Source organism: Poecile atricapillus, chromosome 1 (genome assembly GCF_030490865.1).
Source record: "Poecile atricapillus isolate bPoeAtr1 chromosome 1, bPoeAtr1.hap1, whole genome shotgun sequence".
NCBI lineage: Eukaryota > Metazoa > Chordata > Aves > Passeriformes > Paridae > Poecile > Poecile atricapillus.
This window is the reverse complement of record NC_081249.1, coordinates 154487683-154751963: the sequence shown is the minus strand read 5'-3', so window position 1 is coordinate 154751963 and position 264281 is coordinate 154487683. Positions and strand designations below refer to the sequence as shown.

The 264281-nt window shown below is 37.7% G+C and overlaps 3 protein-coding genes and 1 long non-coding RNA gene across 12 annotated transcripts; 2 read left to right on the top strand and 2 right to left on the bottom strand.

Annotated features, from left to right (window-relative positions):
* Positions 1–86440: 86440 nt before the first annotated feature.
* On the bottom strand, positions 86441–167515 carry NUBPL (NUBP iron-sulfur cluster assembly factor, mitochondrial). 5 transcript variants are annotated; one of them, XM_058862575.1, is made up of 12 exons: positions 167383–167514; positions 167311–167331; positions 166297–166444; positions 160748–160782; positions 150185–150275; positions 138709–138748; positions 138525–138615; positions 115971–116064; positions 105324–105409; positions 98536–98656; positions 94529–94611; positions 86441–87380 (listed from the first exon to the last, which is right to left on the bottom strand). In XM_058862575.1, exons 1-12 carry the CDS (start codon positions 167449–167451, stop codon positions 87318–87320), a joined length of 942 nt encoding a protein of 313 aa, XP_058718558.1. In that variant the 5' UTR covers positions 167452–167514; the 3' UTR covers positions 86441–87317. The 5 variants fall into 5 exon arrangements, with proteins under 5 accessions (XP_058718558.1, XP_058718551.1, XP_058718572.1 ...); XM_058862568.1 differs by having other exon boundaries at positions 167311–167515; XM_058862589.1 differs by lacking the exons at positions 138709–138748; positions 166297–166444; positions 167311–167331; positions 167383–167514 and having other exon boundaries at positions 160748–160785.
* A 1849-nt stretch (positions 167516–169364) lies between these two features.
* On the bottom strand, positions 169365–177831 carry LOC131578727 (uncharacterized). The gene is made up of 5 exons (XR_009277554.1): positions 177696–177831; positions 176128–176223; positions 173381–173471; positions 171154–171215; positions 169365–169759 (listed from the first exon to the last, which is right to left on the bottom strand). It is a non-coding gene; the product is annotated as an uncharacterized LOC131578727 (long non-coding RNA).
* Positions 177809–185790, top strand: DTD2 (D-aminoacyl-tRNA deacylase 2). Its single transcript, XM_058837750.1, has 3 exons — positions 177809–178044; positions 183406–183475; positions 185445–185790. Exons 1-3 carry the CDS (start codon positions 177937–177939, stop codon positions 185768–185770), a joined length of 504 nt encoding a protein of 167 aa, XP_058693733.1. The 5' UTR covers positions 177809–177936; the 3' UTR covers positions 185771–185790.
* Positions 185791–194670: 8880 nt separating this feature from the next.
* On the top strand, positions 194671–259436 carry HEATR5A (HEAT repeat containing 5A). Of its 5 annotated transcripts, none has more exons than XM_058837694.1 (38): positions 194671–194791; positions 203819–203902; positions 205273–205537; positions 206535–206746; positions 209526–209634; positions 210154–210303; positions 210567–210738; positions 212740–212900; positions 215367–215622; positions 216734–216889; positions 217590–217840; positions 220213–220324; positions 221186–221338; positions 222641–222740; positions 223405–223514; positions 227685–227848; positions 227967–228142; positions 228755–228860; positions 231109–231299; positions 231743–231902; positions 233042–233231; positions 233808–233962; positions 237122–237148; positions 238986–239124; positions 239960–240139; positions 240959–241198; positions 241910–242091; positions 243770–243838; positions 244265–244444; positions 247167–247401; positions 247789–248037; positions 249622–249749; positions 250666–250813; positions 251476–251748; positions 254057–254281; positions 255737–255891; positions 257283–257496; positions 257774–259436. In XM_058837694.1, the coding sequence occupies exons 3-38, from the start codon at positions 205412–205414 to the stop codon at positions 258073–258075; spliced, it is 6156 nt and encodes a 2051-aa protein (XP_058693677.1). In that variant the 5' UTR covers positions 194671–194791; positions 203819–203902; positions 205273–205411; the 3' UTR covers positions 258076–259436. The 5 variants fall into 5 exon arrangements, with proteins under 5 accessions (XP_058693677.1, XP_058693666.1, XP_058693659.1 ...); XM_058837683.1 differs by having other exon boundaries at positions 233808–233977; positions 255740–255891; XM_058837676.1 differs by having other exon boundaries at positions 233808–233977.
* Positions 259437–264281: the final 4845 nt, after the last annotated feature.

Here is a 264281-nt window from a genome sequence, read left to right as displayed (position 1 = left end):
CGGGGAGCCGGGAGTCTTGGGGATGCGGGTTCGAGTCCCGCCTCGGGCAGCGGCGCAGGCCGGGGCGCCGTGGTGTCCCGACATGAGAGCGGCTCCGAGGTGTGGAGGTGGCCACGGGCTTGATCCCGGGCCACCGGCTCTGTCCGGTGTGGGCCAGCCTAGGCTGGGGCCTACCCTAAGCGTACATCCAGCAGCGATGATTCCAAGGGAGGAAATTGGCGCTTGACTGGGTTAAAATTAGAAACTAAAAATTAAAAAAATTAAAAATTAAAATACGCCAAAATGCTGCTTTGGCCAGCCGTGTGCACCCAGCTCCTCTCCTGCTCGGCTGCCTATAACTTCTCACAACATTTCCCAGGTTTGGCCGGTGTAACACAGCACTTATTTCGATTGTTAATCATTAAAAAGAGAAAAAGCCCTGCAGCGGGGCTGCTTGGAGCCACCAGGTGGGACACCCACCATTATGGGACAATGCATAGGACACGTCCACAGGGCACACCAGGCTCTGCACGGCTTGGGAACCACTGTAGGACATCCCTTCACCGGGCACACCAGGCTCTGTACAGCTTGGGAACCACTGTAGGACATCCCTTCACCGGGCACACCGGGCTCTGCACAGCTTGGGAACCACTGTAGGACATCCCTTCACCGGGCACACCAGGCTCTGTAAAGCTTGGGAACCACTGTAGGACATCCCTTCACCGGGCACACCAGGCTCTGCACGGCTTGGGAACCACTGTAGGACATCCCTTCACAGGGCACACTGGGCTCTGCACAGCTTGCAGTTATGTTAAGCAACCCAAGGCAGCACAGGCGCTCGAAGGGTCCCCACATGGCTTGCAGGAAGTGAAATCCCACTCTCAGAGCCCTCCAGGGTTGTACGTAAACCCCAACCCCACAGGGATGGGGCTGACGAGCTTGGTGCTCCTGCCTCTGGAGCTGGGTCTCCTCAGACAGTGGCAGCCGAGGCATGGCACGTCTATAAAAGAGCTGGTAAGCAGGTGCTAATCTATTCTATCCACCACAGGCCACGGGACATCTGTGGTCATCATGCACATACACCTAATTTCTGTGCACGCAGAAATGCATATTCTGTGCATCATTTATTACTAAAGATCGTTTATATGTATGCATACAAAGGAACAAATTAATATTTTACTAGCAACCTCATTCTTGGCACAGTCCAAGTTTTGAATGTTATATTTGTAATCATAATATTTAATAACAATATGGTTCATTCTGTGCAATTTTACATACTGTATGCACATCTTAAAGTTTTACTTCTGAAAATTAGGAAATTAAAATATTTACAACACCAGATCATTCCTAAAGACACATTGCCTGTAAACTTGAATTTTTGAGGAAACTCTGAATTGCTAAACCTTTTTGTGTTAAATTTGACTGAACAGCCTAGCGTGGACACTGCCTTACACAAGAATATTTGTAGAAATACTAATCTTAGGTAGATCCACATTAAAAAATGTTTAATTATTTGACATTGTAACTGCAGCATTTACTCAAGAGTTTTTGCAATCCCATCCTAGTTTAAAAAAAATAAGAAAGGACAAAAAAGCAAGCAAAACAAGCATAAAACCAGAACTTAATTTTGAATTACCTGATTTTGAGGTTTGGTTGTTTGGTTGTTTTTTTTTTGGGGGGGGGGGGGGTTGAAAATAGACGCTTTGGACTATTAAAGTCCCATTTCATACTACCAGAATCAAAAGCTTATATTCATACGATAAAAAAAAACTTTTGAGATTTCTTAGCTTAACACAAATTTAAAGGAACTCTTTATCCTTCTGAAACTCTGCTTAGGTACTAATTACCATAAAAGTTAATATTAGAGTATTTTGGTAAAGCTCCATGAGATCTCTCATGTAGGAATTGATTGTAGAAATTAGTTTGATCCTGATTTTAATTTAAACAAAAAGCTCAGTAAGGTGAATAGGCTTGGGAATAGCGGGAAGTTTTTCTCAGTAACCTCAACCCTGAAGCATCCAAGGCCAGCGAGGAGTGCCTCAGCTGGAAACAGCTGGCAGGATCATTGGCTGCATGGGGTGTGGAGGGACCCTCTTCACAAGGATAAGGAGCAGCCAGATTAAAGGCAACAGGTACCAGTGGTTTCCTGTGATGTTGCCCTGGTAAGATACACCCCCAGCTCCAAAAGCACTCCTTGCTGAAAGAAAACAACAGGCTTTCAGGCAGAATTAAATTGGCTGATTCTTCTTCCTCTGATCCTAAATAGTCCTCCAAAAATTAATATAACACAGGAAGACTGTAAAGCCAGAAATTGATTTTCATGTAGATTTCCTCAAATCAGATCACCATAATCAGAGGACATCTGCTGTGCAGAAGCTCACTTTCCTTACGGCCTTCCAGGAAGCATGCAAAAGTTCTGCCAGGCTGCAGCAGGCATCTTGCTATGGTATTGCAGAGCTTATTAAACCCCTTGATTTTGCATAAAGCTACAAAAAGTCAATAATTACATCAAATGAACCAACAAGCAGGGTTCTAAGCAGATTCATGACACAGTGGTTTTCCTAGACTCTATTAAAATTTATAAATCTGCAGTTTAATGTTAACTATTGGGTAGAGATACACCCATAGGTCATTTCAGATGCATATTAAAAAGACATGCAAGGTTTGTTAAGTTTCAAAGGGAAAGTGGTGAGAAAATTACAAATCCATGAGAAAACAGATAGTTTTATGCCTTTATGAGGGCATAATATTTAGATTTCTAGGGCTACTTAAAGATTTTATGTCACTAATGAAGTAGTAAGATGAAAACAAATCCATCCAGGTATTTTAATATAAAATTTTATTAAAATTGTTCAGAAACATTTCTGAATATTTTTCAAAAGAAATATTTTTAAAAGTCCTTTCAATGACTGAGTAGAATACAGGGAGTACAGTAACTCAGAGAAGGCATAAAAATAAACTATAATAATGAAAAACGATTAATAATTTAGGTAGGTTAGTGTTTTGTAAATTATACAGAAAGGCAGTTCAAAGAAATGTTTTAGTGAACCTTCAGAAACTCAGAAGAAAGTCATAAATGATTTGCAACATTTGTTATTTATAATGACTATTGTTAATTGAGCCTTTCCCTGTAGCAGATTTCCCCATAGAAATATCCTCATAATTTAAGGGCTGATTATAAACACAAATAAAGTAAGCACTTGGTATATCTCTAGTAGCCTTGCACATCAATTTCCTCTGATTCTGGTGATCTGAAGACAGATGGGAAGCAAGTGCACATCTCCTCCTGCTTCTGGAATTGGTGGATTTTAAACCACAGATGAGCAGTGCACATACTTCTCATGGGTACAGCATTTTCCTAATTGCCCTCACTCCCACATCACTGCTTTCATTGCAGCATTTGGAAGTGCAAAACAAGCAATCTTACCAGTGTACTGAACCAAAAATCAATGTGCTGTTGGTGGCTGCAGAACATGAAATCTGCACATATTATTTTACTACAAGCTGCTTTTCAGACCTCTTCCCCAACATCCCTCATTAAACAGGAGAACTGCCAGGTCTGTCTCACTTCAAGGGAAAAGGACTGTTTTGCATAAAGTTTAAGAATCAGTGTTACAGCACCTTCTTTGTGAGAAGATCTTCACACACTTTGAAATTGTTCTACTATCTATGCTCATGTTAATTCATTGTGCTCCATGTAAAAACACTTGTATACAGGACGAGAGGGAAAAATAGAAGCATAAATACTCACACCATCATATCATATTGTTAAAGAGAGCCTGTTTGGTTTCTAATAGGAATCATTTAGATAAATGCATTTACTTACTAAGAGACCCACATCACTGCATAATTCCATGGCATTGAGGGGAAAGCTCACCAGCATTATTGTTTTCTGATCATCAGAACACTGACAACACAAGGAGCAGGTAGAAAACTTAACTTTCTTTACCTTTCTCCTACTCCACCCTTGTTTTAATTTGAGGGTTCAGGTTTTGGGGTTGTGGTTTTTTAAACAAATATTTCATTCATTTTTTAAATTAAATACTACATTGATCACCATTTTTGATTAATTTGGATCATCTACCATTTCAAAAGAAACATCAAGAGCTTGATTAGTGATTGCAATAAACCTGGCTTATGCAAAATCAAGCATTCACATAATTCACACATTCAGTATTTTGTGCTATGAAGTCCTGTTCTTTTCTAAGCCTTGCTGTTTTCCACTCTGCTGGTATGAACCCCATGACTTGCAGGGTCTGGAAAATCCCAAATGAGTGCAGAAAGATCTAACAGAGCATGAGAGGGAGACTGAGAAAAAATACAGAATCCATAATTCTTCTTTAAAAAATTAACTGGAAAAGAAAATTAGCCAGATACCTTACATGTATTCATTAGTTCAGGAGAAGAAAGAAAAAAAAAAAAAAAAAACCCACAAAACTTCCAGAGTAGGTTTAGCACTTACATATATATATATATACATATATATATGTATATATATGTATATATACACTAATGAAACCTGAACATTGAGGAGTGATTACCTGGCTCAGAGAACATAGAGGAGGAAACAGAGGATTGTTTCAGTTTATTTCACTTATAATGAGGCACTCTTAATTCCTGTCCCAAGCCCCTGACTGTTCTCGCCCAGCCTTACAGAAGCCTTGGCCACAGCAGAGCACCAAGGCACCTGCAGCACCCTGCAGCCTTTGCTGGAGCCTCCCAGCACCTGCCCAGCATCCTGCCCAGCTCACAGAGGGCCCTGCTGCCAGGCTGGGTGCCAGTTCCTACAGACTTATGGATGATACCTCATTTCAGTACAGGCATCAGTCTGATGAAGGGAGAGGATAGATTTGTATGAACAACACCTCTTCTGTTGCTTGCTCGCTCGTTGAAATCAGTGAGTTGAAGCACTGGGAGCTGCTGAGAAGAGATTACACTTATCACAGGTGAACCAGGAGAGGGCTGTGAGAAGAAGATACCAGAAAATACTCATGGGGTCAAGGTCATAGGAAGGCTTGCTTCTGCTATCACCATGTCTCCCTGTGAGTTTTCAGACAGCTCAGGCTTTTCTGTTTAGAGGCACATTGGCTATAGGAGTACAGGGAGAAGAGAGATTTGAGAGTGAGAAGGTTTTCTTGATTGCTTTCTGCTAAGTAATTAGTATTGATATGTTTTTGTTTCAGATGCCTCAGGGATAATAGAGCTTTAGGAAATGGGTGGATTTCAGTTGCCTGTTTGCTTTACAGCTATAACTGAGAATTTCTTTTTCTAAAAAGCGGGGGGAAAAGGTGCTAAATGTGCCTCAGGAGAGGTGATGGAAAATATTATGACACTAGTCAAGATGATTGCAAACACGGTGAGGCTGAAATGTGTTCAGCTGACCTAAGCATGAATAATACATTGCTTCATTTGACTACAATATTTCTGGTCAAATTCTGAACATAACAAGGTGATTTCAATAACCAACTTATTGTACTATCAGATAGTAACAGTTTAGATGTTACGAGAAAAAGATGCTAAATACTACGTTTCTAAAGAAACTCTACTAAGCATTGTGTTTTAAAGCAGTCTTTCTTAGAGGGCAAGCACTTTTCCTTCTCTAATGAAATGTTGTCAGAGACTAGTTTTTTTAGTATCAAAAGAAGAGAAGATTCCTCCAAATTGCAATCATCAGAGGAGATTTAAAGGTAACAAATGCCGAGGAAAGGAGTAGGGAGTATGCTCATTTTAGCAACAGAATACAATTACAAAGTGATTACACTATTGATCATTGATTTCTACTATTGCAACTATCCCTGTAAAGGTATTTTACTTATGTAGAAATTATCTTAAATAGCTAATCTAACACATAGAAAGAATATTCACCAACTACCAAGCTGCAATAGTTCCAAGACAAATTACAATTATAGGACTGTATGTGCTTGTGTCTTCCCTCCCCACATGTAAAGGTAGAGATAGGAAAGAGATATGTGGAAGGAGCAGCTGAATCTTGCCTTAAAGGCTGGAGAGACAGAATAGGCTTTTCTTTTGTATATGCATCTGGATCCTGGGCAAAGGCAAACAAATATCTCTTCTAGAAATCTGGGTTTTTTCACCAAAATAGTATGTGGCTCTTCTATTTTTATTTTTTTTTCAGTGTGAAGAACACAGAACAGCCATTATTTTCCTAATAGGGGCTAATTGCCTTCAATAAATACAGATCTATATTCTTTTGCCCAGTGTTATGAATCCAGTATTCAGTCAGGTGCAACTATTAGGAGAGTTCAGACTGAACACATAGTAAGTTAATAAAACAGTAGACATTTACTTCTAAAACTTGGATTCTAAGCTATGACTGAAATGGGTTCTATATGCCTATGACAAATACTTTACATGCTACATTAAAACACATATGCATGAAAATAGTCAGTTGAGCAAACATGTCTTAAACATGTCTTAAAAGGTGTTGCCAAATAAAAGCCCAAGTTATTATCCACCTACAATAAACAGGAAAAAGATCTTTTGTTGTCATTGTAAGATGAGTTAATGGATTCATGTGAACACATTTAAATGCAAATCAAAATTTATTCATGTAATAGAATTTTTGACATTATGGTGTACTCATCTCTTTTTTTTTCAAGGTAATTTCTGCCCAAATTTTGAAGAAAAAATTGCAAAACCTTTGGATTTAAATCCTTGATGTGAAGAATGTGCTTTGGAGCTGGATAACACTGAAGAAATACAACTATGGATATACTCTGGAAACCTATTGTTCTTGCACATGAGTTCTATTTTTTGACCAAAAATGTATGTGGCTCTTTAGCCTGCATGAAGAATGCAGAACAGCCATGTCTTCCTAATACATGGTAATTGCCTTGAACAGATACTCAGTTCTCTCCTTTTGCACTTTTTTGGTATGACTTCAGGATAACAGGCCTGTTCTACCCATCTACTGTTCAACTCCATCTGCAGATTTTACACACTGCAGTCAAGACAACTAATCCAGGGAGTAGAAATAACTTAAGCACATATACATTTATGGGAGCTATCCAAATAAACAACAGCATAGACATTTTTCTCATTTGATATCTGAAAAGCATGAAAGTGGTCCTTTCATATGTAAAATCTTAAAATACCTATCACTTATAAAAGTTACATATTTACCTAGCTAACATGACATCAGTGCTTCCACTGCAAGCTTTTTTCCCTGCTTCCCTGCCTTTCCAGTTACATACGCATGCGCACACTCACACAAGCACCACATCAAATGGTCCAACAACTGGCTGAAAGGCTCTGCTAGCAAGGTTTTGTTGCTGAACAGCTGCTCTCTTCCTTTAGTGTATTCATGAGCCTGCCAACTTCTTCCTTGTCTGACAGTGAATCTGTTGTGCACATGAAAGAGGTGTGGCACTCCTCTCTGTCTCTGAACACGTGAATAAGAGAAAATACGGTGTTTGCTAAACACTAGGTATCATTATTGCCATTTTGTTTTCTTATAATCTAATCCTTCTTTACCAAGTTTCGTCTTTATAAGACTGAAAGGAAAACAATCGTGTCAAGTGATAGATGTATTTTTGTATTAGACACCTTATTACATCAAACAACTAATATGGCACAACATTATTTTTGCAATTTGGGGAATTTTTCTTTTTAGTAAAACAGAAAATTCAACACATTTCAATAATTCTGGGTGCTATGAGATATATCAAGCATTTAAACTGTATTCATAACTTTAATACAGGCTTTCCTCTGTAAATCATTTTAATTAGAGAAGCTACGATGATTATATCCTGTTAAAAAAGCAATATGTTTTTTAAAAATCAGTCACTCTTCAACAATCACATGTCTGAAGTTTTGTGCACTATAGCTATAAGGAAAAGTAAATACATTCCTTGAATTTCTGCTCACAAAAGTCATCTCTTCTCCTAGGATGCTCCTTTAAACTTCTATTTTGCCTGGCAAACAAATCAGATTTTTCAACAAAAAGAGTAAAATTATGCAGGAAGTGGTTTACAGAATGAAAAATTTTAATAAATATTATTTGCTCATAAAATATATGGAAGGAGTATCAGAATTGCTAAATGTAATTTAATACAGTCCAGAAGTGAAGTGATTAATATTTTATAGAAATGTCTGTATTTCGAGACACATTAATCACACAGATTGCATTCAGGAAACTGACTGGTTGGTTTTGCTCTTTGCTTTAAAAAAGAACATTTATTCTCACTTTTCTAGTAGTATCATTTTAGCTTTGTCTGAAAAATAAAAATAAGGGTTCATTTCTATTTCAAGTTAAATGCATTACTTGAAGGACTTAAGGAGTTGATGGGACAGTTAATGGTTGCCTTGTTTCAGAAGCTTGCCAGCAGCAGGGCAGGCCATTTTTGCTGAGAAATACCCTACAGGAATCCATTAGTGCCCTTAGTCTCAACTGGGTTCAACTAAGTCTGCTGTTTAGTAAGTGGGATGTTTGCCAATATCTCCACAAGGATCCAAATTTCTCCCGTGATGCACATATATGATTCATTAATATAATAAGATGCAGGCAGTGTGTGGCAAATAAGATGCTTAGCAGAGCTGAGCCAAACCTACATCTAGGATACAGATAGAAGAAGAGCTCTTTCCCAGGTACTTACAAGGTTTCCCCATCTTACATTGGGGTGTGCAACCCATTGTGGCCAACAATGGAATAAAACAAATCTTTTTCCACTGTCAAAAACTCTTTCTCCACTAGGAGAGGTAACTAGATTCTCTGGCATTTGTGCCTTTGTACATCACACAAATTGTTGAATCTGCCTCAGGCTGTTAAAATTCCTTCCAAGAGTGCTCTGCAGAAGTTACTGTTTCTGGTCATGGAATGGAAGCATGTATTAGTTTTGCTGTTAAATTGCTTTGTGGAATCAACTAATTGCTATGGGCCAGATTCAAAAAATATGAGTACATATACGAAACAGAACACAAACACATGCAGAAAACACCTTCCAACCCACTGTTGTCAGATCACTCTGTGTGGTATTGGACAGAGAATTTCCCCAGGAGTAATGAATTCTGGCCCTCTGTTCCAGTGCTGTAAACTATTTCAGTCCTTTTACTTTCCTCTAGCAATTGTCTATCATGGGGTGGATAGGAAGACCAGTGTTTCAGCATCCTCCAGTCCAGCTAGTGCTCCAAATACAGTGCCAAGCTCTTAGGAATCACATGAATCTTTCCTTCCATTCTGCCCAGTGGCACAGCTTCATCAGAAACATTTTCCTCCTTTCAATGGTTTGTTCTTTCTAAAAATAAGAAGTTTGAATAAAAGAAGTTTGAATTTTCACCACCTGAAGAGAAAAGGGGAAGACACATTGACCATACCTGCTTCTCTGTTCTCCTAGATGACTTTCCACAGCACTAAGCTCTGTGAACTAAGAGGCGCAGCCACCTCCAAGGTGGCTTCCAAACTTCCTTTGGGCATCTTTACATCAGTTTCCATTCACCAGATGGTGCTCTGAATAGCAAAGCTCCCTGAATTGCTAAAGGGAACCTGAGCATCTAGCCTGGTTTTGAATCACATTCTTAGCACCAGGTGCCTTAAACTTACAAGCTGTACACCTAATTTATAGGTACTTCTGCCTTTTACTATGAATACTTCTTCATTTTTAAAGCTTAGATTTTCAGCTCAGATCCACAAACAAATTGTAATGCAATCTCTCAGGTTATTGTTAGGCTTCATAGTTCCAGATCTGTAAAAGGCTTAGAAACCATCAAAAAAATTCACAGTACTCTTGCTATCATTATTTTTCTTTAAGATAATGCGTCTGAACATTCCTAAGTGTTATCTTTCTACATATTGGTTAGTCTTTTGAGCCAAGTTCAACATGTAAAGTTTGAATATGTAGAGCATATATTTCAGTGAATACAGGGCTACAGCTTCTCCCCATGTGATGGGTAAAAGAAAATGACTTTAAAAGAAGTAACATCTTTTCTGAGCTTTTCTTTTTCTGACATGCTCTTCAATTCCAGGTAGACACTTAATGATTTTGTAGGTAGATTAAGTGATTTTATTAGGATCTGCCATATGTAAAAAATGTTTTAAGTTTATATTTGTACAAGAAGTCTGCAGTAAATAATACATAGAGACCCCTAAAATACAAAAAGTTGTAACATTGTAAATTATTCAGAGATAAGACAAAGCATTAATTTATAAAAATATTTCCTATTTCTGGGATTTTAAAGTGAGGTAGTTCAGCTGTTCAAAATCTCTTACTTCTCCCCTCAATTAAGATTTTTAAGTGAGTTGATGTCACTTTTTATATACCTTGAAAATATTAAGGGTTTTTTTTATATGGTGCATTTTGGAAATAAATTAATGGAAAGGTAACAGAAATACAATTGTGAAGAACTGCTTGACTGTGAAGGTTTCCTCAGTTCATCCCCATATACTGAGGGTCCTCTGACTGCTTGCTGCTCTTGCACTTTAATATGTTGGCAGAGTCAGCAGAAATTGCAGAAGTGGTACAAGGGAAAGCCAGCACAAAGTAATGTAAAGAAACCTGCTTTTGCTGTAAATTAAACTTCCATTTTCATGAAAATAGAAACAGTAGTTGCACTGATCACAACATACACAAAAGCCCTCTGATTGTCAAATCCAGGTCTTAGGAGCAGAACTATTAAATTCATGGATCAATCCATATTTTACAAAGGAGCAATGACTTCAAGCTACATGTGAAGTATTTTAACAGTACCATCAGACATCAGCTTGCAAATGGCCACGAGACCATCCCTGTCATAACATTTAGTATTATCATTTAATTTTAAAAGATCAGATGTTACTGGGGACAAGTAAAGTAAAGCTAGGTTCCAAAGTTCTCCAAACAAATTTTAAAGATTTTTCAACAAGTATTTCTCCTAAGATGCTATTAAAAATCAGATTTCTAGTGGGATTGCTGATGTCCTTCAAGGATCTATGCTGAACAAAGAAAACTTACCTTTATAAAGAATAAACATATCACAAATTGAATTTTTATTCTTGTTTTTTATCACCTCCAAAAATTATACAAGCCTGTAAAACCACATTCTGATACTGTCACTTCTAGCAAGTTTTACCCAGTATTTGACATTGACATAGTTTTCACAACTTTATTTTCAAAAATAGAAATAGTGAATGTCTCAAAAAAGGAAAAAAAAACTGGCTCAAGCATAGCCTGCCAAAGACAGCAGCACAGAAATACACAGAAAAGAGCAAAACACTTAACTGAAACTTTCTTTGAAGTCTAAGTAGGACAATGTCCTTTTATTTGTCAAAAAAGTGGTTAGCACAGGAACTTACTATCTCCTCATAATCTGCCAGGTAAATAGTAAGAAACGTTTTCTACTGTCTCCAGATTCCTAGAAGAATGTGCATATTCCTTTCATATGAGGACTTTTCAGCCATGATGTAGAAATGTGACCTTTTTTGCTACTATTTATGGTTTTTATCCAAGAATTGTTAAAGCCTCCTGTGAGTACAAAATGCTCAGTTGCTGCTTCAGAGAGCATTTCACCTGGGATTCAGGCAACTGGGTATTTTTAAGTTCAAAGAATTTGTTCATGCAGCCCCATGGCCTGGCAGCAGGGCTCTGTCCATGACCTACTGTCACAGCAACATTTGTCATGTTGAATTCTTCAGTCTGCTAAGCCTGGATTGAAGGGGATCTCAAGGTGCACAATTGACGAGGCTGAGACTTTCTGGCCTTGCTCCAAGCACTCCCTGGAAGGCAGCAACCAATGGCTTCCTCTTCTTCCAGAAGCTACCTGAGATCAAGCTCCTGCACAAGCTAGAACTCTTCCACAAAAGCAGAAAAACTACAGATCTTGCAACCTATCATGGAGTGAATGACACTCCTGGTTTACTCTTCCATCCCCAAAGCAATCTTGACAAGTCCCCGTGGCGGGGATAGCAAAGAGAGGTACAAAGGTGCCCTTGGGGCGCTTCAGGATTCCTTCCTGCCAAAGGTACCCTTAATAGCACATTTAGAAATGCATTGGAAATACTATATGTCATTTTAACATGCACTGGGGATCTGTCAGGAAGATGTGGAGATTGCACCTGAAAGGTCAAAAGACCTAAACCATCCTTTTTTAATCAGGACTTCCTTACCTGGCAAGAGGTGACTTAGAAAAAGGATCAAGGTTCATGGCAAATAACATCTGAGCACAGGTTCAGTGCACTGGTCTAAGGTAATCTTTGTACAGGCAGGGGACTACCCTCAATTATCCACTCTATCTGACCCTGCTTTAAGCAGGACATTGCTCCAGACAAGGTCTAGACATCCCTTCCAAACAGTATGACTCTCCAATTTTACAAATACACATCAGTATAATAACACTGCTAGCTCATCTGGACTCATGTTTGTAATGAAAGTACTAAAAAATCCATATGCCTGTTCAGAATTTGCATTCTAAATCAGAAAGGCTTTGGAAATGCATTTCAAGCTTGGACAAAAGTTTGAAAAGCCTGTCTTGCCCTGTATGCTTTACTTCTCCATCAGAATAAGAGCTGTCTTGTTTATGCTCTCTATTTGTTTGCACTGGAGAAGACTTGTATAGTAAGGGACCCCTTAGTCTAGCAATTAAGAGAATTCTCAAGTAATCAAGAGAATAGTGATTACAGGTTGATGATGTTTTTATTTTAGTAATCAATTCATTTGATGTGATGTCTGTGCTGTGAAAGGAGCCAAAACCAGATAATACTGTTCTCTGGTCTTAAAAAAGTCGATGAATCTGGCCAATACAATTTAACATCAGAAGATTCTCAGCAATCAGCCACAAGTGCTGAATCAGTTGCTGCAGGAGACTAGAGCAAGTGTTTCTCTGTTGTTGTTTTTACATCCGAAGTTCACCCTGTCAGAATCATATCTCAAAGTTTCATTTCCAGAAAAGAATGAAAATGGAACACAGTGCAGATAGGAAATCACCCAGAAGAATAACAGGTTCATTTTGTGACTAAGCATTAAAACAGTGGCAATAAGTATTTACAAGAGACTAGTCCTGCAAAGACTTGACAGGCCATGCCAGCTGGAGACTTTGCTTCACAGCAGAGTTATGGAATTTCACACTCTACTTCAATTTATTCATGCAAAAATGACTACCATTACCATTTCACCACAGGACTTCATTGTATTTTACAGCAGATATTTATATTCATTTAGCTTTGTTCATTATTGTGACAGTGTAATGTATACTTTTGAATATATTAATCACAGCTGTAATGGGACATAAAGGAAAGAGAATATGTTCCTGTAATAATGTATTGGAAGTTTAATTTCAATTTAATATACTCTAAAATCAGACGAATTATAGATACAAAGCATTTAATTAAACTGATTACTCTGGCTATACCCATTCCATCTCTTTTAACAGCTCACAGATGCACATATCATTTGCCAGACTCAGTCCAGTGCCCTGGCCTTGGCAAAGCCCATAATGATGTCCATCTCATGCTTTGGAAGGAGCACCATGACCTATCCCACAGGTCCCTGCAATCTACAAACACAAGCTTTTATGCTACACAAGGTTCAGTAAACTGCTGCCACAGACATTGTTGTGTTATGAGTAAGGATGACTTTTCTTTTGTGTTAAGAGGAAGAAAATTTGACAGAAAATAAACCCCCATGCATTCCAGCTGGTCTGTAGATGTCAGAGTGGCTGGGCATCACTGAGCTTATGTTCTGTTCTTGTATTCAATTCAACACTAAGCAACAGAAGTGGAGAGCCAGTGTGGCAATGTAAGTCTGGTCATGTTCAATAAGAACTACCCTGATTATGGATGCACAAATAATGTGATGTGCTCCAAGCCTGGTTGTGCCCAAAGGACCCTCACAGCCGGACTAAAAGTCCAGTCACATTCATATCTCTCATGTTCAGGTGCAAAATAGTGTACTTTACTGAGCAACAGAAATGCAGGTTCTTACTGTATTCCTGGTCATATAATCTCTGCAGGAGCTCACATGAATACATGAAATATAAAGAGCAGAGCCAGTGACAAATACATTGAATTGCAAGATGACTATATAGTACTGCAAGTTTGACCACAAGCACAAGTTTGCCTTTTGAATTTCCTGAAGAAGCACTCAGTATAATCAAGTGTTCAGGTCCCAGCCAATGAGCATAGGCATTCCTATGGGAAAGGCGATAGGTACAGCCTTTCAACTGTCCCAGGACACAAAAGTGGAGCCCCCTGTTCCCCCTCCCCACTGAAGCTATATTTATATTGTTTTCTTTGAGGGACAAGAAAATGTAAAAAATTTAAAATTGATGTGATTTCATGTTTAGGCGGAATTTTAGTGACTTCAGTCACGTATAAAAAGAATGTACATGTTTCTACATTACATGTACATGTACATGTAATGTACATGTACATATTAGCATATGCAGGGCATGGAAAGTAACATATATTTTTGAGTTATTGAAGCAAAATTCAGCACTTGGTCATTCCTCTGATCCTACATTGTTTTAAACAGAACAGGTAAACTGCAACACCTCCATGCTGATCCACCCTTTATTTCATGCCTCTTTCAGAGTGGTACACCAGGCTCCTTCAGTGCTTCTGCCCCTTAAGTGTCCAGACACTTTTTCCCTGGCAAACTATAGCCAACAAATGCGCTACTTCTCGCCAAACTTTGTTATTTTGTATTTTCCCAACAGACAACTCTTGTGATCACCCAATTGTGCTTTATATAATCTAGATCTCCTTTTTTGCTGTCCTTCAGGCTCCACCCTAAAACTGAGGGGCACCTAACCCGCATTAGGGCCATCCTCCATCTCCATCAGATGTCTAGGCAAAGGGGAGGCATTCAGCATGCCCTACTGATCCATACCTTCTCACAGAGGAAGAGCAGACCTGCATCTCTCTGTGTACCAGGCTTTAGGTATAGCCCAAAGTAGTCCCACCTTTGCAGAGGGCCAGGCATGAGAAAAAAAGGTAGCATGAACCATACAGCACTCCAGCCTTGCCACGGCCAGAAGTCTTTGTTAGCTAGTGCTGAGCCTGGACAAGGGTTAAACTTCCTCTCTATGGAAAAACTGAGGAACACACTTTCACATTTCACCACTTCAAAAGGTACACCTACAGCCAAGTTAGCAACCCAGTATAGGAAGTCTGCACAGGGTGCTTCAGTATTTTCTCACTTTCAAGTGGCTCAAGTGCCATGAGCAGCTATACTAATCAAGTTCACCTTCTCCTGTCCAGGTATTCTGCTTGTTTTTACTGCACAAAGGTGACGCTCCGTTCATGACGGCAGAGAGACATTCCTGATTTCGAGTTACCTGCCTGCCCTGCAGATAGTACAACTCTTGAACTATGGATCATGTGACCCTAACTAGTCAGTCAGGGTCCACACACCAAGTTACCAGCAACACTGCCTTCCCAAACTTTCTTATTCTCAGAGGATACACATTTGTGTGCTAATGGAGTGCTTTACCAAGGACCTGACAGCATGAGGAGCTAGGAGACAAGTGGGGGGACATGGCCCTTATCTAAGCCCTGCTATTGTCCCTTTGCCTGAGATCCCTTCCACAGAAAAGGGTGCAGAAGTTGACAATTTGTCCTGCCATCCCAATAAGTGTCAGGAAAACCCTTTTTCCTTCCTAGAGTTATTAGATATTGTGCAGAGCCATACCTTGTTTAACTATAAATCTGTCAGTGCAGAGGAGAAGTGACCAGAATGTGACAAAAATCATGAGTAGATAATCCTCAGGGGGAGTGATACTGACTTGTGCCTCAACAAGTCCATGAGTCGAGCCAAAGCCAGAAGGGGGAGGTGCCTGGGACATTGTCTGCTTAGGGTGGGGAGGGCCTGATCAGAACCAGATCACGCCATGTAATCATAACAGAGTTCTGCCAGGTAATTGTTTACCAATCTGAATGGTGTGTTTGCTTTCAGCAGTTATGTAGAACAACTTGAACATGCTGCCATGGCAGCTAATCCAGGCTGGTATAGGAAGGGGAAGGAAGGCTGCGTGTACAAGTCACTTGCAGATGCCTGGGAAGGTCTATGTCCCTTGAGAAAGAAATGCTTTCCAACAGTGTATTCATAAACTAGCTGGACACAGGACTCAGAGGTATGCTAAGTTTGCTGATGAAAAAAAGTTAGGAGGAGCTGCTGACTCCCTCAAAGGCAGGGGGTCTCTGCAGTGAGATCCAAACAAATCAGAGGGCTGGGCAATCACCAACCATATGAAAATCAACAAGGGCAAGTGCTGGATTCTGCACCTGGGATGGGGCAATTCTGGCAGTACAAACAAACTGGGAAATGACATGCTGGAGAGCAGCTCTGCAGAAAGGAATCTGGAGGGTCCTGGTCAATGGCAAGTTCAATCTGAGCCAGCAGTGCCCCGGCAGCCAGGAGGACCAACCCTGTCCTGGGGAGCATCAGGCACAGCATGGCCAGCCAGGCAACGGAGGGGATTGTCCTGCTCTGCTCTGAGCTGGGGCAGCCTTACCTTGAATACTGAGTGCACTTTTGGGTGCCACAGTATAAGAAGGACATTAGATAGGATAGGAGAAAAAGGATATTAGAGAGCATCTAAATGAGGCCTACAAAAATGGTGAAGTCTAGAGAGGAAGTATGCAATGAGCATTGTGGAGGTTATTTGGAAAAATGTAAAATCAATGATGCTAAAAATGTAGCATGGTTTTTGCATAATTGCAAAAAAAAGTCTGACCACAAACTTCAGGTCAGATTTGTCTATCTCTTGCCATGTGCCTGCTGATACCTGTTCAAACTGGGCTTTAGGTTATGGATGTCAGCTGGACAGTAGAAAGAGAGCATATCTGATGCTGAGAAAGGACAGCTTATTTTGCTTTTCTGCTCTAGTTCCTCATCATGGGAATGATTTGTGTTTACCAGAAGGAACTGGCAAAGGTAACGAAATGTTAGCTTGAAGTGAAATAACACAGGAACCTATAGAAGAATGCTGCTCAAACACAATTGGAACCATAAGGACCTTCAGAATAACAGTATTTTTTTGAAGAAAGCCATGTTAATTTCTTGTCTACATGATAGGCAGAGCTGCAGCAGAGCTCCAGGTAACAAATTGCTAGTCTCTGTTGATGTTATATACTCCAGGTATCAAAAACAACACCAAGAAAATCATGGTATTATGTGAAACCAATCCATATAAATCTTTTATATTGTCTATATCCTCCCTGGGATGAGTAAAAACCATATGTGGTATGTCTAATGTATTGCTGAATTGAATATTCTTTTATATTTATTCACTAGCAGACAGGTAGCGCATACTGAATTTATAAACTGAATTTTGCTTTTCAGACTTGTGAGCTCATAATATGTGTGTAAGATATGTCAGTGTAAAGATACTGGGGAAAAAATTGTAATGTCTTAAAATGACTTTGAAGTGAAGAAAAGCATGGAATACCTTTTCCAAGTTCATCACTATTAATTTTCACCAAAGTTTTTTTTAAAAAGGATATGAATAATTTTCTGGACATTCAAAAAACAGATATGGCTCAGCTGTACAACATTCCAGTTAGTAAGGGCTGTGGCTGAGGGGTGGGGGAGCTGGCTCTTCAGACACTGTTATAATCAGGTAACATATTTATAACAGTATAAGTAGCACTTTTTGTAGGCTAGCTCTAAATAGCTGGCAATTGACACAGTAAACTCTTGAAGATGATCTTGAAATTTCCTTGAAGTTTTTCTCTCTATCAGAGAGAAAAAAATTTCACAGAAAGATAAGGTTCAGAGAGGGGCTAAAGATCAGAAACTGAATGAAAGATGAGCAATGATTGGTGCAGGAATCCTCCAGAAAAGTTAAATGCTGCATTCACTGACCTGTTCCTCTGCTTGATTCTTACCTTTTCCCTGAACTGCCCCTGAGTCTTCCCATGTTTTCTATTGCAAAGACAGAAACCCCCTTAGCTTCTGCTTGCAGACTCTTCCTTAGTAACATTGTACTGCATTCGCAGTACTTTTGTTGTGATGGAAGGCAGCATGAAAATTAAATGCAGAAGAGAGACCAACCTTTTGGACAGGGCATTGTAGATTCAGGACATTAATTTTATTTTTTCTAAGGAAAGCATTTTGTTTTTCAGATGCAGCATTTAATTCCTTTCTACTGAAATAAGCTCTCACAAATTTATGTATTAAAGTAATGTTGAACTTAGAGACACACTATCTGTACAGGATAGTTTTTCTCTACCACATGCTTAATTTTATCATTATGTTCAACTGTTACCGGTTGAGTTTTAATCTTGGGTCAAATTAGAAAGTTTGATACTAAGTATTTTTTATTTAAATGGATTTGTATGACATTATAAAAATTTTTGCTCTAAGTGTTGATTGTGAAAGTCATAGCTATTTCCCTTGGGAAATTTTTAGTACCCTTCCAAATAATCTGTCAATAGGATGTTCTTAATAAACACAATAATTTATTCTCTTCTAGGGATTTCTTTCTAAGCTCTTCATTCAAGATGTTTCCAGAAGAGGAAGAAAGCTTTTAAAGTGTCTACTCCCCCAGCACAACATTTATTATGACTAATATGCATCTCATGCTCTGAATGATAAAGAGCACAGTGATTTGTTCTTTTCTTCTAAAAATATTTGCCATATTTTATTTCTAGTCACCTATCTCTTTTGGCAATACTCAAACTAGTAACAGTGGTAACCAACTAACCCCACTCCACCAGATATTTTTCTAGTGACAATAAAAATTATGCAGATTTCTAATTTAATATACATTTTTTCTCTCTTTACTGCGTAACCACAACACTTCTTTTATTCACATGAACACTTTTTTTATTGTAGTTTTTATTAGATTCTGATGCCCCCCTCCCCCATAAAGTAGAGTGCCACTGTATTTAGATTCCAAAATGTATGTAAATTTACATGCAGAAGATAAATAGAATACATATCCCAGGGACTTCAGAAGATTGTATTCAAATAAACTTTTCTTCATTCCAGGAGAAAAAAACCTATAATAATAAAATCATTAGAAGTTCCTTCAGGCAGAAGTGTCTTCTAATTCCATTAATATATATATATTTGCATTATTTTACTCAAATGCAATCTATTTACATGGGATTAAGTTCCTTAGTTAATAAAGGGTCTGTGAAAGATTGCATGTATCTCTTCAGTCCTATTTTACACATTTTCCTTCACAGAAAGAAAATACGAACTAGTACAGTTTGTTTCTGTCCACACTGTAGACAGGAGAGGTACCCAGAGCTTGGATCTCCAGTGGGAGGGACATTCCCCTCCTTGCTGCCAAGGGTGGCCCACCACAGGCTGCGTGACAGCTCTGCCACCTGTGCTTGCCAGCCCCTGGTAGTGTGGGGCTACAGCTGGGTGGCCTGGCCTCACAGAAACAGCTGGAGATTCTGAATTCTGACCGTGACAATAGTGTCACAGGCTGAAGCCAAGGCTCTCTTACTGCTCCCACCCTGGCTTGCCAAGAGGGACAACTCTTGGGTTGTCCCAACACGGTGGGGAAGATTCCGAGCTCAAAACCAGTGCACCACACACCTGCTGCTACAGTCACAAGCACCAAGGAGCAATGCACTTTGGCTCAGACACTGCTAATATCAAAAGTGAAGAACAGTGACTGAGACTGCTGTCACACTTTATCTGCATTGTGTAATGTCATTACTTACATCCAGCCTACTAGCTCAGTGGCTGTGGGGTGAGTATGGCTGACTTACTGCTATAGCAGATGTCTACCTCAACTAAAGCAAAACCTAAGCACAAAACAACTAAAATACTGGCAAACCAGTGAATTGTACTAAGTCACTTTTCAGCCTAGATTTCACATGAAGGATGGATTGGAAACATATGGGGCAGGGAGACAAAACAGCACTGTTGTTTCTAGCATGGGATTGTGAGGAGCCGCCAGGTGTGTAGCAGGCAGCAGCGCTGCCCACTGAAGGGGCCGTGAGCCAACTGCACACAGCAGGTTTCCAAAGCACAGCTCTACAAAACCTCACCCCCCACCCAAAATGAAATCCTCTGAGTTCAACATGACCAGAAGTGAAATAGCAGAAATTTAGAAAAGCTATTAGGTTGAAAAATAACAGTATTTATATGGCAACAAAAACAGAATCAGAAAAATTCAACAGAGGCTCTTATTAAATAAATAAAATATATTTAAAGCCAAATACTCACCCTTGGACAAAGCTGAAGTAGGCCTAGTAAATAATCTGGTAATAGCATCTTCCATCTATGCTGAAATTTTCACAATCTGTTGCAACCTAGAGAGTGAACTAGTGAATTTGTATAGTGGCATATACTTATTTACACAAACCACATTTTTGCCTCATTCTAATGTCTGTGAATCAATTTTAAAAAGAATGACCAAGAATAGCAATAAATGTTAAGTATGAGTAGACCTTCTTTCAACATGGCATCACTTACACATGGCACTTACAGTGCAAGGTGCTCCTCTCTCAGTGTCCTTGATTACATAGGTAAGCTTTCAATCCCGAGTACACACTTTTGGGTCACATGTGTCCCATCATATTACTCAGAATTTTGATTAAACACCTCAGTTTAGCAATAAAATCTGGTCACAGTCCTGGAGATGAAAGCAAAGGTCAGTTTTAAAAACAGACCTAGTAGAATGTTGTTGTCTAGCTACCTTTTTTTCCTACTTTTTGATTCTTCAGAGTATTTCTTGTAGAAGCGTAGAGTTGTTACAGAAAGGAGCTCATAATAATTCAGAAGCTTTCAAAAAAGGAGGAAGTGCCTTTCTTCTAAAACTGACAAATTTGGATCATGCAACCTTTTAGCATTTGATATTATCCTTCAGAGCAGTCTTTGTTCTGGAGAAAATATTCCATGAACACTGAATATTTTAAGATACTTCTAAAACAAAATAAAAATAAGTAACTGTAGAAATTTGATACAAGCTCCAGAGCCACAGAAAAACAAACAAAAACATTACTTCAATTCATGTTTACATCCTTTCAGTTGCAGGATAAAGAAACTCTCTTAAACATGTATGGTTTGCCTTTTATTTCTAAACAAAGAAATCTTTAGATCCCAAAAATTACACACCTTTAAAGATGTCCTTGTAATTTTTCACCACAGTGGCTGCCCCCTATGATTGCCAACAACATCAGACCCAGGAAAGCACCCCTGGCAGAAGGTCCTTGACTCACGTCCCACAGAAAGTCAGAGGTGACCTTCACCCATGAGTTCCCCTGTAGATGACTGTTCTTTGGGACCATTCCATCATCTTTTACCTGGGCCATTCTCCCACAGCTTTCCAGCGGACTCTGTTTTATCTGCATAAGCACTTCAGGCCCAGGATCTGGATACCAATATAATGCTTCACAGTGGACAGTGACCAGTCATCCGTTCACGAGTTCCCAGTGTGTCTTTCATTATGATGTCTAGTCAGCAAGTCCAAGATCAATAAAGGGGTTTGCATGCCATTCAGTTTTACTACTATCGTCCTATGAAATATTTACTCTAGTTCCACTAACCAAACACATCTTGAAGAAAAACTGTGTATAGTAAAAACTTTGCTGACATAAAGGATCAATTTATAGGTGTAGATAAAGTTTCAGTGAGTCACCAGAGCATGCAGCAAGGGTTTATGACTGAGGAAGATCTGACCTCAGGAGAAGGGCGTGAATGAATTAGTGTGCTTTTGGGAATTACAATCCCAAACTCTTCAGGTTTATTCTGCGAGGCCAGGTGACGTGAGTGGAAATGATCCTGTGATTCAGAACTGCATAAGGAGACTTGGGGTCTGTTAGAAAGCATTGCAGACTCTTTCTAGGACAGCCTTGTGTTGTCCTGGCTTGGGGTTAGGCTGCCAAAGAGTCTGCTGCAGTTGTCCGTACAGCCATGTGCCACCATTGATACAGTGATGAATTTCAGTTCTTTGGTATTTCCAGCCCTCATCTTACTGCCTCACTTTTGTCCCCTACTCTGTCTGAGCCATGAGCTTTGCATTTTTGTCTTCATGAATACACTAAACATATAAAAAATTGCAAATATATAAACATATAAAAGATTGCAAATATAGTCTGATAGCTTTTTAAGGCTCAAATATAATTAAGATTGGGGTAAGGAATACCCAGTTTATTGGTGCAGACTATATTGTTAAATTAGCTCCATTTCAAAAAAGAGTGACTATGCATGTTCCTATTTCCTATATGTATCATAATTTAAAAATCTGTAATATTTGTGAGCAATTCCTTGATGATTAGAACCATTGAAAAACAGGTTGGGGGTGGGGGACTATCATAAGCCCAGATGGAACTTCCCTTGTGACTGCGAGTATAGGCTCTAAGGACAGATTTTGGAGCCTCCTGAGAGGTGTGGCACCTCCTGTCCTGTGAAACCCCCACCACTGTAAAATTGCATACATTTTGTAGTGTTAGGTGTGCAGTAGCACAGGAAACAAAAATCACTATGATTTTACAAAATGCCTGTATGCCTGCTTCCCCATAAAATAACAGTACCAGACATGCAAATGCTTTAAAAACTGTAATAGTACACTCCACAGTAAACTATTTAAGGCTTAAGTACCTGTAAAATCTGTCCCTTCCTGCCCAATAATTTTTAGAAAACCTTTTAGCTACAGAGATGGATTTGACTCGATGTTGTAGCTGTCAGACCAGAGCCCATATTCCAGCCATATTCAGTAAATTTTCCTTAGTGTTAGTCTTCATACTGACACTTTGATAAACTAGAACTCCAGCTCTGATGAGAAGTAGTGTGATAGTAATCTCTGGCAAACATTCACAAATGAAAAAGAGAAGTAGGAGCACTGGTGTGCTGTATTGCTTCCCAGCATTAGACAGAGCTCCTGCTAGAGACAGCTGGGCAGTTCATCATACTTTTCTCTCTTTTGCACTCTCTCTCTCCCCTACTCTGCTTCTCAAACACACTTTTAATTTTGGGAATCAGAAAGGTAATGAGATGCAACCCGTAATTTAGCATAACATTAAAACAGGAAGTCTGAAATCAATGGTATACCTCATTCTTTGGCATAAATCAAGAGTATAAAGATGGGAAATCAGACCCTATAATCACAATGAACCAGAAACACTGAGCATGATTAAATCAAACCATATATGTTCAAATTAATCTTATCAGTGATTCACTTGATTTATTTTATTTTATTTTATTTATCTCTTATAATGCCTCTTCTTGTCAAGTCACCTTCACTAATTATGTAGGATTTTTATTGAACCTATTGAACTGAGGACCGGATCTGAAGTTATTTCTTTGGTTGACCACTGGTAATATGTTTTATTAAAAAAATCTTTAGCTGTCCTTTCCTCAGTGTGTGATGCAATCAAGCTTCTCAGGTTGCTTGTAGCTCCGAGCATGCTGTTAATTATGGCATGTCACAGTGGTGACAGACACACTCCCAAGCATCTTCCCATCTTCCTCTCTAGTGATGCACACAGTTGAGGTACTGTGTCACTGACTGCTTCAAACACCAAAAAGAAAAAGAGAAGAAAATAAGAAAAGAAAAAAGAAAAAAAAGGGGGGGAAAGCGCAAAGGATTGTCTGCAAAACTGTCTGTATAACTGTACGTTTTGTGTGCTTGTTCCTTCTACTGCACCTGGTAAAAGATGAGAATAAAACCCATGTACAGATGATATAAGAATCAGTGTTTGTGGGACATAAGACTTATATTCTGAGTTTAGACTAATTTGTGTATTTATGTGTTCATTAAATCAATTTCTAACTGATAGAAGCAACACATCAAAACCGTTAAAAATGGCTGCAGAGTAAAACTTTATGAAGACATCTGTAAATTGACTCAGAGCTGAATTTCCAGCTCTCCAATGTTTAAAAAATGTTTAAACGTAACGGAAGATGTGTGAAGGCACCTATTATTGAGTTTTTGACTATCTGCATCTGTTGCGTGTTTTTAAGTATCCCACTAGGGTCCAGATTTCCAAAAGGACCACAACTGTACCATTTCTAACAGAGGAAAAGCCCTACAAAGAAGATATGTTAGTCTGTACATGTGTGCATTCTTAGATGAAGGAATTCTGGAACTGATGTAAGTCTTTTAGAGTGTGAAAGAAAACGCAGGCTAGTTACACAGATCTTTATCTACAACTGAAAGATTCACCATAGTTAACTCCACTTAGCCTGGTACTTGATCTAAGTAACTTAACCATTCATCACTAGAACAATAAATGACATGAAAAAATACTTAAAAACTAAGAAACATTTCATACTTACCTCCAGTAAAAAAAAAAAAAAACACATTAAAATAACTCAAATCTCCTCTATAATTCTTATGTAATCTTGCTCCATATCTTCCTTGATAGGAAGAAATAGGGGCCTTTATTAATACAACTCAGAAGAAACAAGACATCAAGATCTAAGATGCATGTCTCTCAATTTTGTTTCAAAAGAGTTACTTTCCCCTGTCGACTCTCCAGGGTATAAAAGCAGGATTTTTAGACACCTACTGTGTGTCCAGGTTTCAGAAGGAATTGTGAGGATGCCAATGGGGGATAATAGGAAGAAAAGGAGCATCTTTGCCCCATGTCTACTCTTGTTGCCCTATTCCATCTCTTGTCAGAGATGTAGAGCTGGATTCTGATTTTAGCGACAATTCAATCAGGTCACGGTAAGTTCACAATAACTTGTGAAGGGCATGGAGAGTTCCTCTGGATCGAGAATCAGACACACAGTGTGGCTCCTTGCTGGCTGGAGAGAAGGGAAGCAAATGTTTGCTTGGCACTAAGAGAAATGGGAATGCACCTGTGGAAGTGTCTTTTTGTTAGTGCAGCGACTCGACTTTCTGCTTCCCTCTGAAACTGAGACAGAGAGACACAAGATAGAAAACAGAATAGAAAGGAAAACCATGAAAGTGTCCCCTGTTTTATCTTTAATTGACTAGTGAAGCCCATTTTCTAATTTTCATTATCTATGTATTTCACTAATACAGGCTAGTGAAGAATTTGAAGAGTAAATGTACAAAATCAGTAAATTTAATTACTCACCAGCTTTCATTTACATTTTAAATGCATAATTTTTATTATTTCTGAATAAATGCAGACAGGACTACATTATTTTCTTATTTTAATGTTCTGTTTTAAAAGCCAACAGGAATGCTTTTATTATTTAAAAAAAAATGTTACTATGTAAAAAGTACCAAAAGTTATGCCTGTATCTGTGCTACGAAAGCATCTTTAATTCTTAAAGTAGAAACAGAATCTTCCCTGCCTCATTCAGAAGCCCAAGGGTTTCTAGCACTTACATTTCTAGCACTAAGATATAAGTTATTAAAAATTATCAACTTACAAGAATAAAGTGTAACAAAAGTATTTATATTCTTTTTATGGTTGGCAAAGTCCTCTTAGCAGTCTACCCATTTCCATAAGTTGAATAACTTCCAATTTAAACTCAAACTACTTCTTCATTTGTCTTTACATTCCAATAGGTAGATCTGAGCACAGTGAAATAAATTTTTCATATTCTGAGCCTGCTACAAGGAAGAACTCCACCTCACACTGCACCAGCTCCACAAAGGCTGCATGCTTGAGCAGCATCTTGCTGCAGTGCATTGCAGCTCATCAGAAGTCCCCATCTCCCAGTCCTGCTAATGTGTTAGCCTGGGAGAGACTGAAAATATTGTGAGAAGTACAGCAACTTTTCAGTTGTGTGTATCCCAAGCCTTCTCTGAGTAATCTACCACCTCTGAGAAGACCATGCTCTTAACCTGCTGAGCTAACATGCAAAGAGCGCTCCTGTGTTGTTCAAAGGCTGTCAGATGTCCAGCCCTCAGTGACCTTCAGGAGGGTCATTCCTCGACACAAAACCTACTAAGTGCACCTGCTGCAAGAACGGTGTCAGTGTCTTGCCCCAGGAAGGGGCACCTTCCTGCATGGGCATCAGCAAGAGGTCACCCAGAGCTGGAGCCTGACCAGGGTGTAGGACACGGGCTCCAACAAGAACAATCAGGTGAAGAGGTGGACATGCATTTGCATGTCTTTGATCACTGTGCCCTCTTCCAAAATGTCCATCCACTACATGACTTTTCTTTAGAGTTTAGAGAGGCCCAGATTCAGAGATGCTTTTTATTTCCAAGCTCTTCCTTGACCTGTAGACTTTCGGCAGTGTTTTAAATGCAGAAGTGTGGGAGTAGGGAATGATTGGGATTTTCCCTTCCTAAATACCCAGGATCCATCAAAAGGCCTTGCTGCACCAGTCAAATTAAATAGGTATGCAGTTCTCACTAATATCTTATTAACAGCCATTGTATTTTTGAAACGTGAAAGAATCAGACTAGTGAAACATACTTTCTATCCCTTTTGAAATTTTACTTAATCCTGCTTAAATTAAATTAATCTTGTTTAAATGCTGAGGTAAAGAGCACAAAAGGAGCACCCAAATGCATTTTTATATCATAGCAATTATTTGGAGCAAAATTATAATAATCCTTATTCCTTTTATCATCATGCTAGCAATTCATTATTGCTTGGCTCAAAAGGATTTTAATATAACATGTCGAAAGGGCCCTTCACTTCTACTAAAATCATATTTACTAAATCCACCAGTTACTTTCTCAATTTTATTTAATAGGTTGCATTTTTTTCTCCTAGTTTCAGAGTCCTATTTGCACATGTACTGTACATTGACATAAAACAGGAAAATAACAACTGACAGGCACTCTAGGACTGCAGTAATTATTTTAAAATAAGGCTGATTTGTTCTACTGCTTTTTTCCCTGAGGCAAATAACTAGAGGCTAGCTATACTGAAATTTAACAAGCCAAAGGAAAAACACCTGTTTTATATGATTATTCTCTATTAAGATACAATGAATAATTCAACATGGATATTTTAAAAATTAGCATCCTTATCATCCTTCTCTTTTTTTAACAAAGTGTCTGTAGAGGAAGAGAGAGGGGTCAGCCCAAAATGTTTGCTTTGTCCTACCAGGAATATTAGTCCACCCACTTTCTTATGCTTACCAAACACACAATTGGGTTTTTCCTGATCATTGACATAGCAATGACACAGCTTCATTAGAACCATAGACTGGTTTGAGTTGGAAGAGACCTTTAAAGATCATCAAGTCCCACCCCTCTGTAACGAGCAGACAGATTTCCAGCTAGGTTAGGTTGCTCAGAACCCCATCCAAGCTGACCTTGAATGCTCCCCAGGATAGCATTCTGCTGATTTTCTGCATTGCATTATTATACAGAGATGTAAGTGAGCTGAAAATAACCAACAGAGCATGGTGATGGATTTGTGCAGCAGTCATTCCAAATCAGCAATTCCAAAGCTAAGGCAGAGTGATTAAGGTGAATTTTATAAGGATATGATTAGAGTTTCATCTGAAATAATTTCCCATTTTACTAATGTCAACAGGTGGGTTCCTGTTGGGTGCAGTGGAACCTGAAGAGATATTATTTAGCAGGTCAGTGATTCAGCATGTCTTCTGATAATTCCTGTATTGCTAAAATTTCATGAAAGGTAAGGTAGATCTTGTGCATCAGCACCCCTTTGGGATTACCAAAGCTCAAAAGATTTTAAAGAACTCAAATATGACAATTGACTGATAAAAAATTACAAGCATACACCTTAAACATATATCAATACTGCTTAGTAGGTTACAGCACTGGGCTTGCATGAAATAAAATTTCTTACAGTACATATATACATTTCTTAGCAGTAAATATGCATATTTAATTCTTCTCAAACAGCATGTGAGGCAAGTTGCATGTTTTCAGCCTCAAGGATCTACAGAAAGAGATAAAGAGAAGCTCTATTCATTATTAGCAGCAACCATAACAGTAATTGTTTTACATCCTGTGACTCCTTGGGCATAAGTTAAGCCATCCAGACTCCGTCCTCATTCAATTTTACCAAGCATCCTCCTGAAATTCAAACTCGGCTGCCGTAAATATAAATTGCCAGAACTTCCATTTCTAAAAGTTCATTCACTCAGAATATGACTTACAGGGACAAGTTATAATATTCTTTCTATAGCTCAACACATTTACTGGAAAGACAATCAATAGTACTCATGATTCACAAGGGGAAATAACGCTTTTGTTCAGATCCTGCCTACTGGCAGATCAGGCAATGAACTCAGTAATATTTTCAATGATTTTTAATATCCTTTCACAAACCAATCATTAAAGTCATAGCCCCAGAGGACGGTCTAATCCTGATTAGACCTGTACAAAAAGCTTGCATTTAGGGGAAACAGACACATTATAGCACTGGGAGTGGTATTTCCAATGGTTTCTATGTTTTGCAGTACTTACAAAAAAATACTGCAAGGATCTAATTTATTTCTGCAAATCAAAATTTCTTTTCAATACTGTACACAAAACTTTCTGCCTTTACAGTTAGGTAGAAAAGATGTTATCAAAATTCTCACTGTGGATCAGCAAGGAAGCTCCTCTCCCCACACCTTCTTTACTCTTTTTCTACAAAACGCTCACAACTACTTAGTTTGCAGGCTGTGTCACAGCACTCCTAAAGTATTGTAGCAGGCTTTGCAATCATAAGTAACTTTAAACCAGCTACAGATAGCATCTCTGGAAATGGAGAGTTCTGGGTTTTTTTAGATTTAGGACTTTAAAAGTTTTCACACATTTCAGTTGGGCTGGTGAGAAAGTTTGTAGATGGTCTCTATTTTAATTTTCACAGTTTTCTCTAAGACATTTCGAGTAATATTTTATGTTCATAAACATTGTTAGCACGGTTCTTCCAGCAACTACAGTTTTCATGTTATCAGCCTTCTCTCCACCTGAGAAATCCATATGAGGTCAAAGTCAAGCTGAATGAACTCTACCTAGGTCAGGAGTAAAAGGAGTTCTAACAATAGATGTTGGATTTACATAATCATGTTAAGAAGATTCCTTATTTTTCATAGATTATTCCAATCTTTTTCTGGATTAGACACCACCTTCAGTTCTACTGCTGAACTTGCACAGTTGCACAAATTCCTCTGCTTTGTTTTAAAACCTTATTTCATCAGGATCCCCTTTATAATAACTTCATACTAACTGCTTATTTATTCACTAAGTGTTTCCCATTTTCTTTTCCCATATCATTTATGAAACTGTGGGCATCTCTCATCTCCTTAAAGTTGTCCTACTCTAGCCTCACTCAGAAGGTATGAAAAATATATGGTTTTATAGTCCTGTTCAGTTCTTCTTTTCTAATTCTTCTGCATTCATTTAGAGATGAAATAATCAAAGCAATAATCAAGATGTGGGAATATTTCATGTCCACAAAGTGTTATAATAATGGGTGTTTTTTTGCTCTCAACCCCTTTCCTAAATTTAATTGAATTCTCTTTGCACTGTTGTGTTGTTTTCACAGAGAACCTAAGAAATATTTCAAGGTATTCTCTTGTGGCACTGCCATTCTGTCCCTTGGATGTCTTTTAGCATCCATGCTTTGGCATCCAGCGTCCAAGTCCTCACCATCACCACAGCATCTGCACTTCTGGTGAAAAAAGCCACATAAAATAATCTTACTTCCCAGTTGTAATGTCCTCCTCTGTAGTGACCTCCTCCACATCTCATGAGTTGGTTTCACTGTATGAGTTGATAGGAATATTGCCATAATTACGTATGGAACTGTTACCAACCCATCTTTTTCCATAATGCCATGTGATGGCTGTCTCTGAGTGCCCACCCAGAGCTTCTAATGATACACACACAGACAGGTTTATTCCTCAGGATAATTCTTCTTACATACAGGAAATGATGTAATTTATAATTATTTAATTCACCAAGAATCTTAAATTTTGATATTTTAAACAATAAGAAATCCCACTCTAAGTTTATACCTAAAAAAATGGTATCCCTAAAAGTTCAATATGTTTGAACAGCTTTTTCATAGTGAGTTTCAGCTATCACCTGAATCACAAATTACTTCCATGGCATACAGAAGAAATAATCTTATTTCTAGTACTATTACTTTTCCTAAAGAGTTTGACTGGCAAAATACTGCTGCAAGCTGCAAGCTGCAAACATGTGAGAAATAAAAAATACACCACATCATTCTGTACTCATTTTACCCTTCCTTTATTAGTTTGTATTTTTATTGCGCACTTTGTCATTAAATTATTTTTAAAATAAACAAACAAAATAATAACAGTCTACCAGAAGACAGCATTATTATACAATAATACCAATTTTAAAATCATTTTGCCTTAAATCAGTTTATTTGGAAAAAAATACTGGATAATATAAAATAGTGCTTTATGTTGAACATTGAAAAATATATGTGGAAGCAGAATTTATCTCCCTAGCATCTGTGAGGTTTACCTTAACTTCCTAGCCACAAAATTCTACCACTTTCAGTGTTCTTCTTCCTTAGCTTAATGAAATACTTTCTCTCTTTTCTGCTCCTCTTTGGTTCTCCCCATTCAGAATATGGCACGCATTGAGAACACCATCTGATTTCCTCACACGGTCCAAAGGAAGGGACCAATCCAGCTTCTCTTAGGGCACCTCAGTGCCCCAGGCCAGAAGAAATGTCATGTGCTTCTCCTTATGCCTTTACAAGAAGACAGTGGCTACATCAAATTTATTTTGAGAGGGGTCAGTAGTAGTAAATGCATTCCAGAAATACCTACAGCATCAAGTCCTTGAGAAGGAAAGTGTCTGCTCTCCAGTTTGTGATTTTGATTACGTCTGATCACAAAACTGAGACAGTTTGGAGCTTGTTAAAAAAAAAAAAAAAAAAAAAAACCAACCAAAAAAAAGCTGGAAAGCTATAAATCAAAAGACAAGGATTCTGGTATCTTCAAGATCAGCTGAAAAACTAAGAAGAGATTTTAAGCACTAAAATGTTGGATATAGGCCTCTAAAATCCACCTAAACTGTCCAGAAGTCCTTTCTTGGATCTGGATACAAACTTCTTTGATTATATGAACAGGAAGGAAGAAAATCAAAATTTCAGGTGCAAATGTATCTGGAAATAGAGTTAATTCATCAGATGTACATTATGTCATACTGAAACAATATAAGAAGCCTTCTCTTTGAAGAAGAGAAGCTTCAATATTCAATTCAATATTCAATATTCAATATTCAATTCCCAGCTGCAATATTTTAGCTCTACTTTGCAGGCTTTTATCACAGTTTTAATGAAGTATAGCTGGTTTTGAAGCAAAAGTCTGTAACTTTTTATTAAAATAATTAGATTATTTTCTTGCACCACCTGATCAGCTTTAAAATAGGACTTAGTTCTCATTATCCTCTGAACAATATATTTTACAGAAATTAATTGTAGTGATACATTTTAACCTGATGTCACGACAGGCTCATTATCAAGAGTACTATGCTAGCAGGCAAAGATGGATTACCTAAAAAATAGGCTCATGGGAAAGAAGTTTAAAAGATTAGGCTGTCTCCTGGGTAAAGGGTATTTTCACCAAAGTCAAGAGCATTTGGAAATGCTCTTCAGTTGCTTTTTAATAGAAAAGATACCTTATGGTTCTACAGAAATACCACAAGTGCAAATTCTTAGGCCATTATTTATTGGTAGGAGGTAAGCAAACATTGAAATAGAAGGCAGTCCAGGAGGAAACTGCCTTGCCTTCTGTGGCCCCAGCACTCCAGCAAGCGCCATGCCCTCAGAGTGGGAAGAGGTCAATATTTCCCTTGAAAATTTCACATTTTGATGAGATACATGAAACACATTAGGAGAAGATAAAGAGAAAATAATTAGGGTTTGCTGCCCCTAGTTAGAGCTCTACCACCTCCAGATGTCAGCCTACTGAATTCCTAACCATTCAATTTGCATCGAATCCCACCCTGCTACATTTGGCAATTTGGCTATGCATCCTATTCCCTGCCTTTGGCACTTTGTGGCAGAGCTCTTTCCAGGGTCTTCTCCTGCAATGGAGATGATTCCCCAGGGATTCTGGTCCCATCCCTCGAGCAGCAGAATGCCTGCCCACCCTGTGCCCATCTGCCAAAGCAGCAGAGAGCACCAACTTGACAAAGTTGGAACCTGAAAAGGTCGTTCCTTAGAGAGAAAGACTACAGTGCCCGCTGCCATCGGTGTCTGTGCACTGACACCCCTGTTTTGTACAGTTCCACCACCCTCTGCCAACCTTCATCTGAAAACTCAGAACCAGATTGAAGGCTGTGAATGAGGTTATTCTCAGCTGGTGAGGGAAAATTGATACCTCACAATACTGTGCAGCCAGCCCTGCAGTCTCTAGTAGCAGTGCTTCTCTAGAGGGAAATAGGGAGATACTTTAATGGCAAAATATAGTATTTGCTTTAAACAATCTTAACTGAGGAAGAATTACTGATGCAGTCTAGTGGCTTGACTAAATTGGAAATAGAACAGGCTTGAGAAAAATCTGTCTCAGACAGTTTTTCAGAGAGAGAAAGGAGCATGTTGATATTTTTGCAATCTTTCAAGTGCTGTGAGCCACTAGGATCCAGAAGACTGTTCTCATGAAGATGCAATTGCAGGGAAATCTAAAATCTAAACCTTAATAACACAAAGATTGTTAAATTCAAAAAAAATTAAAGCCCTGAAGGAGACAAAAGAAATAAGAGAGAATATTTAAAACGTTCTAAAGTATTGTTGAATATATATAGTTTCCATAGGAAAAGAAAAAAAAAAAAGCAAATTTAAAAAGCAGGCCACAGAAGAAGAAAGAAGAAGAAAGAGACTTTTCAGGAAGAATCTGGAGAATCCAAAACGTCTTATGAGAGAAAGACATGAAATGTCTTCTCTAGAGAAGATTTATATAACAGGGGAAACTCCCAGCAGGAGACCACCTCTATGATTAAAACCAGAAAAAAAACAGTATCAACAAATTCCACTAGTTGCCAAATGTTTTCCATTACTTCCGCAGTGGAGGCTTCTGCCTTGAACTACAAAAAAATGCTTTGACAAATAGCTTCCAAAAACTCAGCTTGAGGAAGCTACAAAGTTGTTTCATTTATAAGCAGAGACTACAAATTACAGGCAAAAAATGTGGCTTCCCAGCTGCAAGACAAAACACCCCAAAATAGCGCACTCAATTAGGTGGGATTTTTGAAGGAGTGGTTGCTGCCTAGCAAAAATAAGGGAGCTGATTAACATAATATATCAGGCAAAGCACACTGAAGAGCCAGCTGCAGATTTTGTAACAGAAAGAGGCAACAAATTTGAAAGGATGTCACTCTTTGGGATTATAAACCATTGAAATATTTTATTGATGGTGGTGGTTAAACCTCTCTACAAGCTCAATGAACACTAGTGGCTTCTGTAGAAAATATTTTATCAGCAATTAAAGCAGAGATTTCTCAACTTTCTGTCTCCCATTTCTCTTTCTCTTTTATTTTGCCTTTCCCTGTATACACATGAAGTGGAAAGAGGAATAAAAAATCTGGATATGTAGGTAAATGCCCAAGCATGCATGTAAATAGCTTGTATTAACTTTGAAGAACACTGCTCAAAAATAAACAATTTTATGGATATTTAGATTTTCTGAATGGATATTTTTCCATTGAAAATTTGTAATCAAACCTCGATTTAAAATGAAAATGCATTAGGGTGAATCTTGAACTGTAATTTTTAGCTTCTTTCAGAAAGAGTGATAAAAAGAACTAAAATTTTCACAGACATTGAAATAAAACTAATATGAACATAAATCCTTGTGTTGTACGGTTAATATACTCAGTTACTTTTTAATATTATGGAGTTCATTTAAACAGTGACTGAAGATCCACTATCTTTTCTAAAACTTAACCACAAACTGTCTGAGAATTTAGGCAAAAAATATCCCAAATAGAGTGACAAAATGTGGAATATTTATGCTATATGAATATGCAAGGAGAATTTCTATCTTCTTGCTTTGGATTTTCTCCAGTTTTGCCCCCAGGCACCAATTTTGCACCCTTTCAGCAGAAATTTTGAGAACACTAAATAAATAAGTAAATAGCAAACCAAATTCCATAAATAAAGCATGGCATGTTCAGTATAGTAATTTTTTAATCAGATTTTCATTGAAGGGATGTCAGTGGAGAAACAGTGCACAGGAACAAGAATGTGGTTTATTCTGTGACCATGAGAGAATTCTCCCCAACTTTCTTTGTTACACTTCAACTCAGCAGTACTTCAGAGCACATCCCTGAAATGCCTCTCTACTACAACTCAGTAAAAATTACTCCTCACTTGCCTGCAGATGCTGCTACAGCCAGTATCTTTGCCAGATGCACAGAGAAGTGTTGCAAAGACTTGTTGCCTGTTAGGAGTGCACAAAAGGAAATTTGCTCATTAGGGTCAGGGTTGATGCTACACAAAGATAATGGTAGGATACCAACCTGCAGCAGAAAGTCCAACCAAAAATTGCCATCTATTGTTTCCTTTTGGATCTGGAGCAAGTGATATAAATTTCACCACAGGAGAAATTAAGATATTTAAGAGCAAACATATCCAACTATTCAGATGGTAGAAAAAACAGTGGCCAAAACAGAGACTACTGCTAAGGAACAAGTGACAGAATGAGATCTAGTCAAAACCACTTTTCATCTGACCAAGAATTATTTAGAGGAAATTCTGTGTACGTAAAGAGAAATTTGTGGCTTTGGAAGGAGACAAATTGTAAGTGACATTAGCTTTCCAAGCAAAAAGATTGAGAGAAATGCCACTAATAATTCAGAGGCCTACTATTCCCCAGTACAATAACCAATTGATATTTTTACCAAATAACTCTTAAAACAGCTGGACAGAATTCTATTTTAAGCTTGGTTTTGTTATTAGTGAAGACATTCAGGAACGAATTTGGTCACAGGAACCAGTGAATTGAATGGTCTGAAGTAAATGCCATTTAAATGGAATGCAACAACAAACAAGAAGCATAACTCAGTAAACTGTAATAAACTGGGGCATTAGCAGAGGTTAAAATAAAGCACCCTGGAGCTCAGGGCAGACTGCAAAACCTACCTAAGAAATTGAGTAAGTTAGTCTAAGCAAAACTAACTGCTGCAGTTAGTGCAGTGCAAGAGTAACCTAAATCAAAGCTGCCACGGATGTTTACACTGCACCATTATTACTGCAAGAGTCGCAGTACTCATAATAGTGAAAGCTCCAGGCTTAGAAGAACAAACTTTAAGGAAGTGAGGTGACTGGTGAAGTCAGCCAGGCAAAACAGTTCACCTCTGTCTTCAGGAAGGCGGGAGTGTCATTAAGTCAAAGGTGCCAATCTTATCTGGAATTTATACACTAAGGCAGAGGTTTGTAGGAAAAGTCTCAGAAACATTACTGAAGATAAGGAAATGACAAAAAAAAACCAAAACAACAAATCCCAACAGTTAGGCAAGAAGCAAATATTTTGCTGGTAAGGAGGTGTAAGAATAAAGTCAATATATTCAATATTCAAAGGAAATTAAAACAATGCCCTTTAGTCATAAAACTGGAAAGCAGGGAAAGACAAAATTAAGCTGATTATACATGAAGGGAGAGTTATTAAAGGACACATAGGTACATTCCTAAAATTAAGCAAGGACAGGTCAGAAAAAGGGTATGAAACTTGTCTTTGAAGTCAATGTCCACATCTGATGGCTCAGTCATCTCTTTAACTGAATTTCAAAAGAGGGACACAGAAAAATTTGGATTGAATACCAAATATTAGGAATAAATTTATTCAATTGAATGCTACTAATTAACCAAAAAATCATGTATATGATAGGTGTATGTGAAGTAGCAAGGAAGGAGAAAAGGGAGTGGCTGGGACTATGACAGGCCCATTGGACTGATCCAAAAATAATTAAAGCTGTAGAAAGAGTTTCAAAGGGGAAAACAATAAGGCCTGAAGGTGCAATGATAACAGAATGGAATATAACATGAGTTTACTCAATAGTTAAATACTACCAAAATCGTACCTTCCTTTCCCAAGACAGCCAGCTCTAGCCTAAGGTAATGCAGTACACCTATGCTGATTAGAAGTCAGTAAAGCACTTGATTCAAAAAATCAAATGAGAAATGGCTAGTGGTACTAGAGAAAATGTTTATTTCAACAAAACTAGTACTGTTGATAATGATGTGTAGCAATGTCATGTATGCCATAGTTATCATTCTGGCAAGAGCTAAGGAAAGACTGAGAATTTATTTTCTCTGCCCAATAGTAATAAGAATTTCATTTATATTGTTTAATATTTTCGATATGCTTACCAATCCTGGAGCAATGTTTTGACCATTAGATGAGAAAGACACTGAGAAAATGGAAGATCAGCTCGTAATTCATGGCAAAGTAGAAAATTATTTTGAAAGCAATGCTCTGAATTTTCACCATCTTGCTACCTGAATTCCCAGACAGAGAGCAGTTGTCTTTAGCAAAGGCAGTATTTGTTGCTGTTTGCATACTTGTATATGACCACATAAGACACAAGAAGTGAAATCAGACTATTGTGCCAATTATAACAGAGGTACTGTTTATTTGGCTTCTCCTTCCTCTTCCCATTGTTACCAGTATGCTGTTGAGGAAACTAGAATTTATTGCCAGTTGCTCCAGCTGTTTATTTTCTGTCAAACACTTCAGGGGAAATACTTACCCTTTATTAACACACTTGTTTGGTGCTCTACCCAGATGTACATGATGGCACAGCCTGGCAAAAAGTGGTTACCACTGCCCAGGGTTTCTCCAGCTGAGGGAGCTGGCTCTTTGCCACACCCTTTAGCCCACCTGGGGCTATGAGAGGAGTAAAGGGTGACTCGAGCTGTCATCCATACTTAGCAGAACACACACCTGTCTCTCACTGAGCTCCCTTTCTAAATGTCATTTATTTACCATTCTGGAGGAGTAATGGAGTGAACTGTGTGAAAACCCTTCTAGAGACTGGTAAAATGTCTCTCTCACCCTTGTATATGTCTCTGTTTGACTTAACTTCTGTGTGAGAGCCACAAATAATGATCAGTCCACCAGTGTCGGCACCTGAATAGATTACCAGGCAGGGGAATTGATGTTCAACCATCTACCATGGAGCAGCATATCCCTTTCACAGAGCTTTATGACATCACATGACTCACTGGATTTTTTAATACGGAAAATGAGCTGGACTTCTTTTCTTAAGAGAGAAGAAAATAGCTATTCTGAAAAGACAATAATGTATAAATGCTTTGCTAGGTTTTACAGAGTTTAGGTTTTGTTGTGCTATGAGTCTTACCAAGTACATACTTTTACAGTTACACACAAGTTACAATAGCATTCACAAGGGGGCCATGCATACTGACATTGAGGTAATGCAGCCATTGCTGGCATGAATAAACCAAGTAAGTAAAAGAAACTGCAGATACTAACAAAAATGTCATTTTTTCCCCCCAAAGAAAATGAGAACATAAAATAATACTGGGAAAACCTGGAAGCAGAACATCTCTAAGATAGGAAATCCTCCTGAAAGCTAGCTTCCCATGTGAGCTAACCCTAAATTCAGAAATAACCCCCCAAAAGCAGGGGAATTTAAATTAAAACCAGTGTAAGATAGAAAGCCTCTGGGATATATTGTCAAAGTGACTCATGAGGTTTAAAGTCAATAGAAGTTGACGAGTGAGACCGAAATTCTGTGTAGTACTTTAAAAATATACCCTAAGGTACTAAGCAAAGAAATCAGGAGCTAATCCTGCATACAAATACCATGCTGCAAACATTACTTCTGCTTTTTTTTAAGAAAAGGTCACAAGGATTAGATTTTTCTGCCTGTCCTGGAGGCCAGAAAATATTTGGAAAGAAGCCTGCCCTGCAGAGAGAGGCAGCCCAAATGTGATGGTTTAAGTGAAGTTTTGTTGGTGTCATTTATTCCTCTCCAATTCAGATTATGACAGCCATTACCACAATATGGTTATCTGTGAAGCACGTGCACACCTGCTGTGTAGGAACTTTCAACCTTCAGTCCCCGTACAAATCTAAGATGGCTTTTCTTCTCACTTCTCTCTTCCCTATTTGTCTTAAAGCAGGGACATGTAATAAAATGATCTGTGGCTGAAATCATTCTGAAATCAGGACATTTGATTGTTAAACATATGCAAAAAATTTGACTTACAACTGATTTTTTAAAGTATTTATTTTTTGGATTGTGGTACAATCAGGGAACCAAATGAAATTTCAAGTAATAAAAACCCCAGAATGCATGCAAGCATCTAACAAAACCTACTCAATTGTTTGTTCTTCTGAGTCATGCTGCAGTCGGGAATGAGGCAGAGAGAGAAAGATGACCTTTTTATTTACTGAACTCAGTGCTGCTGGTGCTTACTGGAATTTGTATCCTTTTAGTAACCATTTTACTTTAGTATCATTTCCTATGCTTAATTTCTCATACTTTTTATTTAACATGGACGGCAGTATGAAAATGTGACACTTCCCTGTGGACAACTTCACCTGCCTCAGTTCAAGTTTCTCATCTGGACTCGGAGGACGCTGACTTTTGGCACGGGAATGGCTTTCTGGGCTGTGTTTGGAGATCCCCCGTGCGATAACTGAGCACAGCCACGAACAATGGCTGGCTGCCTCTGCTGGGTGGGACACACAAGTGGGTTCCCTCTTCCCTGCTGAGAGATCCTGACTTGTTTCTCTCCAAGAATGTACTGTGTGTTTAGAGAGCAATTGTTGCAGTGGATAAATAAATAACCACATGCTGTAGACTTTTGGGCAGCAACAGCATAAATGGTCACTTCCTCAGTTACTTCCTATAAGCATGGCCATGTTATCCTCATCATAAGGACTACAGACAGTAATAAACTATACTGCCCTTCCAAAAAGCAGGAAAACTTTATTCATCTTCCTAAAATTCATGTCTTTAAACTTTGCCTGGTTATTTTAGCTGCAAACTATTGCTTAAAAGATTGTTCCAGCATGAGGAATCTCTCTGGTTTTGAAAAGCAACATTTGAAGGACAAAGCCAAGCAAATTACTGCAGGACAGCACTCTTCTAATGGCAACATTTCCATATCTCTAGCTGCAAAGGCACTTCACGAACTGGACAGGTACTGAGAGATTTTCCAAAGGAATATTTCTAGACAATATTTCTAGCAATGCTTTAGGATAATGTTTTCTCATAAAGGAAAAGCTTTGGTTACTGTCTTTGTCCAAATTCCACTCAGCTGAGCAGCAGATGAAGCTATTAAGAAAATGTCCTTGATTTAAGCTTATAAGACTGCGGCATTAAAGTCACAAAGGAGCTTCTCTGATATATAACACTCACATAAAAGCCATTAGGAGTGGCAAATTAGTGAAGAGTAACAGAATATGCAGTTCTGCCCCAGCTCCTGTTGGACATAGCAGCGCATGGACACCCAGCCTCTCTGCTCTATCATACCCCAGGGGTCCCTGGCACAGGTGCTGCCTCCACTGAGGCAAGGGCTCCTGCCTAACACTTTGAACACAGTCCATCCACCTGGTCCCTCTGGAGGGCCACTTAGAGCAGGAGTGGGCAGCTCGTGCAGCATCGAGCACTTTGATGGGAGCTGTGAGGAGCAGCCGTGGGAATAAGCAGGTGCCAGCCGGGGCAGAGCCGTGCAGCTCAGCTCCCAGGGGATGGGCTAATTGAGGACTAGCAGGTGGCAAGCGACACAAAGCAGGAGTGGCCACAGTTAATGGAGTCCAAGCAGGCTCTAACAAATAAGTACTCTTAAGACCATTTTTATGCATGGCTCTCTTTCGGGCATGAGTTTGTTTTGCCCATGAGAAATGCTAAGTGTTGCACAGGAAATTCTACATAATGTCCCCAAAAATCTATTAGGCAAGTTAAAACATTTTTCTACTACTAATCCAATTCACAAAATAGCATTCCTCCCAGAAAAAAAAGGTGTCTGTAAATTGATTTCACCATATACATTGCTCCTACTTCAACCTTGGTAAAGCTAATCTGCTCTCCCTGACAAGTCCTGTGTCTAGTCTGACTGGAACATGTGTAGCAAGGGGAATCAGAGGTTGTTATTTGGACAGTAAAAGCTCTGCCCAGGCTGACGGACCAATGCCATGGAGTTCAGGCCTGGATGTGAACTCTGCAAGGCTCTGGGGCAGCAGGTTCACAGAGCCAGGAGCCCAGACTCACTGTTAAACTGGAGTGCAGAGGCTGTTCCCTGTGCAAAGCAAAGCCCAGCCTTTAACAGCTAGAAAGTCTTTTTGTTGCGTCACTGATTAAATGGTAATTGCTGCAGACATGAACTTACAGGAAACCTGGAACTAACACAGTGAATATTGTTGCCTGGAATTAATGGTGAGATTCCTGATAGAAAGAAAAAAAAAATCTATTTTTATCCATATTCTAATCCATTATTTCATTTTGAGCACTTTATCTTTCTACTTCATTGCCTATTATTAGTGACCCTTTTTCTTTCTGCTCCATTCAAAATGGAAAAATGTTTACACTGATTAAATTCTGCCAGCAAAAAGTTTGCATACAGGGAGTACTTGAGGCCAGCTTTCTCTTATCACTTCAGCAGAGCTGTTTCTCCTATATTCAGGCAGAGATTCAGCCTTTCCATACTGTAATCATATATATATATATGTCTACATGCACATATATAACTTTTGTTTTACATGTAAAATGACTGCATAGAATTTTACTTTTAAACAACAACATTAGCTTTCATTTGCAGTGAGGCCTTCTACCACGCCTGGTACATAGGAAAAGGAAAGAAAAGGAGACTTATAGAACAATCTGCAATATCTGCAAAGCTACAATAGATTACTCCATGCAAATGGACGTGCTGTGTGTATAGAGCTATATATATTTATATGCTCAGATAATGTATATGTATTAGAATATATAAATATATTAGAATAAATAAGTTTATGAATGCTAAATAGCCACCAAGTTTTTACTTAGATATTCATGATTATGATGAGAATCTTTAAATAACATTTATAACAATTAACTGCCTAATTATACAAATTAATGTCTCTTTTTTCTCATCTCTAAGTGAATAGCAGCTTTGTTTTCAGCTGTCTTAGAGATAAATTACACATTTCAAAAGTAGCTTTGTACACTTTTGTATTTATTTACTTAATGCATTTAAGAGCAGACTACAGTTCTTCCCCTGCATTTGAAATGCAAACACTTTAGTGGCAGCCACATATTATTGTGACTTTGTGATTAAAAATTGACATTAGTTTCCCCACAGACCGTTCACCTCTAGGAAAAAAGTTCACACAGTCGGTTTTTTCTTCCCTGCACAGTGATGCTCTTATTTTATCTGACATTCGCTAAAAATAAATGCGTGTGAATGAAGGATTTAGGTCACCTAGTGACATTACCGGTGCTAGAAGAATATTCAAGGAAAAAAAGTTTATGCTGGTGCACCCCGAGCAGTGTCGTTTTGTGCCGTACAAGGGCAGGATGGGCACGGTGCTTGGCTCAGTGCTGGAGCACAGGGAGGGATGCGTGGTCACCGGGGCCCGTCCGTGCAGCTGGGCCTTGCTGCCGCGGCCTGCGGCACCCACCGAGGGCTCTTCACTCCCAGCAGCTTTCTGCCACCAGCTTCCATGTCACCCTGAGAATCAGGCCTTTAGATATTGTTTTCATAATTTCTAGCTACTTTCCCAGGAAAGTAACTATAAACATAGGTGTTTATACATTCCATTAAAGATATGCCTTTTGATGGACATCTCTCACGGCCAGTGTGGTTGGGAAGGTGGCACCCTGACTATCCAATCCCTGGTCGTTATCGAAAACCTACAAATACTGAAAGAACAAATAAACTTCTCCTTTCACCACACTTCGAGCTGCATCTGTGTGAATCATTTCGTGTCTGACAGTGACACTGCCCAGCTCCCTGATGGATCTGCAGCTCCCTGCCGACAGCTTTGGGCCCTGTCAGAGCTCAGAAACCCCTTTGTACTGCCCCAGGTGCTTTACCTGGGGAGAGGAATGAGCCGAACCGTGAGCAGACATTGAGACAGCAGTAGCAGTGCACCTGCTTCTGTCACATCACTTCACTCCCCAGGTTTTCAGCCAGCTCCATTCTCAGTTTTAGAGCTTCCTGTGGAGTCGGGAGCTGTGCAAACCTGAACATCTTTTTATCAATAGACAAACCTGATATGGGCATTTTACCTATTTGGGGAAGCAAAGACTTCATCATAAAAAATAGCAAACTGTTAGCTATGACACTGAGCCCAGATGGGGGAATACTGATGAGCCTTGACCTTCGTATCTATGATGACTGAGCAGTGTGTGAAGACGAGCCTGTTCCCTGAGTGCAATGTATTCTTTTTAATAATCCTTGCCTCCTTACTCAACTGGTCTTTTATCATGACAACATTCCCTGTGTTTGAGAAGAATCGTTATGTTTGGTGTTCCTTGTCTTGCACCTCTGACTCCAAAAGCGCAGTGTTCTTGCTAAAAGACCAGTATGTTCTCTGTGTAAAACTCACACGAGCTCTTCTGAGTTAGGGAACAAGTTCAGGATCCAAATCTAGTTTCCTGTACATACACTCCTGCCAGTGCTTTGAGGAAAACCCTTCCCAATTGTAATGCTTGCAATGCTTTCACAGACATCTCAGGATTTATACCATCACATTCATCAAAGCTGCTGCACACTCAGTTTGTAGGTGTGGTGGTAAAACAGCACACACTAATATCTCACATTGCTAGAGCTGTCACGCCAGCCACAATCAGCCCAGCTCATATGAAGCATTATACTGCCACAAAACAATCAGAGTGACCCAGAAAAACTGCATGTACAGTAATCTTTATATAGCCATTACACCGGATCTGAATTCAGCCTGTTTGATAAATGAGGAGCTTTATATTACAGTGTTTGATTCACTGGGATGAGAGTCATGCGCTGAAAAACTCTGTGAGTCAAGAATCTTTCAGTGCAGTGAGGAAATGCATCAATAATGAGAGAGCAAGGACAGGTCACTTGTAACAGCAGTGTGGGACTTCACAAACTGCAGCCAGGATGCAGAGCTTTTGCCATGGTAAAGAAGGGGCAGGGATCCTCTGCGTGCTGTTTTGTACTGGTCCAGCAGTGTGAGAGACCACATTTTCTTTAGATATGGAACTAAAATGACTCGTGAAAAACTGGGAAAGGCAGGCATTCAGCAAGGAGTTTTCTCTCCTTCTACCTTTCACACTATGGAAATCCAAGAAGGAATTAAATCCACTCACCATGGGAATCGTTTGTAGCTCTATGCCAGCCAAATTACTGTGAGCAAGACAAGTGAAAGCTACACATGCAGATCTGCTTACCTTGATCTGCTTAGTGGGCAAAGGTGAAGAACCCTCCTCACATCAGGGCTTTCCAGGACCCTTCCTCTTGAAAGCAACAAATTTCACTGAATATACACCAACAGGTTTGGTCTTCCAACACCCTTCTCAGGAATTTTACCAATGAAATGCAAAAGCAACCCCAGAGAGAGCCTCAAGGACAAGTTGAATTCACTGAAGTCTTTCCCTCTTTTTCCTGTTTGTGTGTTCCTAGCCTTGATCAGCTTGACCAGAAAGCAGATCTAACCATGAACTAATGACTTTTCGTGTAGGATGAGTTTTCATCATTTCTCTTGAACAATTTGTTCTGCAACCACATGAGCACCAGGGCAAACACAGGACTGGAAGTGAGTACAGGGACTCAGCAAGCTCAGTTTATCACCTGAGATGTTCTGGATGGGCTTATTCAGCATCTTCTGTTTCCTAACACTGTGTAAGGCAAAGTTATAACCCATCTCAAAGAAATTCTTCTCAGTTGCTGCAGTTGATCAGTGCTCATACACATGAATTATTCTGAGAGTGTTCTCAAAAAGTGAGTATATTTATGAGCTGGTTGTCTAATGAAGCTCACATGAAATTCCTAAAAACACAAAACATATACTCATCACAAAGTTGACTTACTTTTGCAGAAGAATCTAATTTCTTTGGCCATAGCAAACTTTGTGTGCTTCCTGGCCAGCTTTATTTGTGTCTCAGCTCTATGCACAGTGATCTTTTCATAGCACAGCAGCTGCCATGCTGACACGTGCAATACCCTGGCCACCAAAATGACTGTCTGTCCTACTAAAGCGCTCTCACTGCCCGTGAACGGTTCATTGAATTTTGATGACACAAGATTTTATTGTGATCCTGGTGGACTGTGTTGATTGTTTTGTTTTTCACAGAGGTGGAATCTAAAACAGAAATTCTGTTCTGGACCTCAGATAGATAATAGCAAAAGATCTGTAGTAAGATGTTATATTTCACAGAACTGAAGGCTGTAAAAACGAATCTTTAGAATCCTTCTCTTAGGCATATAAATCCCTGCCTGCAGTTTTGTTTTCATTTTAGTGATCCAAACAAGGATCCTTATCCAAAATAAGGAAAAAGCTGAAAACAGAGTGCTTCTGTTTCATACTGTAGGCACCTGCTAAAACAATGGCAAATATCATTCCTGCACATGAAGATCAAGTTTCTGGACCTAACACTGCTTTAACTATCAATACTTTAACCATGAAAGTATTTGGTATGCGAAGAGAAAATAAGAGAGACAGAGGGCATGAGGCCTTTCAGAGAAGAGGCATTATACATGTTAATGTAACCTGTCTAAGGACATGGAAAGCTTCCCTGAGTGGCAAAAATTTTTACAAAGTTCAACCTTTTGGAAATAAATTACTAATGGGCTTCTCTTTAAATGATTGTATAAAGTTTACAGGGATGTTTTAAAGTACCTTGTTCTTTTTTCCTGTGGCTGTAAATGCCACTTCAAGAACCAGAAAGTAAAGAAAGAATCTTGGTAATTTTGCCTAAAGAAACACTGGTTTTTATCCAGCACACTTCTAGAGATGAGTGTAGTCTTTTCTACTCTATTTTAATTGTGCTCATGCAGGAGTGCATCTATGAGGGCTTTTTAAACCAGTTTATACATTTAGAACTAGATGTGCTAAAAGTCTTCAAATGCAGGTATGTAAATGAAAATACCCAATGTCACATGGACATGAAGATCTTTGACAGGTCCAGCTAAAATGACATAGCCTTCTCACTGTTCAGCAGTGCTCTGCAAAACAAACCTAAACCCCAGGCCCTAACAAAGCATCTACCTTGTGGCTAAGAAACCACAGCACCCCGTCCCACAGCCCCTCAGTGTGTTGGTGTTGAGCACAAGCTGCTTCTCACTTCCACATTCAGGGCATTTCTGAAACTCCCCTGCTAAAATAGCACCCATTTCTCTGTCCAGGGTAACAATTTGTGTTGTGTGTAACCCATTTTACTCTCTTCTTCTGTGTATGTGTCTGAAGCAAGGCCAGGCAAGTGGAAAGAAAATGTATCTTTCTCCTTACTGAATCCATTTACAGCACTGGAGAAAGCAGAAGGTAGTTTAGCATCTCAGCTATTTTCCAAACCCTGAAGAAGAATTTCTGTGTTGGAAGCCCTGTTTGCTTTCTTTCTGTTCTTAGGCTGCCATAGCTGCAGCAGCAGCATTACTACAGCAGGGCAGACGTATCATGTACAACATAAGCATAGCACACACAGAACAACTAACTGCACTGAAAGGAGGCAGTCTGAGAGGCATCCATTAGGTCCAGATACCTCCCAATAATATTAATTATATTCAATAACAATATTCATACAGTTCTTCAGGGCCTGCGTGTGAGAAAGCATTTATAGAAACTCAGAAACCTGAATGTCTAAAATCAGGTATGTGTGGTAATATTCATTTGCAGGTTTGTTAGATTTCTTGCAAGTTTGGAGGGCCTGAAAGGACAAAGCTGCAGCCTTGCACAAGTGTCTAAGCAGCCTGCAGAGCAGAGGAGGAAGAGGCCCTCCCATGCAGACCACAAAGCCACAAGACAGCTCCTACACCCTGCCCTGACCTGCCTTTCCTCCCTCTTCAGCAGGGAAGGAGCTCTGCCCAGTGCACAGGGAAGGAGCTGCTTCCCAGAAGCAGAGGGTCTTGGCAGCATGGCCAACCCCTGCCTTGAGGGACCAGAGGGCACAAGGGCAGTTTGTGTCACCGCTCAGGTGCAGAGTGTTGTGTCTGAGTTGCTGCCTACAGTTCTCAGATACACATGCATGGCTTCCACATCTTTCGTCTGATTTGTCTTTTATGAGATGGGCTGAAAATAGCTGAAAAATGTGTGGTTTGGGGTTTGCATTGAGGCTAATACAGATTTCAGCTTCTGAGAAGTTGAGGAGAGAGATTTAATCTGTACCCACACAATTCATGCACGAGCACATACAGATACGATACAGCATGCTGACACCAAATGTCAACATTTAGCTATTCCACTCATAAAGGAAAGTATCAAGCACACAAAAGACATTCTTTATAAGATTTTTTTTCTTTTTTATGAGTCAGTTAAAGATGTGATCAAATATATTTTCTTTCCTTACTCTCTTCCTTCTCAAGTACTGTTCTTATTACCAGTGTTTCTCATTATCAGAGCAGATATGAAGGAAGCCCTGTGAATAAACAGAAGGGAATTTGGACTTCAGGACACACTTTACTGCAGGCTTTTATCATCCAATATAGTTTGCTAGAAGGCATCTTTTATGCCACTATTCTTTCCCCAAAGACATTCCTCATTACTGAATGCTACATGTTGCCCTGTTGGTCTGGAAGAAACATTTCATTAGCTACAATATCACTATAGATTGCATCTAGTTGCCATAGAAACTTTAGAGAAGAAGCTTGAGTTTAACCCTTGGAATAGACTGGATTTTTCATTCTTATAGCATTATAACTTAAAAAGATACCATGTCTTTTATTGACCTATATTTTTCAGTTTAAAAGCTGACAGCTGCTGATAATTCATATAGGGTTGATGACTGTGAAATATTTTTATTGCAATATCTACTACTTAACTGGGACAATGCATTGAGGGACAAAATTGCTGTTGACTTCTCTGCAACTGAGATTTCAAGCTCAACCAGTCAAGGTCGAAGGCAGCTGCAAAAGTGACATAGAAAACTCCTTTTACTGGTGTGTATTGGGGTCAGAGAGAGAGAGACAGCATATGCGGGTGCTAGGCATGGCTTTGCCACAATTTCTGTTGGTCACTGCCTATTTCTGAGGTGCTTAGAGATCCTCAGGTAGAGGCTTATGCACATTAGTTCATTTTCTTCACATAATAGAGGACGCTTAAAGAGATTTTTTTCTTCTGCAAGTAAAACCAGTCCTTCAGCCCAAAACTACAGATTAATCCATACATCAGGCTTTTGCAGCTCCCTAAGCAGCAGCACTGCTACTAAAATGGTGCTTTTTTTAACCAAGACTCTTTCCCAGTGTACATAGAGACACTAAACCTCATAGTATTTTCACACTGGAGCAATGCACTGCCGTGCTCCAGATCACACCACTTGATCTGATAGCTAAATAGCTTGCTCAGTGGAGAAACATCAGCTCTCTCTGAAACTGGAGCCACAATCCCGTATCTGTCTGTATTTCAGACCTGAGCAACAAAGCATTTTTTCTTTACTGGTTTCACTCCTGTAAATGAAAAGCCTGAAGATTATGGCACACATACTCACATAAGTGTATGGGTAAATTGTGCAGTGGATGCTATTATCACTCAATAAAGAGTTCCTTCTGCCTTACCAGACTACATAAAAATGTGAAAAGCCTAGTCTCCAAAAGGTCTCAAGTTCTCCATCTCCCTTTTTCTTGTGTTCTCGTTTCCTCTCTCATTAGAAATACACCAACATCAACAAATGATAGTTTAAGGTTACAGCAGTGGAAGGGCCTGGCTTCCTCTCCTGCCAACATTCTTTGCAGGGTGGCTTCTGCACACTAGCACTTTTGTTCTTTTTGCTACAAGCTCCTTTCAATTTGTAAAACTCAGACTCTAGTTACAGCTGGTTTTGTTCCGAAAGAAAAACTGGAGGGGGATGTGTGTGTATGTGTGGGGATGGGGGAGCTTGTGCCCAGGCAGTTTGGTGACTATTCTATGGCAGGGTTATGGTGGGGGTTATATTTAGCTTGATAACAGAGGTTTTGTTATTAAGATCCTTTTAACTACATTTCACATCCCTTACTCATGTTGGTGGACCAAGTAGTATCACTGAAGTCAATGGGCCTGTGGTGCTTTATTATTTCAAATCACATAAAGATCACTGAAATAGGAATGATCATAATGAAACACTTTCATCGTGAAGTCAATGGGTCTATTTGTACAAATGTTCACAAGCGTGAATGAGAATTGCACAATTTAGGCCAACACATACTATTTTCTGACAAATTCAGTATCTTTTCTTGATAAAAACTCCATGAATAGCACTGTCTCACATGTGCAAACTACACAATGAACCTGGTTCTGCTTGGAATATCTAATTTGTCTCAGTGGCATTGCTCCAGAGGAATGTATTTAACTCTTTGGAGACACTATTGGATTAGGACAAATCTGATGCTTTTAGCTGATTCACTAGGGATGATTCAAAATAAAGGATTTTCTGTCCTTGAGAAACACTGGCTTTAAATAGCACTTTGTCATTTGCAATGTCTCGCAGCTGAAGCAGTGCCTTAAAATGGCGCACCTATGGAAAGTCACATGAAGGAAACAAGATCCAGAATGAGAATTCCTATTAGAGGACAATTAAATAGCTTGAAATAATGAGGTATCACAGTGAAAACTGGCCAATGAATAGAGAACCCATTTGCTAATAGCTTCATATTTAATCAGCATTCCATGTTTTGAGGAAGGGAGTTTCCTACCCAGCTGTACATTCAAATTTAGAATTATAAACACCAGTAAACCTACTAAGTGCAGGAGTTCTGTAGGGAGCTATCCCATTGAAGGTAGTCCCAGCATCATGAATAGGTAATTTGGCTGTGACAGCAAAACTGTAAACAGAGAGCTGCTTATTAAACATCCTACTGTGGATGAGGCAGATTCTTACGTTGTGACAGATATGCACCTTATTTTTCCAACAGCACTTCCCGTTACACATTAGATAATTCAATGTATTTCCTTTCTCCTTTTCTACTGGCAGATAGATTTCTTCCATCTTTTTCACTTTTTCCTAAAATGACACAACTTGAACAGAAACTCGTAGTTGCAAAAGAGAAGGACAAATGATGGCAACGGGCTTCATGTTTTGAGCAAATAACCATCTGAAAGGGACTGAGGCAGCTTCACACCCAGCCTGGCTGCAATGGGAGTGCATGACCCAAAAGACTGAGATTACAGAGGAGCAAGCCCTTCCACACTAGTTAAAGAGATTCCTTCTTTTGCTGGAATGTGGCATATAGTGGCCTTGTTTGCTTTGGAAGGGTAGCAGCATCAGTCCATGCAGAAAAACATGGCATTATTTCTCACCTCTGACTGCAGGAAGTCCATCCAAAGAGGTTCAAAAAGCATGAGAAAATCACATGGTTTCTTTCACAAGTGAGCCACAGTCTCACTCTTTGTCTGGCTGCAGCATGTCTGAGTTACTCTGGACATGTTTGGATGTAAAAGGAGGACTTAGGCTACTTTTCTGGATATCTGGTATCCTGGTTGGAGCAGATAAGAACTAAACATGACCAGGTTGACTCTAAATTACTCTAATGTCTAAATGTATGCACAGTAAATCTGACATATCCAGAAGCTGGATTTATGGCACATGAATGACATAGTGGACACACACAAATGTATCCCTTGTTGAAATCCTGGACAGAAATATGAAAGCCTCACATTTTGGGAAGAGGCATATTCTGTCAGGTGAAACTTGTAATATCTGGAAAAGTGAAAATACTCCAGTGGTCTGCAGATACCAAAGATAACCAGATCAGTATTTGTGATACTCTGATTCAAACACAAAAGCATTCTCTGAACCAATGGAAGTTCATCCCATTATCTCACTGTCATCCTAGTGGGACAGAGCAGTGAGCATAAGCACTGATGTGATCTTTCTCATGCTCATCCATCCCTACAAAATCACCAACAGCCCTGGAGTGAGTAGTCTCATAGCCAGGCAACTGTAAGTACTTCTAATACTGCTCCCTCTGGCTCAGGAGTTCTCCATTTTGACTTGAGTCTCCTAAACTCCTCAACACAGATTCTCAAGAACTAAATGTCATACAAATTATAAGATTAATCTGTCCTTGTACTTTCAAGATGCAGCAGAAACATCTAAGAGAAAAATCTGACCTGAAAAGTTCCTAAATTCTCACACTCAGTAGGATGTACATTTAATACCAGTCAGGATTTGTGAGCTGATAAATCTGTTGACTGCCACAACTCTAAAATTTAGTGTACCTAAATTATCTAACAGATGCATTTCTACAGCAATTCTACCTGCAGACATCCTTCCACAGAGAGGCCAGATGTCAGTTCAACATCAGAAGGAACATCTCTGAGCCCCAGAAGTGCAAATAGCTCTTATATAGAAAAAGGAAGAACATCTGTCTAAACAATCTTATAAAAACACTAGAGCATTCTAGGAAAAATAGCCCAAAAGCATGTAGCAATTACAGAATTCTACTACAGAATATTGTAGGCTATTATTTTCAAGTTACTACTATTTGTGTTTTCTAAAACCTGCACCTTTTGAAATATACTGAAGCATCTTTTCACAGAGTCCATGCTCATATCCATTAAAGCCTGGTACCCCAAACTGGTATCAACCAAAATCAAGCCATTTGTGAAAATCAATTGCTTCTAGTATTTCTTTTTCTTCAGGATAAAATTCTTTTTATGTACATGTGTATTTAAACTAATTTTAATGAAAAATTGGTAGTTCCCTCTAAGATATGGCAGAAGAGCTTGTGATGATGTTTGAACTGAATTTCATTTAAGAACAATACACACAGACCAGTAACACTGAACAGTGTAGGCCAATATCTATTGAATGGTGGGGGTCCTGACTTTGTATAGGCTTGCAGGTGTGCCTGGGGTACAGCAGAAGGCACCCAGATCTGTGCTCCCATTTCCCATGGAAATAGAGTGAGGTTTAATTAGGCATGCTCACTAAGGTGCACGAATGAGAGTGTACAGATGAACACCTTCCATAGAAATGAAGTACATTAGAACTAGAATTGTATTAATGCTGCTAAAATGAATTAATGAAATTTTTTCACTCAAGATATCCCCAAGTATGGAACAGGTCTCACCCCAACTTTAGACTTGGACTCTGACAGCTACACAGAGCAAGTATCTCAAAAAGGGAAATTAAGAACGTGTTAATAAATTCTAAGAGATGTAAATGCCACAAAAATGGGTATCTATGCGTATTTTCTTAGAAACTGAAAAACAAGTAGTTAAAATTGAATCCTCTTTCCTTTGTCTTTTGTTAAATTCTCCTTTAATTGACTAATTTGCACAGCATAGACACCCAACTGTTGTTTGTAAATAAATGGTTAAGGGACTAGAAACATACAGCAGTCACCCTGCCAGATTTATTGATGAGTCCTCAAACACACAAGCCCTTGTAGAAGGATTTAAGTAAACAAAAAGCATTATGTATCTATAGAGACTGAGACAAGAGCTAATTGCACTTGCCAGATTGCAAACAGTACTGTACAGAGGAAATAAATACGTGTTTAATTTCTAAAGGTGACTTGGGTTCAACATCTTAACCATCCTGCTGCCTAGTGACTCCTAAGCTCACTGCTTCATGTTTCATAGAGAGAAGGAGGTGCTAAAGAATAGGGTTCACAGACATCAGCTGACAGTGCAAGCAACAGCCTCAGCTTTCCAGCAAGGAACACTGCAAAGGCTGGGGCTTGAGAGCTTGAGCACTCGCGAGCTTTCTAAGCTGCCATAAAGACTCACATTTAGATCCCCTTCTAGACATCAACATCCATGTCACATCACTCTGTCTTGCAAAACAAATCATAAAACTGCTCAGGCCTTCTGATATTTCACAGTGGGGTTGAGCTCAGGTGAGCAGTCAGCAATCCAGAAGGAGCAACCAGGGCAAGGGCAAAGGCCCTTGCTTTTCCCTCTGCCCTCCACCACACACTCTTCATATCAAGCTCTGCCCAAACAGTAGATTGAGAAGGGAACAAAGAGCAGATGGGAAAAAAATGGAAAGCAAGAGTAGCTTCCACCTACTTTTTGCTACTACCTACACTAACTACCTCCTTCCTTCTCAAAGCCTTCCCTGGCTGTTTAACAAAACTGCTTCCTGCTGCTAGAGGAGACTGAATGAAATAGTCTGAATAAAGCACTTAAATGTTCAGTGAGACAAAGAGCTTAAAAAACCAGTCTAATAGCCTTAGTCAAGACACATCCTGGGAAAAAATACGCTTCAGTTTCTCTTCCACTAGGGATATTTATATGTAGAAAAGCAATGTTCAAAGGAAAGTTCAACAGGTCTGTCTTGGACTACAGATGTACAGACAAATGACATTCACTCCATGCCTCTTCACAAGCCAAAAGAAACCACAAAAATTAATGAACAGATTAAGCAACATCCTCAAGTTTTCCACATGGTGAAAGATTGCACTGAAATCCTGTCAGAGATGTAAAATATCCATTAGCAATTCCTTTGGAGCTTTTCCCTGCCGTGAGAACAGCTCATCCCGACTGCACTCGCAGGCTGTCATGTCGTGACAGAGGTTGTTTTCCAAGGACATCCTTGCTCTGGCACAGTCCTTGCTCCAACAGCTAGCAGAGGACTGTCATACCCTGAGTGCTGGCAAGCAGCATCCTGCAGGAGAGCTCAGTGAGAGCCCACAGTGCCCATCAGATGAGCAGCCACTTCTTTGGGGGGCACAAAAAAGGCTTCTCTATTCCTCTTTCTTTATGACTGGGTTGAAATTATCCAGTAAAATACCTACAAATCTTGAATCTTGATTCACCAGAGGAGCAAAGATTTATTCACAGTGTTAGATTTTGTTCCATGCTTCTCCCTTCGTTGCAGGGCAAAGAACCATTACCACTCTTGCTAAATGATGGAATTTCCTGTTCTGGTTAGAACTACAGTTAAGGCTTTAAATTAACCCTCAACTGAATGTTTTCCTGGTTTAATTGCCAGGCTTTGGAAAGAGGCCTAGCACCCAGGCCCTGACAGGAGCACAGCTATGCAATATGCATCTGGCTGCAGTCCCAAAGCAGTTAGAGCAGCCTCTGAGGAGAGATATTTACACCCCTGTGGGATGAAATACTTGTAACTTCTCTTGCAGAGCTCTACCATCCCCTGCTACTGTAACCCACACTTTCCAAGCGACTGGGGTTTTTTTTAAGTCTTGCCAAGCCTTGGGAGAGCTGGACGGGCTGCTGCGTCAGTCTGCAAATGCTGCTAGAGGGCTGCATAATGCTGGGATCTGCCCTACATGCAGCCTTGCCTCATGCTGGCTGAAAAATCTTTGCAGCTGAGTTTCTTCATGAGGAAGGGTGCTGGAGAACAACAGTTTCTGGTTTTCTTTGGCTTAGACAAAGTATTTCCACTACTACTAATGCATAAGGTTCACTTGTTAATCTACATCCAGAAAAAAAGAATTCACTTCTTATTAATGTCAACGTGATGGCTAATGTGCATTCATTCAACTTGATTATGATGATAGTATAAAGCCCCTGTTACTCTTTTCAGACTGTTGCTTTTTAGGCACAGCACTTAATTCTGTCCCCAGATCATTTGATTACTGTTATTTTACTCCTATGCTGAGACTGAAGTAATTATTAGTGCCCATCTTTTATTTTTGAAAAATGCACAGTAATATTAGTCTCCTCCAGCTTTTTTTGCTTCTCCTGGGTTAGAAGGGGTGAGAGAGAGAACAAATTATTCACATGAAAAGGCTGTAGCAGACTCAGATGTTCCTCTGTAGTGCATCCAGGGCTGCTGTGCCAACATTACCATGTCCTCCTGGCCATCATTGCACTGCCCCATTTCCTGAGTACTTTCCTGGGGAGTTTTCAGGGAGATACTGGCAAAAAATCTTCAGTGCAAACTGTGCTGAGTACAGACCCCACGTACAAAAATCAGTTCCTAGTGATGTACACCCACTGCCAACCACCCCACTGGTTCATGAGCAGACCCCTATAGGGTTAGGGCAGCAATCCATCAGGTACAGCGATGGTCACAGCTCTTCTGGGGGCCAGTCCCATCATTTTCCTGGTGCTCACACAGACTGTGACTATTTCCCAGAGCTTTACCAAAGAAGCTGCTTGAATTTTGTCATATTGACAGGGCAAGAAGAGTTGATGTCAAGTGACTTAAGCCAGAAGCATCTCTGGTCTGCACATCAGTATTTAGGACCTGGGATTGAGACCAGATCCTCAAAACACTACACCTGCAGCCATGCAGCTAAGCCAGGATGCCTTTTCTGCAATAGGCAAGGAAGTCTCTCAGCCCTCAGAGGGCTAGAGGCCCTTATTAAGAGAATCTGACCTTCTCTTCAAAGGCAGTATGAATGGAAAAGTACAGGGGTGTCAGTGCCAAGCTCCTCAGTTTGCTTGGGAAACAGCTGTAGCAATTCAAGAAGAAAATATGTCACGGCTGCTCCAGACAGTAAATTCCTAGTGTTTCAAAGTGATGAGAAGCAGAAGATGAATGCAGAAAAACATTTTAATATATTTCACTACAAAGTTTAACCAAAATGACTTAACCTAATCTGTCTGATTTGGCATTGGAGGAGGCTAGGAGGACTAATCCGGTCAACCTGAAATGTTCCTCAGCTGATGGCCAGGAACCAGTAGCTGAGAGTTCAAGGACACAGCTACGAGGTAACTGCAGTCCACACAATATGCCCTGAAGATTTTAAAATAAAAGTATTGCCCTGACTTGGATTGTTCTTTTAACCATATGTTGCTCAGTGTTTTTCAAAGGATGATGGAAAATGCATGCAGGGCATTAAAATGATCACTGTGTCACAGCCCTAATCCCAGACCTATGGACATAATAATGTCTTTAGGTGTTCCAGATTTATGTCTTTTAAAGGCTCTTATCCAGGTGATTAATTAGCCTACAAGGTTCAAATATATTACAACTGAAGGTTAGGCCCTTAAAAGAAATATTTTGGGTTAAGGCATTTAAATTGTATTGAAGTTAACATCTTGGGCTTTATTAAACTGATTATCTGACATCCAGGCAAAATGTGGACATGACTGAAATGGGCTTATGGCTATCTGCTGTTTGCTGCATATGCCTTTTTTTATGAAAAGAGACAACCAGAGATTTCTTCAAAGAACATGGAGTGTGAATAAAATAGAGGAGATCTTGCTCACCTCAAGTTGCCTTAATTGCTGAAGACACTTCTGGTGAATGTTGTCAAAGAAAATGGCACAGAAGATTACATTGAGACACAAGATGTCCCAGAGAAAATACTGACAGATGGGAACTTAAAGTTTTAGAGACGGAGCAGAAGCAAGCAGCGTGACTTTCTATTTGTGCATTACTGATTTTGAAAAGCAACTTATTGACATTTTTTTTGCAGGCCACATTGTTGCAGGCTGTTACCCTGACCCTTGGAAAGCCGGGTAACTCAATGAAATGCCACTGCAAATTATATTTTTGTCAGCTCTCAAGAACATTGCATTCTTAAAACAGGAACTGGCAGAGTTCAACATGCAGTTAGTGTGGGGGAGGGCAGAAGCAGTGTCCAGAAGGGAAGTGTCTTGAGGCACTGTTTCCAGGGAAGAGCCTGATAGAGCATAAGAATAGAAAGCAAAACAAAGTGCACCAGAAGAATAAAGCTCTAGGCAGTGCCTGCCAGGAGACAGATCTCTATTGCTGAAATACAGGCTTTTTGCACCACTGAAGGAAGATGTTCTTCATTTTACCCCCTGGCTGCTCTCTCAGAGAAACAGCAATAGATAAAATAACATACATGCATAGGAAGGAAAAACTTGGATTCCACCTTGGAATATTTCTCTTTCAGCTTTGATGCAAAGTCTTATATTTGGCAGCAACATAAATGTGGTTGAGTATTTAAATCCATTGAGAAAAAGAAAACCTCTGGACAAAGTAAAAATTTCAGAGAAATTCTACCCCAGTTGGCTGAGTTTACTGTTCCTCATCAACATATTAGAGGAACAAACAGTGTTCTACATTTTGCTTAGGTGGATTTTAGATGTGCATAGAGCGAATATGTTCATTCCTACTTCAGTATTACCACAGCCCGCTGTCAGCTGGGTCAAATAACTATTACTGAATTACTTAGGCTGCATCAGGAAAACAAGGGAAGGAGAGAAGGTGAAGCTTAGACAGGTCTCTGCCTGATGAAGCAGTGACCAAAACCCAACTGCATACAGAAAGCACACTGAGGAAAATTTAAAGATTTATAGCTTTGGGAAAGGATGGGATGGGAGAAATGGGATAGTGTCACTGAAGAAAGGGAGTAGGAATCCTTTTCTGATAGTGTTTGGCTTTCATGGGGAACAGTGATCAACAATGTATGGTCAGGGAATCCTGTATTTCTCCCAGCTAAACAAGGTGATCAAGTGTAATTAATACACCCATTAAGAACAAATACAGCTGACTATACTGAGAAGTTATGAAAAGTAGGAGTGAATCAGGCAGCAACCAGAAGGCCGTTAATCTCATCCTTGCACAAGCCAAAATGCATGATAAATGAGCCTCCATGAAAGGGAAGCAGCTGAGCAATATGTAGTGCAATATAGACTAATGTTCAGTGATAAGAAAGCACAAGCATGCAGGATATACACAACTCGTGGGGAATGTCTGTGATATGATAATAACTTTGGCAGCTCTGCACATCACTGAAAAAAGAAGTTTCTCTTGTTTCTCTTACAGCTTGTGCAGTTAACACATTCCAGGACTGATAGTGGGCAATTCATTAGGGAAATGGATATTTTCTGCACGCAGCCTTTGTGCCTCATCGCTTATGCATTTAACTATGATCACTTCTGGAGTATATGGCCAAAATTCCCCAGGAAGGCAGTTCCCAGTGACCCTACTGATTTGTGTGCTCACATACTCCTTCCCTTTTAGTGAAAAATGTTTCTTACTGTGACTTTTTGCTCTCCCTGTTCTATCTAATGCAAATGAGGTCCAGAAGCCTGTGCTATTAATGCAGCTCATCAAATCAGATCAATCAAGCTAACATAACCTTGCTGTGATGTGTAGACTCAATGCTTTGGCACCAAGACTGTTGCATCCCTCTTATAACTGAAATATGACCGGACACAGACCATGTGCACACATTTACCAGTCACAGGCTGTAATATTTCACATTGTTCTTTCCCTTGCCTGCTATAAGCAGTACAAGAATGCAAAAAGAAAAAGGGACACGTAAAGCATTGTTCCAGAGGCAAGTTTGGTTTTAACTTCCTTATCTTTGTCCTTAACTTAAAGAAAAGATTTCATGTAGGAGACAGTTCTGAAGATTAAGGAAAGTATCTGTTAGTCTCTGTGACTACTTCATTATTTTATACCATTTCATATTATTATAAAACATAAACTTTAAACCAGAATGTAAGTATTTGTATAAACAGAATGATATCTACAAAGAAAAATCATTTGTGTCTTTTCTATTCAGTGGCATCTACAATCATTGTCTGTAGGAAAACAGCCTGTGTTTATTTCACAAATCATTTCACATTTATTGTGAAGTTACACCTGCTTCAAGTTAGAAAAACAATTATGAGAATATACATTGGGCAAATGTACTGACCTTTAAAAAAGTATTTATATTATGTATTTCTAATCTTTAGTTAAAGTACATCTGTGTGAGTTTCTCCTGAATTAAAAGGTTTTAATACTTTTTTTATTCAAAGTCCATGAAAAAATAATTTTTGTTTAATACTTTTTATTATGTGTAACAATGGAGAACATTCTCTGCTCAGCTTTCTCAGATATCAAATGGTTGACAATTATGTTCTTGCAATGAACATAAAGTCTGCCAGTTTTGATGCTGCCGTCACTGTGGGCAGGATAACATGTTTGAGCCTGTTTCCATGAGAGACAGTAGAGAAAACTTCCCTGAATTTTCATGGCACAGAATGAAGATTTTTGAGGATGATCCACATTGCGTGGGTGTTAGATCTTTATTCAGAAGTCTCTGAGAGTTTGAAACGGACTGATTTGGTTCAATTGATTTGAATCAATTCATTAGCATGTTTTCCAGTCAGAAGTACATACCCATAGGGTTTTTTTAGGAGAGGATATCCACTAGGATAATGTGACATCTTGAAGGATGCCACCTTTTCCCAGTGACCAACTAATGGTTAGGACTGCAAATATAATGCTCTAAGAAACACATGATGCAAACATCTCATTAAGAACACAGTGTCTGCAGCAGCTTTCTCATTTAGATCTTCTAATGGCAGCACATTATGGGGTTGTTTCCTTTAGGTTTTGTGCTTGTTTTCTAATTGCTGATGCAGGCACTGCTGTTGGGCCAGTGTTTGAAGAATTGGTATGTCCAAGGGGAGAGAAATTGCAGATGAGAGAATAATAGATGAAAGGCACTTGGATTCGTGCTGTATTATTTTAGTGAATTCCAGTCTTACAACACAGGTGACATTGCCTAATGATTGTAGGTGGGGAAAAAAAGGGAGTTTAAGTGCAATTGCTACAGGAATCATTTGTAAAAGTACAAACATTAACATCACTTGTGGAATTTAACCCATGCTCTGTTTATCTGTTATCAGCACTTATTCCTGTTGATAGAAGAAAGGAAAACATCTTATTAAAATAATGAAAGCAAAAGTGGAAGCTTGGCATTTCCCATACCCTGTAATATCATCTGTGGCTCAGAAGGGGACTTTTCTGCTTATCTGGCAAAGAAATAATCAAAAGTATTTTTGATGGTAGTAAAGTGGAAGTAGTGCAACTGCACCAGAGAAACAACCCCTGTGACATACTAGCTTCTGCATTGTGCAAAAATCAAGAATAAGTGAAATCTGCTTATAGGCACCTTAAAACATCTGCTCATAGACAGCTAATTAAAAGCAGACGGTTTAAGTAATCACAGCAACCAACCTAAATAAAAGGAAGCTGTAATTACAATAGCTGTGAGCCTTGGCAAACTTGGTAAAATCATCTATTGATAGGAATTCATAGTAAGGTAAAGAAAGCATCGATTCCGATGAGGAAGAAAATCTCTGTATTCCCTACTGGCTCTCAGTTTGCTGGCTTGTGGGTTGGCAGATCCTTACAGACAGGCCAGAAATACAGATGGCAGCTTTGAAGTGGAATAGTTGTTAAGGTTATTGTATGTCTCTCTAAATGCAATCCAGTGGGTTTTTTCATCAAGTGAGCTTCTCATTGTCATCTCTATGAGTTTGTAACTTGCCTAGTATATAAAAAGTGGTGCCATAAATAATCACAGAAAAGCAATTGTAATCCATATTCTTATTCATTCCTAAAATCTCAGCTTATGCAAATTTCTACTAAATTTAATAGAACTTTCCCTTGGGTAAAGGTAAAGGCACAAAGAGATCATATATCTGCTTAACACCAAGCCGTTTTTCTTCTGGCTTTAATTGAATGCCCATACACCTGCAGGAGCTGGATAAAGAAATATGCTTGACACACCACAGACACAAAAGTCCTGAACTTTTCTTTGGGGTTCAGGTGTCTGCAGCTGAAAGCCTGCCAACACACACCTCACAACACCTCAGGACACAGATGGGCCCGGGGGCAGAAGCTGCAGGACTGCTGTGAAACTGGGCAATCATCTTCTGCTGTATTTTGGTACCTTTTGAGGTGCTCTGGCTGCAGCTGCACAAACAGATCCCCAGCAGAGACCTGAAGGACCATGCCCTGACCCCAGTGAAAAACCTTCCTCTCTTTGCAACCATTTTTGTCTGCCCTCTCCACAGAGGGGAAACCAAGGAGACTTCCTGCACAGAAGCACAATCTTCAGGTGAATAGACTTTGAGTGGGAACATGGTATTTCAATGGAACTGCTAGACAGGGTGGCAGCAGTCCTATTCTATCAGGAGGAAAAAAGAGGAAAGCTTTTTTCTGGCTCTCACCAGAAGACATGTTTGAAATAGTAATTATATCAGCATTGTACTTTTCTGTATTGCTCCGCACTGACTTCCAAGGTGGTCCTTTTTACCCCCCATTTCCTGACATAACTGAAATTTTGTAGTATTCAAATAGGGTTCGCAGAGCGGGATTTTTCCCTCTGTGCACTCAATAATTTTCTGTTTGGGAACCTTGCTTGCCTTTTCAGAAGTGCTAGAGGTTCTCCTGAGTTTCCAGATCTCTGATGTTCACCCTCAGGTCTGTGTCCCAGCCTCTTCTGGCAGAACAAAAATGTTGATGGTTCCTTAGGGGCTCAGAAATGAGCATCAGCCACTGAGAACAGCCATTCCTGAGCACAGAAGGGCTCCACAGAAGGGCAACACAGAGCTTCAAGGTTGTTGCAAACCTCCCAGGCTGGTGATACTGCATAACATCATGCACTGCTTTTCCTTTACTGATGGCCAGGTGCAGGTTTGGGTGAACCGAGGGGAGTTGCACCATTCCTCCTGCCCTGGGAATGGCTGGAAATAGTCTCTTGCTCTCATCTTGGATCCTTTATGTTTTCATCTTATAAGAACATGAGAATGAAGTCTCCAGACATGACAGTGGAATCAGAAACTGGGAAAAACAATAGTAGTGAAGAGAAACCTATCCAAATGGGGGGTTTGCACATATTAGCTTTAATGCAGAAGCCTAGAGCCATGAGGACACATTGCATTGCCTCCTTCCTTTCTCAGTCTGTTCTTGGTTTGTTATTTTTCCTGACTGTTGATGCATCAAAGCACTCACAGTGAAAAGGGCCTGGCATGACATGTCAGGAACAAGATTGTGCTCAGGCATGAGGCTTTGATCTTGGAGATTCTTCAGCTGTGTACAGTGCACAAAGGTGCAGCCTTGGTACAGACTAGCAGAGGGAAGAAATTCCAGTGGGGAGATTGTCTGGTGAGTGAAGAGTTAGTGCAGGTCAGTAGTAGAGGTTGTGCATGCAGTTTTTTGTTGTTGATGCAGTTTTAAAACACTGAGCATATGCAGAGGAAGTCCTCACATGGTGGTAAGTTGCTGCATGCAAACTTTTTTTCTTATCTTTCTATGTATTTTTAGATATGTACAAGAAATTAAATCTTCAACCAGTAGGATGTGTGAAAAGAACTTTCATTGCAAGATGTGTTTGTAAACCAAATATGTAGAGAAAAATAAATAGATAAGAGGTAAAGAAAAATGTTCATATTTTTTCCAGACTCCTCCACATGTATTAATATCCAACTCACACTGAGGAAATTTTCTCTACTCACTGTTTCAGTATGCTGCGCTTTCAATACTTCTTTGATCTCTTGATTTACAGCCACGGGGATGAAAACCAAACAAATACTTTTCCTTTGTTTTCTAGAACTCCTTGTTTTGTTCCATTATAAAAACTAACCTGACAGACTTTTATATCACAGAGATAAAAACGGAGATACAGAATGTACTGTGTGAACTGTGAACTTCTCTAAGGATAGCTGATACCTTTGTGAAGTAAACAAGCACACATCCCCCAGGGAGGTGCGGTATACTTAGGAAAGGCTGGAACCTCACAGAGAATTTTTCAGTAGCATGAGCCTGATGCTATTCGTGAGTGAAATCTGGCGTATATAATCCTTTTTTCTTCTGCTTTTTATCTTGTGGTCAAGGATGGACAGAACCTCAACAAGTGTTTTTAGACCATCATCAAGAAACCAAACTAAAATAGCTACAAATGTCACTGTGCACATCACATCGGTGTTTTTGTCAAAGGCAGATGCATACAGAGAACAACACAAGTTTACAGCATGAGAAATTGGGTCCTGTACACTTAACTCTGTAAAGGCCACTACATGTGTCTTAAGACTCAGAATAACATTTTAAAAGGTAAGGCATCACTCTACTTTTGCATTGGACAACTTCCACCTTTACAGTTACAGTTATATGGTGACATTTTCTAGATTAGAAAACATTTTACAAGTTTGAAAAAAAGAGAGTATAGCTGCTAGAAGTGACAGTGTGTTAATGTCGACATCTGATGAATACAAAATGCAGGGGGAATAGCTTGTTGCTGAAATACATTAGATCACAGCAGCAGCAAAATGTAGCAGTGAGACGCCACCATCATCATTTCAACATCGTTCGATATAATTGCAGAGTGACTGCGAGCTAGCAGGGAAAGCTATCTGTCTTTGGGAGTCTTGTAAATGACATGCTATTTAAAATAAAACATCAAGACTGTGAAAAAAACATTCAGAGGCTCTTCTACATCTACTGAATTGTGTACAGGCTTTGTGGAACGTCATAAATGCAGTTCTCAGAGGAAGTAAATGGTTGTCTGAAGACACATCACTACCAATGCCATTAACACAACTCATCAGCTAACAAGAGCATACTCATCTGTCTAGACACAGATGATATTAGAAGAGTAATCACTATAGATCATATTCATGTCCCAGTCCTGAAGGAGCTTTGTGTGGTTCATTCTGTCCCTGGCTGGCCCACAGTCTGAAGGCAGCATCCTCGCTCAAAGCCAGTGTCAACTATCCAAGCTCTGCATGAGCAGCAGAGCTCCTGCAGTCCAGACCTGATGAAGTATCTGTCTGGTGCAGATAGAGAGCTCATTGCCAAAACAAAGTTTAAAATGCTAAGGAAATAGCTCCTTGTCTCTCCTTTTCCTGTGACACTACACACAATGTTTAAAAGATTAGCTTAGATTAAACACACAGCTTTTTGAGAGGTAAAGAAGAAGGACATGATTTTCATTCAAGCTGTTTAAACTCTGGTCAAATACAAGGGCACAAATACTTGGTTTTTTACATAATGCTCTGTTGACATAATGCTTTGTCAGTCAACATCATCAAGCAATGTATTCTGCTTGAAATTAATTTATATGTTTAATCCCCTTCTTAAATTTGTTTTTTTGCCTATTTCTGCACTTTTCGTTAGGAGTCCCAAAATCACATGGCACCTTGGTAAAAAAGTATTTGTTTTCATCTGGTTTTTTGCCACTTTTTTTCCATTTTATCTATGCTCTATTGTGAATATGATCTCTATTTAGTGATCATTAATATAATTTTGTCCAGTTTTCTTAATTTTGTTATGCAAGGGATATCATCCATACAGAGCACATTTGTCCTGCCTTACCATATAATGTAGTAGATTCAGAAGTGGAAATAGTCCAAGTCTCCTCTTGAAATTGAATCTCTAGTGTGGGCAGTAGGACACTACCTTTGTTTCTATCAAATGCACATTATAGAAACAGAAGTGATTCAGAAATTAATTCAAATTTATTGAGGACCAGATTCATTGTCACTTTTTTTTTATGACTGTGAGCTTAGCCTAAGGACAGGAGCCTTGGAAGATTTAAAAGCAAAACCCTAGAGATAGAAATTATGTTGCTTAAGCAACTTCATGTAACCAGCAAATTGAATGAAGACTTACATTTCTTTTGCTCAAAAAAGAGAAACAATTGTCTCAGTATCTGAGATACTGTAATGGTTTTGGGATACTCAGTCTGTGAAACGTCTCTGATATGTTCTGGTAAGACAAATGCTCATCCCACAACAGCTTAGAATAATAGATTATATCATGTCTGCAAACCTTCAAATATTGTGCCAAATATGTTAAAATGTAATAGTGGTTCTAGTGATTATTTGTTTGAGTACAGCTTTGTACCATAGCAGACCGAGGTAATGCCATGTGAATATAAAACATAAATCGTGCACAAGCAGTGCCTTTTCCATTGCCAAGTCTTATGCTGTCCATGAATAGCTATGGTCAGAGTACATTTCATAACAGTCTCCTGTCAGTTTTGGTTTGAAAAGCACAAATACCATCTTATATATATGGAATTCATTCAGCCTTTCTTTTTTGTTAGGACTCACCTTTTTTTGGTTTTGGTTCCCCCCCCCCCCCCCCCCCCCGAAGTTATTTCAGTAGTGTTTTGAGAGATAAAATATTTACAGTTGAAAGACTTATTTTCACTTAAATCATGTAGCTTTGTAAATAAGTATGACACGATTTAGTAACATTTCCATAACGGGGCTGGAGCACAAACAGATGATTTTGACACCTAGCTTTTTAACATCTGCAGGGTGAATATTTCAAGTGAGTTACAATAGAGAATGGTAGAGGGTAATAGAAGTTTCTAAACAAATTATGCTTGTTTATTCCAACTGTGGAAAGATAGCCATACAGTTTAAAGACACCACAGTGCTTGGGGTGATTTTGTGTCTACTGAGTCACTGCAACAGAGAAAAAAAAAAAAAAGAAAATGTTTGGAAAAAGAACAGAAAACTTCTTCATGCACAGCTGCTGATGGGTAACTGTATTTTGCTCTCAGCTGAGACTCAGAAGGATGGATGGAAAAACTGTACTCTTAAATCTACATTTTATAAAAAGAGGAGAAAAAGGTTACTATAGGTGACTAAACAAATCCAAATTAAATTAAAACATGTTTAATAACTTTTTCTTTGGGACAATTCAAGAACAGTTTTCCAAACACAGCATTGCTGCATTACCCAGATCACAGCACCCCATTTGGAAGGAGGCAAGCCAAGGTATATCCAGTCCCATATGGAAGTCTGAGATCCAGGAGCAGAACTAATAGAAGCTGGAAGTACAGAGTCTGCCCTCAGTGTGTCTTGCCATCACAGGAACCAGTCTGTGAGTCACACAGCCAAACAACTCTCACTTTAGGTAGGGAAGGAGAACTGAGACTCAGGACAGTCCTTCAGCTCAGCACCAGGGTCAATAGGACAGCTCTAGTTAAGACCTCAGTAAAATACCAGTGCTATGACTCAGTCAGGATGTTCTCTTCAGCTCCATTCAGAAAAGGTAAAAGTAACAGAGCTCTTGTGAGGACAGGAAGTTTAAAGAAATTAAACTTTGAATGCCACTGATACATTTCATATGCTTCTGAAACTCCACCTGCTCTGTCAGCTACTAAACTACTGTCATTTTAGGATATTATTCTTCTAATATCCTTATTACTACCTCAGAAAGAGCCTGCACCTGTTCCCACATCTGAACTTAACATATCCACAGATTTCTCCCTCTCCTGCATTTAAGAGTCCAGACAACTATGTATATACTCACCACCCAGAACAGTATTCTCTTAAATCACTAGGATTTTTCCATAACAGGAGAGAAACTAACAATAAAAAAATAAAAAAGGTTCCAAGCAGCCAGACTTTGAGTACCACAGAAATCTTTTATTGGCAGACAGCACAAAACATCATGCACTAAACTTGAGAGTGAGCACTGAGTCTGCCCCCAATGGCATTGATCTCATTATCAAACACACAAAGCTGCTTCTGGTTCAGAGCCAGCACAAGCTGCACAACATGTTCCCAAAGTTATTTAGTACATCACAGACCAGAGAGCAGACAAAGATGGACAATGCTGTACTCGCCTTCTCATCAAATACCAGATTTCAGGCACACCAGGTGAAAACAGCTTCATTCCAGATCATTTATTTCAAAGTAGCATTAGTATATCCACAGGTAAAGAAACTGATTCCTTTTGCATTGCTGGTAAAGAGCCCAAGGGTTTGTCACCTTAAAAGATTTCAAGTAAACAGAAGCAACTGAGCTGCCAAAGCTCCTCTCCTCATTTGTGTCCCTAAAATTACTAAAATTAGTATAGGCATACAAGATTCTGTTGCTACATGATAGTCCTGCTGTGCTCCTGATATCACACAAAACGCCAAGGAGGACTTCACAGCACACCTCATCACTAGTGCAGCTTCCAGCCCTCTGGTAATAAGAATGCCCAGTTCCACCATCATCTCCAGTGCCATCACAAAAACCTCATAGGCAGTGGCTCACCCTCAGCCTACCAGCAGACACTGCAGCTGAGGGCACCTGCTGACTTCCCAACACTTTCTACCTTTGTCTGGACATGCTGGGCTTTCCCTGCTTCCACATGCATTTTCACAGTTTTCTGACATCTCGATAGACAAGAAAAGTGAAATGTGAGAAGAAGAAGTATGACAGAGAAAAATGAAGATGGTACCAGAATCTGGAAGAAAAAAGATGCCTCCAAGTTTATCCTGCAGCTTTCTTGCACAGCGGGAGAGTCTTCTGTTCCGTAGTGCTGCTGCCTGATCTCAGTTCATAGAAATCTCCCTTGAAATGATAAATCACATCACCAGTCCCAAGTAACAACATGCAGCAAAACCAGACCTTAACCACTGCACAAAAAAGACCACTCCAGTGTAGAGATCACACATAGCTCAGGAAAACTTTCTCTAACTCTGGTTCTGCCAAACCTGTGTCCACTTGTGCATCTGAAGTCCTGTGTAGTCATATATTTACACATCTCACATACATGAGATCTCATGTATCTATTCAGAATACTTAAGTATAAAGTGCTGCTTACCTCCTCGTCTCTCTGTATCATAAACTCTTCACTGTTCTCATGACAAGAAGGAAACATACTCAAAAGTGTAAAGTTAGAGCACAGAAGAATGGTTCTAAAATAAAGGTGGAGCAAAATCAGAAAAGGGCTGGATGAGATGCAATTAGGAAGAAATATCCCAGGCAAGAAGAGTATATTTCTATAAATAGGTTATTAGTAAAAAGAAGACCAAGACAAGAGCTGGTTTGCTGCTCACTGGGGAGAAAGCTGTCAGTAGATATGCAAGGGGCCAAAGTATTGAATTAATGTAATCAGTTTGCTAACATTAGTAGTACCAATAACAGATGGGTTAATACAGCTGCCTAGAAGAGCAAAAAAAGAGCAAAAAGAGAGTAGCTGGACATTTTCAGTTCAGCTGGTAAGGCTAATTTCATCATGGGATACTTGAAGGAGTAGGTGAAACAGTGTCACAAGCATTAGCAGCTCTCTCTCAGAGCTCATGAATATCAAATTATTAGGAAAAGGGAAAAAGACCGATATCATGCTCCTATTTAAAAGAGGTGAATGGAGGAGCTAGGGAGTTTCAGACCAATATGTGTGAATACTGTAGCAGCAGCAGGGTTCTCTATCTTAGACACTGTAAAGATACACACCAGAAAAGGTTGATAGGGAGATGTAATGAATTTTATAAAGATAAATGATGTAATATATAAAAAAATCTCAGAGATGGTTTCAGGAAGAAAACCTTTTTAAAGCAGTCAGGAAAAGCAGCAAATAAACAAACTACTTCAAAGATCTTAGAAGAGGAAAAGGGGGAGAGAGAGGGAGAGAGAGAGAGAGAGAGATGTAAAAGCCAATAATGGATTTGCCAAGAACAAGTCATGTCAAGGTATTGTAATTTCCTTCTTTGTCAAAGAAGCAGACATGGCAATAGAAAAGAATAAGTGCACATCACCTCAACTTATTAAGGCTTTTCACACTGTCTCTCATGATATTCCCTAGAACAAATAGGCTAGGGAAATACAGTCTAGATGAAACCATTGGAAGACGGGTACAGAACTAGTTGTGAAAAAACCTACACATTCAAACCCAGCAGAATGTCACTGTCAGAGTGAAGGACACAAAAACTGGGTAGTGAGATCTGCAACAATCTGGTTACACCTCAGTGTCCTCCTGCTGAGTAATTTTCTGGGCAGCCTGAACATGGGAACGTGAATTTACTGCACCCACAGGTGACAGAACTCCAACAGGGCACAAACGTTTGGGGAACAGAATTAATCAGACCCAGACCACAACCAGCCCACCTTGCTGGTATGTCTTAGCCATCACTTCAAATGCCAGGCTCTTCCAGGTCCTCCTTGAAGGGCTTAGCAAAACCCTCTGAGCAAAAGGTGGGGAGTAATGGGGGGGACAACAGAGTTGATTTATGTGTTTGAAGTTACTCTAGGTTCAATGAAAACTGTAAAACATATGGATTGCATTTCAGAAAGAGGTAGGAAAAGAAAAAGAAAATGGAAAAATCAACCAGACTGTATTTACAGCGGTCATTTTTCCTGTCCTATCCCACCCAAAATGTATGATGGAGCTCTCCATTAGAAACTGAATAGCAAAGAATGGACTGCAGGTAAACACAGTTTATTTGCTCTTATCTATGCAAAATCATAGAGCCATTATTTTAAAAATATTTTTATTTGTCTGGTAAAAGATAAAACCTAGCCTCTGTTTATTAAGCAAGCGAGCTTTGCTCATCAGTAGCTCAGCTGAATTTTAAAAGTGAAACAACACAGAAGGAATTTACTTCCACTTAAACTTGGGCAGGGATGCTTATCTTTAAAGAACACATTATTTTATTATGATTATTGAACTGGTGCTTTGCCTGCAGCATTCACTACCCAGAAGCCACTGCTTGTCACAAAGGAAGAGCAAACACCAGTAACACGGACACGTGCATTTTGCACTGGGTTTGGTGAAGCAAATGAAGGAAGCTAATCAAGTCTCCTGCCTCAAGATTGCTTTTACTGTTCACATCCAGCTGAGTTTACAGCGCAGCAGCAAGCAAAGGGTATAACAAAAGACTTTCACATAGGCAATTTGAAAATGTAATTGGTTGAAGTCATTGTCGGTGCCAACAGGGGCACAAGTTTATGGGACAATTGGTAACAGAACACAAATACTACTTGTGTGAAAACTACTGTGCATTTAACTACATGGAAATTAGCGTGTAGTGGCAGGCTGACAACACAGTGAGCACCATATCATTACAAGATTATAGCCTTCCAAACCACAAGGCAAGAATACAGGTTATATGCTAATTAGTTTTGGATCCTCTAAAGGTAATTACATGGTAATCTCCACATATTTACATGGTGTTTAATAGGAAACCCTATTAACTAATCATATAATTAAAGAGTAATTGCAAGATACTCCTTCCTTGTGACATCCATGGTGGCCAGATAAATTAAAAGTGATAGAACTGCACAGCATAACCTGTTCCTGTTACCAGGCTTCAGGGCAATATCATGCCTCTTGAGACACTGAAGTAGATGGGAAAATGTACCAAAAGTCAGGGTGCTTATCATTCGAAAATAGGACCTCATACCCAGAACCACTGTTTGTTTCCACAAAATTACTAGGAAGGGAACCTCACCATGTTCTTGTTTTTATCCTCACTTGCTTTTCTTATTTCCTTTTTCTCCCCACTTTTGTCTATAATTTCAGTTTCTGTAGCTTCTCAGTCGCAGCCATCCTGTCTTTTCTCTCAGAATGTTTAAGACACATGGAGTCAACTCTTGTTCCATTACCTTCACTTTTTCCCCCGTTTTCTTCCTCTAACAAATTTTCAGTACTTTTGCTACTATTTTTTTAATGTGAAATCTTCAGAAACTTTTTACTTCTTTTTTCTTTCCTGTCTTCTGCTTTCTTGTCCCAAGACTCTCATTGTTTCCTCTCCTCTTTGCAGGGGACACTGTCATGCAAATGACAAAGTTAACAAAACTCTCCCCTCAGACTTTCCAAAGCCAGGACTGCAGCCAGCGAGGCCCCTCCATCTTCGTCTCCCTATCCAGGCATCTTTTCTGCCTGGCTTCAGCAGAAGTTGCTCACTGCTGCCACAGTCTTTTCTCCAGACTGACACTTAGACAACCTTCCTAGCACTTCCTGACAGGTCACACCACTGACCACAGCAAAAGCTGCACAGCACAGCCAGATGGAAAGAGGTGGACAAGCAGTGCAGACCAGTACACAGTGCTGGCCAAATTCAAAATGCCTCTCATGTGAACTACTGAAGTTGCAAAAATGGCTTCATTCCAGTGTGGACTGAGAAATTGGAGTTTCCTGCAAAAGAGCATTAAAAATCCAGTAAATCAAAACATTCACCTTTTTTTTTTTTTAATTCTGCCTTTTATCTTGCACCAACTAAAATTAGAATTGTATAATAGCATAATCAACACCAAAATACAAGTGAAAAAAAAATAAAAATAAAAATCCATGTCTCCAGCACCTTTCAGTTTCAATGAACAAGTACTTTTCCAAAGAAAAACATCTGTCCAGAAGTTTCCAACCATATGCAATATTAAGCCTGTTTCAAAGACTTCCCCAGCCTATTGGGGATGCAGAAATTACCATTCAAAAATGTGAAAGCAAGTGAAACGCTAGACTAATAAACTTCTAAGAGCACTATGTACAATCTTGCATGACTGTGAAAGGACTATGGACTCTGCTTAGTTTTAAAATACCAAGTCCCATTCACTGCTTTAATGAAGCCCAAGCCTCAAAAAGTTGCCAAGCCCCACAGTAAGGAAATAAATGCCCCCACCTTTTTTTTTTTTTTTGGACGGAATTTATTCTGCCTAACCAGAGCACAGCACCAGCAGCGGATGCTGTTCCATCCTCACAGCGGGGAACAAAATAAAGATGGGCATGAATTCCAAAAGGAAGGAAAGCTCCTGCAAGCTTCACATGGTGTAACCCCACACTAAGGTAAGCAAACTATTGGTGAGTACAATGTTACAGGAACACTGAGAGACAGGATTAAAATTCTGTCCACAAGATCAGAGTAGACAAAAGAGAGCAAAAGTGATGATCCAACACAAGTGTGATTCAATACAACAGATGCTCTATTCTCACCTTTCACTTTTTTATGTCATTTGTCCACTGCTTTTTATACAGGTCTAGAGCTGGATTTATGCTAAAATAACCAAGGACCCTGGGGAGTCTGCTGTTATCCTAGAACTGCCTGCTGCAGCCGTAGGAGTGAGCTGTGCAGAGAGGGAAGAGAGACAAGGTAAGTGCGTAGAAAATACAACAATTTGGTCTTTTTACTATGCTGAGATTCTCTGACAGCTTGGTGGGGAGATACATCTGCTTCTGTCCTCCCATTTGAGGGGGTTTGAAGACACATGACACACTATATCAAGTCCATTGTGCCAGTGAACCAGTGATGCTAGGAAGTGCCATTCCTTTCAGTAAACTTGGCCCACAACCCCTAACTATGTAGCTCCTAGCAGGGAAAATGCAATGCCTGAAAAGTCTTGTTAGACCAACTGGTAGAGCTGGAAAGGCTGGACAAGCTTCCATGTTTCTTCAGTTCTACAGCACCATCAGAATGGTGAGTTCATACTTGAGCTTCTGTTTCTTGATCAGTTTTGCACAGCACTCCCAGCTGACACTCTGAGATACCCCCTCCACCTGCAAACTTCACATTGCTTAGATTGCTGGTCTAGCACAACAGCAACAGTCTCAAGCAGAGGCAGCCTCACGTGGCACTGCCATCACCTACAGTCTGAGACAGCTGTATGTGCAGCTTGGTACCCAGTCAGGCCCAGTGAAACCCCTTGGTTACACCCTACTGTGAATTACAGGTCACAGGGCAAGGGGATGGACTTTGTGTGAGGGCATCACACACATGGCATTGCACTTTTAGCATGACAGATTATGCCATCTGACCTAGCTAAAGGATTTGGGGGGGCTTGCATTTCTTTTTCAGCTAAATTTATCTATATTTCAGACCTACATCTCCTGGTATAATCCTTCAAAGTATAGTTCAGAGGGCATTGTAAAGCTAAAGAGAAGAGGAGGAAAGTGGGAAAATAACTGCTTCCATGGCCACTGCTACCTTGGCATGGGAAGGGAAGGGAAGCAATGGGTAAACCATAGAAAGCCCTCCCAAGTTTCACAGCAGGTTTTACTTCCCAATCTCTGAGCACCTCATGATTGTTCAGAAAGAAGAAAACAAAAGCCTGCGTCAGGAGAGTTCCCTGAAAGGGAATGTGACACTGAAAAATTATGTCTGATTGTGAGGCATTTTGGCAGTGAAACAGGTCTGCTGGGCCAGCACATTCACACCACACAGCCGTTCCCACGTGTTCAGCATTACACGGGCAGCTTGCTAACTAAGGGTCCCCTCAGAGCAGGGGAACCTATGAGCACTGGGACTTGGCATCCAGGTTAGTCAGTGCTGACTCAAATGTCTGCACAATTAAGTAAAGCTAAGCAGGAAGCACGAGCAGCTCACTGTATTACTTCAATTTGGAGATAACAAAGACTTATTAATTAAGAACAGCAATTACTAGAGTAAAAGAGGTTATGAACTCCTTTTTTAACTATAGAAGTCTGTATACAAGTCTGCGTGCTGTGCTGACATTGACACTTTTCAGAAAGGCAATTCCATTTTATTAGCATACAGAAATAAGCTTCCAAAGCAGATTGTGGCTTAGTAAAAGACACTGAAGTGCAGAGATTATTCTATCACTGCGTCTTTCCATAAGCATTGGGAGCATTATGAGCCAGCCTCACAACACTCACTTCAGCCCAAAAACTATGACATTGGTGCCTTCTTTCTCCTCACCCCGTGCGGCTGTGGAGCTCTCAGACAGCACCGCAGGCTATTATTCCAGATTCAGCCCAGGAGGGAGCAGAAGAGAGGAGCATCACTGCTCCACACAGGCACAGAGCATGTCATCCCCTGAGCTCCCAAAACAAGTTTTACTCACTGAGCTGATTAATTTCAAATACCCATTATCTCATAATTTATCAAATAGTTACAAAATCTCCAGAAACTCCGGGGATACTGTGACTAAGGAGCAGCCAGCAGCTGGTGAAATAAAACAAGTAAGGTCAGAACCAGGTGCACAAATGTCAAATGGCAACCTGCTGGAGATGTGGAAAAACTGGTGCTTTTCTAGTCTGTGTGAACAGTCAGTCACCCTGGGATCTCAGGCTGGAAGGGACATACATGTGAATAGTACAAGAACCTGACGATGAATTTTAAGAACTGTATTGAATTTAAGATCACTCTGAGTCAGTATCAGCTCTTGATTTTTTGCTTGCACCTTCATTTGCCTAAAGAGGCAGTCACATTAAGAAATATAAAATGTGTTTTAAAATATTCACCTTTTCACACATATCAGCTGCATTTTAGCTACTCTGACCTCTTTTCCCCTCTAGAAATGAATCCAGGAAAGGCCACTGAAGACTGAATTCTCTCTTTATAGCATCAGCTGGTGCCAGCTGAAGTGTGTGAGAGCTGTTTGAAAGGTGTCACAGGAGAGGAACCTTATGGTGTCTGAAGTCATCTGTTTTCAAGCTGTGTAAAAGTGTTTTGCTCTTCACAGTAATTTCTCAATTCTTGCTTAGCTTTAATTATCCCAAATTGTGCAAATACACCAAAAACTCACATGGTCAGTTCCTTTGTCATTCACTCAGATCCCTACTTTGATAATGCTCCCTCTGCAATGCTGTGTAAACCAGCAGGTTAGAAATGAGACTTCAGGATTTAAAACTTTCCATTAATTCACACTGTGCAGAAGACTCAATACTCACAAAATCTCCAAGTGCCCTCACTGGCCATACGTAGACTGTGCCAACTTGGTAATTACCATTTCTTTAGTAGATATGCCATGCATATAAGGAGGTATATCACGCATGAAAGCATATTGGAAACATAGAGGCTGTAACTTCCTCATCAAAGCTCCAAGTCACAAGGAAGTAACCTTGAAACACAAATCCAGGAGGCAAAAATATAAGTGCTGAAAAACCACATCTCAGCATGAAAAAGAAAAAAGTACTGGTAACAGACATCAGAAAAATCTGGTTGCAGGCTAATGCCATCATTCTAATGCAAAATCATAAAGCAAACCTAGGTACTGGTTTTGACTCTTTAAATTATTCACAGTCAATGCTGACCTTCTAAGATTGGGCTCCCTGTTCAGCATTTCACTGTCTCATTGTATTGAAAAGATATTTTCCCTAACCTTTGCAAAGTTTGTCCACTACTTGGTATCTTGACAGAAAATATATCTACAGCAGATACAAAGAAGAAAAAAAATCAAAGGTATTTTCTCACTTCTCTGAAAAGAAAAAAAACGTATCTCAAACATAAATTCTTAATTTTTTTTTTAAATTATGTATTAAACAATAATGTGCTTATTAATAAGTTACAAGGCAAACAGATGTAGAAGTCACTTTCAATGTGCTGTTGAAGGTGTTTATGTCAATGAGACAAGCAGAAGAATTTTTAGATGATTGTTTGCATGAGATAAATACTAAAATAATGGCATACTAAGTAACTTTGAAATAGAAGTGATGGATTGTTCCCTGTTGTTCTGAAAGAACATCTGGCAGTATTTGTTCATACACACTTAAGGTGACCTTTCCTCATTAGAAGTGATTTCCGCTCCCAGCTTCCAAACCCATTGCTTGACAGACCCCTCCTCTATAAAATTACTTGAGCCATACCTAGATAGCTGAACTGATACGACCATGATTTTAATAGGAGTATCCTAATTGTTCTATGAAAACAATATTAAATCACAAACTTATTTCTTTTACTATCTCTCACACATCAGAGAGAGCAACTGAGCATTCAGCGCACAGGGGCTTACTGTCATAATGGTGGTGAGAAGAAAAGAACCCAAAGGAACAGGAAACTAGAACTCTTCAAAAGTGGTGAGTTTTGATTTACTTACTTCATCTGAAGAAGGTATCTCTTCTGGAAGTACATTTTGTTCCCCAAGACAAACCCAGGGCTGCCAGGGGGGAGTGTGAGGGGCACAGAAACCTGCGCCACAAGTGGGGCTGCAGGCAGCGCCACCAGTGATGCCAAGTGCTGGGGCAGTTAGCAGGGATGCACTGTCAAGCCTGTATTTAAAGCAAAGATGACAGCACAGAGGCTTGAGGTGGAGCATTACTAGAAACATACATAAATAAATGTACCAAGTACTGTGTCCTTATACAGAGGTAGCTCCACAAACACCTTACTGCTTTATGTATGCTGGAATTACAGACACAGAGCAATCCGGGCTGAAAAATCTTCCCATTTTGGTAGCATGGTTTGTATTCCTTCTTACAGACAGGTTTACATCTCTTCACAGGCATTCAGTTAGTTCAGACCTGTTCGTTCCCTGGAGCAGAGACTCTTTTGTATGCCAAATTTGAGTGCGTGGGTATTTTCAGTAGAAACATTATACCTTCAAGATATGCAGGCAGCAAGTATTCAGGATGCAAATGAAGATTACATCTTTGTACAAACTGTATTCAAGGCATTCGTACTGGAGACTGAGATAATTCCAACCCTTTTGTGTATTTTTCTTAACATTGTAAAATTGGGCTAAAGCCTAATTGTCCAGCCTCTGAATGACAATTACCTGAGCCAAGCAGTGATCTGTGCCACCCCTCGTATTTCATTTTAGCAACATACCAGAGAGGATCTCTCAGGCAGAAGTTTCCTTGCCTCTGCTGTTAACGCTTGTGACAAACCTATTTGTTCTGTAGATCTCCCTGGGAGGAAGACCCCAGGGCCACCTGATGAAAGCCACCTCCAAACTGGACAGAAAGAACAGAGGTTGCAAGGCAGACCACTTATTCAGTGTCTTACCGAGCCACAGCAGGTGTGCTTTACAAAGGGGGAGAAGGATTACTCTCCTCTCTTTTCCTTTTCGAAATCACACTATTAATATAAGCTGGGTCAAAATAATGTTATACATGTACACTATAGTGTTCCATGATATGCAAATTGAAAGCTTGTAGAAGAACATTATATAAATATAGTCACAATCAATTAGTTGGATTTAGAAGCAACTATATGTGATATATATCCTATTACTATACACTTAGAAAAGTATCTTAGGTAATTGCACATCTATTTATTTTTGTCACAGGATTTTAAAATAGTGCACTGAATTTTAACAATAGCCTGGTATACAATATACGAAATATACCAAGTTTAGAACTAAAACCCTTAAGATATAAGATGCAATTCATTCCCGTTTGAAAACCAAAGCCTTCATATTATCAATTCTGTTTTGAAAATTTAAAGAAAATGTATATATATATATATATATTAAAAGAACACATGAATGTCTTGAAAAAAGCTTATTTTAACATATTGCATGGGTAGGCATATAAATATGAAATTACCAAGGAACATAAGTTTCTTGGCATCTGTCATGCAGATGAGCCAAGAAAAATTACGGTATTTTCTGATAAAGAACTAAATTAATGGAATCTACCTCAAATGACTATACTGCTTGGGTTGGTACATTCTGAAGTCTTCACCCAAATGCTGATGCCAGTTCCAAAGCCTCCTGCTGTTTAGAACTTAAGACCTAGCTCAATGTTCTCTGTTGAGTAATTGAGGCCTTTAAAACAGGAAGAGTAAAAACTGGGGAGGTTTAGCTGTTTGTTTTTGTTTGGGTTTTTTTTTTTTAAATAACGAAAGGCAGAAGAACAGTCAATGAAAATGAAGTCACTGACTTTTCATGGGGAAAATTTTTTATGAACAAAACCATTCATGTCTCATGTATCTGCCTCTCTGTGAATGCAGTTTACGTGTTTTGTCTGGTTACCTACAAAAAAGCACTCCAGCAAATTTCTAAGAAATATAATCAAATTTTTTTTACTCCTATTCCTATCAAAGATAATCAAGAGATAAACTGCTATGTGTTACTTCATTCTGTTACAGCCACTTAAAGAAACAATCTCGTTGATGGACCACAAGAACCAGGCAATGGTAGTCACCCCTCCACAAAAGTGCATGTGCTAAAGAGGTTTTTTGTGACACTGTGACTTTACTCTGATGTTAAAAAGGTGACTCTACATGACACAACAGCTCAACAGCATAACTCTTATTTCTAAGGTGCTTGCAAAGCAGAATGACCCTTACAGGCAAAATCCCTGCCCCAAGTCACTTACTTCTTTTTTATATTAATAAAGGCTGTTATTTCATCCCCTAATGGAGTAGTGAGACTAAAATTATGAAAGGAAACATCTCATTTTGGGAAGTTAGAAGGGTGATTATCACAGTCATTCTGAGAAAAAGAAGTCACATTTCTCTTTGAAAGATAATAACTAGGTCAGATTCCTGACTCAGAATTACTGCATTAGTTACATGCATGAGAGCTTCCCCGTACAACCACAACTTTGCACTTTTGCTCTCCCTCTTCCTTGCCTCCTAATGAAAAACAGGCAGCTACTGGGACATTTTTCTTTAAAAACCCCCTGCAGTTAGTTTGCAAACATACACACAGACTTCTGTGTATCTCTGTATTTCTGCATATTCCTAGTACTCAGCTGTGCATGCAGAACTTCATTCCCTGTTGAAATTGTCCCATGTTGCACTTTGGTGCAGTGTGGCACCCAAACAGACCATACGTCTTGCTCCAGTTGCAAGGAAGGGGCAGGAAATGCTGGGCAGGACACAAATGGGATCTGCAACACCTGGATTCGATTTACAACCTCCAGAGCATTGAAGAGTGAAACCCATATGGAAGCAGCAGGGATGGGCCAGGCCTTCACCAGGGGCTCTGGAAGATGAGCCTTGCTCAGCCTGTCACTGAGCCCCAGTGCTGTGGCCCATTCCCACAATCTAATGTCTCCCAGGGGATCACTGGGTTAGGAAAATGTCTCATACCAAGGAACGCTAGGAAAAGCACCTCCATTTTATAGCTCTTTCCCAGTGAATTAAGGAGGCTGATTTTCCTCTTTCAGGAGGAGGTTTTCTGTTTTGAGCCCCTGTAACACAAGGAAAGGGGTTGGTTGACGTGTATACAACAAACACCAAGAAGCACACAATATCTTGTAGTCTACATGAGTGATCCTTTAGTCGCTGCCCCCAGCTGTGAGGAGCCAGCAGGGCCCACAGCAGAGCAGCACTGCCCACATGTGCTTTGAGTGGAGCTAGAAATACATTTCAGCTGCATCTGACCCCCCCAAAAGCAGTGTGGTCTTCTGCTGTCACATCACTTGACACTGCTTGACAAAACAACAGAAGAAAGCAAAATAATACTGGTAATGAGCAGTTAATACAAGCTCCTGGATGAAGGCTTTGACAGTACTTCTGCTCTTGTGGAACCTCTGCTTCACAAAACTATCTCCCAGTGTAGCTCATTGAAAGAGTGAAATGCTCAAAACTCCCTTCAAGGAAGAAAGGCAGTGCCTAAAGTGAGCCAGCAGAGGTTTCCTGGGTATCGAGATGATGAATCAGTACAACTTCAGCAACGCATGCTTCCCCCATGCACACACAGAGCTGTGCACCTCTGGCTGGAGGTCAGTCAATGAGTTTTGGACCATGTGCCAAAATAAACTCCCAGATGTCTTGTGGGGAAAAATCCCTGGAGGTTAAAATTCAGCAGTTTCAAGGGCTGAATTAAATAGTTTGTGTACAGTCATGACAAAAGATTGATCTTAATCAAAATGAAACAATCCTCTTGAAGAGTTTGGTATTTGTTAGGAAACTTCACTGCTGTTGTCTTGTCAAGTTGTTAACTGGCCCTCTACAGAAAGAGACTGATCCAGTTCTCCCCAGCACATCACAGGAGTGAAATGAATTCTGTTTTACAACTAGGGATTAGTAATCATTGTATTTCTCATTTGCAGAAAGATCATTACTAAGAGCTCGGCTCTGAGATCCAGGCAACTTACCTTCTCTATGCTACTATGCAAACAAAAAATCTACCTCTGCAATTTATTTGATGTCTTCTGCTCCATGGACACCAGGGTCTATTATTTTATACTTTATTGGCACTAAGATGAGCAAAGGTTATAGCAAATATGCATTTCATATGGCCCATCAGAAACTATAAAATTGTATCATAAACAATTTTCTGAGTTTTCTTTTTACAAGTTTTTTTAAAGATTATGAACAGACTTTCAAAATAACTTGAATACCAATAGAAGTGTTAGAAACATCTTCACATTTTGCTCCAAGTCATGCTTGACAAGTGCACATTAGAATAGTTAAGGTTTATTCAAACTTAAGAGACACTTAAACAGAAGCGAATCAAATGTGTACTCCTCTTTTTGCGGTTGAACCCCAGTGGAAATCAATGTTTCCAAGATGAACCTGCTTCTGGCCATTGCCAAGCTGTCAGCAACAGCAGTAGCACCTCTGGGATAATGTATTTAAGAAGGGGAAAAAACAGTTCTTGGGCAGAAGCAAATTGCATCCAGAGAACAGAGGACAGCATGTGAGAAGAACAACTCTGCAGACACCAAGGTCATTGAAGAAGGAAGGGCAGGAGATGCTCCAGGCACCAGCGCAGAGATTCCCCTGCCGCCTGTGAGGAAGACCATGGTGAGGCATCTGTGACCCTGGACATCCAGGGTGGAGCAGAGATCCACCTGCAACCTGTGGAGGTCCCCAAGCAGGAGGAGGTGACCCTGTGGGAAGCCCATGCTGGAGGAGGCTCCTGACAGGACCTGCGGTGCCATGGAGGACCCACACTGGAACAGCCTGTTCCTGATGGACTACACCACATGGAAGGGAGCCCCACTGGAACAGTTCATGAAAAGCTGCAGCCTGTGGCAAGGACTCACTTTGGAGAAGTTTGTGGATGAGCAGATGAAGAATGTGCAGACTCCTCTTCCTTACAAAGAGCAACAGAGAGAGACAGCATGTGATGAACTGACTGGAGCTTCCATTCCCAGTCATCCTGTGTGGCTCCTGGGGAGAAGGTAGAGAATTCAGGAGTGAAGCTGACCCCAGGAAGAAGGGATGGATGAATGAAAAGTGCTTTAAGATTTGGGTGTATTTCTCATCATCTCATGCTGATTTGATTGGTAATAAATTTAACTAATTTTCACAAGTTGAGTCTGTTCTGCCCATGACTGTAGCCATGAGTGATCTCTCCCTTCCTTTTCTTGAGTCACAAGCTTGCCATTATATTTTCGCCCCCATTTCATGTTTGAATATAGCATGGCAGGCTACTTCCTCATACTATTTTTTTGACCCTTAGCTGTCTCAAGCTGTGCCAAGAGGCCCAAATAAGTCCTTAACGAGAGTGGGCAGCTCTGTCAGTCTCCCAGCAACCATGCAGAGTTCTTTTCTAAGTGGTAGAGTCATAAGGGTAAGGTGTCATTTCCAGAGGCCATTCTCAGGGCAGGATTTTATCTTGGGAACGGTAACACTTGAGAATTACAGGGTCGTGCATTGCTTGCAAATAACATAGCATTAATCAAATGCAAAGCAAATCAAAGCAGAGATCAGAGCCTGGAACAACTGCAAGGTCTGCTGCAGGTGCAGAACGTGAACACGGTTCCTGAGTATTACACACAACAACTGTCCTTCTACAAACGGAACAGCAGCAACTTACAAACACTGATCAGCACCAGCCCTGGCAGGTGCATCCTACAGCCTGGTAAGATGCACCAACACACTATGGAGTAAACAGATCCCTGTTTTCCCAGGGAGAGCAGATAACATGAAGAACAAACATTTCAGTGAGTCACTTCCTGTGTGAGCGACATGCAAACTTACGGGTCTAAAGGTTCAATGCTGACACAGTTCAGGGTGTGACTTTTCTCAGCAGCAAATCACAGAATGAGTTTGAGGTCATTATAGAGGCAAAAACTGCTGTCTGAATCCTGCTGGCTCCTCCAGGGTCAGCACAAGAACATGCTGCATCCAGAACCTGGGTTCAGCAGGTGTATTTTCATGATCCTTAACCATTATCATTAACTCATGTGGTTTTCAATTCTAAGGATTGCATTTTATCTGCCACAGTTCTTTATTTTTTCCATGACAATGACAGTAAGGTTAAATAAAGACATTCATATACTCAAAGAGAAAGATCTTTATGTTGCTTGTGGGTTTGTATTCTCAAGGTACGATTAGCAACTGGTTAGAAGAGGTACAATCTGACTATTCAAAATTATGTTTAATTGGTATCCTTCCCCCTGGTGACTGTCATTCTTCAAAACTAAATAAAAAATAAGGAACAACCCTAACACTGACCGTTTTGTTTTAAAGATGATGATATAATCTCATGTCAAAGCATAAAATTCCCTCTAGGAGCCCCTGTACATAAATCTTTTTATCTTTATCAGAGGCATCAACCATAGTGAAGTGCTGGAAATGGAAATGTGAAACCTTTCTTATAGAAAAAAAATATAACTGAATAGAATGAAACTTCATGTTACTGCATATTAAGCTCAGGTACAATAATTCAGCAAGATATTCAAAGTTTTCCTGACACTTGGTATCACCTAAGTGTAAGGCAAAGTGCTTTGCAGAGATTATATATCTTGTTATTGCATTCAGCTTCTGTGGTAAAGACAGCTAAAATGCTACCTTTAATAAATGATTACCCTGGGATGGCACATTATCTGATGTGAAACAGACTGACCAAGAACGGAGACATCCCATTCCTCATGGAACATTCTGTATCAACTTGTTTCAACTATTCACTTGTAAATACATTTTTCAGTTGCTTCCCTAAACTGCAGAAAGTGTTGTAAATGAGAGCTCCTGATGCTCTGCTGAGTCCTGTCACCTCTCTGAAGCACAATAGGAAGGACTAATACAACTCCAGGGTGCCAGGCATCCCAGGTGACATGGCTGTACCTTTTTGGCAGAAGTGGGAAAGATACATTTCCCATTTTATTTCTGACCTTATAATGTTTTATTTCCTTTTATATGCCAGTCACATTTACCAGCTAATAAAACATCCCCTGCTTTGCCCTGACCCACCTGCCTTTCCTAAAAATGCAACCCTACTTTTATTTTTTGCTGCACCAAACCAAATCCTATTGCTTCTCAGCACGAGGTCATTCCAGCAAATACTGGTACGTCATCTCTCTTCCCTGCTGTCACCTGCTATTGCAGATTCATATTTAAGATGATTCTGTAGACAGGCACTGATAGGGAATAATACATAATTTGTCTGAGTCATATTCCTTGTGAAAATGGCAGACCTTTTCAGGCAGTGGAAAGCAATCCATTTTAACAGCAAAGCCCTTGTCCAAACATCTTAAATATTATTACTTTCTTAGAAAAAATATTTTTTAAAAAATCTATAAATGGAAGTATTTTAAATAAATTTCTCTAGAGTGTGGTCTTTTTAATGCTCACGAGCTGCAAGCTCTAAATAATTAACAGGCATTTTATCAGCAGTTTCATTTTGTTTTAATGAAGATGTATATCCCATCAGGGTAACAAAATCAACAATTCAGTGAGACAGTGACTATAATTTCCTATATTAACCCAGCACGGAAGAAGGTATTCAGCATCAAACAGCTCTGTCATTTCTTTCTTTAGAGAAGTAACTTTTTGGATGCATTACCAATAGGCAAGGAAAACTGCTTTTAAAAAAAAGACGTTTGTTTACACTGTCAAGGAATTAAGACAAAAGTGAAGTAGCACTGTCTGTGTTAATAAGAAATGCGTTTCTAAAGAAGTTCTACCAAGCTACAACTCCCTGACTCTCTAAAAGTTTAGGATATTAAGGCATTACAAAACAGATGCCAGTAGTGCTGGCACTCATGAACAAATGTGGGGTTGGTTTCAAAGCCTAGATGCTTACAAGGTGTATTTCCCCCGCCTTTTAACACTTGTTTTAAAAACTAACTCTCCATTGAGTTTAAAAACTCCATTTAAAAACTAACTCTCATGGGGCCATTGGGCCCCATTATCCTGCAGAGGGAAGCACAGAGTGCAAACCCAAATCCTCCTGACTCCCTCTGAAATGTTGATTTATTAGAGACCACAAGGTACCACAGACAAAAGCCTGTTTATATGGAAATTCCTTCTCTAAAAAGAGATATGTAGAAACTTCCAAATTCAGCAAATAAGTCAATGTGGAAACTCATCCTTGCCGGTCTGACCAGCTACAGATTCATCTCTCATCATCCTCAAATGCCTACTGCTGAGCAGGAGAGTGTTTCGGCTCCTGAACTTCACTAAGCACTTTATTTTAATGAGATAAAAAATATTTGCAACATTTACACAGTGGACAAATGTTCCAAAATTACATCTAGCAAATCTGGCTAAATATGACAGTTTCTCACCCTGTTTATTCTTCATAAATATGCAGCAAAACTGGGCTTTAAAAATATATTACAGCATTTTTTCCATAATTATTTGGGGAAAAAAAGTTGTCCCTAAAAGTAAAAAGTACTTATAAGAATCATTAGAAAGTCATAAGCTAACTTTTCAGAAAAAGTAACCAGACATTTGTATTTTTAAAACAGATCTTGTTTAGTAACAGGAAGCATACATGGGGTAGGCAAGTATGGGGAGCCTCCTGCCTTTCTCTCAAAGAAAAGCGAAAACCTCTGGACCACAGGAAATAACACAAATTTTAGAAAATCCCAGTGGTATGAGGGAAAACACTTCAAATAAATCTGTAAGCCCTCTAAACAGTGTTAAAGGACAGCAGATGTTCTTCCCCCCCACTAGCTTGTTTGGAGACTCAGACACTCCCTAGGAGAAGTCCTTTATTTGCATTGATTAAAGTGGGTATTCAGATCCAGACTCATATAAATAGAGAAAGTGAGACAAATAGGTGCATGAGGAAGGACAGGCTGTGCTTTTCGTGCTGAAAAACACCCACCCTCTCTGAATACACAAAGACAATGGAAAAATACAGACCTTTGAATATACTTTTTCTTCAGACTTTATAATGTAAAACAGAGCCTGGGAAAAAAAAAAGCTTAAAAAAAAAAAGCGAATCTTAAATTTAGACTGAAAACTACTATGGGAATTAATTTTTTTTTTTGCTGCTATGTGGTTGACAAACCAGTGCCTTGGCTGAAATGCTGCCAAAATAAAATGTAATCATCATTGTAACTCCTACCATTATAAGTCAATTCTGAAATTAAATCAGCAATTCAGATTCATCTTAGGGTCAACTGCTCTTAAGCAGGAGGCTTTCCCCCAGCCACCTCCACCAGGAAGCATTTCTGTTAAATGAAAATGACAACAATATAGGCCCAGATGCGGCCATGAGAAAGTAAGATGACATGTGGGTATCAAAATCCAAATGCAAAACCCCAGAGCTTTATCTCAAATTTGTAAGCACCTAAAACGCCAGGCATTAACCTAAGAATTCACAATTTTATTCATAACCTCATTAGGTAAAAGCAAACAACAAGGCTGGGAACAAGGATCAAAGAAAGCCCAGCCCAAGCCCTGAAGCCAAAAAAAGCTGTGACTGGAACTATGTTCTTTGCTTAGATATATCTTTATCAGAAGGAGTTATGAATATTCCATGATGGTCCTGAGCAAAGGCTAAGCCAGGTGACTGAAGAACTCTCCGAAGTTTAGGAACTAGGGATCTGAATCCTCTTAACCAAAGCTGAGTGTAGAACAAATTTCTTGTGTCTTGGACAACTACTGCAAACCATGTAGGAAAATAAGCATGGAGATCCTATCCCCACCAGTATCTATCTGGAAAGACAAGCATGGTTCCTGTGACTTGGGTAGCTAGGTACTGAGCTCATGTGTCAATGTCAGGACTGGGAATGCTCTGCAAGAACCTTTGCACATAAGTACCAAAATCCCAAAATGTAGATTCTCACACAGCAGTCGCTCAAAGTGAAACCCACACTTATTATGGGAAAGATGTTAAAAGGGGATTTCACTTACTGAACTGGATCTGAGTCCAACTGTTTGAAATAAGTTCAGAATTACAGGAGGTGTTGAGTTAATACACTGCCACTCCTCCTTTGCATTTATATAAATTCATAACCACGATCACCAATCAAAGCAACTAAAACAGGCTGTACTTTGAACTGTAATTAAATTAGTAAACAAAAACTAACCTGCAAACTACTTTTTCCTCGTAACTTCAAATAACAATTATTTTCGTTGTGAGGATCTAGCACCTAAGTATTGCACAAACCATAGTCTTAAAGGTTGAACAATTCATTAGCTGAACATAGCAGTAAGAATTTTATAGAAAAATACTTCACTGGCACAAACAATTCTATACCTTCTTTCAGTTTCATTTTTACTGAAATCAAAAACTTCTGAAAGCCAAGAAATACACTGTGTTAAGACACAGCCCACAGGCTCCTCACCCAAGAAACTGCAGGAATTATCTGCAAACACAAGATCTGTGGTCAACTATACAAAGGGTCATGTTGTGAACACAAAACTAAGTCCGACAGCAATGCAAAAGGATCTTAGAAGTCTTGGGAATCTTGCTGTTAACCTACACAGGAGGTAAACTGGGACTGACAATTGCCTCTGTTCCCATTCCTGCCTGTTTGTTCCCGTGCCTACCTAGCCTTCCTCTTTCTTCCTCTTTTCTCCTCCAAGGGATTTTCCAGTGTAACTGAACTCACAGTGCTAGACTTAAGTAATTCTGTGCTGGTAACCCATGAGCACAGTAACTCTCCCTTGCTGGTGAGCATACAGCTTGGAAAAGACAGGCCTTCTAGCTAGGATTAGCATTTTTAGAACAAAAACATTGTTATTACACTAGGAAATATCAATTAGAATAAACTGAAATATTGGAGCTGAAAAGAGAAAACAGCACTGTGTGTCAAGTTTATAATTTGTATTTACAGACTACAGTTAAATACCACCTTCTCCTGCTAAATCTCTGACTGATCCAACCAAACCCCCATCCAACAACTTACATCAACGATTCTGTACATACAACTTCAAATGTAGTATGTTAACTGGAATTCCTCACTATGTATTTAACAGTGTACTGTATAATAAAAAAATACGAATATATGTATTAAGAAGCAATAAAACTTTGCCAGTGCCCTTCATTTACTTTGCAGGAGAAGGTCTGGGAAACAGTTTTCCACTCATGAGAACGAGGGAAATAAAGCAAATACGTTCTCAATTTAAATTTGGATTGACTGTTGGTATCCTTAAACACAGAAACGTCCTACCAATTCTGTACAATTATATAAATATATATGTATGTACATATATACATTTAAAACTATTGACGATTTGAAATCAATAAATCAACTACATTGTGTAACCCTTCCACAAAACTGTTAACTAAATGATTTTTTAGACTGGTGTAGAAACTACGCTTAATCATTATAAAATAATTTCTTGATAAAAGCATTCAAAATAATTCTGCAGCTGAAAGATTCGAGAGAGCAAAACCACAGTACTCAATTAAAATAGGGGAAAAAGGTAAAAAGGAGTAAAAATATAGCTTGAAAGCAAATTTCATCCTTCAACTAACCCAAGAAATAATGAGAAGTAAACAAAACGGGAGATGAACAATCACTTATCTGTATACAGATTGTTCAACCAAGCTCAATGTGAACTGGGCGTCAGACATTCAAAAACTTCGAATGAATGAAAATTACAAATACCAGCATCCACATTGTATCACTGTCTTTTGTTAACAACCAGTCATAAATCCCAGTTTTCCCATTGAAATATAAGATTGTATGAGCCAAAACCACTACAGGATACAGACGTGCATATCAACAATTATGTTATGTAAAGCAAAGCTAATAAATATGTAGAGACAAAATTTAATTTTAAAAAAATGCTATCAATAAAGTATGAAAGGGCAGAACATTAAACCAGTTTTAATTTTTGTAAAATATATATCAGACAAACTGATATTTTGTCAATTCTACAGGCCATGATAATACGCTACTGAAAAAGCTGACCACTGATATGAGATTTCTTGGGGGATGCTGCAGAGACGGAGGTTCAGAGACTGACTTGAAGCAAAAAATCAACAGTTTTGGACTGTATGATTTACATATTTAGAAAATCACCTAAGTTTGAAATTTAACTCATCACTTGTGTCTAGACTTTTCATGTAAACTCTGGGTAAGAATATTACATAATGCATAAATGTAAAAATGTAAAATATTCTTAATGTAAATGTATACCAATTTTTTATGTTTTATCATTTCAGTAAGAAAACACTACATCCAAAATTCTGACTTAAGTACTTGGAATACAGGTAAAACCTGGGTCCCACAGAGGTCAATAGCAAAACTCCCTAGAATGGTTAAATTCACTCTATTGGTAGAGTTACAATATATGTTTAAGATACTGATACTTGACTGTGTAGATGGAAAAGTCTAAATGTCAACTCAGAGATCTAATTGTACATGAAAACTCATTCCCTGAAGGCATAATCTTTTAGTTCCACACACCAACACAAAAATAAAGATCACAGGCAATGAAAAAATAAACCAGAAGGCCATGCAGTTTGAAGACCAAATATTTCTTTACTTCAAAAATATATCTTCATATTCAAATTCCAAGTTTCTGCACCACTGTAGTAGGAATATGCAATTATAAATTTAATTTATCTTGATCATTTGCATTCCCTGGCAAACTGAGCTCAGGAAAAACATCCAGTTTTCAGTGAAGACCTCTGTTACCTTGTCTTCTGTCTGGGTTCATTATAATGTAAAACAGTTGAGAATTAAGCCTCAGGGTCACGTAATCCATTCTCCACTAAACTGTGAATTGCCTCACGATCGAACTTTATCCAATAATGAATGAATTTGATCATCATCCATCACAAGAACTCTTCAGAGTATATATGGAATTTTTAATTTTCTTTTAAGACGAACACAAAAGTACAGCAGTTACAGAACTGATTTTGCTTCTTCAAATCCTGCACAACTTAAGGTCAGTTTGACAGCTAACCATGTAAAAAGCTGAACAAAAATGGAAAGAAATAAGAGTATTGAAAATGTAATTTTTTAAGCAGGATCTTGGTATCTTTACATCTTGGTATACCTCTCATCATTCTTGCATGGAGAGGCTGCTTTTCATTCTTGACCTTAAAACAGAGCACAAGTTAAAAAATATACTTCATACCTTCTTGCTTGATGATGTTACAATTCAGCAGTTAAATACTGTCTATCATCATTTGCATACTTGAATCCTTTTGGACATGGCCAAACAATGATGCGGAAAACAGTAATTACCACTATCATAATTTAACCTCTGGTAAATTAATTCCTAGAGAAGTTCTTAGAACTAACATATGGCCTCCATGTAATAAGGTAGCAGGACTCTTCTGCATTGGCTGCATCAAAGATCACTTTTTTGCTAAGTTTCAGTGGAACATGCTTCAAGCAGGAGGTCCTGGTAGTCTTCTTACTATTTCCATAGCTATCTTTAGATAAGCTTTAGCCTGCAAAAACAGAAATGTACATTGAGCATTCAATTTTCTATAAAAAGGAACATTCTCACAACTAATTAGGTATTTGTTCTTTTACACACAAAGCGAAAATCAAAGATGTTTAAATAAATGGGTTAAATTTAGCCTGTGTTCAGGAAAAACAATGCATTAATACACAGAATAAGCACAAGCATTATATAAAAATACTGGTGGGGTAATTTAAATTTAACTGAACAATTTGTCTTTAACAACAAACAGAGTCAATAATCTTCTGGAAGAGAAGTGATGAGGAAGACAGACTCTTTAGTCCCACAGGTACTATTAATTATAAACTTCCCTCATCCTGACAATCAGGATGCACAGGATAGAGAATCAGAGAAATCAGAAAATTGAGGGGAAAAAAAAGCATTAAAAGATTTTTTTTTTTGAGACAATTAATTCATTACAGACTAGACTATCACTATGGAATTTCCTATTCAGACATTTAAAGTATACTAAAAAAGACACCTTTCCAAAAGACTGAAGTAGGTATTGGAAAGAACTAATTCCACAACACTAGAATCCACACAATTGAAGCTCCCTTTCACGCCAATCTGTGGTATCTTGTCAGACACCTGAAGCTGAAATGTACAATGGCACAGAACTGCAGGACTATGGAGAGAAACCCAAGTAAGCATACCTATGTTAACATCTCTAAAAACCATGACACAGCTAGGACCATGATCAGTCCACCATCAGTTATTAACAAATTTAATGTCAAGGGACTTATATAAAAACACTGTATAAAGTCCAACACAAAACAAACCCCAAAATTAAACCAAATTATTCCTGTACCAGGAGCAACAACTTGAAGTCAAAAGAGAACATCTTTTAAAAATCTCAAAAATTGATACAAGAATGTTTAATTAAAGTAGTATTTTTGTGTGTATGTATATATATACTGCACATTGTTCCAGAGGTTGATTACTTCCATTGTTAAAAATGTACACTATCTATAATTTGAATTTGTCATACTTCAGTTTCCAGCTGGTGCATCACATTCTGTGTTTGTCTAGTACACAGCAAAGTCCTTTCCGGGTGGAAAACCAGCAGAGAAAGCGTAAAGGATGAGTTCTTATTCATCACCCATAACCTTTTTCATTTTAACAGGATAAAAGCAAGCTTCTCAGGTCAGTTACTCCCTTAATATTTGAAAGCTCTCAATGAATGGTTTATAGACTTTCTGAAAACCATTTTTTTCGCTGATGGACAACTTTATATTTAACAACAACATACAGGTTATCATTCTTCCCACCTCATGAGGATGAAGAAGTGCACAGAAAGACAGAATGCCCTAAAACCAGACCAGACTTGTTTATTATGAACACTGCATAGATGGGGTCAGAGAGCAGTACCAGAACAGGCAGGGGTAGAGGTGGAAGGTGATGTTCACAGTCAAAAAAAAAGCTGTGAACCAGCCACATGGAGAGGCTGCTCACCTCTCAAACATTGGTACAGTCCCAAAAGGACACAGCTCTTAATACCTCAAGTGCACAGCTGATAATGAAGTGACTGATGACAGCATAGATGGTGAAGTAGGAAACACAGAACCTGTAATGAAGTTCACCAGGAAATGGAGTGAAAAGTCCTACTTAGCCTAAATAATCAGAACATCCTGATTCATCACTCTGTAACAAATCTGTTTTATCATGGGCTAATAGATGTGGGGTAGTTTTAAACTGGAAGACTTTTTACAAGCCCTACAGTAACCCTAGGGAAATATGAGCCTTTCAGTTATGGCATTTCATTCTCCCTAAAAATCTTACCTGTGAGGGAAGTATGCCTCATTGCTAAGATTACTGCAGACTGTACAGGTCATAGCTGACTCTGCCCTGGTATCACGGATTGGATTGGTTTGGCTTGACCTGCTGGTTTGCTTTCCATGGAGAGCAGATCCTAGCCTGCCAGCCGCTCACTACAGCACCTGCCAGTATCTGGTGCAATGGCCACACAAAACTCAACTTACAATCAACAAAGTCAGGGCAGGTAGGAGCTGATATCACATTTCCCTTCACCCAAACCACTGCATACAAACTTCAGACCAGCAACTCAGAAACACACACTGATCCCATGACTCGGCTGTAGGCCTCATACACCATAGGATATAAATCCCAGTACTGACATCGTTTCTAATGTCTATTTCTGATTACAAGACTCCAAGACCATTAAGCTGCTTTATCCAGCCCAGCAATCCAAGGAAGTATCTGTGCAAGTCCTGACTGTCTGGAATATCAAATGCTGTGGATGCTAGTATACTTGTAAAGAAGGAAAAACTATTTTAAATCTGATCAACTAACCTGTTAGGGCTTACAATTTATTAATTGCTGAAGGAAACTAGCTACCATAAGCACCTAATCAAATAGTGATTATCACAAGGACAAATACTAGTCTTAGCTAGCATCTACATGAAAATAAGCATAGCCAGACAGTCATTGATAACTTTGGTTCTTAGCACTTGCTGCACAAGCACATTCCATTTGCCAGCTCAGTCATATTTTTAAATGGCTTTAATGGCTTTTTTAATTTCCATGGAAATTGTTGTTACTTTGACACAACTCCAGCCTTCAGTGCATGACTGGAGCTGCCTTCCAATGCCTGTATTTTACTGTGGTCAACTCAAAGGCACTAAAACGTGATGACAAACACAGCTTTAAATGACTCTACTTCAGATAAAAGCTTCATGTCACCCAGAGAAATTCTTGGTTGCTACAAGAGGTCCAGAGACTATCCCACTCTGTCCTCCTCTGGGCAGTTCTACCATAAGATTCTTCTTTGCATGTACTGGAAACTCTTGCCAAATTACAAAGAAGTCTCAAGTCAGAAAGGTATACTTAATAAGATAGTAAAAATCAATCCATACATTATAACATGAAATGGAGGAGACAGGTAAGTAAGCTGGATTTATGAAACTAACATCTCCACGAAAAATCCTTACTGCTCATGGGAAACTTCCTATTAATCCTATATAACAGCAGTTGTAACAGCCAAACCATTCTTGGAGGCAGTCCCACCTGGGTAATACTGCTATCCCAAGATGCCATTATAAACATCTAAAAACACATCCCGCCAAAAAACATGGGTAAGGAGAACAGTGCAAATCAGATGAGGTATAGTAACATCCCTCAAACAGACTATCCTACACTCAGCATTTTCTTCAGTAGACAGAACCATAAATGAGGGTCTGATGATGCATTGTACTATCTACACCCTGAATGAAGGATTTGAATCTACATGTACCAAATGCTACTATGATGATTCAAAGGAAGCCTTGATGATAAAGGCATATTATAAATCATCCCATGCAACCCTCTTTAGGATTTGATTTTCTTTTAAAAATATCACACCTGGCACTGACCACTCATTACACGGGATTACTGATGACAACTAAACCACAAAACAGGATTCTATGACTATTTGCTACCAGTACTTCAGTTTTTCTCCAACTACTTGCTGCAATCTTTAAAAGGCTGTATGATTTAACCGTACTTATATATCACACTTTTGTAAGTATTCTACAGAAAAAGTGTTTCTGAATACAAATTTGAGTTGTCTCTTTGGGTGGCACCACAGGAAGGGTTGTAACGTTCTGATTTAATTGAAAAGGGATTATTAACCAGATTTACTTTCTCTGTTCCATCAAACTGTTAATGCCTTGTGTCCCTGCTTTCCACCTGACTGGGCTTTTTCTCTTCCCTTACAGATCAGTTTGCAATTTACTGGACTCAAAATCCTCCACCTGTATATACAGGATGTGAATGGACACACTGGTACAGCAAAAGTATTTTGTACTTGTTTGAGCTGCTTCTTTGACCTTAAGACAGGTGGCAGTTTGGTGCTCAGCAGACAGATAGCCTGTCTGTTCTGCCAAAGTACTGATAAATCCTCTGTGCCATCCAGGTTGTGATATACTCCAAGGTTTCTGGAAGGAATCCCTCACAAGATAACCACAAACTGTTCCATAACTCTCTGGACTTCACACTCACAGAAGGAAGAGCTCTCAGGAACCTCTACTTATCTTTCTCCCAGTGTGATGGAGAGTTCACGGGGTGTTTATAAGCAGCTCCTTTGGGGGAAGAATAACTCCACTGCAATTGATCATGTTCTATATCTCTTGCTGTTCCTCTAGTCTTCTTATCTGCAAGCTTCAGAATGCCTCTTCCTAAACACATGTTTTTCTGCTGGCTCCTTTCCCATGGTCCATAGGAAGTTCCAGTACATCTGAGCATGATCAATATCACCTGGTTTCAGTGTTCCTCTGCAGTTTTCCTTATTCTACCTTTTCCCCTATTCTACCATTTTAGCAGCATTCCTGGTTTTTGTTTACCAGCTTCTGATGTCCAGTGACTCATACATCTGTTTGAGTGAGAAAAAAAATGGAGCCTTGGCCAGCTAATCTACCTCCACAGTGTGACGGAGCAGAATTAATTAATCTCAATTAATTAATTACTCAATCTCCAGAAGGGTCTCACTCCAGAAGGTAAGCCCTCACTGTTGATTAAAGTAAGAAATCATTAGCTTCATGTAGCGGATCTTGGGTCACTCTCAGCTGCTGCATGTAAGTACAGCAATATTCCCTTTCTATATCACAAAAGTTTTATCTATGAAGAGTATTAAGAAAAAGCCACAAAAAAGCCACAATTTAAACAACTAAGCTGACAGAAACAGTAACATAGACAATGTTATACCAAGAGCAAAATCATTTTACTAGCACTGTTATTTTTCCCAGGGGACTGCCTCAAGCTTCACCAGAAAAGAACTCCAGTCATCAAACCTTCCCATCCTTGAGCTATATTGTCAATACTTTCCATAAGCAGATCAGTGTTGTGTATTCTGTGCCTTCCCTGAGGAAGAACTTTCTAAGTTCACACATGCACCATTCTACAAGTAATTTTCTTTTTTAGTTCTTAGTAATTTCCTTGTCATTTGTGAAAAAGGAAACCCCTTTTCTACCAACTATATCTAAGCTTTAAAATAATAAATTTAGGTAAGTTTGCTTAGACATTTTGAAATTCTAGTGTGAAGTCAGAGATATACTTTTACATATCTGCAAGGCAAGACAAACCCCATGGCAGATGTGTAAGCAAAAGTGTATTAAGTGACATATTTTAGAAACCATTTTATTCTAGGCTTGACAGAGCTCAAAAGGTGTGACAACATGCTGGGTTTCTAAGAAGTCAATCACCATCCCTATTCCCTACTGTTTGAATCCGCTAGGTATTATTTCAGGTCTATGATTCTGTATTTGATTTGTGTGTTCTAACAAAATCAGCATAGAATTTTGTATGAAAATCCCCTGCCCATTTAAACGACAAGAGTAGAGAATTTCAGCAGACATTGTTCTCTATCTGAAAAGTTGTTAATGCATGAATAGCCACAATTTCAGTTTATTTGAGAAACATGGTGATGACTGTCATGTATTAAAGATTAGAATCTGACCTTATACAACCTCTTCCACCATCAGTTATGTGTTAAGAATTTATTTTTTCTTTGAAAATATGAGAGAACAATATTTTTTCTGTCTTTAAAATGAGAAGAAAACCAGGGATAAAGGAAGATTCTTTTTCATTCTGTAGAGATTACTGACATTAAAAAAATGCATTCTCTGAGGAGAATGATTATCTCACAGACACAATGGCAGAGAAGGATATTAAGAGTTTTCCCCAGAGTCACACATATTTGTCAATCTTTATTCCTCTGCATATTTAACTTAATTGCCACAAATGGTGATTATAACCCATCCTTTTGTTATCAAGAACATAGTTCAAGGAGGAACAGATGGCAACACAACAGACTTTGTCTTCTTATTTTCAGAATACTATCCCATACATGTCTGAATTCTTAGATCAACAGTCCAGCAGGCTACAGACTCTTGGTTATTACTGATTTCAGGTACTGTGAGCCTTCCATCTTAGCTTCCCAGCCGTTTTACTTCGGCTTTGACCAAAACTATGCATCCATTCAAACCTTCACACTGCTGATCAAACTTCCCAGAGAGAAACTACCATATGGGTTATAGGCATTCCTTTTCAAATAGACCTGGACTCAAGATCATAACATTACCCCATAACACAGGCCTTGCCCAAACCTAGCAAAAATATGGCATTCAATTACAAGCCAACACACCATAGTGCTGCCCCCTCTCTTTCAAAACAAAATTACAATTATAAGACTGCCACCGTTCTTCCAGAATCCTGTTCAGTATATATTAGTAACACTGGATTAACAATGTTAATTCTATCCTCCTCCCTTTTTTTTTTTTCCCCTTCTAAAAGAATGGGAAGGAAAAAACATATTTCAGCATATGCCCAGCAATCACGATATTGAAAAAGCTACCAATATTCAAATGTTCCATAGGTAGTCTATCTTATTGTGAATTGATTCTACCATCGATTCTCAGCATTAATCATTACATCTTTACATCTAAGCAGCAGTCAAGAGTGGGGCTGCATTATGCCATATACTGTGCACAGTACCCTGCCCTACAGAGCCTGGCAGACAAACTCTAGCAGAGAAAGAAAATAGCAGACAGGAAAATCTTACGCTACCCACATTAAGAAATTCTATATTTACAAATCTTTACAGATTTGCATATTTGAGTCCCACCACCTCACCAACTTGCATTTTCCACTGACAGTAAAATGTTACGGTAAATACACTGAAAAATCCATTTCCTCTTGTGTGTACATTGCTCCACTTCCTGCTGAAAACAACCCAGGTACTGACAATAAGTTTTGCTCCAAACATCTTTGGATAAGACCCTTTGACAGTTTCCAGGCTCAGCTACTAAAGGCTTAACTGGCAGTTTCAGAGGACCTAGATTAGCTGCAAGGTCTCATGAGGCTTGACACTGACCTTCCTTCTCTTAGTGTGCCAGGACCTGGATCAAATCTTCTCTGTTCTGAATGATTCAGCCTAATTAAACAAAACCAAACCTACAGAAGCAGAACAAATGACCAGCATTCCAAAATCAAGGGCCTGAGTTACTTACTACCTTCTTTTAGTTTATTTCCTTACTTCATTCAAGCACGCATTTCTTTCCAAACAGCAATAAGAAGTAGTACTCTCCATTCACTTTCAGAGGAGAGCTTTCTGTTGCAGTAAGTGCAGTGCACCAAACTTACAGCATCACTTTGAGGCTGAGAGATCACAACAGGCTGTCCTGAATCACACGTCTCCCGTATATTAACATGCAGTGGAACATCTCCTGTATCAAAAATACCAAGACACACATATGTGAAGACCCGGCATTTCTTAAGTGTTTGCTTAAAATAACCCTAAAGCAACTTGAAATCTAATTTCCATTCAGTATACTCTTTAAATTGCTTTATCTCCAAAAATTAGCATTTTAAATGAAAACTGGCTGCAGTATAGTTCCCTTACATCCATAATGAATAATGCTAAGCATATTTTGGATTTTTCATTCTCTGAATAGAAAGGATCATGCTTTAGTCATTTATTAGAGAAGGGAGGGCTTTTTGCCTCAAATACATAGAAAAATACAGGCTGAGATGCAAATTTTTTTGTTTATGTGAAATAAACTGCCTGAGTGTTAGGCAACCGTTCATCATGCAACTTACTGTTCAGCCTATCTCCTCATTGTAAGTTCTTTTCAGTGATGTTTTAAGATTTTAATCACTGTTCAAAGACTTCTTTGAATATTTAATTTCTAAATAATAGCATTTGTTATTGTCCTTATTAAGCCTTGGATCCAATTCAAAGGTGGACAGCTATTCAGTACATTCTTCGTTCCAACAGAAATCTTCTTTATATTCTGCTTTTATAATGAGCAGGGAACTGTCAGAGAGGAAAGGAACGTTCTAAAGGACAATCAATTAGCAGCCCTAATCCATTCTGGGACATACTTTCTGAAACACAGATTTCACTTCTACAAAAAACCTGGAGATTCCTATGTTTAGTTCACTGTGACATAAATAATTTTGAAGTGAACTGAAGACCAACTTTTTTTTACTGCAAGACCCAGCTACAGTTTATATCATGGATAGATGAAGACAGAACAGGTTATCTTAGTTCAATCCTGACATTAACAGAAACTGTGTAAGTGTAATTCATATATTTTAGCATCCTGATTTAACTCTAACCAAGGCCAGTGTAAATTACTGAGATTCAATGTATTCAGAAAAAGAAACAGTTAAAAAAACTGTATGCAAATTATCAAAGTTTAAGAAATAAAAAATCCAGAACCCAAAGCAAGTAGGAATACAAACAAAAACAAACTAATAGTAAACACAAAAGCTGTGGCTCCATGATTATTGTGCTAAATCTTTGAAGAACCTTATTATTATTTAGCATAATTACAGTCCATTTCCTTCAATTTTTTTTTTTTTTATTTCAGTCATGAATAAATTTAGCTATAATAGTTTGTTCATGCATTCATTTTTTAAAAAATTCAGGGAGTCCTCTGAAAGTTTTTTAACCATAAATGTCCTTATTAAATAACTAACTTTGTAAATCTCCCTGACATTCACTTCCTACTCGTATTTTATGTAGAAACTAATCTTCTGTTTTTTCATAAGGATGTTTTGTTAATGAAAAAATACTTCCTCACTATCAGCTTGATAACAATCTCCAATAATTACAAAATAGCCTCTCTCTTTTCCTCTCTCGACTTACAAACAAGTGCTGGTACTACAGGAGCATAATGGGACTTGTAAGAATAGAAGTGCAGTCAGAAAATAAAGAAAAATGCATTATAATTTTAAAAAAAATCAAAAAATTATAATTTAAGCAGAAGACATCAAAACCATTTGCATAGCTGTTTGGGTGATAAGGGTTTGAGGAAGACAGAACTTTTGCATTATTCTTCACTACCCAATGTGATGGGAACTTGTCACTGTAAATTTTTCTGATATTAACAACTAGTGCTGAGTGCAAAGAAAGAAAATAATTTAATTTTACTGTAGGAATAAAAACCAAAGAATTTAAAAAATCTGTTAGTCATTGCTGATGGTCAGGAGCCAGACAGTCAGGAATTGCTAAGTCAGGATGGAACACACAAATTATTATCTCAGTATCATGTATACCAATGGCATAGCTTTCTGGTCACGGTTACAGCCCTCTAACTCCAGGAAAAATATGTCAGACAGGGAGACAAAAATCAGCAGCACAAAGTCTCTCTCACAAACCTTGTCACATTTTCCTTTAGAGAACAGTAAAAATACAAGACAATCACAAGTATATGAAATAATGGACTACACTTGAAAGTCTCCTGGCAACTGCTAATAGTTTTCTATTATGTTTGTCATAAACAAAAATAAGGTATTCGGTAATACTAATGACAGCCAACTCTGAGAATGTGGAAGGATGATACTTTTCAATCCTGCACACTTTCAGCGTGCAGAACTTGACAGATGTTGGGTGACAAACCTCTTGGTGGGTTTCCAATGAGGACTAGGTGCTTATATAAACTAACAGAACAGCCACAGGTATCAGAAAACATAGGCAAAATAAATTTAGAATTACTGATTTTAAATATATACACTTCATAGATACATATGAAAAAATATGTTCTCAAGGTTTTTGGGGACAATTCAAGTAATACTGAGATAAAATGTCCATTTGGGATGGATTAACAAAATCTGTAAACAGTAATTCTTACAATACCATATGGTTTTATTACGTAATGGTCATCCATTAGGAAGGAGGAGCATACTCATCACATCAAGTACCGTAATTCTAAATTTAACCCTTGGGCATTATTCTTAATCTTATTCTGGTCTTGCGTTAACAATTTAAAGTTAAACTTCACTCTGCTTTATTTTATATATCTCATCTATCCCCTGCTAAATCTGTACATCTCTCACATCACTCCTAATTAAATCCAATCACAATCAGTTCTGCACTCCTAGGAAATAACAAAAACCACCTATGGGACCAATGCCATGGCACATCATTTGTGCCTGTGTATCTAAATGCATGTTTGATTCCACTGCTTGCAGAGCATTTGCATCCATCCACATAACCCAGGGCTGGAGAAGTCCCCTTGGGCCCTGATCACAACTCATTATACATTCAGAAAACTAAAAGATAGCCCAAAAGCATGTCTTTAATTATGTGTTGCCTTGCTATCTTAAGTCTATGGCAGACCTTGATGTTTCTGTGTTGATCTTTCTAAGTGAGCTTCCTGGTTCTTTTTAATGAATTAGCTATGGAAAATCATTGAGATAATTACAGTAATACATGGAAACACATCATTAGCACATGCAATTACCCCATTTACCAACTTAATTACGCTGTGTTATATTCTTTACTTACAGCGCAGGTTGAACCATGCCTTTTTAAATCAGTAGTGTATATTTTAAAGATCCATGTATATTTCAGCCTTCAGGCATGACAGATATCTTAATCACAGCTAATCATAGAATGGTTTAAGTCAGAAGGGACCCTAAAAATCATTTCGTTCCAACACACCGTCCATGGACAGGGACACCTTCAAATGGAGCAGATGGCTCAGAGCCCCATTCATCCTGCCCTTGAACATTTTCAGGAAGGGAGCACCCATAACTCTGGACAACCTGTGCCAGTCCCTCACAGCAAAGAACTTCTTCCTAACATCTAATCTAAATCTAGCCTCCTTCAGTTTAAAGTAATTCTACATGGCCCTACCATTGCCCACCTTTGCAAAAAGCCTCAAACTTTCTTTTAAGACCCATTTAGGTACCAGAAGGCTGCCATAGAGCCTCTATGAGTCAACAGAAACAACTGATTTAATTTAAATGAAATAAATGAGAAAACATTTACTGATATTACTGGACAGAGTTTAGGTCTGTCCTAAGACTAAACAGAATTCCTGATTACTTGTAAAAATTGCTGTATAGTCAACCACATAATGAATTTCAGGTAACATAGCACACTGATATCAAAACAATTCATGTTCTGGATTGTTTGTAAATACAAAGATTTAAGATGCAATTCAAGAATTTTCATATGCAGTCAACATCACCATTACAAGATTGACAAGGAACAGAGCATACTCCTTATTAGTTCCATTATATCTGAAAACAGTCTGAATACAGAATAATCTAGGATTATGCAGTTTCATAGTTCAGTTAATGCTTCGTGCACAGCATTAAGTTTTTCTTCAAAAATAAACACATTTCCATATTCTTACCCAAAATATCCAATTCAAGAGTTTTTGCCAGTTCTCTTACACCATCAGATCCAAAAATATGCGTCTCATGCTTACACTTGGGACACTGGAAAACACTCATATTTTGAACCAGTCCTAAAACCTGTCAAAGTAAAGGAAAGGAAAGGATGTTCAAACCAAGCACTGGTATTTCCATTATTCATCTCTAATAATATAGAATAGATGATCCAATAAGAAGCAATACAGAGTGGTTAAAATAGGAATCAAACTCATTAATATCATTATCAGCTCTTACTAGTCATCTCAGTGGCATCATCATCTGTGCATTATTTCAATTTTTTCACATTTATACCTCTTGAAGACTAACAGCCTTATTTGTAATATAAAAGTACTTCTTGCACAAACCTAACTTGCCAATAACTAACTCTCCCTGCCAGTATTTCATTTTCAAACTGAATACTGAAAGAATTTTCATGCTGTGTTTTACAATTTTGTACTTCGCAGTTTCAGGAAAGACAAAATAAAAACATAACGTTACAAGAAATTACACAATCAGACATGCTTTTAAGGTATTTTTATAAGTTATCCTGTAGGGAAATGTTTTCAAAAAGAACCATATTTGTTATTCTCCTGAAAAGCGGAAACACATTTTAAAGATCAAACAATAGAAAGAATTACGTGAAACTAAGTGGCAAAATCCATAGCATAAAAATCTAATACACGCATCCTGGGTACCTTTCTGCTGATGCCAGGTTTTCAACGTCATCCTTATAAGATACGTGTCATGGTTTTAAACCAGTAACTAAAAAAATTACTTATTTCTTGCTGTGAGATATGGATTAGAACAAGAGCAAAACAGGCTTAAAACTTAAAAGGAATAAAGACAGTTTCTTAACAAACTACAAGAATAAGAACACCAGAATAAACCTCCAGAAAACCCTTTTATCTCTCACTACTTGGCCATTTCTTTGTACACATGATAACATAGAGACAAAAAAACTTTAGAACTTTGGTGGTCAAAAATAGTCTCAATTCTTGCTAGAGTCTTTTCATCAGTCTTTGCAGAGAAACAGGAGTCTCCTTCTGCCAATCTATGGAGTTTCTCACAAGAAAACTATTTTTGTTATAGTTTTCTATTTCTCTAATGCCAGCTGCCCGGAAATCTGTCATCAGAGTTCACTCCTCCCATTTCACATCACTCTGAGGTGTGTATGGGCCATGAGTCTAGGGATGTCATTTTAAGGATGAGTTATTCAAAGGCAGAAGTCCTCTTCATCTGTTTCTGTGAGCCTTCCTGGAAAACAGTTTTCTCTTTGCCCCTCAAGGCTTCAAAATCTTCACTCTACCCATTTCCAGCAACTCACAGTATCACAATTACTCTCTCTTTTCTCAAAAGTCTACACTTTGAACACTCTATTCCTCCCATACTTTAGTCATGAATTAAAGGAGTATTTTTAAACTACTATTGTCCATCTCCATAGCTTTAACAGAAAGATATTTCAGCTGTAAAGCATCTCCTTATTCCCTCTTTCTTATTTAAATTTAACTCTTTTCCTCACTGTTTTTGGTGGTTCTATGATTTCTTTTTCATGTTGATTGTCTCTCTTTCTCTGTCTTTCTGGGAAAAAGGAGTAATCTGTACATTTATCCAGATAGTGAAAGAATTAAAAGCTTTAGAAAAGCTGCAAGAGTTCATGGTGTCAGGTTTCAGTCCAGCAGCAGAAACTGGAAACCAAGCTCAGCTGACCAGCTCTGCTTCTCTCCCCGCCCCCCCCGCGGCCTCGTCCGGCCTGGAGGGGGGGGAAGGCCAAGACAGAGCCTTGTTACCTTGTCAGAAGCCGGAAACCAAAGAGGGCAAGAGACCTCTGACTGTACATCTTAAGGGGGTGTTTACAAGTTGACTTAACTTTTTAATGGTCAAGCTTGCTGTCAATTTTAGAAATGACTGATAATTGGTCAGGAGAAAAAACTCTCATCAGCCACCAGCAGCTTCAACTTCCTTAGCTCTTAAAGCTATCCTAAAGGTAAAGCTACCCCATGACATTACATCAAATAAAAATTTGACAAAAAATCTTCTTTCACAATGTGAAATAATGCTAATGATCTCATTTTATTCCCATAGTAAACAAAACTCTTCATTGAAGTAGCATAAAATTTCCAGAAGTGATAAAAACAGTGTTCAAATGCTACAAGGTGGAAGCTTCTAAACACCTGCTAACAAACAGAACACCTGCTTTAAGAGATTCAATGTTCGCCATTTTGTACTTCTACCATTTTCTGAACCTTCTAGTTTTGTGCTTGAACTAGGTGGTCTCTAGTTATTACAGAAGAAACATATTCACTATGCTAATGAAGAATATTTAGGGGGAAACAGCAGTGTACAACGTAACCAACAAATATATTTAATTAAAAGTGAATGTACAGCTTCTGGCACTGAACTTAAAATAAAAAAGTATGTTATTTACAATATCATAATAAAGGTTTCCTTAGCTATAGGCTGAAATTTATCAAAAGATGGTCACCTCTTTTTTCTATAACATCATAAAGTATATTTACTACATCTTCCTTTACTTATGTAAAACTCTCAGATGGTTTAAAGCAAGGAACATTTTAAAAAATAGTAATGTTTAAGAAAATGTTACCTACTTCAAACTGACTTCCCCCTTTTCTACTCTCTCCCAGGAACTGTCAGAGAAACAAGAGGAACAAGATTCTATTTACTGGCACATTAGTACAGGTAATTTTATCATCCAGTTCTGAAATTAGTAGAGACATGAAATACAACATGTCCAAGGGTACAAGATGCAGGGACAGTAAAAAGGGACCTGTACAGCCACAGCCTTCTACAGATGACCTCTGAGCAGCATTCCTCCTGCTCTCCCCTAAAGTCAAGTCATGGAGTTTTTACTGTTGGTAAACTGAAGAACACTTTTTTTTTTGACAGAAGAAAAGCATTATTTTCACCAGGACATAGGGAGGCCATTTTTGACAGTACACTGGGGAAAAAAAGCCATTTGAAATTTACACGTTAATTAATTCATTTTTAGGTGTCTCGGGATTTGAACTTTCCGTTCTCTTCAGAGTACTTTTGAACATTTTGAACATACAACATTTATGATTCAGCAAATTCATCATCAAATGAAAATTTACATAGTCTATTATTGTTTTGTGAATAATTAAGCATTATACAGATGTTTTGTTCATATTTTAATAACTTAGTAACTAAGAAGTCATTCAGCCAATGCAAAAGCAAATGCTGAGATACAGCTGTATCTCCAATGCTAGACCAGTTCTAGAGGCCTTATACACTGTCCTTTTTTGTTTCCATTTAAACAAATCTTACTAAAAGCAAATGACATTTCAGCATTACACAATAATTTTAATTTTTCAATGTTGGTCCTGTTTGTCAGCCAATAAATAGTGCACATCTAATAATATATAATTTATTCTTCTGGAATATGAAGATGCCACTTAAAATACTAAGTATAATATAGAGTATTTTCAAACATACAACTTTACTGTTGAAGTGCAATTTTTACTATGCATATTTCTGCACATGTATTTACAGAAGGGAGCTCCTATGACCTTCAGAGCTTTTAAATCTACAAAGTAATAGGTTTTGCTAATGAAGTCAGTAATAATCCTCATTTCCCTGCTCAAATAATAGACTTGTAATGGCTTCAAAGCAGCTGTTACTGTCTACACAAACTATTCCGTAAGTATGTCTGAATTCTATTTCAGTCCTTGGTGAGCTTGGCAAACTTGGCTGAGGAATGACATGAAAACTTGTATACACAATACGGGAGCTAAGCTATGGTAGCAGCATGGAGCTGCATTCCATTTAGTCTAAACGTTATTTTAAATGGTGAAGAGGCATCTGGCAAGAAGTAACAGGAAATGAAGAGCCCTTTCATTATGAGCTATCTGCCCACAGTTTCTGAATGTTTACATATTTCTTGTGCTCAGCTAACCTTTTGGATACACAATAAATCATGTTTAAATCCAAATATACATCCTTCTAAGTTAAAGAAAAAACAGTGATGAAATGAAAGCTTTCTGTGTTTACATTAGGAGACAATTCCTGAGAAACCTACTTCAGTCATTCACTGTAGTTAAGGACAGATGGTGCTGAGGCCTGACTTCAGTCTGATGGGGACTCAAGTGACCAGGCTTACAGTTCCTCTGCCATCAACTTCCTGCATCAGTCAATCAGTCACTTCACACTGAAGTGCTTCAAGTAAACACGCACAATATTTCTGTCTTCCTACCTTTCATCTTATAATGAGCAATTTCTGTCTGTAATATCTGCTCCCAACATGAAGCCATAATCATAGATGGTTACTCTGGATGCCTCAGAAATACCAGTAAGAACAGACCAAAGTAAGCCATTTTAGTACGACTCAGAAGGAAATACATAGCTGAGTTTATCTAAGCAGTTTTTTAAAACCTGCAAAATCCATGGCATAACCTTCCAATTTAAGGAAACTTCCAGAAAAGTTGCAGATTTAACTAAAACCCTATCTTTTCTTTCAGGGATATGATTGATAAGATAAACTATAATGAACTGAACTCAGCCTCAGAGGGTGGAAATAGGCAGTTTTTTTCCTGAATGCTCAACATTATTCACTTTGAGTCACCCTTGGGAATGCAAGAGAACATTGGCCAAGACAAGAATCTTGAAACTTGCGATAGGAGTCAGCAACACTTTGTGAATTCCTTCTTCACTGTAAGTGTAGGTGTGTTCCACTGCACAAGAGATGTCACTCCTCTTTTAATGACTTTGTCCTAAGACTGAAAATACTATTTTTGCCCTGTAATCCTACTTTTAATGCTGACTCTCCTTGCCAGAATTTCAATAGTTCTTTTCCATCATTGTACTTCAATTTGAACAAAAGACAAACAATAACAGCAATTGTGACTTTACTGTGATAATAACTACACGTGTCATCTGAGTCTTTGATAACTAATAGCAGCAGGGGCAAGGGGAAGGTGGAATATATACGGACATGAGAGAGACTGCAGTTCATTAAATATAAGAAAGCGTACTCAGAGCTCAGCAACCTATAGACACTCTGCTTCTTTGAAAAGTCAGCTCCTTGCAAGCATTTTCTGAAAGATTAAACGTTTTAGACATTAGAAACTTAAAGATCAGTAATTATGTAATCAGGATATTTAATTTTAGCACAGACCTACAGATTCCACCTCTGACATAAACCTAAGGTGTGAAGTTGTCCATGAAATATTATGTCACTTCACTTTCTTTAGATCCTCATATTTAGTTGACATTTAGAAATATAGAACATAGACAGAAGCTGCTCTAAAACTCAAGTAAAAGACACATTTGTACACAAGTACATCCAGGGCAGAATAAAATGAAGCATGGTAGACTAAAGTAAAGCAGTGTAATGAAAAAGGTAAGGCCTGGTAACTTGTTAACACATTCAAACTCAACATGTGGTTAAACAGCTTTATTGTGACTTTTCACTTGATTTGACAAGATCTGATCATTCCAATGAACCAAAACAGATCATACATATCTTCCACTAGCCAAATCAGTATTAGCCAAGCCCATCCTAGAATGCACCATTTTCTTGGAGGCCATTCTCTTCAAAGGACATTGAACAAAACAGGTTTAGAACAAAATCTTGGTAATTTCTCTTGGTAAACAAAAGGAAAATTCAATGAAGTACTAACTTGAACACAATTTAAATTGAAGGAAATAATTGTACATAATTTTAGCAAACCCAAACATAAAATCAAAACAAAATGTTCTGTAGATTATTCTTCTTGTTTTCCTTCTGGCAGCAAATTATAAATGTTACAATACTTTCATTTTTATGCAAATATGCTTAAAGAATAGTTAGTAATAAGGAATTAATCAAAGTATTTGTTTTGTTAAGCCATCCTGTAAATTAAAAAAAGGGAAACCATTCACTTCAACTTTCTGATGACTTTTTTTTAATTAGGAAAACATTAGCTATGAAAGAAACTTCCTTTCTTAAGAAAGAGAAAAAGTGACCTTCACACACATAAGCAAGAAAAACATCTTTTTTTCCTTACAGTTTATGATAAGGACGCATTTCAAATAATTTTCTTTCATCAACTGCCCATTTCAAAGTAAAAACGAATCTGTTCATAAACATATTACATTCAGTTACTTAGCAACTTGTAGCACCCAGAGAAAATATCAAGTCAAGGATGTTAGCCTGTTTAGTATTTTCTCCTAATTGTGGATATTCTTGAATTTTTTATTTCTCGAACAAGTAAGCTAAGCTATAGACCTAATGAAAAACAGTGATTAGACAGCCTTCTACTTGTCATGTAAGTTACAGGGCCCTTCAAATGGCAAAATAACTAGATATACACATATTTCCACAAAAATTTGAGTTTGCTTCTTAAAAAATACCAATAAATGATTTTTCTATATTTCATGAAATTTTACGCCTCAACACAGGCAGTGCTGAAGAAGACATGTAATGAGGACACACAGTAAAACTGAATGGCATGCATTACTTCATAAGATATTCTGTTCAGCAATCTGTTCCATTCCACATGATTAAGCAGATTTAAAACAAACCATTTATTACCATGGCCTCAGCCTGAGAAAACTCTCTCCTTTCTGTTTAAACAAGTTCCCGATACAGATATAAGATGGACTCCAAGCCTTTTAACAAAAATTTATTAAATTCAAGTGATTTCTGAATGTTCACCTATTGCTGCATATGGATTTTTTTTTTTTTATTTTTTTTTTTTTTTACGTTTTGGAAAAAAAAAAAAAATCTACTGGTGTTTTTCATGCAGAGACTTACAGGTACATGGACTTTCCTAAACATTTCAGCTCCTTTGCGTGCATCCAATAAAGCCACATCTTGTGGAGTAGAGACCATCACAGCTCCTGGGAAAAGAATATATGAAATGCTGTTAAAATGTATATTATTAATTATTCTGCTAAATATTTTAAATATTTAGTACATGCTACTAAATTCAAAGTAGTAACACATCTATATGCTTTTAAGGAAGAAAATTATGCCAGGTTTTTTTTATTATACAGTGATCAAAATAACTGAGATATGATATGATGGGAGAAAAATATTTTAGATACTTTCACCATAACTTTTTCTATGCAGAAACCATTTATACTTTCTAAATGAGAAAAATTATCTAGTATCATAGAACCATCCACATGCTGACAGATTGCAGCGGAGGTACTCCAGGAATAACTACACAGTAAGAGTCCCGTACCATAATTGTATTTGAAAGCTTCTAATTTAACAATAAGCTTTGTTCTAAAATCAGGAGGCAGCTGCTTGTAATCAGAGTGCTGTTTTCCAGAGCTGATACACTTTCTTGAACCATGTCACACTAGACATCAGTGCATTTGTATGAGTGATACCACAAGGGAAGAGGCCAACTGATGCATGCTTGCACTAGGTTTGAATAAAGTGTTGCTCACCGTTCAGACATGGCTCCAGGTTACCTGATAATTAGTACTCCTGAGAGCTATTAAGCATAAAAAACAGCCAGAGCTCCTTGTTGAAGTTAGATTCTGAAGTAAAGTAAGCCTACAGGTTACTATCCCATATTGTTATTACTTCTTGATTAATATGGCATGAAAAACCAATATAGACATCAGAATATTCCACATCACAAAGAGCATCTTTTTCCAAACGCTCAGGGGCTTCAAATGTTTTTTCCTCAAAACTTGCAACAAAAACCAGTTCACGCTTGTCCCTATTTTATAAAAATGTCATGTACAAGGGAGCATTACTGGTCAATTGATTAGCTTTGGTTTCACACTGACCATCTAGTGCCAAAAGTCTCTATTACAAAAAGATTTCTGTAGAGCCAAATTACACCAACCATGCACAAGAAGTATATATCAAACTTCACACTAATAGCAATTACAACAGATAATTCTAGATGCTTGGGACAGTTTCTTACTGGGCCAGCAGTAGCCAATCCTCAGTGTACATGGCTAAAAGGTGGGTAGATTTCCAGAGGCACGCAACCCTGGCATCACTGGCAGGGACCAGAGCACCAGAAGCCCTGGCATTCTGAGAACACTCCTGGCTTTGGCAGCACTGGGACAGGGAGCCCTGCCCCTTACACCATCCTCCTTCTGTCGGGTGGGATCTTGCCTGCTGACAGCCAGCCGTTTCCAAACACCGCCTGACAGCGTGCTTAAATGTTTTCAGCCAGCATTCTTAACCACTAATTTGTGAAAGAAAAATACAATCTGGCACCTCACTCTTGAAAAGCTGCCAATCTCTGCCTTACACAGTATTATACACAAGTCCAAAAACTGAATGGCACATGCAATGTACCAAGCAAATTCAATTTCTCTATTTGCAAAAACTCTGGCATCCAAATAATTTGCTGGTATTCCCAAACGAACCTGTCTCCAACGGCATCACAAAGAATAATGTGTAAGCCTTTCACGTTAAATCACCTTAGTTCCTCATTTCACCAAACACAGGGTTACTTTACAAGCAGCAATGAAACGTAGGGTCAATTACACAAAATGAATGCACCTTTCCCTAAAAGCATAGGCCACAAGTAAATAATTTAGGCTGTGTCCTTGAGAGTTTTGCATATTTGTAAAAAAAAAATTTTTCAATACTTAAAAAAAATGCTTTCTTTCAAAGCAAAATTGGAAATATATGCCTTGTGTGTATACACACTTTTATTCACACTCTTCTCTGAAGACGATGGCTCAGCATTTCCTGGATCTTCCCACAGAACCTAAGATGCAAGAACCTATGTCAGCAAGATTGAATTCTACATTTTCTGGTTCATTATTAATTGTTTTAAGAATCTAATAATTGGCATGGCATGAAAGACAGACTATGCACAACAAAAAACCACAGAGAGATATTTTTTATTAAATTCTCATCCAAAAGGAAAAAAAAACTGAAACTGCCAAAAAGACCCAATGGCACATTACAGAGCTTGGGCTTCCACAAGCACTGTCTGTACAAAAAACCTCTGGCCCCTGAAATACATGAGTTAAAATTATGCTTGTGGAAAATTTCCACGGCTTCTTCCAAAGAACAAAAGTCAACATGCTTAAGAAGCTGCATGTTCTCTCCTGTTTTCCTTTTTTACTCTGAGCTAGTTACAGGCAAAATTTATTCACAGCCAGCTTGTACTGACTTACACCAACACAAGTAGAAAACAAGTACCTTCTCTCTTTCTTTGGTACATCTGCTAGTCCAACAAACCCAACTTGAAGTTCAAGAATTCAAATTATCTGCAGCATTATTTCCTTTACTAGCAACCAAATATGGCAAATGAGACTTTTCACTGTGCTCCCCTCCCTGAGTAAGTTTGCATGTTTAATTCAGAAAATGATTCAAATAATAACTAAGAAAGAACGCAACCTACGCTTTCCTTGCTATCTTGACTCTACACAGTTAACAGGAATATCAAACTGTAAAGAGTTATTTTGATCAATAAAGTAATGAAATATGATGGAATTCACACACAGTATATCTCTTGAAGCAATACGTGCAATGTTTACGCAAATGTCTGAATGAGACAAATTGATGGAGAAGTTGCAGAAACTATAATGCTGTAACATCGCACATTGAAACATACTAAAAATTCTGTGCTTGCAGTTGTGTGCAGAAAAGTAGTTTCTGTGCCTTGAGCATACTAAGGATATCTTAAGTATCTTATCTAAGCAGAGCACATTTATGTTTAATTGACTTATCTACTTACTCATGCATTCCTTTTTTTTTTTTTTAATTCCTATCTATTTCTTTTGACAAAAAGTTGCTGCATGTTCACTGAATCACACAGAATCTGTGCACAGGGCAAGCTGGAAGGCACCACTGCAGGTCATCCAGTCCAATCTCCCTGCTCAAGCAGGGTCCCCTTAGAGTATGTTACTAAGGATTCTGTCCAGAGGACTTTGAAGTATCCTCAGTAATGCAGACTCCACAACCTCTCCGGGCAGCCTGTTCCAGTGTTTAATCACCTGCACATTACAGAAGTTCCTACTTGTGTTCAGGTGGAATTTCCTGTACATCAGTTTCTGCCCACTGCCTCTCTTCCTACTGCTAAGTACCAGCAAGAAGAGCCCAGACCCTTTTTGATAGCCTCCCTTCAGGTACCTATATATATTGGTAAGATCCCCTCAGTCTTCTGTTCTCCAAGCTAGAAACAGCCCCCAGTCCCTCATAAGTGACATGCTGCCATCCCCTATTCCTCTTTCCCTTTCTTTTTTCTCTCTTTGCTGGTCTACCTACATGCTCCATGACTCTCTTAGGTACTAAGATCCAGAACTGGACTCAGCACTCCAGGCAAGACTATATTAGCAAAAACTATGTTAACTGTATTTTCAATCCTTAGGACACATTAATACCCTGTAACACTGATGTCTGCCTTTCTATTTCAACCCCACGTCCTTAATCCTCGGTAAAAGAGAGATGTGCCTACACAGCACATTGGTACCCTTCTGGTGGACTGGTGTTGAGGAAATTACAAGCACTGACACAGCCTATAATTTCTATGTATGGAAAATATCACCTATATTCACTGCATCATTAGGGCTTGCATTAGATGCTTGGAGTTACAAAGCATAAGGTGAAATCTCACCAAACCTTAGCTGTAGTCAGTTTGTACCCAAGCAAAAAACAGAGCTCTAAAAAGCAGATCAGCAGCAGTGTAAAAGGTCCACCTTAGGATGAAAAGGATGCCCTTAATATATTTTTCCCCTCCAGTGTCTTCACAGACAGATTTCAGAATCAGGCTGCATGTATCTCATCCAAGACAGATGATTAAGGATCCCACAACAACAAGTATTAGACCATGTCATATATCAGCCTCTTAGCAAACTGTGCCATATCAAAAAGCTGTGAAGTATAACTGACCAGGGAGACTGACAGAGTTCTGGAGGATAAAGACACAGAATAATCATATCTGCTGACTGACAAGCACTGAACACTCTTGGCAAGGAACCACATTAAGCCCTCAGTACAGCTGCAGACAGACTGATCTGACCACACCACTCATGCACTTCTTGTAGGTTTTGCTACCTCTTCCACCGCATTAAATTCGAACTTTTAGGTGACGTCCTCCAGTCATAAATAGCCTTATTAAGCCGTGGATCTTTTCAGAGCCCCTCTGATTTTCTGTTAAATTTGTCCCTTCATAGATGAAATTTGCCTGCAATTACAGATACATTTTTGCAATTGAAGATGCAGAAAAAGGTCTTGCCAGAACAAAGACTTCTGTCTTCGCTGTTATTTCAATTGGCAATGATTAGAGATAAACTTTCCTTTACCTTTTGTGTGTGAAAACTCATTACAAACAACAACTTAAAAGGACCACGAGTGTGATTTTGCATTACAGGACCCTCACTTCAACCTCACAATGTAGCTCAGAACTATCCCGAAGGCTGGATCCCGGCTGCATCACACCTCCAACATGTTTGCTGCCTTCTTCTTGGAGGAGTCATTGAACAACTGCTCAGATGGGATGTTTCCAACAGCCACACATCCTCTTCTGCCCAAGAACTAGCAGGTAATAAAGAGATTGGGACACTACCAACTTGCCCACATGAAAAGGGAACAGAAATCTTGCAGCAGTATTTTTCCTCCTGCTCAGTGGAATTGTCAATTAAACAACTGAGCAGAGGAATATCACATGCTGGATAAAGCTGTCACCCTCAAGCTAAACTGCCCTCATCTACACTGATCAGGAAGTCTTGTAACATCCATTTCACACCAAATCACATGGGGAAAGATGTAGAATAACAATCCTCACAGTGGTAAAATGTTTGGTTTCGGTCATGGCAAACTGAACATCTATGTCACACTAACACAATTTACAAAGAAGTAATTATTTAGTGAAGTTAAAACACCAAAAACATTCATCATAACATCTGTGAACAAGCACTATCTGCCTAAAACAAAAAGCTAATCCCTCACAGACACTGCCACATTGCACTCTTTCTTGGCTATCTGAATTAGCATTTTTCTGCTCAACTCCATTCCACCTCCTGCTTTGAAGGGCATTTGCCAGTCATGTCTAGATTATTATGAGAATTGAACTAGGCAAAAGCAAAGTCCAAATAGTCTCTTTGACAAATGAATATGATTTTTTATTTATTTTTTTTTAAGAGGTCACAATCCAAAGAGGAGAACTGGGTAAAAGAGTAATTCTACTGCAGAAAAAAGACAACAGTGAGACTTCAAAATCAGCTCCCCAAACCATTCTGCTGTTTACTTTTTTCCCCTTGAGGTGGGGATGGTAAGGAGCAGATCTGAACATTTACTTTTTTCAGAAGAAATAGCTAGAGAAGAAAATGCAGTACCATTATTCATATGAATTTCCCTGAACCTTTAGCAATCTTCAGCAGTACACTAGGCTAGTTTGTTCCTCCTGTTCAGAATGATTGGTCTAAAAACCAACAAGGCAATTGCAGTTAATCTAGTACTTAGCATACACTTAGCCACAGCTGCCAGACCTCAGAAAGGCCAGTTTGCAAAGCCTCTGTTCTTCACAAGTTTTTCCTGAATACCTGGAAACTATTTTTCAGAAACAATAAAATGTGAAGAACTTGTACTGAACACACTATCAATTCAGCTTCAACAGATAATGTGTGTTAAATCAAACTCCATGAGACAAGAATGAAATTTAAATTTGTATTGAAAGTCTGAGGTATTAATGTGTAAATTCATACTGTATTTTGATCTTTAAATTAAGTTTACAGCATCTATTGATTCTGACACTACATAATGAAGCACCAGGAGTGTCCAAAGCTAAGATAACCCCAACAATAATTTGCATTTGTCAGTTACATTTATTTTGACAACACAAGCAGACTATTTCAACATGAAAATTATATTTGGATAAATACAAAGAACTGTTTTTAAATCCTCACTGGTGCAACTCAGGGTTTTTTGGTGCTTTTCAGTCTATGCTAAACCCACTTGCCTTTCCATTCCTGCAGCTATTTTAAACATCAAAATACAGCAAGAAATGAAAAGTAAATCTACATCAAAATCTGATATTAAAAATATTTGCCATTCAGAATTAGAACCAGTAAAATTTACTATTACCCAAATGTCTCTCATAAAACAGCTTCAAAAATTTACTGCAGAAACTAATTACGTACCTTCACCATAGAAGAAAGGAAGCTCAGAAATGGAGAAAAAAGGATTGTATACTGCCAATAAAGCAAAAGGAAAGATCAGATGCCTTTCATCGGTGGTGTGCACCAAAGAGATGTGCAACAAGAGGCAAACAAACACTTATACAAAGAGCAATGTCAGAATACAGATCTTAAACTGTATGCTGCACACAATTTGTACTGTAGCACTGGGCTTTTTTTGATCACTTCTCTTCAGAAAAGACAAGGAAACAGCACCCTACCTACTCAGCTTTCAATTTCAGGTAACTTAAAGTCACAATTCTTTCCCATGCTAAATCATGCACAGTTTTAAAAAACAGTATTTTTTTAAAGCTGATTTGAAATCCTCCACTTACTTTGTTTAATGTTCATATCTAAAGAGACAGTTCATCACCTGGAACTCCCTGTTCTTCTACATTATTATACATTGCCAAGATCTGGTTCTGTTCATTCCCCCACACTGCTATAAAATAGTTGTGCACAAGGCTACACCCTGGTCTGTGTGACAATGAGACACATACGAGTAAATAATTTGGTTTGCAAGTTTGGTGTGTCACATGACAAAATTTTAAAATGCGAAATGTTTTCAAGTTAATAGCATCCCTTTACTTTTTCCTATTCAATGTCTATTGAATAGAAATAAGATTTTTAATGTTTAACCAGTAGAAACAAAAACATGCTTTTTGGTTTTATTTAAAATAATCTATCAAAACACTGCTGCCAAAAGAAATGTCTTTAATAAATATTTCAGCCCTACTAGAAAAAGGCATTTAAGAGATAATTAAGAAATGCATAGTGCTGCAAGATGCATTCAGAAAAAATTACACCATTTATAGGATAAAGCAATTTAAAAATGGTAGAAACTCTGTCTTATGTTGATTTTAAATCTGAGAGGTGACCAAAGTAATCTCCTGTATGACTAGCAATGACAATGCTTCTGCTTTTATAGAACTTGAGAAACAAAATAGTATTCACATTGCTTTCACTTTGTTTATCTTCACTAATTGTCTTTCTGATTCGTATTAACAACCTTTTTAGAGCTTATTATGACAAAGATTATAATATGTGCTCTGTATGTAGGGGAAAAGTTACCTTCAGGTGGGAAAATTAAGAGCACTGAAATAAAACCTGAAGCCTTTTACTTCCCGGTCTCCTTAGCAAACACAGTCAGTTGAATACTAATTACTGTAATTATTAAAAGATTGCTCAGTAAGATGTGAAATTATTTGTTAGTCTCAGTCAGCTTCCCACTAGGTGGATGTATACTTCTAACAGTTTTCACTGCTGTGGCACCTCAATATCCAGAGAAAAGGGTGATATGACAAACTTCAGCAAATGGAACAATTCCAGTATTAACCTGGAGCTGGTTCTGCCAGCTGAGGCAAGATCAGTCTCCAGAGCTGTCAAGCTGTCACACTTCACTAACACTGGCTCCACTTAAACATTAATAAGGAGCAGGCAGCAGCCAGCCTAATTTAATGGTCAGCCCCCACAATGCAGCTTCTCCACAAGGCAGAAACGTTTCTGCAGGACTCTGAGACTGCCTCTTGAGCAGAGATGCTCTTGCTGCTGCCCACACAGCCCTCATACTCTGAAGGGAGAGAATAATAAACTGTTCTCCCAGTCTTTAGGGAGGCTAATTATCCATCTCCAATGATATTTATTAAATTTATGGCTCCTTTAGATAAATGATCAAACAAGTCCACAGAATTAGATTACTCAATTTAGCAACTAGGTAATGCAAAAGAATCACAAGCCTTATCTTTCATAATATCATTAGTTCATACTATATCTTGATAGCAAACATCATAATATCAATCTGAAACCCTCTGTTTTTAAAATGTTTAAAAAGCTAGACATTGTGTAAGGATTTTTCTAACTTTTCTGAGCATGCATGCTTAATATATGTTGAAAAACCCATTTCTGGAAGTTTTGGTCATGCAAGAGATGGAACAGAATAACAAAATAGAAGTAAGGAAGTAGAACTCAACACAAATTAAATAACAATGGACATGAAGAAAGCCATTTTCTCCAGACTGACCCTGGATTTCTATTTGGAAAGCAAACTTGCATCCAAAGAAAGCAGTGGTGTTTATGCAGAAATAGGTACCACATTTTCAAGATATCATAACATTTCTCACCTACAAGTTTGTTGAAGAATAACTGCAATATGAGCAGAGTTGTAGTTGATCAAATAATAACAGGCTAAATAAGATGTGTTTCCTTGTAAGGTGACTAAGACTAATAAAACCAAAAGTCACCGTAGTTTCCTTTTCCACCTTCTTTTAAAGAAGGAAAACTGCTGTTCCAGCCAAGGTTGTGTGAGGCTAACAGTCTCTTTAAAGACTACTGGAATTATAAGACATATCTTGCTGTGCTGCTTTTATACTCATTAGGTATTCCTCTAGTCTCCTTTTGACTCAAGAGAGCTATGGGACCTGTGATGCAGGAAAAGAAACCTGTCTTGTAAAATTAAAACCCAATACCATTTCACACATCCTATCAGTGTCCCATGCTCAGATGTTGCAAAGCTTTTCATGCCCCATCTGGGCAAACCCACCACAAACAAAACATCTTTACCAGTGCTCTTTCTCCCACTCACAGAAAATTCTGTAAGGGGCTGGCAAGAATATGTGTATGGGTTTTGTAAATTTAGAGGCAAAATAAAAATATTCTACACTGCCTATCCCAAGGAAGCCACAGATTAATAATGAAGGAATCATAATGCAAATACTGTATCTCACATATGCATGAATGCAAATCAAAGAACAACTTTCATGCAAATTAGATAATGCACTTTAAATTTACTAAACTAAGATATGTATGTTGTCTCTGAGGAAAACCAGAGAAATTATTCCACTAATACCATGACTGTTCAAGGCATCTTCAAAGGATAAAGAAAGAACAAGAAAATCAGAGAGGGAACAGAGTTGCACAACACCAAATACTTCCTGAACCAAAGTGAAAGACAACAGAGTGCTTAGAAAATAGGAATTGCAAATGAAGATGGAGTTCCCAAACCAACAGAATTCTGTACACTGCTCCAAAGACACGATCATCAAGATCTGTAATATTTTCTTCCACACTCTTGAAAGAAACCAAGTTGAAGACAATAAAAGCATACTAACCAATGCGATGGACTCTTTGAGAGAAGAGACAGAAACCAAGTAACGCTCAAAACAAGAACAAAGAAGAAAGAAGAATAAAGAAGTAGTTCAAGCTGTAATACACAAAAATATGTCCTTCCAGTGAAAAATAGCCACAATAAACAAGAGAGAAAACTCTTCCTAAGTCACAAATTCATCAAGTAAGAACACAGATAATTACATATCTTATCTGCTGTGGTCTTCACTAAGAGCAGAATGCATTCTGTTTTTTTTAAACTGCAAGAGTCAAATTCAGCATGGTCAACAAAACCAACTAATTGGAAATACAAATATAAAGTGATGCTATCACTCCTAATTTTATTAAGTTAGGATTGTTGAAAAAAACTGAACTGAACAACTGTAGGAACAAAGTGAAGCCATTTCAGAATTCAAATAAAAATGAGACATCAGCAATATTTATAAGACATTCAGGATTAAACTAATTTCCATCACCTCTGTCCCAGAGGACCCAATATGCACCACCATAACCACTCACACTCCTGAAAGCATCGCCAAGTTCTGTGGGGAAAGGGCACAACAATCCTTTGAAAAGCAAGAGTCTAACGACCTTTTCTATGTTAAATCAGGACATTTAGGTGCACTGTAGTAAACAGAAATTATCAATACCCATTCTACTTTAAAAAGCCCTTAATAAAGCCAAAACCCTTTAACTGCATAATTCAACTGCACTTAAGTACCTTATTCAATCAAATTCTACCTTACCAAAAACTTCCGTGCCACAATCATGTCTCATTGCTTAAAATCCTGGGAGTTAAACACCTTCCTGCTTTGCTTCTGACACATGCAACCTACTAGGCATTGTATGCCAAATGGATATGAATCACTACTTTATTTTATTCTCTTTACTGTAAAGTAGGTGCAAAGAAAAATTTTCTACTACAAAATATAGCAGTTTTTGAAAAGACTGTCTTTCCTTCAAGAGTTACAGCTGACTTCTTCATCTTTTCAAAACTTAGCTTAAAAGAAAGTAACACAACTGTAATGCTAACGTTAAAAATCACTGATAATGTTTCCAACACCACAGAACCGATAAAAAAAAATTCTTAGCATGCTGGAAAGAAAAATAAAAGTAACTTTTGACTGGTGTTTTTTCCAAAGTTGTCAAACTTAATTAACTGCAAATCTCTGAAACAGTCAAGCAATACACATACCTGCAATTGGAATATTCTGTGATACTGACAGCTGTACATCTCCAGTCCCAGGTGGCATGTCAATCACTAAATAGTCCAGTTCACCCCAGTCAACCTGGAAGACAACAATATAAATATACATGGAGACTTACGTGTTTTTATTTAGGGCACTTTGTTGACTGCACTGTTTTAGTGCAGTCCTTTTTTCTTGTAATGCAAACAAGTGAGCCAAGGACATCTAAAAGAGTAATACTGAGATGCCCTCACACTTTCAGCACAGAATCAAAACATTATTTTCCTGAGATACAATCTTTACTAACCACTCAGAACTATGAGTACAACTTTGGCATAATTATTATATAATTATTCCCCCCCAAAAATTAGCAATATCTTCAAATGTTTACTTTGCAGCTGCTTAATCACGGGTTAAAACTAAATGTTCGGTAAAAGGCTAAAAACAAGGGGTTTCTGCAACAAATGTCACTTAGGAGTTATTTCCATTAATTTAAGACTATTTTCCTTCCTTCTTATCACTTGTGGAGACTACACAGTTTATTTACTACACACATATTTAGCCTATTTCTTCTGTTTTGTTGTTATGAAGTTAGAGCTATCAGTATTGGATTTTTTCAGAGGAAAAAAGAGATGCTAGAAGAAAAGAAATACAAAGAAAACAGAACACCCCAGATTTGTTACATTAAAATCACCAAGTATAATTATACAATGTGACAACATTCTTAATATCCCCAAATGAAAAATGCTTAATGGCTGCTGGACATCAAATAAGAGCACTCATTAAAGATACTAGACTCCATTATGAGAATGCTGTGATTACTTACCTTTTTTTACTAGGACAGACTTTCCAGGAGAGCCAAAAAACTCTCTCCAGAGCATGGTGCACCGAAATAAATGTTCCCTTAATGAGAATAGAAATGACCCTAGGCCTACTCTATATAATGGACAGCCGACCTATACTTTATCTAAACATTATCCAACAGATATAATGGAATTTTATGGTATGCTTCTGATTCATACAACATATACAACTGTATGAGCTGCTTTAAAACATGAAAATGCCAAAGTATAGCCTTGTGTTTTACACATTTCCTCAAGTGCCATTTTAACAGCAAAAAATAATCAACACTTTGCCAGTCCCCTAGTTATTGTCATGGAATACTAGACTCTGTCAGGGCAACACTCATCCATTTTCATTCAGTTCTTGTATGGATGATGATCTTCTAGGGAAGCACATCCCATGTGAAATCCAGACCACTAACTAACCCACTATGCATTCAGTGAGAAATGGAATTTTTCAAGGCAGACTAAGGAAGAAGGAAGATTTCAGAGCACTTATGAGAGAACAGGGATGGGAAAGGTTAGCTGAAAATTCTCACTTTAAGTATATAAATTAGGGACTCTTAGGCACACCTCTCTTTTCTCATTTTCTATACAAAGGCTGCAGGAACACTAAACCATACCTAGGATAGTCTAGCTAAACAGGAAACGCCATTTACGTTAATCACTGCACTTTTTCACATTTGATATTGATCTGTGTCATCTATAATAGCCACATTTTGTCAACATTCATAACCATATTGAGACTATATAATCGCAAAGAAAAACTACATATATATGCAAAAATATACATACTGAAACAGTCATGGGTAGAGAAGCCATTTTATCTGGAAAAAAAGTCTGCTTTTGACTTTGGTTCTCTTAACTAAGCTTGCCTAGTTATTCATCAGATAAATGGCAGTGCTGATGAACACCTCCTTGTCCAGTAAAAACTACTTTGCCCACATGAAGGCACAAACTTCAGATTTCTCCTTCTTAATTAAAAATCAAAAGTTATAAAGGTGAAAAACTGAAATTATATAGTAGTTTACAACATGAATAAAGCCACATTCCTTAAAGATTTGCAACTAAACACACAGATCTTCGGTAAGCATGTAGTGGTTTAGATTTGCTAATTTCATTTTCCCAGCCAACGCACCAAATAAATGTCGTGGTTTTAAAGCAGTAAGTAAAAAATTACTTATTTCTTAGTGTGAGATATGGATTAGAACAAGAGCAAAACAGGCTTAAAACTTAAAAGGAAATAAAGTTTATTAACAAAACTTCAAGAATTAGAACACCAGAATAAACTTCCAGAAAAACCCTTTTATCCCTCACTACTCACCATTCCCTTGTTCACATGACAACAGAGACAAAAAAACTTTGGAACTTTGGTGCTTAAAACAGTCCCAATTCCTGCTAGAGTCTTTTCATCAGCCTTTGTAGAGAAACAGAAGTCTTCTTCTGCTAATTTATGGAGTTCCTCACAAGAAAGCTATTTCTGTTATAGCTCTCTATTTTCCTGCTGCCAGCTACCCGGAAATCTTGTCATCAGTTCACTCCTCCCATTTCACATCACTCTGAGGTGTGTATGGGTCAATGAGTCTAGGGATATTATTTTAAGGATGAGTTATTCAAAGGCAAAAGTTCTCTTCATCTGTCTGTGAGCTTCCCTGGAAAACAGAAGTTTTCTCTTTGCCTCAAGTGGCCCCAGATTTTCAACTATTACTTCTCTCCTTCTGTTCCAGCACTTCACGGTATCATAATTACTCCACCTTTTGCTCAAAATCTAAACTTTGAACACTCCATTTCTCCCTATATACTCTGTCATGAATTAAAGGAGTTTTTTCAGGACACTATTGTCCATCTCCACAGCTTTAACAGAAAAATATTTCAGCTTATAAAGCATCTCCTTATTCTCTACCTTTTCTGAAGCTTAATTCTTTTCTTTACTGTCTCTGATAGTTTATAAAGTCTCTTTACATGTTGATTACTCTCTCTTTCTCTCTCTGGAAAAAAAAGATTAATCTGCAAGTCTCATCTGGGTAATGAAAGGGTTAAAATCTTGCCCAGGCTTTGTAGATGGTTCTGTGATCTCTGCCAGAGCAGCGGCTGGAGCTGTCTGCGATGGAAGATTCTTCATGGCTGCTCTGCAGAGTGTGGTCCCTGTCTCAGCCCGCCACAGGTCAAGAGCTTTTTTCCTTTCTTTACTCGGCAGTCTCTGGTGAGTTCAGTCACAGCAAAACCTGCAGCCGAGCCAGGGACTGGCCTGGCCCGGCCAGAGCCCGGGGCAAGCCCCTCAGGCCCCATCTCCCGGCCGGGAGCCGCTGGGCCCAGCCCAGCCCCTGCCCGGGCTGCATGGCCTGGGCAGGGAACGGGTGGCCAGCCAGAGCTCTGTTACCTTTCACAGCCAGGAAAACAAAAAGAGCAAGAGACCTCTGGCTTTACATCTTAAGGGGGTGTTCACAAGTTGATCTCACTTTTCAATGGTCAAAACTGCTGTCAATTTTTAGAAATGATTGGTCAGGAGAAAATACTCCCATCAGCCACCAGCAGCTTCAACTTCCTTAGCTCCCAAAACTACCTTAAAGTCACCCCATGACAAAGTAACATGCATAAATCTCAATATGAAAATCTGGATATTTCATAATAATCACAACCATTTTGAAATGCTAGGTAGTATAGGCAGTTATAATTTTTAAAAAGGATTAATGGATTAATTCAAAATACCTCCCCCTTCCCACATCTTCATGAAGCCTCATTCTGGCATCTTTTGTTAAGTCCATATCTACCTATCTATCTATCCAAACACAATATATAATACAACTCCAGTAATCATATTCTCCATCCTTAAATGCTTCTACAAAATATTAACAAACTGGATTTTTGCTTTCTATCTTGCAGCAAGATCCAGTCTGGAAACAGCCCTGCAAGTGGCACAGCACTACTATTATTCTAACACAGTTTCTAATCACTTTGTCTGCCAAAAACACTTGGTTCTTGGATATATTCTCGGAAAAAAATATTTGGATATTTAGTAGTTTTCAGCCCTTTTCTACAGGAGCTCAAATTCAAGTCCTTTTTGACACAGCACTGCTTTATGGAGTAGTACAAAACAACCCAAATCCCACCCCTATCAGAGGTAACTGGAATAAAAAATATTTTGTCCTCAAGCTAAAAGCTGTCTGGTTTTGCATATACTCGCAGGCCCTAACTTTTAAAATAGCTCCTCCTGTGAAACAAAGTGACTTTCTGGGCTTGACCTAGAGCTATTCTTTTCAGCCTTACCAAATGCTTTGTTCCTCGGAGCTCTTCAAGTACCAGTCTCCAAGTTACATGTGATTGTCCAATGTACCAAACATTACTTGTGCAACACTGCTGGAGGCAACTGCAAATACCAGTAGCTCAAAGCCTTTCCTAGACATTCAGATTTGTGGGGATACACCAAGATTTGCCATAGAAGTTACTTTCAAAATTTACCCTGTATAGGAGTAGGGGAGAAAGGGTCCAGAAATCGGAGGGCACCAGAGCTTTGTCTCAAGCTTCCCTAGAAAGCGATCCCATATCATCCAACATGCACTTTCTGGATTGTCCTACAAATAATGATTTTTAATAAAGCTATAAACCTTTGTAAACTGAAGTTAATAAAGGAGTCTTAAGCACATGGTGAATCTCATGGTAAATCTCATTGCTAGGCAACAGGAAAAATACTCTGTTAACACATAGTGTAATTAAATTATAATGCTTTATTTAATTTATGGCAGTGTAAACATCTTATTTCACATATTTTCTTCAAATTCATGGATTGAAAAGAAAAATAAATGAGCTGCCTATCAAATGAAGTGTACTCTGTTTTAATGCTTACAAATTTGAGCACAGAAGAATGGAGAAGCTACAGCATTTCAGCAGCAGAGGAGAGGACATCTTGCCACTGTGTAGAGTAGGAGGAAGACAGGCTTTTGTCCCACAAGTTCAGAAAGAGCCATAGTAAAGATGCCAAGGCTCCTAAGTACTGAATATATAAGAGAATTACCCTCTACAAACATCTCTGAGCCATGCCACTGCTGGTGGTGCTGAACTGGTGAAAGTCAGGTGGCAAACTCAATTGGAAAACCATTCCTAATTAAAACTAACCTTTTTTTTTTCTTTTTATGCTGAATGCAGTCAATTCATTATCCTCACAATTTTGTTTTTTCTTTTTCATTTGTAATTCAAAGCAAGAAGGGAGAGCTGCACCAAAATTATACAGCCGTAATTTCTGGAAAGAACTGAACTATTTGCCTAGTAGTGAGCAGTATTTTCTAGATATGTAGGTTTGCTCAAACTTGGTCTGGGAAACGCAGCACATAACCCCATTTCTCACTGTGGACTTCCTCTTATTTGCTTCTATTCTGCAAGGATTGGATGACATTCAGTTGCTCCTCCATTACCCTCCCACAGGAATACAGCAGTATGAAAATCTTTTATTAAATACACTATTGAATGTAATTTGGATAATTTGTTATGGAAGTGTACACTTTATTTAACAGGAGAAGAAATGCCAGGTCTGTTACTAAACTGCAGCATAGTAGAAAGAAAGAGGGAAAAGACATTTTAATTAAATTTAGAACTGGAACATAAAATCAGGAGTAGCTTTTTGAAACCTACTATTGCCATTAATTCACATTATTAAAATGGAACACACAATCAGGCTGTGATATAAAACACTAATTTGAATGCAAATCCTGTTTATATGCAACAATTTACCAAATCAGGACCACTGTCCTCATGTTCTCATTGAGTTCCAAGGAGTGTCTGTATGCAAATGTAGTTTCACACAAGAAAATGGACTCAGATTAACAGCACATTACAGTAAATGAGCTCCCTTCCAAAGCAATAGGCAGACAGGGCTACAAAAGCCTGCCTTGTAGCATCTGAAATCTGTCAGCACCTTTGCATGTACAGAGGTGTTAATGTCTTTGCCCCTCTAATGTATACAGTGTGTAAAACATTTCAAAGCATAGAAATGAAATTGCATTTTCTTTAAGTACAGCATTCATCTTTTTTTAAAAAGGTTTAACTTGACATTTATTGTTAAGCAAAGTAATTAAGTGCCATGTGCTTCTGTGTATTTTCCCTTACTCAGAAACCCTACGAATGCTTCTATGTAAATTACTTTAATCAATCATTCTGTTTATGTGACAATCCATAATCAAAATACCAGATATACATTTTGAATAGAGGTTCTAAATAGCAAGTTAAAACCCAAGGTAGAACATAGAGATATAGAGGGCATTTCTGCTGAGGAATGAAGCCTGAGCATCCTCTGTGCATGAGGCAGAAATGATAGAGCATTAGAACAGAAAAGGGATTGCTACTTATGACTTTGAAGTAATCCTCGTGTTTGGTTGTTTGGTAAATAACAGAAGATAATATTCATTTGTTCTTAGTAAGAGGAATACATGCAGAGTTACAATCAAGCGTTATGCAGGTGCAGACTTAGCAGCAGCCAGCCAAACTGTGAACACTAGTACTGGAAAAACAGCAAGAGCTACACTGCAGGCAGCTTAAGTTCTGTTCATTTCAGATCCATCCTCCTCTCCTAATCACGTTGTGTGTATGTTAATAATTATGTTGAACAAAATAAAGGTAAAAAATTGTGTTCCTAAATGAAGATTGATATACCTATTCATATGTACTTATGTGTAAAGATAAAACATGCTTTTAAAATAAAAAACATGTCTTTTAAGATAAAACATGCATTTAACAATAATTCCCTTAAAAATGCCTTACAAGATGCTGCTTAGACACACACATACATTAGCAATAAGAAAATAGTTTCACAGTGTAAGCAAACAGATAATTTAGGAACAGTATAATGAAACATGGCAATTTAATCTAATTTTTAGTGTACTTCAAGTATTTTATAAAGGAAGGAGACATTCCCCAGACATAAACCAGAAGATTTTTAGCCCCTACAGAAACTTTCTTTGGTAGTATCATAACAGGATATGCATAGTGCTTAACACAACTCGACACTTTCTGAACAAACACAACTGCCCCTTTGACTTGTCCTCTGATGCTTAACCAATCTCAAAGCCTTGAAATATAACACCATGAAAAACAGATGCACTGCAACAGTTCAAATTCCCTCTAAGGTATTTATGAGCAGTCCATTCTGCCAAGTTCAGAGAGAAACTGAGGTGAAGCATAAGAACAGTTTGCTACAAAGACATCCACAAGGAGAATGAAATTCTCCTAGTCTCTCCCTATGTAGGTTAAGAGTAACTTTTAGAAAAAAGTGCCTAGGAAGAATGCCAGAGAGCTGTTCAATTCAACGGTCAAAACAGAAACTGGCCTCCTCCTCCTCCCTGCTGGCTTTTAGTAATGTTAAGAACTGAAGGCAAACACAGTAACCTGAAGTTTTCTGTCACCTTCATTTGTATAACCAACAAAACTAAACACCTGCCAGAAAGCAACAATAAAGAGGTTATTCTCTATGTGGTGTTGCAGGAGACAGGAAGGCACTCAACACTTCTTCGGGAAGCCCAGTCAGTAACACATCAGCTTGAAGGGAAGACAGAATGCAGCTGTGGGACAGTATGGAATGTCCCCAAAGAGCCTGCGGATGATCTCTGGGGGTGACTGACAAGGAATGATTCTGATTAACACTGCATCAGCATTACCACATATAAAAGGCTCTTCCTCTAGGTTCAAGCTGTTACTACAAAGAGCTTTTGTGAGCTGTGATTCCCATTTCCCAGAGTCTGTTCTGTAAAAGATGACAGTTTGGAAAGAAAACTTCTATTATTCAGTCTTGAAATTGATCACTGGTCTGCTGCTCTCTCTATCCTTGAACCACAGTCTGCAATACATAATTTCCAGAATTTTTTCTTTCAGAAATACACCATGGGGTTCTTTTCCCAGTACAGAACTGCCAGTAGTTCAGCTTCTGAATAACAACAGGAAAGAAATACGGAATACATGAGTGTCTTTCCCTATTTCTTTTTGCAATAAAACTAAGCACAAAAGTTGAGTAAAGGTAAACAAATCAGAAGAAACTGGGCCAGCGTCACATCTTCTAATTAAACTAATCATCAAGTTAATATAGCCATGTTAAAAGTATCATCTAAACCACAAATTCTCTTTGAGCTCTCCAAACTAATACACAAAGCCAAAATCATTGTTTAGCCATCAAACCCAAAGAACACATTTTTAAGTATTATCAGTATTATCAGGACCCAACTTATAAGCTTATAAGATTTATATAAGCTTTCTGAATCAGATTTTCCCTAAAACAACAACAGAAGGAAACATTACAAGTGTTGGCAACAAATATCAAAAGGGAGATGCGTAATAGGCCCACTCCCCATATGTATTTCAGCCTATACTTTGGTAATGATGTTAAAAGCTGATAGATAATTTAAGACTGAATACTTAAGTTATCCAATAGAAAGCAATGTTCCTAAATTGCTTCGTACGTTGTTTCACTTCCTTAAGTTTCAGTTCATTTTCTGGTATATTAAAAAAAAAAGTATAAATTCCTTACTGGGGTACCAACAGACTATTATAGGTACTGTTTCGTGACCATCACTGAAACAATGATTTTAAATCAGAACTTAAATTAAAAATCAGTAGATTAAAAAGGTCAGAAAATTCTGTTTCTTAACTACAATGTACAAGCTTTTTTTGTACAGAAAAGGGAACTTCTACAGAGGCCAGTCTAAGGCCATCTGAAAAAGGATTACAGAATAAAGTACCACGATAGGTGTTATTCAAGTAACTTAAAATGCTGCTGAAGAAAACCCTCCAGTATTACCATAAATAGTGAAAATTAAAAACTAAAATAGAATCAATTAGATGTAGACCACTGAACAGAGGCCAAAAGACAGTAAATCTCAATATAGAACTTAATTTTCTGCCTGGTAAGAAGTTAACGGGTTTTAAAGTAACTAGTCTTGAGTTGAGGTATGAACTTAAAATAATAAAATGCTGATTCTTTTTTTTCTTTAAACAACCTGTTTTTCACAAATGTGGATTAAAATTTGTCCTCCAAAATTTCTGTACTTAAATTTACAAGTATATCTTCCACAGTCACCAAATCCAAAAAAGTCACCCCTTACAAATGAAGTCAGTGTTGGAGAGTCTGCTTGAATTATCTCAAAGCACAAAAATCAATACTTCCAACAAGAAGTAACAACAAGGCTGCACAAAATATAGAACCTTTCAACTCTACATGAAGATTGAAGAATATGAAAGTGTGAGAAAAAAATGTAAGCAAGAGTATGTATGAGAGTGAACAGAGCAGATTCATGACCATGGGACTGTGACTGTGAAGTTGGTATATGTTCTCTGTCAAAAAAACTGCCTTTAGGTCAGAAAGGTGCAAGAAAAATTGCATATACATTGTCCTTAAAAACAGCAGAACACAGAAAGGGCATTAAAGACATAGACAAGATGTAAAACCAAAACCAAATAAATTTTAAAACTATATATATATTCTGCCATCACACACATAGCATAGCCACAATTTAAAGATATGCCAAGTGTCATGTTCCTGGAGTACTAAGAGCATTTACTATGAATTAGACAACAGATAATCTGTTAAAGTGTCAGATTATAGATTGCCAAAATAATTGATATGCCAACAGAAACATGCTTTTGCATTCACCAGTGTCCTCAATTACGAATCTGCAACAATAAAAGTTTTACTTGTATTCTAAACCTAATTAAAATAATTTGCTATAGGTGCTGATACCATAAGTCTCAGGGACACCCAGAGATTAGTGCCAAGCAATGGAAAGTCTTCATATTTTTATTCACTTACTAGTTTTTTCTTTAGCTACAGTTCTTATTTAATAGTTTTTTTTATACAGAATAAAAAATCTAGCAGAACAAGAATTTTAAATGGGTGTCCACTTTAGTGGCATAGTTAGAGCTGGATTCCAAAGGCAGCATTCTGCTAGGAGGACACAATCTTTCTTTCAAAAGATACTACTGATGGAGCAAAACACAGTAAAAAATGAAACATCTTCTAAAGCTTCATAAATAGTACAGAAAAGCAGTTTTTTCTTTGTTAGGGAGGGGGAGGGGGAAAAAAGCCCCATGACACTAATCTCTGGTACCTTAAGCACAATTACTTTACGTTTGTGTCAATCACTTGGGATGTGAGAAATAATCACTTTCTACAAAGAATACTGGTACAAAACCTGCTGCTATTCTTGGATATCTGCAGTTATTTTCCAGGAGCAAAAGAGATACGGGAGGATGGTTTGAGTGAAGGATCAATCTGTCAGCTTCCAACAGACAGAATGCAAGCTGGATTATTAAAAAAAACCAACTCTGTGCAATCAGTTTAACATATATTAATTCAATATTATTTTTTAAAAGCTGTTTATACAGTTACATTCATACTAATTTAATAAATAAAATTAATGTGTAATGCTAAACAGTGTGTCAAAGTTCAATCAATATTCCAAGGTAGCAAGGCTCCACTTTTATTTTGATCAAAAAGATGAAAAAGAAAGGCTGAAAAAGACGAAAAAAAGACATGCTCAAAAAGCAGCTTTGGTGAGCTCCACCTACACATTCTCCCAAACATCTTGACTGCTCAGAAAGGGAAATAAAAAATCTCCATTGAGCATAAAATTTCATCTTGAAGCCCATTTGGGATTCACTAATGATACACACATTTGTGGGAAAGGAGAAAGTCTTACAAGCCCAATCTAGCAGGCACTCTCTAAATGCACCTGCCACTGGCAACACTGAACCTAACACAAAGCTGAGCACGTGGCCATAAAAAAACAAAATAATCAAACCAAAATCAAAATGCCCGTGGTTCTGCTGTTGTAATAGCAACTGCTTAATATCACAATTAGACATATGAGAGGACCTACCTATGAATGGAAAGATGTCAGTTTTCATTTCCCAGGCAGGTGGCATTTAGCTGGATAAAGCTGTGTAAGCAAAAATGCAAAACCACAGAAGCCACCATGATCCTATATAAGGCCAGCAGCTAAGGTATTCACCTGGAAAGCTAAAGCTTCAGGTGAACTGAATGTCCTGCACCCCCTTCACATGTCTATCCTGGCTTCAGGAATCCTGCATCTCTAGCTGTAGCACAGAGGGTTATGACTGCTGAATGTGATTGCAGGCACTCTCAGGGTAACAGGAAACACAGCATTAAATGTTGAACTGCTAATGTAACCAAACTTGCACATCTCACACCCAGGCTTCCAAGGCTGTTATTATGACCAGAGAATAAGCCTGTGAGGTTCAGCTCAAAGGATCCTGGCACATAATGGAAGATGCTCAGTTTTGGCTTTAAATCTTCACTCCACACAGCTGTCTGATAAGGTTACATTTAGGTGCTGAAACCCAGGACAGACAGAAAGCAAGCCCACAGGCTTTTCCTTATAGCCCTCTCATTCAATATCTTCAGCACCACTTAATTCCACTTCACAAATCTACTCCCACTGACTTACACCATTAATTTCCACTTGTTGTACACTAAGCTCTGAACTTCAGCACTCCAAGATACTGCACCTATTCTGCCAAGGCACGGCCCAAGAGTTTGAAGGTACCTCCAGGGGGGCAAAGTAACCCCTCAGTACCACTGAGAATGGTAAGTGATGTATTCTCACCACTCCAGGTAAGCAGTGACTCCAGGCTAAGCTTCGGTTTAACTTTTCATTCCTGCAGGCAGGGCACCAGCCTCTTAGGCACAGCACAGCCATGCCCATGTCCCTTCTTGCATCTAACTTACAGCAGCTAGAAACAAAAAACAAACCCTCTTTTTAGTGGAGGAGAAAAAACAAGCAGTGCCTTCCCTTCATTCCTCTACCATCACTACTGCTGCTTAGCAAACACTTCAAACCATGCTTAAATCACTACCTCTTTCCAAGACTGATGCTGGATGCCATTTAGGCACAAAGTTCTGAACTTTGCTGGAGAGAAACCTTAAACCTCAAAACACTTTCCTTTAAAACCTTGAGGGAAAAAAGAAAAAAAAATCTAACCCCAGCACAGTCATTTTGAGACACTATGAGCTCTCTGGCATTTCTTCCTGTCCAGTCAACAAACCTAGCAAAACAGTTGCATGTTTTGCATTTGTTTGTTTGGTTTTTTTTATGCAAAGGAGTGCAGACACATGCATACCTGTGCCATGTGTACGAGAGATGAGACTACTGGAAGCACAGCAAAGAAAACACTCTCCCAGCCTGTTCCCACAGCAGCAGTAACTGCACAGTCATAACCATGACAGCTGAGGAACGAGGCCAATAAATGTTTGCTGTAAATACATTCTCACTATGCTGTTAGGCTTTTTTTTGCCTTTTTTTTTAATCCTCAAAGACATTTAAAATACATTTACTGCAAATGCCTCCAGTTCAGCAGTAAGATGTTGGCTAATGTTTTTCAGGTTCTCTGGTTTTCTTAACATTTCTTTCTATGACTGTCAATTCCTTTCAGCAACTATAATCCCTTTTCGTATCAGCTGCTAATGCAAGCCAATAAAGCAACAGGGAGCTGTATGGATCCTGCTTCATCAAGGGAAGAAAGGCAAGAGAACAGGTTCTGTAGCTTCAGCTGGAACCAAAAAACATCAAGCCCATATTCCTTCAGTCACACCCACTGCAAAACACACAGGAACACGCACGACCAAGGGTGACAATAGAAGTACTCTAACTGGGGGACAAAGGAGTGGAAAGAAAGACCTTTCTGTCATCTCCCACACTTCTGGCTATAGTACATCTCTGCATCAACATACAGCTTCTGATCTCCAGGAAGTACCAACATTTCCTTTAAATATGCACATACTGATTGGGACTGGTTAAAGCAGTTCTTGCTGGATAGACAGGACCTTTCAAGGTGATTATTAACATATGAGCAAATTAGTGATGATTATACAAATTCCTATGGCAGGCTTTTCTAAACATCAACATTACAGCTGAACCATGGTGTAGAAAATAGTGTAGAGATTTCTGTTGACTTAGGTTGGTTATGAAGAAGAAACTAGTTTATTTGTCCTTTAGTTTCAGCAAAATAAACGTAACAAAAACTGAGTGTAAGAATTTTTAATTTTTTTTTTTTGTAAGGTATGAATGGGTCATCTTATCTTGCCCTTGAAACACTTTCCTTAATTTCAGTAAACAAAATAAAACAAGAGAATGAAACTTGACCTTCCTTGATTTAAAGGAAAGCTTATTAAAGACTTAAGAAAAATCCCACAAGCATTCAGAGTTATTGTTTACCATCTCCCAACTGTAGACACAGTCTTAGTGGCATATCCTAGTGCAGTTGTAGCACTGGCAGTTCAGTCACTATTTATTACTGAGTGTTGTTTCTCTTTCCCAAATACCTTCAATAGCAGAGGACCTTTCTAAATAGAACAAATACATAATACCAGTGATCTTTTGTTTAGGGATGAAATGCCCAGATTTTTCATTCTCAGACTGTACGTCACAAAAATAAAAACACAAAAGCTTTCCAATTCCCTAAAAATGTAATTGCTCCTATTTCTTTGATTAACTTTTTCCTTTTGCCAAAACTATAAGGTGACAGACTTTAGCCTGAACTAACCATCTCTATGTCCACCTCAGGCTGAGGCACTTCAAAATAGAAGAAATAAACAGAAGAATTATTTTTTTAATTGTGGAAAAGCTGGCAAATTTTCCACTGTGGTGACACTAAGTATGAGTACTGTATTTTAGAATTATGCACTCAAATATGCAAAAAGCTACATCTTTGTTGTTTATAATGTAAGCATATACATATAGCAGCTTTATTTTGTTCTAAAAAATGTAAACTGTAAATATCTGCTACTCACTATCTGCCTCAATTACTTGGAGATAAATTGGATAAACACATGAATATTGTGAAACACATGTCAGTTTTGAAATTAGCAAGTATCCTAAGATGGATGGATATTTGCCAAAACACAAAATATACAAAGAGGGAAATAGTATCAATCTGCACTAAGCATATATATTTCTGGTACATATCTTCTGTTGATACACAAATAAGTGTGCATAGACTCTTACATTTGTACTAAAACACGAAAAGACTACAAAACGTTGAAAAACAAAAAGCTATTTATGAATCTTGCCCCTTTTGCTAAAATCTCACATTGCACCATTTCACTCTTTCCTGTCTTGAAAATTTAGTACCATAATGCAAGTTAAATGCCTTCAATGTTCAGCTTTTGATAGACTTCCCTTCCTAAACCAAAAAGTGTTAAAAATAAAATCCACACCAAAAAAAAAATTAAAAAAAAAAAAAAAAATCATCTGGGTTCACAGCAGTGCTCTCTCTTCACTTGCTCTTTACATTTACAATAAGATTAATTTTCAACACTGATTCATTATTCCTATTCTGGGCATCATTTCAATTCACTGAAAATATAGCTACAAAAAAATCAGAGCCATCAAATTGTTATTGTCTTCTTCCTGACCCAATATGTGCCATTCTCAGTTAATTCCCATTTCACTACTTCCTCCCATCCACCAATGCTGTCTCACTAATTTTGTACTGATAAGACAGTTTAAGCCCACACTAATAATAATTTCATCTTTGACATTTACTATGTAAGTGATAAATCACAGCAAAAGCAGAACTCTCTGCCAACTTGTTTAAGAAATGGATCTAAAGGATGAAAAGTTTTTGCTATCCTCAAAATCCAAGATTTGTCTATTATCTTAAGACAGTGCCAAAGAGCGTGGAGATAAATCCAGGAGGGGAAAATAATCCCTCAAATAGTACCACTGGGAATGACTATTGATGCATTCCCAGCACCCCAGGTATGTAGTAGCTCCAGACTAGGCTTTGGTTTAAATTTCCGTTCCTGCAGGCAGGGCACCAACCACTGAGGCACTCCAATATTCAGTGCTGCAATACCAACATCTCTTTTTGCATCTAACTTACAGCAGCTAGAAAGAAAGAACAGACGCCTTTATTAGTGAAGGGGGGGGGGGAGGGGGAAGTGTGGCATTAGGTTTCTCCTGTAGTCCACATTTTGAAATTTTGTATATCAATAAATACCACCAGTATTCCTGTTTCAAAAACACTTAAAAACATGGCAGCCTTCCTTTCATGTCTCCCGGGTCCATTCCTGTGCTCATCCCTGCTTGTCATTCATCTAAAAAAGGCTGACATAAAATATTTATTCTACCCGCTTTTTTAAGATGACTTCTGCTACCATCTTTGAATTTTTCCTTGTCCAATTAGACTTTAAATTACTCAGGGCTGATACTGATGGCAAGATTAAACAAAGAAACAAAATCAACTTAAGCTTCTCCATGCATGACAGAGAATGGCCAGATCTCTTAGTATGAGTTTCATAGAGGCCTGGATCCTAGACAGTAAGCTACTAAAGCTAACGCAAAAAAAATTGCTAGAAGTCTTCAGTGAAATTTCTTTATGCCATCCTTACTCAATTCTTAGTGCCTGACATCAATGTGTGCTTCAAACCTCTCCTAGATCAAGGTACTTCTATAAAAACAAGAGGTATGATAGGAAAACAAAAAAATTATTGCTATTTTTTTCATAGTTATTATTAAGGATGTTCAATCAAGAGATAAGGCTATTTGGGTTTGACTGTTATGTCTTCACCTCAGCACCTCTATAGTCTAAAGAGACAAAGGCTACTGAGTAAAGGTTGGCCTCACTCATTATATTGAAACAGACCCACTTGACTGCAACACTTAATTGTGTGACTCCCTCAGTGGTTAAGGCAGTCATATTAGAGAGACACCTACATTCAGTTTAGGTTTTGACTGAGTGCTCTAAGCAACGATTTCTGATAGGCAGAATCATTTTCTTATCCCTGAGCGTTAAAATGGAATTACAGCCCAACAGTCAAATAGGCAATGGAATGCCCACTTTAGAACTAATCCCAGATTCACAGAACTTAGGTTTGAAGGATCTCGGGGGCCTCAGTCTGCACGAAGCAGAAACAACTCAGAGCAGGTTACCTAGATTATTGCCCAGCTGCATTCTTACTATCTTCCAAAAGAGAGTTTCAAGAGTCTCTTCTGGCGACCTGTTCTGACATGCAATTGTTTCAACTGTAAAAAAAAAACAAACCACCAACACCCCCTCACATTTCTTACTATATATTGAAACGTACATTCATTACCTCTTGTGCTATTACTGTGCATGTCCACAAAGAATCTGCTTTCATCTTCTTTGTATGCATCCATGAGGTAATTCAAGACAGCAGTTCATGTCTCCCTTTAACTGCCTCAAAACAAAATAAACCCAGCTGCTCAGTATCTCTTTGCACATTGCATGCTTCCTGTAGTATCACCTTGATGGCTCTTTCCTGGAAAATATACAGGCAAGGTAGCATGTGCAATCAAAAGCTGAGCAATTCGCAAAAGAGATTTAAGTTCTGAAGAACACCAGTCGTGGTGAATGCCAGTGATACATTTACACCAATCTCAAGCATTCTTAACAGATAAATGTCATTCATATGCACAGACAGTGAGAACCACAAACACAAAATGCATGGTGCTCAAAAGAGAATAGGTTTTAAAAATTTATTTTATTAATATAAAAAAGTATCAAAGAAAAAAGGTTTATATTTATTTGGAAGTCATAAATACTGGTCTTTGTATGTCTCTGCATCTCTCACAAAAAATGGTAACTCACTGCAGTGCTGATCAATGCATAAACACAGAATGAGATTTCCATGGTCCCAAAAATGTCAGGCTAAAGACAATACATTGTCACAACCTGAAGCCAAAGGACAGCTCTTAGGAAACCATACTAACCAATCAGGCAGCTGGCTCAGCATGTAGTACTTAACTACTTCAGTGACTATGTTCTCGCTGTTTATTGCTTCCAATCAAATACACATTGCTCCTCCTAAAAGGGAAAGCTTTCCCCTAGTTTTTCCATTGCTCTGTTGATAAGAAATGCATTTATACACACAGACACATAAGGCAGTGCAAAGCTGAAAATTTACAGGCTGAAGAATTTATGAGCTATAACACAAGAGTGTTACGCACACACATGCCAAACAAGATTGGACTGATGTCTACAGACACCATATACAGAACATTCTGCTGCCTAGAATGTGCATCAGAAAACAGCCAATGGCAGCATGTTAGCTATTTTACCAGGTATAAATACATTTGCTCTCAATACCTTATTTATTTTTGTCTTCTCAAGTGCAGCATTAACATACAGCTAAATAAACCACACTTAAATTCTGGCCCAAATCCATACCTGCAACCTCACCAATGTAAATGGTGGAAAGAAGGATACCAATGACTATATACACACTTCTCAAATAGTAGCAATTGCATGTAGGAATTTGCTAAGTAATGTCACTCAAACAAAAATAGTATTGATTATCTATAATCTCCTCTACAGAGATGAGTCACTTCAGACTGATCAGAAACCCAAAACAATATAGCCTTCATAGTATCTACTTTCCAAAAATTAAATACTACTTTTGTTTCCAAGTTACCTTAATCCAAAATCTTTAAAAATGAGTTTTTGCTCTTCTATTTACACAATGGTTGCATTTAGGGCAGCTTTCTCATATAGACTCTTGAAATAACACAGACCTCACAACCCATGGTCTGCTTAGTATTTTAAAGACTGTTTATCTGTCTATGTCTTTCCTATAATGTATGTGTGCTAGTTCTGGCTGCAGTAGAGTTAATTTTCTTCACAGTGACAACATTATGTATACTCCACAACTACCTATGCATGATTACTGAGTATCAGAGAATTATGCTACAAAAAAGGTCCAAGTACATATACATACACTCACACACTCCATTATATGGTTACTACCATCACTACCTCTGGCAGTATTTAAAAGTATTTACTTTTAAATAAAGTAGCACACACAGTCCTCATTGCTAGCCAAATTTTCAAAATTATGTACAGATTAAATAATCACATAAACCGAGTTCAAATTTTTTTAAAGGATAAGGCGGAATCTTTAGACTACAGCCCTATTCATCTCTGGGTTAGCTAATAAAATAACTTTGATCCTTCCACTTAATTTATGGTTTTCAACATGAATTTACAGGGGATAAAGCCTGTCCAAGCATCAAAGTGCAAGGCTTCACTTCCTTTTGCTGATGTGCAATGACTCTGCATTGGAAGTTTTATTTAATTTGCTTTTTACTAACTTCCCTGTATTCTTCCTTTCTAATTATATCCTTCCCAGTCAAACTCTGTTTTACTTTAATTTTCTTTCAATACATACCTTGACTAAAACATAAGCTAAACTGGTGCTAAAATAAGCAGGAAGAAAGAGCTGGAGGAATTAAAATTCAATGATAATAAGAGCATTTTAGGGACTCATTAGAGTTAAGCCACCGCAGGAAAACCTTCATCTTTCTGGGAACATAGCTTCATCCTTATCAAGTACATCAAAAGCACCTTTAGGATTCACAAATCCTTAGCAGCATCGAGCTTCTTCTTTATAGCCATAATATACCCAAGATGTAAAAAAAATATTCTGGGTACTCTTGAAAACTATGATAAGGAAGAAATACAAGAGGGTTCTGCCTCTTAAGATCTGACTAGCTGGCAAAAACATAGGTTAAAATGTCAAGTCAGGGTAAGAAGTCCTGTTAAGAGTGTTAATCAACCTGAGATTCATGCCTTGAAAAAAAGAACAGATTTCTAGGTTAATTTCAAGGGGACTGTTTACACAAAACAGAATTGCTGGTATCTATAATCCATGCTGTGTAGGCAACACTTGCTTCCAGTAGTGATATAACTTTATCTACTGATAAAGCAAAGATACAGGGAGAATATTACATAATAAAATATGCACTTCCATTTTATCTTTAGTCTCATTTTTATTTAATTTTTTTTAAAAGAGAAGCAGGCTTGTGTGCAGAATATTGAATTTTTTTCCTTCTCTGCTGGTAGTTCAACTAGGTAACATACATAGTGTTCAAGATCAGAGAAACCAACACTTGATATCTTTAATATTAAAAGTTTTACTGATTATTCCCTGAACAGGAAACCCCCTCCATTTGTATTGCTTCTATAACTATAGCAGGTAGTAAACTGGCAGTCAGCACAGTGCCACTTCCTTTCTCAGAGCCTTTTGGCAGAATAATTGCCACAACATATTCCAAGACACACAGCAGGTTTGTATCTGCACCCTTCTAATTGCTCCTTTGCCACTCAACTGTCAGGATGTCCTAAGACAGAAAAGAGAATGGTGCTAGAAAACTTGCCATACAGACTGTCTGAGACAGTGGTAATGGTATTTGAAACCCCTGTTGAAAAAGTAGTTCAAATCACAGAGCAAGTTTTGCTTGCCATTTTTTTTTTAATAATCTTTGTATGTCTAAGGTTCTTAGCTACCAACTTGATACTTATTTCAACAGCTTTTCAGACATATTACTGTTCAAGTACAGGCTTTAGGCAACTCTCAAAAAAAACTCATATCTTTACTGTGCTTAACCTAAAGGTTAATCATAAGTCGCTCCCACAACAAATATAGCAAGACAATGTGTTTTGAGGTAGATTGTTTAATCTGAACCAAATACCATCACACTGAGTCAAGATACACAAAGCAAAGGAATGAAGTAAATGGGACCAGACAGAAGAGTAGGCAGCTTCTCAAGAGTAGTGAAAACTGCATAGAAAAAGCCCAGTGCTGTGGATGACACCGGAGAGCTATTAAAGCTTCCTTACCTGGACTTCAATTATACCTTTAGAGAAAAGAGTGAGCTTTTAAACTTAAATTTTCGAAAAAAAATACTCTCTTCTATCTCACCTACAGGGAAGCAAGATTCAAAAGAGGTGTTAACAGAGGTGGAAGACTTTTTACATGAAGATAACTGTGACAGGGAAATAAGAGTTAAAAGAGTTAAGTAATAGACCACCCTGAAGTGTAAATGGGCCTACAGTATATCTTATGTTAACAAAGAAGTCACTTCTCAGCCACAACAAAATTTTGAGCGATTTCATGACATATAAACTAGAGATATATTTAACAGAAAGAGTTATGAATACGTTTATAAAGATCATTTGTAAACATATATAAAAATGTTCCATTATTGTTTGCAATTCACTTTTGCTACAGGTGAAAAATAATTTCCTTTCATATTTCTTGTTCTTTCAATAGCTTAAAATCATCACTTTCCTTCTTTTCTATTGACCAATTCTTTTCTTATAGAATAAATATACTATATATTTTCATTTACATACTAATTTGATACACATACAACTATATATATAGGTAACATAAGGAATACAGTATCCTAAACCGTTTACTTGGGTATTATCAGGCACATTTCTTTCAAAGGAAAATATGATGTGTTGGTTGCAGAAAACCATCCTTGCTCACAAGGTACACATGACCAGAGAAATAGGAAGCAGTCACTACTCAATACTTCACTATTATTGCCTGTTATCTACTAGTCTGACAGTATTCACCAAACCTGTATTACAAAGAGTGAGATCACATGCATTAAGTACATACAAAAACCATTATGTATATATTTAACAAAGTAAGAATTCCACATTTTTAAAGTTTCAAGTGTAAGAGAAGCATTTAAACCCTCATTACAGGCACACATACTTATGAGTCAACTAGTCCCCATTACAGAATTTGGAAACTAAGTAATTCAAACGCTCTACTGCAGTATCTGAAGCATGATAAACTCTGGAAAACAGATTTGTTCGTATGGAAAAAAAAAGAAAATGCATCCAAAATTATTCACAGAGTGAATGCACAGTCTTGATGCTATCAAACAAATAAAAACCTCTCCACCATCTAACAGTAAACACAAATATGAAATACCACCAGTGCTTGTAGGGCAAAAGTCTGGGAACATCTGTGTTTTCTGTCAGGCTGAATTAATTATTTTAAGAACTTAGTACTTTATCAGCTTGTCTGAATGCACAGGGATTTCTTACACTTACATTATACTACAGATCTAGATTAGGGAGCTAATTTAAATGGTTTCTATGCAGCTAATGAGATAAGCTATTTCTTAAGAATATGGTTTTAGAAAGTTAAATACAAACAGAAGTAATTTACTCTTGGAAGCAACCTTATCCTGTTAAACAAGAGGTAATAGCTAAGACCAACCAGAACAGATAAAAAGAAAACAAGAAAAAAAAATTTAAGTCCCCAGCAGATCACAAAACTATTTCTAATATAAAATAGATTGATAGCATCTTTAAAAGGATTATCACATGCTGTGATTCTCTCTTGTTTAGGTGTCCAAGGTTATTAAACTTTTTGCCTTACAGTTAACCTGTTCCTGACACTGGCTGGTAACTACAGAAGGGAAATTACAGTTTTTAAAAACAAAATAGCATGTCTCAGTTTGGAAAATGCATTCTTTCCTTTCTTAAAGCCACCTGGACATCAGACAGACACACTGATTTTCCCTGTGACCTGCGAGCTTCTCTTCAAAGGAAAAGATGCAAACTTTTTCCAACTCAGATTTGAGACTATCCTGGTCATCATGCAAAAGCAAAATGCATGTGGGCAGGAGAAATTTAGCCATAGAGCCCTCCTCTTTCACAGCTTAGGTCTCACTGCCAGGGAAATCAGTGATGCCCTGAGCATTAATGGACTTGTCTCATTCCCACAGCATGGTTGGCCAGCATGTAACTGCACTGGTTGCTAGGGAGCAGCGAGCTCATTACACAGCATCACCCGCACCCTGCGCAAGGATGCTGGCACACGCTTCCCATCTGGGGCACACTAACTGAGGAACAGCGCTGCGGTGCCTGCCAGCCTCCAGCCTCCCAGGGCAGAGCATGCCAATACAGCAGGTGCTAACTTTAGTTCTACCTTCAAGGTTTTACATTCTGGTTTCCTGAGCCAGCCAGCAGAACGCAGCACACAAAGAGGTCAGAATGGTCTGCACAGACATTGGCATGGATACCCCTTACTTTTAAAGGTCAATGCTAGACAAAGATGTTCTTACTGAATTTTTGACAGACATATGGCTTTTTGTAACCAGAGCAGTAAGTGCTACTATTCTAAAATCCATTTTAAAGGAAAATTCAGTAAAAATGTGAAAAGGCAGAAAACAAATTATTCTTTTCAGTTGTTAAAGGAGCACAATATTTGGAAGCATTTAAATAAGACATACAGAAATCTTGTGATCTCCAGGCTGCACAGAGTAGATCCCTAGAATGGATGTCAGCTGTGAACAATCTGGGTCACTTCAAAGACTAAACATGCAACCTTAATGCATTTTTTTCAGCTGTTTGTCTCGTTAGCACTTCACAGATCTCTTCACAATAAAAGAAAAAAAATCTGCCACAGAAAAAAGAAGTCACCCCACTTCTACATGCCAGAAAATTTATTAACTAACAATCCATCTGCATTACACAGAGATAGTAGCTAATGATTTTCCTGTACCTGTCACGTCAAATGCCATCCAAGAATTCTTAGTGCTTGTGAATTAACAAGCACATAAGGGAATACAGCTGTAGATATGCATAACTATCTATATATTCAAATCCTTAGGCAACTTCAAAATGCCTTTTCTTTTTTTTAACAACTGCATAAAGAAACATAAAAAGGAATGAGAAGGAAGGCAAATTGGGATAATTCATTCATCAAAGGCATAGAACAACAGCTTTGTTAGAGGAGGATAGGTAAGCAAAAATACCAACTTTCCCCCTTATCTGAATCTAAGAAGACCAAGACACAAAAATGCACACCACTAACAAAAGAAGTAATGCCTTGTACACACATGTATCACTTTAAAGTAACTGATTACTTTGAAGCAAAAATACATAACTAAGCCTTACCTGTCTCAACAATTTTTCAACAGCTGACATGACCATGAGCCCTCTCCACACAACCGGGGCAGTCTCTTCTATCAAGAAACCCATAGACATACTGAAACAACAACAAAGCAAAATCTTGAGCTTTACAGCACAGTACCAAGTACATCTGAAAAGAAGCTTGATTTAAACAAAAAGATATGCTCACCATGCGATTCCATAGTTCTTAAGGGGCCTCATTAGATTTTCTAAAACAAAAGCAAACAAGGGAGGTTTTTTTGGAGGGGAGATGGTTTTAGGGTATTTTAGGTTGTTTTTTTTTTAAGAAATGAGCTTACACATTTTTTATCTTTTAAGAGCAATTTTTCCCACTCTATTTAAACAGTTGTTTATTTTTCCCCTCATCTCTTCATTAAATGTATACATTTACCTATTCTGCCCAAAAATCTGACTCCACTCCTTCTCAAGTTGTTAGACTTTACTAATACCATTCATCTTTTGCCAGAATAACAATGTATTTTCCCATAATACAATGTCACTTTTGCTGCCAAAATCAATCTATTTTTATGAAATCCCTATGCTGGAAGGCATAGATTCCCTATCAGGAATCACTAAAAGCTGAATCATTTATATTGGAACAATACCAAAGTCATACAACATGGGATTTTAATTCTTATTTTTTTTTTAATCTATCCTATTCACTAATCCCATGAATCAGAAGAGTATTCCCAGTAACATACTAGTGTGTTGGGGAATTTGTCTCCTTCTGTTTAATCTGCTACAGAAACCCCAGAGTAGAGATACCAAATAAAGCCACCCCTAAACTATACATTGTCAACAGCCCCAGGTAATTAGTCCCAGATTTCTTCAGGTTGATAGAAATCTGCAGGACTTCTAAAATTTCTGTGGGAACAAAAGATGCTTATTTGCATATTGCAGAGGTATTGTCCTTGTCATGCCTGTTATTCCTATGCCCTCCAGTGTCAAGAATAAAAAGCAGGGGGGAATACTATAATTGTTCTGATGGCAAAGGGGCATGCAAGCAGAAAGCAAACAAAGCAAAGAAAAAGGTATTCAAAACAAAAATTTCACAAAAGCCAAAACTCTTCTTTGTGGTTTCTACCATCTAAATCCACACCCTATCTTAAAATGGCATGCACACACACAAAAAAGAACAAATGGAATACTATTTGGTATAGCTGATGTCTTGGAAGAGCATGCACCAGGCAGAGACCAGCAGAAAATAGGAAGAATACTTCAAGCAATATACAGATTTTGACAGAAATCCTTGATGCACCCAAAGTAAAACACAAAGAGAGTAAAATAAAAACAATGTGAGTAAAATAAAAACAGTGCATTCAAAGCTGAACTCCAAATTCAGACAAAATAACAACCAAGAGCATACAAATTAAATAGCTAAACTGTGCAGATGAAAGCTTTCAAGCAATCAAGTAAGTGAGCATTCAAGCCATGTAATTTTGTAGAAATATGGTGAAGAATAAATTGGATGTTTTGGTTTACAAATCAAAAATAACAAAACAGGAAGACAAACAAATCACTTGTATGACTATTGCACTCAGGAATGAGTTGGGAGCTATTACGGAAAGAGATTGGCTTGGACTGATACACTGTACCAGTGCATACAGCTCTTCTTGATTTGTGCAGCTCTTTGGTGTTGAGTCAGGGCTTACTTTGGTGGCATTATACTGTATAACAACATTTCTAGAAATCATTCTTACTTCTCCCCCTGCAGTAAGACAGTTTCGTTATGGAGAGGTTGATGACACTGGAACTACAGCCTAGAGCCATCTCTAGGGACTGTTCTGGTGTCCTCGTAAACAAGATAAATACACCACCACAAGTTAAAATACTGTTAGAAGTATTGAGAGAAATTACTACAGATTTACCTAAGAGAGGGTTTTAGAAAAAAGAAACAGGAAAAAAAGTATTTGCAACAGAGTCACTGCAGACTCAAGGTTTCCTTCATTTTTTATCACAAAGTAGGGACAATTTTATGACAAAACCAACCAAAAAGGGGAGGCCAAGCTTTGACTGCTCATCATGAGGCTCAGGAACTGGAGAGTATGATGAATTTAAAAGATGCATTATTCTGGGAAGGTCACCAAAATACTAAGCCACCTCTCAGTTCAATCCAACTGCTCTACACTATGTCAGTCAAACACAGACATCTCAACAACCACTACCTGCAAGGAGAATTTCCGCTGCACAGAAACCAAGTACACAGGTGGAGCTCACACACCTTCCAGCATCTCCCTCACAAAACAGGAGAGTTGCTGTGAGTAGATAAACACTGACCTACAGAGCAGCAAAAGGGGCCTCTGTTTTTAAAAATACATGCACGGTTTATTTCTCAACAGGAGAGTTAACTTTTATGAAAACTGCATCTTATTTTCTTTGGTTAACAACAAGGACTATAAAATGCTCTGAGCAGTAAGATTTAATCAAATTTATACAATGCACAGGAACAATTCACAACTTGCTGTATATTCTAGCTATAATGTTCTTCATATTTTCAAAGTAATACAAAATACTGTAGAGCTCCCCACTGTTTGCCTACTGCTAAAAATCATTCTTAAGACTAATCTCAAATCTAAAGTGCTTCAGTGGGCATTGGTAATCACCCTTGCCTCATCAAAAGCAACAGGCCCTCCTTCTCTTTCGCCATGGGTCTCATGAAGATTTTCTAAAACATAACATATAAAGAAGATTTAGCTTAATGAGATCTCAGTAACATCCCTAATTCCCATTGCTCTTAGAGTATGCTTTTCTGTTATCAGAAGCCGACCATACAGCTCAAAAAATTCAACACACGACAAAACAGATAAAATCACAACACACAGCAATACCATATCACCTATTCCAAGAGATAAAATACCCTAGTTTGCAATTTTGCAGTAGACTTGATGGCCCTAAGTAAAAGACTGCTGTGTTTTCTCTGAACGTACAAAATCAGATCAGTAAAATCAACACAGTACCAATGACATGTCAGTAAATGCTTTTTCTGATAGAATACAAATAGGGCACTAGAAAAGGCAGATGTGCAAATTCATGACAGCATTATAGCAGACTGCTGATTAAAAGAGTTCTGGAACTGTTCTGAAGATTGAATTGTTACTCACATGGGGAAGAGTAACATTCATGTAATGAACATGGATCTTCATTACATCAATGAAGATCTATTTTCTAATTTTGTACTAAGCTTTTTCTGTTCAAACAAATCAAGCCCTGCAAACAGACTATCCTAGCAAGGTATATGAGTTACTCCACTTTTTGTCTAGAAAGACTGACATAGCTGTTCAATGATGGTCAGGGTCACAGGGAAGCACAGAAGGCATGTGCAGAACTACATATATATATATATATATATGCATATGGTTTTGGCTGGAATACAGTTACATTTATTCACAGTAGCTTGCATGGTGATATGTTTTGGATTTGTAATGAAAATAGTGTCCAAAAAGTGCTTGGTTTCTCACACCACATCACCAGCAAGCAGCCTGGGGGTACACAAGAAACTGGAAGGGGACACATCCTAAACATATGACCACAACTGACCAAAGGGATATTCCACACCATACGGCCTCATGCACAGCATATAAAGCTGGGAGACAGAAAAGAAACAGGAGCACACTCAGCATTATGGTGTTTGTCTTCCCAAATAACAGTTACACATGATGGAGCCCAGGGTTAAGCCACAAAGAGCCATTCCAACTCTTGGCTTAGTTTTTGGAAGTGGTCTGTTGAGCAATATGTTAGTGCAAGCAAAAGCTTACATTCAGTTTTACCCCATCAGGTAAGCAAAGACTTATTCCAGAAGATTGTGATCTTACACTATATCTCCTTAGAAGGCATTATACTGTTTAAGAAAAGCAAAGGTAGCTTATAATTATTAAATATTAATGTTGTGGATCATGCAACACCAGGGGAAGAGGAAAAAAATGGCTGGGCTTTACTTGGGTAAACATAGATGTCTACTGACACTCTGGATGCCTTAGGGGGTTGAGACTTGTACAGGGCCAGCAGATTTGACAGAGGTCATGGGGAGAGACATACCTTCTGAAGCAGGAGCTAGAAGCCTGACACCATACTCCAGGCATGTTTAAAGTAGTACTGGTTTCCTAAGCAAAGGCAAGTGAGTTCCACCCACAGAATGGTGAAGAGGAAAGAAATGCCACAGTGGGGAGGAGAATGAATAGCAGCAACAGGGCCCCAACGTACCTTGAAATAAAACAGTCACACCAATCTATGAAAGAGGGTAAAGGATACTGTCACCAAAAGGTTAGTTAAAGTCATAAATTTTAAATCCTGGCTTTAACTCTAATCATTGTTTTAGCTGCTTATGCCAGAAGTCTAGAATATTCCATGTCAAGTGACAGACTAATTGAGACTTCAGGCTTGATTTCACCCTGTGTTGTAAGTTTATTTGCAGGATTGCCCCAGAAATACTACAATTTGTATTTTAAGCTTGAAGAGCTCCACACAAGGAAGGCTGTGATTGCCCATTACATCCTGCACTAATAGTGTTATCTAACCACAAAGACTTCCCAAATACTTAACCAAAGCAAACTAGTAATGAGACTTTAAGAGCATAATTCCATGCTCACCATTCTATTTCAAGAAATATATGCATAATGAAATGCAACTTTTCCCAAGAGATTTGATTCTCATATTTAGAGGGTCTACCAGTCCCATTACCTGAAAAGGTTTTATACTTTTTTTTTCTCCCGACAGACTGCAGAAGAAACAAAGCTCTGTAAAAGCTTTGTCATTAACAGAACAGTTTTGCAGATATGACTTCATCAGTCCTACCTAAAAGCAAAAGAACTAATTGCTGGAAGACTGTACTTCAAAAGTAAATCTGGCACAAGTAAAGAGCACAGTGATTTAGATACATCTTTGTTACATTTTAAAGCAGCACTGACTTGTTAGTTTTCAAATAGGTTTAAGAAACAGGACTAGTTTTAAGCAACATGCCATTACCTTCCACGACAAATGTCTTCCTTGAGATTGCTAAAATAACCCACATTTTGAAATGCCCTCAGATCCCTAAAGAGCCAAAAAATTATTTATAGTGGATCAAAAGCTTTATTAGACTAATTTAGCTGGGTTCTTTTAGTTCATTATACCCACAAGGAATGAACTAGACTAACCCAACATTCAGTTTAAGGCATCTGTCCTGACACACAAAAACCTCTGGGAAAGCTCATGTCATTTGAAGCAATGACTTGCTGCTGTGACAGGGGGCTGCCCTGGTCAGTCACATATCAGGGTGCCAGACAGCAGAGCAGAACAGGGAGCAGCAGGAAACCCAGGGGCAGAGATTCACTGCACATCAGCTTTAATTTAAGACCCAACTTCAAAAAACATTCCAGTTAACTAGGGATGGTCATTGCTTTCAAAGCAAAACTACAGAATGCAATGCATTTGTGCCAGTCAATTCAGCCTTTTTAGGTTCAATATCATAATCAAGACAGCCTCCCCATCCCCCCAAAAATTAAGGAAATTTAGGTGAAAAGACATAGGAGAAAAATAACTTTTCAAAGGATTATGTGTAATTGTGCTGATTTTGGCTAAGATTGAGCTATTCTTTTTCATAGTAGCTGGTCTGGGGCTGTGTTTTGGATTTCTGAGGAAAACAGTGTTACTAACAGAAGTATGTTTTCCTTATTGCTAAGCAGTGCTTACACATGCCATGTCTTCTCTGCTTGTCACCCCACCCCAGCAGCAAAGCAGGCTGAGGGTGTGTGAAGAACTGGGAGGGGACACAATCAGAACAGCTGATCGCAAGTTATAAAAAGGGATATCTCACACCATACGGCATCACAATTAGTATATAAATGATTAGGACCATCAGCTAAAGCAAAGAGATGCTAGCTTTTAAACTCTTATTCTCACTTGGCTTCTGGGCTCTACAGAGAAAGGATTTTTTTTTTCCTGTTTTTTATCTATTCTGCTTCCTTTCTCTATTACAAAAAAGTCACTCCATCGTACTGCAGAGAAAGAGAAGAGTGCGAATACAGCAAGAAGCCCACAGAGGAAAAAAAAAGAACAAAATTAAAATCGCAAGGTAAAAATATTGACAAAATTCAGAATTGAGTACAGTCCTTCAATTTTTCTTCTAGCAGAGAAATGGAAACATTTATTCCTCTGAAAGAGGCAAAAAGGTAAAAGCGTTCATACACAAACATTATTAATTTCTTTTGTTTATGTCTGTATAATGGAAAGAGTATTTATCATGTTCCTGTAACAAAGCCATTCTGCAATTTAATTCCAGTTTTTATATTAGCTGAACCAAAAAAACATTTGTATCTCTAAGAGTAAACTTTATAATACATTAAGTAAATATCTGCTAGCCACAGTTCAAATCAAATCATTTGGAATTACTGCACTGCAGGATTAACAACATAAAGAGTAATACAAATCTGCCTTCAAGTACTTCAAATGTATTATTTCAGGTTATAGTGTTTCAGTAATTTATACTGGAATGGCATTTGGTAAAATTTGATTTGCCATTTATCCAAAAAGACTGCACTCAGTAAGAGGTTTTAATTACTACACTACATTTCTCATCTTATACTTTTTGTAATTGTATTAATTTATGTATAATGAAGAATAAAATTTTAATAAATTAATTCCCTAGGGATTTTTTTCCTTTTAAACAGCAGCTAACAACTGTATGACTATAAATAATTCCTTGCAGAATTGGGTATCCTCCATCTCCTTTCCCTTCCAAAGTCTTTGATTTTTTTCCACAAGTGAATGCAACAATACCTGGACTAATCCACCTCAAGGTTTATTGTTACAGGTTTGAGGGTAATAGTCAAGGTCCAGAATAAATATGAAACACTTAAGTATCTTCTCATTTTCAACTACTTGATCACATTTGAAAAAGCTTCCAAAATATAAACCATAATTAATTACCACATTCTCAATCATTATTTTGTCACATGTAAGACACATATTACTACTGTACTTCCACCATCCAGATAAACTGGGGTATGACGTCACCAAAAGTAAAACCTAGGGTTTCAGTTCAGGCTACTTTCAAAATAGAATCAATAAAACATATCATTAGACTATATACAATCTAAAAATCACTTGCTCACCAATCAAGAGCTAGTGTCAGTAGCAATTTTTATTTTTTTTAAATAATCACATATAGGGTTGGGTTTTTTTAAATTAATCGTGATGCAGTTCCACTGATAAAGCAAGATAATTACAATTTGAGACTTCAAGCCTTACCTTTAAAGTTAAATCCTTAGCAAAGATCAAGAAATTTCTTCATGGTTACCAAAATAACTATGCTACCTACATAACATTTTGTCTATTTCACTAGTCCGCTCTGATTTTTCTATTTATGGCCCTAAAATGAATGCACCACAATCCCTTAATTCTATTCCAGCAGACATCTCTAAACAATCACAACTATTTTAAATTTTCACATTCTGTTATGAGAGTCTGCTATCACATTCTTAAGATACGTGAAAAATTCAAGTGTCCATTTCTGTAGTTCCTGCAATCTTAATAGATTCAATGGGGCAGCCACAAACACTGTTAGCTTTCTCTAAGAAATTACATTTTATTCAAAATTGTGAAAATAGATGTCTACTACCAATCTTTTGAATATACTACTTTATTAAGAAATTAAAAACACTGAAGCTATCATAAAATGGCAACAAAGCTTTGAAATACTAAGAGTAGAGTCACCTGTCAAAGATTTACCCACCAAAACCTTTAGAATCAAACTAAATAAAGAAACTTTATCTATCTGGTAAAATGGCAAATGGTTTTGGCAATATAATAGTTTTTACTCTCTGCCATCTAGTTTAAATGGCAGATTAAAAAGGAAAAAAATGAAACCATGCAATTCACTAAGCCAGAAAACCATTTTTAAGTAAATTATTTGGGGAAAGAAGTAATGCTTTTGTAACTTATGCTATCAGCATTGCCCTGCATCTATATTGTAGCTGATACTAATATTAATTCCATAGTTAGATAATCCTCCATTAGCTAATTAAATTCAGTCGTGAACTTATTAACCAATATTTCCCTGACCATTTAGTTAAAGTATTTTGAATGACAGCCTATTAAATGTTAGCAGACTTTTCAATGTACTACAGTTTGCAAAATTAAATTAATGTAGTATCTTCCATTTATACAGACTCCTCACTAAGAACTCTTAATTCATTCTAAATGCTTAAATTATAGCATAACCATAATAATTTCTGTTCAAAGTAATAACTGCTGCATGGACTTATTTTGTATGCTACTGGGCATCCCTAATCCCTTTTCATGTGAGAATAGAAATCAAAGATGGCAAAAGTACTCGGAACCTCCCAGGATTATTCTACAGATTCATTTTCAAATCCATGCCTTACACTGAAGAAAGCATTAGACTTTAAAAATATAATTTTTTTGATTGCTATGTTATGAAAAATCTCTTTAACTGCCTTATTGTTATGTAGACAGTTTATGCACTTCTGTAACACAACTGCCTGGGCTCTCTCAGTTGCTATGCAATATTTCTTCAGAGCTTGCTTAACTCTTGAAAATATAGTAAGAAACCAGAAGCTAACACTAAACCTCTTTATACCAAAATACAATAGTCATATATGTTTTTATATCAATATATTTATATACACCTATATATATATCATATATATATACACACCTATGATTGATCACTTCTTTGCCAGCTTATCCCATCTGTCACTCATTAAAGGAATCCTTGATTAAAGTTTCCTATGTCATTCCTATTTTGCAATTAAACCATCTTTGACAGAACTTCTCTTGCTGTTACTCTTCAGGTTCATCAGCTCAGTAGTTAAAAATACAGTAACGAACAGAACCCCTGAAATACAAATTCTATCTTGTTTTCATACCAAATTACTGTGTCTTTCTCAACAGACTTGTGTCATCTGTCAAGCTTTTGAAATATACAAATTCATTTTTCTGTCTGTTAAAAAAAAAAGGTATGCTCTTTAAATTCTGATATTTACTTGTGCATTCCACACAGAACTAAAAAGAATGTATTTCAGTGATCAAAATGTTAGTGCTTACAAGACAATGGCAGCAGTTTCAGTTCAGGGAAATCTTCCAATTTTTTTCTATTACATTGAATTCCACAGTTTTAACAATGCTTGAAACATGTTCAGACAAAGCTTACAGTGAGTTCTATTCAGCTGTTTACCAGAAATATCTAGCCACTGAAACAAAACTGAGCTGCTCAATATCTGAGTGAATTCAGTCTTACGTTCTTGCATTCCTAGCAAGTTAATTTGTACAACCACAAGAAACAGACTGGGCAATTTTCTTTTTAATTTGTGGCTCAAGACATGGATTTAAATTAGGTAAGGATTGATAAAATACATAGCAAAATGACCAAGGAGTTCTAAATTATCTAATCCATTTTTCAGACAGAGAGGAAAAAAATGGAGAAACAAAAGTCAACATCACAAAAAAAATGAAAAGAGGATAGGTATTAACACCACAGCATAGTCCCTTTTGTGTTCATATTGCGCAATGTACTTCAAATACAAAATTCATAGCAAAAAAACCTGTTACGGGAAAACACAGCCTGTATGACATACATCCTCAATGGAGGTAAAATACAAGTGAATGCAAGAATTCTTCTATTTGTATCAGGAATTCAAATTATACTGATGATACATGAAAAGGCTCAGTTATTTATCACTCAGCAGCCTTTTGACTTCAAAAGATATAAAAAAAAAGATATAAAAAATCCAACAAATAAAACTAAGTACTCTCCTTCTCTCTTAGAAATTTATCTAAAGGAAACCTGTATTTGTAAACTAGGTACTTAAATGTAGGAAGTACTCAATTTGATAGCTGCCTGTATAAGCACATGTAGTGCATCTGTACATGGAAGTATATTATTTTTTCTTTGTCCAGAGTACAGGGCATAATTGTAAGGAGATAGAATTTTAATTATATAAGAAATCCTAAGTTTGACACATTGAGTTTTCAGTGCCTGGTACTGCAAGCTTAGTAACAAACCTTTAAAGATACTGGCACTGCTTCATTCTGCATGCTTTATATCACGTGACAATACATAGATCAACAACCATAACACCCACATACATGAACAAATTAAGATGAGTTACAAATGAACATTCTACAACAACATTAGAGTAGATATAGAGGGATGGAACACTTCTATGAGGAAACACTGAGAGCATCAGGGCTTTCAGCCTAGAAAAAGGAAGGCTCCAGGGAGACCTTAGTGAAGCCTTTTAGTACTTAGAGGCGACTTTGTAAGAAAGGTGGGGACAAACTTTTTAGTAGGCCCTGTTGCAACAGGACAAGAGATAATGGTTTTAAATTAGAAGAGGGTAGGTAGATTCAGACTAGATATAAGGAAGAAATTCTTTACAATGAAGCTGGTGAAACGCTGAAACAAGTTGCCATGAGTAGTGGTAGACCCAAAACACTCAGATCAACTCTGAGCAACCTGATCCAGTTGAAGATGTCCCTACTCATTGCAGGAGGGTTGGACTAGATTACCTCCAAAGGTTCCTTTCAACCCAAACCTTTCTATGATAAAAACAGAGAGATCATGGCATGAAAAGAAGCAAAAGGAATATTTAACTTTCCTTTTACCTAGCAATTGCTGCCCACAAACACTACAGTTGATTACTCCACTGAAGCCTTTATGTCCTGTTTGAACTGGTAGATGTCCTTGATCCCTCCCTGACAACATATATGGCCAGTCTGCAGTTTCTTCAGAACAATCCTAGTACATTTTAATGCATCGACCAGCTGCTACAGCATGCAGTTAGTTTTGTACGTGGTTACATATTTTAAATTTTTTTATTTACATGCACTCTCTCACAGGATAATCAAAACAAAGCATTAAAAAAATCATATCGCCCCAGTATCCTTACCATCCTAAAAAAACCACACCGCCTTACACTCAAACATTGTATGAAGAGGGTATCAAAATAAAGCCATTATTCACTTTCATCCTTGGTTGGCCTGGGTGAAAGTTAAATTTCTAAAAAAAAGGTAAACATACTCGATGGGATCTTTCCACTTTGGGTCATCTTATTTCTCTGAAGACTGCTCTACCTGAATTTATGTTTCTCCAGAATTCTTTTCCAGTAGAAGGAAAATTAGGAGTTTTGTCTTCACCTTGTGGTAGGGAAGTGACCACCACTGTGTTCCTAAACACAAAACTTCAAACACAAAGGAGTCAAATTGTGTGGCACATTTGGCTGAAGAGAAATCAAACAGAATCATTTTAGTAACACTTCATACAAGCTACTATAATGATCCCTCTCTTATTGTTTTTTTTTTTTATTGTCTCATTCCCTAGATTAGTGGGTTTTGTTCTTTAACTGAAAGACATCTATTGTAGGATACTATATAACAATTTTAAAACTACTGATAAATAACATCCCCTTCCAGAGTCTTTAGTAAAAATCTATGAGACTGCATGGACCAAGATTAATGAAAAACAGGATTCTGAATATGCTCCTAGTTGTACAAGGCATCTTTGAAAGTAACCTCAACAGTAGAAGTTAATAAATGCATACATACACTCACTATCTTCTGTTTGTATCCCTTGCCACACCAAGGAAGCACCCATGAGTGGACCATGCTCAACACTGAAGCAGACAGCAAGAAAAATTATTTCCACTTACTTGGTGTTAATTCTGGGTTTCCTTTTAAGTTCATCATCTTTGGAATTGAAGGTCCATATATGTCTGCATCAAGTAAACCAACTTCTTTCGTCTGTGTAAGGAACAAAAGAAGCAATTGTCAAAACATCTTTCTGTATTAACATAATTGAATACTGTTTAAAGGAATAAAAATAAGATCTTGATTTGAGACATCAGTTATCACTGTTTCCTTTCTCTCTAGATAGCAATTGAAGAATAAAATATAACAAATGTCTACAAGTTGGGTCAGTTGCCTTTACAAGAGCTGTATTCTCCATACAGAGAGAATCCTCACTTGTACAGTTTCTTAATTACAGTGTAGACCACAGACTTTTTATTAACAAGCATTATAAACAACATTCTCTCTACTCCATGTACTTTTATACAGAACTAACTCCTTAACTTTTTAATCAAGGTATCAAATTTTTTAAAAAACAAACAAAAAAAGCAAAACAAAACAGGAGGTTTGTAAGTACATGCAAATGAATGCAATTTAAATCATACTAGTGATTATAAGGAATGTGAAAAAACATAGCATATTTTTATCTTCCATTTAAATGACCAGAGTACACTTTTGCAGACATCTTGAACTTACTGAAATGCAAGTCTCTGAAGCTAATTAAGCAGGCATAACATTTTAATCAAATACATTTACACAGAAGTATGCTAAAAATGGGTTTATTCAACTACATATGGTACATTAGGCAATAAACTTTAAATAAAAATTATTTCAACTATGTAGTCTAGACTTACAAAACTCCCTTCTATATTCTTTTTTAATAGATACACACACATATTTTGTGGAAATTAAACTATTTTTCCTGCAGATGGCAAGACACAGTACCAATTACCAAGTTCTGCAAATTAAGTAGTAAAGAGCAAGCCCTTTAAAGTGCTGAATGTCAAGTTTCTCTAATATAGAAAGCTAACTGCATTCAACATTTTGCAAAATTGCAAACAAGTATGTTTAAGAGCTTGATTGAAAGGTTAAAGCAGCAAGAGGAGCTTTTCCAACAATACCAAATCAGACTTTCACTGTCAGTGTTTCGAACTGTGTACTTCATTTTTTGGATTATACTTTCCTAATCTGGTATCTTATATTAAGCCATTTTGTTATCACAGTTTTGATGGGAAAGCTAGAAAGACAAGTAAAAAAAAAAAAAAGCATTACCATATTTGATCTACTATGTACTTTGAAAAGTAAGTTTTTACTGCAAAAATGAACCAAATTTGGATTCAATTTTTCAATATACTTTTTATTACCAAAATAAAGGAAAGCATATGTAATTATATGGATTCTTTAGTTTACATTATTTTTAAATACTTCTTTGTAGCATGAAAACTATAAGACAAAAGTTAAGGAGTGACTGTAACAAATTCTTCTTCTTGCCTACTGTTGAAAGCTGCAATTTGAAAAAATTTTGAAAAGACCCATCTTTATGTTAGACTTTAAAGACATGGAAAACAGACTATTAGAGCTTCTTCGTTCTTGTACAAAACGCATATTTTAACAGATTAGAAAGATTCGTGACAGTCCCTTTATCTGTGTCAGCAGCTAATCAAACCCATCAAAACATCATCTACAGGCTGCTCCACCTAAGTCCTTCCCAAATGAAAGCAAGTAATTGCTGAAAAAACTACACAGTGTTTTAAACCTGACAACATACTTCCCCTGAATTTTTTGAGGTTTTTCCCCCTCTTGCAAGGATTATGACTATTTATTGATTGCAATGATCTCACAGCTCACCAGAATTTCACTTTCAACCCAAAGGGGCTAAAGATTTAAGATGACCTAAATTAATTAGTATGACTTTATGACCTCCATGACATAATCAGGTATTCACCACTACAGGCCACTTGTTCCTAGGAGTCAGCAGCACTATATCTACAACATCTATATTATCTAATCTAAGTGTACAAAACTTCCTGAAATAAAGAATAAATATATCCACTGGAGAAAAACATCCTTCAATTATATAGAGGACTTTACAAATTCAGCTTCTACAATGAATTACCAAGCTTAAAAAATAAACCTGACAATTTCTCTAAAAAAACTTACACACTTTTTCAAAAGTAAGAAAAGTGCCTTTTCTGAGATGAACTCTTTTTGTTCATGCATATGAAAAAAACAAAATTGTTATCTTCAAACAGAAGAATAACTAACAATCTCAAGTTTCTACGATTCATGTTAACTTAAGCACAAGTGTTCCTGTAAGCATGGTGCTTTCTCCAGGATTATAGGAAAAAGGTCTTTTGGAAATCTTTAAATCGCTGACAGAACCTCACTTAAGATAGCCTAAGGCAGGGGGTTTTTCTTCACCCAGCAATTCAACACGTTACAAAAGTAGAGTTTACAGCACCTAGAAGTAGCAGCTTATATAGAAAGCATTGGCCCAATAAGCCATGGTTTTCTTTCTCCCAACTATCCCTGCTTTTGCAGTATGTAAACATCCCTAGAATGCCAATAACCCTTTACTCAAGGTTTAATTATCTCAGAAAAATATTGTAGTGGCTACCAAGGGATTTTTTAAGACATACAGTCCACATAATTTCTTCCAGCATTTATAATGCTTTATATCCCCAAAAGAAATAATATGCAAACACCTGGATGCTACCACATGAAACTGTTAATCAGAATTACCAGATACTTCTCGTGCTAAGTGAAATATAATCCAGATGCATGAGTTACAATAATTAAAAAATTAAATTAAATTTTAATAAATTGTTTTTTTCCCATACAACCCACACCTCATATAAAACAGCACATCTTTCAAAGCATGGCTGTATTAACACAAATCCTAAGAAAACATACATAACATCACACAAGGTAAAAAAACCAAACATCTGGGCACAAGGAACAGATTATGGGGAATCAAAAGCACAACCAAAACAGCAACTTAGGAAAAAAGGAGGAGGGGAAAAAGCTCTAAGACTTCTCTTATGTCCTCTGACATCATTTTGATATGCATATACTTCTCATACCAATGGGGCATCTTTTTCTTAAGTAATACTCATTACACAGATAGAAATGCAATACTTAAAGCACACCCAAGCACACAGAAGTCCCCCTGCTACAAAGTGTTTTCCAGAGCAGAGCACACACCACTGCTACAGCCTTCCTAGGCACTTTGGTAGGAAAAGGATTCAGAAAACACAACTCCACCATCTCCTTATGGCTGTATTTTCTCCTTATAAACATATTTCTTTCCTGTGCTATTAAACAAACAACATTCCATCTCTCCAGATGGCACTGCAATAACCAAGTTCAAAACAGCTGTTCTCAAGTTAACATTTGTCCTTTTCCTTTCATCTGCCCAGCTGTGAAAGAAAGTTTAAATCAATCTTCAAGTTTACTACACTTGGAAAATATTTTCTAGAAACCTTATTTTTTAGTTGCCTTACTGCAAATTCTGCAGCTTAAGCTCTAAAGATGCAAGTGACCATGTAACCATTCCCATGTGATTTAATCAGGTCACTGGAAGCTACTTGAAAAAAATAGACAAACAAATGCAATATCATTGACCTCTTCATGCAGCATAAGATCCTTATCAAAATTCCATCACACAGAGACCATGAAATTAGAAATAAATATATTGTGAGCATATGAAAATACAAAAGTACCCCCATGTCAGCAAAAGCTGTATTTAAATACTCAAATGTTCACATTGACCTTCTTATCAATGCTTTTAAGGTTGCCCCACTGCAGGTAAACAGTCTCTAGCACAGGCTTACTACTGCTAGGATTTAGTATTTCTGCAGTACTGGTACTGTCATAGTCTCACCTGATCCCTGGTGACCTCAAGAACACACAAAAATTTACATAATAAAGACCTTTAACTCATCTTCATCTTCTACTTTTACATCATTGACTAAGTAATTCTTTCTACTTCACTATCATTAATCTTCTCAGCAAAATTTTAGTTTGCCCATTAGACCTCTCTAAAGAATTCTGACAAACATTCTTCCCAAGGTTCTGTAATTTACATAATCACTGCAGCTCTTAACCAATTAAAAATACAATGAAGTCTTCATTCTAATTTAGAAACTTCTCTCACCTACATGAAGAAACAAAAACTAGTTTTCACAGTCACCAGGTACAGATTCTATATTCACAGAAAAACCAAATGCTACATCAATAGACAAAGAAGATACAAAGAAGACATTCTTGCAGACATCCCTGAGAGATAAGAATTCTACAGCTTCATTTTGCTCAGTGTACAAATTACAGGCACAGATAACCTCCCTAAAAAGATCCTTTCCCTTTACTTCTCTGGCAAGATTCTCTACATAATTAAATTTCAGTTCAGTCCTTGAACCTGGCCACTGCCTTGTGAGTAATAGTGATCTGGAAGACAGCAGCATCCTAAATTAATGATTTTCAAGCTCTGAACTTAGTTGTAATTCTTTTGGGGGAAAAAAATAAAATGAAGTTGTTGAGGGACAAAGTCCTAGCAGACAGAGGTCATGTAAAAAACCAATAAATTTTGCCTCCTTTTCTTTTCCTATGCAGATTAGAAAGTATTCAATTGCTATTATGTTTGTTCTCTTAGGCAGGCAAATGTTACTGTACATAATCCTTGTTCCTAATCCCTGTTCAGGTGGCATAAATTAATGCTACTGACAAAATGATCCATATCTTTCCTCCTCTTAGCTCTTTGAGCAGATCCTTAAGAATGGTTTTGTCCCTCCCTACACTTTCTTAATGTAGGTTCCCTTTTCTGTTTTTCAGGGAATATTAAGCACAAAATCAATTATATTTTCCAGTAACGAATTTTCAACCAAATGCAACCAGTTTCATTCATGTATCACAAAAGACCCCTCCACACAATTCTGTGTGCAGACAAGAATCTGGTGATATTAATTTTTCCCATGTTGCTAAATGCTTTATTGAGGAACAGACCTGATTAAAGACTTCATACCAACAGAGAGAAAAAAGGGAGGAAAAAAAAGAATAAAAGAGAGTTCACAAAAAGCTTCTATAAAGAGCTGTTAATTAATATGTACATATGTTTATGTATATAAACATATAGTTTATGTTACTGCTAAACATCCAGAGACTCTTTGACAGCATTAATTTCATTTTTGCTCATATTTTCTGAGACTTTTTCCCATACTTGGTAGAGCATATGTATCCCCACTGGATGCTAGTAGATACTATTTTACTTTGAAGTAAACACTGCCAAACACCAGAGTTCCCTGGTGTTTAGCCTGAGAGGGATAAAGGCACAGGTTAATGAGCTGTTATTGTTCTATGCAGTGAAGAATTTCCTACAGTAGAAGTGCTCCCAATATTCAGCAGCTGCAGTCCATTCCAAAGACAGAAATTCCAGCTTTGCCAAGTGAAGGTGCCAGTTACTTTAAAACTGGTGCTCTTAATCCACTACCAGGACTCTCAATTTACCCTTTTAATGTCATTATAGATTTAGAGCTAATCCCGAAGTGCAAGCAGCAACACATAGGACAAAAGGGAACTTTAAAATCAGGATGGGCTATGGATTCCTCATTTGACATACTGACACACTGAATAGCCATCTTTTAATCCTTAATTCTCTAACTCTTTCAGCTGCACACTATTTAAGTGCCTAGCTGTAAACTGGATTAAAGACAAAAATGTACCACTGCAGTTTCTTCACCCTATCCTAGAAATGCAAACTTGCTTTAAACACTCAGTCTGCTGCTGGTTTAAAAGCCATTTTCCTTTATATGAATTGTTTCCAGTTTTCTGCCAGCCACAGGACTTCTCCAGCACTTCTTTTCCATAATAGCCTGCAGTAGCAAAACATTACCAAAACAGAATCCCCAGTATTACCACATCTCTACAAGATGCTTTCCCACTTTCACAGCATGTCAAATTATTATAAAAAAGGGTCTACCTTCCACATCAGTCTCTCTGGTATCTGCACTGGGCTTTCAATAACTTGAAGACTAAGGATACAGCTATTTAATTTCAAAACAAACAAACAAATCTTCAAATTAAGCATATAGTTATCTGATTTAAGTAATATATTTTAGGAGGTCTACATTAAAATATGTTTTTAATTTTGTTTAAAGCTTTATTATCTCATTTTTTTCAACTGATCTAGAAGCTAAGCTATCATTGCAACTAGAGCAAATCAATTCTAACTGGCATCTCCAGCTTTACTGAAACTTTTCAGCATTAAGAAACAAGCATGAAGATCTTAGCTACAGTAATTAAAGTCTTCTGATTCTCTATGCAACAGAATTAAAGATGCCTAGGAATCAAACCCAAACAATTAGAAAAGCTGCATAGGAAAAAACAAGTCCAAACCTGCCTTCATACTATGATTACTCAGTGAAGGATCCCATTATTGTCTAAATTCTTCTAGACTTGTTTTCCCACATGGAATTTCTCCCTTATCAGCAAGAAACGTATATACATTGCAAAGTCATCTACAAATGTAGCAGAGAGATATTATCCTGTGGATAAATAGCCAAATATTAAAAAAAAAAAAAAAAAAAAAAAAAAAAAAAAGCTGGAATGTAAAAAGAGTAAGCTGGGTGGCTGCTTTTGGGTCGTTTCAAAATGTCTGGGTTTTGATTACATACACGGTCTGAAGAAATTTAAATTAATTTTATTATCGCAGCAGTGAGTTGGCAGGAAGAGCCGGCTCCCGTCCACACGATTACCAAGCCGTACCGGCACGGAGCCCCCTCCCCGCCGCTGTGTGCGCGGCTGCCTCCGGCGCCGTGCGCGGGCCCGGCCGCAGCCCCACGCGCAGAGCCCCGCACGCGCAGAGCCCCGCGCGCTGCCCGCGGCCCGCGCGCCCCCTGCCGGCAGCACCCCGCGCTGCGCCTCGCGGGAAGCCCGGGAAACCCGCGCGCGGACAAACGGCGCCCTTCAGCCCGTCCCCTCTGCTCCGGTCGGCACCGCCCAGTGACCCCCGGCGCGGGGCTACAATACGGAAAACTGCTGCCCTGCAACACGCGGCCCCAGCACTGCGGGCAGCAGCCGCTTGCCTAGGCGGACATGCTAACTTGGTCCATATGGTTTTACTTCTTGCTCCTCTGTCCTCCACATCGCAAAAAACATTTCGTCCTATGGTGAAAATGTAAATCTTCCCGAACGAAAAGGCGAGCCAAAGCAAATCTGACTGGGGAGCTTGCCTCATAGTGACAGCACAAGCATGCAGCCTCCCAACTGGATTTGTGCCATCCTTAGTCATGCACAGCTGGTGTTTGCTCACTAAAACACTCTGTTCATAAACAAGCAATCCCTACTCTATTATTGCTGCCATCTATTAATTCAACTTGTTTCTACTATAATAAATTGTCTCTGGCCAGGCAGCTTTCATAAATAGTCATCCTAGTCTGAATATGAATTGTCCTGGCACAAAACCCAAAAATTCTTCCCAAGTGCTCCTAGGGGAGCAAAACTGACTGCTGGTACATCAAAAGAATGAAAAGAATCAGCTGTCAAACTAAGCAAACAATTAACAATAGGACACAAGGGTAAAACTTTAAGTTATTTCTTAACACAAAAAGAACACTGTATAGATTTACAGGCTTTGGTACAGGCTCAAGAGCTTATATATATCTTAAGTAATCCATCTACAACAGGTAACCCACAGTACCAAAAAAGCTAATATTCTAGGAAGGCATAAGAAGCTGCCCTGCTTGTTTTCCCTGGATCTGAATTTAAAAAAAAAATAAATAAAAAAATAAAAATAAAAATAAAAATTACCCTGTCTTGGACATGGTATCTAGGCATCTAAATGCACTTCTGTCTTGAATTATTTACTCTGTAACCACGAGGTAAAAATATGCAAAGCAGACTGAGCTCCAGCATGGAAGACTTTGAACTCTCAAGTTCTAATCCTAGCTCTGCCAACAACACTGCGACCGTGACAATGTCCAAGGCTCTGTTGATGTCTTAGTATTTCAGACCATCACTACAAAAGCTTCCATATTAAAAAAAAAAATTAAATACATATATCAGTAGAAACAATAGGATTTTTGTTTTATTTTTTAACTATAGAAAGTAGATTTTTAAAAGATAGAAGGATGTTTTCTTCTATCGAGAGGATGAAAAATCCTTTATGTTTTGACTGTTAATATTCTAACTTATGATACACCAAACAACAATAAGATGTCACAGCTGTTACTGAAAGTAGCAAGAATCTACTCTAATCCAATCTCCTCTGAGAGGACAGCATCATTCACAGATCTGACTCACCAGAATATAGTTGTTTTCAATAGTCTGTAAGCTGTTTTATCTCAGAAATAAGAGCCCCAGTTACAAGCATAGAACTTGTAACACAGACTAACAAAGGAAGCACAAACCTTTATAGTCATGGTGACTATTTTCCGCCACAAGTCCTTTCTTTCCTCCTTTAAGCAGTACATCAAGTTCAAGTTTAGATTCTATAAATTTCTATTTTGTTTCTAAAAGACATAAGGACTGTTAATGAAGTTGCAGGGGCCTCTTGAAGCTCTGATCTACTAACAATCATTACTGCTTCTTCTGAAAGAGATGAACTTACAACAGCACTGAAGGAAACAAAAACCATGACAAGGTGAGGCACAATCAGTAGTTATTATGTAACTACTGATTAGTTAAGATTTACATTATAGATGTAAAATAAAGGCATCCATTGCTGCATACCTGATGACAAAGAAATTTACTATAAAATACAGCAGATTGTATTTCAAAGACCAATAGACTCTGAAAAAAAAACCTCCTTATTTACTTCATTCGCCATTACAAAACTGAAAATTTCAGTGATTTCTAAAATTCAGAGCACTGGACAGTTCCAGCCTGTAACAAGGTCACAGAGATTCTCACTTCAAAACCTTATCTCACAAAATTAATGAACTGAAATCAATGTGAGTACACAAATGAACAAACCAGCAACTTCAAGCCCAACGGTTAAACATAAACATGATGTAAGCCATCTTCATCTTAAGGAAAATAAACCACAGAATAAAAATATATTAATGCATGAACAAACAAGACAGTTGTTTATTTAATCCACCTTAATTTCATACTTTCTAACTTGTAACTACATCAATGCACAATTTCAGCACAGTAACAGCTTGCTAAGCTGTGACCACCAGTTCACACAATTCACAGCTGCTTCATCAATTTCAGCTGCTCTTCAGTGATTAACATCCACCAGATGCTGGCCTCCAACTTCACACAGCAACACATAATTGTAACATCAATGTAACAACAACTCCTAATACAAGGCATAACCACAAAACTTGTATGTCCGAATTACTAAGAGATACTTTATCTAAATATATTTTTAAAATGCATAAAACTGCATGTTTGAGAAGTATCAGACACCATCTTAAAATCGCGTAAGCTGGTACAGAAAGTTATGTGCAATTGGTGGACATGGTTTCCATGGAGCTACTCAACAACCATCCCACAACACAGATCACACTGCAGACTGGTATTTGTTTTGCAAAAGTATTAGAGCAAATGCCATGTTTTAAAGTTGATTAGAAGAAACCATTTAAGTAGTTTTGCTTTTCAAAATGACAGATTTTTCTCTGAGATCTAATTATTCCAACAGCCTATTCAAAAATAGCATTAAAGACTGTGAAATAATAAGATCAGATGCCATCACAAACAGTACATATCTCATATAACAACTTCAAACACTCTTCTTATTAAGTGTGACTGAGTTTATGGAAATATTTTTAAATCTTTTATAAAACTCCTCCAGGAAGCTTGCAGATGGCATGTAGTCCTCGCTCCTTCTACCTGTTGATTTTTGTTTTACTTGTCTTTTACAACAAGAAGATGCTACATTTGCCTGATTAAAGCACTTGAGGATACTTTGTATTTAATGTTTTATGAGTACAAAGCCTGCATTATACACCCTCCCATTGCAAAGGAGGCTTGCTTCTTAGTTTATCTGTGGCAAATGTGCACAATGGAAGTACTCTCAGTCTACAGCAGCAGGTGGACATAATGAACACCTGTGGTTTTTACTCTTGAATGATTCCTGCTGTCTATTTATAGTCCAGGCAACAGTTTTAGTAATACTGAGCTGGGAAATCACTCAAAAAATTTTATTTCCAAGCTTTAGGGAAGGTACATAGTTTTTGGGATTTTTTGCCTTAGCTGTTTATAAAGTATTTTTATACATAATTTCTCCAGAAACAGTAAATCTGTGGAGCTATTTAAAAAAAAAAAAAAGATGTTTTGGACACTATTCAGCACTAACTCCTACTTCTTTCAAGCCAGTGTTCTCAAGTGACAGAATTTAATTATTTATTGTCTCCAACCTACAGAAGCATTCTCTACAGCATCTACACATCCTTCCAGAATTGCAGTTCAACTCAGTGACACACAGGGAAAGGACAGAGCCAAAGCCAGACATAGGATAAGATCTACTAAGTTATTCATGGTGCTGATAAAATATAAACAGACAAACTCAAAAGCCCATCAAAAACAAATAAGAAATTAACTAAATAAAAACATTAATTACATTAAACATATGGGACTGCCCAGCAGTAACAATTATTTTATGACACACATTTCACATTAAAGCTGATAATTAAATATTCACCTACCGAATCATTTGCGGCTAGGGCAAGGGCTATATTTACTGTAAGAAAGAAGAAGAAAAACAAAAATATTAAGTGTAGGAAAATTAATTCCTAAATATTGATGATGTTATCACTGCTAACAAGAGAAAATATAAATACATCACACTTATTGAATAATTACATCATCATCTCAGTTCTCAGCTTCTTGCATCTCTACAACATTTGCAATTTAACTGTCAGCAGCACCTACGTTTAAGTCCATGTTTGTTAACCAGCAAACAAACGCAAGCTAATCTGCAAAAACTTGCAGACTTGCAGTTTCTAGAGGACACTGCAAAATAAAAATGCAGTCTCAGTATTTTGCCAAAGAATAACATTAAGAAAAACTTTTGGATAGCCACTTTTGAAAGTGGACACCATATCATAAAACCAAATTAACCCTATCGTCAGTAATCTTCACCACACTCTCTAGTGAACTTTCATAAAACTAGAAATTAGGTAAGCATTGACATAAACTATTATAAGAAGTGACCAAAAAGATGACCATATCCCTTTTTTTGTTTTCTTGTGATATACTGAATAGAGATGTTTTCTGGAAGATGGTGCAATGCATGCTTTTCACTTAATTTTTATGTCAGAAAACAAAGTCACAAGTACCTGAAGGCATCTGTAACTAAAAAAAAAAACAAAAACAAAAAAACCAACAGAAACAGACAAAAAGTGATGAAGCAACTAAAAGACCATTTGTTTAAAGCTTTTACATTTCCATCAGCACTTAACTCTCATGTGCAATAGCATGTGGAAATGGTATCTTTAATGGTTCACCAGCTTCAGTTATGTGGGGAGACTTCGTAGAAGCTTTGGTATAAACAAATAGTAAGTTTTATAATCCAAAAAGTCATACATTTTAGAAAAAAAAAGAAAAAAACAGGAAAAAATCCAACACACACAACTCTTTCTTGGGTAATATATTTTGTTTCCTTGACATATTGCTGTTTGCCACTCTTTCAGGAAAAGTAAGCTGCAATCAGCCTTGTGCAGCTGGAAGAGTACAGAAGTTCTGAGAAGCTGGGGAGCCAGATTCCTGTCTTGAAGAACTTAACATCAAGAAAGCTAAGTTCCTTCAAACAAAACAGTCAGGGGATTAACAAGGACAACTGTACCGCTTCCTCAACGAGGCACACAGCCTCTTTCCTCCTAGGCTAACAAAACACATAGATTTTGTTCTTCAATTTGATATTTAAACAGATGCTCAATTAACCATTCCTTGAATCAGAGGAAAATTCACCCTCTGAAATGTGAGGAAGGGAGACATGACTTTTTAAAAATCACTTTGCACTTTATCTTCTTAAACAGCTTTCATGTGTGAAAATTAAAGTATGATCCACAATGCTTCTTCAGTAAGGGGTATTTGACTACTGAAGGGAAAGAAGGGAGACACTGGGAACAACATAGCATGCAAACCTAAGGTTTTGAGCTGGATATCTAGCTGAACACTTTATTTTGAATCCCAACTGAATCTTGCATTCCCTTGTTTTTGTATTCCTATCAGTTCTAAGGGGGCATAAACATGCAGAATAGGACCTAACCTGAGCCTGAACATTCATACTGGCCCTAATTAAGTTCCCATAACCAGGAGTGCAGGACATCAAGGCAATACATGCCAGAAATTCCATACAACTTCACAGCAGGCTCCAAGAAAAGCCACTAAGTTCTCTCCAACAATGCTAAACCTGCCAACCAGTATAGGGAATGACGCACAGAGTTTGTCTAATGCAACCTAAACATCTGGTTAGTCTTATCTAAACTAAACCTCCCCTGACATAGCTTCAATGGCATGAAGTCGAGTCAGGAGAAACTTCGGTTGGATATCAGGAAAAGGTTCTTCGCTCAGAGGGTGGTTGGGCACTGGAACAGGCCACCCAAGGCAGTGGTCACAGGATCAGCCCTGAAGAGTTCAAGAAGCATTTGGACAATGCTGTCAGCACAGAGTGTGACTCTTGGGGATGTTCCTGTGCAGGGACAGGACTGGGACTTAATGATCCTTGTGGGTCCCTTCCAACTCAGCATATTCTGTGATTCTATGACTCTAGTCCTCTTGAAACCACTACAAGTCTGGGAAGGTTTATTAATTTGTAACTTCCAACTCTCTAACTTCAAAATCCAAACAGGCACTAGGAATAGTACAACTGAACTCTCTGAACACTCAGCTAACAATACAACTAAAACTTGGTCCAAAATCAGACAAGTACAGAGCCAGCTATGTGTCTGTACCTGACAGGGTTAATATACATCATCAATAAAATACCTATAGATAATTTAGATAAAAACTTAGGAAGGAAACTTTCAATACCTACATCTCAATGTAAGTGCCATTTAGAAATAGAGCTTATGAGAATATTTTAACATATAAAGAAGGCCCCAAATCAAAAAAGTTTCAATAACAATACATCCTACATGCAGAATACAAGTATGCAAGAGGAGAAAAAAACATTAAAATGCAGTTAATATGATGAGATATAGTTAACACATGGTCAAATGTATCAGCTTCCCTAAACAGTAATGAAAAATCTCAGCCTCAGCCTTCGTTAAAAATGTATGAAGGTCCATGTAGTCAGTTTCTGTATTTTCCTCAAATAACAGGATTAGCAGAACGTGAGCAAGAACACCAGCCTTTAATTTTGTCCTACTCCCACAGCTGAAAACAGTAAGATTTCCAATAATTTAGAAATTTCCCCTCTTTCAAGACTGCTCTTTAACTTCTTTTCATGCCAGGATCAATTTTCTTCAGTACTCTCATCTTTAGGGTAATGCAAGAAAGGAACAGATGAAGAGGAATTAAATAACAAACAAACAAAAGCAAAAAATCCCAGACTTTGGACAGATGCAGTAAATATATAAGAATGCCATTAAAAAACAAGAAATTTGACAGGAAAGTCACAAAGAACATAGGAAACAAACAAACCAACATATTAGACAAATAGAAACAACAAAAAACAAGCATAGTATCTAGACATGGATTGAAAAAATATTGTTCCAGTAACATAATTTCTTCTAATCATTGACTACACTGATTTCAGAAGACCAAAAAGCACTGAAAGCACCAGAAACTACAATGTGAAAGCCATATGCAATAAACAGAATGAGTTATTCAACAGGTTAGGGAATGACCCTGACAAACTTGACCAGAATGCAGATGCTCTTTTCCCTAAATGGAGATCCAGAGCAACTGAAACAACTATATTGGAGAAAACACAAAAAAAGCCCCAACAGGCCTTCTGATATACACATAAGATATACACATGATATTTTCAGTGATGCTTTAGGAATTAGAGGTGCTTACTAGTCTTCTTTCTTGTCAAATCCTGCTCTCAATATATATCAACAGAGCTGTCACCAAACATGCTCCCCACAAACCTCAAGCAAAAACATAATTTTAAGTACATAATTGAGTAATGATGCCATGCAATACTTTTGTTTATAGAAGTTATCTGAAATTCAATTGTTCATCTGAACCATGAAATTCACCCTCATTGTAGTAAACAAGAAGATAGATTTCCTTCTCAATATTATGAATTAAAACATTCATTTAAAAAGGCTGTCCATTACAGATATATGTAAATGCTTCACTTACATTTCCAGTATCTTATCTAATGCTTGTTGAAACTGCATTTTTTTTTTCAATGCATAGGAATGAATGCACAGCTGTAAGTATTATTTATACATATGTTATGTAGAAATTGCACACAGATGCCAGTTACAAGAACTTAAATTCAGATATTTGCTTGCAGACATGAGGAAAATAATCTGACTTGACTTTTCCATTTATGTTCATTTTGTAAACTGTCAATTTATTAACAGGTATTTGGTACTTTTAGTAACTGGCAACAACCAGTCTATGCATTATAATGACATATATGATTATAATGATTTTGATGGTTAAGAATCTCAAGTTCTAATTGTTTTACATGACTTTGTATAGGTAGGTGTATCCTATGTATAGAACAGACAGAAGATAAATAGAAAATAAATAGAAAAAAAATCTTTTTTATTAAGAACAGTTACTTTTACTGCAGATATCATGTTAGTCTGTTCTAGAAATTATTAGACAATCAGTCTGTTTCAAGCATGGCTGAAATACAAACACCAAAATGATACATTTAAGAGTTATATCCATGTGTTTATTCACAACACATGGAGATGAACAGCAGACATCCTTTAACTAAAGGAAGACTTTTCTATCCTAGATGCTAAGAAAGAGATCTTTAAACAAATTTCTAACACTTTACACAGATCTTTTCAAAGAAGTTTACTTTCAGTGTCATAGAATCATAGAATGGTTTGGGTTGGAAGGGACCCTAAGGACGACTCAGCTTCAAACCCTTGCCATGGACAGGGACAACTTCCACTAGACAAGGTTGTGCAAAACCCCATCTAACCTGGCCCTGAACACTTCCAGGGATGGGACAACCACTCCTTGTTTGGGCAACCTGTTCCAGTGCCTCACCACCCCCACAGTATAGAACTTCTTCCTATTAGCTAATCTACATCTCTCCACTTCTAGTTTAGAACTATTCACCCTTGTCCTATCTGCCCACATAAAAAGCTCCTTCCTTTTTGTAAGCCTCCTTTAAGTACTGGAAGGTTCTCTAAGAGTCTCCCCAAAGCCTTCTCTTCTCCAGGCTAAACAGCTGCAACTCTCAGCCTGTCTCCAGAGCAGAGGTGCTCCGGCACTCTGATCATCTGTGTGATACTTGTTGGACACACTCTCCTTCCTATTCTGGGGACCCAGACCTGGATGCAATGCAGCCATCCAGCCAAGTACTAATCCACCAAGTGGTCCATCCATCAACTCCCAGTCTCTCCAGATCAGAAACAAGGATACCATGCAGGACAGTGCCAAATGCTTTGCAGAAGTCCAGGTCGATGACACCAGTCACTCTTCCTTCATCCACCACCACTGTAAGAAGGTTACCACATTTGTTGGCCCAAGTACTTTTCCACCAAGGAACAGGTGGCAGAGAAAAAACGAGAGAAAAATCAATTCAAAACCTAATGGTGGAGTTGAGAGAAGGTGCTTCACAAGGCTCTGATCAGCTTGTATAATTTTTAAATACTGTTTCACTTTTTCTTTATAAAACACCTACATAAGTAGTTGAGAAAATTGAACAGCCTTGATCTTAAAACTTTCTAAATATTTGTATCCTCTACAAAGAACGACTATGCTGACATCGCACAGAAAGGCACTGTATAGGCACACCTAAGCAGCCAGGGAAAGAGGAACAGTGTCACTGCACTAGCATATGATCCCCTTCACCTCAGCCTACAACAGCTCTTAACATGTCCCAATGCCTCAGGACTACACTGCACTACTACAAAGATTTATACCTAAATTAAAGCCAAGATTTCTATATCCATGTAGATTCTCAGTGGCTGCAACAGGACTTGACAGAGGTGAAGGCAATGTAAAGGAACCAAATTACAAGGTAATGACACAAGCATCTAAATATTCCATACAAAATCCTAGAAAATGTGCAAAGGAAATTATTTTAAAAAGAAAAAGAAAACCTTACCTGCCGTTGTTGATTTTCCAACTCCCCCTTTTCCAGAAGCCACGACCACCACTTGCTTAACCCCTTCTATGGGCTTTTGCTTTGGCAGCCCTCGTGACAGAAGCCGAGCACGTCTGTCCCTCAGAGCCTCATCCCCAGAGCTTGAGGACTAACAAAACCAAAAACCAAGTGAATGCGTGTGCACCAGCCTGAAGTTTCCGCAGAGAAAGCTGACAGGAATGAACCTACCTGTACACTGAGAAATTTTCACTACTTGTCTAAAACAACATTCCGCACAGGGGCTCTCCCAAAGGGAGTCTACTTCACAGGCAGGCAAGGACTGGGCCAACTTAACGGCAGTCACATCGTTTTTTGACAAACACTTAAGCATGACTGATCTTAGCAGTCAAAAGAAAAAAAAAGTTTGTGTAGACATAAACCAAAACACTGCTTAAAAGTCGGAAGCTTTACGAAACAGACTAGACTTGGCGGTCCTTTCGATACAGTTGTTTCAGGCACAACAAATACAGCAAAAGCGAAGGAGCAGGAAGCCGAGGTGCTGAGGGCAGGCGGTGCCGGACCGGCAGCTGTCCGAGGGCTGTCGCTGCCCTCAGCCGTGCCTGAAGAGCCACACTGGGGGCCCCCACGCTGGACGGACGGAGCAGCCGAGCCGAGCAGCCCGGCAGGCAGCATCCACCTGCTCCCGGCTGGCACAATGGTACCGCCACGGGCGCTGAGCACCGCGCACTGCTCCCGCGGAGCTCCCGCGAGTCCGAGTAAGAAGCGGGCAGAGCCCATCCATATTCCTCTCTCGGACCGGGCCCGCCGCCAACGCCTGCCGCGACAGCATCCCCTCCCGTAGGGACACTGCTACTGAGACGGCTGCTACAGCACACGGCCCGTCAGGGCACGGACAGACCGTCCCGCCCGCCGCCCCCAAGGCAACCCGTAAGCGCAAGGACAGCCCAGCCCAGCCCAGCCAAGCTCGGCCCGGCCCTCGCCCACCCCATTCCGTTCCGCTCCCGCCTCACTCACCGCGGAGCTGGCGGACGGAGCGGCGCAAGCGGTGGGCGCGCGGCCCGTGCCGCCCCGCCGCCCCGCCGGAGCCACAGCCCTGCCGCCGCCGGGCAGGAGGCGGGCGGCGCACAGCGCCCCGCGCCAGGCAGGAGCCGCCATGCCCGCGGCCGCCCCGGGCGCGCTGAGATGGCGCCGTGCGGCCGCGCCTCGGCCCGCCCCCCGCGCCGCGCCCCGCCCCGCCCGCTGCCCCGCCGGCAGAGCGGGTGCAGGTGGGCCCGCAGCCCCGGGGAAGGCTGCGCCTTGCCGGAGCTGAGAGGTGCCGTGGTTCCGGGGCTGCGGGAGGCGACCCGCGCCCTCCCGCCGAGCGGTGGCACTGGGAAACAGCAGCACGGAAGGCAGATCCCCACCGCTGTCTTTAAGGAAGCCGGGGCCAAAGCATCACCACCGGGTGACCGCACGCATTGCAAACTGCCTCGGGCTAATTCCTCGTTATGCTGTAATTGTCCCCGCAGAGGCTCTTCTGGCGCTCTCTGCAGTGCTCCTTCGCCTCGTCGGTGCCTTCTGAATTCTCATCTTGGCCCGCATAATGGTTGGGCAAGAGTTCTGTCCCGTCTGGGTTTGTATCCTCTACAAATACAATAAATATATCCCATTTCTTCCTTTGAATTATTACGTAAAAGAACAAAAAGAGATGTAGCCGAGATGGATGGCACCTGTTTGGTTCGGTTTCTTTTATATTTTGATTTGGATTTTTTGGTTGGTTGGGTTTGCTTTTTTTTAATAATACTAAAGCACAGAATCACAGAATTAGCTAAGTTGGAAGGCCACCACCGTGGATCATCTAGTCCGACCTCCCTGCTCAAGCAGGTTCATTCTAGGTCATGCTAGGGAAGATTTATTGCCAAAATAACTCCAAAACTTAAAAATTAAATAATATTTGAAAAATGACTTGGTAGATAATTAGTTTGGTTTGTGTGCAGTAGGATGTAAGTGGCTTTAAAAAAAGAAAGAGTACCTATTCTCATTTCTGGGTGTCTGCATAGTACCACATTAATAATATAGTAACTGCAAACTCATGACAAAATAAAAATTCTTCAGAACCAAGGGGTCATTTTATCTTTATGACCAGGCCTGCAACCTTTGGCCACAGAGGTATACCACTGCATACTAGGGTGAGTGTGTGTGGCATGGCAGTCTCAGATTCTGGGGTTTTTGTCCCCCCCCCCGGCTGGTTGGCCAGCCCATGTACCTTTAAGATAAATAAGGTTAAAATGATGCTTTTTAACCTTGTTTTGTCACGTGGTGATAATTACTTGGTGATTATGAGCATCAGGCTCTTAGCATTACCTCCTGGCTCAGCCCAGTGCTCAGCTCAGCACTGTGTCTCAGGATAGCTGCCGCTCCTCCCTTTGGCAGCTCTGACACCATGCTAGAGCATGCTCTTGCCAAAACAGCATTCTCCTGTGCGGTAGACAAGCTATCAGGCTGCAAAATAATCCAAGCCAAAATGCCTACCAGTGTGAGTTCTTTGTTTTATCTTTGCTGTGCTCTTCATGGAAGTTAAAGCAACTTCTACGTCGCTTTACTTAATGCTGAAACACCAATCTGGTCGTACACAGAGCAGCATCAGTTTGGCAGAGCATGTGCACAGGGGCACAGTGGCATACCTGGGGGTTACAGGCCACATTTATCAATAAGGCACATCTCAAAAATGTGTAAATAGGGAATTTCAGGCATTAGAGGAGAAAACTGCAGGTGTATATGAGGAGAGTCCAACTGTATCACGATATTACCTCTATGTCATTGACTGGAATTTTTCCTCTACAGTCTTCTTCCTGCTAGGCTTAGACACCAAGGTCAACATCACTTACATCACTGCATGGAGGCAGTTATGCCCACTTGTTGCAAAGTAAATTTGGATCAAGGGATTTTAAAAGATTCTGATTTCAAATATTCATTCAAAACAAGGCAGGTTTACATCAGTTTTCATATAGACTATTACCTGGTTTAAGAAGAAATTTCTGTTTATTATGAATGGCAGTACTTGCAAATGCAACACCTTTAACAAGCACAAAGAAAACACACAAGAAACAGTAACAATTTAATATTTTTTCTTTATAATATGTGTTAGCATTGTCAATAAATATAACACCATATAAGTAGCTTCATCCAGTGTGAAAGCTTTGCCAAATCTTTATCTGAAAAAGAAGTTGTTTGCTTTCATTCAGTTTCACTAAATGAGGAAGAAGGTCTCAAAGAATTGAGACCAATTTAGTTTATATATTGCTTTCCTGTGGAATTTTAAACAGTGCAATCCTTCACAGTCAAGAAGAGATGAAAACCGTATTTAAATTGTCACTAGACTCTTCTGAAGTCAGTCATCAAGTTCTTCAGGTTACTATTGCTTCCTATAGTAACAGTCACATAACAGTGAAGATGCAGCTTATATCACAGCAATTTTTCCAACCTTTAGGAAGTGGTGCAGAAAATTAAGGGATTTATTTTGTTGAATATGCCCTTCTGTAACAAAGCCACATCATTTTCCTTAGGTACCTTACATATATAGATATTCTTTGCATGAATGGAATTAACACAAATTAACAGTATTTCCATACCTGAAGATAGAAACAAAGGTTTTGAAACTATTCCTAATCTTTGCCATATATTTTACAAACATTGAAGGAAGACTGGCATTTTCTTTCTTCTTCTTTCCTATATATTTTGTTTTTTTCAGTAATGGACATGCATTGCAATTATAAGAGTCTTAGGGGCAGAAGGACTCCTGGTGCTTTAGACACTGTACAAATACAGAATAAAAAAGATGATGAGTTTCCTAAAAGCTTTAGTAAACCATTTGACACTACGGATCTGAGTCATAATGACATTCACAGTTTTAGTTTCTGAAATTATTTTAATTTTGCTCTTCATTCATTTTTCTCAGTAACAAGCTTGTTTTACAGGAAGCGTTTTTGTTAACGTCAGAACCCTGGGCCTAAGTAAGTTTTATGTAGCCAATCAGTCTTATTTGATCAATGATGCTGATTGATACATCAATTTTTACTGTTTTTTGTGTATAGTAATTATTTTTAAAATCTGGTTAATGTTCTAAACTAGTTCAGTTTTGCTCCATAGCCATTCAATACTTATCTCATAAATCCCTGTAGTAGCAGTGCAAGGTATTCCAGAAGGCACCAATAAACTTTGGGTGTGTATGGATCACTTAGACAATTATGACAACCTTACACAATTATAGCAATCTTCTCCAGAGGTTTGTGTGCAAGGTCCAATCTCAGCTGAAAATAACTGTGATCCAAGAACACTTTTTGTTGTCAGTGTACCCTGCATGAAGCATTGTCATATAGAACTGCAGGGCATCACTGTGAAGCCAGAGCACTGATTCTTGGAACACAATCCTCTGGTTAATCCTCAGCTGTGAATGTTTTACACCGAGCTAGAGGTTCTTAACTGGTTCTTAACTGCTGAGCCAGGAACAGAATATTTTTTTTTAGTGAGCAAGCCCTGGCTAAAATTATGTCAGGGAGTAAAGATGAGTTGCAACGGCAAAGAGTATTTCCTGCTGTTGATTGAGCCTAGAGGTTCACCTGAAACTGAGCTGAATTATTCTCTAAGCTCCAGAGTGCATTATTTAGATCTGTGTTTTCTGTACCAGGAGCTAAAATTTGTCATATTTGTGCTGGGATTTATTTGTGGGCATGAAAATGAAGGATTTTTTAATCTGGATGTGGTTCTCACTGGGACTGTTACTTTGAAGACATGATTATTTTTTGTCCTATGGGCAACAGAGTATATCCAATTAAGGAAAGATTAAACTGTAATTGATATTAAAATATCCCAACTTACAGAGTAATTGTTTTAGTCTGTTAATCATAAAAATGTAAGTCTCCAGCAGTTCCAAGAATTATCTGTGAAATAAAAAGCTCTGTAAGAAAAAGTTATACCAAATACTACATTTCTATTCTTTTATAACATCAAATATGGAAGATAAAGTGTTTCACTTCCATTCTGTAGCAGCAATTTAGCATCTTTTGTAAAAGAAACTGTGACTCTTCGACAGCTTAAAAAAACCATAAACCAATCAAAGAATATGTTAAAAATCCTATCATTGCAATGCTTCTGAACTATCTAATAATACACTAGTAGTATCATCCTAAATCAATTCAGAAACATGCATTTAAAAAATTGGTGCTTTGAGAAAGCGTGAAAATTAAAAATTAAAAAACAATTTTTGATGCTGGTCTTTGAAACGTTAATCTACACTGGAAGTCGTAGCAGGAAGCCACATCATTTCTTGACATGTTTATTATCTTGACTCCATGAATATTCATTAGAATTTACAATATTTTATTATTTATCTCACTGAATTAGACATTTGCTTTTTCCTCCCAAGATCACGTTTTATGTATGTGGGTTAAAAAAATTAAAGTATTTATATATATATATATATATATATATATATATATATATATATATATGTAACTATTGTATTACTGAAACAAACCATCAAAAACCTAAGGCGGAATGATGGAAGTCTTACATTTGTTTACTAATGTTGTTACATTGTTCTAAGGGAAACAAGTTCCCAAATTATAATTTTAAGAAAAGCCCATAGATCAACATCACTGTATCAGTATATGATGCTGTACTATGGCAAACTGAGGTACCAATTTGTGTTGTAATGCAATATTCTTTCATCAAAGGAAATAAAATGCCAAAATCTGTCAATCCCTGCTTGGCTCACTGTGCTCTGGCAATCTTGCTGAACTACGCTGCAAAAGAGGTTGCTGTGTTCTGGAAACAACAGCTACAACAACTCATAAATGGCAGACCAAGCATACAATTGGTGCCTCCTCAAAACTCACAAGTTTTATCATGATGCATGGCAAATAACACATGGGCTGACTTCAGAGGTTTGCCATTCAGAGAATTTCCTAATGACCTATCATTTGTGTGCATGCTTCCCTGACTAGCTAAGGATCAGTATCCGTGAGGGGGAAAAATGATAGGAGCTGTGACTCAAGGAGAAAGCTTTTGGCCTGAAGCTGTGGTGAGTTTTACTTCGAAAGTCATCCATATAAATGCAAAAAAATGACATGCAGCCTTATTATGCCTGCATACTCAACAGTAACTGGAGGCAAGGAGTCCTCCAGGTACAGAAAGAATAATAAATGACTCTCATACTGTTTGTGAGAGGAACAGAAAATGTCACATCTCATTTCATGTCCATTTTTAATAACATGAGGCTTTATGTCAATACTCTGATGTTACACACGGCAACTATAGAAAACATGCATGCTCAAGTTTCTGATGCTAGAAGATACTGATGCATCTTTGTCTATAGCAGCAACATCCTTATATTTTCATCAAAATTTGTCACTGAAGATGAAAAAAAAGTGGGATTAAGTAACACAAACATTCTGTAGTACTAATCGCTATTGCAAAAGTGTTTTTAAGGTGAAGAGAGCAGTGATGCAGCAATACTTGGACAGAACAGACTTTAATTCCTTTACAAGGCAGGGGTAGAGGAGTATCCACCTTGGATGCAGCAGACCAACCCTGATGGCAGGAAAATAATTTAGGAGCTGTGCTCTAATGTGCCTGTTCTAAATACCTCCTCCATCAGGAGGAACCCAGTTTGCAACACCCATCTACATCAGCCAGGCATGGGTTAGCTCAGGGGCTTGAAGCAAACCGGACCTCCACCTGCCAGAGCAGTGCCAGGATCTGAACTCATGTGTGGTCAGCAGCTCCATACAGAAAATAAGAAGCAGAAGCTGACTTTGACTGGTCAAGGGTGGCCTGGGTGGCCCTACTGAGCTTGCTCAGGGATGGCAAACAGCCTGTACAGCTGTTTACTGTCATGAGCTCTATTACTCCCACCGTTTGCTCCAAGCCCTGTGACCACAAGGTTACCCTTTTCTAGCTCAGTGCTGCATGGTGCTTCCCTCACCAGTGAGTAAGTACTGTCCTGCACCCAGGCTGTTGGCATGTGCTCCTGCTGTGTAGAACCCAGATAGACCTTTGGATATACCTGCAGGGATCAACCTGGGTAAAGCAGAAAATTGCTGACCTTTCAGGGACTCCGCATGGAGTCAGCTTCATGACTCTGTTCAGCCTCCCTCTGAATTCCAGAATTAAGAATGAGGTTCTCAAGATTGGCTCTGCACAAGAAAGAGCACATGAACATATGGAATTAGGTCAATTCTATGAAAACAAAAAATAAACATATTGCTTCTCTGCCATGTTACACCTGCCAGGTGCGTACTGCAGGTAGGCCACCCCCAATGCTCTGTAGAGTCTACTGGAGCATGATACAGAAGTCCTTTTAACATTAATGCCTGTCAGTCATACAAAGATTTGCTTCAGGAGACACCCAAGCAGGAAAAAATAGAGTAGCTAAATGTCACAGGCCCAATGAGAAAGAAACTGACTAATATTGTCCTTACTTCCTTCAGGCAATCCCAGTAAGCAAGCAGACTGTGTGTCTTTTATCTGGCCACTTCTCTCCCCCTAATAGATGCAAATTTCTGCTTCTCACAATCAAAAACAGTAATTGTATCTGACACAGCTTTCATATTGAATCTGCTATTTTTTTTCAGAAGTTTAATTAACTTTTGATTGCTATAACACATTTCAGCATCTGTTTTGTAATTGTATGAAGGACTAAACAAAACACTAATCTATTTTTAATCGTGTATTAAATTTTTGTTGCTTTCTTTAAACACAACTAGCGGATAAAATCAACTGCTCAAATCACAGAACTGTACTTCCACAACACGAATACCAGCCTTCACTGCAAACAATTCTGACATTTGTGGGGACACTAAATTGGCTCTGCTGGAAGAGCTAGAGGTGGACCGATTCTGATGCCACAAAAGTGGAGCTGAAGAAGCCATGACCTTTCTCAGAGGTATGGTGCAAAGCACAAAGATAAAAACCACAGTACCATCCTCCTCTCAACTTCCCCCAGAAGTCTGCAATGGTTCTTTCAAATGCTAAACAGACCTGGGGGGCAGTTTGGAAGGCAAAGTGTATGATAGTCTTCATTCTGTGTCTTCTCTGGAAGAGCTGTTTTTTCTGGTAGTCTGCACAGGCATTGAGCAATAATTGTGGTCTTTGACTGACAGGACTGTTCATTTCTGCTGTCTGACTTGTACTAGGGAAATTCTTTATGCTCTCTTTGCTTTTCTTATTTAAATACCTCTGGAGGAAGGAGGATGATGGTTGGGAGGCAGACATAGTCCTGACCTCTGGACAGTACTTCAAATAAGTCAGTACTAAATACAGTCATCATAACGTGTCTTAGACAGTAAAATTATTCTAACGCCACCCGCTAATCCTCTCTGCACCCACACTGCTGATGAGCAGTACCTTGTCTATTCTAGCTAATCAGCATTTCAGCTAACACTTCGGAGGATGCAGTAGGCTTAACTGGGTCTTGAACTAGACTGTGAAATAGGCTACAAAAAGTAATCACCAAATATAGGAGCCAGATAACCTATTTGTGCTATTTTTGATAAGGCAAGTAGCTCAAAAAGAGAAACAAAATTAGTAAACTGGGAGAAAAGAGGAAGAAAAATAGGTCATCTTCCAACAGAGAGCAAAGGACTTGACTCAGTTCAAGATGTATGATCATAAAGATCACTTCAGAAATAAATAACACTAACATTCTGAGCTGTCCTATGGCAGTTTAAACATCTTGAACTAAAGATAAACAATATCTTTTTTGATTTCTTTGATCACTGACCTGTTGTTTCAACATGGCCAAATTAAAATTGTATTTTATTTCAACATTAATCTTAGTTTACAAATTATTTTGTGGAAATATCTTTACCTTGTGATGGAAATTTGCAATTCATTATTGCAAATTCCACTTTCCAGGCCATTCTCTGATGATGAAGCTTTTAACAGCAATCTTTATCAGGTGGCACAAGGACATCCATCAATTCTGTCTCAACCTTCACACCAGTAGTGGCCCCCACCCATGATTTTTACTAAATTATTCTAAGTGATTGAAATTTTTTGGTTTGTTTTGCAAGGGAAGAGTTCCAAATTTGGCAATGGAGAAAATGAAATGTTGAAATCTAATTCTTCCCTTGACACTCTGGAGCCTTCCAGCTACATCTGTCCCAAAGGAGGTAGTTCTACCAAGTTTATAAGCCTTGCCAGCAACCTAATTTGTATCTTTGCTATCCAAGTGCCGCTGCAGCTTTGTATAGTTCCTCTTCAAAACAGATAGGGCCAACTCTGTTGATGTGATAGCTGCATGAAAGACCACTGATCATGTTTCAGACACGACAGACAAAGGAAACATCTTGCCCCTTCAAAGGTCCAGTCAACTCCTGCCCCTGCCAAACACTATGCAACATCAAACTTAATAATAACAACAAAACCCCCCAAAAAACATCCAGAAGAATTCAACCACTTGAGATTATTTTAGTACTGAAAGAGAAGGAGAAAGCCAAGTCTCCACACAGGCAGAACTTCCTTCTACCATCCACCCACCTCTTGACAAAAGGATTTGTTCCAAATATGCATAGAATCATAGAATCACAGAATCACATGATATGCTGAGTTGGAAGGGACCAGTTAGATTTTCCAACTCCTAGCCCTGCACAGGACACCTCAAGAATCACACCACGTGCCTTAGAGTGTTGTCCAAACACTTCCTGAACTCAGACACCTAACCATTCCCATGAAGGGTAAGGGAAAACACACCTCCACTGCAATTTGCGAGATGCCATCTGCCCCTCTGAAGGAGAAATGATCTGAAAATAACCAGAAATGTATTCTGGGTACCATTCTCAAAATACTTACTTTCAGATCCAATGACAGCAAGCAGAGAGGATACAGGAAATATTCTGGGACAACTGTCAAATCCAAAACATGCAGAAAAATGTCTTTCTATAGTACCTGATAAAAGTACCAGTATAGTTTACACATGGATATATTCTTTAGATGTCAAGAGATGAGATTTTATATAAAACCCACAGAAGAACCCAAATCCACACCTAAATTTATTCAGCAAATTTACTATCATTCTTTGGCATAAAAAGAGAGGCCCTTAATCTAACAATAGGCCATTAAGATTCAAGAAATTCAAGGTGCAACACAATTATTTGGCTTCCCAAGGAAAATACAACATAATTCCACCAAGAATCCACAAATAAACAATGGTGTTGTACCAATTTTTCCTATGCAATGTTTCGCAGGCATTTGTATTGAAACTTGCACATGAATAAATGTTCTCCATCAGATCTTGGTGTAAATAATGGCATAGCACCAAATAAAAATCAATATCCTTATATATTAGTATCTCTCTATAATCTGCTTATTATAATTTGCTCAGACTGTAACAAAATCTATTTTCCTTAACAATCAATTTAAATGACAAATATATATGGAAAACCCTCTCATTTTAAATGGATTTATACCTCATCAGTCTTTTTAATGAGTCTGGGGATACTGCTTTCAAGTAAATAAACAGGAGGTATTTTAAATAAAATTAGCTGAGTTTAAATAAAAACATATTTTACAATACCCTACAGCTAGCAAAAATGAGCTACTTCATACACTAACAACCTAGTGCAATTTTCTGTTCTTCCAGGAAGGTTTGCTTTGGGAAGAGCAACCTCATAGAGCACACATCAAGAATCTTCTTTTAAAATGACAGACATAAGCCAAATATATCCCTGTGTGTAACACTGATTGCTTGGAAGTGCATATTGGCCCTTGCTGTTCAATAGGGATCTTGGGTAATCTTACACTATGATTGACTCCAGGTACTAAAATTCAGCTTCTTACACTGCTATATATTAACTCTTTCATTTTTTCTAAAAAACACTATTTTTTAAACACAGTTGTAAAAATAAAATCTTCCATCATAAAATGAATTTGGAGAAAGAAACTGAATTCCGTATCATTCTATCCTGATTTGAATGAAGGCAGAATTGTTCAAAACTTGTCTTTGTCATAATTCATGTACGGGAGAAAGACACAACTCTTTCAGTTTTGGAGCTGTTCAACGAGTATCAGGTTATATGGCCAAAAACATGGAAGATACAAAAGAACAACTTCCAGTATTTTAACCATCCCCATTAGCAGTGGAAGCTCATTTCAAATCTATGCACTTCTTCTTCCCTGATGATTTGGATCACTAGCTACCCTTTTAACTTTCCTGTTCCCTTTGCTCCGATGCAGTATCATTGAAGAGAAATACTCCAACTTGATAGACTGATCTCAGCCACCCGAAACACAAACAAGTAATGAAATAACAAACAATATTCTAATTTTCTTTTCCGTGCATAAACTATACAGCACGCTGCTCTTATCACAAGCAAGTAACATTTCCCCACCAGAAGACAAGGAGATCTTTAATTTCTCACCAAACTAAGAAACCAAAGCCCGCTTCCTGCTAGCTACTGGGGCACTGGTAAGTAGACCTGCAAAAACACTTTGCTTAATTCTGTCCCAAAGTTTGTATTCAGCCCCCTCCATAAAGAAGGCAGATCAGAAACCCCCGTTTAACCATCCGCACCAGGTCCCGCCGCGGCCCCCCGCGGGCTCCAGCCGCTGCCGCTGCCGGAAAGGCGTGGCCCGGCCCCCCCTCAGCGCTGCGGGTCCGCCATGGCGGCGGCGCGGCCGGCGCGGGCCCGGGCCCTGCTGCAGCAGAGCCTCTCCGCCCGCCTGCAGGTGCGGCCGCCCGAGCGCGGCTGCGAGGCCCAGTGGGTGGAGGTAACGTGAGCCGCCCCTGCCCTCGGCATCGCCCCTCTCCCCGCGGAGCGGGGCTGCTCGGGGCGGCCAGCGGGAAAGCGCTCCGTCCGCTGCGCGCGTGCGCCGGTGGGAAGAGGGTGGGCGTTTGGCCGTCTGAGGGGAACAGCCTCTGCTCCTTTTCCGGGCTAGGCTGCGCTTCAGGAGGATTTCCAACCTCGTCTCTTCCGCTCCAGAGCGCTCTCCTCGCCTCCCGGTTATCTGCAAAGGTTGCGGTCAGCCCCTTCGCCAAAGGGCAAGCAGTAGGAGGCCGAGGTCGGCGCACAGTGGTTTCTCTCTCCTGCTCTTTCTCCCTGTCGTCTGCAAGAGTCCTCCGCAGGCAGAAGTCTCTCCAGGAGTACAGCTGCTCCATAAGCAAACACTTCCCTTCTCACTGTGTTGTTCCTTCTTTTCTTAAACACACTTTCACAGAAACACTACAACCTTGGCTGGTGGGCTCAGCTGTCGGCCTTGTTTGTTGTGTGGTAGTGTTAACTTGAGAAGAAAGGCCAGGTAGGGCAATGGGACTATGGTGCAATAGTTCTGATGTTGTCTGGATTGGGTTTGTTTGGTTTTTTCCAGGACCCTAACTAAAAATGAAATTTAGCATGTAGACCACTACGCTAGTTAAGGAAAACATTGTGGTTTTCCCCGTTTCCTCCCACAGTCTTCTGCTGGGGAAGGTAGGTAGCTCTGCAGGCTCTTTGATCGATGTGCTGTGCATGCAGCCCAGGGCTCATTACCAAAGCATGAAGGCTGCCCTTTGGAATGCACTGCCCTGATGTAGTTGTCATTATTTGTGAATCACCTACATTAGAATAACTTATTGCTGCCACTGTCAGCTATTTAGCCCATGGGTTTTTTTTTGTTTCGTCTTTTGACCTTTTTAAAGACTATTAGACAGAAGGGGCTTAATACAGTCACTTGCATAAATGTTAAAAAGTAAAAGTTTTAGCATGGTTAAAGGGTTTATGCATTCATTCAACAAATCTTAAGAGAGTTCACCATTTGCCTTTCACATTAGCCTTAAAACATTTCTCTCCTTGTTCAGAAGGGGCAGGTGGATCCAGCAGAGCTAGTTTCTGCAGTATGGTCTGGAAAGCCAGAATGTTTTACTGGGAGGAGATAGGTGTCATCTCACAGATACTGTTTTCACAGACGTAGTGGGTCTGTGTATATTGCATTAGTAACCTATCAGTATAAGGTTAATTACAATAAAATTCACTGAGCCCAGCATAAATTAAGTATAGGAGAAATAACCTATTTCTAGCTTGCTAATCACAGAAGTAATTGTAGATCTAGTAAAGAAAAGCAGAAATGCAATTTTCCCATCTTTCTTTTATCTTAAAAGGTACATGTTGTGATTGAGAGATATGAATAACTTTGCTTCAAGGAGGTTACATAGTTTATCTCTCTAATTTGCAAAATCACTAGAAAAGTAATAGCACTAAAGCAATCTGGAAAAGATTTGGGTGGTCTCCAGCAGATATTTTTGAGACATGAACCTTACTAATATTTGTCATGGGTAGTTGGGAATCTTTCCCAGGTACCTGGGGCTTTTTAACAGAAGTCTGTTTTAACAATAACTAGTCACCATGCAGAAGAAAAGGCAACTGTAAGTTCATATTTTCTCTAGTATGACTAATTTAGAGGACATTGGAAGGAAATTTTGCTGCTGACATTTTCTGGTGGGGTAATTTTACTCCCTGTTTTTGCATGTCAACCCAAAACCACAAAAATAATCCTCATCAACTATTATTTACATCAACAAGTGCATTCCTGATGTTTTATGACCATTTAAAAGCAGGACCTCACCTTGAGACATTTCTAGCATACTATAAATGGCATATTATATGGGTGGTTTTGAACAGCTTCTGAACTGTAAGAGACCCCTGTAGGTACTTTAGGAACTTCAGAGCAGATGTTCTTTATCTGCAAAAAGGTTAGGAGTGTAGTTAATACATGAATCTCTGCCTTCATTGTGTTTTCATGATTAAGTTTTTTGGCCTGTTGATGGCTATTGTGCATAGGATGTCTTATTTATGGAGAATTTTAGTTACATACCCCCCCTAGAAGGTTTAGGTATACAGCAAAATAGGAAGAAAAAAATGAATTATTCTTGCAAAGGTAGGGGTGAAATAAGGTAAGGTTTGGTGTATTTCATAATTGTGGGAGAAAAATAAACATAAAATGAATATTAAGCTAAAAAGTATAAGTGCCTATACTTTATGCAAGGCAAATTGTCTTTTCCTTATCTTATTTCCCTTGACTTGTTTTCTGGTTACTATGGCAAAAAGAGGTGCAAAATACCAGGCACAGACTTGTTCTGTGACCTGTGGCAGATGATGTAATCTCTCTTTGCTGCACTTGAATATAAGAAATATGAAGAAATCTTCCCAGGGGGTAGTAAAGCTGAACTTGAAGTGGAAATGTCACAGAATAATTTATGCAAATTGGTTTCACAAACTGACTTTCTAAGAATTACAAAGTACCACTGTTTTTATTAGCCATTGCACTTTCCTGGAGGAAAAAATACTAAAAGGTAGAGATAGTATTTTGCAGAATATATTTCAGTTTTGCTAATGAAATCCTGAGAAATACAGATGAATGTATTTAGTAACGAGGGTAAGGAAGGAGTCAGTTGTTTGTTTTTTCCTGCAAAAGAGCTAAAAAATCGTTGTTTGGAGGCAGCATTGCTAGGCTCTCTGTATGGCGTTGGGGCTGGGTACTTCAGCCCTTCATGGTGCAGGTTGCCTGATCTGAGGATTACTTAAACCAGCTGAATAATAAATGCCAGTGTTGCACAGTATCTTGCTTTGCTGGTTTGTTCATTGTAGGCATTTAACTGCTCACAGTAGATCCACACAGAGCACAGCTTTCCTGATCTGTCACTGTGTTAAGTTCCTTGCAGTGGCTGTTTGCACACCAGCATGTTGAATTTATGAGCTTCTGTTATTTTGCTCGAATTTTTGTGCATTAACTATAGGTATGAGTAGCAGTCAACTAGGCTTTGATAGGTTACAGAGGACCTGCAGCAATGGCAATGGTTTTGCTTTGGTTCAAAAAGTTTACATGTTACATTGACACTGAGCACGGGTTTTAGGACACCTGGAAAACTCATATAAGGTTAGACTGACATATGTTATTAGGTATATTGTAATTATGTAATTGCGTTCAATTTTACATCTTCTATTCAACTAAGAACAATTTAAGACTTAACAAGGGGTTGAAACATGTTGAACCACAGTTTTCAGTCATAACTGAAACCGTAAGTTTCAGTTTACAAATAGTTGCATAGCTTTCAACTATATCATGGTTGTAAATGTTCTAGAAGACCATAAACATGCAGTATAAATAGAAGCATCCTCTATCAGCTTTAACTTATCTCTGAATTAATTGTTTTCTCATTTAATCTCCTGTCCCTCTATTTTTCTTCAATATGTTTGTCTCATCCTTGTGATAAATAGTTTATTCAAAAACATCAAATAAGGGCAGAGGCTGGAAAAATCATGATTTATTTTACTTAGTCTATATCTCTCTAGCCTTCAGACTCACAGGGGTCACGTCACTTTTTGGTGTCTTTAAATGAGCTGCTTGCAGAATGTCATTACTGCTGTGAGACTGAACAAAAAAAAGATAACTCTCAGAATTAAAATGATTTTCTGTAATGTGTGCTGTATCACAGTCACTTATTTCTAATGCTGGAGTTAGACGTATGCAATATAAATAAATTCTGCCTATTTTATCAAAAATATTTTTATTAGTAGCTATTTGTGCGTTACCTACTAATATCCTGACACAGTCTGTTTCTGAAATTAATATTTAGCTAAACGTGTAAGGATATCTAATGTATGTCAGTCTGCATTTCCCTCCCTTATTTGAACAGATGATTTGAAATGTCATTTCAGGTTCTGGCCATCAAATTTCTTACAGTGTTTATGAAATATGGCTATCATTTGGGAATCTGTATAATATTCTGCAGTGGTCATATTGAGTTTTGAAAGGAACCATTTGAAGCTTTTGAAAGTTCTCAGCATGTGATATTTTGGCCACAAAGAGCATTCTCTTTTTTCAGAAGTTAGTTATTAGAAAAATAGTTGAGAAGGCATAGCTTTTCTCAGTCATTGCCTTGAGCATTTTGTTTAATCTCTGCAATAACAAAGGGAAAAAGTCTCATGTGTATAGCTAAGATTTCTGCACCAAAAATCTTTGTTGTGTAAAGAAAAGGGGAAAAAACAAATAGAGGAAATTGTTTTTTAAAAAAGTGTTTTTTAGAAACTAGTCACATTTTCTATCCTTTTGCTTTGACAGCATTGATATTAATACCTGTCCCAACCTATTTAACATCTCTTCAGTGGTATTTCACAAGTTGACATTTATGTTTCCTCCAACAAAATTAAAAATATACTTATTCTTGACAAAGAAGCAGGGACATTTCTTTGTATACTGTCTGTGGATACTTTGGGTTTTTCCCAGAGAAGTTAAGCCATGCAGGTATAGTTTTGCGTGAGATAGTTGCTGCTGGCTGCAGAGCCTATCAGTTTGGCTTAATAAAGCATGGGTTGTTGCATGTGCATTCCTTATGGACTAATCAAGTGAGCAGAAAAACTACACAAGAGTTTTCTTGTGCTTTCTCCTCAGTAGAGACACAATGCTTTCCTCAAATATATAATTCTTACAAGTAGGCTCTCTGAATGCTGAATATGTGGCATATCCTTTATACCAATCAGCTGAAAGGTTCCATTTTGCCAGTTAGATTTTACCTAAGCTAATAAATAGTATTTTGAACAACTTTATCATATTTTGAACAAGTTCACATTTGTTGGTCGTCATATTTAGATATTTAATTACCAGACTGTGTTTTTTCAGAATTATATTGTACTAGATTGCTTTCAACATCAAAATAAAATTTGACAAGTCCTGTGGTGTTTTTCATGTTTCATAATTGGAAATAATATCACAATTCACACTGAAAATTATTTTAACTGTACATTTGATAGGAAAAAGTTTATTTCTTATACTGCATTTAAGTATACTAATTCATCTTGTCACCTCATCTATGTTAGTACTGTATATACTTCACATTCCAGCTAAATTTGGCTTTACATGGAGCTAATAAATTGTCTTAATTGTATGTAGAAGCATTGTGCAGATAATCGGTACATATCTTATGTTCCACAGTGTGATGTGTAAACTTAATGTCTGAAGCTGTTCTAAACAACTAAAACTACTCTTTGAACCTTTGTCTGTTTTGTGGTTTTGTCATTTTTTTATACCAGAGTTAATGATAAGCATGCATCATAGATAATGAGAAATATTGACATAGTTTTCTGTAATCTTTTGTAGATCCAGAGAGGGCTTGTTATCTACATATGCTTCTTCAAAGGTGCTGATGAGGATCTTGTCCCAAAAATTGGTATGATATAATCCATATACATTATTGCATTGTTTGAAAAAGAAGAAAAGCAGTTGAGGCAGAGAAGGTAGCAACCATTTGGATAAGCCATGAGATGGCATTATTCTAAATCAATTACCTGGCTGAAAGTACAGTTTGTTTCTTTTAACAGTTGTCCGTGCCTTTTTGTCTATCTGTTCATTACTAACCTAGAAAACAAATTCCCCCGATCACATTCTGGAAAACAAAGAAAATGCTGCACCTTCTGTTTAATATCTTACATGTGTCAGGCAATAGGTTCAGTCCAGGACAGAGCTGAATTTCAAATAGTTCATGGCTTGATTTGATAGTATTTTAACAGATCTGACTGTATGTGCAGGATATTTAACATTACAGCCGGTAGAGGGAGTTGTATGGATAATGAAACAGTGTCTTTCCTCTCCTCACTTCAGCAGTGTTTACATACACTGTTAGCCTGTGCAGTTTTCTGGTTCAGAAGCAGTGACAGCAGCGTCTGCAATTCTTACCTTCTTCTCCACATGCACTTTAACATTTACGTTGAAGCAGAGAAGATGCTGTGGATAAGGTCAAAAAATAGCAATTTTTGTCTTTACCCGGTGCTGTTTTGGCTTTTTTTTTTTTTTTTTCTGTTTTGGGGTTTGTTTTTTGTTTTTTTTTTTACTTTTACGTCATTTCTTCTCCTTCCTTTCCTCCATCAGTAGCACTGGTTCCCCTGGGAAATTCTGTGATGCCATATATTCCAGATAAAAGTGCCCCTTTTCTTTCCTGTGGCTGGCTGGTACTAGTGATTTGGCTAAAGGTTGTGTAACAATATATTTCACTAATATTCAGTCTATGGCTGGGACCAGTAGTGCCCAAGTACAGGTGCTATTAAAAATGCTAAGAGCAACTCCTGGGGGGGTTCTCTCTTGGTCTTGGGGGGCACAGTCCTTCTGTAATGCTAAATATTTAAGTCTACAGTATAAAAAATTATTTTGTGCTAGTAAGATTTTGATGAGAATGTTGCTTGAGAATAATTACATTTTCAGCTGTGGGGCAGCTAAAACAGGCCAGAAAAATAACGTTCTGTTTCCTGTCAGGAGATTTCCTCTAGGACCATCCTCCTTGAGTGCCTGTTGTAGAGAATATTGTTTCCTAAATATATTTTGTATCTGTTTAAGTGTGTGGGTCTGGTTCTCAAATCACAACTCAGCTGGTTTTGCTTCTAACAACATTCCCCTGATTCTAAACATTTGTGTTTGGAGGTATGACTAGTATCCTCCCACCTTTTACAGAGTTGGGGTAATGATTTGACTTGTTATAGAAACATGAGAAAATCTAAAGTTAGTAAATGCATTGATTTTATTTGCAAGTTTATATGTTCTAGCTTATAAGCTAAATTGCATCTGACCTTCCTGCCCACCTCCTGTGTCAAGTGACAAACTGGTAGCTGCATGTCTCAAAATGGAGAGCTAAAGGACACTTGCTCTACTTGAGACCAAACAGTGGAGCTGTGCCTTCAACTCAGTTCAGTGCTGGGCCCTGCTGCAAACACCTGCAACCAGAATGAAAAGAGAGTCAGGGCAGAACGCTCTCCCAAGTGCACTGAGGATGCTGTGTCCTATAGTGTGGAGTGTTGTGCAAATGCTGCCTTTTTTGAATATCAAGCAATTAAGGAAGGCTCACTAATTGCATCCTGGGTTCTTTTGGGGGTGTCCAACTAGAATCAACTTTAGGATTTTAGATAGCAAATCACTTCCTCCCAAAACAGAACTTCAGACATATGCTGTTAATATCCTTCGCATTTCTCACAATACTCAGACACATTAGTTGGTTAAGTATTTATTGATTGTCCACATTCCAGTTCATTAATATACAGTTTCTTTTACTCAGGGGTTTGTCACACATAAAACATTTGTTGGATCATGTTCATGATGTCCTGTTTAATTCACTTCAGTTATACTAACTCTTATTTTGTTTTTATTTGCAGTTGATACGCTGTTGAATGTTAAATTAAGTGAAAATGAAAACGGCGAGTTTGTCTCTGTTCTTGATTTACCAGGCGACGTACTCATCATACCACAAGCTACCCTAGGTGGTAAACCAAAGGGAAGAAGGATGCAGTACCATGCAAACATTGAAAAAGAAAAAGGGTTGGAACTTTATTCTCAGTTTGTGACTTTGTGTGAAAAAGAACTGGCTGGCAGTGCCAAATGCAGGGAAGCTGGTGTTCTTGTCAAGCATGGCACATACGGAAACAGGCAGGTGTTAAAACTGGATACAAATGGACCTTACACTCATCTGATCGAATTTTGAAAAAATAAATTATATCCCAAATACAGTACTGGTGTCTTTTGTTTGTTTTTGGGTTTTTTCTCCTAAGCATTAAAGTGCTTGATTGCCTTGGGAGATAGTTTGAAAATGACTTTCACTCATCTTCACTGGTTTTGGCAATCCCAGTGAATTCCCCCTGGAGACTGCCTTGCTGTAATGGGTACATGTTTGTTATTCATATGCATCTGAAGTGTGCTCAAAGTATTTGTTAATATTGATCCAATAATTCAAAACATTTATCAACAAAGATGGGATAATGGAATAATTTTTTACTGAATAATAATGAAAGAAGTATTACATGTATAGCTTGAAGAAGTGGTTTATAGGTGAAAAAAGAATACTTTAGATGTACTTACATCAATTTTTACCTTTATGTTTTCTATCTATAAAATGATAATGCTTTCTAACTAATATATTGAAAACAAATTCACTGAATTTTAGCCTCTTAGAGAGTAAGTATTAAATAAGAAAATCCATCCCCCTCAACCTGAGTGTGTAAGGGTGGAAGACTTTAGGTAGTACAAGACTGATCATGGGCTATGCAGGGAAGAATAAGTGAGGCACATCTAGAAACCAGTATCACTGAATTGGTTCCTTGAAGTTTGCATTTTGAAATCTCTGATGTGTTTTGATAGGCTGCCTGCTAGAGCTTGGTCTATGTCCTTGTTACTGTGGTCTTGCTGTCTACTCAATTCTTTCATAACAGAGCCTCAGGAAAAGCACATAAACATTCAAATGAAAACAAAAATAAAGATGGTACAATGTACGCTGCCATCTCATTGTTCCCTGTGCCCCTATTGCTTCCTTCCAGCTTTTTGTCCATTGAATCTGCTAGGCAGAGACTAGCTTTCCTTTTATAGAAAAATGTATTGGTACATTTGGGGCCCCCTTCCCAGCTGGCCCCCTAAGCAGTTCTGTTATAAATATTATTAGAAGATATCATGGGAAAAAGATAAGAAGATATAATGGGAAATTGTCTTGAAAGGAAGAACAGAACAGCTATATTAAAATGTGGCAAATTCAAAGCTGATTCAAACTTGTGAATCAAGTTTCTTCAAGTTTTTAATGCAGCATTATAGTTTAGAAGGGTTCAAAGTGAAATCAGACATTTGTATGGTTTGCGGCAATTATCCAGAACTGCCATTTGAATAAGAAGTTATTCTGGAAGATATGTAAAAACTTATGGTTAGTGAGGATGGCACCTTGCACAATCCTAAATTGTAGGCCAGTAGTTACAAATACTCTGTCCTTATCTTTATTTTGTACAAAACATTGAATGTGTAATCTGTAGGCTCAAACTATACCATAACAATCACATTTATTTTTTAACAGACCAACCTTATAATTTGGATAAGAGAGTAATGAGATTTTTTTTTTTAAGGTTAGCATAATATATGGTCAATAATTATCAAATAAAAAAGAATATTGAATTCCTGGCAACTGACATTCTCACAGTTGAAAACAACCATTTACACAAATGGCCTGGACATATTACCTGGACATAGCTTTTAGGACCCAAATGACATATTTATTCATTAATAATTAACAGTTATGACAATCACAATATGAGTCATGTTCAAAGTTCCTACTAGCATCACTTAAATAATATTGTCCTGATGCAAATGACTAATACAAATTCATTATGATCTGTGTGCTTGAAAAAACATTGTAGTTCCTCTTTCTGTTGGAGGTCAAATCCTGAAAAATGCTGAGTAATACCACTTTTCACTGATCTTACAGGAGTTGTGGTTATTTAGTATATCTCAGGAATTGATCCTTTGAGGTATAATACAAAGTCTGCAGCTTTTAATTTATTTCATGTCTCCAGAAAGATCTTTGGCAGCCTGGCAATTAATTCTCTATATTTAAAAGTACTCTAATATTCTAAGAGGAATAAGCTTGAAAATTTTTAATGAAAAACAGACTTCAAACCGAGCTCCATCTCATAGTGGTCTGTCATATAAAGCACATAAAAACTAATGTACATTTCAGTCATTCTTAGGACCAGTTGGAACTCTGAAATTGTTGTAAAAAGGTGGATATTTGTTAATTATCTGCCCATTTCTGATTTATTTGTGTATGCATCTTGGAATACTGATTTCTGCCATCCTCTGCTCCAGGGATTGGCAGCTTGTTGAATGTTGTGCCTTTTGTACTGCTTTATTTATAACTACTATTGATTCACAATCCATTTACTGAAGAAAGCCATTTCTGAATAACATGCTGGACCATACTGATAAAAAAATTGATTAAAATGAGTTTTTCAAAGCCAAATGCTTATTCCCTTCAACCATGAATATATGCTTTAAACAAATGACTTGACTCTGCTTTAAATAGTTTCTGTAATATGACTAGACAAAAACTCAGATAATTATCCTGTTCTATACTTAGAGAATATCTATTAGAAGATGCTTAATATTTCCCACTTCCTTGAAATAACCTATAAAGTGAGGAGTTGTCCTTATGCTATTATTTTTCCAGTTCAACTGCCATACAGGAATTTGCAATATCAGGTTTTTGTGACCTTGTTTGCAGCACACACGCCCTGTGTGTTGAAGCTGAGCATATGTGGACTATGAACTGGGGTCATAAACACTCACTAATGAGTTCAGGGGCAATAATCTGTTTTCTGGTCTCCTTCCCATGCCCTTTCTGGAATTTTTTTACCTCTGCTGCTACATAGAGTATGCAACATATGAATGTACAACATACAAGTATTAATCCAGAACTGGAAGTTAACAGCATGTAGCCCAGTAATACTTGCAGCTGTATTGCTACTCTAGTGACAGTCCACAGGCCTTGTCCCAAGTGTTCCAAGAGCTCAGGATGGAGGTTTGTCACAGGAACTTTCCCCAGGCTTCTCAGAGCTTTGGTTTTATTTGATTTGGCTGTAACAATTTTTTTTCTAAGAACAGAAGACTATGGATAATTTGTTTTCCTTTTATGTATAACCACAGTTGTTATATAGATATTAATAATTAGTATTTATTCTGTGTAGAATTATATATTTATGACTAACATAGTGTTACAGTGTAAAGAAATATAGGCCTATTAAAACAGCAGGAACTTTGAGAAGCAAAGACACCAACTGCAGTGTAAAGTAGAGGCATGGAATAGTAAGAGATGGGGCTGGCACTGGAGACTCCAAGACTATAAGCAACTTGCCAGTGCTCAGTTGAAAAAATACAAACCTAGAGCTGGGCAAAACTAGAAGATTATTGTTGTTATTATCATCATTATGCCTATTATAGATATCTTATTACCTATATAGGTATCTATCTTAGGGATAAAAAAAGAGAAGAAATAATGAGTATATGAGATAAACAAAAAGCAAAACACTTAAGATGAACAAAAAAAAAAAAAAAAGTAACTGCAGTCCAGTGAAGAAAAAGCAAGGAGTAAAACTTTATTAGAAAATGTATAAAAAGAACCCCAAGTGAGAGATACTTACAAAAAAAAAAAATAAATAAATAAAAGAGAAAGAAGAAATCATAAACATCATGCTCCCGCAGGCACAGGACTCCAGATGCTGATGGTCCACTGTGCTCCCTCTACCAGGTGGAAGCCATGAGGAGGTGAAAGGGCAAGCATGACACCAGGAAGAGGGGTAAGGGTAGGTACTAAATAGTGCATGCTTAACAATTTTTACTGTACTATTACTATTGAGACCTTCTATACAGTTTCTTTATTTCCTTTGTTTTTCTGCAATAATTAGATTTGGACTGATAATAATTCTTTGATTAAATCGCTAAGGTTGCAATTAAAATAAATTTGATGTGACTCTAAACAATGAGGGGATTTCTTTTTGGCCATAACAAGATTTTTCACATAACAGTTTCTGCAGACAGTTGCTTCCCCATGTTAAAATGGCAGCCACTTGATGGGCTGCTGGATATCAGCCAGCCTTTGTGGTGCTTTTCACCAGGTCTTTTAATGTATCTGTGATGTCTGATCTTGTTTATCACAAAAGCTCCATAAAAAATCTTCATTGTGACTCAATGCAACAACTGCTCCTTAGCTCCTCTTTGAGAACGATGTTCCATATCTACTTGGATTTAAAAGTATGATCTGCTGAACCTCAATCTTACCTCTGATATAAAAATGGCTTCTTTGGAGAAGGAAGGGTGAATCTTTTAAGCTTCTGTCATTTTTTGATTTTGGTTTCTATTACTGTCTTCTACATGATCTCCTTCAAACACATTGTTTCTCTCTGGAAGCTGGAGTAGCAGTGTGCCACAGAGGGCTAGAGTGCTCTCCACAAATGCACAGGCATTCGTTACCTGAGGTCTGCTGCCAAACTATTGTGACTGGCTTTGTTTCTTAAATTCTTTGCATCTCATTTCTCATCTAATAAATGGCTATCTATTTTTGTTTTCAGTGTCTTGATTCTTAAGAACATACATTGAACAATACAATGACCATCACTGGTTAATGTAGTGCACAGCACAGTGGGACAGGACTGGATTGTCTGGGAGATCCACTAGCTGCTTTATTCTAAACATCAGAGTCACAATTGCTGGACAAGAACAGAAAGCAGAGCTTCCTCATGTTTTTCTTGGGGAAACAGCACCCAAAATTTGAGACACACTCTCAAGAGTTTGATGAATTTCATATTTCCTATTTATTACTTCCTTGTTTCTTGAAGCTTCTTGAAAGCAACTCACAATTTTGGAATCTCCCTGAGATTCCCAAAAGATTTTGTTATCAGAAGTGCCATGCAATTACAGCTGAAAAGTAAACAGTGTATATGGACAAGAGAAAGAAACAGCAGTTAGAATAGCCCAAATACTATAAATGTATTGCACATTTTCTATTTAAACCAATGCTGTCTTCTAGTTCAATTACTGCCAGTGTGTGGCTTTGGGCAAAGCAATTTTCTGCTCCACTTTTTCCATCTGTGATACAAAGAAAGAGTGAAAACAGAGGAAAAAGAGGTTTTAAACCGCTGGGTTTTCCCCCTTTCACTAAAAGCAAAAAATCATCTCTGATCCTCTTTTTCCATTAGAAGGCAGTACGCTTTCACCTCTCTTCACCTTTGTTGGAGCTACAGGAAGTTGCCTTTCACTACCTCCTACTTTAGCCTCTGCCTCACCAATGTGACTTAAGCTAATGTTCACTGAGCATTTTGAGTACCTCAGTGCACGGTGTGGTATCACTACAAATAACACCTCATAGTATTTCTAAAATAGGAGTGATCCAGACAGCAGGGGAAAGCAAATAAATGGCATTCCTGTCTTTCTGTTCTAGTTCATATGTATTTAATTACTCTGAATTTAAAATTGCTTTCCATTCCCTTTAATTATATTTACTGGCATAAGTGCCACAATAGATGCCCCATTACACTCGTATGTGTTAAAAATGTGCAAGAAAGGAGCTTAATGCTATTTAAATGTGTTCCATTAGAAAAGAGACTGGGAATAAAAGTTTTGGATTAACACTGAGTGTAAAATGTTTTTGGGACGCCTTTGTATTTAGCTGGCAACCCATCCCTAGATCTTTCTTATTTCCCCCTTCCATTTTGGTAGCTGTATCTAACATTATCTAGGCCTGCATAATACTTACATTTGCATTTTAGGATTTAAAATATCAGCAGGATTGTGTAATTGCTTGGTAGGAATTCAGGTCTTGGATTTTGTGATAGTACAAAAAGGAACTGTGCTGGGAATAAAAAGAAGCCTAGCAGCATGGTAGCATAAATATATATATAAAGTATAATGTATACATAATTTTTGATATTCAATGTGTAAAAAAAGAAGGTTGGTACTTAAAGCATTGCAAAAGCTAGGACAGTACAAAATGTATTGGGTTCTAAATGCCTCCAGAAAGTAAAAGTAAATGGTTAATCTTATACTTAATTTAAAGACATCCCTTCTTAATGACTTCAAAATATAATGGAATTTGGTTTTTTTTTGCCGTGTAATTATCTGGTGATGTAACATTTGATTCAAATCAGGCCACTGGTCCTGTGATTCATACTCATGTGTGGACAGTCCCACAGAATTCAAAGGCATACATTCTTTTTTCTTCCTCTAGAGTCACTGAGGATTATAAAGCTGAAAGAATGAAAATATTTAGCTCAGAGGCAAATATGACTGTATAGATATTCTACTATGTCTGGAATTTGTATGGCAGAACTGACTCATGCTCTAAATCAGTCAACCCATTTTACCAAAATAGACTAATGAGAAGACTGATCAGTAGGTTTGAGCATTTCAATTGTTTGCCAGTTGCTTATTTTATTAATTTGTTATTGAAGCACAGTCAGGACTAATGGGGAAAGGAAAAATTTAATTAATGCATGGTGAATGCATCTAATTGTCCTATTTTTTCTGTTTTAGAGCAAATTACTATAAATTTGCACAACTTTAAAAAAAAAAATTCACATTGAAAAGGGGAAAAATAAAAATGGCATGCATAACTTCTAAAGTAGATGCTAATTTGAATCAGTGCATGGTTAACAGTCTGTTGACCAATTTAGGGAAAAATAATAGTAAAAATCAAGGTTAGCTATAAATCCAATGAAGACAGACTCTTACCTTTATGTAAGCACTGTTGGCACAAAGCAACCCTAAAGCTGATGTACCCAGAAATGGAAGGAGCATCCTGCATCAGTATGCCTCGTTATTCCACTTGATTCATATCATTTTAGCATTAACAAAGCATTACTTAGATCTGATATCATGTGTCCTGGGGGGCTGGGCAAGATAATTCTTGGGAAAAACTGAGCAAGTCTTTACTTCTTAATGAATGATGTTTTGTCTTGTCCTGTGTTCATGTAACACTCAGCATTATGAGATACTAATTTGGAGTGGGTCTTTGCCTGCTACCATAACAGAGTGAATAATAGGCATAATAATGATAATAACAGTAATAATCTTCCAAAAATTATTGTAGAATTGGGGTTGTTTATTTGCTCCTGAGTTCAACTGAACATGATCAATCCTTCACAAATATTGACAGGAGTTTCTGTCAGCCCTTGTTTTTCTGGAGTTCCTTATGGAAAAAGTCATAACAAAACAGTCTTTGAATATAAATTGTTCAGCTGACCCTTCTCACAAGTTAATTGCAAATCACTGTACAATTCAGCTCCTGGTCAAAATGAGGTTAACTTAGCAAATAATTCTTTCCTGGGAATGTATGTGATTTTTGAAAAAAGATTAACACCTTTACATCACTTTGAGTTTATGGAGTTGATTTCCATGAAACATAAAATGTAAATAATTTCCCGCTTCAGGTGTGAGGCATATTCTTCATTACCACATCCATTGCCAGAATTTTTTTTCAAAAGGTCATTGCATCAGTGCTCATGTTTTTTTATCACAGTCAGTTTAGTAAAAATGAAGCCAGTGTCCATATATGGTAACAAAGCCTGGTGTTCGGGCATCTACAGCACAATGTAATCAGGCAGCCCTGCATGTGCTCTTTGAAATATTTCTCAGAAATATTATCTGCATAACTGAGTACAGATGTTCACAGAGGATCCCCTGCATGTAAACTTTACATATTGAACCTAAGTAAAGTCACATGTACAAGCTTATGCAAGGTTTAGACACAATTTCTGCTCCTATGGTTTGTGTGCCAGGCATTATTCCCTCACCACAAGGGTTCCCTCTCTACAACTGCCTGGAGGGAGGCTGGAGCCGGGTGGGGATCGGCCTCTTCTCCCAGAAAACCAGTGAAAGTACAAGAGGACATGGCCTCAAGCTGTGCCAGGGGAGGTTCAGGCTGAACCAGGAAGAATTTCTTTATGGATAAAGGTCATTAAACATTGGAATGGTCTGTTCAGGGAGGAGGCTGGGTCACCATCTCTGGAAGTGTTCAAGAAATGTCTAGACACTGTGCTTAGTGCTATGGCTTAGTTGACATTGTGGTGATCATTCAAAGGCTGGACTCAATCTTACAGGTCTTTTCCAGTCTTAATGATTCCAAGATTCTGTTTGCACAAATTAAAAGAAGATAGTCCCAGAAAACACAGGCTTATGGAGAGAATTCTGGGTCCTGGATTCCAAACATCGCTAGGCATCAGCTGGAAAACTGCAATAAGATTATAGTTTGTTTATTTTAAAACAAAAAAAAAAAAAAAATACTTTCCTCTTATTAAGAGAGAACTTAAACTGATCACAGAACACATTAAAGAAAATATCTACAATGGATATTTTCTCATGACCAGTGAGTTTGCTAATGAAAATTTGGAAGGGTGGAAGTAATTCCCAGAGACAAAGCAACGTCCTCCAGCTATACCACCTATGTAGTAGGAGAAATGAGGTGAAATTCCTGGAGGAGTTTAAGCTGACCTTGTCTGTAAGACGCAGAATTACTCCTTGACTTGGGATTCCATACCGATTTGGGATCACAGCTTACACTGATGAAACCCGGGAGTAACAACTTTTGCAAACGTTTGGTTTGACAAACGCTTATTATAGAGGGCGTGTTCCTGTTACTGTCCTGTTACTGTGCAGCGCCCAGGGGCCCTCCCAGGGAAGTACGGACGTGGATGCCTTAGGGGTGGAGTGGTAATCAGAAGCCATGGCAGAAGCTGATCACAGCCAGGTACAAATCCCAGCAGCGCCAGCTGCCCTACCTCCCCAAAGCATCACCAAGAGGGATCTTTTGTTGCTGTTTTTGGTGGGGCAGCGTTGAGCGCGAGCCCCCGGCTGAACCCCCCTAGCGCAGAGCCGCTCATCGCCGCGGAGGCTGCGGAGCCTCGGAGCGCCCCCGAGGCGGTGACTCTGTCCCCTCCGGCACCGCCACACCTCGCCCCGGGCTGCGCGCTCCCCGGGCCGCTCCCGCCCGCCGCGGGCGCTCGATGGCTCCGGGCCCGATTGCACAGTCCTGAGCACCGGAGTCGCCCTCATACTCCTCCTCCTGCCTTTCCTCCCCCCTCCCCGCCGGCGGGCGGCGGCAGCTCGGGCGCAGGACCCGCCGCGCCCCCGCGCCGGAGGAGGGCGGGCGGGCTGACGGGGCCGAGCCCGCAGAGCGGCGCGGGAGCGCGGCGGCCGGCAGGTACCGCGGGCTGAGGGAGGCCAGGGGCAGCAGGGGCTCTCTGAAGCGGCAGCAGGGCCGAGCGGAGCTGGGAGTCCTGCGGGGCTGTGCTTGCCCGAGGCCTGCGCCCGAAAAGTGCTGGATCACCCCCGGAGCCGGCAGGCGGGTCGGTGGGTGACACACACACAGACAGCTCTAAAGCCGGCGGCCGGGCGGCTCCCGGGCTCCTGCAGCCCGTGCCGTGCCGTGGTGTCCCGTTCCGCGGGGCAGGTCTCGGCCCCGTGAGGGAGGGCATGGGCGCAGGCCGGGAGCCGCCCGGGTGGGACGGGAGCGGCGGCCGAGCCCCCCTGCGCGGGCTGGGCGACAGCCCGTGTTCGCCTGGTGCCGGGAGAGACGGATCCCGAGGCTGCCGGCAGGCGTTCGGCTTTCGTTTGCACCGAGGTTCCATGATTTGGGGGTCCGGTTTTATATTTTCTTATAAACCTTGGTAATTAAGAATATTTGGGGAGGGGTAGCAATATTGGACATTCTGATATCTGGCAATGCTATCGTAAGCTTTTGAATTCCTGGTTGTCTGGATAGGACGATGACTGAGTTTACACCACATAACTGGTAAAAACCTTGCACAGGGACGTAAAACGTGTGAAGTTGCGTTAGTGTTGACATATTTTAATGTGGGAAAGAGTAATAGGTTTTGTAAATTTAGTTAAGAGTAAAGTTTATTGAGATATGGGTGGAAGGATGATAGAAGATGAGAAAGGCAGATAAAAGTTGAGTCCACTTCTGTGTTTCTGTAAGTGAAACTTGATATCTTTTGAATTTTGGATTCATTAATTGTAATGATTCTTTCTTTGTGGTGTTTGATTTAGTAGGATTAGGTGTTTGCAGTTGTGACCATGAACTGTACGTGTATTTTAGTCTCACATGCTAGAGCTATTTTCCCTGTCTTCAGAAATAGTCAAGCTATATTGTATGCTTTAGTGTTTTGCTACAGGATAGGTAATAGTCTCAATTCACATATGAAATAACTGTTGAGATGTAGAAGATAGATTGCTTCTGGTTGTGTGATGAATGGAGCTTGGGTTTCTGTTCCTGATGGTTTGACACAATGAAGAGGAGGTAGGCGGGAGGAAACCAGTTTACTGTTACACTAAGTCTAGCCAAACATTGAGAACTTGTGCTTGATTACTGAGCATAGGATTGCTTTTGTAGTCAGTAAAATATCTGACTTACTGACTGGTTCATGATGTTGTATGCCTACACTTCAAAAACTATTAATCAGTGCAGGGTGATCTTCTGTTTTAAGATTCAGAACACCCTAATGAGGCAGGAGATTAGAAACATCTTCTTACAAAAACATTTTCAGATTGCAGGATGTTTTTTCTATTCAGCCTGTATGGCTTTTACTGGGTTCAGGTAGCAGAACCTTTAAAAAGACATGCAGTGTATCTATATCTACATGGCAGACCAAAAAGGCTTGAAAACTCTAGGCAGTTACATTTTTTGAGCTGTTTTGGAGTTTTCTTTGGGAAGCAGCCACGTAAAATAGCTAGAGAATGAACCATTGCAGTGAGGTGTGTCAGTAGTTTGTGCCCGGATAGTGATCTCTGATCTGCCAAACAAGTCTCCTGCAGAGTTTGCATCTGTGAGGGCTTCTGCTGCTGCTAAATTTCTGTGTCGGTGTTTCAGTGCAGTTGAAGTCTAATAATAGTAAAAGCTATAGTGATTTTCAGAAAAAATATGTATCTTTTTCTGGATTTCAGTATATATTCAACAACATTTCCCTGTGGCTTAATTTAATGTTAAGCTAGACTGGATTCAGCATTTATCTTAACGGAAAATTGGTAGCTAAAATCAACCCACTTTTTGGATAATCCATATACATATATGCATATATATGTGTATGGATATCCATTTCCATATATATATATCACCTACTCTCTAAGTAGGTAAATTTACTCTAAGTCAATTTAACATTTTAACAGATAATTTAATTTCCTGAAACTTTTGTCATTGTGACAAAAGAAAAACAAACAAAATAAACAACAAATCCCACCCTGTCAGCATACTTAGTTTGGAATATTTTGTCTATATTAGATAAACAGTGTCATTTACAACATTATCAGGACTAAAGCTATGTTCAGACATATATTGAAATTGTTATTTATTATTGTTAGTAGGTGGATGTTTATACTTCTGTGGTTTTCATGCCCTTGTCTTGCTTTGAAAGACCAGGTTTCAAATCTGCAAAGAAATAAACCCAAAGCGTTCTATGCATTTTTATTCAGACTGAAGCTAGTTACTGCTTTTTGAAATTTACTTAGTCCAGTTTTGGGGAAAAAGAAAATGTTTGAAACTCACTTTGTCAGTATCAGATATGATACTGGTTTTCTGACTATTAGAAGGTTGGTTAATTATTTATATGCAGTTTGCCTGGTTGACTGTAAACAAAATAACATTCTGAGATCCCTATAATGGAACTAAATTTATCTTTTGACTGAAACTTTAAGAAATTTACCTAAATAATATTGAAGAGCTGTGAGGACAGAGTGTGCCAGTAGTGCCCGCTGTGGAGCCCAGGAAATGGCTGTTTATATTTCTCTGTAACTGAATGTTGCTCTTTCTTGGTTTCCTGGAATAATTCTCATGTGGAGATAAAAATTAGAGTGATAATAAGAAACATGAAAGCGAAGTGTATGGACTTTTTAACACAATGAATGAATGTCTTCCGATTTTTATTTTTTTTTTAAATCTTTAATATTTTGCATTGCTAAAACAGCTATTGCATTTTCAGGCACTTTGTTCAGGGTATTTTTTTTTTTCTCTAATTATGTCAAGCTTTGTCCTCAAAACTTCACAGAAATCATTCAGCATTCCTAGAAGACATTGTCTTGTTGTTTCTTTCACACTTCAGCAAATGTATATTGTGTCGTAGTTCTTTTCAATGTCACTGCTATGTGTGAGGATTGTGGGTGGTCACATTCTTTGAGTGAATATTCTTAAAACCAGGAAGCCCAGTGCAAAGGTTCTGATAGATTTCACATGGGTCTTTGTTGCCTTTAAGCTTTATTGCACTTTCAGATATAGGGTAATTCCTCCAAAACTTGGAAATCAATAACATTGGATAAGCATTTCGGTAGGAAAACCAGTCATTTGGAACTGTTCCTGTGGGAGTAAACAAGTACTTTGTGTGAGCATCATTGTTCACAAAACATCAAAATACAAGCCCTTTGTTTTGCAACACAAATGGAAGTAGCTTAGAAGTTAACAAGAATTCTGTTTGGGCTGCATGATATTTGTTTTTTAGTAGAGCCTGAAACACTGTGGGAACCCTGTAAGACCTACATATGTGGAGCATGCAGTATATGAAGATGTACTTGGATTACGTCTTTAACAAGTCCCTGCATAAATGCTACCAAATTTTCAGTGAGATAATAGACACATAGCATTTCTGTGAAAATCTTCAGATGTGGCAGTCTTCATCCAGAGCACTATTACGAGGAAAGACTGAAAGAAAAGTGTCTTGTTTCAACATCTATGATTTCAGAGTTGTGTTTCTATGCAGAATAATTGCATACAAAAATATGATGTAAGCGGAAGTTGTCCTAGTCTGAAATCTTCAGCAGTAATTAGGGGAAGTGGTTCTGCAATCATCTGTTATTTTTTGTTACTCATAGTCAGACAGATTCTTCATTGCTTTTTGCTGTTTGGGATAAGCATGTGATGCAAATGTGTACATATTTTTATTTTAAAAGGAAGATTTGTGAGGAAAGCTGAATCCCACTGTAGCATAGAATATACAATAAGGCATACGAGTACTCATGAGAGTACTAACTATACTAACCATGAGACTTATTTGCTGTGTTTTTCACATGCTAATGCACTCAAAATTTGATATTAAGAGTTATAGTTCTGCTTGATTTAAAAGCCTCAAAGTTTTGGATCTTCTCCTCTGTGGCCTGGTTTTCTTTTCCGTGTGCTCTGAGTTGTGGTCTTGTGGTGACTTTCTCATGTGTCTTGTTCTTGAAAACTGCTGTCAAATGTTCCTCTTGGTCCCGTCTTTTCTGCTTGGCTTCATATTTCTCTACTGCTGACCAATGTAACATAACACTGCAAAATACCTGCATTTTTTATGGCTCTCTATTAATTTTGGATGAAAAGCACTTGTCAGTTTGATGCCAAGGGTAATTTGGCTCAAATTGATGAGACCAATCAGTGACAAACTCAGGTATGTGTGTGTATGCATTGAAGGACTGGGCTCTGGTATCGTAAGTTGTTCTTAAACTGCTTCATGAAGTATTTAATCAGTCAAACAAACCAGTGTTTCTGCTAAAGAAACCGTTCTCAGGAGAGTTAACTTTCTCTTTGTCCCTTCCTCCCCTCTCTTCTTCTTGTCTTGGTGCTGAAATGTCCTTCATTTGCTCATATGTTCCTTTGAAAATACATACAAGAAAGCAGTAAAAGGGCACATGAAATTCCCAGCTCTTTTATTTTTTGGTTGAATGAAAGACCAAGAGTGATAAGCACTAGTGAACAAAAAATATGTACAGAGGGGTCACTGTTACGTTGGGACCAGCAGTTAACTGCTCTTGCTTCGTGTACCTCTGTGGAGCAAAAATTTAAAGCTTGTGTATATAGAAAAAAGGTATAAGTTGCCTGACTGATGGGGATCCTGCCACAAAAGGATGTGGAAGTACTGATTAATTTGCACTGATGCTTCTATTTAGCTTTACCTTCTCTAACTGAGGATTTTGAGGCAGACTTTGCTTCTGTGAATTAGTTGGTTATAGTTTGCAGAAGTCAGTAAGCGAACAAAAGCTGCTCTGTCCTTCCAGTAATTATAAACATATTTATCTGTTGAATATTTCCATTCTGATATATTTGCAGTGTCTATACTACAAACTCATTTAAGCTGAAATTTTAGTTCTTTTTTATTCGTTATGCAATTGCTGAGATTCTGTAATTGTTGTTTATTTAAATCAGATTACTTCTGTGTGTGCTATAAATTTCCTGGGCAGTCATTTCTCCCATTGGAAGTTGCTGGAATTTGAACCTGCACTTTTTGCCTTCTCCAGACCTGAGGGCCTCTTTATTTTTGTCTGCTAGCATAAACAGTACCGTGTAACTGTTGGATTTTGGTCTGTGTTTCATTCATTAGTAGCTGTATTTGGCTGGTGCTTTAAGGTTTTTCCTCCCAGCTGGCAAAGACCATCATACTCAGTTTCTCTTCTCAGAAGCAAGTCCAGGGGAGCTGGGCAGGAGTTTTGTTTATGTTTGGAAGGCACTAAACAGGTACGTGCAGGGGTGTAGCAAAGGTTGGAGCATCGATGTGTGCATCCATGCAGTCAGCTCAGATGCACTGCTAACGATCATCCCATTAAACTTTTAAACAGTGCTGCAGGAGTACCATTGATCTCAGCTGTTAATGGCTGGAATTAAACGTGTCAGGCTGGAAGGCTTTCTCTTAAACGAATTGGTTCACTCGTTAGGCAGATGATAATAAATCTTGCTTTCTGAAGAAAAGAGTGTGGATTTGAAGTCAGTTAAAATACAACAGCGGTGCAGTGAGGGTCATCTTGAAGCTAGCAAATGTGCTTCAGCTCTGTTTTTCAGCAGTGGGATGGTTATGGCATTGATTGTGTAGTCAGCCCAATGACAGCTGTTATGAAAACACTGGTTGTTACTATTACTGGTCATTTTTCATCTTAATCATTACTATTATTCATTATTCTTTTTTTACTGTTACTCATTACTGTCAATGAGTAACAGCAGTTACTTAGAGGAATAATATGCAGTTGTGTCTCTACTAGATTAGTCATTGGTACAAAATTGAACCCACAGGTTTATTATATCAGATTTACTGCAGAATTATGCTAATACTTTTGAAATTAAAAAAATATAAATAATTATTATTAAGGTAAGTTAAGTGGCACTTTATGTTCTTCGCTACAAAGTAGGTGTAAAGAACTTAGACCCTCATTTAGATTGTGCATTAGATCCTCGCCTGAGCATCATGCTCAGAGAACTGAGGTTGATCAGATTTCTGTTTGAGCAGCACTTGTTTGTGGCAAAGAGAGGCAAACTGTTGGAACAGAGATTAAATGTGAAAAGTTTTAAAAGCAAGTGAATTCATAAGTATGAACTTGGTCTGTGTGGTAGTTTCCATTACTTGTGTCGATCTTCATTAAAATAATGAGCCCTAATTCTAAGGCTGATTTTTTAGTGAGGGATCAGTTAGGAGTCTGCTTTATTGCAGATTACTTTTTTTAGGTACTCCTTATTTTTATGCATAAGCAAAATATGCCAAGAGTTGGAAGGAAGAAGAGGAGTGAAATTCATTAAATTGCCATTATTGCTCATAGCTTTTTCATTGGTGATGTTATAATTTTTGACTTAGACTTCCATGTGAAAGATAATACAACAGTCTATTGTCTGCTTCCCTCATCTTTTAAAGCCTGAGGAGATTACCTGTAGCTTGGAATGAGCTTGATCCACATAACAGATCTATTTAGGTTTTTTACTCTGTTACAACTTTATCATGGGTGGTCTATTGGTTCTCATATTTGAAAGACAGTTGCTAAACACAGCTACTCAGATCAGTCTTACCGTGGATAAGTCACCTTTTAAATTAAGACTTCATATCCCTTTTTTCTCAAAGTGGTTTGTCAGAAACTTCAAAAATACGATTGCTGTTGCCTTTTAATGTGCCTTTTGATGTACCCTGTATTCCTTTCAATTTACAGGGTGACATTCCATCTAGTGCTTGCTCCAAGAGCTTTTCTGAGCTCTTTTCTGACCAGTCTTAAACAATCCTGCTTGTCAAATTGGCAGTTGATAAATCAAAAAACATTTTTAAGTAGTAAGTAGGAACAACTTCTGCCTTGGTCAGTAAACATTTGTGCCAGTTTTGTAGCATAGTGTAAATGTTAAATAAACTTAGCTCACAGGAAGAAAAAAGAGAGTTTTTTGATTGATCTGTTCTTGTAGTACTGATGGGAAAGCAGTTCTTGTAATTGCTTCAGTTACCTAAAGACAAAACCAGAAGAGTGGTGCATCATGTTGGTTGGCAAATGAAGATTTCATCAGGCATGTATGTCTTCTAATTTTGGCTGATGGCATAGTATACATCTCAATTAAATTTCACATTTTTTTCCCAGATTTCTTTTTCATATTGAGAAGTATAAAAATTATAACACCAGGAGAAAAGCACTAGCAAATAATTCAGCATTTCTAAACGTGGGTCTCTTGTAAATAGAAGTGCATCTTTACATGCTTGGGTTGTACTTGCATTGGTTTACTGGTGCTGATGATGGCCAAGGAGCTCCAGCTGCTGAGAGAACATCCACTCTTTCCTGGTGCTTGACCAGCCCAGAGAGTGGCTGTGCCACGCCTCCAATTAGAGCAGAGTCCCCCCCGTGTCTGCACGGTGTTGCTTTGGGTTTGATGGTTTCTTCTGCACTTAGAAATTGCCTAGAAACGTCTTGTATACATAACAAGGACATATTTATTGTTATAAAATGCAGCTAGTCTCCAAGTTCTGTGCTTGTGTTCAGCTTTGCGCTGTGAGCAAGCACTGTGCCTTTTTGCTCTGTTCTCTGCAAAACCAGCATGCTGCAGGAGAACTTGATGCCCTACATTCTTGCCCTGCTTCTCCCAAGTTTGTATGCATGTGCCCTTCTTTTATCACTACTTTTGAAACTTCATAAGTATCCCTGGTGTGCAGGCTTACAGCTTATTGAAGGGAACCTCAATAAGTGTTTGGAATGAGTTTTTTGTGTAAGGTAGGGAGGATGCTGCTTTCTGTACAGGTTTGTGGAATCGAGGTTTGCTTGTTGATCAGCAGTGGAAAGATCAGGTCTGGGATTCTTTTTTTTTGTTTTCTCTGCATAGACAGTTCTATTTCTACAAAACTAATTCTTGCATAATAAACAGTCAGCCTTTGTAATTCAGTCCTAATAGTCTTTTCTTTGAGAAGTGCTAGTGTTTCTGGCCATGTTAGCAGGTGTTCATTATAAACATCAGCAACTACAGTAGGACATTTTTTCTTTCTTTAATTTAGACTAAAAACAAATAAATATATTTATATTGGTTTTGCAAATGTGTGTTTATACAATAGAAATGCTTCATTCAGAAAAAAGTTACAATAATAACTTGAGATGGTGTTGCTTAGGGCTTTGTCCAGTCAAGTGTTAGAAACCCCTGAGGGGGTGCAGGTGCTGCAATTCTCAACATCAGTCCCAGTGGCTGATAATCCTTACAGTGGAAATATTTTTTGTTTCTTTATCAAGAGGGAAGCTTCCTTGTTTTAATTATGAAGTAAAGAATTTGTCTTCATCCTCTTGGTAACAATCCCTTTTGAAGGGAAGGTTATCTTGAACCTGTTCTTCAGGAGGCTGAACAGGCAAAAAGAAGTTGGATTACTCTGATATCTACATGTACTTTTTATTTGTTTTCAACATCAGTCTTTTGAAGAGTGGTTGAAAAATTAATGCTTTTAAAATAACGTGCAACCTGTATTTCATGTCCTACGAGAATAAGTTCAAGTTGAATGAGTTTTGAAAGGAAATGTTTTTGCCCGTAAATTCTAATATTAAAACTGTATCTGGAGGCTAGGAGAATGGATTGATAATCCTCGTGTCTTGTATTGGTAGTGTTGTACATTAATTTTTCAGAACAGTTGAATCACCTTTGCCAGTTCTGCTTGTTGTTGGATAATCTTTCTAGAAAATTATTATGGTTATGATGCTGTTTGAACTTACTTTTTACTGGTTTAGAATTAAACTGTGTTAACAAAACAGAAATGAGAAAGGTGATTTCAGTAGTTAAATACACCCAGTTGTATGGTGTATATAGTAGGTCTGCCAAATTTAAATGTAGCATAAAAAGAGCTAATAATATTCATGGAGGTCCAGTCTTTTTTGGGTGAGCTATTACTTAATAAACATTGTTGGTATTGCAAGACTTCAGAATTCTTGTTTTCTGTAGAAACACTTGTATCTTATGTGCTTTCATTCCTAACAATGATCTTTGTATTAATTATTTTCCTAGAAATTTGAATTCTTAACATCCTTTATCCAAAAGCCTGGAGCAGCAGAGAGACAGTTTTTATAATGAGGAGAAATTATCTGCTAGGTAAGTTAAATGCCGATGTCTGGCAACAAACTGTGATCTTTTCAGTTAGGGAAAACAACTGTGAGTTGTAATCCTGAGATGGGTATGTAAATTGGATAAGTCACTGGGGTAGTAGGTGGTTTAGAGATGGTAGACATTAGAACAGGCCTTGGGTGAGGGGAAAAAAGGAGCATTTGTGACCTATACATGTAATTTTCATGCTGAGCAGTGATGAAACTCTACACTTAATCCTACTTTTTTTACGTAGCACATTATACTATGTGTATTTAGATCTGCTTGTTGTTTTCTAGTGTGATGCCTTGTCAAGCTGCTTGGTATTTCAGGTAGATTTGAAGTGACAGTTCATCATAGTAACTTATACATGTGGCTAATATTTTTTTGTGAGTTAATTTTGCATAAAAATGTGTAGAAAGTGGTAAAGGTAACCTTCTGCTCTGTGTTTGATGACAACCTGAGTACTGAATTATTTACCAAGGCTTTATATTTCACATCTACTATTTGAGGGATCATTTTACACTGTAATATTGTTACTGCATAAGAAAAACTGCGTTCAGCAGTCTTGGTGACCTCTGAAAAGGATAACTTGCATGGGAGTTTAAAATATGGTTGACAGTTTACCAGAATCTCCCTGACTGTTTTTCTTTGTGAAACCTACAGAATATTATATTCTTTATTTTGAAGCTATATGGCATTTAGATATTGGGGGGAAGATATCATTAAAAGTATTTTCCATCTTGGTTTGCTTATCCACAATGTGGAAATTCCCAAAATAGTCAGAGAAACATAAGTAAAACATAACTTCTTTTGAACTTTGTCTTTTGAAACAATCTTTTCAGGTTTGGGTTGTTTGGTTTTTTTTTCCAAAAGAGATCATTAGAGGTTTGCTCAGCAATGAAATTCTGGGGGCTTTTTATGCCTTGCTTGGCATTGGGAATACCTAAGGTGTTTGAATAATCTGTCAGCATTTATATTTGTGAATATAATTAACAGGAGTTTGTTAATTGTTGGTTACAGCTTTTGCTGCACTTTGTTCTTGATAACAAAATCATTATGTTGAAGGTCAGTTGGTCATTACTTTCAGGTAAATGATTAAGGACTAGAAAACCTCACTTCTTGCAAAACAAGGTGAAGGAAAATCAGTCCTGATATATTTGGAAGTATATTTAACTGCAGCTGCCATATTATATCAATATCATTATCTCATTTTCAAAAACTTTTAGTATTACTAAGGACATCTAAATAAAACTGCTATAATTTTCTCTTTATATTAGGCTTTCCTTTGAAATTTTCTTTTTAGTAGGTCAAGTGTGAATATTATATATGATATGATTGTTGACTTTTTATTAACTTTTTTTTTTCTTTCTGTTTAGATGTTCAAACTTCTGATTTGCCAGATACTAATGAAGAAGAAAATTGATTAATATAGTTTTGGTAGTTTGTTGGATTTTTTTTTTTTTTTTTTTTTTTTCCATTCTGCACTGTTGGGAGATTTGAGGAAAATTTCAAGGAATGGAGTTAGCTCACAGTTTACTACTTAATGAAGAAGCGTATAACCAGCTTGGTGAATTTCAAAAAGCAGAGTTCATTTTTGAATGGTTACAGTTTCTGGAAAAACTTTTACCAGTGACTAGCAGAGTAAGTGTAACGAGACTTGAGAAGAAAAGCCTGTCTTTCTGTTATTTTGTGTAAAATCAAAGAGCAGTATGCAATGTTATTTACCTCATGTCTTTTATGTACAAGGAGTAAAAGTATATTCAGTGTTAGGAGCAGGTTTCTAAATGTTCTAAGTTCTTGGTCACAGCCCTTCTAGTGACAGAGCCACTTGTCCAATGAAGGGAATTTTAATTATTTTTTAACTCCTATTATTACCGCAAGATTTTGCAGCCCCATTATGAAGAATGTCAGTAATGCTTCCACCTAGTGTTGCACAATTATTTAATGTTTCTCTACCAAGCAGGAATGTATCATCTTTCTCTTTGTTGTTTTTATAAACTTTTCCTAGTCAAATGATAGAAGATCTGTTTCCAGTCAACTCTCCAATTGTTTGATTCGCTGTTTGGTATATATTAAGTAGGTTATGTAGACATGTTTTGAGCTATTTAAATGTTGTTATTTGTGATGAAAATATGTAAATGAAAAATGGTGCCAGGTTCTTTTTTATAAGGGTATTTAAAAAATTACATAAGACTGGATAATTGTTTTAAGGGAAGCTCTTTCTTTTCTAATGCTCAAGTTGAAACTCAGCTTCTTCCTCAGAGTTCTTCTTTGCTACTAAATTTACTATATATCTATGAATTCTTTTATTTTAATGCAGACATAAAAAAAGAAAGAAAAGGCAGCTGTGTTTGAGAAAGGTTTAAGTATAGACATGCCACAGGGAAAATACACTTGAAATGCTACTAGCAATGATTGTGCTCTGAAAAAATTGTTGGGTTTTTTAAGAAGAATAAAATAATCAGATCCTTGAAAAGTCTTTTCATTAAGTATAAAAATGCAATAAAATGTTCATTTGTAGTTCAGAATGTCATTGTAAGAATAGTAATAATGAAAAGTAAAGATAGTTACAGATAATTAATGTAAATTAACTTTTAAATGTAACTGACCTTTAACTGGTTACTGATTTTATTTCCAGGCTGATATAAGGGAAAACCAGAAGAAACTGGTTGAACAATTGACTTCTTTATTAAACAATTCACCAGGACCTCCTACCAGACGGCTTCTTGCCAAGAATTTAGCTGTACTTTATAGCACTGGAGACACTTTTTCTGTTTACCAAACAATTGACAAATGCAATGAACTCATTCGGAGTAAAGATGACTCACCAAGTTATCTGCCTACAAAACTGTAAGTGTGTTTTTAGCCTCAAGCTTCAAATCCTGTAATAACAACACAGGTTTAAATGGTGAGATGCATCTGAGTTCACTGCCACAAAATACTTAATAAAACAAAGATTGTGCTGTTAGTCCATGTTGTATATGTGCATTGGGAGTCAAAAGAGTAGAAGACACTCCAGCCAGACAATTGAAAATCAGGCCAGGGAGAATACCAACAATGGGTAGCAGAGTTAAGAGAAGGCCTTGTTCAAAAACAAGGACAAGGTAATAATAGTGCTGAGAAGAGCAGTAAAACAGACAAGTAGAACTCCAGGTATAAGAGACAGTTGCTGAGTACGTTTCTTAATTCAGCTGGGAAATTCGATATAGTAAAAAATACCTGAAATATTTATAACCAAATACCGAAAACCTAGGCAGCAGAGCAGTGAAACATGAACTGTTATTTCAGAATGTGAAGCCAAATCTTTATGTGCAGAGATGTTATGAATAATCTTCATTCCTGAAATTATGCACAATTCTCATTAGAGTGAAGCAAATTAAAGGTAAAGGTAGTAAAGATGAGATAGTAAAATATCCTTGTGCATTTATGATTTGGTATTGAAAGCAGAGCAGGATGTCTCTTCCTCCTTTACTTCACATGCTAAATCTGTTTCTGGCAACACAAGAAAAAATGCCTGAAAACAGATTTTGCGAGGAGTCAGTTGTATTTTCTAATACTATTTTTTTGTTTCCTTTTTGTTCCACTTGACCTCTTGTGCAGTCCTTTGACTTAAGAATTAATTTGCTGTAAAGGGTCTTAGTCTTGCAAAGTAAATTACTGCTATACTACATTCGTAACAATGATATGCATTAACATTAGAGTTGAGGTGTAGTATGGGACAGAGTTCTGCAGGGCTTCCTGCTTCAGCTGTGATGTGCCACACTGGAGGAAGTGGGATGATGTCAGCACAGCAAGGAGGGTTGGGGGAGGCTGTTGGCAGTAAAGCAGAAATGGGAGATAACCAAAGTCAGAATGCAGGGTAGCAGCTGGGGGAGAGGAAGAGAGGTGGCAGTGCACAGAATGTTCCTGGGTATGTAAACAGTGGTAAGGAGAGGAAAAAAGAGGTAGAGAAAAAGGTAATTGTGAAATATGGTTTTCTTCAATAAAGTTTTGGTAAAGGGATTTCTGGTAGAACTGACACGGATGCAATAGGCTACAGAAAATAATTGGAGCTACAGAACTGTGTGTTGAGTAAAATCTTCCATCCTAGGCTGCAAATATATTAAATACTTGGTGTTCAGCGTAGAAAAACTGCTTGTTTTATTTTGTTTTGATCTTGATTAAAATGTAGTCTTTGCCATCTGTCCGTATTAAGCATGCATGCTCATGTTGTCTCGTAGCAACACTTCATCATCAGTGTTCACAATATGTTGATACACCTGGGAATTCCTTTAAATACAGATTCCAGTGAATTGGTCCCTTATCTCATAGATTATCACTTTTCTTTTTTCATAGAGGTGGAAGATGAAAATGCTTTAGGCAAGCATTTTAAACACAAACTTAGGTGCTCATCTGCTGCTAAAACTCAGTGTGATGTGAATGTTCTATCAAATCAGTTAAAGAGGTCATGCAGCATCAATGCAGCTTATTGCTTTATTAAGGAGAGTACCTGTGGCCATGAGATGCTCAATTTAGAAGGGAAATTGGAAAATTGTAATTTTATGCCAAGGCACATCATGAAAAAAATGTAAATCCAAATTGTTGATGTGTACTGAGTTGGATAAAAGCAGTAACAAAACCAGGATTTTTGATGAAAGTAATATGGTGGTATGATAAGGGGTAAAGGATACTAGGTTTTTATTTCTGTGCATTTAGGGAATTACTGTAAATATTAAATGATTTTTTTAATTAAGAATATATTCAGTGTGAGAATTTAAAATTAAATATGTGGAACTTGTATTCATTTGGGGAATAAGCAAAATGTCGTTCTGTGGAAGGGGATGCTGAGCAATGTCTGCATATTTAAGTAGGTCTGGAAAAGAGCTGAAAGCTGATTAAACATATAATTCTTTTTCTCCTTGCATTCAAGAAATTAATTGGTTTAGTTATAGATCTGTCAATACAAAACCAAAGTGTGTTCATTAACTAATTATTCAGAGGAAAATGTTCTTTCATTAGGCACCTCTTTATTTCTTTTTTTTTTCCCTAAATATTAGCATTTTTTGCCTTTGCTAAAGGAAAGGCCAATGAGCGCACGGAGTCCAGTTATCAGGTATTTCACCTGAATATTAAATTCAGAATCTGTCTGCAGTGAAAAGTACATGGGTTTATAGTCTTGTTTCCTTCAAGGTATTTCCTGTATTGTGATACATAAAAAATGGCAGAATTGTAATTACTAGACCATTTGCAGGCTACTGTCAACCATCAAGTTGCAAATAAACCTGTCCCTGACTACTTCTGGCAGCATCTGCTGCAGCATGACACAGAGCGCGCTTAGTGAAAAATGAATGTTAAGGTTTAAAGGTGGATATGAAAATTGAATTCCTCTTGTAAAATGTACTGGAAGATTGTATTATCTGAATTCTTGTATTACCCAAGTTACTTTAGCAACTCTTGTATCTGCATTTCTTTGAGAGGGTATGTGCCACATACAGATCTTTTTTTTTCCCTTTTGATGTTCCACTTACATTTTTGGGACATTCTGTTCACTTATTTTGCTGTTTGCACATTGATTACTTCAGTCGTCTTAATCCCTTTCATCTCTTACTGCATCCATTTTCATGCGTCTTTGGATTTGCTTTTGTTTTAGTGCTGCGGTGGTGTGCTTGGGCTATTTATACAAAAAATTGGGAAGAATTTTGGGAAACAGTTTTACTGACACCGTTGGGAATGTGCTTAAAGCAATGAAGAATGCAGAGGTATTGGAACAGCATGTTTAAAAAATGACTGGAAAAATAAAAGGATTTTTACTGTTAGTAGCTGGACCAATGAATAAGAGAAAATGCATGATACCAAAATAAAAAAAAAAAAGTTGTGAAAAGTCAGATAAAAATCAGTGTCTAAATTCTAAAGAGGTACTGGAGTTAATGGATTATGACTATAAAAGGATGGATCACAGTTTTTCTTTGTCTGATTTCATGAAAGTAATTGATACATTTTCTAATATAATTGCATTATTAATGAGAACATTTTTTCTCTAGCTCATACTTTATGTTTTGGGTTTTATACTTGTAATTATTGCTTTTCAATAGAACATAGAATTACTATTTTCATTTGCTTGTAGAGTTTTAGGGCATGTTATCTGCTTTAACTTATTTCAGTATAACTAGATCTCGAAAAGACCCAGCCATTTTTTACCTATTTCAGTAGTTGGTGTTTTGTATTTCCAAAGAGCTTAGGGTTACAAAACTTTAACAAATTTCTTATTCATTTTTCAGTCTCAAGGACGTTATGAAATCATGCTTAGTTTACAAAATATATTAAATGGTTTAGGAGCTGCTGCTATCCCCTGCCATAGAGATATTTACAAAGCTGCCCGATCGTGTTTGACAGATCGATCCATGGCTGTCCGCTGTGCTGCTGCAAAGGTAAACTGCTCCAAGAGCTGTTTTAAGTAGCTCCCTAAAACATAAAATTCTGTTCTAATGATTAATGAACACAGAAGTAAAAATATTGTTTGCTTACCTGTGTTTCTTTGATATTAACTTAGCAGAAAAAAGTCAAGTAATTTCAGTATGAAGTAAAGTGCTTCTTTTCGTTAGGGAGAAATCAGTGTATTATGTAGCAAACTAAAATTTTTACTGAGTGCTTTTCCATGTCAAAACACTTTTATTTCCCTTTTTTTGTCTAGTGTCTTCTCGAACTTCAGAATGAAGCAGTATTTATGTGGAGTACAGACCTGGATAGTGTTGTTACCTTATGTTTTAAATCCTTTGAAGGTTCCAATTATGATGTACGATTAGAAGTTTCAAAACTTCTAGGCACAATATTGGCTAGAGCTCTAACATCTAAGCAGATAACAGGTAACATATGTGCTTTCTTTGCTGATTGCTCATCTGTAAAAATCTGTCAGATGGTAAGAAATTTTCAAGTTCTGTTGAAGCCTGAAGTAAAATCACATTGTAAGCTTCTTCTGACTGTTCATATCTCTGGTTTGGTCTTTTTTCTAACTTTTTTCTTGTGAAGTGCTGTGCTTTTGGTTCTATCCATCTATCCATCTATCATCTATTTATCTATCTATCTTTATAAAATAACAAACAAGGGAAAGTAGTTAGTAAAACTTTTTTCTCCGCTATGAGATTGTTGTTGTATGGTGAGATATTAGTAACTTCAGGAATTTAAGAGCAAGATTAATTTAAGCTAACTAATTTAAATAACTAAGATCTGAGGCAGTCTCTCTGTCAAACTAAAAAGTTAAGGATAGCTTCCAAGTTGTTTTTCTGCAGTAATTGATACAACATCTGGATTGTTGGTGGATAGCAGTATAAATATGATCAGAAGCAGAAATTAGCAGGCAGTTTTGTTCACACAACAGCCATGTAACAGTTTTTTCTGACAGACAGTACTTGAGTTAACTGAAGCATCCTGGCACAAAGATATCATGCCCAATACTTGGTGTGATTCAGACCGAGCGGTTTTAATCTTAGAAGCCCCAAGCTAAATATCTGACTGTAATCTAAGCAAATTATAACAGGATGCAGGATAGGTGTGATTCAGACTGAGTGTTTTGTTTTTAATGGCAACAGAGAAGACCTTCAGTGCAACAATCAGCAAATGACAAAATGACGTGCCTTTAAGCCCACCTTCCAAAGTACTTGAGGCTGTGTATTTGCATTGTAGACTCTGAAGTCTTTGTTTACAGTGTATTTCCCCCAGAAATTTTGGGAGAGATTTACTGTGTTACAGGAAAAAAAATCATTTATCTTTTCTCAATAAAATAAAAAAATTCATATTCTGATCTCTTTATAGACTCATTAGTTTCCTTTAATATATGTAAGCAATGTACTTGATATTTCTTAGGCTCTAAGATAAGGTTATATAAGAAGCTTATAAATTATTTGGTTGGCTATATCAAGGAGTTTTGTCCTTATTTTAGTTATTTTTAGCTAAAAAGAAGTCAGAGCTAAGTGGGGCAGAAGCTATATGGGGACTAGAAGGGGCTGGGGGATAGGTGGAGGGAGCAGTACATGAAGAAATTTGTAGTCCTGAAATTTGTGCATTGTGTCTGACTGCTGATATGGAGGGGGTTTTGTTTAATTTTTTTTTTTCTGGACATCTTTATCTCAAATCCTGTCATTCCTGTTCTCATTCGTATCCTTGAAAGAGAATGAAAAATGCAGTGAAAATTTTAGGTCAGTTTGTACAGTGTGCTGTTAGCATGCTAAGTTTACACGTACTTGTCCCAGCATGTATTTTAAATGAACTTGTTATCAAGAAACAAAGCATTGCAATAGGAATTGGGGATGGATGATTTTCCTAAACAATTGCAAGTATATTTTATTTTTTCCTCTTTTTTAGAGAACTATCTTAATGCTCAGGTGACTTGATACTTTTTGTAAGAGACCCTATAGCTGTGCCCTTACATGGCTAAGTGTAGCAGAGAGGGATCTGCCTGAGGTTTGGAATAGAGGTTGTCTTTGCTGGTAAGCTGAAATATGTAAGAACCAGGGCTTTCATGAAGCTGTGGGTGGTAGGAGTAGACCTTACCAACCTTTTTGCAGAGGGAGCATAGATGGTAAATATTGAGGGATGATAAATGTAAGTATGCATACTAAGTAATGGCTTAAACTACTTAAAGGTAGTTAAAGCAGAAAAACTTGGGAAATATTGTGCTTTGCTGGAGCAATGAGAGCTAAAATGTCCTAGTTTCTGTTGTGAAGTTATGCTCAAACAGTATTTGGATTTGATTGTGCTACTGAGTTTGTGCAAATTATTTTTACTAAAATTAAGAGAGTTGAAACTCTGCTTCTAAAATGTAGCAAGATTTTTGAACTATTCCTCTAAAGATGTACATCTATTCTTAGCCTCCACCAAGCAAAACTTCCGCAGAATCTCTTTGGAAGATGTGATGGAGCTATTGGGAACTGGATTTCTGCGTGGAAGTTGTGGATTTCTACGAGCCAGTGGTGATATGTTGAAAGGGACCAGTTCAGTCAGCAGAGATGTTAGAGTTGGAGTCACTCAGGTTTGGATTACATCAGTTATGATTTTCTGAGATTGCTAAACATTTGTATAATTGCTTTTCTCTGTGTGTATCTTTTTTTTTGTTCTTTTTGTGTATTTGTAATGAGATGTATATATTTGAAAATAAGGATTCACATCTTGAGTCAGGCTATAAAGAAAGGAAAAAAAGACTTCTGATGTTGCTTATTGTTTACCCAAGAGTTTGACATTTTAAAAATTAAAACTTCACATGATATGAATTTCAAATTACTGATATAAATAAATTCCTCAATTTTTAAATTTAAAACTGATTTCTTAACAGTTGAAAATTAAAGGGAGAAGTTACAAGAAATGTTTGAACTTGAAATACTTTCCTTCTGTGTAAGGAATTCCAAGTCTAGTTCTGAAAGGATGGTTCTGCTTTGAGTAAGTGTATGAGAAGTAAGGAAAATAGAATTTAGTGGAAAAAACCCAGCATCAGTTTTGCTGTGTTCCAGGATGCTCAAAGCATAGAATCTTGTAAACTGAACAAGACTGAAGGCAGGCCATGTAGTGCCTACTGGTAAAAACAGTATAAATTTTTCAGATAATATCAGGTTGGCTTAATACTGTAAATCTTATCTTAAATGTAAACATGCTGAATTGTACATATTCAAATGTGAAACCTGTGAATCAAGACTAAAGGTAATGAACATTTATGTATCAAATAGCTATGGTTATTTTAGTATGTTACAGTCCCACACCTCTGTGATAACCACCTTTGCTGCTAAGGCAGTTTGTCAGTACATTACAACTTCTGTGCAAAAGATCTTTAAAATAGCTTGAATTACTGATACAAGCTTCCAGATTTTGCAGTGAAACAGCTGCAAGGTGCTACAAATTGTCTTCTGTGCTCTGTTCATGCTGAGTGGAAGCATAACTTTTGGAAGAGAGAACAGAAAAGCTGGGGAACAATAATACCTTGACAGTTATATGCCTAGAAAATGCATGCCAGAGATTTCTAGGGTGTTCTATATACATGGTAGTTTTATTAGTTTTCCAGGAATATATCAGATATCTCAGTTCAATGTCTTGACAATAGTTTTTGGAAGTTGCTCCTTTTTCAAAAATATCTGTTAACACAGTAGTACCTGTGCTAGATGGTACACTCAAACTGTACCAGAGCAGTTGAAATAGTGCAATGTTTCTACAAAAAAAAAAGCTTGAAAAGTTGTGAATTTATCAGTAGTTGTGAGTAGAAAACGCCTGCAGATATAAAATGTATTAATTAGTGAGTTGCAGCTTATTATGAATATAAAAATAAGAAAGGCTCTGAAGATGACTTCTTACATATGAAAGATTTTGTATTTCTTCATGCCAGGTTCAAGACAGAGTTTAAAATTAAGCCAAGGCAGTATCACTCTTCACAAGTCTTTATCCTGTTAAATTCGTCAGGTTTCAAATCTATAAAACCAGAGTAATGTACTGATGCATTATGAGGCCTAAGTAGTATTTGTCAAGACCAGTAAGGTGCTAATAGGATCTAATAGTAGAATTATTTTGTCTACGGTAGTGCCCTTTCTTGTACATGAGTAATTTTGTTGTTAATGTTAGACACAAGATAAAGTATGTTTGAGGCAAATATAGAAATGGATTGATATAAGCAGTAGTTGTGAACTTTCTTATGAGGAAGTCTGTGTGTTCATTTGCCTAGTCTCATTTTTTGTAATTAATTTGCTTGATCTATTCATTAAAAAATCCAACATATGCACATAGAAGGCAGTTGTAGGGGAGCTTATTATGTGGCAAAATAAATGTCTTGTAGTGATTAGATTTGTAAAGTGATTCTGCATTCCTTCTCTGTGTGGTGACAAACATAGTCTTTTTATGGTACTGCCATTGCAAGGCAAACTATTAAAATTCATTGGAGAAGAGTGATTGGGGGCTGCAAATATTCCCTGATTCAGACCCTTTAATAACCAAATTTCTCTGGGTTATGAGTTATAGTTTTGTAAATAGTAGTTCTTAAAATGCATTCATACATTAAATTTGGGTTTCATGTGCAGAATGTTAAATAGCTGGAAGCTGTTGTTCAGTGAGACCAAACACAATGTTTTACATAACAAGTGCCTGTGCAGGGTAAACTGCCATTTCTCACACTCTGCAATGAGATGACATGGGCAAGCAGCTTGAAATAACTTACAGTCAAAGCAGGCTGCAATATTACTAGTGCAGAATCACAGAATATGCCGAGTTGGAAGGGACCCATAACAATTTTGATAGTAATTTAAATTATTTTTAAAAATTAAAATAATATATAGATATAAAAAATTGCAGGTACCTAATAGGGAGAACATGTGTGATTTATGGATGCAGAAATGTATAAATCATCTCAATTTAGTGTTCTAATTGTGGCAATGTGAAGATTTAAAAAAATAAGTATGTAGGATAGTTAGTGAATTTCTGGATATTTTGCTCTAAAATATGTTTATTTTCCAATCTCTTTCAGGCATATGTGGTATTTGTCTCTACATTAGGTGCACAATGGCTTGAGAGGAACTTCTCTGGCTTCCTAGCCCATATTCTAGATCTTGTGTCTCAGTCTCACCCTAAGGCTATTCAGAGTCCCATGGATGCTATCGGCTGTCGCCGCTGTGTCTCATTCATCCTTCGAGCTACAGTAGGAGGCCTGCTCGGGGAAAAGGCTCAGATTGCAGCTGCCAAGGAGATTTGTCAGGCCATCTGGAAACTGAAGAAAGTTGTAGGTATGGGTCTAACAAGATTATCCATTTGTGCCTCTGCTTTTCCTTTTTTAAGTGATTGTCCAACTACCTATTCCAGAATCTGCAGAAACAGAATATGTAGTGCTGCTTTATTACCATGATAATGTAGAGGGCTTTTGATGGGCTGCTTTGTTTTTAGCTTGGGCTGGTTATTTGCTTGTGTGTGTCTTTGTTTTCGTACGTGTGTACCCACACAAGGATATACAGATCTTTTAACACTCCATTCCTGGCAAATGTAATTTTAACCACTAACAAATGAAATAATTGCAGTAATAACATACGGATAGTATTGTAAAGTAAGTTTAGGTTGGCAGATAATGCATGTCTAGTCAGATCCTGCCTTCCTGTTCAGAGCAGTTGACACTACTAAAGGTTCAAAAAAGAAGCATTTGTTCCTAAATGACAAATGAGCATTTCTTCTGGAGAAAACAGATCTCTTGCATGATAAGATCTTGTACATTGCTTCCAGAAAAAGCCTCCGATCTTCCACCATTGTCCTTCTGGAGGAGAAGAAAGAATCCTGGACATAACCTGTTATCTTCTGGTGTAGAGCTGCATGTTGTATCTGATTTAAATATGTAAATGTTTTGTTGTCTAAACAGACATAATTATTTGTGTCTCAAAAGATAAACTTTCAAAAAAATAATATTTTTCCCTCCCTCTTCATTCCACATCTCTGCCTTCTCTCTCGTTGCTCTTGCAAAATTTCATTCTTTTCTTCCTTTTCTTTTTTTTCATATGATGCAGTAAAATCTGGGAAGTTACATTGAAGTTTGTTTTCAAGTTACTTTTGGTAGGGCAGATGATAGCACTCTTCTTGCTAGCTACTGTTCTCCATCATGTGAAGATAAGCAATTTAATAAATTTTCCATTTATCCACACTCTTACCCTCACAGATGTTACTTACTACAGCATCCTTTCAGTAAAAGAAATATACTTGTCTCAGTGAAGGTAACCCTTTATGAAAACAATAATAAAAATGGTAATGGTTAAAGCTTATTTAGTAATATAAACAACTTCTCTTGGCAAAAGCCTTTCTCCCATCTGGTTTTGGTAATGATTTCATGGCGATTTTCTTGTACTGTGTTATCAGATGCTGCAATGAGTGATGGTAACTTGGAAACAAAAATTAATACAACAGATGTAACAGCAAGTCAGCATGTGCTTGTGTGTGCACTTCAGGAACTTGGAAGTCTCATTCATGGCTTAGGAACTACAGCAGCACCATTACTGCAAGACTCCAGTACAGGTAGAAGCCCTGAATTATTTTGTGAGCCAGAGTACAAATTAAATTTATATTCATTTGTTCACTGTGATCTTCTTTGATTTCTTATGGCTATTCTTCTGGTGCTCAGTCTCCTAACCAGGATCCTCCATAGTTCTTGTATTATTTTCTGTTTTCTTCCAATAAACTTAAAAAAAAAAGGAGGAGGAAGGAAAGTTGACTGCCTTACATGCTGTAGGAAGATTTCCAATATTGCCCAGAAAGTTCTTTATCTTTCCTAACCTGTGCAAATATGTCAATTAAAAAACAAATAAAATTGTCTTTATCAAATTTTACTTCATTAAGAGTTGTATTTAAGGTCCAACACTTCATAATGTTTATAATAAAACAGTTAAATTGAGATGGGTACCTTTATTGTTCTCATTTAGCTGTATCCATGACATGGATCCTTACAGAAGCTTACAGCTATTTTCTATGCATTTTGGGGGATAACTGTGCAATATGTTAGGTTTCCTCCATAGTCTTACTTTTCATCCAGGATAGATTTTTCTAAGAAGAACTTAATTACTTCAATTTGTTACAATTACTTAAAAATAAAAAACAATAGTACTTTTTCAAGAGAAATTGGATTGTGTTATGTTTGCCAGTCCAGCATATACATTTTTGCTTCTTTGACAATCTGTTTGCCTCTTTCTTAAGTGTGTTTATTCTTTTGATTTTTCAGGTGTTCTGGAAGCAGTAATTTCTGTCATTCTTCATCCCAGCATTTCAGTTAGACTGACAGCAGCTTGGTGTTTGCGCTGTATTGCGGTAGCACTGCCCTCTTACGTGTCCCTGCTGTTGGATCGTTGCATTGAACGTCTCAGCGCGTTGAAACCCTGCCCAGAAGCAGTAACTGGCTATAGTTTTGCTGTTGCTGCTTTGCTGGGTGCAGTAAAACATTGTCCTTTAGGAATTCCACATGGAAAAGGGAAGGTATGGTCTGAATACTTTACATATAGGCTGTTACATTTTTTTTCAGTGGTATTTGCATGTTTTCTTTGAGATGTGATCACAATACCCAGTGATACTGATGACATACTTTGGTTTCTCGAGAAGAGGACTTTGAAGCTTACCATGACCCAAATAAGCATGTATTTTTCTCATATGTGTCAGGAGCAGAAATTCCTGTTTCTTGGGAATGACTTTCAAGTGTACAGCTTAGTCAGTGCTTACGGCAGTGACTACAATTACTATCTTGGAAATCTTTGGTCAAGTCCAACAAATGCACACACAGAATATAACAGAAGTCAGCTTCTTGCATTAACTCAATCTAAGATGCCAATCTCCTCACTAGTGCAGCTAGAAGATGCTGTGCTCTAAAGTTTTAAGGACAAGCAGCTGTAGAAATAAAGGCTGGGGGAAGGAGCTGTTTCCATCTTAATGGGCACTTTATCCACTGAGTTACTCATGTTTGGAAAATCATGGTGGATCACAAATGTCAGCTGTACGTGCTGATTTTTTGCATAATGTAGAAACTTGCATTCTTTCTTCTGAAAATAACTATTTCAGTGCCAGTGGATAGTAAGAACATTCTGGACATTTAGAGTCTTGACTCATGAACTTTTCCTTGTGATTGATGAAAGATCATGTAGAGAGAACAAAATGAATGTAATTTGCCCTCTTCAGTAGATGAGAAGTGCCATTCAAATACTGTGCACCTAAGCAGAGCTGAATTTTCTGTTTAACAGAGAAACGTAATTCTTAGCAAAGATTTCTTTTAGTGGAATATAATAGGATGAAATTGGGCTAGGGAGGAGGTATGGGAGGGCAGAAAAAATATGGGAGGAACACTGTATTCTGTACTAAGTTGTCAGGGGGAAGAGCAGAACAGTTGACAAAAGCCCTTTTCTGCTCTCTCCTAGGAACACTGCCAGATTCCAGACTAGCTCCTCTTCTGAGGAGTGGAAAGAGAGCAGTTTTGAGAAGGAAATATCAAACATAGACAATAGTGATCGCTAGAGAAGCTGTTTTATATTAATGGATTATCCTTTGAGAGGGCAATTAGAGTTGCAGGTGGAACATAAAGAAAATAAAATTAGTGAGTTTATGTATATTTAATATTCAGCCCTATTGCTTATAATTAAGTTTTAAAAAATTCTTCAGATATAAGGTATTCCTCCTACTATGTGGAGAAAAATTGTCAGAAACCATTAAATTACATCCTTTCTAGCATGTATGCTTTACAGGTAGTTTAAGTATACTAAGTGTTTAGTGATTTTAGGAATAATATTTTTAAAAGGTACTGTTTTATTTTAGAATCAGATGTGTTAACTCTATCTGGAATCTATACAAATATGTTTCTTCTTTTACAACCACCTGGTAGCATTATGGAATTGCGGAAACTAATACTTTCATATTGGAAAAAAAACTTCAGATGAAGTTTTGGAAGTGTAAACATCTCAAAGATTCATGAAACAAACTTTCATGTGCAACCTTTCACGATTTTCAAAATTTAAGTGTGAAAAAATTTATATAAGGATATTTTCTATACTGAAGCTTTTTAATGATAGTTTTGATAATGCCACTTCTTACTTGGAATACTGACTCATGAGCAGTTTGTTTTGGAGACTGGACATGATGCAAGTAATGTAAGATACTTTTTAGCATATGTGAAACATAACTGAAGCCAACTACATGCAGAATACTTATAGTATTTGTAGCCATACTGTGGTAATTGTGCATGGACACAAGGATGGTCCTTCATGTGAGTTGTACCATGTAAGGTACCTTTTGGTAACAAGCAGAGTCACCTTGCATTTAGCATATAATGGGCATGTGCAGTTATACTGGAGCAGCTAAAATAGAATTAATTCCAACTATACTATTTTAATTTATTTGTCAGTTATACCATTTGTTGATTTGAAAAATGGTCAGAGAGAATTATAGACTTTACTCTTAAACAAGGATAAAAAGATAATTATCACTCTCACCCCTTCTTCTGAGCTGTAATTCATAGATGTCATGCATACATCATGACATAAACAGAATATCAGACCACTTCTATCCTTCCAGTGCAATTTCCTGTGGAAATTATCAGTTATCATTTTACTGTTAATAAAAGAGAGGGTACAAAGCAGAAAGTAACTTACCTAGTACTCCAGAGAACTGCTGAGGCTGTCCCAGACTAGTACTGAAGTCAGGAATTGCAACTTCATGAGCCTGAATTTATTGCCATAGTGTAAGAGGAAGATGGCATTCTCCTCTGGGAGCAAGAGAATAGGGTTAAGCATTACACCAAATAGTATTGAAAAAAAAATTGTTAGTTATCAAAATGTGATGTTCTGTTTTTCTCTTTTACTTTGAAGGTAATCATGACAGTAGCAGAGGATTTGTTGTGTTCAGCTTCTCAGAACAGTCGCATTTCACTGCAGCGAATGCAGGCTGGATGGCTCTTGATAGCTGCTCTCATGACATTAGGTAGTAGCTTTCTACATTTTTTCCTAATCTACATTAAGGTGTTCGGTGTTCTGTCTCTGATTTTTAGTTTGAGATTTTGTGTAATTTACTGCTGCAAAATAATTTAAAAAGCCCCAAATGTTGGAATATTTAGAAAAACTTTCTGAGATAAAAAATATTATTTCTTTCAAGTTTGCTATTAGTTCATTGAGAACAATTTCTGAAAAACAGTGATTGGAGTGGGACTGCTATTAATTAAATGTAGATAACAAATTTCAAAATTAATCTAACCAAATCTAGTGGTGATGAAGAATTTTAAAATATTTGTCCCTGCAAAAAATGAGCTAGTCATTTATATTTCCCTTTTGTCAGGCATTTGAAATCTTACAGAATTTTCTGAGATGTATTAATGGTCAGATTATTGACTGTGATCAGTAAATTACTAATGAAGAATATTTTTATTTGCTTTGGTCATATTTTTAATGTTTTCATGTGCTACTTCTGCCCAAAAACTCCCCCATTTTTTTTTTCTTACGTTGTTGTACTTAATTAACCTAAAACAAATGTTTGCTTTTCTAAATAACACTATTGATCCTTGCATCTCTTTTATGCTGGTCGTGTACAGGGTCTGTACTTTGTAGAACAGAGATTGTATTTGGTTTGGTAACATACTAGTAAATATGTCAATGGGTGTGTAGTTTTATATGAAAATGAAGTATCAAACCAGTAAATATTTGAGAAATTACATATGAGATGGTTGGGAAAGTAGCATATGGTTTTGTTCATCCTGTAAAGATTTTGTGAACACAGTAAAAAAAAGAAGGAAAGAAAATTTAGTTTTATTAATCCTTGCATTAGCATAACAACTGCCAAAATTTACAGGTCCTGCAGTTGTCCAGCATCATCTACCACGAATGCTGTTACTGTGGAAGTGCATTTTTCCATCATCTCCTAAAGACCTAGAAACAGAGAAGACACGAGGAGATGCATTTACCTGGCAGGTAACACTGGAAGGTCGTGCTGGTGCCCTCTGTGGTAAGCCAGATTTACTATCTTTCTCTGCATATTTAAAATTGGGCTCTTTTGAGTGCAAATTTCCCTTTTGAAAGGACACGGACACTTCATATTGATTTTTTTTCACTAGATGGTAAGGGGTATATTCACTTCCCAACATACTTGCTTATAGATCAGTATTTACATATATGATTCATTTTTGTGGAAACAGACAAAAAAACCCAACAAACCAACCAAAACAAAAGCCCAAACAAACAAAAAAAGCCAAAAAAACCCCCAAACCAAAAAAAAACCCCAAGAGAGTTTTCCCTCTACTTCTTCTAATCAGTTGATTTTCAAGCAATAAATGATAATCAGGAAGGTTGCTTCCCTTGTTTAGCAAACAAATCACGATGACTGAAGATCCAAAGCAGGGTATGTTCTGTTGTTTACACAGTCTGTTACATTTGGAAAACAGTAGTTCTGTTGCCTAACAGGTAACTCACTATAAGCAAAATAAAATTGTGGGTCATGCAAAAAAGTTTGTGAAAGTGGAAGGACTTGGTTAAAAATTACAATTAGGTAGTTGCAATTCTCAAGCAGGAAAGAGCACTTTGAATGTGGCTGCTCTCTGGTAGGTTGCAATTTTTTATCATGAAGTACTGTGAATTTAGGTTTCCAGGAAATTGCCCCAGTGATCTTCAAATACTTAACGTGTTTCAGTCTTGTATTCCAGAGTACTAAAGGGTACTTTGCTTTCTGGAAATGTGAATGCTGTTGTAGTAAGCACCCCTCTCTCTTGCTAGTAAGATACATTGCAAAGCGTGGAATTCAATAGTAATTTCATTTTAGAAGTACCTGAACAATTAACCTTTAAATATTTTTTCTTTAGAAAATAGGTCTGTTATACGGTATATTCTCTAGATGCTTTTGGAAATTAAACTCATGTTTAGTTTTCTGTAAATTATACACATATTAATAGGTTCCTAGAGTACAATAATTGAACTAAATTTTAATGGAAAATTAGTAAAGTAAGTGCTAAGTCACTTGATCATGCTTCTATTTTCTTTTTATTATTGTTGTTATAGAATTATCATGAAGTTGAATTACATACCATCACTTAGTTCATAACAAAATTTTAAAAATAATTGCATTTACGTATGCAATTAAAAGTCAGGGTATGAATGTCTGGGTTAAAACACTTAAACTATGCATCTGAATTTTTTCATTTCTACTTTTATACATTATTAGTGATGTAGTAATGTAATTACTTTGCTAATGTGATTTTTTTTTTTTTTCAACTTATCTCACACTAAGTAAATTGAAATCCAATTCCTTTTCTAGCTATTAAAAGCTTTGTTTCCCATTGTGCTGGTCTTCTTACGGATGAAGTTGTTCAGAGACTTCTTCCTCCTCTCCCAAGTGCTGTTGATTTATTGACACAGTAAGTGTCTGTATACAACTGTTATTTTAAAAGCTAGAATAATCTGTATTTGATTGGTGCACTTTATAAAGGGAGTTTGTGTTTGCAGATTTCAGTGTCATGTGAAAAATCTAAGGAAGACTTTCTTGCAAGGTGTTTTTTTAAGTTAGTTTTTATGTACTGATTTTTTAATTAAAAATACATGTTTGCACTTATACACCATATTTTTTATTAAATAAGAAGCTAAGTTCTAGATATGCTTGATAAAAGCTCTTTTAGACATGGATATTTTTTGTATTTAATTTCAGATCTAAGCTGGAAAGGGTTTTATTAAACGTTTGCCTTTTGAATATAGAACAATTCAAGGCATTTGTGTTCTAAGCTCTAACTTGGGGAAATATAGCCACAAAATTTTGTTGTCATAGACATAGGTAATTTCAAATCAAAGGAAATAGAAAGCTTGTTTATTTCTCTGGTATTAAATGAAAATTACACTTGGAAATGGACAACAGACATTCTGTCACAACATGTGAAATAAATTGATTTCCTTTTACTATTAGTTATGCAAATCAAAATGTACTTCGAATATGTATAGGTTTTAAAGGCATGTGGTACAAATGAAACTGGAGTGTTACATAAAATTTGAAGTCCCTGCTATCTCTGACATGGTATTTTATATTTTAAGGCTTTCTTCAATATACAAATCATATGGAAATTCCTTAAAAACACCGTCAACTGTTTACAGACAGAAACTTTATGAATTACTAGCAGTATTGCCCCCAAAGGCCTATGAAGGTATGTATTTACATACAAGGAGAAACCCATTAAAAATTCTATGGTTCATTTTTAAGTTTTTGTTCATCATGTATTCAGCCAGCAAAAATTAGTTCCACTTTTTCTAAAAACCAAATTTTATTCCCTCTATTTAAGTTTGATGAATTGTAGCAAAGTCACTGTGGTTTTGAAGAGCTAGTGTTCATGATCTTGTTTCCTGTCTAATACCAACACACGCCTCTGTTAGAAACAGACATTTTCACTACATTTTTGGTTGAAACTTGATAATGTTTCAATTTCAAACTAGTTGAAAAATTTCTTTCCTTTCGTGCCTAATTAAATCCTAATTCCCACAGCTGTAGCTTTAGCTTAAACTAGTTGTATAAAGACCATTGAAAGAATTCAAATTAATTGATTTAACAAAGCATATATTACAGATATATTAATCTGATCCTGTGCAGATTGTGGATAAAAGGTTTGTATTTAAAGAAAAATTTCAACAAAATCTGGGGATTGACTTACTTTTTATAGGAGAACATAAAAAGAATCTAGGCCACTGATCCATCAACTATGCAGTGTAGTTGGATGTGTCTAACTTTCAGCTCAAATATTTAATATGTTTTTTTTCTTTAAATCGTTTGCTGTACAGTAGTTTATGAACTGCAGTAAGGAACTGAAATGTTTTTGTCAGCTGTAAAGAGAAGTACAGGGTATTCTTCAGGACACAGTCAATATGGAGCAACAATGCTCTAAATTAGCTGTGTCCTTGGAGGGAATCCTTACTCAAATAGTCTGCTCCATCTAGTGGTAACTGTTAAGAGAATTGGGACAAATCCCTGACCTGTGCCTTAAAGCTGTTGTCACTTTAGAAGTATGTATAGAATGAGGCATAGTGTATAATACTCATTTGTGGCTGAAAACTGCATCTCCACCCCTAAGAGCAAGTTACTCCTTTTGTTCTTGTATTACAGGAGCAACATGTTACAGAATACAAATATATGGGTATGGCTGGGTTTGGCAGTTTCTTGGTGTGTTTGGGATTTTTGTGTATGTTCTAACTTTACTGAAAATACACAGTGTTTTACAGTGTGACATGCAAAATGTACCTCTTGTGAAAGAGCAGCCTAGCTGAGGATGCTGAATTCTAGTCCAATAAACAAAGAAAAAGCATGAAGAGTTTGTTATAAATAAGTGAGCACCCTGCTGAAATGTTGAAAACAGCCTTAGAATCAAAACAGGTGTAGTCTTAGAGGTGTCCACTCATGTGTAATACAGCAGTATGAGAGTGTGGAAGGAATGGAAATGCGTACATTGCCGGAACTTATTTTTATATATCTTAACATATAGGTATGCATCATTTGAAAATGCAATGAAAAGTTTCCAAGGTAAAACTTGAAACAAATGCCATTCTTTCCATATTATTTCCAGTATGCATGAGACTTCATGCAGAAACTGTGTGTCTTTGCAGCTACTGGGAATTTTAAAAATAAAATGATTGGGGAAGCAGTATCACTATGGAACTCAGGATGTTTTTTTCAGTGTCTAAATGTAATAATTTTAAACAGGGACAATATTAGGAGTACTCTTGTGTTGCACAGCAGGGCTCATTTTACATGGCTTAGAGTGACACACTGATTGAGAAGCTTTCACCAGTTAATGGTTTTATTTCTTTTGATTTTTTTTTTTTTTCTTCAGCCCAGGTAGTTAGACAGATGACAGAAATCTGTAAATTGTTTCTTTTTGAGAAAATTGATGATGGAAACATTTACCAGGAGCTGTAACTCAAGATTTTCGTATTTGTAAATTATGCGTACAACTTGTTTTCTTTAGTACAAGGGAAACAAAACAAAATAGCCAGGAAAATAAACAGCTGAGAACAGACTATTCATATATCCAAGCTTATTTTTCAATGCATGCCTTTAGATTTCTGAGGCCTGAGATACTGTGACTTGTTTTGGCTCTGCTTGGTCCTTTCCTGCTCTCTTTCTGCTTCTTTGATGTTTCTTTTATTGTTTTGTCATCACTAAAAATCATATCTGATCAAACAGCAGAATTTTACTAAGTTTTACCATGAGTGTGCATGAATCATAATTAATTCTTTGCATTATTTCAGCATTAACAGATGTGAGAAGTACATATTAGGTAAACTTGAACATCAGTGAAATACATTAAGCATGCTTTAGTTGCTGTCTTCCATTGTGTATGAATGGTTAAGACCTGTAATTTATCTGGTCCAAAGTATGAATTTGTTAAGCTGAGGAAAGCTGGTTCTAAGATGACAAATCATATTTGTGATCATTTTCATGTGTCATTAGTTTTGGATTATAATGTACTCATGTTTTCAAGACACTTATTTCTTGTGTGTTAATATAAAAAGTCTTATATTGTCCAAATAGAATTCAAGCTACTGAAATTATTTAGGTGAAATTTTCTATTAGATTTCTTGATGTTTGCTGTTGTCTGAATTTAATATGTTTTGTCAGACGCATTAGGGTTCTTTTCATTCTTCAGCTTTTTGTGCTTGTTATGCTCCACTGTTTAAACCATAGAATTGAATACAGACATTCACTTTGCCTTTTTAATAGGATGAGATGAATAGCTAGAATGCTGAAACAGCATTCTGGCTTAAAATTTAGAACTTCTTTACATTGGGGTAATACTGTTTGAAGTGTTGAGGATTGTCAAGTGTCTGGGACTAAAATAAACCTTTATTTAGTTTAAAAATTCTGGTTATCTCCATGAAATTTTATTTCAAAAGCTGCTATTTTTCATAGGAAGGAGATTTTTTTAAAAAAAAATTGTCATGATGAGTAATAATGAAAGAACTGTTTCTAGTTGTTAACTGTCATTGGGTTTTTTTTAAAGCTCTATTTCTTTCACATGTTATCTGTGCACCTTGCAATATATTTGATAGTGCAAATATTTTGCATTTAGATTTGAGTAAAGTATTTTGGAAAAATTGCATAGTTGCTTAATTAGTCAGGGAAGCAGGCAAAGCAACAGATAGGTATCTGCAGGAGAAAGAGGCTGATAGGGCCAGGAGTTAGACGGGAAGGAGAGAGAAAGTCAGTTTCTCAGAGTAGATTCTGTTTCCAAGAAGGGTTAAGTAGCTGGTTGCTCTAACTGGTACCAGTTCTAACTGTGCTAATAACTTTGCTTGTGCTCATGAGGTGCTGAAAACTCTGTTGTCCCACTTTTTGAAACTTCCATGTGTTGAAAACTTATAAGCAGCTTTAGTGCAAACATGTAACTGTGTGATCAGCTAACAACAAAACTGAATGCAAGGAATCGGTTATATGGTGTTAGGTGCCCATCTCTCCCTCCTCCCCACTTCTTAGTGCTCATAATTCCCAATTCAGGAGGACTTGACTTTTCAGTCTTAATGCTCTGGAGGTAAATGATAAATAGTATTTGTATAAAGACTGAGTACTTTCTTTAAGATCAGTTTTGCAGTGTTTTTCTACACAATTGCAAACCAGTGCTTTCTCATCATAAATGATTCAGCACTGGAAATGTTCTCTCACTACAAACCCTATTTTAATGACCTAAATAGTCTGACTCAAAATGCTCAGTGTTGTGTTTTTTTTGTATTATGTACAACCTTGTCAGAAATATTATGTGCAAAAATATGTGGAAGTTTCAACTTTTCACTTCCAGTGAAATTTGTCATGATGTAACCTACAATACACTCCTTCTGCCTTGGTTTTTGCATGCAAACTCCTAAAATAGGGGACTGCATTCATCAGCTTTTGCTTATTTATCAAACCTATGGATGTTTTAAATTACTTCTGCTTGCCAATTTCAAGTATTCCTTTGTGATTACATAATACATTCCACAGCATTAATTCTCAGGAAATAGAAGAAAATACATCTGTGTTCATAACTGCCATTTCCCCTCTACTTTCTTTGCAAATGTAACTAATTTACTGGCTTATCAGTTGTATGGCATTATGCCTTCTGTAAAGAAAAGAGTCTGTGTTTCAGCTTCTAGATTGCTGTGGGTGCTTAGCTTGCTTATGTCAGGTACTGCTCTGTGGTTCCCCCTCTAACAGTGAGTCTTCTCTAACTATTTGAAGATTAAAGAGAAATGTTACGTGGATATTACTATTTCAGTATAAATGTATTGCTTCCTAAGTTGCTTGTGGCAAGTAACTAACCCATAGTTTTGAATATTTTTTCTTTAATTTAAAGGAAACTTCAGTGCTGTTCTAAAAGAGTTAGTGACTGACTTGACTGTCACAGATAGCCAGATTGATGCCTCTGCATCTTTGCTTCCATCCCTTTGTCATGAGAATGATCTCCTTTTACTCGGTCCCTCACTGCAGGAAACTGACCACCGATTTATTGAAGAGCAGGTACTTTTTTGTTCTATTATAAAGGTATTATTGTATTTTCATACAGCTGTAGTTATTTAGGTCAGTGCTCATTTAGACTTGGTCAAAAATATGTCTATCACTCTTTTCCTTCTTACAGCTCCTTTTAGGTAACAGCATAGCTGGTGGCAGCCTGGAGTATGACCCTTACTCAATTTATGAGAAATTTGCAAAAGGGGATTCAGTACCTAAACCACTACCTCCTGCATTATCTGTTATCAGTGCAGCAACTCGACTTTTTGGAGTTGTGTTTGCCCACATAACAGAATCTCACAGGTAAAGTAGGTTGGTTCCCCATGTAGGTTTCAGGCAGCTGTTTGTTTATGAGAATACCTGCCAATAAAATTGCCAAATGATTTATTTGTTCTTCTGACCTGTCTTTGCTTCTTTATTCTATCTTCATTGATTGCTTTTATTGCAGATTTTTTTTCATCTTTTTTTTTTTTCCCCATCTGTCACCAGTTTCCTGGTTGGTTTTCTTCACTTATTTCTCAAGACCTGAATTAATTGCTGCAGATAAATGCCTTTGAATTTTCTTTTTCCTTTGCTTCTTCCTTTCTCAATTCTAAGTCCAAAATGCATTATTCCCATACATAGTTCCTTTTAATAATGTCTGTTCAATGTTACTTTGATACAAGTGATTATATGTGAATACATATATGGTAAAAAATGTAAAATGTTAATGTATGGAAGTTCATATTCTAATATGAAATGCACTTTTTTTTGTAGTAGACAGGGATGCCAGTTGAAGGAAAAGGCTCGAGAGTTAATTTGTTCCACTTCTGGTCTTATATATAGACTTTGTTATGAGTTTTAAAATGAAATTTTAAGGCTTGGTTTATTTCCTTAATTGTCAATTATGTGGTTTCTTTTCTGTTCTTGTTTAAGGCTTCAGGTGTTAGAACAGTTGTTGAATTGCATAAAACAAACAAAAGGATCTCGACAACAAATAGTGCAACTACATGTTGTGTCAGCCTTTTCTACTTCCTTAAAGGTAATCTGCTTTCTCACTCTCTCCTTTCTCTCTCTCTCTCCTTCGTTTCTCTTTCTCTCTCTGTCAGTAAACCATATCTCTTGGTTCAAATATATCAGTTGCTGTGGTTTGAACCCAGCCACACAGCCACTCGCTCACTCTCCCCATAGTGGAGAGAACTGCAAGAGTAAAAGTGAGAAAACTCCTGGGTTGAGATAAAGACAGTTTAATAGGGAAAACAAAAGCCATGCACACAAGCGAATCTAAACAAGGAATTAATTTCCTACTTCACATCAGCTGGCAGGTGTTCTGCTGTTTCCAGGAAAGCAGGGCTCTACCGTGCCTAACAGTCACTTGGGAAGACAAAATATCATCACTCCAAACATTCCCTTGCCTCCTCCCAGCTTTATATGCTGAGCATGATTCCATGTTAAAGGAAGAACTGCTGTCTGAGCATTCTCACACTGTTGAAGGAGCAGCACACAGACCACCTGAGATTAACTGCTGAGACAGACGCCTCTTTGCAGTGTGCAGCCCCAGTGAGCAGCTGTCCCCTTGGTCTCTTCATTGTTATACACACTCACTCTCTGGTGTGCTTCCTCCTTCTTCCAGCTTGACTCTGGATTTCCCATAGCAGAGTGTCAGGTATCGGATTTAAAAAACAAAGTTATTTAATAGAGTTAGACAGCAGCAGGTCAGCTCAAGCTGGGGGCTTCTGGGGAAGTACTCAGAGCAAAAATCCCATGGCAATTATACCTTTACAATTTATGCAACTACTTTTCATATGCTCTTTATGTCCAGTGGTGATTTTTGGTAAGGGGTCTTCTAATATGTTATTGGGTTTTTTCCCTGTGTCTGTGCAAGTAGGTGGTTCTTGAGGAACTGCAGCTTCTGTTGTCCTGATCTTCTGGTGCCCCTGCTCTCTGGCAGAGCACAGAAAATTTAAAAAGCCCTAGACTTCAGATAACCGTTTCCTAGGAACAATTAAAACACCAGTGTGTTATCAGTGTTCTTGTACTAAAGACAAAACACAGCATTGTACCAGCTACTAGGAAAATTACGTAGAAAATTAACTCCATTCCAGACAAAAAACATCTCTAGATGTAAGTTCAGAACTATCGGTCTAAGGCTTAATCTAATCCAGCTACTCATGCTGAGCCAGTAAAGCTGGGCAAACAACATCCTAAATCACTGAGTATTTTACCTCTGTGTAGTTCATTCTACTTAAAACTTAATTATGCTAAACAGCTACTGCTTGACAGGCATGTGGTATGAAATCTGGTCCCTTGGGGTCAGCTGTCCCAGCTGTGTTTCCTCCCAATTCCTTGTTCATCCCCACTCTGCTCACTGGTGGGGTGGCACAAGAAGCAGAAGAGGCCTTGGCTCTGTGTAAGCACTGCTCAGCACTAACAAAACATCAAAACATCTCAATCTTGTCTACCCTGTGTTCAGCACAAATCCAAACCATGGCACCATGCTAGCTACTGTGAAGAAAATTAACTCTACCCTAGTCCAAACCAGCACAGTACACAGAAGTTTTTGTTTTGCATAGCAATCAAGGTGATCAGTCTTGTTTTCTGTGGTAATATGTTATTTTGTGATGTCATAGCTTTCTTGAGTACAAATTAATCACTGTTGAGTATTTCCCCTTTTTTAATATTAGTTTTAGGGAAACCTGTTTTAGTACACTCTAGTACTAACATCCATACTAATGTCATTCAAATGAGAGAGCTATGGAAAAATTCTGTTTGTATAATTTCTGTCTTTGTTACTGTCTTTTGTATTTCTTACTGTATAAATAAAAAAATAACAATTGATAAAATAAAGTAATCTCATAATTATCTGCTATTTGTTCGTTTTCGCTGATTCTTTATTTGTATTTTCCTCTGTTCATATGCAGTTTTCATTCTTCTCTTCTTAACCAGATGTTTTGGACTGAGATTTTTTTTTGTGTTACTCTGCTCTCACTGGTTTTCTTCTTGATATTATTTTTTGAATTTTATGCTAATATGTTGGTTTATCTGGTTCTACTGCAATCTATCTAGTATTTCTTAAAATCATAATGTTGCTACTAAAATGTTGTGCTGTGATGTAGAGTTATGTAGTGTTAGACATCTAACTCTCATAACAGCAAATTGAAAGAGAGGAATTCTTCAGACAGAGGGGAAGAAAATAAAAGTCCTTCTGCAGTTCTTGGATTTTTTGCATGACTGACAGAAAAGCACACTCTGATTACTGTCTCTTTAATATATTTAATGTTTATTTTTAGCACTTGGCTAACTGCAAGGCAGGTTTAGGTTCAGAAGAGGTTAGAAGATCTGCCCTGATGTTGGTAATGGGTGCCTTGGAAAGCAATAATCCACTTCTAAGATGTGCTGCTGCAGAGTGTGTGGCCAGGTTGGCACAGGTGGTTTCTGACAGTGCCTTCACTGCTGGATTAGCGCAAGTCAGTTTTGACAAGTAAGTTCACAATAAGCATGAAAAGGTATTCCTTGAGTTTATAAAAATATTTGAGAAATCTATCTGGCACCTATTAGGATAATTTTAAAAAGCTGGTTTCCTTCATGAGCTTATGTCATTTCAGAAATTAACAGGAAAAAATACTGCCTGAGTTCTTAATGTATTTCTTAGTGTAAGATTATCTAAGTAAGCTTTCCTTTACTAAGTAAGCTAAGTAGACTTTCAAATGAATTAAATTAGCCGCTGTTCTAGCAACATTATTTAAGTGTAGCTAAAATATTTTGATGCCGTCTTCAGATAAGAAGAATCTTTGGATTTTGGGAATATAATAGTGTCTAATAAGTTTTATTTCTGATTTTATACCAGAAATTTCATTTGTAGATGTGCTTATTACATAGTAAGAGTCTTGGTGATTAAACTAACAGCTTTTTTTCAATTAATAGGCTAAAATCTGCTAGGGATGTGGTATCAAGAACAGGTCATTCTTTGGCTCTGGGATGTCTGTATAGGTACCTAGGAGGAATAGGTTCTACTCAGCACCTGAATGCATGTGTTGGAATCCTTTATACTTTGTCTCAGGACAGTACTTCACCTGATGTACAGGTACTTGTCACTTATATAAAAATGTTATGTTACAAATTAACTGAATTGTATTCTGGAGTTTAAGGTTCTTTTTCTTGTAAAATTAACAGATTCACAACGTCATAGGCATACCTCACAGGTAATGGGTGGAGCAGCAAAGGCAGTGTGGAATACAGCCCCTGCTCAAAATCAGCCTTCAACAACTTCCACAGCAAGAAGTATGATGAGATGTGGAAGGCTCATATTTAATGATTTGCAAGACTGATAAGGCTCACTTCAAAAACAGTATCTGATGTTTAAGGGATTGATTCATTTCATATTCACCTATACCTTGACTTTGACTAGATAGTACTTAGGATTTTTTGTCTGAGGGATTTTTTTTGTTTGTGTCAGTTTTTGTCTCTTTTACATTGTTTACCTCACAGCATATTTTGTTGAAGGGTCATACAGTAAATAAAAGGGATTTGTCACCTGAATGCTGTATAATTTGGTGGATAAACATTGTTGAGTAAAGCAAGAAATTTTGAAAATTAATTAATGTTGTTTCTCAGTGGCTAAAACTGTTACCTATCAGAATAGCTTTAAGAGACATTGAGTGTATTTAATGTATTTGTCTAAATATCAGTTAAAGAATTTTTAAAGCTTTTTCCACAATATTTTTGCACAAAGAGGAACTATTTGTTGAGATGAAACAGATTTGGCTATTTGTGCAAAGTAACTGTGGCTACAATGATAGGTTATTTAAGAAAAATTCTGAAATCTTTTTCAGAAATTTTCACAATTTTGTTCTTGCACAAGGAACTGTAAGAAATTTTTTAAATAATAGAATAGAATAAAGGAATAATAATCAGTGTTATTCCTAAACTAAATTGCTAAATCTAATTTACTATTACATTCAATTTTTCGTTTATTAACAATGACACATTTAAAATGGTTGTTTCACTGCACAACATACAGTTTCTTGTAAAATATTCAAAATGGCTTACTCAATATCAGATTCATAAAGTTTCTTTGTATAACCCCTCTATTTATTCCTTTGGAAAACCTAAAAGTGCAACTTCTATTACACTTCATCACTGAATTTCACTTTTAACTGTCAAATTTTTTAAAGGTGTTATGTATATCATATAGAGTTTACATTACTGCTTCTTACTTTACAGGCATGGGCTCTACACTCTCTGTCACTAATAGTAGATCTGGCTGGGCCATTGTATCATGTGCACGTGGAACCTACCTTATCTCTTGTTCTCATGTTGTTGTTGAGTGTGCCTCCAGCTTATGCTGAAGTTCATCAAAGCCTTGGTCGCTGTTTAAATGCACTTATTACCACTCTGGGCCCTGAGCTGCAAGGTATATAACATACAAATGTGTCAGCTTTGTTTGCTGTAGCAACCAAATTGCTAAACATTTAATGTGTGTGATTGGAGTTGTAACAAGTAAGTTACAGATCTAAGTTTCTTTGTTTAGTTGTAAGACAGTATTTCATAGGCTATGACTTTATGCAATCAAGATGACATGACAGCTAGTTTTCCAAAAATAGTCTCTTGACATCATTTCCTTTGTTTGAACTGGTTCTCCGAGCCTTGCCTTGGGCTGAAATTTCTTACATGAATTTTACGTTTTACATTTCTTCCATTCTTACATCTTCTGACTCTAGCATGAGAATAGAGGTGTTCATATTTCAAGAGTTAAGAGCCCATCTATGTCTTATTTATGATATAGACATTTAAAATTTGCATCTAAATCACCAGAGAGCAATGTGATCACTATTCATCAATATCAAAGTATGGCACAAATACAAGGATCATCCTTTAGGAGGTTGAACGTTATGGCTGGCTTGGGAAAAAGACAGGTTATCATGTTTATTAGAAATAAATGTATGTCTTAAAAACAAACAAAAAGTAGCCTTCTTTATTCTCAATATAGGCAGCAGTACAGCAGTGTCAGCCTTAAGAACTTCCTGCCTTTTGAGCTGTGCAGCGATGCAGGATAATCCTGACTGCCTTGTTCAAGCTCAAGCCATCTCTTGCCTTCAGCAGCTTCACATGTTTGCGCCTCGGCACGTCAACTTGTCTAACCTTGTAAGCTGCCTCTGTGTGAGTATATATTTACTAGTTTATATCCATGTATTTTAAAATTCGTTCATATTTTTCATAAACACCTAAAAAATGCAGATGTTTCTTTAAGCAGAGAAACTGATCATTGTGTAGGCATGAGGTGTTTCATGTTCTCTTACAGGCAAGTATTCTATAGATCTTCTGGTTTTTTCCTTCAGTTTCTACTTCCCCTTTACAAGATGAGCACATTCTGTAGAAATCTTGGCCTTCTGAACTACTTGCAAGTGCATTCTGCTGTTCTTACTAAGGCCAGTTGTCTGGCAGGATATACCATTCGTTACAACTTTTTGCTGGATTTTTACCAGCTAGTTTATGTTGGACAATTTTTTCTCTCTGCTGCTTTTTATTGCCTTGGTTGAAGGATTGATTTTTAAAAATTGTGTGTACTAATTACTAGGAATTGCTTTGTTTCATTTTGTTTTTTCATGATGCTGAAAAATTGTAGATTTGTAGATTGGTAATTTCTGTAGCATTAATGGCTCAGTGTACTGAAATCTTCAAAGTCAGTAAAAAAATTTCTAATACAAGCTATAGTCAAATCAGGTCTTTGGAAGAAATAAACAAGTTTTTCAGCCCTATTTGAGAAGAGGTGGGGAAATTTATTTGTTGAGTGGGGTTTGTTTTGTTTTATTTTGACCCGGTATCTCTCTGTCTTTGAATAGCTGCTGTTCTGAAGTACTTACTTCTATTAAAAAACCAAAAAAACAAAAGCAAGATAATTTTCTAGTAGCTATTAGCCTTGGTAGATTTGGGGGGCTCACTGAGGGGGTTGGTTGGAGGTTTTTGAGGGGTTTGTTTTGCTGGCTTTTTTTATTTAGTACCTTCTTGTCTCACTGTCAATCGTAGAGAAACAAAAATTCATAGACAGTAAAGTTTTAATCTGATCTATTTCAACACAGTTCTTATTCACATCTTCCATGGGGTAGCACTTGTGTATCCATACTAAACATACATTAATTTTGTTTACGGTTTAGATTCCTTACATTCTCTTTATTTACTTTGACTAGAAACATGATTGTGGGAGCTAGGGAAAACTGAAGAAGGTTTTTCTGCCCCACGCTGTGGATCTGCTAGTTGCAGAAGTGCTGAAACTAATCTGGTGTTGTTTTAATATACACTAGCAATTATTTTCTCTTTGTTGGATAAAACATAGTTTTTCATACATTGATAAAATCACAACAAACTATTCAGTCAGTCTCTTGCTTGGAGAGTGTGTCAGCATTTAGGAGCATTTGTAAGTCCATGTACAGTCTGCTTCTATCTCTCTACTCATATCAAATACCTACTAATATGGAGGATGTCATGACGAAGTTGTCTGGTCTATGTAATGTTACTGATTTTTATTGTTTTTACAAGTTGTCTCAAAGCACTTCATACAGCAGTTTATGAACTCCATAATAGTAAATTATTCAATTAAGAAGTAGGGGTGAAGACTTGAGTATGTGTGTTCATGCATCTGAGCGTGTTCCCCTCTATCCCAGAAATGCCTGTAGGTTTCCTGGGAGAGGATTCCAACAAAATCAGTGACCTCACATGGGTGACCTTTTCACATTCTCATGAACTTGTACAACTAAGGCAAATATTGCTGGAACTGACAATTCAGTAACGTCACTATGTCTTTGAAGAGTGTCATAAACAAGGTTTTTTGAGTGTGTGTGTTGCAGGTCTGTGAGAAGATGATTGCACAAGCAGAATTCTGCATTTGTAAAACTCGACACCCATCCATGTAGCATCCATGTAGCTTCCGCCCACTAAATCACCATCTCATTAGGGAGGCAGAATGAGTTACTGGATCTGAAATTTGCAGATCTTCACTGTGCTGTTTACTTGCAAGGTGACCCTCAGCTAGTTATTTTTCATGAGTTTAAATGTCTGCAATTTGGAGAACAAGGTGTGATGGTCCCCCTTTGCATTGCATTTTGAAGTCTTAAGGGGAAGTAGCATGCAAAAGCTACACTCTAGATCATGTGGATATCCACCATTGCATTCTTTATTTAGGGAAGAAAAACAGGAGAGGCAAAGAATCTGTGGTCAGATGAGTGATCTTCCCCCCTCCATCCATAGAAAGATGAACTTTCATTCAAAATTTTGAAAACAAATGTGCAAACAATTTTTTTTTTGTTTTTTAGTAGCATTTCAACCAATGCACCTCTCCACCCTCTTTGCCCAAGGATTCTGTTAAATGCCTGTGCCTTCCAACTTGCCTTTTTAAAATTCTCATTTTTCTGCCATTCCCCTCCACTTCCTCTTCACCTCCTCTGTTACCTCCCTCTGCTCTCTCATAACCCTCCCTCCCTCCCATTTCTTTTTTCCATCATCAGGCAAGCTAACATTTTCTTGTGCAGGCAGCTGCAAGCTGCCTCCTATACCTGTCTTCCTACAGCATGAGATGGTTTCAGGTCTTCAGTGTATTTAAACAGTTCAGTTTGTAACTGTGCTAGCACTAGTAAAACATGACTTAAGCAATGGACACACTGCTTCACTGGCTCATGTTTTGTGGTTTGCTGGTTTTTCTTTCTTTTGGTTTTTTGTTTTTTGGGTTTTTTTTTAATTGTGTACATGTGTTTGTCATTATCTAGCTTCCCTTCAGCTTCTGAGAGTGTTCCCTGTTTGGATTGTTCATGGGGCTTCTAACAATAATGCATATTTGTCCTGCTATTTGAACTCTTGGCTCCAGAAGAATACAAATCATATGCTTTTAATCATGTCTAAAATTAGCTCTAAAACTAACTTAGGTGAGCACAGACTTCTAAAGAGCTTATCTCTGTAAGCTTGTGGTATAGTATTTTCAACACAGTGAATACCAGTTTTCAGCTCTAAGGTATTAACAATAAGATCAATATTGAAACACAATAAGTATACAATGTTAATAGCATTGCTGTGCTGTTCTCTTGGTACTATTAAAGTATTTATTTTAGGGGCATTTGGATTGGAATTTAAGTGTGTTCAACATGAAAAATAAGAGAAATTAACTAAGCAAATTAGGCTTTTGGTATGTTTGAGATAAGATTCTGAATTTTATTATATGCTGAACTTACATGTTACAGTCTCCATGTGTGGTTGATATCACTGTGATATCTATTTTGGTTTTGTCATGACTGGTTGTCGTTTGTTTTTGTGCAGGAAATCTTGTTGGATAATTCTGTGTTGGTAGGTCCCTGTGCCTTGTTAATCCTAAACTTTTGCAGTTTGCAGTGGTGTTTTTGTTTCATCTTTTGTCTTTCTTTTTAACCGTTTTAATGTAAATTCTTTTAGCATGTCAAGTGATATTTTATTGTCATCCTAACCAGAGCCTTCCTAACTTTCTGCAGATGGCAGGAATACATTTATGTATTTAGTGAGGGATAATTTTGTTTTTAATGTGTTAGATACAGACAGGGAACTGTTTGTACATTTAAATTTTAATGTGATGCTTGCATTTTGTGTCTATCATTTAGTCCTGTCTCCTGCTTAGAATGTGAGAGAATAGAGAGATAAAAAATACGTATCTTGCGTTATTTCAGAAGCCTCAATTGGGCCCTCTGCTTTTCCCCTGTTAAAATTTTGCACGGAATTTATGCATGTCCAACTTGAAGTAGAATGTGTAGCCTGCTTGCATAAATGTTGCATTGAAAGTCTCACTTGTTTCTGAAGTTGCAGTAAAAGTACCTTGCAGACATACCTATTGAGTCAGGTTCATTTCCTTGTAAGAGAATTATGCAGAGTGTATTTTTTTGTGTATAATTACATAATTCTGAGTATTGTAGATTCATGTGCATGAATAGAAATTCCCATGAATTAAGATGAAGCTTAGTTTTGTTAATCTAACAAAGCTAAAATTCTGTATTGCTTGTTCTTTTTGTCCTTCAGTTGCTCTCTTTAAGCTTATGTTAACAAATATATGTTAGTCATTTTGACTAACATATATTGGCCTGTTGCTGACAAATGAGGAGCACAGCCTAACAGAAGGTTTTCCTGCAGCAGACACTCAGCTCTATGTATTTTAAGGGTGGTGATAGCTAAGGATACACAACTGCTTAGTTGTAGAGAACAATTTTTTTTATGACAACCTAATCTTAATTTAGAAGAAGATGCATAGATATTGGTGTAACCATCTTGCCTGACCACACAGCTAGTTTATCATATCTTTAGGATTCCCTTCAGGATGGTCTTAAAATTGAAAGAAGCAAAAAAAAATATCAGAAAGCTCCACTCTAACAAAAACCCTTTGAAGCTATGGCTTGGGTTTTTTATTGTTTTTTATTGTTCCAGTAATAGTGAATCTATGATCATATATTTTCCAACAAAATAACCCTCATACTGGCCTGTTGGTGTTAAAATATGATGGTGCTATGAACTTTTTGCTAGAGACTGCTCAGGATGGCTGACCTGTCTCAGCATCATACATTCACCAATAACTCTCATCCTTTCTCTCACCTTTTCTAAAACATAATTTAATGTAAACTGAGTATGTATTTTTTTCCAATGAAACTGCAGCAGTGTTCTCTTCAGCCTTTCTTATAAACTTCCTTTCATGCATGGAGTTCTGTTTTACTAAAGCCTCTCACCCTTGGTTTCACTGACATTTCTCTAGTCATCTGATGATGACTGGTACTGAGTTTTCAAGCCTGTTGTATTCATATACCCAGTAGTCAAAGCATTAGTTGTTCCTTGAGACCACAATTCACCTGGCATTGAAGTTAATGGTGGTTTATGTACAATATTGTTTGAGAGGTGGATTCAGCCCCAAACCAATATTGTAAGTTGCCTTTTGAGAGAAAATGTTAAAAGTAGTGATATTTTTTGTAAAATTGACTACAGGACTTGCAAAACATTTCATTTGGAGGTTTAAAAAAAGAAAAAGAGCTGAGCAAAAAGACTATCAATTACATGTTTACTGACTTAACAGATTTGTCATAGCTGCAAGTTTTCAGAAAATACCAGCCTTACTGAGGTATTGCCACAGAGGTTTGTTAGCCATCTTACTGTATCTTCTTGCATGTTTCAGATGAATCTCTGTAGCTCATACTTACTACTGAGACGTGCAGTGGTAGCTTGCTTACGTCAGCTTGTGCAAAGAGAAGCTGCTGAAGTATCAGAATATGCTGTTGCACTAGTGAAAGAAAGCAAAGAAGATTTTACTCCAGGTAATGTATTGAAATTTTGAGATCAAAGAGCTCAACATATTGACAGTGAATTTTAAACACACTTTGCTATGAGTGTGAAAATTTGCTACACTCTTGAAATCTTAAACTTAAAACATTTTCTGCCTCATTTGTCTGTATAGTACCAAATTATGATAAAATAAGGAAATGCAAGGGGAGTTCCAGGGAAATCTAAGCCAATCTAGCCAGTAGCTGTTGTATTAACTTTTTTCTAAAAGTGATCACTAGTTCATCCTCATGTGCCTTTTTGTGAGTGGTGTTAAAAATTTATTTCACTTCAGCTTTCAATTCAAGCTCATTTGGAAATTTTCAGAAAATATAGACTACAGCCATTTAAAAACTGCTGATATTTAAAATTTGTAATATTGGCCAAATAAAAATTGGTCATATTAATTTAACAAATTATTTCCATGTGTTTGGGTTTGTGCTTTTTTGGATAATAATTTTAACTTCCGTTTCAAGTTAAAACATTGTTTTAGAATTACCTTATGAAGTAAGGTAAGTGAAATATTTTTTTTCAAGAGCTAGATGCTGTGGTAGTGGTAATGCTGTGAAATTCAGAGTAGGGTTCGTATTTTTTGCTTGGATAGCTTTCTTCCTGTTGTTACTATGTTTTTGTAAAAGCTCAACATCTGTTTTGTGTTCATGTGTTAGCTCTAGTGTTAAAGTGAAAAATATAATTGTTTCAAAAACATTTCAGGGCTAGTAAGTACTTGTTCCCAAGATACCCTGTGTGCAACCTTCAGTGGGGTTTCTGTTGTCATTAATGCAGTTTTGTGATGTACAGTGCTCAGCTCACAGACTTTGTTCTTAACAGATGTGAACATCAGAGAAATAGGCCTGGAGGGGGCATTGCTGAGCTTGCTGGACAAAGAATTGGATCCAAGATTGTGCCAAGATATCAAAGAGACTCTGACTCATATGCTTACTTCAATGGCAGTTGAGAAGCTCTCATTTTGGCTGAAGCTTTGTAAAGATGTTCTTGCTGCTTCTGCTGGTAAGTCTTAATACACTGTAGTTGAGAACACAATCAAAATAAGGCCTGCAGGAGTGTACTGTGTCACTGAGGGAAAGTGTTCAAATTTCTTCAATGTTTGCCATTTATGAAGTGTATAATTGTCATTCATATTGAAAGATTGGATCCTTTAACTTAGCTCCTTCAGAGGAATATACCTTTCTCTCTGACTGCCCCATTGAACAAATTCTTGTAAACATTTTAGGATGTGTTGCCTGTTCATATTCTTGTTGATTTATACTCCTAATGTTAATTCATTTCCATATGGAAATACACAATAGGTTTGAGCTTGTGAGTCCTGTGCAATTACCTGCAAGAAAAGTATTCTGATCAATTCTTCCATTAGTAATAGAACTGACGCAGGCCTATTATATCATAATGGAACTCTTGAGCACACAAAGTCAATTACTGTGCTGAATATTGACGGGGGTGAAGGAAATCATTTCACCTGCAGTGCAGGAGGAAAACTTCTTGCATTTAGATTTTTTGATTTGGAACTGTACTAGCTTCTAATGCATCTCACTTATTTTAAAAGGGTTTTTTTCTTTTGCTTCCTTCTCTGCAGCTCTTAATTTACTTTCGTGGTATTGATCTTGTCTTCCAGCAAGTAATATCAACCGAACATTGACAGTTTCATTTTATTTGAATTCTGGCATTTACTTTTAAGATACCAAGATTGAAGGGAGTCACCACGAATTTGAGGCTAGAGATAGACTTTGAAGAGATTTCTTTCTGTAGGTTTCAGTTACAGTAAGAAAAAATATTATGTTTGGTTTTTTCCCCTCTGTGTCCTAAATACAGATTTCAATACAGTAGCGTCAATAGATACCACTCAAGAAGAGGAAACTGCCAAAGGGGATGATGTATCTGTATTAACCTCTGACAGTGATGACAGGTTCCATCCTTTCCGAAATCCACGATGGTCCACCAGAGTTTTTGCTGCAGAGTGTGTTTGTAAAATTATAAGCCAGTGTGAAAATGCAGGTAGTGCACATTTTGACATGACTTTGGCTCAGGAAAGAAAACAACGTGATTCAAGAGGTATGTGTTAAGTGCGGCAAGAATTTCATAGAATGCAAAGTATGCTTAAAATAAGTATTAGCTCTTTGTATCTTAATGGAATTCATCAAATTTTTTGTTTGTGATCAATGAAGCCTCTTATTACTCTGATTGGAAGCCTATATTCTGTAAGATATAGAGAAATTTTTATTTGCTAAAAGAATGGCATCTTACACTCAGTTTCCTGGTTATAGTACCATGGTGTATGCGTAGGAAGGTGTTGTTTCTGTATAAGCACTGGCAGTCACAAGTGATAGCTGCTACCAGCCTACATCATCACAGGTTGGTGTCTGAGAGTATGACTTAAAAAAAAATGCCACTTTTTTTCTTTCTATAATTTGCATAATCACCAGTAGAAATACAGTGCCATTTTTTACTACCTCTCTGTGTTTATCTGGAGGTGTTTTCCTCAACATTCACTTTTAGAAAATCTGTCTCATACATAAAGATATTTGTACTTTATTCAAAGTACTTTTTTTCTACACTTAAATGGAAAGCAGACTAGATCAGCTAACATAAGGTAGCCAAGAAGAATTGATCTATGTCTTAGCTGCTTGAAGTGAATCCTTGATATGTATTAAGGTAAAATGTAAAATAGACATTTTGAAAACATTTGGAACAGTCTTATAAAACACATTATGTCCGAATTTAAATGTAATAAAACTGTTTTATTTTTTTAATTTCTGTTTTCAGATGACTTTTTGGTATTGCACTTAGCTGACTTGGTCCGTATGGCTTTTATGGCTGCCACAGATCACAGTGATCAGCTTCGTCTTGCTGGGCTTCAAATGTTGCAAATTATTGTTCGGAAGTTTGCGGCTGTTCCAGAACCAGAGTTTCCAGGTCATGTAATCCTGGAGCAATATCAAGCCAACGTAAGCACCACTGATAATAACTTAGAGAAATTAAGAGTTACAGTCAATTACTAAAAGAAATTTGCAGCGTGTAGGTACAGAGCTGGATTTCAGTTATTTTGTTACTGATGTATTGTTAATTTATTCAGACTTAACTTCCTTAGAAATCACCTCTTCAGTTGGCATATAATTTTTTAGCTCAAGTTTTTCAAATTTCAGCATTTTTCCCTCTTGAATACAACAAAACCAAAATAGATCATTGGTAGGGTTTTTCTGGAAAGCATTGGTTTCAGAGTGTGAAACTATTGCAAGAAGTATTAGGAATAACTATAAATTTTAACTCTGCTTAGAAATAAGTAGCCATTGCACTGCAGCCATCACACTTAGAGATCTTGGCCAATAAATGAGCCAGAGAAGTATGGATTGTACTCATAAGGTCCATTTCCATTAAGTCTTGGTTTAGATTTAGAGAAAAGATATCCTAGTCCTTTAGCATTCCAGACCACACCTGTGTTAAATATGACAGCTGTGTTAAGCCTCATATAGCTTCAATTTCTAGCAGGCACTGAATAGGTCAGATCACTTTCTCTCATAGAATTGGAGAGACACTGAAGACATCCTGACCTACTTTGGTCTTGTTTTTGCCATTATAGTTCTATTTTTTTGGCACTCCTTTGTGGGAAGGAAGTGCCTTGGTCTAGTCTGAAGCTATCAAGGGTAAAAATAAACCATCTGTCCTTGCTGTCCAAAACCATCAAGCAGGTTACAAGTAAAGCTAATAATTTTCCTTTTAAGCTTCAGTATCTTTAAAGTGTTTTGCTAATACTGTGCATAGATCTCATCAGCTGTTTAATATACATATAAGAAATGTGAAACAGCTAAAAATCAAGTCTACATTGTCTGATTTTTTTCCCTTAAAAATGTCATAATAATCCAGAAAAAGATGGATATAAATTTTCTGGACTTAAGTAATGACTTTCTAAAATGTTGTTCAGAAGTTCCATAAGTGAAGTCTCAGCTTTAGAGGGTCTTAAAAAAGTTGTCATTAATTGCCACTGAAAACAAATCCACTTATTTCACTTGCTCTTCAGGATGAAAGTGTAGTACATCAAACTTAAATATGGGTTTTCAAATACATGCTAAAGCAGCTAGGGAATTAATCTTTTATTAGCCCTTAGTGAAGTGGTTTTCAGCAGTGACAGTAGGTAGAACCTCTGCAGCCTGGTAACTTCATGTTTGTGTATTCTTTATTAGGTAAATGGGGTTTGTGCTCTCCCTTTTTTTCACTTTCTAAAGTTGACCAGCTTCAGTTGGTTGTTTTCTTCAGTCTGTATTCTTTCTGAGTAAGGAAATGTCACTCACTACTTGTCTAGCAAGTGTTTCATGGTTCAGAGCATTCCTTTTTCTTTTGTGGGCTCCTCATCAAGTCAAGGAAGGAAGACATTACTGTTTGTGTTTTAGGCAGTGCAAAAAATAGAGTCAACCTTGAAGACCCCTCTCAAAGAGAATGATGTCCTCAGTGTAAGCAAAACAATAAAAGTTGACTGAAACTGTTTCTCTGCTCTTTAATCTCACTGAATCAGTCTGTGAAAAAATGACAAACTATGCTTTATAAAGGAAAACTGTAACAGTCCAATTATGAAAAACAAGCCTTTAGTTGATTGTTCACTACGTATTAAATGCTATTACTTCTCTTTAGGTTGGAGCAGCACTTAGGCCTGCCTTTGCTCCCGAAACTCCTCCTGATGTCACAGCAAAAGCATGTCAGGCAAGTGTTGAAAGTCAGAAGTCTCTTAGGTAATAGACCCTCTGAAATTTATTTTTTTTTCACTTGATACGCAACACAAGAAAAAGGAAATAAGTCCTCTAACTTTAAATCCTGCATTCACAAAAAATAATGTCACTTATGTTATCTCTATATTGTGGCAACTCAAAGATTTTTGTCACTTTAAAGTCTTTCAAGAAACTTTGTTGCAGTTGATATTTTGGCTATTATTTGTGACAACCCACTGATGTTTTGGTTTTCACTACTGAAGTGTACTAAACTGGGATGTCATTTAACATTTCTTATTGTGTGAGAGTAACTGTATCTTGGTAGAAATTAAATCTGGCTTTCATAATTTTACAGATGGAAAAAAGATTATCTAGTGGTGTTTTTTCCTTGTTCCTCATTGTTTCTGTTTCTCAACACTAGGTATGCAGTGCCTGGATAGCAAGTGGTGTAGTAAGTGATCTGAATGACCTTCGAAGGGTTCACCAGTTGCTTGTGTCCTCTTTGCTCAAAGTGCAGGCTGGGAAAGAAGCACAAAATCAGCAATATAATGAAAGCACCTCAACTATGGAAGTACTAGCCGTCCTTAAGGCTTGGGCAGAGGTTAGTGTAACAGCTCTGTTACTAGGTAGTATACTACTGTTGGGTAGGTGAGTTAGAACCTTTCAGACAGAATTTTCAGGAATTTCTGATATGCTTCTTTAAATAGAAGCTGCTGACGCTTTGCTTTGCTACCTCTAAAAGTAAAACTATTTTACTATACATTAAGAATAATGTATCATACTTAAAAATATGAATTCCTTAATATATTTGAATAGTTCAATATTGATTTGAAATTGTATGTTATAAATGGTTATGGTGATGATCCACACAATGTACTATTTTAAATAGGTGTCATTTTTCTCATTGCCTATTGGCCTTTCATATCTTGGAAATAGATCTTTTAAATTAATATTGTCAGTTCAGTGACTCAAACCCCCAGTGTGGCCCGGCTAGCTCAGTGATGAGGTTTCTCTTACCTCTGGTTTTGAGCCAGCATATGTTTGTGGGGTTCACTGATTTTCTTCAAGAATTCGAGTCTGTCAAGCGAGCAAAGAAATCAGGGGTGGACTCTCTCCCCGGGGTTGTATTCCACAGTTTATTTCTGTGAAGGAGAAATCCAAAGGGCAAAAGACAAAGGATTTGGGGTCTGGGGGTCTCTTTTTAACAGGGTTTCTCGGAGGGAGGGAACATCAGAGAGAGAACCAATTATTTTTCTCAGTTAGTACATCTTACAAACTTTATACAAATCCAGGTTGCACACACTAAGATAAGAAATAACAGACACCAACTTCTTCAAATGCCCACAAAGGTGTAGGAGTATTCTCCACAGAGGGGCAGAGGGGGGGAGAGAGGGGGGAGGTTTCCTGGCAAGGCAGGAGGGAAAGAAAGGGAAGGTAAGAAGCTTCCACAGCTCAGAGGCATTCTGGGACAGGAAAAACAGAGTTACAAACTTCCATGTTGGAAAGAAGGGTCTCACTTCTCCCAACCCCGTGCTTTCCTGGGCTCAAGAAACTTCAAGCAGCTGGAAATGCCAGCAGGGTCCTCTCTTTACTCCATCCGGCCGTGGAGTTGAGGAGAAAAACTTAAGTAGCCATGGTAACTTGACTCCAGGTAAGCAATAGGAGAAAAAGAAGCGGGAGGGGAATCACAACTAAAAGAGGAGAAAAGATATATTTCAAGCTATCAACTACTAAGCTAAACTAACTTAACAACATTCTAATAACTTTACTACAACAGTTCAGTACTGCTTTAATTAAATTAAAGTCAGCTCATGTGAACACTTGTTTTAATATGTGTAAATGCGAGGTTAAATATTTAAAAGTCAAAAATGTGAACCATGTTTACCACCTCCAAAAGATGTGTATTAGAATGTAGTGATAATGGCCTTGGATGCTGATGGTTGATAACCAGCTAAAGTTGAACATGTTATGAAGGTGTGTATTTCAGTGTATAATCAGGAAGGTCTTTTGGAGGAGAAAGTAGGCAATAGATAGTTTTTATGTAAACATTTTTAGAAAATTATACCAATGTTACATGTGCATATTTGAGAACATATTGACAAAATAGCAAAGACCTTGGAGACAAGCTAGCAGGTGGGAATAAAAATCTTGAAAACATGCTTACATTGAGAGATTTAAATAGATTGGTCTATTTAATCTATTCAGAAAAGATAAAGTACTGTGATCATTATAATAATTACATAAGGAAAGGTTTTAATAGCATAAAATAACCTTTCACTGGTCAGAAGCCAGGACAAAATTCAGACTAGATGTGAGGCTCAACCGTCAAAAGTGAAGATCTGTAAATTGTTCCAGACTATAATTAAGATCACTAGAATTCTTCAAAGGAAACTGTGTAGAGCTTCCTATAAGCTTTTATGACTGTAATTTACAAATATTTCACTTAAGCCCTAGGCAGTTCCTTCTCCATTAGAATCTTACCTATTTCTTGTTTACAGAAATTGAAGGAATTCCCCCATCCTGTTGCTGCAGGAAGGTGTGAGACAAGGGCTTGGTGTATGTTTAGTTGCTGGTCTGGGACAACCCACTGCAGCTAGTAAACATGAAAAAGATGTAGAAATCCTAATTGTAGGAGACTAGTATTCAACAAAGCTCACTGAGATTCATTGAATCTAAATGTGCTCTTTATAGTTGAGAAGAGCTTCCCTCCAGGGGCATTTTGGAGAGACTACAGAGAGCAGTTTGTCTGAAACATTCTCAATTCTACTTTTTTGATAACCAGAGAGGTATCTAGGGAGATTAACACTGAAATTAACCTATAGATGGTAACATGCAAAGTATACAAGATTGTACTCCTCATTCTTTACTGCTAACATGAAGTAACACATAATTTTGAGAAGTCAGTTTCAAGTGCCATATAGAATTTCAGTTAAAAAGTATTTAGGAATGGGTTTACTGTTGTTTCCGAATCATTTTTATAGGTATATTATTTGGTAGTTCTTCAGTCTTGTATCTATAACAGGGTTTGATGGTTGGAAGCAGAAACTGGACAAATAATACATTGATTTTTAAGAGCAGAGTACTTAATGCCAGATAGGAATTTTTGTTGTTTTCCCCTTTTTGGGGATTCTTGCATCATGATAATCTGGGGAAAGGATTCAGAACATTTAGAGAATAAGTGCTTGTTCACCCAGGCTTGCTGGACTTGAAACAGAAATAGATTCTAGGAAATCTCATGCCTCTTCAACAGGCAGTCATGCTTGTGATTACAGTAGTTTTCCAAGTGTTAATATTTGTAACTCTCTATCCAAATATATCAACAGGTTTACATAGTTGCCATTGAAAAGCAGAAAAATCAAAGTGATACACACAAGCATTGTTTAAAAATTGCAAACTCCTCCGAAGAAAGCTACAGAGATGTAACATTTTCAGCCAGTGGTCTTCTGGACTTGGTACAGGCAGATCTTGGAACACTGAGCAGGCTCTGGCTTGCTGCACTTCAGGATTTTGCTCTCTTAACTTTGCCTCCAGAATATGCATCACAACTACCTGCTGAAGGTAAAAAGGCAAATGAGTTGTATTTTCCCAATTCCCTTAGCAAACTGACTTGTGTTAAGGTTATAGTAGGATTAAATTGTGTAGAGAATAAGCCTACTTACGGACCTATTTAAAGATCAGGACTGCTTTTGAGAACCAAGGTTTCATTGATGTGAAGAGTGGTTTGGTATTCTTATTTGTTGACTGTTTTTATGGTCGAAAGAAGAAACAGGTAATCTTTCGCATTCTGTCCAAGTAAATCTAAATCAAATGCTCTGATAGGCCTGAATTTTAATACTGGACGTTAAAAAAAAAAGTCATACATAGAACACAATCCCGTTTTAAGAATGAGAGAATACACTAGTTGAAAATAAATTACACCCTTAAAACTAATTTCTTTTCTTGTAGGTGGTACATTTTATACAGCAGAGACAATTGAAAATGCCAGACCTCATTACTACAGCTCCTGGGCACTGATACTTTATGCTACATCTTTATGGCTCACTAGCACAGGTTTCATTGTTGTTGATCCAGATGAAGGAGTTACAAATCTCTCCAGACCTGTTACCCCAACTACCATGTGTCAAGATTCTTCTACCAGGCCCTTGGTGAAATCTCCTGAGGATGTGAATACTGACAGATTTCATCTTATCTTGGGTTAGTCAGTGAGTGCATAGTCTGCCTAGATGCTGTAACTCAAAATGTAGATAAAGCTGTTAGCAAATAAGTCATTGATTATTCAAATTTAACTGTATCATTCAGTGTTGCATCTTTTAAACATACAGTCAGAAGAATTTTAAGTACTAGTGAGAAAATTGTAAGGTATTTTCCCAAGTGTGGTGCAAAAAATGCTGTGAGCTAAACAAGCCCTAAACCAACTTACTGCTCTGCTCATAAACATGCAAGTTCAAGGGTGGATTTTATAGTGTTTGTACCAGTACACTTACAGAGTGTATGGATTAGTTTCACTGAAGTACAGTTTTATATCACACAATAGTTTATAGGTTGAAAAGGACTTGTGGAGATTATTTTGTCCACCTCCTGCTCAAGCAGGGTCACATAAATCCAGCTACCCAGGACCATGTCTGAACAGCTTTTGAATATCTGTGTGGATGGAGACTCAACCTGTGCCAGTGCTCAGTCACCCACACAGAAAATAAGTGTTTCCTCACGTTCTTATAAAGCTCTGTTAAGCCTCCACTATGCAGGAGCTAATCAGGTAATTGAATTCAGTCCCAATTCTCTTAAGTTTACACAATTAGGCATTCCTGGTTATGTTTTTTTTTGACCTCTCTTTGGTATCTTTCTTTTGTTATCCCTCTTTGGAAAGAGTTTGTATGACTTTATTGCATATGTCTTCTTTTGAATAGTTTTTCTGCAGAGAGACAGCTCCCTTTTGAGCTCGATTGCTCTCTCAGAAGTGGGACTTTGATACAAAAGCTGCTCATTTCCCCTGTTTCCTCTACTGCTCAGTGCATCAAATTTTATGTACTTGACTGTGGGCATCTGGCTTGTATTCTGCTTTTGAATAAAACAGCATTTTAATTTTCATTCCCTACAAAGAAACTGAAAGAATTTAAAACTGCTGTTGCACAGCTGTTGTTTAGTGGACATTGATTGGTTTCCCAAGTCATCACACATTTTGGAATTACAGCTGTACAACTGGGATGAGAATATGGATTGCAGTTTATACAAAGGTTATCTCAAATATTTTGAGGAGTCCTGAAAGCTGAGAAAAAAGATAGCTCTTATCTGCTCTAGGATTTACAAGCCTAGGCTTCATGTAAATTACTGCTGGTTATCTAGCTGTGGTAGTTAGCATTTTTAGCATTTTTTTTTAAATGGGAAGATAAAGCCTCAGCCTTAGAGTTTGTGAACTACTGTTATGTTCAGCATTTCCTTCTAGTACATAAATCAGAATGATTAGAAAAATATTCTGCTATAAACTCATTATGAATTGTCATGTCTGTTCATTAGATCTCATGTTTTATGCAGAAGTTTCTGGGGTTGTATTTGTGTTAGTAGCCAGTTATAATTCAGTCTTGTACTGTTTAGAATGTGAAGTTTCTTTCATTGTTTTGATGGAAATAGAGGTCTTGCCCCAAGATATTTGCAATAGATGAATTCACTTAAAATGCTACTTCTGTGGTTGCTCAACCTTCTGTGAGGTTACTTAGCAGTGGAAAAAATTACTTCTTAAAATTTCAAGTACACATGAAGCTTTTTTTCTGATGCTTACAGGAATTAGTGTGGAGTTCCTGTGCTCTCCTCGATCAGATGCAGCAATGGAGAACATTATTGCCTGCTTACATGCCCTGCAGGCTCTCTTCGATGTTCCATGGCCAAGGTCTAAAATAGGTGGTGATCAGGTAATGCAGAACAACCAAATGCCTGCCAGAATTAAGGCATAGTTTTAGTCTGAACAGTATCTTTACAATCTCTTGTATTTCCAGGAATCTTCAGCATATAAATTGTAGGTAAATTATATGCTTTACCCAAATCCAAAGCTGTAGATGGAGGAGTTAAAAAAAACACAACATGGAACCTGTACGATGAGGGGCAGAGGATCTGAGGACATTTCGTCAGGAGGGAGTAATTAGATGAGTAGGATGAGAGCCAGGTAAAGGCAAAATTCTTGAAAAGAGAGTTCTCTTACTCTCTCTCTCTGTCAAGGCATAGTTGAATTAATTCTGTTATAAAAATCAAAGTTGGTAGAAGAAGATTGGACAAAAGCAGTGATACTGAAAAAAAGAAAAAAGGCAAAACAAAATAACCCAAACAATACCACAGCAGTGATCTTGAAAAGAAGTAGAAATCTGAAATTATTTCTTTTTTTCTTTAAGTTAAGATTTATACCATCCCATGTGCTATGCAATTGTCTAATCCAGTGAAAATGATAAAACCTGTGGACATGGCTAAATTCTGCTGATTGTTCATGCTCTGTCGAAGGAAATATGTATAGTGTAGGAGGGATACAGTGTAGTGTCCCCACCTTCAAGAGTTAAGATGCCAGAAGATAAAGATTACTTTGGCTTTTTTAGTTAAGTGCCCTATATCTTAAATAACTGTGATAACTGTTTTGTTGGGAGAATTGATAGGGACTGCTGTTCTTGGGAGCTAGGAGCTGGATGGTGAAGAAAATGCCAACTCCTATGATTGCATCAATTACATTGTGTTCCTTAGTGAGATCAATCAGATTAATACTGTTGGCTTTAACAAGTATCAACAAGTTCTTAAAACTTCTGCATTAAAATGAAAATATATTAGATGTTTTTCTTACTATAGGAGTTGGGTGTAGAGCTGCTGAATGTTTTGCATCGACTGATACTGACCAGAGAGTCACCTGATATTCAGCTTGCTGCCCTTGAAGTGGTTCGCTTGATTCTGTTTGCAGCTCAGGAACACGTGAAGGAAAAGCGGAGAAGTGCAGAAGGTACAGTACTGTATGAGATGTTTGAATACTTGTTATCAGGGTTAAAACAGTTCTTTCTTGGAAAACTGAATTTCAAGATGTGTCTTAATTGAGGTGTTTCACAGTTGGATTATAATTCTAGTTTACTTAAGACAGTCCAGGTTCCTGACATAAGAAATTCAGGCGGTAGGATAGATAGCAGGTGGTTTAGGTGTTGAACAGAGGGCAGATCGTAAGGAGAAAAACTGCAGCTGGGTAGTGTCAGGAGTCCTAGTGAAATCTGGGGTCAGCTGCAATTGACCAATGGACAGACTCAGCACACACAGCTGTTACAAGCCAGGTTCCAATAGTTATTCTGACTCTAACTTACTAAAATTCATTTTCTAAAAGGAAAAAACTGGGAGGAGAATCAGAATGCTTGTATCAGTGACATCCTATTGGCTTGGTGCCTCAGGATCTTGAATGTCAAAGTCTATTGTGCACCCTTTTGCCTTTTGGCAGTCACTGCATAGTTTGCTTATTTAGAGGGATGGGTGTTTGCTAGTAGAATTTTGGATACATACCCATGCGTGTATATATTTGCCAGGATTATGATTTGGTGCTGAAATGGTCTTAAGAAGTAAACTTTTTGGAAACAAGTCACAGCCTGCAGACTTCTGCCATGTTTCTTATTTTTCTTTCAGTTGATGATGGTGCTGCAGAAAAGGAAACATTACCAGAATTTGGAGAGGGCAAAGACACAGGAGGTCTGGTGCCTGGGAAATCATTAGTCTTTGCAACGCTGGAGCTGTGTGTTTGTATTCTTGTCAGACAGCTTCCCCAGCTCAACCCTAAATTAACTTATAGCCCTGCAATTCCACCTGGAAAACATCTGTTACTGTCAGAAGATGGAAGTAGATTGGTAGCAGCAGCATTAGTTATTCTCTCTGATGTTCCTGCAGTCTGCTCTCCTGAAGGTATGCTATTTCATCACAAGAAAAGATAAATGAAAGAATATTAGGCCCTTCTCTCCCTTTGTTATTGCCTAATTTTCTTAGCTAGCTAAGTCTGGCAGCAAGTTTTGTTGATTTGCTTGTGACAATTTCCTTTTCTAATTATTTTTGGACTGTCAAATTGCAAAACAAGTTATAAAAATGAAGCAATTAAATGAGTAGTTTGTCTTTTCCTCCCACCCTATAGCACTGCAATTAATAGATTCATTTTGTACTGGGAAGTATACAACAGCTAAATGATTATATGCTACTTAAATGGTCTATTCTGGAATTCATAATGCTGACGTAAATTAAATTTAAAAGGGAAATGTGTGATGTTACATTTCCATCATTTGAACATTAACAAATGGCTGCAAGGAGTTATGGTTGAATTCTCAGATTAGTTGACTTTTATCCATGATTCATTTTGGATTCTCTCTAAACTTCAGGATGTTCCCCACCACCAAACCTCAATATCATATTCATACATATAATCTTTCAGTACTGTTACAGCCACACATACAAACCATTTCTGCCCTATGCCTCTCTTTCCACTTTAAGTATTGTTGTTACACCCTATGCAAATTTTTGGCATTTACCACCCTTGAAATTTTTTCCTTTTTTAAAAAAAAATTGTTCTCTGCTAAATGATTCTTCTGTGGGGAATATGACACTCCAAATGAAATAGCTGGCAGCCCTTGCAATCCTTGTATGTCTTCTCATTTCTATCTACAGCCCATTATTTATCAGTTCAAAGTGAAAGGAAATAAACATAGCATCACCTACATCTGAGGACTATTTTGTATGAAAAATAATCTGTGATTTTTTTTTTTCTCACTATAGTTGTTTTTGTCTTTAGCTGTCCATGTTATTCCACAAACAAACAGCTTGCAGGATCAAACTACAGAGAATATTTGCACTAGAGAAGTTAAGCATTTTGTTCAGGTGACTAAAAAGAGGAGCTTAAGCTTGCTTATACAGTCAGTTGAATAAGGAAGCAGCTCTAAAAGTTAGCTCACATTATCAAAGAGATGAGAGTTCCTCTGTGGAATTGCATCATTTTTTTTCCCTTTATTAGGTAACTGAAGTTACAGTCCTGTGACTGCCGTGTCTCTTACTTCAGGCACCTGTCATGATATGTTTGCATAAAAAAATTTGCAAGTAAATTATATTCGTGACCTATATTTCCTACTGAATTTCAACAATAAATTTTCAAAGACTTGGCTGTTCAAAAATAGATGTCCTCAGCTTGAGAAAATACTTATGCATAAGTCAGAGACCCTCGTTACTCAACAGGTCTCTCATGAATATCAGTGTATTAAAATCTTAAATAAAGCATTTTGCTGTTTAGGGAATGAGATAAGCATGTTAAGCCATCTGCTTACCTCTCTGCTTTGCTGAGTCATAACGTAGGACAGGAGCAACATATAAGTATCCAGGTTTCTAGATTGCCTCTATGTCACGTTATTCCTGTGAATTTTAAAACAATTTTAGTGGTCTCTTATGACTAGCCAACTACTAGATTCTCAGACATGAAAATTTCTTCAGTAGCCTATGGCATAATCTGCTTCTCTCCTTAGGTCTTCTGTTTTCCAAGACATTTTTAGAGGCTTCTATTTAAATTCTAGGGGTTTCTATACTTATATTTTTTCTGATTCTTATTACTCTTACTAAATTCTTGACTTCACTGATTTCCTGGAGCAGTGGCATCCTTAGCACATCATATGGTAGTATTTCCTCCTGACAGTTTTGAAATTGTCCTGTTTATTTGCTTCGCTGGATTGTCTTAAGGTGCAAAAAATATACTTAGATGCTTATATTCTGTTTTCTACTCTTCTTTCCATTTAGTAGTATACACAAGGAATATACTATGTACCAGTATATATGCAAGTATACTGTATTCAATACTGTGTACACTTCCGTGGCTTCTCTTCCATGAGAACCACCTCCTCAGTGGAGCTGGTTTTTTTTACTTTTCTCTGAATATGGCATAATTCCACACTTCATGTAGTAAAACCATCAAGGAAAAGATTTACAATACTTATTTTAAAGGGGAAGAGGTTTAAGTTCATTTAAGCCGTCCAACTCCCTGTTTGCTATAGCAGGTCACATGATATTTCAGATCTTTTCTTCAAATTACCAGTGCCCCTATTCATAGATATGCTTAAAAACGATAAATTATAAATAAAAAAAGAGAATCCATGAAAACTGCCCTTTTTTTTTTTTTTTTTAATGTAAAAGGTACCTGCATTTTTTTTAAATTTCTGTGAAATTAATTTGTATTGTTTTACAGGAAGTGTTTCAGTTCTTCCTACTATTTTGTACCTAATTGTCGGCGTACTTAAAGAAACTGCTGTGAAATTACAAGATGGCCAGTTACCTCTGACAGTTGCTGCATCTCTACAAGCTCTTAAAGGACTCTTGTCTTCTCCAATGGCTCGAGCAGAGAAGAGTCAGAATGCTTGGACTGATCTTCTGCGTAGTGCTTTGTTCACAGTGCTTGATTGTTGGGATCAAGGTAAGCACAAATAGTGGGTTTGTGGTTAAAAACTGAGAAATGTTTGTGTGAAACATTGTGTTATGTAGATTGAATTCATGCACATCTAAAAAAAGACTTCTCTCTTAGTTACAAGAGAATTAGCTGGTTACCAAGTACTGTTGAAACTATAGTGCAGTCTTGTCCCTACAGTCCGTAGGAAAAGTCATCTTCTGTAAAAGTAGAAGTGTGGATGTCATGACTTAAGCCCAGCTGGAAATTAAGCGCCACACAACCACTCGCTCATCCCCCACTCCCTCTTCCCCCCACCCTACTGGACTGGGGAGAAGAATCAAAGTAAAACTTGTATGTTGAGATAAGAATAGTTCAGTAATTGAAACTAAAGTAAAATAAAGTAATAATGGTAAATTATAGAAATGATGATAACAAAAAGAGAAAAACAAGTGGTGCACTGTACAGTTGCTTACCACCCTCTGACCAATGCTAGACCCCCCCTTCCTGAACCCAGATCATCTGCCCTTCCAAGTAACTCCCCCCAGTATATTTACTGGGCATGATGTGTGGAATATCCCTTTGGTCACTTCAGGTCACCCATCCCAGCCATGCTCCCTCCCAGTTTCATTTTCTTATCTTCTTACTAGCACAGCATGAGACTAGGGGAAAAGCCCTTGACTTAGGATAAACACAATTTAGAAAAATCCAAAACATCAGTGTGTTATCAGCACCATTCTCATTCTGAATCCAAAACACAGAACTGCAATGGCTACTGAGAAGAAATTAGCTGTACCCCAGCTGAAACCAGGACAGTGGGTTTACAGGCTTAGTCTTGTGCTGTGTAGTGCCGCAGTGTAGTTCCATGGTATGAAGGCATAAACAGGAGCTATGGCTTCAGTGTACAGCTCAGCATAAGAGATAGGTTCTCCACCAAGAGTTAGTGTCTCTAGTGAAGCAAGGGGCATTAAAACAGTAGTGCAAGGAAATAATTTTTTGTCTTGAATCACTTTGCTGTGCGCTGCTGCTTCAGCTTCCTGAGTTTGTAGTATTTTCATTGTTCCTTACATTTAATCTCTTAAGTTGTAATTTGTTGTTGGAACTTTTCTTTACAATGTTGTACAAAGCTTTTAGCAAAAGAATATATATTCTAAATAGAAATTCTATAATATTCTCTAATAGATTGTACTCTTGTATGTCATACCAGCTCTTCATAGATATTTATTGTACTTTATACAAAGAAACAATGGAATAGGAGTATGCTATAATTTCCAAATATGCATATGATCCCCCCTGAATTCCCATTTTGGTCTTGGCTTTTATTGCAGTAAAAGTCCATCTCACTGTATCAGAGGATGTCATGTCTTTGAAAACAGAGATTCCTAAAGAAATGTAGACATTGTTGTTTCTATTCCACCTCTTTGTACCACTTAAACTTACAGCATTCTTAATGCAAATCTAACAATGTTATTACTTTGTTGATAGTAGATGGCCTTCTCCAAGAACGTGATGAAGTCAGCCTTCTCACTGCTATTACAGTATTTGTTATGTCTACCAGCCCAGAAGTTACTACTGTAGAGTGCCTTCAGAAGCGCTGTATTGAGAAGTTTAAAACAGCACTTGACTCAAAAGATCCTCTTGTAAGTACTGGTGAAGTTATTAGAATGTCACTACCATACTGAATGAATATTAGCATATCTTAGTTGTTTTGCTCATCCTGTGTGTTGATGGAAGCTAATTCTCTCCTGACTGTATCTGTCGTATTTTAAAATACAGTTTGAATAAGTCAGCAAAAACATGTCCAGCAGTGCATTCCATCATTGTTCTGTATGCAGTTCTGAACTCCTCTTTTTTTTTTTACTGTGTAAGACTCAGAGCTTTGTACATTGATAATTACACAATACAGTTGTGTAGTGTTTCAGGCACCTGTCAAATTTTATTTATTCATTTTATCTTCAACACACAGTGTCTTTTGCACAGGAAATCCCTCAGCTGTGAGTCTTTGGGAGCTGGAGCAAGTACCACTACAAAGCCATTACTGTCTCATAAGCATCAGCTCCTGGCCACTGCTGGATGCAGCTTACTGAACTAGATTAATGCTTTGTTCTGACCTAATATAAATATTTTCATGTAGTGACATTAGATTGTAGTGTCACAGTTCATATATTACTGTCCTTCACCTAAAAAATATAATGTATCAGGGAAAAAAAGGCATTTATACAAAAGACTTTTTTAGGTGTTGGAACTACCTCACTTTCAAAGGTCAGCTCTGAAAATAACAGGCATTAGATTTCATATTTTTTAGAATTCACTGTAAGCTGGTTTTCTTGCATCTCCTCTGTATTTGTGTAGTAATAAAAAAATTAAACGAAGTTACATTTACTTGAGAAATAACTGTAAGATAATACTTTTTTATGTATCAGTACATTCCAAATATTGTAAACTTTGGTTTTCCCTGTTAGGAACTGAAAATGCAAAATGTGACCACAAGGAAATTTTAGCATGCATTTGCAAATTTCATCCAAGTGTTTAGGCATCAGAGCTGTTCAGAAATTATGTAGGAGCTTGGCAGTTTCAGCCCTATTGACTTCTAAAGAGATGCAAGCTACTGCACCATTTAAGGCATTTTAAAATTGTGCCTACAGTTTGACAGGGATACTGCTTTTATTTTAAGCACCGCTTCTTCAGTATTACTGCATTTTTGCTAAGAGACTATATTCAAAATAATACTAATCTTCAAACAAAAATAGTATTTTTTCCTTAACTCAAAAATATTGGAAGATATAAGACTTGATGGAAAGAAACATAATGTGTGATCTGATTTCTATTAATAATTGATTCCAAGTTATACAGCTCCTACAAAGTATTATACATGAGCAGCCTACAAACTGATGAGTTTTCAAGTTGAGAGGCACATTTTTCCCCCCTCCCAAAAAAATTTTTTTTTTTTACAAGCTGTTAGATTTGGAACACCCAGAGATGTATTTTGAACTGTAACTCTTTGTAACTGCAAATTTTGTTTTCCCTTTAGGTACAGTGTAAATGCTACCAGCTGCTGCACTCCATCTTTCAGCATCCAAACAAAACTGTATCATACCCTTATATCCATTCTGTAGCACCATCCATTGTGGGGAAGCTGCAGGAAACAGAAAGAGCAAAACCTGAAAATGCTGCTGAACTTCAAGTCATTCAGGAGGGAATAAAGGTGGTTACAGCTCTGATAGCTGCTGCTGAGGAACAGCACCGTAAGTTACTTCCATTTCTTGTACCCAAAGCATTTAAGATGCTCAGAGTTGCCATAAATAACAAACTAAAACCAAAATGACCACCAGGAATGCAGTCCTGAACACTAATTGCCAATGAAATTGCTCACAGGAATGTTGGGGTTTTTACCCTACAGTTCAGCTAACATTTGCAGCTTTACAGTTTGGATTAAATGTTAACTTAGAGAAATACTTCCAGTTAGAATTTGACACTATTTTTAAAAATTGTTTATTGAAATTCTGTTTTCAATGTCTATAGGTGCTCACTTGGTGGCCTGCTTTCTTCCCATCCTCATTTCCTTTCTTTTGGATGAAAATGCGCTGGTTTCTGCTACAATCTCAGCAAAAAATCTCCATGAGTTTGCTTTGCAAACTCTGATGCAGATTGGTCCACAGTACTCATCAGTTTTTAAAAAAATAATGGCCTCCTCTCCAACTATGAAAGCCAGGCTTGAGTCAGCTGTTAAAGGCAATCAAGAAAGCATCAAAGTGAAGACAACTAAACATGCAAAAAATCCTGGGAAAAGTTCAAGCATTCAGCTAAAGACCAATTTTCTTTAAAGCCCCATATTGTCATTTTATGCACTTTGATATCAACAGCAAAAAGTCCCTTTAAATTTCTAATCACAAATGATTGTCATGAGTTGATCTTGTGTATTTTAGTTTGTGCTGAAGTATTACAGAAAGTTTTTAAGAAAAAGCAAGTTTCTAGATAATTTTCTCTTAGTGTGAGACCTCTTAAATATCTCTAAGAACTATGAGTAAATCAGAGGTCATCAGATCTGTACTTTTTTTATTATTTTGGACTAAAATATCAGAAATGCACATGCCTATATTTAAAAAAAAAGTCAACTTTACCATAGATATATTTAGGAACATCCCACACATAGCCATTAAGCAAAGTTAATTTTTTTTTAAAATCAGTATTTGTCAAAAATTAGTTAATGTAATTGGTTTTTGGATTTAACAGGGACATAAATTTACTTACAGATTGTAATCTATGCTAATTACTAATTTAACACACTGCATCATTCATTAAACAGATTAAATATCCTTGTAAGCCTTACAATAGTTTATTGTTGATCTCAGAAAATTCAACTCAATAAAGGTAATATGGATAGCTTTAATCCTAATGACATCTTGAGCTGGCCAAGGTGTAACAAATGCTGTGAAATACAGCTCTCCAATGCCTCTCTGGGGACTGTGGTTCTTTCCAGAGTGGGACTGTCATGCATATGTGAGGATTGACAGGCTCAGTGCCTTGCTGCTTGACACAGTCTCACTTTTCAGGATGTGTACTTTGATAAGTTTGTGATAGGGGAGCCAGGCAATAGCTTACATATCCTGTCCAGGACTGGGCAGCAATTTTAACGTACTGTGCCTCAATTCAGACCTCTGCTCTATCTGGATGGATGATACCTGATCTTTGAATGATCACTGATATATACATTTCATAATTTCTGTGTCTCTGCAGTGAGAGATGGAAGTATTTGAAGTCACCTTGTCTTGTATCTATAAATAGAGTGCAACAAACTGGTAATAAGAAGTATGTAATTAACATTTTTAGCAAGGAACCTATTTTAATATAGAAAAATAATTATCAAAACTGCAATGGCTGTGAAGTATTTTTTAAGTACAATGTATTGACTTCTTTCTTAATACCAGTATTACCTAAACCAAACACTGTCAAACTGAGGATACTATTTCCTTCTTTAATCTAATTGCTTTAAAAAGAAGAAGAAAAAAATATTTACAGAACTGAGAAACACACTGTGACTCAGGAAGAGTGTGATGTACTGTATTTTATTAGAAGTTTTGTATATAAATATAATTGTAAATTGTACAGAATTAACAATTTGACCAAAGTTCTAACAATTCTTTTTTTTTAATTTACATAAATAAAGCTAATTTTCTTCATCTAGTATTTGTCTTCTTTCTTTTATCCAGTAGCAGAGGAGCTCTAAGGACTTGTGTATTAGAAAGAAATGGTTCTATGCTGCCTCAAGGCAACTAATAATAAATGTTTGGATTGGATGCATCAAGGTCTGTGACTTAACATTGCAGGTCTTCCTCTGTTGTGAGTAGAACAGTGAGTAAGTAAGTAGGACCAGGGAGATTTTCCATGTGTAAATCCCTGTTCTGTCCCAAGTGCTGAAATGTGTGAACAGTGGGAAGGTGGTTGAAATGCCTTCCATCTTTCCCTGGTGAAACGAGGTCCTGTGTTCCACCTCTTCATTGAAGTCAAATCTGTGGTTGCTGGCTGTGTTAAAAGGGACTTTTATTAGCTTTGGCAGTTACTCATCTTCATCTCTGTAGTATTTTTTTATCATGTTGCTTTACTCTTCCAAGTTTACTGGTGGGGTTTTTTATTTTTTTTCCCAAGGCTGCTTTTGGAAAATCATAGATTCTTATGTAAATTAAAACTTTTAAATGAAATTCAAATCATGTTTGCTATCAAAATGGCCAAATATATTGCTGAGGAAGTTAGTTATACAAAACATATTTGTAGCTACTTTTTTTTTGGTTTTTTGTCATGCATAGCAATGTACCAACTTTTTTTTTAATGTTGATGAGACAATCTATTGAAAACCTATTTTGCTCAAAACCTTGTAAAAAGCATATTCAAATTGCAAGAGCACCAAGGAAAGCTGCTAAAAGCCAAAAATTAAAGTTTAGTGCAAGTTAGTCCTAGATTTCTTAGAATGTTTTGTTGCAGTACCTCACAACTGAGCCAGTGAGAAATTCCCTGATTATGTGATTTGACAATTCTTGATCAAGTCTTGTGGCCACATGTGGAAAAGTACCGTTTTCAATATATCTCTGTATTGCAGAAGCAAAAATGATTCCAGTAAAGAGAACTGCTGCTGTTTCTTAATGTCAGTTGTAAATTAGGACTAACGTGTGAGCTTTGTTTATCCAGATAATTAATTTATTCATGTAGTAAAAGCACCTGTGCCCCGAGTTCTACTTTCTTACATACACATAAAACATTGAGTTGGATCATATGAATGATACTACTAATTTAAAATTTTATAGAAGGATCTTACAGATATTATCTTGTTTCAGTTATAAAAGTATTTTGGCCTTTAGTATCAGGTGTCTTTGATGCAGTCTTACAAGAAACTTGCATAAGTCTCTTTTTTCCTGAAGAAATAAGGAAGACCACAGAGCAGTTTTGGTTTTAATTCCCCTCATCCTTTTTAAGCATTGCTTGACATGCAAGCTCTCATGTTTAGCCAAGCGAAAAGAGCCAAACATATGTTTAGCCATAAACCAGAGCCCCACTTCTGGCACTCTTGCTTCCTGTGTCCCTTGCCTCCTTTCTGATTGTTTTTTGTCCCATCTCTCTACAAGAACCAATACATTTTTTCCAGTAAATTGTCTTTGCAATGAAGTATGTGGCCTGCATGCATGTTTACTTTGTATGTTTCCACTGTTTATACAAGAAGTTGAATGGGTTTGTGTGACAAAAGATCCTGTGTCTAACCTCAAGTGCATAAATACACGTAGGATCATGGAACGTACTATTCAAGTGCTATGCAAAAATTATTTGCAGACAGCTTTCTGTTGACTGCAGTAAACCAGAATTGGTCGAAACTGCAGAAGCATCACACAGCTCGGATGTGGTGGGTTCTAACTGGATACAAGTCTGTAGCACTGCAGCTGAAATAGCAGCTTTTCTGTTAGTGTTGCTTAGACTAGAATGAGTCTGAGACTGACCTGGTATGTTCCAAAGTGCAGAAGTCACCTTCAGGCTGACAGAGGTGTTAGTCCAGTGATGCACATATCACCATAAAATAGGATTATCAAATGCATAAGAAGCATAGCAGATTTTTCTATTATTGAATGTCAGTTACTAATTGGAATTTCCAGGGATTTTTCCCTCAAGACTGCCAAAGCAGTATTAAAGTGAGTTGTTGCAATTGCAGGAGTGGTGGAGAGATCTAGGATCATTTGCTGGTTTATCAGAAGTAACAGTAATACTGTTTAGTAGGGAATCAGGTGGAAAATTCAGCAGCATTTCAATACAGCTTTAATTTGAATAAAGTTGGTTGTGTCTGTGACAACAACATATGAGGGGTCACTGTGACAGTGTCCTCTACAGCTTCATTCCTAATCTCAACACTAGGTATACATGTTTTGTTTTCAGGTTCCTGAAATATAACTCTCTTATCACTAGACAGTCTAGACACCAGACAGAAGCAGTTTCCAAGAAAAGCATGATGTTTCTTGACCAGTACTGGTCTACTAATAAACCACTGTGTTTCCTGACAGTGAAAAACGTAGCCAATGATACTTCAAACTAGGCAAGAAGGCAAGGGGGAAAAGCCTTAGACAATTAACACTTTCTTTAGGAAGAACATACAGCAGGGTGAATTACTTGTCTACTTCTCTGCTCTGTGGTGTCCAAAACCACTGGAAGAGTCACTGCACTCTGTCTTGAAAGTAAAATTGCTTGGCCAGCCCTGATCCTGTGGGTGTTCCTAGACACTGCTTTTTGCAGAACCTCTAATCCTAAAAACTGGCTGATAAACTGACTTTCCTGCAGCCAAGTGTTAAAAGAAGTGCTCAGATTTGTCCATAGCACTCGAGCGGGAGCAACCCTGGAGCTGTTGCTGTAGATGACATTTCACAGAGGGCTTACATTCAATTAGCTGAAGTATGTAGCAAGCAGTTCAAGCTGTTTAATGACAGTGGCTATAGATTCAAATACATAAAAATTAAAAAGCATATTTGGCCGCACATGACGTGCTCTACCTGCCTCTAACATACTTAAAGTAATGAATACTGAAAGTTGATTAGGCAAAATGAAGTAAAGCAGCTGCATTTGATAAATTATGTTACCTGCACAAGGAAACCCTAAAGATGTCAGTGCTATGGCACCAACTTATCCCAAATGTGTGTTTTTTACTTTGATTTTGATGTACAGTTGTGGATTTTTGAACCTTTTTTTTTTTTTTCCCCTAAAATATTCTCTGGATTCTCTGGGGAACAAGTGGTTTATTCCATATAACAATGAAAAGGGAAGTTACATCTAAATATAGCAAAAGTAGGGCTGAAGATATTGTCTGAGAAACAGGTCAGTGCAAAAGAAGGCTTTTAAAACCTCCTGCAGGAACCTGTGGTACGTTAACCCAAATTCACTCACTCTGCAGCCAGATATCTGTTTTGGTCTATGGTCCTATGTCACTTCCATACTCCTGTTTATCTCAAGTGCAAAGTCTGATTCTAGAAGAAAGAATGTGGCATCAAATCCCCCTCCTGTGTGCTTGCATTCCAGAGCCTGCTGTCTGTGTGCATATTAGTGCCTCTGCCGGTTTGCCTAGTTATTGCAAAGAAAAACTTATATAGATAAAGAGGTTTGCAGATGAAGAAAATCTGTTTTTAAAAGTTGCTGATAAGGAGCTAAATTTAGGAATGATGCAGATTGATAAAGTTCCATTCTAAGCTACACCCTTATCATTTGCAATTGTGTAGGCAAAAAAAAATGCATTTTTTAAACTAATGTTATTATTAATGTATTAAAATTTATGTGAACTATCTCACTGCCAATACAGAATTATTGAGAATCCCTGTTGCTACTAGTGGGAATTTTTTTCTTATTATAACCTTCTCTGGGGATGATTTTGTTTATGGTATTTCTGTAAGCATTTTTTTCTTCCCACTGCATCAGTTCTCTGTGTCCTTTACAACAAAAAAATAAGGTTTTGTATGAGACACATTTTCTGTGGAAGTACGAAGTACAGGCCTCAGGGATTCTGAAAGCAATTTTGATTTATCTCTAAAAATAGAAATATTATGCAATTTGAAAATACAACCTATCATTATGAAGGCAAATGCTCCTAACCTCATCTTCCCTCATGTAAAATTCATGTCAAACACCAAGAAAAAATTGTCACAGATGTATGCATGTTTTATGGGAAACACAAGGATAACTGGTTCAAGCTGCTGCCACCAAATTAACGAGAAATTCAGTTAAGGAATAAAAAAACTTGCTCATAAGAAAAGATCAGGTATTTCTTCAAGTGCATTTGTTAAATAATCAAGGTTGGGATGAAGAGGGGAAATAGAAGAGGCAATACAAGTGAATGTACTTTCCCCTCCTTTTTGAGGCACAAGGCAAGCTGGTATTCAGCCACCAGGCCACAGAGTAATGTGGCCAGGGGGAGGGTGGGAGGGTGTAAGTGCTTATTTTTATTCCATTCCTCCCTGCTCCCTTCTGAAACCAACAAATCTGGATATAATTTACTGTGGCAGTGTGCCTCAGGGGAGACAAAGAGTTACATTGTCCCACCCCAAACCCCTTGTGAAGGGTGGCCCAGGTGTTCTGATTGGGTTTGAGTTCTGGGGGGTTCTCCCTTGGTGTGCTTCTGCTGGCCCCTGACCCTGAACTCCACCCTCAGGGGTGGAGACGCTCGGGGGTTCTGTCCTTCAAAAACCCCTGTTCAGCCTCTGTTCAGAGCTCTCTGTTCTGGACCTGAGTTTGTTCCCATGCTGAATAAATGGTTTCATGAACAGGAGCCCGTCTTGGTTGGTGTTCCATGCTGGTCCCCAGAATCCTGTGGCTTTCTGGACAAGATCCTGAGGTTGCTGACTGCAACAATTTACTTTCATAGACTGAGACTCCTTAAGCTGGTTGGAGAGAGTCTCAAGAACGAGTAGTCTTGAGCTGGAGCCACAACCAGTTGGAGCATAGTTTTAGGCACCCTCTAAACCATACAGTAAATGCAGATACATGCAGGCCCCTGAGGGTTAAATAGTTGCAG

Coding starts and splice junctions, on each gene's coding strand:
- NUBPL (XM_058862568.1), bottom strand. CDS start 167,451: ATGGCGGCTCCTGCCTGGCGCGGGGCGCTGTGCGCCGCCCGCCTCCTG. Junction 105,410..115,970: donor ACAGAATATTCCAATTGCAG/GTATGTGTATTG, acceptor TTCTTTTCCCAG/GAGCTGTGATGGTCTCTACT. Junction 94,612..98,535: donor TCTTGAATTGGATATTTTGG/GTAAGAATATGG, acceptor TTTTTGATACAG/GAGATGTTCCACTGCATGTT.
- DTD2 (XM_058837750.1), top strand. CDS start 177,937: ATGGCGGCGGCGCGGCCGGCGCGGGCCCGGGCCCTGCTGCAGCAGAGC. Junction 178,045..183,405: donor GCGAGGCCCAGTGGGTGGAG/GTAACGTGAGCC, acceptor AATCTTTTGTAG/ATCCAGAGAGGGCTTGTTAT. Junction 183,476..185,444: donor GGATCTTGTCCCAAAAATTG/GTATGATATAAT, acceptor TTTTATTTGCAG/TTGATACGCTGTTGAATGTT.
- HEATR5A (XM_058837676.1), top strand. CDS start 205,412: ATGGAGTTAGCTCACAGTTTACTACTTAATGAAGAAGCGTATAACCAG. Junction 243,839..244,264: donor TCACAGCAAAAGCATGTCAG/GCAAGTGTTGAA, acceptor TCTCAACACTAG/GTATGCAGTGCCTGGATAGC. Junction 244,445..247,166: donor TCCTTAAGGCTTGGGCAGAG/GTTAGTGTAACA, acceptor ATATATCAACAG/GTTTACATAGTTGCCATTGA.